The sequence below is a fragment of the Neofelis nebulosa genome, chromosome 18 (assembly GCF_028018385.1).
Source record: "Neofelis nebulosa isolate mNeoNeb1 chromosome 18, mNeoNeb1.pri, whole genome shotgun sequence".
In the NCBI taxonomy this organism is placed as follows: Eukaryota; Metazoa; Chordata; class Mammalia; order Carnivora; family Felidae; genus Neofelis; species Neofelis nebulosa.
In genome coordinates this window covers 702,646-927,500 of record NC_080799.1, presented here as the reverse complement: position 1 = coordinate 927,500, position 224,855 = coordinate 702,646, and the positions used below count along the sequence as shown (strand labels likewise).

Here is a 224,855-nt window from a genome sequence, read left to right as displayed (position 1 = left end):
GCTCCGGCAACAAAGCCCTGAAACGGCACCGGCGCGCGAGCCCCTCCATTGTGCGCCGCTGACCCTGCGGCCGCGGCCCGCTCAGCCCGGCCCGGCGGCCCGACGGCGCGGGGCGGAATCGGCCTTGACGAGAAGCAGAGGAAGTCGTCGTGTCCGAGCCGATTCCGCCCTCAGTAGAGCGGGGACTAGGGCCCACGCTGCCCTTGGCAGGGCCGCAGCGCAGCTGCCGCCGCGGGAACGGCCGCCCACCGGGCGGGGGCGGGAGCTAATCCGCCCTCAGTCTCCCCCCCCCCCCCCCCCCCGCCCCCGTCCCCCGCGTCCCCCGCCTGGACGTGAAACTGGCAAGCAGAGAGAAAACGCGGCTGGGAGGAGAGAGGCAGGCCGTCCCGAGGCCCGATAAACAAAGACCAGTAACCTGTTCCTAGGCCAGGGCCGTCTCTCCTCCTGACTCCATTTTCCTCCCGGAGAGGGAACCCCCGGCCCACCGTCCTGGGAGCGCACCCACTCTTCTGGGGGTGCTGCCTGCAGGGAGCAGACCTCGGAGCCAGGCCTACCGCAAAGGCCTTCTTGCGCACAGTCCCCAGCCCAGGAGGAGGGCCCACCCAGGGACCAGCTCCCCAGGTGGCATCTGAATTTGTCCTGTGCCAGCCAGGGTTCAGGGAGGCCAAGCCACTCCTGTGAGGAGCCAGGCTGCCCTCAGAAGTGCTGCCCATGCTTCTGTGTGCTGCTCCCCACCACTGGGACTTGCTCCCAGCTCTCAGATGGCGGCTGGGACAGGTAGCTGTGGAGGCCAGGCCCCTCCCGTTTGCGTTCTGCATTTATGGTCTGTCCTCACTCTTCTGGGATGGTCCTCTCCCAGGAACATCGTATTCTGACCTGTGTGGCAGGAAGAAGGTGGCCTATTGCTAAAGAGTTGTCCACACAGGCCACCGGAGGGTCACCTCTCTCCAACATGGGAATTGCAGTGACAGCAGGGGGCAGGGGCCCGCCAGTGCTAAGATGCCCACACACGCACACTGATGATCAGTGGCCCTGACGCCAGTCTCCTGAAAAGCTCCCCTCTTTTTAATTTTTTTTTTCTAATTTTTTAATGTTTATTTATTTTTGAGAGGGAGAGAGTGCCAGCTGGGGAGGGGCAGAGAGAGAGGGAGACACAGAATCCGAAGCAGGGTCCAGGCTCTGAGCTGTCAGCGCAGAGACTGATATGGGGCTTGAACCCACAGATGGGAGATCATGACCTGACCGGAAGTCGGACACTTAACCAACTGAGCCACCCAGGCGCCCCTTTTAAAATTTTTTTTAACGTTTATTCATTTTTTGATAGCAAAAGACAGAGTGTGAGTGGGGGCGGGGCAGAGAGAGAGGGAGACACAGAATCCCAAGCAGGCTCCAAGCCCCGAGCTGTCAGCACAGAGCCCAACGCGGGGCTCGAACTCACGAGCTGTGAGATCATGACCTGAGCCGAAGTCGGACGCTTAACCGACTGAACCACCCAGGCGCCCCCGGAAAGCTCCCCTCTTTATTCACCTGGAACCTACTTGCTCTCATTTTCTACCTTACAAATGTTGATCCCGTGGCGAGGCGATGGCCCCTTGCAAGGCCATCCTAGGACACACCAAAAATGTCTTCTGGAGGATGAGACGTCACATGTCCAAGCCAGGTAAAACGGGTCCCAGGTTCCATCTCTGCCTAGTTACCTTCTTGTTAAAATTATCTGAGAGCTTTAAATAAAGAGACTGCATGAAAACAAGAATGGACATATTATAATTGCCCAAGGTCTCCTACAACTCCTCCAGCAGGAACTCCCGCAGCGGGCCTCTCCCTGCCCAGGCCCCATCCCTGCTGTTGAATGAGGAGAGCTCTCTGATTCTGGGGAGGTTTACTACTTTGTACTGCTGATCTGATGCAAGGGGAACTATTATTCCTTTTGGAGATTCTGGTGGTTCCCAAAGTGCAGGGACAACAAGGTCCACCTTGTCTCCCTTCTTTTGCCTAAAGCCAAAGACACATTACAAAGTTGTTCCCATGGAGTCTTTATAGGTCAATTTTACAGTGCACCAAAATTACAAGTCCTTTATCTACTTCTGATAAACTTTAGAATACAAACCCAAGGCCTGACGCATGGAGTCTCCAGCGTTTGGCAACATATGAATCTCTTAAGGCAAAACAAAAACAAAAAACAAACCATACTACAAACCCCAAATGGACCTAAATATCTATCAGACCTACACTTCACCTGCAGGGTCTCAGGGCCACCGCCAATGTAGGGATTTCAGAGCTCCTTCCTCACTACAGGGTCCTCGTGCAGCTGCTGGGCTGTGGGCGCTAGCTCCTACGTATCCTCAGTGTAGCATGGGGACTCAAGGTCTCAGTACCTATAGTGAGGCCAGCGAGAAGAGGGGTGTATATTCTTTTAAGTAACTGCTTTATTGAGTTATCATTGACACATCATTGAATTCACGCTCTGAAGTGGGAAATTCGGTGTTTTTAGTGTATCCACAGAATTTTGTAACCATCCCCATTCTCTAGTTCCAGGACATTGTCATTGCTCCCCAAAGAAGCCCCATGCCCATTAGCAGTCACTCCCCATCCTCGACCCCTCCCCCGCAGCCCCTGGCAACCACTAATCCACTTTCCGTCTCTATGGATTAGACAAGGATAATTTTGCAAAAAGAAATTCTACCAGTCTGGAAAGGCGTGTTTAAATGAGGAATGTGGGAGTAAGGCCTGAAAACACTCTCTCTGTGAATCAACACGTTCCTTGGGAGACACAAGGAGAAAATGTCACCAGGGGGCCAGAAGTAGGGGATGAAAACTCTATGGCTGCTGGTCCTCAGCCCAGAGCGTCTGTTTTAGAAATCAGCACCCTTTTTCTTCTCAGACTTTATAGCTTTGCTTTTAAAATCGCCTCTGACCCCTCTGTGGTCTGTCTGCATCTGTGGGCGCCGGCTTCGTGGCGGAGACCGTGGCTCTCCTTCCACTTCAGCCCCACAGCACTAGATGCTAACATGTGGGCAGCTTGGCACCCGGTGTGGTCAACGGGGAGGCTCCGCGGGGCCAACCCGCTTTCCTTTCTCCCCAGTCATGAACACCCGATCTGAATCTGATGGCCGTCTCTCATCCCTGTACTTTGTCAAGTATGATTTGGATTTTCATGCATTTAAGAGGCTCAGTTCAGAAAATGCCATTTTGTTTTCTCTGAACAAAAAATACTTTGGAATTCAACCTATTTTTAACACCAAATCTTGCCATTATCCCATTCTTTACAAGCCCAAACTCCTAGCAGTCGCCGCTTTGGGTTTCTAATGAGTGTTTTCTTGATTTACAGCAGAAATGAGCAGTTATCTGCTAATAACCCATGAGTCTGAAATTAAAAGGGATACAGAAAATAAACCAAATTGCAAAGATCAGCTCTTGTTAAATAAAGTCTTTGTGAAAAGACATATAACAACATTTTCATGCATCAGATCAACGACACGATGGGCTCATCATTCGAGGGCTGCGATTATTTAGAACCACTTAGCAGCTGCGAGCAGCTACCCTGTGAGTATCTAACGGACGTTTGTTAATTAATTCTCAGCACAGCCCATCCAGCTACTTTATACACAGAGAAACTGAGGCCGGGGGAGCGGCAACTGGCCCTCGGACGCCCATGGCCTCCTCCCTCCTGCTTCTTTTGACCCAGGACCATCCAGTGCCATCAGCTCGTCCCTGCCTGTGATTTACAGCAGCCGGCGCGGCAAGACTGCACTGGAGACATGCGTAAGCAAAGGCATTGTTACAGGACTCCTGCTCCTGCCGCCTTTGGCTTTCCTACAGAGTCAGATGTCAGTTATGTTCCATCTCCCAGGGGAGAAAAAGAAGAATACTCAAGGCGGTCTGAATTACCTCTAAGTTAGTGGGTACAGCAGTCATGAGTTCCAGAGTGGCAGGCGTAGAAATGCATGGAGCAAGGCGGCCGGTTTACAAGGAGAAACTGCACACTGGCTAGAGCCATTAGCACAGGCTGGAGCCTACCAGTGTCACTGTGGATGACGGCTAGGACACAGAGGGGATGTTTCCTCACCTGCTTTCCCATCCCAGCCACCAGGGTGTCCCCAGGCCCCTCTCAGGAGCATAGGAGACTGCTCATTGTGGCTTGCTGTTGTTCTCATTAGAAGAGCGAGCTTTCATTTCCAGAGACACAGACAACAGTGGGCAAGAACAGTGAGCCCGGGAGACCCCAGGGAGAGGACTTCTGTCCCAGGAGCACAACTGTCCCAGCCTGTCGGGCTCACTCACCCTGGTGGGGGCAGACCAGCCCCCGCAGAGCCCTTCCAGCACCAGTGCCTCGCCAGCTCACATTCAGAACTCCTTTGTTACCTGCCCCGGCTCTCCGATGACTGTCCCACACACTGTTTAGAGCGTGCCACAGGCAGAACAGGCCATTCTAGGGGTGGTAGGAGGCAGAGCCTAAGTCCTTCTCTTGACTCGGCTGATTAGAGGCTGCAGGACCTGTCTGATTCCTGGGACCAATAAGAAGTGGGATGGAGGGATGAGGTCTCCACTCCCATTCTGACCAGTCAAACGGGCCAGGGTGAGTTGCCAGAAGAGGCCCACGGAGGCCCAAGTGTCCTCAGGGGACCTCAGGGCCCAGCGCATTCCGGAGCAGAGGCTGGGCCTGCAGAAGTGAAACCAGCCTCCCTTGCGGGCGGCAGTGGCCCCTGTGTCGGGGTAAAAACACAAGCCCTCGCGTCCCTCCCGCTGCTGAGTCATGTTGGAGCAGTCTCTCAACCTCTCTGGCCCGCCCCTTCTCAACCCTGCTGCAGGGTGAGCTGGCAGTGGGGCCAGAGGTGCTCGTGGGGGCAGAGCTGGAAATACCAGTGCTTTTGTTTTAAAGAAAAGTAGAGGCAGTTTCGGCTTGAGATGATCCCCAGCTTCTCTAGGGACCTAAGACTTCTTAGATCTGGAAACAGGGGAGGGCATCACGCTAAGTGAAATCGTACATTCGTGAAATTTGTCACCAAAGGACAGATACCATATGTGTCTGCTCACATGAGGTTCTCCGATGAGCCACATTCACACACGGGAGGACACGTACCGGGACCCACTCACACACGGTCCTGGGGTCGTCAGACTCCCAGACACAGACACGGGCGGAGGTGGGGGGTGGGCTGGGGGAGCAGGTGGAGGTCAGTGTGTAATGGGGACAGAGTCGCAGTGTGGGGATATGGAACATTTTGGAGATGACCGTGATGATGGTTGCATAGCAGTGTGAATGTGCTTAATGCCCCTGAATCGTACACTTAAAAATAGTTAAAATGGTAAATTTTTATGCTATGCGTATCTCTCTACAATGAAGAAAAAAAACAGAGGGGAGGGATAAAAAACTGGTGATGGGTACATGGGGACTCAAAAGCTCTACTTTTGTTCACAGTTGAAATTTACCATAATAATTAAAAACATTTTAATGTTTATTTTTGAGGGATAGAAAGAGAGAGAGAAAGAGAGACGGAGGCAGAGCACTAGTGGGGGAAGGGCAGAGAGGAGACACAGAATCCGAAGCAGGCTCCAGGCTCGGAGCTGTCAGCACAGAGCCCCATGCCGGGTTCCAACACACCAACTGTGAGATCATGACCTGAAGCGAAGTCAGACTCTCAACCGACGGAGCCACCCAGGTGCCCCTACCATAATAATTTTTAAGAGACTTCTCGGGTTTTCCCCAGGAGCGGCTGCTCTCTCTCCCCACAGATGGAGCCCCTGCAGATGCCCAGGCTCAGAGGCCCCCACGCGAGGGCAGGTGTGGGTGACGGGCAGAGTCCAGGCAGCGGGTGGAACAAGGAACAGGCCGAGGGATGCCCCTCGCAGGCACCTGCAGCTCTCCCTCCTGCCCCAAGGCCTTACTTCCAGACTAGCCCTCCTCTCCCCGCTGCCAGCTCTCCCCATCACTCCAGGGAGGCAGTAAGGACAGTGCAGGGAGGGCTCCGGACCGCCCCCGGAAGCTGGTGCCAGTGCCCGGGGAACAATGTCTCCGCCAGTGCTGCTACAGCGACCCTTGCTCTGCAGGGGCCCTGGGGGTGGGGGGGAGGAGGCGCGAGCAGAGTTAGTGATCCCCTGGGGTCCGTCTGCTCGAGCACTTCTCTAGCGTGCAGCCCATTCCCGAACAGGCTGCCTGTCCCGGGACGTCGCTTCTCACCCGACTGTCCACCACGCCTGGGATCTGTCTGCTTACCCTGAGGAACAGGCTGCCGTGAGCCCGGCAACACCAGCCCGAGATGGGGGCCTCATGAACTCAAAGCTCCCGCTTTTCCCTGTGCCTTCAAAGCCAAGTGTGTCTTTGGGTTTTCTTAGAACCCTCTCCCTAGTTATTTTCTCTGTGAATGTATCACTGTATTTTGGTATCAGAGCTGTCGACAAGACCTCTTTATATTGGATAAAAACATCTGAATAATTAAAAAATAGGCCATCACACAAGGAGAATTAGTTAAATGTTGAAGAAAATTTCCAACGCACAGCATCAAGTGGGAACCGCTCATCACGGGCATCTTCTTCCCTCAGCGGCTGGGGAAGTGGGGCAGAGACTGTCCCTTCATCTGAGCTTCCTGGTCCCTAGCCTCAGCTGTTTTATTAATTTTTTTTATCTACGATTCTAAACTACTACTGCATTTATTAGAACAATAGAGAAGCTTATTGAGGTTGTATTTTTATTAAAATTTCTATTAACTTTTGCTATCAGTGCGGTTGTAGATTAATTAATTTTTACTACTTTTCTAAAGCAAAAAATATTAGAGCTGATCCCAAATTACTTCCAATGTGAAAGAGGCCAAATCAGAAAGAGAGCAGTTCCACAGGCGTGATCCGCAGAAGCAGGTTTGGGCTAGGGAATGGCCGTGACTGGGGCGGGTCGCTGGCACGGTAGGATCTCGCCAGAGCAAGAGAAAAGTTTCCTCTTTGTCCAGGAGCGGTTGAGGGGAAGTTCTGCTTGGATTATGTGCTCACTGGTTCTCACACAGAAACACACAGTTTGCTCTTTTCCTGAAGTTTTTTTTGGAAAGGTGTATGGTTCTATGAGACGTTGTGGGAGGGTTTTTTAGGGGAAATTCACCATGTGAGAGTGAACATCATTTGTGCGTCTACCGTATTGTGTAACCACCGCCTCTGACCGGTTCCTGAACACTCCGTCTCTAAGAAGCCCGCCCCCCCCCATTTCCCACCCCCTGGCCCCTGGCACCCACTGATCTGCTTTCTGTCTCTGTGGATGTCACAGAACTGGACCCAGAGAAAACGTGGCCTTTGTGTCTGGCATCTTTCGCTGGGCATCATGTTTTTGAGGCTCGTCCCTGCTATCAAGTGTCAGAACTTCGTGTCTTTCCACGGCTGAGTGATACTCCGTGTGTGTGGACACCACGCTCCTCGTCTCCACTCGTCTGTCGTCCGTCGCAGACACACTCCTTCCCGCCGTGTACTACCATGAACACTGCGCACAGCTGTCTGTCTGGAGCGCTTGTTCTCAGTTCTTCCGGGTGTCTGCCCCGGGGGTGGAGCGGTGGGGTCACGTGGGGCCTTGAGGAACCCCCCCCCCCCCAGACATTCCTCCTCTTTCAGTCTTTGCTGGTCAATCTGCTCCCCTACGGTCCAGTTAGGGGACTGAAGACGGGACGTGCAGAGTCGGTGACCGGTGACGGCAGCTGCCCGCCCGAGCAGGAATGTGGGACGCAGACTGGAGGGTCCTTCGCGGCTCTTCATGTGGCTTGATATTTCCTAAGATGCCAGCACGCGGTTGTCAGAATGGGCTTCAGGTCACCCGAGGATGTCTTCTGGCAGAGGAGGGCTATCACTGTTGGCCACATCTATTTTTTTTCCCCAGACCTGCTTCATTTTGAACCATGTTAAAATCTTCTAACACTCCAGCTGCAAAGACCCAGCAATACACAACCGAAGGTCAGGCGAAGGGGAGGAGGGCAGAGTGCCAGCCTGTCCTGGGCCGGGCCCTTTCACTCCTGTTGATGTCCTGGAAAGATGCATTTTACCACCCCTCAGTTTCACACATTGAGACGCCCGAGCAGAGAGATTAGGTAACGTGCCCGGCGCTAGCAATGGGCAAGGGAGCCAGATCGGAGACAGGCCTGCTTTCGTCCAAACCCCATAACCGGAGAGGGAGAGAGTCAAGCTCAGACTCCCAAGAGGAGGGAGGAGGGGCATGCCCGGCAAGTGCTCGAGCTCGAAGGGAGACAGGAGCTCAATAAATAATAAGCAGACGTGAGGGTGGCCTTCACTTCCTGTGGCATCCCGGCCAGCGGCATGCTGACCCACGGGGCACCACCACGTCGTTCCAGACTTCTCCTGACCATGGCTGTCGGCCGGGGGCAGCGCGGCCAGCCTGCCGCTTCTTGCTTTACCTCCAGCACCTGGCCACGGCACGACAGTCCCAGACGATCACCTGAAGGTACCAACCAGCTGCGTCTCCCTCCGCTGAACTTTAGTAAAGACAGCGAGGCGTGAATGATTGAAATCAGGGCCAAGGTCTGGTGCAGAAGGTGCCAGACTGATGAGTTGGCAGCGAGCCCTCAGGCGGGCAAGGGTGCAGAGGGTCTGGGAGGCAGGTAGAGAAGAAAGCGAGCAGGCGAAGGCAACCCGGGCCACGGGCCGCCCGTCTTCGGCGTGGTCTCGCAATCCTCTCCCGGACGAGCGCGACATCTCCCGCGCGAAGTGCAGCCGCCGGTCCACAGCGGGCCTCGGGCCCGAGGCACATCTGGCACCCAGGTGTTTGGACTTCAATCTGGCAACTGGCCAGCAGGCGAGGGTTCCCTCTCTTCCCTCCCTCTGACCCCCCCACCCTCGGCGTTACCCAAAGAACAACTTGGAGTCGTCGCCGTAGTTAGAAGCAGCCAAATGGCAACGCCACTTCTGCCTGAAAACCGAGGCTCGGGTGGCAGCCCTCTCTCTTCCCTCAGCTTGGCCTCCTTCTGCTCGTGCCGGGGTTTTCAGGGGAAGGGGCTGGGAGGCTCTGAGCTGATGTTTCCAACGCTCCGAAAGCAAGCGAACTGCCTAATGAGAACGTCGGGAATGAGGGGGGTCCGGATTCCACAGAAATCATGGCCCAGTGGAGGTGGATGTTGTCGGCAGTGTTGTAAAGAGACACTTTCTTTCATCGGTTTTCCCGTGCTCCGGGACAGAAACTTCCCTCTTGGAGCCCGTGGGCCAGGATGTGGCAGGGGGGGGGCCGACTGGCTACAAACATGACTGGAAAACAGTGGCGTCGCCGCTGCTTGTGCTTCTCTCCAAACGCTCACAGACAGCGAACGCCACTCCCTGCCGTGCGCACAGGCGCTCAGACTTCAGAAAGGCCGTCGCCCGCCGCATCTGCAGCGGTCTCTCTGAGAGACAGCCATCCCGAGAAGCTCGCTCAATTGCTAGATAACTAATTGCAGAGAACAGACTGGAGCCTGCTGGAGGGTGAGTTACTCCTTCGGGCAGGAGGGAGCTGAAGCTCGGGGCCACGAGGGAGCCCAGGGCAACGATTTGTCTGTCATGGCTTGGAAGCATAAACGCAGTTAGGAAAATAAGCGCCAGCTCACATGCACGGGACCAAAAATAAATTAGGACAGGCCTAAAAGAGATCAGGCTGGCTGCCAACCGAAGATACAGGGGCCTAGAAGAGAACTCTATAGACGTGATCCTGCTTGGTTTCGTGAGGTTCTCCAGGGAAACGTTCTGTAGTGGATTTCTGGGTGTTTGTTCCTGATGTTTTTAAAAATGAAATTCGATCAACACATGTCGGTTGCACCTCCACAGTGAGTAAGGTATTGTTTCGGGTGCAGTAATTGGGAGCAATAAAGGGATAAAGAGAACAAGGAAGGAAAAGAAGATTCCAGTGATCGCTGCGCATGGAAGCAAGGTGGGGACAAGGAGAGGTGACAGAAGGGGGTGTGAACCAAGAGGCTGAGGACAGGGGTATGGAGACACAGGAGGCGTGAGTGGTCCAGCAGGGAGCCCGCAGGCATCCTCCAAGGATAAAGAAATAGAGGCAACACGGCAGAGATAATGCCTGAGAATTTTACAAAACTGATTAAATTATACCTTCCTGGATTCACAAGACTTAAGACCCAAGCAGGATAAAAGAGATCCCTGACTAAATAAGTTACAGTGAAAACCACAGGTTACCAAAGACAGAGAGACGACCTTGCAAGCTGTCAGTGAGGCAGCAACAGTTACCGACAGCCGGGGGCAGGGACAGCAGACTTCTCAGCTGCAAAATAGAATCAAAGACGTGATGGAACGAGATCTTCCAAAGGCTGTGTGAACCTTCTAGTGCACAACCGTCCACACCTCGCTAAACCAGCTCCAGGTAAAATGAAGACACACAGACATGTCCCAACAGGAACCCTTACCACCACCTGACCTTGCTGAAAGAACTAAGGAAATGAGGCAAATCTGGAAGGAAGAAGTGACACACAAGGTGCATTAGTGAAACTGACAAAGCAAACGTGACGACACCTCAAGAAGCACTGACGATCCAACATGCGATAATGCCAAGGGCGTACTGGGTGGTTGGAAACCAGATGGAAACACGACTCTGGGGGGTAGTAATGGTTCTAGACACTACAGAACCAGCGGGCCGTGAGGCAATGCTGCCATAAAAGATACAAAAGACACAAGATCACAAAAGATAAAAGAGGGACATTCGTTAAAGAGGACATAATGGAACACGAAAAATGAATAAAAATTCAAGACTTTATTGCAAAACACAAGATACTTGAACACATTCAAAACGTGTGGTGCAGATTCATGGTCAATACTGACAAATGACTGATTTATTTTCTGGACTTGTCTTCCACGTCTTCCGTTCTTGGTATTGGGCACTGTTTTGCTTGTCAGTCTGTTTCCTCGTCCGGCATCACACTGCCTTTTCCACTAAAATTCCTTCCTTCGTTAAGAGAGGCACCAGTTTCTAGATACGAGGGTGCGTACTGTAACTGGGCTTTTGCTACGCTGTGAAAGCCATCCACGCTGTTGTGTGTTCGTGGCCAACTGTCACATGTCTGCTGATAGATGCTCCAAAGTTCCACGGGAAATGTGGTCTGAACACCCCGTGCGGCCGTGTAGACCATCAGGAGGGCTAAGATCTATATAATATAAAAGTGGGAGTCCTGCACCAACAGAGACCAAACTGTGAACCAGTCTGATGGAACCAAATTGTCAAACTGAACTGTCAACAATTATTTTTTTACCTTCTATGGCAAAATTGCCTTATGGCCAATTAGTTGTGCAGCGAAAAGGTCTATGGAAAAACGTGCTTGAGGCAAAGATGTCTACGGCAAAGATGCTGACACCAGAAGGGCCGGACACAGACGGTGACACGGAGCGAAGGTGACGGCGGTTGCAAATGAGGCAACCCCGGTCCTTGTCTCGGTCGGGAGGAGGGCCAAGATTCTGATTGATTTTAGACCGGTAATTCAAGTAGTATGTTAAAAGTTAAGCGTGCCCCAAAAGCCACAAGGATAATTTTGTAGTGGTGATTCACAGCTTCATTCTGTATTTACGTAAGCTGACAAGTACACTGGTTTAGAGGAGCACAAGTGGGATGTGGTTGACAGCAGTGTGGGTGACCTGGGGATGCCGTGACAGTGGAACATGAATAAGCTTTGGGAACACGGCCGGGGGAACACACAGCAGCTGGATTTCAGTCGGAGAAAGATGTTGAAAATATCCTCCTTCAAGACTTCGGGATTTTTTTCCCCACACCACCCTTGAGCCCTAGATCAACGAATGCTGTGAACACCCATAATTCTCTTTCAAATATTCAAGTGATACCGAAATCTACGGGCAGTATTTAAAATGAAGTCACTGTGTCGTGTCCTAGAGACCGTCTTATTTTCTGAAACTAAAATGCAGCTGACTGTGTCTGCTTCTGTGCTGTTCTCTTATTGATGCTGTAAATCATCTTTTTAAATGAGCACAGGTCACGAAAGCTGGAACCCAGCGGCTCCAGCCCAGCCCAGTTGAGGCAGACGATGCCTGGGAATTCATGAGAACACATACTATTTTTGAACTTGCCAAAATAAATCCTGGGCTCGTCACACAGCCCAGAAAAAAAATCCTGATCCCTGACTACAAGAAGCTTCCCTTTGTCCATAGAATCAGAGTTACTGGGAACTGAATTGTTCTCAGACATGCTCAGCCAGAGTGTGTGTGTGTGTGTGAGGGAGAGAGAGAGAGAGAGACAGAGAGGGAGAGAGAGACAGAGAGGGAGGGAGAGGGAGAGGGAGACACCTCTGGCAAAGCCCAGGGGCTGCCAGGCTGGGATGTGGAAACACATGCGTGCTGTCTCAGGGTCATTTGCCTGGCTGCCCCGGCCCCGGATGTCAGGGGGTCTGAAGCAGAAACGGAGGAGAGGCCCCACCCTGGGTCGGCATGGCACTCTCCCCTGGGCCTCTGGACAGCCTGATGCCATTTACTTCACATTTATATTTATTATTTTGGAGTTCAGAGCAAATTACTTGACTAGTCTGAATATTAAATCCAGTCTGTTCACATTCAGTCAGCCTAAATCGCTATCAAAATTTTATCCCCTGCTCTCTTCTCTCCATTATGTGTCATCAGAAAGGGTTTATGAGCATTGCTAAAATCTGAATGTGGCAGGTCTCTCCATATATCTGCTCTCTGCTACTATAACTTACACACTCACATTGCAAGACCCCCTCCCCCTCCCTTGGGTCTAAATAGGGCTTCAAGCCTTGGAGAGAACGAGCTGCTGCCCCCTTCAGGTTAAATGTAAGGTGGCTTCTTGCTGTTGCGTAACCCTGTCCCGCACAACCCTGCACAACCCTGTCTTGGTTAAATTTTCACATCGTAAGGAATCACATTCAATGGCACGGCAAGTCAACGTCCAGTACATGAAGTCCACTTGACCGTGGTAAGCGCAGAGTGTAGGCGCCTTTTCTACTGCTCCACATTAATGAAGCTCTGCTGGATTGGAGCTTAGTCTTTTCTCCTCAGGGCTGAGCCTAAGACAACCAGGGCGCCTCTGTTCTCGCCACGCTCTGCGCAACGCCCCCGTGGCAGTTCGGGGGGAAGAGAGAGGAAGGACGTGTTGGTTGCTAGTGGCCACGGCACACTCACAAGGCACGTATGCACACGCTACCGAATGTGAAAAGGCCAGCACGGCTCGGTGGGGGCGACGGCGGCAAGTCACGGTCACCGAGAGAGTGCGTGTGGAGTCCCCATGCCGCACTGCGTGGCCACCTCCAGGTGGACCAAACTGCCAGTGACGCACAGGAATGGAGAGAAGCCATCACGGACGATGTCACGACCTTTGCTCCCTGAGGCCTCCCGTCTGTCTCTCTTTTGCACCCATGAAGACACACTCATACCGGACGGTTTATGGCAGTTTCTAGATGAGAGACGGCAAATGTCTGTCACGGCCTGTGTGGCTACCAAGCCACAGTGTGAGTTTCCAGCAGCAGCAGCAGCTACAAATCTGATTCATTTTTGTACGGAAGGGCTTCTGTTTTCTATCAACTGACGTTAAAAACCAATCTTAAAAAGCGACAAAACGGAACTGCTCTGCACAGTGTACTCTCCCCGTGCCTGTTCCGTGTGAGCCTCACGTCACGAGGCTCCTGTCTACGCGGGGCCTCCCTGGAAGCGGGAGATTGGCAGATCGGGAGCCCTGGGGGACAGGCCCGCTTTACGTCTTTACCTTAATTGCTTCCATGTGCCATATGTATCCGGAGCGCTGTATAAACAACAACCCAAAACAACAGGAGGAAGACCACACTTCTTACGGGGAACTCCGCGGCAAGTGGGAAAACTGCCAGCAAAACTCAAGAACCGAGCGCTCAGCCTTCCCGGGGGCTCAAGGCCAAGGAGGCGCCGGGATCCAGCCGGCACGCGCCTCTCCTTGCGCGCCGCACACCTCCCTGGAGCCGTGAGCCAGGGCGTCGCACCAGGACCGGCAAGGGCCAGACATCAGAGTCCCCTCCTGGTGGGAGACAGCGAGGGATCAGAAATCGGTGGGGCGAGGGCGTCTTGTGAGATCTTCGAGGCAGACAGTTTCAGTAGGTGGGGAATTTAGAAGGAGATAAGCCCTCTGACCCCAAACTCACCTTCAAAACACGACCTTTCTTTGTCAAAAATGAGTATGTTCCTCGAGTCTACGGACGGAAATATCCAGTGGGTATTTCAGCCTTGGTGGCAGATGTCCTGTGTATTCTGCCTAAGAAGCTGTGGCTGCCCCATAAATATTTATGGACACCGTAATCTCCCCACGTTACAAGGGTTTCTGTGCACATTTTACTACCCTCCAAGGTACTAGAGTTTGGGTTGGACAGCATTTTACCGAAGGGCGTTTCCAGCACTCAGGAAAACCTGCTCTTGCCTCCTTCCTCTCAACGAAGAGCAGTCTATGCTGGGTTTCAGTGGAAACGTTTCAGCCTCTGAAACTCCGAGCAGTCGGGCCAGATGGCCAACAGTGCGGCTGCCTAACACGGCCGTGTTGGTCCAGTGCCCAATCCAAAGGTATCTGGTAGCCTTTCTTTGTTGGTGAGATTTTTATTAAAAAGCTGAGGATTTCCAGCTCCATTCAAATAGGTTGCCAATCTAAGACTGCAGGAAAAATCAAGCTGTTTATACAGTCTCAGTGAATCTTGAACAGAATTTAACTCTGCACTTAAATTCCAGCCATTTGTTTAAAGTTATCGGCATCCATTCTCTTCTTTGCAGGTTGTGAGGTCTCTCTTGTATTTTGCTTTGTTGACTTAAGAAGTTCATTTAATAGTTCATTGAACAACTTTCTATTGGCTAGCGGACTCGGCAAAGTTTCTGATCATCCATAACTTGCATTTTAGTGGAGAGGAGATGGAAAGTGAAAACAGCCACTCAAACAGAAAGGAAAACATCAAACAGCACAAAGTATGAAGAAAATTACAACAGGGTGTTCGGCCTAGAAAGCGACAGGGTGGCTAGCAAAGCCTCACCAGGAGGTGCGGGGATCTGACCCCTGCAGGAGGCAGGCCACCGAGCTGCACGCCGCTCCCGGCCGAAGAAATAAGCCAGGTGGGTGAGGGGGACGGGCTCAGCGTCCGACCTCAGTGACATGGAAGCAGTCTGCCCGCTGCACCACGCTCTAGGGGCTTTCGGTCCCACCTCGACCGTCCCCCGCCTTCACTTTGCGGCCCCACAGAAAGCGCATCCGGAAGTGGCAACCACTGTCCAAATCCCCTCCACGCGCGTGGAATACACTGACGAGACCCGACGCTGAACCCCAGGTCTGGCCACCAAGCGCGAGGCAGCGGTTTCCTCCCGCTGACGTGACCTTCTTGGGGCAGTCAGTGCACAGGGTCCAACAGCAGACTTTGGGGCCCGACACCTCAGGTGGGATTCGGGCTCAGACTCTTCCTGGACTAGACGCCTTGGCAAGTCACTTGGCCCCTTCCAGGGTGGGCTTCCTTCACTATGCAATCGCGGCAGTCCTTGGCGGGGGGGTGGGGGGGGTGGGGGTGGGGCTGGACACAGTACAGCACTTAGGGAGAGAGTCAAGCAGTTATTGAACATCTGATAAAAGGTAGGAGTCGTCGTTATTAAATGAGCGGGAACATTTATTTTTTATTTATTTTATTTATTGAAAATTTTCAAAGATCTTATTTTTAAGGAATCTCTACACCCAAGCTGGGGCTTGAACTCACAACCCCGAGATCAAGAGCCACACGCTCTATTGCCTGAGCCAGCCAGGCACTTCTCAGTGTGAACATTTAAATGAACAATTTCTCAATCTGAAAAATTCCTTCCGAAAATTTTATTTAATGTCGAGGCCACTTGTCGAGGTTGAACACCTCACTCCATGCACTAGCAAACTCCACAGTGGCTAAGTCCTGGTCCAGATCCACAGGCCGGTGTGGGGCCTTCAGACCTCCAGACAGAGGTGCGATTGGTTTTCCTCAGGAGAGCTGACGCATTTGAGAACACGTTCCAGGAATTCTGTCTGGTTTTACCGCATTCGCTGCATTCCCAAAACACAAACTTTTGGAGCCAGTGAAACTGACTGGCTAGATAGATTGCAGTGATCTGTTCTACATCCAGTCCGGGTCCTGGAAGACATTGCTAAATTATACAGTCAATCCAAAACAGTGTGATTTTTAAATTTAAAAATCTGGGGTGCCCGTGTGGCTCAGTCAGTTAACTGTCAGACTTTTGGTTTTGTCTGACCATGATCTCACGGTTTGTGGGTTCAAGCCCCACATTGGACTTGGTGCTGACAGCGCAGAGCTTGCTTGGGATCCTCTCTCTCCCTCTCTCTCTCTCTGCCCCTTCCCTGCTAGAGCTAGAGCTCTCTCTCTCTCTCTCTCTCTCTCTCTCAGAATAAGTAAGTAAACATTAAAAGAAATCTGGGCTGACCATCACAGGGCCACTTGGGCCCTGTCGGCACAGACTCACTTGGCAGAGGGCCTGCATCCAGGCAGAGCGTGTGGATGCTGAGGCCAATGGCTGGCCGACAGTGCCACCCCATGGTACCCAGCTCTGAAATGCTCAGCCCGCTGGCTCTGCAAAGTCCTGCAAAGAAGACTACGCAGAGAACACCACGGAGCTTCTGTGATGCCCACGGGGTGTTGCCCGGACCACAGCAGCTGCTCCCGAGGCACGAACTGGCTGTTTGTCCAATTTACACTTACCTGTGCCTGCGGCACGGCGCCACGCTGAAGCTGGACACTGGCGCCTGAGGCCGCTCACATCAACCCTGTGAGGCGGCCTTCATTACTATGATCCCTCTTAGACTGACTAGGAAACAGAAGCATCCAAGCTTATACGGCTAGGTGAGGGCACTCAGGATTCAAACTCAAACACGTCTGACACCACAGGCCACATAGTTCCTGGGCAGAGATCCCTGGGGAGGGCCACTGCCTAAGGAAAGCAGGATGCCACCATCAGGCCTTCCAAATATATACATGATATCTGGAAGGGAGATGCCAAGTGGGAAAGCCGACCCGTCCGTCCGTCCGTCTGTCCATCCATCCGTCCGTCTGTCCAACCAAACGTCGGACCAACATTTACTAAGCGCCTATACGCCAGGCACTGCTTTATGTACTGGGCCCGTAGTGGCCACGGGAAGGAAATCTGGATGATCCTCAGTGCCGCCCTAGCTTCCTCCTTTTGTCCCTCCGGACTAGAGGTGGCAACGGATTCCTGCCATGTTATGCGGGCTGTCTCCAGATTGCCTCACCCTCTGTGTGAACAACTCCCTACCTTAAATCCCTTGGTTATACACACTTGAAGTTGGGCCTGTTTTGCTGGCTAGAACTTGACTGATATAAAGCCACTGGGAAGTTTTAAACAGGCCAGTGATGTGATCTTATTTCTAGATTTGGTGGCCGTTGTAATGGCAGATGGACTTTACTAGGTAAAAGCGGAAGCAGGAAGCCCAGCGAGGAGGCCGTGAGTCGGGACGGTGGCCTGGACCGGGGAGTCACAGTGATGGCAGAGACGGAGAGCAGCCAACAAGTTCGGGGTACTGTCAACAGGGCACTGGAGGGCAAGTGAGAAAGAGTGAGGAGTCAGTGCCTCTCAGGGGTTGGCCATGGCAATCAGGCTAACCATTGGCCGAGATGGGTAAGAACGGGAAATGGCAGCTTTCAGGAGGGAGATTAAGAATTCGGGTTTGGACGTGGCGAGTCGGGGCTGTCGAGGAAGCAGCCGCATATTCGGAGCCACTGATGCCCGAAGGGGAGAGAAGGAAGGCCCCCGGAAGCAATCTTCCCAACTCTGTCTGGAACCAACATGGACCCTCACTGAAATATACATCTGAGCTTTATGGGAAGAATCGATCTTTTCAAAGGGCTCATTCCCTGAGTCACTGTGGGAAAGTTACAGAAGAGCATTCACTGTCTTTCACCAAATACCAAGTGCCCTAAGACCGTAGAGACTTTGGAGGGCATGATGATTCTGTTGAACACTTAGGACTATAAATGTATTTTATTCCATTATAGGTACCCAGAACAATTCTACATGCAGAAAAGACTACTATGTGATATGCATATAGTTCTCTTCACTTAAAAATATTTCAAGAAACCACCTTTTAGCTAGACAGAAATAATTTTCTTAAGCTTATTTATTAAATTTAATGTTCAAGCTGAGATGTGGAAGGAAGGCATGATGTGGAACATGGGCAAAGACCGGGGCCCGGGGACTGACATCTGAATGTCTATACCTTTGCCAGCAGCGAAGGTGGAGTAGCAGGCATCCAGGGTCCAAGAAACCGCTATGGGGAAATCCTTAAATTAAATGCATTCATTCATCCGTTAATGCAATTTCCTTCAAACCCAGGACAGCATTCTCTTCCTTTGATGCAGGAGCACTGTGGTTGAGCCCCCTGCACACCAGCACCTCTCCCGGGGCACAAACAACACCCCATCTAATGGGCCCTCCACCGATGGGGGAGGGAGGTCGGTCTGGGATGGCACAGCTCGCTTTCGAATCAAAGGCCAGCCCGAGCTCCTGAGAGTCCCAGGAACATCTTCTTTCCCTGGCCAACACGCTAACCTACATCTTTTACGTGGAAGAGAAAGGAACGGGAGCCTTCCTACATTTCTGTAAAATAAGGAGATTTATCCCTTGTGACTTTCAAGACCGAACCGAAGGCATCTTTCCCCATGGTTTTTATGCAAAGTAACACATTCACGTGGTAAAAATATGAAATGTCACCCAAGAGCTCATAATGAGAAGCAGCAGTCCCCTGCCCCCCGCCAGCCCCCTGAAGTCCCACAATCCCTTACATGCTTCTGTTTACATTTTGGGGGGTTCCTGATCAAAGGGGTCTCACCACTGAACTGGTGTGACCCCACCAAGAGGTCCAATGGCATCTCCTAACAGTTTGAAGAAGCTATAAAAACCTCGGCACGCTCAGACTCAGCAATTAAGACAAATGCGCCAAGAGATCATCAAAAAACAACTTTTTAAAACCAGATAAAATTCACAGACACAAACCATTCCTCTCCCTGCAAAAGGGAAGTTTTGCACAAACACCCCCAATTTCACTACATAAAACTGAGCCGGGCGGGAATATAGTAGTAAAACTGTTACTGCACTGATGAGTCTCACGATGTGGGCAGCGAGCAAATACATTTCTTGACTTTTCTTCATAATGCTGTGCTTACTAGATAGAAAAAGAAATCTCTGAGGAGGATTCACACCTGAGTGGTGTCTCCAGAAGAGCAGGATTCTGAAATAAACAGTCAAAAACTCCACCAAGTGAGCAAGGTGTTGGTTCGAGAGGGTTTGGGACAGCCACAGGCGATCACACCGAGACACTCTAAATCACCCTTAATTTGGTCGCGGAGAACGTTCGTAACGTAATGTTGAGTGAACAACGAGGGGATCAAAACAGAATCTTGCACTCACCCACACACAATGTTTTTAAGGCAAGGAAATGCTCCGACACGTGAACCCTGGGTTTCTCTGGGCAGTGGGACGGTGAGTGCTTTTCAGCTTCATTTTCTTCCTTACGCGTCTCTGCATTTCCAAACTCCCCGCGGCTCCCGTGAGCCGCCCCTGTGTCTCCGGGGAGACACAAGACAAGCCCGTCAGCTCCGAGAGGCACCCTGCCGGCTGCACTGTGACCTGACCGACCCCAGCGCCTCTCCTCTCTGACCTCCTTCCACTGCCACCGCCACCACAAAGCAAGCCAACGAACCTAACGGCAACAGCAAATTAATCGCGACAAAGCTGGAAATGTTGGCAAAAGTGCCACCCTGAGTGGGCCCTAAAGATACCTGAGACGTGAGGGGTGGCAGCCTGGGCCCGCGACGGAGCTGGACTGGCAGCTGGAAGGAGCGTCCTTGGGTCTGCCACCAGCCCGGCCCGGCAGCCGGGCCTCCGTGCGCACGCGGGCAGCACAGCTGGGCCGCAGGCGGTGGATGCCAGGCGCGCGCCAAGGGCCGAGCCTGAAGGACTCGGTCCCGGCCTCCCTTCTCACCTTGCCATCTGCGTGGGTGCCCGCCAGGGCTGCCTCTGAGGAAAGTTTCTTCCCGCTGTTTTTAAATGAACCTGTTCATTGTGAGGCAACTGCAAGAAACACTGCAGAGAGACCCTATACACCAGCTCCTGTCACTTGCAGAGTAACACCTCACAAAACCACAGCGTGGTATCAACCGGGACACTGGCACGTCGACACCGATCCTCCGCCAGTCTGACTCAGCTCTCCCCGATTTTACGTCTGCGCACTTGTGCACGTGCGCGCACCTCGATGCATGGGTTTTGTCCGTGCGCGGGTTCGTGTGTCCGTCACCGTGGTGGAGATACGGAACATCCATCACCACAAGGGTCCCTTCTTTCATAACCACACCCACCACCCTCCAATCCCAACCCCGGCAACCTCTCGTCCGTTCCCATTTCTGTAATTTTCCGTTTCGGGAACGTCCTATAAATGGAATCACGTGGTGTGTAACCTTCCGGGATCAGCCGTTCTCACCCAGCGTCATTCTCTGGAGGTCCGTCCAGGCTGCTGTGCATATCAATAGTTACTTCTATTTTTTTTTTTATCACTCAGTATTTTGCTTAATGAGATTTTAAAAGAAACTTTATTTTTTTTTTTTATGTTTTTGTTTTTGAGAGAGAGCACGAGTGCGGTAGGGGCAAAGAGACAGGGGAACAGAGGATCCGAAGTGGGCTCTGTGCTGACAGCAGTGAGCTGGATTCGGGGCTCAACCTCACAAACCTCGAGATTATGACCTGAGCTGAAGCCGGATGCTCAACCGACTGAGCCACCCAGGCGCCCTTACAAGAAGTTTCAAAGACCACGTGCCACCTTTCAGATGAAGGCAGAGCTGCCCCGCTGGAGCCCGTGGCACCCCGACAGGAGCGAATGTTGCGGATCTCCCAAATCTTAAAAATCCCATAAAATGAGACTCGCCTATTGTGCCTTTCTCGGGAAACTAACTGAATTCTGATGATGCAAAGCTTCAGCTAAACTTATCACCTCTTATTTTACTGCAATTAAATAATCTCTCCCCAAATATACTGAGAGTTACAGACGTCACCTTTATTATTTCTCTTTAAAGTTATTTACACACAGAATATAACTCACATCTCATTTCTGTTTCTCTTTTCCCCTTGGCGAAAATACCATTCATTTGTCTCCTATAGTGGCTTGTTTTTTATTGGGCTACTGCTGTAATATATGATCTTTAGTTTATTAGTTTATGCCTTATATTAAATTATGTCCATATAAGATTTGTAAGAAAAATGGCTTTTCATTTTACTTGGGAACTTGGGTGGACTTAATTTTGGGAAGTTGATCTTCAAAAAGAAAATTAGTCCGAAAGGCAGAGTGTCAGAGGGAAAAATGAAGGATCTTTGAGGCTGCAAACCAGAGGCGCCAGGAACACCTGGCCTCACCCTCCGCAAAGATTTGGGGTGCCCGGGGACACTGTTTCCCTCAAGGTACGAGGGCGTGGTCAGGGCAGCTCCAGAGAAGGGCTGTCAGTCGTAGGGACCCACTGGGGAGGATCGGGCATGGACCCAAGGCCCACGGGGACTCGGGCCCCTGACCCCCTCCCAACTTCTGTTCACGCAGTATCTTCTCCGCAGCTACAGGTGCAGCCAGTCACTGCCCTGCCTCTGGCCGGGAGCCTCTGTTCAGATTCTCACTTGGTCCCACTCTGCACCCCGGGACTTAGAAGCTAACTGCCTCTGCCCCCTGGGGTGGGGTCCCTTGAGGTCCCACCCAGCTTGCAGACTGGCTGTGCGTGACCCAGGTGCACTTCTCAGCCAGCCTGCTCTGCTAGGGGCTGAGGGTTAGATGGGAGGAGTCAAGGCCCCTCCCCACTGACAAGGCTGGGGATAGCCAGGCCGGCAACACTGCCAATACAGTGTCACCTCGGTGAGCGGCCACCGCGACGACAGGTGTTCCCGTCAGTGTTGCGTGGCAAGTAAGTGAACCGTGACGGTCACACGCAGTGGAACACCACACAACGATGCGACAACAAACCGCACTGTATGCGACCACACAGATGAATGTCAGAGGCGTAGCCCCGAGGGAGAGAAGTCAGGCTCCAAGTGCGTGTGCTGACGAGCCCATTCAGTGAAGTCCAGAGCAGACGGCACTGGCTGACGGTGACGGGGGTCAGAACACGGTTGCCTCTGGGGTGGAACCCACTGGTGGAAAACCACCGGAGGAGGCTTTCGGGGCTGCAGACACTCAGTATGCTCGGGGAGGGATTACATGGATGTACACATATGTTAGAATTCAGTAAGCTGTATGTTTAAGAGTTGTGTACTTCACCGCATATAACTTACACACTTAAATTTCAAATAGTTCCAGGGGCCTCACACCTACACGAATCGTAAAGACAAGAGGAAATGAGGACAAACGGTTTCTTTATCCTACAAGAGGGGTCTCGGGGAATCTCGCTCAGGTTTTCCTGGGATGTTCTCATTTAACAGGGTCTTGGGTTTGCGCGCCAAAAGCCTGTAGGCAACTGCTTTGTGGGATCCCCTTCCTCACAGGCTGGGGGGCAGGTGATGAGCGCGACCGGAGAGCCCCGTGAGGCCCCCCGCGGAAGACCTGGGACTCACGCCCCCGCGGCTGCCAGTGTGAGGCAGGCTTGGCCACAGAGAGGCTCCTAGGCACCAAGTGCCAGGACAAATGGGTGCTTATTAGCCTTTTTGAGGAGGGTCCTGGGCTACAGCACGGGGTCTGGAGCTAAAATCAAAGCAACTGGAGAAGCTTCAAACCAATAGAGCTTTCTGGAAAGAGGACGCGGGGCTTCCCTCAGACGCCGCGTACTGAGCTAACTTCTGTGCCTCTGCAAATACCACACGTGGCAGTCACTCCCCTTCATGCCACCAGACAGCCACGTGAAGGCAAGGCCACGGGCCCCAGAGCAAGCAGGATAAGCGTGCGTCAGATTGGAGGGCAGAGCCAGAGAGTGATCTCGTGTGGCGAGTCCCCTCCCAGCTGACTCCGCGTGGAAAGTGTTCCATGTGTCCTCGAACAGCTGAATAACGAACGTGGTCCTTCACCCAAGAGAGTATTACTCAGCCGCAAAAAGGAGCGGCGTGCTGAGCTGTGCTACAGTGCGGATGGGCCTTGACATTATTATGCTCAGTGAGAGAAATCAGATGCAAAAGACACATCTTGTGTGATTCCATGTAGTGAAATGTCCAGAAGAGGCAAACTCGTGGAGGCAACAGGCAGATTAGTGGTAGCCAGGGGTTCCAGGGAGCAGAAGTGAGGGGTAACTGCTTCATGGGTACGGGGCCTTCTCTCGGGGCGATGGAAATATTTTGGAACTTGATAGAGGTCACGGTTGTACAACATTATCATATACGAAATGCCACTGAGTCGCTGACTTTAAAATGGTGTATCTGTGTTATGTGAATTTCACCTCCATGTAAAAAAAAACGCTTTGTAAAAATCTTTGCAGTTTGTAGCCGTTTGTTCTTTCACGGAATCCGCCCATTCTTTGTCCTTCTGATCCACACCCGTGCACTTTGCCTGTGCCAGACCCATGCCAGGAGCAGGCCCTGCAGGGCTGAGCAAGAACTCCAGGCTCCTGCCCTCCAGGAGCCTACAGGCCAGCACGGTGATTCTCAAGCTGTTAAGATTTACAAAATACAGAGACCTGGGTCGTAACCCGGAGATTCTAGTTCATTAGGCTGAGATGGGGCCCTGGCACCGCTACGTTTTAAACACCCACAGGTAATTCTGACAACCAGCCGGATCCGGAAGGGGTTCAAACAACCTTGAACCTGGCCCATAAAAAGCCTGACCTCGGGCTTGGAAACATCCTCAGCAAAAGCAGGCATGCCAAACCCCGAGGAGGAGGTTAAGCGCTGAGCTTCACGCACAGGAAGGGCAGGCGCGGCTGAGCCCCTCAGCCCTCTGGGGTCTGGTCCGTCCAGTCTGGATCGGTGTCATGCTGGCCTCTTACCGCTTGGTGGCAGGAGTAAAATGGGTTTGACTTCCCGGTGTGCTGGCTAGGAGATCCGGATCTACTTCCCCAGTGTCTTCCGGGAGCAGGCACAACGGCAAGTCAACTGTAGTAGAAGGAACCGAGGAATGCGTATCTCGGAGAACAAGTAGTTTAGTCCTTAAGACTTAGCAGGCCTCATGTCTACTTCCGAAGCAGTGATGTGGCCCTGTGTCGGACACTGCACGTGGTGCCCTAAATCTGGGAAGATTCACAAAGCAGGCAACGTCTGAGCTGAGTTGACCAAAAGACGCCTGCAGAACCACACGGCAAGGTGGGAAAAAACAGAGTGAGACAGAAATGAAGGGCTGCTACGTGCTACGTGAACATCACGCCGAGCGAGAGGACTCGGCCACAAAAGCACGCACACCGTATGTGTCCACTCACACGTGTCCACAGGCAGAAAGTGGACCCATGGTTGCCGGGGGCTGGGGGGCCTGGCGGTGACAGGTGGTGACCGCTGGTGGGTAGGGGTTCTCTGTCTGAGATCTTCACAATGTGCTGCAGTTAGATAGCAGTGATGGTGGCACAGCCTCGTGAATATATAGGAAAATCCTTGAATTACACACTCCATGTGAGTGGGATGCATGGCTTGTGACTTACGTCTCAATAAAGCGATTATAACAGAGGGGCGCCTGCGTGGCTCAGTCAGTTAAGCGTCCGACTTCGGCTTAGGTCATGATCTCGCGGTCCATGAGTTCAAGTCCCATGTCAGGCTCTGTGCGGACAGTTCTGAGCCTGGAGCCTGCTTCGGATTCTGTGTGTGTGTCTCTCTCAAAAATAAACATTAAAAAAAGCTATTATAAACAAATACTTATTGAGCATTTCCGCGTGCCAGAGTGTGCCACGACTAAGGCAGAAGCACATCCAGTGCATGAGACGAAGAAGTAAGGAGATTGTATGTTACACCGGAAGAGACACTAGAGGTAACATAAGAGGGCACAGGCAGTACTTGCACCGGCAGGGATCACAGGGAGGTCAAGGAAGGTTGGCCTCGCTGAGAAGACAGCTTTCTATTTTTATTTATTTTTAGTTTTTTAAAGTTTATTTATTTATTTATTTATTTATTTATTTATTTATTTACTTACTTACTTACTTACTTACTTACTGAGAGAGCACTGGCAAGCAGGGGAGGGGCAGAGACAGAGGGAGAGGAAAATCCCAAGCAGGCTTCACACTGTCAGGGCAGAGCCCAATGCTGGGCTCGATCGATCTCACAAACTGCGAGATCATGATCTGAGCTGAGATCAAGAGTTGGACACTTAACCAGCTGAGCCGCCCAGGAGCCCCAGAGAAGACAGCCTTTTTTTAAGAATTGTGGTCAAATACACATTACATAAAATTTACCACCTCAACTATTTTTTGGTGTAAAGCTCAGTAGTATTGTATACATTCCTAATGTTATACAACCGCCACCACCATCCACCTCCAGAACTCTTTCCGGAAGGTGACACTGAAATGACACCCATTAAACCGTACCCTCCTCCCCCTCCCCGGCCTCTGGCAACCATTCTACTCTCTGTCCACGATTCTGACTACTCCGGGTACTTACAGGTACTCATGTAAGTGGAATCCTACAGTGTTTGTCTTTTTATGACCGGCTTATTTCACAGAGCAAAATATCCTCTAGAGTCATCCATGTTGTAGCCGGTGTCAGAACTTCCTTTTTAAGGCTGAAAGATATTCCATTGTATGGCTGTACCACATTTTGTTCATCTATTCATGGGACACTTGGGTAACTTCCACCTTTTGGTTATCGTGAATGACGCTGTAAATAATTTCCTTTGCCCAAATAAATAAATTAAGTTTATGCATTAACGTAATCTCAACACCAAACATGGGGCTCGAACTCACAATCCTGAGATCACGACCTGCATGCCCTAGCGAATGAGTCAGCCAGGGGCCCCTAATTTCTTTTTTAAAAAAATAGTAGTCATCCTGGGGCGCCTGGGTGGCTCAGTGGGTTAAGCGTCCAACTTCGACTCAGGGCATGATCCTGCAGTCCACGAGTTCGAGCCCCGCAATGGGCTCTGTGCTGAGAGCTCAGAGCCTGGAGCCTGCTTCAGATTCTGTGTTGCCCTCTCTCTCTGCCTCTCCCCCACCTCTCAAAAATAAACAACCATTTAAAAAATTAGATTTAAAAAATAGTAGTCATCCTAACAGGTGTGAGGTCGTATCTCCTTGTGGTTTTGATGCACATCTCCCTGATGATGAGTGATGTTGAGCATCTTCTCGTGTGCTTATGGGCCATTTGTGTATCTTCTTTGGAGGAATGTCTATTCAAAGTTCTTTGCCCATTTTTAAATGAGGTTGTTTGTTTTTTTATTGTTGACTTTTAGAAATTCTATCTGTTCTGGATGTTAATCCCTCATCACATATATTTTCTGTGGGTTGCCTTTTTGCTCTGTTAATAGTCTCTTTTGAAGCACAAAAATTTTAATTCCCATGAAGTCTAATTTCTCTATTGTTCTTTTGTTGCCTGTGCTTTTTGGTGTCACATCCAAGAATTCATCACCAAACTCAATGTTGTGAAGTTCTGACCCTAAGTTTTCTTCTAAGAGTTTAAGGGTTTTTAAGAATGTTTATGTCTTGGGGCACCTGGGTGGCGCAGTCGGTTAAGCGTCCGACTTCAGCCAGGTCACGATCTCGCGGTCCGTGAGTTCGAGCCCCGCGTCAGGCTCTGGGCTGATGGCTCGGAGCCTGGAGCCTGTTTCCGATTCTGTGTCTCCCTCTCTCTCTGCCCCTCCCCCGTTCATGCTCTGTCTCTCTCTGTCCCAAAAATAAATAAAAAACATTAAAAAAAAAAAAAAAAAAAAAAAAAAAAAAAAAGAATGTTTATGTCTTTATTTTTGAGAGAGAGTAAACTGGGGAGGAGCAGAGACAGAGGGAGACAGAAATCCCAAGTGGGCTCTGTGGTCTCAGTGCAGAGCCTGATGTGAGGCTCAAACTTACAAACTGTGAGATCATGACCTGAGATGAAACCAAGAGTCGGACGCTTAACTGATTGAGCCCCCCAGGCGGCCTCTTCGAAGAGTTTTATCGTGTTGGGCCTTCCATTCCAATCTCTGATCCACTTTGAGTGACTTTTTGTACATGAGAGTCCAACTTCATTCTTTTGAATATGGACATCCAGTGTCCCCAGCACCATTTCTTGAAAAGACTTTCCTTTCCTCACTGAATGGTCTTGATGACCTCGTCAAACATCATTTGACCATATGTGTGAGACTATTTCTGGGCTATTCTCCATTCTATCCTGTTGCTCTGTGTGACACTTTATGCCACTACACACTATATTGAGGACTGTAGCTTTGTAACGAGTTTTGAAACCAGGAAGTATGAGTTCTCCAGCTTTGTTCTTTTTCAAGATTGCTTTGGCTATTTGGGGTCCCGTGAGATTGCATGTTAACTTTAGAATGTGTTTTTCCATTTTTGCAGAAAATGTCATGGAGATCGTAAAAAGGATTACACTGACTCTTTAGATCACTTTGGATAGTACTGACAGCTTAACAACTTTTAACTCTTCCAACTTATGAACATAGGCTGTACTTCTGTTTGTGTCCTCCTTAATTTCTTTCAGCAATATTTTGTAGTTTCCATTGTATGTCTTTTATCCCTTTGATTAATTTCTAAATATTTTATTATCCTGATGCTATTATAAGTGGAATTGTTTTTGTAATTTCCTTTTCAGATTATTCATGGTTGGTGTATGGAAATGCAACTGATTTTTGTGTGCTGACTCTGCATCCTGCTATTTTGCTGAATTCACTTATTATAACTTTTTTTTTGGTGGAGTCTTTAGGATTTACTACATATAAAATTGCATCATCTGCAAACAGAAGTAATTGTACTTATTTCTTTCCAATTTGGATGCCTGTTTCTTTTTCTTGTCTAATTGCTATGACAAGAACTTCCAGTATATTTTTAACAGAAGCAGCAAAAGTGGACATCCTTGCCTTGTTCCAGATCTTAGAGGAAAAGCTTTCAGTCTTTTAGTGTTGAGTACAATGTTTGCTGTGGGTTTTTCACATATGACTTTTATTATATCGTATCATTAGATAGTTTTCTTCTATTCCTAGTTTGTCGAGTTTTTTATCATGAAAGAGTGTTGAGGTTGTTGTATGTTTTTTTTTTTTTTTTGCCTTTTTGCATCAATTGAGATGATCATGTTTTGTTTTGTTTTTTCTTCGTTCTGTAAATGTGATGACTTACGCTGATTGATTTGTGTATGTTGAATCATCCTTACATTCCAGGAATAAATTCCTCTTGGTCATGGCCTCTAATCCTTATAATGTTTTGCTGAATTTGGTTTGCTAGTATTTTGTTGAGGATTTTTCCATCAGTGGTCATAAGGGATATTAGATGCATCGTTTTCCTTTCTTGCAGTGTCTTTGGCTTTGATATCAGAGCAATGTCGGCCTCATTAGATGAGTTAGGTAGGAAGTGTTCCCTCCTCTTTAAATTTTTGCAAAAGTTTAAGAAGAATTGGTGTTAATTCTTCTTTAATGCTTGGTAGAATTCACCAGTGAAGCCATTTGGTCCTGATTTTTTACTTATTGGAACATTTTTGAATAGTTGATTCACACTCCTTACTAGTTATAGTCCTGTTCAGATTTTCTATTTCTTCATGATTTATTCTTGGTAGATTTTGTGTTTTGAGGAATTTGTCCATTTCATCTAGGTTATTTAATTTGTTGTTAATAAGTTCTTTCTTATAATCCATTTATTTCTGTAGAATTGATAATGTCCCTACTTTCATTTGTGATTTTTCTAACTCGAGTCTTCTCTATTTTTTCCTTAATCCATACAGCTAAAGTTTTGTCAACTTCGTTGATCTTTCTGCATTGATTTGCCTCTATTTTTTAATATTCTTTTATTTATCTCTGCTCTAATTTTTATTATTTCCTTCCTTTTGCTAGCTTTGGGTTTAGTTTGTTTTTCTTTTTCTAATTCCTGAAATTGTAAAGTTAGATCATCAGTTTGAGATCCCTTTTTAAAAAATGTAAGTGTGTATGGCTATACATTTCCCCCTTAACATTGGTTTTACTGCATCCCGCAAGTTTTGGTATGTGTGTTTTCATTTTCATTTGTTTCTAAGTATTTTCTAATTCCCTTTGTGTTTCTTTTTTGATTCACTGGTTCTTTAAGAGTGTGTGTTTAATTTACACAAATCTGTAAATTTTCCAGTTTACTTCTGTTGTTGATTTCTAATCTCATTCTGTTGTGGGTGAAGATTCTTTGTATCTTTTAAAATCTGTTGAGACTTGGAGTGCCTGGGGGGCTCAATTAGGCGTCCAACTTTTGATCCTGGCTCAGGTCACGATCTCATGGTTTGTGGGACCGAGCTCGCATTTGGCTCTGTGCTGACTGTGAGGAGCCTGCTTGGGAATCTCTCCTTCTCTCTCTGCCCCTCCCCCGCTTACCCACATGCATGAGCTCTCTTTCTCTCTCTGTCAAAAGAAATAAAATTTAAAGAAAAAAATAAAATAAAATCTATTGAGACTTAGTTTGTGGTCCAACATATGGTCTATCCTATAAAATGTCCCATATGTGCTTGAAAAGAATGTGTATGCTGTCGATATTAGACCGGCCCATACATGTATGTTAGATGTTGTTGATGTATGGTATTAAGTCTTCTATTTCCTTACATATGATCTGTCTGATTGTTTTATCCGTTATTTAGAATCGGGTGTTGCAGCCTCCAACTTTTAGAACTATTTCTCCCTTCGATTCTGTCAGTATTTGCCTCATACATTTTCAGTCTGTTAGTAGGTGTATAAATGTTTATAACTGTTGTATCTTTTTGTTTGAACCTTTATATATAATGCCCTTATTTGTCCCTCACAACCGTTTTGGATTTAAAGTCCATTCTTGTCTGTATCAGTAGAGTCACCTCTGCTCTCATTTGGTCAGCATTTAAATGGATATCTTTTTCCGTCCTTTCGCTTTCCATCTATTTTTGCCTTTGGATCTAAAGTGAGTCTCTTATAGATAGCATATAGTTGTATCATGTGTTTTTATCCATTCTGCCAACCTCTGCAACCTCTGTCTTGTAATGGGAGTTTAATACATTTACATTAAGTATAATTACCGATGGGGGCAACTTTCTTCTGTCATTTTGCTATTTGTATTCTATATGTCTCCTAGCTTTTCTGTCTCTTGTGACATACATTAGTCTTCTGTGTTTAGTTTTGTTGTTGTTGTTGTTTTGTAGTTAAACCTTTAAATCCTTTCTCATTTTCTTTTGTGTATGTTCTATACCTATTTCCTTTGTGGCTACCAGGAGGATTACATTTAACATCCTGAAATTATAACACTCATTTAAATTTCCACCAGCCAACAAAACCTCTATGTTTTTTAGGGCTCTGTCCCCACCCTTTAGGGTCACTGATATCACAAAATTATATCTTTACACATTATGTGCCCCCATGTGTAAAATTCTTTTACAAACACTAGTCTCTTAAAACATGTAGAAACAAAAAGACTTACAAACTGTTATTATGATAATACTAGCATTTATAATTGCCCACTTACTACCTTTAATGAGATATATTTCTTCACGTGGTTTGGAATTACTTCCTAGTGGTGTCTTTCCTTTCACCTTGCACAATTATGTTGAACATTTCTTGCCATGCAGGTCTAGTGGAAATGCACTCCCTCAGCTTTTGTTTATCTGGAAATGTCTTGATTCCTCCTCTGCTCTGTTTTTTTTCTTAATTTTTATTGATTTATTTTGAGAGAGAGAAAGAGTACAAGCACGAGCAGTGGAGGAGCAGAGAGACAGAGAAAGAGAGGGAGAGAGAGAATCCCAATAAGCTCTGTGCTGTCAGCATGGAGCCCAATGTGGAGCTCAATCTCGTGAACCGTGAGATCGTGACCTGAGCCGAAATCAAGAGTTGGACGCTCAACCAACTGAACCACCCAGGCGCCGCTCTCCCTTGCTCTTTGAAGGACAGTTTTACTGAAAATGAACTTCTTGGCTGACAGTTCTTTCACTTTGGATATCCTAAGATAATAAAACATTAATTGTGGTCAATTCCCCACTGTCTTCTGCCTCCTAAGTTTCTGATGAGAAATATGCTTACTGAGAATCCCTTGTATGTGATGAGTCACTTCTCTCTTGCTGTTTTCAAGATTCTCTGTCTTAGGGCTTTTCAGAATTTGAGTATGTGTCCCAGTGTGGGTCTCCATGAGTTCATCTTACTTGGAACTTATTGACCTTCTTGGATATTTATATTCTTGTCTTTCATCACATTTGGGAAGTTTTTAGCCATTATTTCCTCAAAGATTTTTCCTGATCCTTTCTCTCTCTTTCTTCTAGATCTCCCATAAGGTATATGTCGGTCTTTTGTGTTGTCCAACAGGTTCCTTAGGCTCCATTTGCTTTTCTTTAATCTTTTTATGTTCTGTTCCTTAAACTGAATGCTTCTATTGTTTTATCTTCTAGTTTGCTATTCTTTCTTTTGTCTACTCAAATCTACCTTTGAGTCCCTCTGGTGAATTTTTCATTTCAGTTATTGTGTTTTCAGCTCCAGAATTTCTTTCTATCTCTTTATTGCTATTTCCATTTTGTTCATACATCATTTTCTTGATTTTTCTCAAGGTCTTCCTTTAGTTTTTGAGCATATTGAAGACAGTTGTTTTAAAGTCTTTGTCTAGTATACCTGCCATCAGGGCTTTTTCAGGAATACTTTCTATTGAATTTTCCTTTGAATTGGCCATATTTCCCTGTTTCTATGTATGCTTTGTGATTTTTTTTTTTGTTGAAAACTAGACATTTGAATCTAATAATGTTGTAACTCTGGAAATCAGAATCTTCCCCTTCCCCCAAGGTTTACTGTTTTTAGTTATTTGATGGGTTTTTTCTATTGCAGCCTGTCTCTGCACCAAAGATCATCCTTAAACTCTTCTCAGGTCTTTTCTGAGCCTGGGCCTTTCCCTGGGCATGCACAGTCACTTTCTAACTTTCCCTTGTACATAAAATTGATTTGAAGGTTTTAGTCTCTAATGTCTGGCTTCCTTCCAGAGAAAGAAATGAAGGAGAAGGGGAAGCGCGTCAGCCCTTTAAATCCTGTCGAAGTCACTTCAGGTAGTAGGGGAAGGGCTTGCCACAATGGGGGAAGTGCAACAACAATGGCTGCCCTCATTTTTTGCACCTCTGTGATCTGAAGCAGCACTTAGCAATCAGGGGGAAGACCCTTGATATTTGGTGGATATTCACTCTGGCTCCCACAAGCCGCATGCCAGCTGCTCCAGAAACCCATGCACAGGTGACTGACACTGGTCTTGGGGTAGGGGTGGGTAGCTGCTACTGTGCTAAGAGTTGAAATTGACCAAGATCAAGTGCAATTTCCTTTCTAAGGCTTCCCCTGAAAGTTGGAAGCCTTCAATAGACTCCAGAGTTCCAAAATAGGTACATCAGACAGATTTTGCCAGTGCAACCGTTGCTTAGGAGGGGAAACTGATTCCTGATGGTTTCTGCTTTGCCATCTTCCCAGAATCCTCCAGGATGATAACTTTTTGAACGACTGTTTGAAGGATGTGAAGGAGTTGGCCATGTGGACACCTGAGAGAAAAGCCTTCTAGGTAGAGGGAACAGCAAATGCAAAGGCTCAAGGTGGGGGTTGCAGGTTCAGCTGCATGGTTCACTTTGTAAATGTTATTGAATTTTTCACTTCAAATTCTAATTACTCATGGATGGTATATAGGAAAAACAATTAACTTCTGTATATTCACCTTGCATCCTGTGACTTTGCTATAATTGCTGTTAGTTCCAGGATGTTTGTTTCTTTGTTTATTCCATTGATTCTTTGGGATTTTCTATAATCATGTCATCTGTAAACAAAGACAGTTTTATTTCTTCCTTCTCAAACCGTATACTTTATTTCCTTTTCCTGTCTTATTGCATTAGCTAGGACTTTCAGCATGATGTCAAATGGGACTGATGAGGGGGGACGTTCTCATCTTGCTTCCAATCACGGTTCACTCAGGTGATATTCATTTTTTCTATGACTCTCCACTCCTGGGAGAGCTGGGCCACCTGACCATACTGATTTGGAGATCTGGATCTGTTCCTGGGCCCCCTGTTTCCTAACAGGAGCCACAGAACACTGGATTTGTAGGTCACAGGACCTGTAGGTCACACACCTGTCTTCTTGGCAGCATTGCCCTAATGTCCTCACTTAGGGACTCCCGTCCACCTGCTGAGTATCATATTTCCTGAAAACTCAGATCCCTAGTGGCTGACTCCATTCTCGCAGAGAACCACAGTGCTGCCTCCTTCTACCTCACCCCTGCTTGCTGGGATCTTCGTATGCTCCTGGATGAAGGTTTTCATTGCCCATCAACGGGTTCTGTCTGCTCAGACAGAACCATTGGCCATCAATGGGATCTGTCTGCTCAGGAGACGTTCATCAGTTGTCTCTCCAAAGGACCTCATCCTTGGGCAAGGCTTCAACAAGGACTCTACAAAACTGGTTATCCTTCATGGAAAGAAGTCCTTGCTCTTTCCAGTTTAAAGAAAAGGTAAGGAAAGTCATTTTAACAATATATACGAGTCATTCCTCACTGCTTAGACTTCCTGTTTGAATAGGTACTGGTGAGACAAGATTAATCCATCTGTTCACGCACACAGTAACCAACAGCCAAGCCCTGTCTCTGCGCCCGGCTCCACACACGGCATGGGGGATCATTAACAAACACTCTTCTTCTGCTACCAATGTAGCTGGAATGAGCATGTGCGTGAATATGCAGTGCTTTGGAAATGCAGGGTTTCTTTTCACATCTTCTTCCACGTCTTACCTTCAGAATAAATCTTTAAGTAGAGCATTATCAAATTCTTCACAGATGCAGGCTACACAAAGCATTCTCATTGTCTGTCATAAATATAATATCTTTTAAAATCTCCAACACAACTTCTGGGCATGTTCCCTCTCATAAATCTAGGCTGCCTGTCTCAGATCACATTTTGCTTTTCAAGCAATTTTACAGCTAAATCCTCCCACATAATTTGTAATAGTTTCTTTACAAAGGACATGAAGCTAGCTATGATCCTTTACTGACTTATGTAGCATTTGCCACTTTCCTGTTTTTAGAATCCTTATCCCTTTCAAGTGGAATTCTAAAAATATCAGTTAAGCCGCCAACTAATTTCTAATCCTTACTTCTATTAATATTGGCAGAAGGGCAGTTCATCTCCTAGCCTTTGTCCTTCCTTGATTAAGCCATTCTAATCTTTTCCTGACAATTTGGTGACAATATGACCAAGCCCGACTGGAACACCAGGCAAGCGGGGACTCTTGCCTACAGAGGTCCTGAGACCAGCTAAGCTACAGGAAGCCCTTCAAGTAACTCTTCTCTATTTTTCCCTTCCTACCCATTCTTTCTTTGGGTAAGAAACCACGGCTCCTATCCTAAATGCTGGGCTAATATTTTAAAATTCAGATTAATTTCAAATGTTCGCCATCAGCAACCTTCATGGTGCTGAGGTGGTCCTCCAGATTTTGTTAATAGCTTAAACGGCCTTCTAGCAGTGAGGTCACCTGGGCAGACCATGCAACCTCAAGCTTCCCTTGAGTGGAGAAGTGGAGAAGACTTGTGCGATGAGTGACCCTTCTGCTGAGAATCCAAAGGACGGTGTGGTGGACAGTGGGACGCCCCGTCTGGAGTGCTGCCTGACGGGCACTCATTCCCCCAGCTGTATCTCTCTCCAAGGGAGCTTCCCTGGAATAGGGCAACCTTCTCACCCAAAGTTACACTTCTTGAGGGAGCCTGCGCTAACTATCTAGTTGATGCAGGGCTACTCTGGCCCAGGCCCTTTGCCTCAACTTGGGACTACCACGAAAGGACATGCCAGCTCCAGACTCCTAGCATGCACTCTGCTGCAACTACACTGCACTTCACCTTCACCCTCTGCCCTACCCTACTTCCCTCGTGCCCTTATGGGTGTCGTTCATTAAGCTCCTGCAGCCACTCTCTGCCTCTGAGTCCCTTCCCAGGAAATGACAGTTGGTATCGAGAGTAATCACAGGAATCACTCCAATATGGGGCCTTTAAGCTGGATCACCTGCCAGCTGCCAGTGAGGCTGGTGATGAGGACCCTGCCCTGGAGGTCACAGGTTGAGCTCTGATAGTCCTTGGCACAGGTAGTGAAACCACTGTTAAAGCTGTTAGTGCTATCCGACTGCAAGACTTACTATAAAGCTACAGGAGCCATGGCAGCCTGGTGTCAGCTAAAAAGCTGAAGAAAAGACATACAGATCAATGGTACAGAACAAAGAACCCGGGGATAGACCACACAAATACAGTCAACTTCTCTCTGACAAAGGAGCAAAGGCAATTTAATGGAAGAATAGTTTCCTCAGCATATGGTACAGGAATAATCGGATATCTACGTGCAAAAAAATGAATCTAGACACAGACTTCACACCTTTTACAAGAATTTACACAAACTGGCTCATAACTTAAGGCCACCTGGTTGTAAAACCCAAAAGTATAAAACTTCTAGAAGAAAATATGAGAAAATCTAGGTGACCTCAGGTTGGGCAATAAATTCTTAAATACAACACCAAAACCATAATCAGTGAAGAAAGACATTGAGGAACTGGACTTTATGAAAATTAAAAGCTTCTGCTCTGTGAAAATCATGCTAAGAGAATGAAAAGACAAACAGACTGGGAGAAAATATTCACAATATAAGTGATAAAGGGCTTGCATCCAAAATATACAAAGAAGTCTTGGGGCGCCTGGGTGGCTCAGTCGGTTAAGCGTCCGACTTCGGCTCAGGTCATGATCTCACAGTTCGTGAGTTCGAGCCCCGCGTCGGGCTCTGTGCTGACGGCTCAGAGCCTGGAGCCTGCTTCAGATTCTGTGTCTCCCTCTCTCTCTGCCCCTCCCCTGCTCATGCTCTGTCTCTCTCTGTGTCAAAAATAAATAAACATTAAAAAAAAAAACACAAAATATACAAAGAAGTCTTAAAATGCAACAAGAAAACAACAACCCAACTTAAAAATGGGCAACAATCTGAACAGACACATCACCAGAGAAGGTGATAAGCACAGGAAGATAAGCACAGGAAAAGAGGCTCGACATCATATGTCACTCGGAAACTGCAAACTAAAAACAATATGCCACGACACAATTATCAGAATGACAAAAACCCAGAACACGTACAGCACTAAATGCTGGTGCAGATACAGAGCAACAGGAAGCCCCACCCACTGCTGGTGCCAGATAGCTAGGCAGTTTCTTGTAAAGCTAAACATGCCCTTACCATGTGAGTCAGCCATGACACTCCTGAGTACGTACCCAGCTACATGGTAAATGTATGTCCACACAAAAACCTGCACACAGGTCTACAGGAGCTTTATTCATAATTGCAAAGCTTGGAAGCAACCTGGATGGCCTTCGATAAATGAAGTGATAAACTGTGGTCCATTCAGACAATAGAATATTACTCAGCATTAAAAAGAAATGAGCTATTAGGCCACTAGAAGACATGGAGGCACCTTAAATGCATATTAAAAGTGGGGGGAAAAAGCTGTTTGAAAAGGCTACACCCAGTATGATTCCAACCATACGATGGTCTGGAAAAGGCAAAACTATGGAGATAGTGAAACAAATCAATGATTGCCAGGGTTTTCAGAGAGAAGCAGAAGAGGTGAAGCACTGGGACTTTTAGGGCAGAAGCTATTGTGAATGATAGTAATGGTGGATACATTTAACAAACGAGATATATTTCACAAAACTCCTAGAACCGAACAACATGAAGAGACAACTTTAACTATGGCTTTTAGTTCGTAATAATGTTAGTAACAAATGTATCTCACTAACAGCAGAAGGGAAAATTGTGCAGAAAAGGGAGTATATGTACTGTCTTCCCAAGTTTTCTGTAGACCTGAAACCATCTTATAAGATGAAATCTACTAATTAAAAAAAAATTCTTAACAATGGTAAACTGGTATGGGCTACCAGTGGAAGGCCTGGCATTAGCCGGTGCATTTGGGAATTGTGGGTGAGTTGTAAGGATCAGGACGCCAGGACGGGGTGACTGTTGCTGGATGCTATCCATGCCCTGGAGGAAGATAATGAAAGTCGGTTCATCTCCAACTTAAGGTCAAGTGTGGACATCCCCAGGGCTTTTCTGGTGGCACACAGACAGACCTCACATCTTGCAGGAGGAATTGAGAGTCAGGCCCAAGACTTAATGATATGGAGAGCAGAGCGCTGGAAAAGGCTGAATTCTCGACCCCAGCAAATCTCCTATGCCAAGGTCGGGGCCCGAACTAGAAGGAGGGGGACCCTGAAACAACTAGGACCCTGGGAACAACTAGGTTGATACACTCAAAAATCTTTGAACCCCAGGTCCTTCTGAATGCTCTGGGCTCTCAGCAGTGACCTACTCCACCCTGTCAAAGACTACAGCCCCCACCTTCCCTCCTGGTTGTCAGCTGATATGAAAGTTCAAGTTGCAATATAATCCAGCCAAGGAAGAAAGAGACTGTATCCTGAAGTTGCTGCATGACCTAGCCAAGATGTACCACCAGGATATGCCGAATCAAGGGGCAGAATGTCAGATGGGATAAGGGAGGATTTATCAATGGAGAAACACTTTCCCAGGACACAGGATTTAATGCACTGGGAGGCAGTGCTAATTTGCACCCAAGAAGATCCTTGGAAGTTTGGGAAAAGTGATGACTCACACACTCATTGAAACATAAATGTCACATGTACTGTGGCCAACGGTGGAGGAAGGAGTCAAGTCTCAGAGAAGTGGGCACGCTAATGCGGATATACCTAGTAAGGCTGGAAACAAGACACGAGCCAACCATGTTTCACAGAAGGGCGCGGAGACATTCTGTTTACCAGATCAGTGGGGACTGGGAAGCTGGGGGCACCAGCATCGATGAGGAGCTCAGCAGTGTCTGTGCTCTGTGAGCCAGAGGGGACAACGGCAGATGCTGTCCCAGAGTGGCCTCCCGTACAGCAACAGGGATATCAGGATCCCAGAATGACAGGTGGCTGCGCTTAATCATCAACAGCAAGGGGGCTGCGGTTCTTGCAAGAGCAGCAAAGCTGGAGCACCGAAGAGGGAAGGGGGACCTGCTCATACCATGAAGATGGCTGATAAAACCCGGTATTCCTAAGGGACAAATAGGCAGCCGAGAAGCTATGACCTAATGATACAACCAAGAGAAGCCAACAATGGATGACACGGTCTGAGGGAAGGCATCCCAGCGCGAAGTCACAGTCTTCTGCTTCCTTTCCAGACCTGATCTGGTCTCGGACCCGTGCCCCCCAGACCGAGGGAGAAGCTGGGTCTTTATGAGGACGAACAACACAAACCACAGCAAATGCTGTCGTGATGCTCCTGGGCCTTCTCCAAAGGAGTCTACAGCTAGTGGTCACCCTCCGGCCACCCTGCGCTGAGGAAAGGGGATCACCCAGATATTCCAAGGACTGCGGGAGCCAGGGTCCGGGTTGAACTGAGAGCCGTGTGCTCCATGCCTGTCTCGGCTGAGACCTCTCGCCATCTTCTTAGTCCTTCAGCTTCCCTGGGGACGGTCACCTGGGGGATGTGGAGCAGGGCAACAACAGGCTAGCCCTGGTGCTCATTTCATCAGATCACTTTCCTACAAGACTTGTTTTTCTGTTCTGAGGAGCAAAGCTTGTCTCCATCCTTATGGCCACTGAAAATTTAAAGGGTGGTTTCTTCTACTTGTCCTGAGCCTCACAGAAGAGAGGCTGGAGCAGGGTTGTTGTTTTATCTACAGCCAGGAAAGCACTATCTCCACCAAGATGTTAAATATATTAGTGGTACAAGCGCTGGGCACGCTCCTTTTACATGTTAGTGATAGAATATTAACAGTCAAGAAAGTCCTTATTCAGAAAACTGCGTTTTTCTTTTAAAACCAAGCTACTGTGATTTTCACACCCAAGTTCACAGCGGCATGATTCACAACAGCCAACCCAAGCGTCCATCGGTGAGTGAGCAGATAAACAGAACGTGGTCCCTCCACACAATGGAATATTCTTCAGCCGTAGAAAGGAAGGACCGATACCTGCTAGGTGGTGGATGAACCCTGAGGACGTGACACTCAGTGACATAAGCCAGACACAGAGGGACAAATACTGTGTGATTCCACTCACATGAGGTCCCCGGAGTCAATTCATAGACACAGAGAGTAGAAGGGTGGGGCCAGGGGCTGGGGGTGGGGATGGGGAGTGAGTGTTTGATGGTGACTGAGCTTCAGTTTTGCAAGATGGAAAAGCCCTAGAAATCATTTGCACAACAACGTGCATATAGTTACACTACTGTACTGCACACCTAACAATGGTTAAGACACTAGATTTTATGTCATGTGTCTGCTGCCACAATAGAACAAAACCCACGCAGCAGCATGCTGTTGGCGTAATTTCCATGCCTTAGCCCCCGAACGGCGAGTGGCCTGCTTCCCATATTTACCATGCAGCAAGTGATAACATCACGATCTCTCTTGGCACTACTAAGATGCTCCAGAATTCAGTGTGGCCCCCCCTTCAGGGCGCCCCGACTCAGACAACCTGCCTCTGACCCACTCCCGTGAGTGCACACGTGTCAATACACAAACCCAATTTGCTTAGTTGGGAGAAAACCCAGCCTTTGCAACAAAAGTTAGGGTGCAGGGTGAGGTGATCTTGCCAAGGGCACACCTTTGCATTCTTCACCCCGTCTCCTAGTTGACGCTAGTTCAATTCAGCTAAAGCCAGTGCTTTCTAACGACGGCAACCGAGTCTCTCGGTGTGCTCCTTATTTACGACACCCACGGGAGTCGAGTAACTGTCAATTACTCTTGCAGGGAAGGAGGTAAAGAACCTTAAGTGTGCTTTATACCTTTACCCTGAAGGAGAATATCAGGTAAAATGGAAAGGAATGGGGTCCTGTGAGCACGATGCTCAATTTCAACGCACTTGTACACACAGCACATAAAGGCCTACCTCCCGACTGATTCTTGCGCCTAGATTCACGGGTTTAGGGAGACTACAGCTGCATATCGAATCCATGCCTGCAGCCGACGGCATTCTTACTCATCTCCCCCGTTTCTGCCTGTCTTGCGAAGCCGCCCTCTCTTCTTCCTGGGTCTGCTTACATCTCGTGAAAGCACGGCCGGCTCCAGTCCCCCGTGCGCCCGCTCACCGCCCTGCACCTTCAGACCTCGTCCCTGCTTGGACTTCACGGGAATAGATTTCAATCACAGGAGTTTTTAAGGTGTGCTCCAAGCAAGCCGATGGGAGGCACTCGGACTCGCTGAGTCGACGACAACTGATGTGACACGTCAACGGAAGCACTAAGTGTCAGCACAGGAAAGACAGTTAACTCGACACATGCAAGCTAAGGGGAGGAAAGCGGTCTGGCCTTGCCGCTGACAGAAGAGCCAGCCTGTCGTGGCCATGTGACCTAAGTGGCCCGATCTTCCTCTCCCAGCTCCCTGCACTCACTGCCTGGGCTGCAAACACCATCCTAGGCCAGAAAATAATTCAGTTGCAGGGAGACCCAATGGAGAATCCAACTGTCTGTGGCCGACGGACACAGGGTCATCGAGTGTGTCCAACCACCCCCTGGCGTGGCCATGCTCGGGGCATCAACGGCCTGGTCAGATCTCATATTTATAGCACTGTATCCCTGGAGCTCGCCACAAACTGCTCAAAAGCTGTTGGCAAGTCCTCTTCTGCCCTCTCTGGAGTGGAAAGGGCACCTGGGAAGAAAAGGAAGGCGGCCACACGGTGAGCCCCAGCAGGGCCCGGGTTTGGACCATGTGAGGTGCTCCAGCCCATTGGTACACTTCCCCCTCCAAAAGAAGAGCCACCCTGGGTGCCTGGGAGACTTAGCCGGTTGGGCTCCGACTCCTGGTTTCAGCTCAGGTTGTGATCTCGAAGTTCATAAGGTCTAGCCCCATACTGGGCTCCACACTGACGGTGTGGAGCCTCCTTGGGACCTCTCTCTCTCTCTCTCTCTCTCGATCTCTCTCTCTCGATCTCTCTCTCTCTCTCTCAAAATAAATAAATAAACTTAAAAAAAAAAGAGCAGCCCAAAATGTGAGATTCCCCAACTTCCTCCTCAGCTTAAACTGGAGCCAGTACAGAACTCTAAATTCCTCATTAAATCCATTGGCTTTTGCACGTTGGGGCCGGGGTGGGGGGGAGCTCCTTTCCTGAAACAGCGAACCACTTATTCCCTTCTGAGTCTAACGCAGCAGAGACTGGGGCTGCTCTCAGTGCCTCGTTGACAGGCCCCACTGGCTGCCCAGGAGGGTCCTAACACGGACTCTACCTGCTAACATGGACCCCACCACTAAGCTGCGTTCTGGCCAGGAGCTGCTCACTGAGTGGCCGGAGGTGACCAGCTGAGTGAGGAGACCGCCATGCTGTCTCGCTGGGGAGGTCGGCACCCCTCTGCCTGGGACCCGGAGCTTGTCGGGAAGGGCCTGCTAATTTATCGCTATAATTAGGATCTGTTTTTATAGTTTCAGTTGCTGGCAGAGAAGGACACGGGAGCTCTTTCCAAAGAATACTCCAGGGGGCCGCTGGTGCTGCCTGGGCCTCGGTGGGGCTGGCAGGGGCTGATGCCCAGGGGGTCTGCACCTGCCCCTTTCTGCCCTCCCTCTCCGAGCACACCCCCCCTCCCCCATCTCTTCTTCCCCTCCAGGCACAACTCTCTAGATGCATTCACAGCACTTTTGCAATGGCCACACCAGCCAGGCTCAGCCCGCCGTGCGGCCTGACCAGCAGTAACAAAAACACAGGACGACTCCCGGTCTCAGAAGAACAAAGTCTGTATGAACAACACTGAAAACAGACCCGAGTCCCCCTGGGGAAAGCGTCCAGGGTCGGGCCCTTCATTCGAATCGGACTCATGACGGCTGTTTTCCTCCACACTCGCCGTGGCTGCCGCGCCCTCGTGGTGAGCGCTGCCCACGGCCATCGCTGGGCTCTGCCGGGGAGTCTGCACCCAGCATGCCACGCCCGCACTGCAACCCCCCCTTTCTCTCGCACATTCACCAAGGTGCTACATCCCTCTCGAAGGCCCAGCTCGTCCACAGCACCAGAGGCCTGCTCCCTGTGCTGCGGACGTCTGCGGGGTCAGGTCCGTATCTCTCACCCTCTTTGTACTGGGGACCCACCGCTCTAGGGTTGAACTGTTTTTTGTTGTCGTTGTTTTCAAATACACGTTGTCTTCACTCTCCAAGCAGCTTCCAGTCTCCGGCCTTATGCTTCCCCTGCCCTCCCGACAGTGCCCAGCAAAGTACGTCGTATGAAGCAGGTCTTCAACAGACCGCCGCCTGGGACCGCCTAACGTCCCTGCTGGGGTGAAGGCTGGAGGGCGCGGGTATCCAGAGGCCCCCCGCCGTCAGCGCCCGGCACTAGGCGTGGCACCCCCAGAGACCCAGAGCCCTCCTTTTCCTCAGGATTGGGCCGCGCGGGACACGGATCTCTCCTCCTCCATTTCAAACTAATATTCGCGGAAAAAAGGACAACGTTGCAGTCCTAGCCAATACGCATAGATTAAAATAATGAACAAACCTAGCAGCCAACCGGGAGGAGTCATTTCACAAAAACACTGTCGCCGCCTCCAGGATGGAGCTGCCAGGGCGCAGGCGGCTTTAATATTTAATGCAGCGACTCGAGGGGGTAGCGAAGGGGCCTGGCCAGGAATGGAACATCAAGTCACTGAAATCAGGATGATTATTACTTATTCAGAACCCACTCAGGAACCAACGCAAAGTTGAAAACAAACTGGTGACTTTGCATCGTTACTAATTCATCCCGGACTACCTTCTTTTCCCTGAGTTCTCGTGGTCCCAAGAGTAGGACTCCGAGCAGTGACCAGATCAGAGCAACCTAAAAATAAAGAACAACACTGTTGAAGCAGAACCGCCACCGATGATGGGGAGTGGGGATAATCACTGCTACCTGAAAAGGACAGCTGTCTTTCTGAGCCGCGCGAGGGCGATGGCCCAGCACACGCGAAGGCGCAGACGGCGGACGCGAGCGTGCCACAGCCGGTTCACAACACGTTTCCATAAAGACTTAAATTCGAAACGAAATGCTGTTTCCTACCTGAACTGCCGCGTGCTCCTCTCCATTTCAGACGGCAGCACGACGCGTCGATACAAGTGATCACGTCCCTGCACGGCGGCACGTCTGTGAATCAAGAGATTTTTACCTGTAGTCACAAAAGTAATGTATACAGCTCACAAGGCACTCACGCCTCCCTCGGCGATTTGCGGGAAAGAGGGAAGACGCAAGCTTGCTTCCCAGTAAGTAACGGGCACCCGCCCTTGCTGCTCCGCTCAAAGATACAGCGACAGGCAGGCTTGCGAGAGAAATGAAAATCTTGTTACTGAGCACATGAAGGCAGCTCCGTTTCTAAGCTGTAAATTGACATCACGTAGGCTGACAGAAGAGCTGTAAAGCCGGCTCAGAGGCACCTGCCTCCCTCGGCTGGCTCTCCCGAGCAGAACGTTCCCGAAGACAGAGGAGCAGGCCCTGGGAAGCACTGCTGAGCAGGCCGCGGTGTCGTGCCTGGTCGCCCGAGACTCCCCACGGGCCTTACACCGCCCCCGCCCGTCTGCCCCGTCACCCGCTCAAGGAGACCCACGATCAGCGGTGCCGTCCGCCAGGGATACAGCATCACTTCCAGAGGCTCCCAACTCTGACCACCTACTGGACCCAAAGGTTTCTCGTGGTGGGGAGAGGAGCACGTGGACCCATCTCACGGCCACGGGTGGGTGCCGTGTGCAAATCCCACGTGCCACGTAATACCGGAAGTTAAAGGAAGTCAAGGCATAGCCTTGGATGCGCGGTGGCGCTGGAGACATCATTCTGACAGGACGTTTGAAATGTCCTCACAAGGAGTATTTCTGCCACATTCTCGATGAGGGCTCCCTTTTCTCTTTTTCAATTCTGCATTTGTGTTCCCAGTCACATACAACATTTCACGTGGACAAATTACCAACGAGCGGCACTCGCTCCTCACTGTTGGGCCTCAACTGCACTGAGCAAAGGGTTCTCCAAGGTCATTTCTGACAATATTTAGAAAGATATTGAAACAGAAGCTCTTACACTGATTTGTTATCAAAGGATGGGGGTAAGCAAGAGCCACGTGACCCAGATTCTGTGATCAAAGGGGTTCCCTATGCTAGATAACATCACATCACAAAAATACGAGAGGGAAAAAGAGAACATTAGTTCGTCTCTGCTCCTCTCAGCTGCCTCCCATTCTCTGGGGAACCTGAGCGAGAACCTTTTATGCCACAGGGCTTTTGCTTACATAAAATGTGTCATGAGGCAAATCATAAGCCACGTCTCCTATAGATTGCCTTATGATCACTTTCTGGAATTAAAATCTCTGTCTACCTGACTTTGTGTCTATAAAATATTTATGCTCTGCTCACATGTCTAAGGGAAAACAGTTTGTTTTTTGTTGGCAACTTCGACTCAAAGTATCACACCTCCCTCTGTGAGTCTCGGATTCACGGAGCCAAAGCCTTTGCAGAGACCTAAAGACAATGTCGGTTAGAGGACAGAGCACTCCACCTGGCCGTCATCTGCAGCAGCGACAGCAGGGTTGGCGACCCCACCCGCACAGGTCTTTGCTCCGAGAACTCCTAGGACAGTCTCCAGTAGGAAAATTGGCCTAAGTGGACTTCGCATCACCAGTGTATTCATTATGAGGCCACCATATGCGAACGTGTATGTGGACACTCAGAACTGAAGGAGACACATTTCCTTTGCACAAGGCTGCACTGAGACACTTCCTGTTCCTCCCCGAGAGTCCTCATGCTGAAGCCCTGATGTCATCAGAGCATCCCTCTCTAGTTTCGTCACCTGAAGCCACCCGCCTAACATGATGAGGTGCATAAGCACCATCTACAAAGGGTTAAAGGGCACAGTCCTTGTCATCAGGGAGCTGATGGTCTAACACCATGAATAGCACCCCTACGGGAACAGTCACCACAACTGAGCATTAAACAAGTAAATTGCGATACGTACTCCCTCCTTCAGCCTAACATCTGACCTCTGCCACCACCTGATGCCCAGACCTTGTTCCTCTTCAACAGCTGTTTTGCTTCTCCCCTTCTGGACACCTGCTGGGGCTGTACTTCCCGGCCCCCCTGCTTGGGTGTGGGACCGGCTTAGCCAGTGAGCTCTGAAACTCCCAGGCGAGAGGATCTAAGACCAGCGTGAGGCCCCTGTGGCCACCTTTTTTCTTCCCGCCAAGGCAACGAACGAGACTTCGGATACCGATTGCTCTGTTGCCTCAGGGCTTAGAGGTGAGGACAATGTGGAGCAGAGCCTGTGTACACATCGGGGACAGGACACGTGAGCAGGAAATAAACCTCTGTTGTTTTCAACTGCATTGATTTTGAGATTGTCTATCACACAGCACAGCCCTGAGTATCCTGAATGCTGTACTGTGATAAGGAAGGAACTTTCCCAAAAGTCATAAACATCCACGTAGGTACACTTTATGCAGGCTTCTTGTTCTCCTGTGGAATTCAGCAGAGCACCTGGTGCTGCTTGTCACCTGTGGCCTCTCCTCCATGGTACTTTAGCATTCTTTCCCAGTCCCGCTATCGGCTCTTTTTTGTTTCCTCCTCCTCCTGTGACCTACCTGCAGGCCCTCCTTAGGCCCAATTCCGGCCACTTCTTACTCTCTTTTTGGGAGACTTTATCCATTGTCTTGACTTTGAATAGTATTCCAATTCGAATCCAGTGTTCTCTCCATTCCTACGACTTCTCAAAACTCAACATGACCCAAACAGGTTTGCCTCAACTCCAAATTGCCATCTTGGTAGCCTGCCCATTCTGGCGGCTTCTGCTTTTTCCATGCTTGAACTAGCAGCACGCCTGCTTCTTCTCTGTCCTTCGTGCCCAGTTAGCCAAGAAGTTCTCCTGGGTCTTTTTGGTTTTTAATCTGCTTCCTGAATATATCCCTTTCTTTCCACCTCCGCCATACCAGCACCTTCAAGAGTCAGGACTCCAGTAATCCAACCCTAGCATCCTCTCTGAATCCTTCTCAGTATATCCTGCAACTCCCTCCCAGATTTGTCTCTGCAAACATCCGTCGTATGTACCAACTCGTTGGGCGGCGTTCTGTCTCTCTTACCAGTCAAATGAAGTTCAGGTTTCTCCTCCTCAAATTCTAAGTCTTCTGCCTTTATCTAGTGGGCTTGACTTCAAACTTTGTGCTTTACTCTTTTGGTCTGTTTCTTTCCCTTTCCCTGAATTGCCAACTCATGATGAATGTTGGACACCTGTTGCTTCTAGATTCCAGCATTCGTCTCCCTTCTTCATCTGGTAATGGCACAATGACTTTGGAGTACTGTCTCTCCCCCATTTCATGCGAGTCTGGCAGGGCCATCAGCCAGAGGCCACAGAGTGGACATTTGCTTATGGTGATCTTGTGCCCCAGTTTTCCTATCAGGGTCCTAGGTCATGCCTGTTGTCCCAACAAAACTAATAGCAGCACCCCATGCCTACCTTCAAAAGTGTCTTCAGTTAGGTGCACACGGAGTCACCCTACACATGAACCAAGAAAGCCCATTAGAATCCATCTGTGGGATCATGACATACAGGCTAGGAAAGAGACACTCACTCTGGAGGCCAACCGTAGCCCAGGTTGCTGGCAGCTATGTCTCTGTCACAAGAGGAGGCTGCTCTGTAGCGGAACGGGGAGGCCAGCATTCAGAGGGAAGGATCTTTTCTAAATTCCTGGATCCAGCACATCTCACGTCTAGGAGCCAAGAAATTCCCCTTCTGGGAAAAATCTAGTTTGAGGTGAATTCTTGTCACCTGCAACCAAAAGTCCTGGTGGACATATGGCTTGGCTTCAGCAGTCCCCTCCCCTGTTCACATCCCGCGTCTTTAAGGGCCTACTGGAGTGCCCCCCACGTGAAACTTTCCTAGATACTCCAGCCCAACCTTTTCAGGCAGACGTTGATCTGGGAAGTTTTTCTTCTCTGAATTCTCATCATGATTACAGCCTCTGCCCTGCAGCCTCATAAGTACAGTGTTTACACTTAACATCCAGTTGTTTCGGGATGTGGGGCTCTTTTTCTCCAAGATCAAAACTATAAGCTCCTGGGAGAAGACAGGGACCCCATTTAATCTTTTCTCATATTTTCTTGAGGCCAAACAGGGTGCTGTGTACACAGCAGGCACCCAATAAATATTTGTTGAGGATATGAGTCACAAATGTAAAGGTAATATTGACTGTGTGTCTGGGCAGAAGAGAGTGTGTCCGGCGGGAAGGGGGCAGTGGGATGTCACCTGCTGAACCAGGCTAGGCCAGCACGGTGGACCAGGAGGGTGTACTTCACCGTCTTTCTTTTGGGGGAAGAGCTTCTCTGCTTTTCACCCAGACTCCACGCCTTCACCTTATCCTCTTCAGCCATTTGTCTGACTTCCTCCCCTGCCTCTGGGACCATTCCAGGACAATGGTGACCTCCCCATGACTGTCCCTAACGGACACCCCCAGGTTTTGTCTTGTTGAGAAGCAGGAGCTGGTGAGCCAGTTCTCCCTCTTGAAATATCTGTCTTAGCCTGTCAATGCCTCCCCCTCCTTATTTTCCTCCTGAGTTCTCTGGTTGCTCATTCTCAGTCCGGTTTCCCAGGGCTGGCTTTCCCAAGGCATAGGCCTGCATCCTCTTCTGCACATCTTGTCCCCCCCTAGACAATCTCGTCAACACACCGTATGCTGATGACTTGAAACTTTACTTCCCAGGCCAGACCTCCTCTCCGAGTTCCAGATGCATGTATCCGATCACTTATTCACCCACTTTTCTCTTTTGTCTCATAACTGACATGTCCTGAACTGAAATAATTATTTCCACTTATTGGTAACAATATTTGCGGTTACCAAGAGCAGGAAAACAATGAAAAATTGCCTTGAACAAGAAGGATGTGTTATCTCACATTACAAGAAATCCAGGGGCAAGGAAGCCACCAGCAGTTCAACACCACCATCACAACCCAGCTGCTTCCACTTTCTGCTCAGCCAGCTCAGCAGAAGGACATGGTCCTTAGCCTTGGCCCTTCATGTTAGCCAAAAGGTGACTATCTCCAAGCATCCTCAAAATGCCTTCTGGAAGTGGGCTTTGTCCTAATGCATACCCCTTTTTCATTAGGGAGAAACTCCTTTCCCCAGAAGCCCTCTCCTCCTGGAAGACTGGATCACATGGTCATGCCCTGTGTACAAGGGAAGCTGTGAAGGTAAGGTTTCTGCATTTCCATAGTCACTGTCGTCTCTTATCTAGACTGCAGTCACAGCTCATTTGCTCTCCTACTTCTGTTCCTGCCTCCCCTCAATCTGCCCTGCACGTACTGCAGCTGAACAAAAGTTTTAGAGTACAATGTGTTGTGTGGGTATGATGTCAATGTGTTTTCTCTTCCCTATTATTGAAAAGTTTTCCATCACCAAGACCAGGCCATGAGAGGACACTCGGCTGCAAAGAAGGGTCTGCCTAAAGAAGCTGCTACTCAGTTAGGAGTCTTAAACCTAAACTTTTTAAGAACTCATAGCAAGCCAGTCTTAAAAGCCCAGCTTTCAAGAGAGAAAAAAAGGATGGGGCGCCTGGGTGGCGCGGTCGGTTAAGCGTCCGACTTCAGCCAGGTCACGATCTCGCGGTCTGTGAGTTCGAGCCCCGCGTCGGGCTCTGGGCTGATGGCTCGGAGCCTGGAGCCTGTTTCCGATTCTGTGTCTCCCTCTCTCTCTGCTCCTCCCCCGTTCATGCTCTGTCTCTCTCTGTCCCAAAAATAAATTAAAAAAAAAAAAAAAAAAAAAAGAGAGAGAAAAAAAGGAGCCATGAACCAAAGTTTCAGAGACTTACCCCAGAGCAAGAAGCCCAGAGATAACACGTGAGAGAAACTGCTTCAGGAGAAAATACTTCCAGGGCTGGGGAGAAGTTTGAAGAACTTTGAAAGGGAAGACACCTGCCCAGGTGTCCGAGAATGGCCCCGATGCTCATCCTACAACCCTCTGTTGAGATGGCAAACAATTCAGATGAGTAGAGGGATCCTTTGAAAGAAGAGGGGCCCCTGCCTTGCTTCCTTTCTAGCTCTTCTCTAGAAGAGACACTTCTCCGTGCCAATGTAGGGAGAATGCAGGAGCGGATACCTGGGATGCGGTCAGGCAGGTAGAAGGCCTGAAGTGGTGCCTCTAGAGCTATAAGAGACTCCCAAAGCCCCTTGTGCACTGGCACGGGACACCGGGAGGGTCACTGAAACAGATGTAACCTAGGGTCTGGACAGGCTGGCATTGTATGTAACGAGCTCCCAATCAGAGGCCAGCAGCAGCAAATACTAGCACATGAACAGAGGTGGCGGTCTGCCACAAGCAGGGGCCAGGGAGGACCTGGCTTGCATGTACACCAGAGACTGCTGCCATGAGGTTTTCTATCCAGCTTCCCCAAACCCAGATGCTACTGAAGGAGAAAGGTGGGAGGAGTTGAAGAAAGACGCCTCAGAATGACCAAGATTGGAGCCCAACGGTGAATGAGGTCGAGATAAACTGGACCCAGACAGACGACAAACAAGAACACTGCGGGCCGGGCTATACTAACTAGTGAGAACAGCCGCCTGCACACAGCAGTCCAGGGCTCCAAAGCAGAGTTCCATTTTACAACACAGACAACGTTGGATATTCTTCGTACGGCTGTGTGAAGTACACATAAATCTTGTTCCCTGTCTACTCCTCAAGGCCAATCTTTAAAAGTTTTCTACGATACCTCTTTGAATTCAAGATAAAGTCTGAACGGTCTGGTCCCTGCCTGCCTCTATACCCTCATCTCTGGCTAGCATATATAGGGAGCAGAGGAAGAATTCAATTTCAAACGTGGCCGCAGGAGATCGTGTTTCGAACACTTCTGTGCCTCAGTTTCCCTATATTTAAAGTTGAGATCAGAAGAGTGAGCTGTTGGGCATCTCTTGATAGAGAAACGCGTAGCTGGACGTGCACTGTATGTAGCCTCTTCCTTTGAAGCAGACTTCTTGAGGTTTCCTAACCAAGGCTCCGAGGTCTGCTTCCCCTTCCCTGTGGAGCATCATGAGTATTACAAGGTCATTCTTTTCCTGGTGACCTCAAGGCAGTTCTCAGAGGACATCTTGGGAAGCCCTCAATCTTGATGTGGTAAGAAGCTTAGAGGTAGGAGGTCACTTGACTTCTGCTTGGTGGCAACTCTTTGTATCCATGTGGACGTCAGTCAATGGCAAAGCTGCACGTTAAAAAAACCTGACCCGATAATCTTTTGTTCCCACAGCAATTTGGTGCGGTCTGAGCCAGATCAGGACCAAAAAGAACAGCAGAGGTACATCTAGTGCGCTCCTGGGTTGTCTGCCTTCACATCTTTCCCTGACACTCCCCACGTGCCAGCTCATGCTGTGGGTGAATTCTTTCTGAGAGCACGCAAATGCCCATACGTGTATGTGCACACACGTGTGCTTGTGTGTATCTGTATCTGGGAATGGGAGGCAGTGGTGTCCAACCAATTACATTTCTCTTCTTTGGTAAAAAACTCATTTATGAATCTAGTTGTTTCGAAAACATTTATTCATAATTTTTCAATATTTTTCATTAAATGCTTTTTTACATTTCAAAAAAGGAGATAAAAGTATAACACTGAGAAATTTTAACATCTTACTTTTATTTTGAAGAATCTTGTCTTTCCTTTTCTTTTTTTTAAATATAATTTTTGTCAAGTTAGCTGGCATACAACGTATACAGTGTGCTCTTGGCTTCGGGAGTAGATTCCCATGATTTGTCAAGAATCTTGTTTTTCCTGATGGCAGTGTGGTCACTACCTGTAGTAGCAGAATAATGTTCCTTCCACTCCCATGTCCACGTCCCATTCCCTGGAACCACGAATCTGTTATTTCACATGACAAAAGGGACTTTGTGGATGTGCTCATGCTAAGGATCCTGAATGGCACGGGCAGGCTCAATGCAATCCTTTCACGTGAAAGAGGGAGAATGAGAGTCAGACGAGGAGATGTGGCAATGGAGGTAGAGGCTGAGGTGATGTGATTGGCCAAAGAATGTGTGCAACCTTCAGAAGCTGGAAAAGGCCTGGAAGGTCTGTCTTACAGCCCCCAGGAGGAACAGTGCCCTTCTGACACCTTAATTTTAGGCCTGTGAGACGCATTTTTGACTTCTGACCTCCAGAACCATAAAATTTGTGTTGTTTTAGGCCACTTAACTTGCAGTAATTTGCAAGGGCAGCAGTAAGAAATATCCTACCAAGTGCAAAATTATGAATCTGTAGCATGGCATGTTTGATTCCACGCAAGAATTTGATTTCTGCTCTAAAATTCAGTAGTCAACGTAAATATAACATAAAACTTTATGTTTTAGTGTGTTACAATTGGTTCTAGCAAGACTCAGATAATCTTGGAATACACGGATCTAAAGACATTTTGGGGCACCCGAGTGGCTCAGTCAGTTAAGCATCTGACTCAATTTTGGCTCAGGTCACGATCCTACGGTTTGTGAGTTCGTGCTCCACATTGGGCTCTGCACTCACAGCGCTAGAGTCTGCTTGGGATTCTCTCTCTGCCCCTCCTCCATTCTCGCATGCAATCTCTCTCTCAAAATAAACTTAAAAAAAAAAAAAAGACTTTTCATTTCAACATGTGAGATAAAATTTACGGGAAAGGGCAATATCTAACCCACTTTCCTGATTAATAACGTGTATATGATTTTTGACCCATGAATAACAACAATCTTAAAAGCTTGTACTTGTATTTATGCTTCCTTAATAAATTGTCCTCTCTTATAGAAAACTTGTGGAAGAAAACTGAAGGTTTTGATTGGCACTGGATTTTGACCAACTGGAAGAAGGGAGGAGCAAGAGGAGTTCGTGGAGGACGTGGCAACAATTGCTTAAGGTGCTGAAGGAGTCTGCGCAAAGTAGGTGAGGTGACAGCCAGAGTGGTCTGTTACATCAAGGAAATAAATAGACCAAAAAATAAGAAAACAGAATAATGTGGGGCACCTGGGTGGCTCAGTCAGTTGAGCATCTGGCTTTGGCTCAGGTCATGATCTCACGGTTCTTGAGTTCGAGCCCCGCGTCGGGCTCTGCGTTGACACCTGAGAGCCTGGAGCCTGCTTGGGATTCTGTGTCTCCCTCTCGCTCTGCCCTGCCCCAATCCCACTCTGTCTCTCTCTGAAAAAATAAGCATTGAAAAAAGTAAAAAAAAAAAAAAAAAGAAAATAGAATAACGAAACCCAGGTTTTTTATTGCTGGAGGAGTTATTTACAAACACAAAAAGAGAAAATTCGAAAAATCCTGAGGTGTTGGATTGGAATTGAAGGTAAGAATACGGATGTTTTCCTAAAAAATACACACACGAGTACAGATGGTTGTGACGTGTAGGTATACGTGAGAAAATATACATACGTTTCCTGGCTCATGTCTGCTGAGAAGGCCTAGAAGCAACGACACCCTTGTAGCAATAGGCACACCACACACTCAAATCTTGATTTCTAAATACCATCCTCCGCTAAAAAGGAACAATGCTCCTTGGAGAAATGGTTGATTCCAGCACTGCAGCAGGAAGAGTAAAAAATGAGCCTGGGGCATCTTGTACCAAAAGTCAAGGAAGGGAGCAAGGAAGGGACACATCAAAAGGACTCAAGAGCCAGCTGCACGGGGCTCTCAGGCCATCAAAATAAATAACAGCAACAGGGGCACCTGGGTGGCTCAGTCAGTTAAGTGACTCTTGGTTTGGGCTCAGGTCATCTCACGGTTTGTGAGTTCGGGCCCCAGGTCGGGATCTGTGCTGACATCACGTTGGTATTGTCTCTCTCCCTTTCTCCGCCCCTCTCATGCGCGCTCTCTCCCAAAAATAAGTAAACTTTAAAAAACGACAGCAACAGAACATGACCCACTGAATAAAAGAGAAATCCACAAGTATACACTGATACAAATAAATGGATTAAAAAAACAAACGAAAAGGGAAACATCTCCCTGATAGAATGCCAAATAACAAACGTAAAAGGAACGATGGAAATTTTAAAAAGCACTATCTGGACGGCACCTGGCTGGCTCAGTCGGTAGAGCACGTGACTCCTGATCTCGGGGTCGTGAGTTCAAGGCCCACATAGAGCGCAGAGCTTACTTTAAAAAAAGGAAAAAGCGCTATCTGGCAACGATCATAGTGATCGAGGCAGAAGTCACTGACGCGGCTAAAGGTTGCCGGGCAAAGGCTGATGAAGAATAATGGTGGCATCTCAGAGTAACTCCCTATGAAATACTAACCAATTTACCAGTGACAAAAAGGAGAAACCTAGCAGCCATCCATATGACTAGGTAATCGAGGTGAGTATCACCCACGATAGGGTGGGTCGCAGCACGGCACCATTCCTGCAGCATTGCTACTAAAAAACATGACCTGAGGGGCGCCTGGGTGGCTCAGTCGGTTAAGCGTCCGACTTCGGCTCAGGTCACGATCTCGCGGTCCGTGAGTTCGAGCCCCGCGTCGGGCTCTGGGCTGACGGCTCAGAGCCTGGAGCCTGTTTCAGATTCTGTGTCTCCCCCTCTCTCTGCCCCTCCCCTGTTCACGCTCTGTCTCTCTCTGTCTCAAAAATAAATAAACATTAAAAAAAAAAAATCTAAAAAACGTGACCTGAATCTGGTCCCGAGGAAACATCCGTGGACCCCGAGTCGTCGCAGTCATCTCACGTGTAAGAAAAACCTGTGGCCTTTAATAAAAAGCGTCAGAGACAGAAAGGACGGAGGGCCCGTCCCAGCAGGGAGGAGGCCGCACATGTGATCGTGGACGGGACCCTGGAGCAGGAAAGAAAAAGAGAGGCGGACACAGTTGGCAAAATCCAAATGGAGGCCGTGGATTGGACCTTAATGCTGTCTTGATACTGATCTCCTCATGTGGACGGCTACCGATGGTGATGCAGGAACGTCTGCTTTCGGGCACACGCACACAAATTGCGGGGGGTGACGGGGCACCCCCGGCATACTCGGCATACTCGCAAATGGCTCAGAAAAAGCCTAAAAAAATGGGCATGTGCCCGTACAGATACACCCCCCCCCGACTCTCATTTGTGGATCCCACGCGTGTCACGTTGCCTACGTGGGACGTTTGTTTGCAACTCGAAAAGCAACACTTGCGGGACCAGGGCAGCTACTCGCAAACGTGTGCAGATGGCGAACAACTCGAGCGGCCCGAGGAACGCACTCCCTGCCAAGGTCACACAGGACGACACACGCCTTCTTTCGTGTTTCGCCTCCGATACAGTTAAGTGTCCGTTTCGCAGCCTTTTCAGGGTCACGGTCGTCCCACGTTTGTGCTCTCTGGCGGTAATCTTGCCGTCTAAAGCGGCCCCAGGCGGGAGCCCGCGCGCCGTCCAGTTTCCTAAGCACAGGAGGCCGCGACGCACCGCACGGAGATCAGCGGCGAACGGGCCCGGGTTCGGGCACGAGTCACGGCGCGGCGGGCCGCGACCTCAACGCGAACGAACCAACGACACGTCAACGCAAGTTGTCTTCAAACAGAAACACACGTAAAACAAGGTTAGGGACGGACGGCTGGCTGTGACCACAGGCACCGGGGCGGTGAACCCCGCGGCCCGACAGCACCCGCCGAGCCAGTCTGCTGGGACCCCACAGAGCCACGCGCTCCCAGAGAGAAAACCAACCGCGGCTCGTTTGCGGGGGGCGGGGGGGGGGGGCTGAGCAAGGGAGGCGACGGAGTACGGGGCCATGGCGAGGCGGACAAGTAAGAGCACACGGTGAGAGGCCCAGGGAGGTGACACGGCCGGGGACACGGGGATGCAATAAGGGGAGAGTACCGGGACGTGGAAAGGGGATCCGCTAAGGGGACAAGTCAGGGGATGTGGCGGCGGAACAAAGTGATACAGTGAGAGGAAAGGGGTGAGGAAAAGGCGACACGTTGAGGGGACAAGGAAGGAGACAAGCACGCGGACGCGGTGAGGGAGCAGGACAGGCCACAAGCGCGCGGCCGCGGCGGCACCGGCGGCGCCGCCGAGGCCGCGCCGGGCGTCGTCTCCCCGGGGCCGGGCCCTTCTCTCCCGCTGGGGAAGCCCCCGCCCCGGCTCCGTACCTCGCGGCGGCCCCTCTGCGGCGCGGACTCGGGCCCTCCGTGCGCGGGCCCGCGCGACGCCGGCCTCCACTCAGCCCCGGCGCCGCGGCCTCGGCCGCCCCGACACAGCTTTCCCGCGCCGCGCCGCGCGGCCGGCCCAGTGCGCCTGCGCGCAGCCGGCTCTCGGCGACCGAGCGGGCGGGGGAAGCGGCCGGACTGTTCCAGAACGGGGAGGAGGAGCGAGGAGTGGGCGGGCCGACGGGGCCTGGGCGGCGGGGGCGGGAGGGGCCGGCCGCTGACGTCATCGGGGCGCGCCGGGCGCTCCCCGAAGCCGCGGCGGCGGATGAATGGCGGGGCCGGGGGCGCTGGCGCCGCGAGACGCCTCGCTGTCCCGCGGGCCGGTCGGCTCCCTGCCGCGCCCCGGAGCCCCTTTTCCTCAGCCTCCCCTTTGGTCTCGTCCCCCGCGGTTGACTGTCGGAAGGGGGGAGCCGGCTTCCCGTCTGCGCCGCCTTCCGGTCGCCTCCGCGGCCGCCCGGGTCCCGATCGAGAGCCAGGTGCGGCGCCGGGCCGGGGGCATCCCCCGAGGAAGGGCTTCCCGTGCCGCCGTGCTGCCGGGAGTGGGCCCGCGCCGGGGCAGGGGCTGCAGCGTTCCCGCCCCGGGGGCGTGGGAAAGGAGACGGGCCCGCGCGGGCCAGGCACCGCGCGGCGGCCCCGCCCCGGCAGGGAGGGGGCCGACGGGGAGGTGCGGAAAAGCCCCTGGGGGACCCGGCTTCTGCGGCGGCCGGGCCGTGCAAGGGGCCTCGGGAGGCGCGGTGCGGACCGAAGTTTCCCCTCCGGGGCGGTAGCTTCGCTTGTCGGCCCGTTTTCCACCGGGGGTGAACGGCTTGTCCTCCCTCATCACCCCCGGGTTGCTGTCGTCGGGGAGCCAGTCCTGAGTCAGCTCTCCGCGGGAGGGAGTTGAGGGGCTCAGCAGGGGCAGAGCTGAGTCTCTCCGGGGTAGCGGCGCGAGCTAATGGGACTTAGCGACAAGTATACTCAGCGGGTGAAACTGTGCCCCAAATCGTTGCGGGCAGTTGTGGGAATTGAATATGGGAAACGCCTGTCGCTGCGAGTCCAAGTGGTTTAATGCACACCTGAATTCGGGGGGAGCTTTCTCGAGTAGGGATTTGAAGGACCAAGAAGCCATCGCTCTCACGACAGGGGTGATTCTGAATGAGCCAGTACTTGTACCGAAACGCCTCGTGTCTCCGCAAGAATTTGTGACGCTTTAGTCCCCTGCAGGGGCCGGGGGTCAGTTGCACACCGAAGGCTTCCTACAGAGCAAGTCTGTTCATTTTCATCAGCTGGAAGTTAGGAACGCTGGTGACTGAAAATCTGGCCACACTCAACCGACTGAGCCACCCACGCGCCCCTGGCCGTTTTTCTAATTAGCTCTTCAGTGTTGGGAGGTCGGCCTGAGGTCCAGGTTCTGGTCACCATTGCTACATAGCCTCTTCTGAAGGCCAGGAACCAGGGCCAAGGCCAGGTGGATACAGGTGTGCTGCTTAAATATTTGTGGGACTACATGGGATGGGGTTCTTTTGAAAAGACAGCTTCACAGGTTAGGTTCTTCAGAACCGCTGTCATTGTGAAAGTCATGGTCCCAATTTTTTTCTCACCTGTGGTACTTCAAAGATGTATTCGATAGGCATAAAGAACTGACCGTACGTAGATATCTGTTTAACGTGATCTATAATTTTTTCATCCTAATCTTTAGAACACTTCATTGTTTTTTTGCTTGTTTTTAGATTTTCTTCCGTTACAATGCGATGCGTGTGAACAAGATTTCCATAAAGACCATTTTACTTGTGCTGCACATAAATGTCCATATACGTTCGAGAAGGTAATTGATCGTATTTTATTTCAAAGATTCTAGCTTTTGTTGTCTAAAGCTATGCTGTCTGAATAGTAGACATTTGCCACATAGAACTAATAACCTCATTCGGATGAAGTAAGACTCAAAATCTGGTTTCGCCATCAGACTAGCCATATTCCAGGTGTTCGGCCACCACGTGTGGCCATGGGTGGTGCGGATACGGCATGTTTCCACCATCACAAGAATGTCTGGATGGCACAGCTCTAAAGCAACAGATTTTATTTTCAGGGGCTCTTGAAGTCAAATTGTTGTATCCAAACCTTGAAAGTTTATTTCGCGTGTGAAAATATTCAGTTCCTTTGATTCATCATGCTAACGAAGAACTTAGTGGTGTCTTTGTGAAGTGCCAGAAATGGTTAATATTTGACAAAGAACCTAATCTGGAAGCCATTAAAAACGCTAGTTTATTTGGGTGACTTCACAGCCGCTGTTCAGTGGCAAATAGTACATTGTAGAAACAGGAAGACGGGGACTCCAAGAAGACCCACGTGCATGAGTCCGAAGGAGTGACACCTTGTTATTGGCTTTGCAGGTGGCTCTTGACCTGTATTCGTTTTGTTTCTGGTGGTTCTGAGGTTTTGTGTTTTTTTTTTTTTTAAGTTTATTTATTTTGAGAGAGCATGAGCAGGGGAAGGGCAGAGAGAGAGAGAGAGAGAAAGAGAGAATCCCAAGCATGCTCTACGTTGTTAGTGCAGAGCCCGGTGTGGAGCTCGAACCCATCAGGTGCCCCCGCTTGAGCCGCTCAGGTGCCCGATTCAGAGGTTATTTTAGTGAACTCTATAGCCCGAGTGTTGCTTCCTTGAGGTGGCAGTTAGAAAGGTGAATGACTTATTAGCATTATTACATGCTTTCGTTAGTGTTGGCTGGGGTCTGACCTTCCAGCGTTTTCTAGGTCATTGGGGTGGCGGGGGAGGGTGACTCCTATTTACCAGGCCCCGATGACTAGGCCAAACTATCCAGTTGATTTGTTGGCTTGACCTCCCCACGTCCCTAGATAGGGAGAGTCTGGCTAGACATCAGTAGTAATGCCTTATTTGGCACAGAGTTGTCAACTGAGGGAGTGTTCCTGGCGACCCTGCGGCTTGACCCAGACGGCAGGCCTCCTCCCTCTGTGATGACACGTTTGGATGTCAGTTGTCACGTCCGTCCGTTTTCTTGCTGAGCTTAGTTTCCTTAGCTCCTGCCCTGGCTCTGAGGTTTTTAACTGCTGGGCGCGCATCTGCTGGGCGCTTGGTTCTTCCCTATAGAGCCCCTCCCCCGCCGTCTGCTTGGGTGGCTGTTAATGAACCTGAGAGCTCAGCCTAGCTGTGTGCTCTCCAGTCAGCCGCGTGCGTCTCCCTGCGGGTGAAAGCCACAAAAGGATCAGGCGGGCTGTTGGCAGTTGAAGGGAGCCGGAGGGTGTTCACGGTAGTGTTCTCTTCCGTTCTCTCTGTTCCGGAGGTGTCCGGGCTGGCTCCCCACCTGCCAGGGTGGTGCTGGATGGCCCTGCTGCCCTGAGACCAGATCCGTTTCACCAGCTTTTCTTTGGCTGCCTTTCACCGTCTCAGGGCCGTGTCCGCAGCTGGTTAACAGTCTGTTAGGTTTAAATTCTACTGGATTCCGCTTCCTGTCCTGAATCTGTACGGAAGCCTTACTATTCATCCTCAGGGGTAACAACGCCGTCTTCTAATGAACAGTCGGAACATCCGTGCTTGTCCTCTATTTGATTTTCAATGCACTATACCTTTTCCTTTTGTGAGTTTTGTCTGAATCTGGAATATGATCTTATATCATTATTTTTGGGACGTTCGGGTCCCGGTGTGCCCACTTTGTAACAAACCAGTACCGGTAAAAAAAGGGAGAGATCCCAGATGTGGTGGTTGGTGAGCACATTGATTGAGAGTGTAGCTCCCATCCTCGGAAGAAAGAGAAGGTGAGGACAAATTCTGTCCACTCTGTGAATGGGGATTTTTTTCCGTAGGGGGGAAAGGTCCATTATCTAACTATGATCCGCAGTCCTAATCGTCTGCTTACAGATGAAACCTTAGTGACGTCAGTGCTTCCCTGAGTAGTGGACGGCATGGGCTTTTACAGATACGGGGACGTATTTTCTAAATATGAGAGTCTCTGCTAGGATCTGCTGCTTCTATAGGAATTTCATACTCTTTCTCCCAAAGTGAAGAGCTAATGTGGTTTCTAGAACCGTTTGGTTAAGGTGTGCTTTTATTAGCTGCTCCTAGTGAAACGTAAAAGGATATATACAATTTGACCTTGCAGCGTTCTTCGTGAGAGTTGTACGTTTGTTCACTTGGAGTAAATCATGCCAGCGAAAATAGCAGGCCCCATTCTCCTCACCGGTCTTGGTCGCTTGGGGTCCGTCCTTTCCTCCAGGTGTGTGCGCTGTTGTGTCTTGGGTTTGTCTTATTCCCTCGTAGTCGTGGGTATCGTTAGCTGGTTCGGCACGGTGTAGGCTGAGCATGGGCTACCGGCCCCATTGCTACGCTGCCACCTGTCTGGCTGCCCGCCCCCGCCCCGCCCCGGAGACGAGTGGGGTCCCTGCACAGGCCTTCCGGGGCTCGGCTCTCTGAGGACACAGCTGAGCGATTCCGTCTGTATTTCTCTCAAGGCTAGATCCAAGTTTCCCTACTTTCTGTGTCTCGTGTTTTTTTTCTTAGTTTTTCCCTGATGTGTGGGGAGGCACATGCCCCCGCTGCTCCCCGGGAAGGACTGTGGAAGATAGATAAATGGAGGCCGTGTACCTCGACGGATCTTCATTCTTGGTTTCCTCTGGCTTAGCTGCATGAGGTAGCAGCCAGGCTCCGAATTCTTCATTTGGGTACTTACCCTGTTCATTTCCTCACTTACGCTGTTGCTGTAGACAATTCTGTGTAGTTGTTCTACTGCGGTCCTTTGTGGGGCCAGTTTTGCTTCTGGCAGTTGGAGGATGTCCCCCTCGTCCCAGAGTTTGGAAGCTTCCCATCGAGTGTTCCTGGTGTAGATCCCTCTTCATCTGTCACACTAGGCAGGCAGTGGGCCCTTCCAAACCGGAAATGCCAGCGCTTCCGACTGGAGTTTGGATTCTTTGATATTCTCTAGCCTTCTGTTCCTTAGGTGCTGCACTTTCTGGATCGGTCTCCTTTTTTGCCCCCTGAAGTTTTCTTTCCCTGTGAAATCTGTGTCCGGGGTATTTTCTGTGCGTCACAGTAAATGTCCTCCTCCGTGCCCGATCTGCTGGCTGCTCACTCGCACAGTTGGTGCAGTGTGAACTCTGGCCTTTGCTCTGGGGCATCTGCCCGGCCCACTTTCTCGGGAAACCCTGGAGCCCTAGGACTTCGGGGTCTTTCTCTTAGGCTGATCGGGTTCCCTGGAGAAGGTGGGGTTCTGTTCTGTTCCCTGCCTGGGGAGAGCACACTCTGGCTTCCAGAATCATGGAGCCAGGTGGACAGAGCACTCGCCTCTCCCCTTCGTGGAGCACGAGCTCCTTGCTGCCTTCTGCGTGCCCCTCCCATGTTTGTGGGGGTCTTCCTGCCCATTGCTCCCCAGGCCAGAGCCTCTGTGAGACCCTCTGCGGAGCATCTGTCTTGTGCCAGCGTTGGGTGGAGGTCTGATTCTCGCCTTCTCCCATTGTGGTCCCACGTCACCCTCACCTGCCGGCACTGCTGATGTCTGAGCCTTTGAGGGTTTTGTTTCATGAAGAGGGGTGCTTCTTGACTTTCCCCACCAGCTCACAATTTGGCTTTCTCACTTTGCCAAGTGCATTGTTGTCGGGTGCTTTTTTCTCTAAAACCTCGTAACTCTTTTTTCTCTCAATCTTGTGGATTTATCCCTTTCCAAAAAATCTGTTTCCTGTCGTTTCAAGGAGACTCAAACTGACCTTGCCTTCGGTAGAAGACACGTGTCTACGTGCCCTTTCCTCTCGGACCGCACTTTCTCAGAGCCTCTCGGGCCTTCCGGGGGCTGGTTTGGGCCAGCTCCGCGGCTCGCCCTTCCCGAGGGCCCTCCCAGGTTACTCGGGTTGTATTTCTGAGACGCCCTGCTTATGCTCCATATGCAGTGATTGCAGGAAGTAAGCAGAAAGCCTATTAACCCCTTGCTGCTTTCAGCCTCCAACACGAGAGAGTAGCCCAGCACACAAAACCCTTTCGTGACCAGCCGACCCCAGTCTCCCCACAACCCCGTTTTGTTCACGCTGCTCTGGCCATACAGTGGTGTGCTTTTCCCTTCAGGCCCTCTGGGAGCTCTACTAAAACCTCCCTGCGTCTATACAAGACCACAGCTCCCCTCGCTCTGCTTTCCCCCCGCACTGACAAGGCCCTCCTCTTTCTTGGCTCACCGCAGATTCATGACCCAAGCCCACCCCAGGGCGGGCATGCCCTCCTTTGCTCCCCTGAAGCAGGCCCTCTGCTCCCTGCACTGGCTGCGCATGCTCAGGTAACTTGAGGCAGTCCACAGCTGCCCGTCCTTGCCGGAAGGCTGCCCTTGGGCCACTAAGTGAGCATCTCTTGGCTGCTGTCCTTAGCTCACAGCGTCAGCAGTGCCTGGGAGTTTATACCACTCCCTCCCGTTAAAAGAAAACAAAAAAACCCATCAGTAACTGATGGGAATAGGGGCTATAGATCTTCAGCTCCCTGGAATGTCCCCAGAGCCTCCCGAGTCAGCTCCCCTCGGTGGGACTGTGCGCCACGCCACGGGCTTGGCCTCTTTCCCTCCATCCCCAGTCCCCACTCCGAACTCTCCTAGGTCTGAAGGGTTTTTGCTGAGGACACGTCCAGGTGCCTCATGTGAAGACCAACTTAACGCACTGCTTTCTATTGCTTGCCAAAACCTTTTAGTTAGTATCTGCGTTTGCCCAACAGTAAGATGTTTGTGTAAAGTCTTGGCATTTTTATTTCTTGTAGCTAAGAACTGATTCTAGTTTAAATGCTGGCAGTCTTATTGGGTGTTTGTTAAATAACTGCTTATGGAAGCAATTGAAATGCCCAGTTGGTTCCGTCGGTGGGACATGTGACTCTTGACAGCAGGGTTATGAGTTCAAGCCCATGTTGGGTGGAAAGATTACTTAAAACAATAAAAAAAAGAAACGTTAAAGCAACCCTTGCTTTCTCAGATTTTTATACGCCGGCGCTCAAAAGAGGGGTGCAAGAAGGACATGCTGCAGGTGATTTGTGACCAGTGCCACGGCAGTTTCCGTATTCAGCGTAGACACCCTCTGGATCACGGCTGCCCACGCGGGAACCTTGCCGTCAGTGTAGCCGGGTGAGCAGAGCGGCTGAGCTGGGACGTGCTGGCCCGCGTACACGGACCCGGAACCCTCACGGTGGGGATAGGGTACCTTTGAGCGTTGCACTGAGCTAAGTTGTTGACGTGAAATATTTGTTGTAGAGACTTGGATAAATATAATCTAAATTAAAGTTGGATTCTAGTTGTGTTGTTTTCTTGTGGCCGCCAGAGCAAAGTACCACGGCCTGGGCTGCGTACGCCACAGAAGTTCATCGTCTCCCTGCTCTGGGGGCTGGAGTCCAAGATGGGGGTGTGGCGGGTTCCTCCCCGAGGTTCTGGGGAGATGCCACTCCGGGCCGCTCCCCCCACTGTGGGCGGTTTGCAGGCTGCCTCTCCCCAACCTCTCTGTCTGTCACACAGGTTTTCCTTATGTGTCGCTGTCCAGGCGTCGTCTTTTTTCTTTTTTCTAAAATTTTTTTTTAATATTTGTTTATTTTTGACAGAGAGACAGAGCGTGAGCGGGGGAGGGGCAGAGAGAGAGGGAGACACAGAATCTGAAGCAGGCTCCAGGATCCGAGCTGTCATCACACAGCCCGACACGGGGCTCGAACTCACAGACCGCGAGATCATGACCTGAGCCGAAGTCGGGCGCTCAACCGACTGAGCCACCCAGGCGCCCCGGGGCGTCTTCTTTTGATGAGGACACAGTCATATTGGATTAGGACCCCACCCTTTTCCACTCTGAGCCCATCTCCGCTGATTACATCTCCGATGACCTTACTTCCAAACATCACGTTCTGAGGTCCCGTTTAAGACACGTTGCCTATCTTTCTGTGAGGACACGATTCAACCCACTCGCTGGTAGTGTAACCAAGAGCACCTTCCTCAAGTCAGTAGAAACCTCTGCCTAAACCTGCTGTTGAAGGAAAGCGGAAGGGTAACCGTCTTTTAGTTTCTGCTTATTTCTTGCATTGTCTGTGCCCGAGCCGGGTTGACGGGTGAGTGCCCTGGCTCCCTAACCGAGCACGTGGCTCTCCGGGTAAGCCGACGGAGGGGTCGTGACTGCCGGTCCAACCTTTCTGTGTAGGTGTGCAGCTGCCAGAGCCTCTGATTCCGAGCCAGCCACGCCGTCGGGAGCCCTGAATACGTCGTCTTCCAGTTGGCTAGCTCAGCGACCCAGGTACTGGTCCAAACGGCGTGCACAGATACACTTGCCTTGTCCTGGGTGTGGCGGTTCTTGTCGGGTGAGCACGGAAAAGTCGGTGCAGTACAGGTACTAACTGAGCGGTTCAAATTCTGTCTCCGAGCTATGTACTCCTGGCACACGGCTTAGACTAGGCAGGGTGATCGAGAGTCTGGATTGGAGCTTTCTTGAGCTCCGGATTATCAGTGCAATATATTCCAGCACAGAGCGGATCACACGGTTGGCGTTTTATAGCTGTTTCTGAAATACACATCTTTTATATGATCGACTGCTCCGGGTTAGTCAAGATGGACCTAAAAAAATAAGCTGTTGTTTTGTTCTCTTTCAGATGGAAACTAAAGAGATGATATGACTCCGTCCACATGGAGACATTAGCTTGTGTTGCGTATTTTAACTTCACAGACCGTGTTTGTGCTGTAGTGCCTTTACGCTTCTCATGGCAAACAGTCTGGAATGTCATTAAAACTTTTCCAGTAGAATGTGCAAATTTTGGCAAAACAAACAGAAGGGTATCGATATTCTGAGCTTGGCTAAACTGCGCCAGCCCCTGCTTCCTCCATCCTGCCCCCAAATGAAGTGACGTGGAGAGCAAAGGATCTGAGTATTACCCGGCCTGAGTCCCGCAAGAACCTGGCACTGTGGAGGCCTCTGTCCCTTACATACCCGCACAGCTGATGGCACTCTGTCTTTATCAGTGGCTTCCATGGTGACCGCCCCTGGAGCCCAGAAGAAGGGGGAGGCCTTGGGCCTACTTGGCTAAGGGCCCGTGTTCAAAGGTGGCCCCCACTCTGAGAGAGCAGCCTTGTGGCCATACGGACTATAAATGCTGGGCTCATACTGATGGCCTCATTCCAGGAGAGAGCCCTATGCCCGGTGACCCTGGGCGCTGGGAACCAGTGAAGCAAAATGTCCTTGTAGCCGGGTCCTGATCTTAACCCACTGGTCGTCCACCTGCGCACCCCTTTTTCCTGGATTAACAAAATCCAAGCAATTACTCACAGCTTCAACACACGATGGGGGGAAGGGCTCCTGTTCAGTTTCCATTCCGCAAATAGGTGATCAAAACTTCTTCGAGTTGTCTTGGTGGCATTTGTTCCGGACCAGTGGTTCTCACTTGGGCGTGCTCAGAGTCGCCTAGAGGGTTTGTTGGAACAGTGCCGGGCCCCACCCCTGGAGTTTCTGGTTCTAGGGGTCTGAGTGGGCCTTGGGATTTGCACTTCCAGCAAGTTCCCAGCTGATGGTGATGCTGTGGGTCTGAGGAGCCCACTCGGATCAATCACTTGTCCTGTACCCCTGCCGCCGTCCGATATGCAGTCGCTGGCCACAGATGGCCTGGAGCACGTGACATGCAGCAAGCCCAGCTGGAGGTTGGATTCTTAGTTTTATTTAACTTAAAGGCTGTTAACTTGATTTACTTTTTAGAAAAATCCTTCAGTACGTTAGGAACTTTGGTATGTGAATCTGGTTTTTCAGTTCTGGATTTTATTTATTTTTCATTTATTTATTTTTTTTGGTTCTGGATTTTAAATACAGGTCAGGCCTTTCTCATGAAAACTTAATGTCCAAATTGAGAATCGAAAACACACTTGAGCTTTGAAGACAAACCATAAAATACATCATTGTTGAAAAAATTATTCACGTGTTGAAATATTTTGGATATGATGAATTAGATAAAGCGATAAAGTTAATTTTATCTATTTTTCTTTTAACTGTGGCTACTAGAAACTTTAGAAACAGGTACGTGGCTTGCCTTACGTTTCTGTTAGACGGCGCTGTTCTTATCCGAACTGAAGGATAAACACCCACATTTAAGCCTGAAGGACGGTCAGCCTAGGAGTCCGCTGGTGCCTCCGTCTTTGGGTTTGACTTGGGATGGGACGGTGGCCCCCCTCAACACAGGGTTTGCCCCTGTGGATGCCCGAGACCGCGGTCTGTGCCGGACCGTGTGCGTTGACTGTTCTCTCTTGTACACACGTACCTGCGATAGAGCTTGAGCCATGAGTTAGGCTCAGCGAGAGGCGATCGACAGCAATGAAAGAGCAGTCGCGATTCCACAGGAACGAGACCTCATGGCTGCCGCGCCCGCTTCGTCGTGCAGTGTGTCTGTAACAAAAGTTAGGAGTGTTCTCTCTCTCAAAATTCTTTTTTTTTTTTTTTAAATCATTTTTGAGAAACAGCATGAGCAGGGGAGGGGCAGAGAGAGAGGGAGACACAGAATCCGAAGCAGGCTCCAGGCTCTGGGCTGTCAGCACAGAGCCCGATGTGGGGCTCGAACCCACGAACCGTGAGATCATGACCTGAGCCGAAAGCAGATGCTTAACCGACTGAGCCACCCAGGCACCCCTCTCTCTCAAAATTCTTACTGTCCTGCACTCCCTGTTCTTGTGATTGTGTGAGATGATAAAATGCCTTCCTCATTAGATGGAGGAGGGAATGACCTAGGCCTGTGACGAGCCTAGGTCTATTTTTGGCCTGAGGCTATGTCAGAAGGCCGATCATCAGCTTCTGGACCACTGCTAGGGCGGGAGCTGGAACCAGGGTGGGGGCGGGGTTGGGATGGCTGGGATCTTCCCTCCGGTCCTGTTAGTAGATGTTCAGATAGCTCCAAGGGTGTGAAAGGTTGGGAGGGCAGAGGCGTCCTGGCTCCTTGTCACGCTCCTGGGCGCTGACTCCCTGCTCAATGTCCCTTGCATCAGGCAGCGGTGTTGTCCACAGATACCAAGGTCCCAACCTGCCTCCCGCACCACCTGCCTCCTCCTGGGAGCCCAGCACGCGTTCTCCAGCAGCTGCACAGTCTGGCCGGTACCTGCCAGCTCTGGGCGGCCTGCGAGGGGTTTCCTGGTGTTAGTGTCGCTGCGCCAAAGAGGATGTCCTTTTGGTAGAAGGTGCTAAGTTGTCTAAAATGTCATCCCAGCATCAGGAGTTTTCCATGCCCTCAGTACCTGCCTTTGGTTTAGTTTTTTCCTAACCCGATGAAGACATGGTGTCCCTTTACTCTAAAAGAACGTCTTGAATTAGCAACGTTGCTCATCTTCTGAGAACCGTCCATGTGAAGAATTTAAGCTAAGGGAGTTCATTCGTGCAGGTGCCACTGAGCCTCTCACGACGGGGGAAGAATTCGAATGTGACTGTGTGCCAAGGGTTGGAGAAGCCACAAGTGTACAGGTTTTTGTGGAAAACACTGAGGTTACTATTAGCGTAGTGAATTTTTTTAGCGCTCAAAGTTTGCGTGCAGTTTTGAGAAAAACGTAACACTGAGTTTTGTGCTCTGTGTTCATCTGTCGGGGGTAGGACGGGGCTCACTTTCCTTATCTGGAAATGTTGGAGAGACCCCGGTGGGTGTTGATTTGCTGTGTTTTCCTGAGATGATATAAAGACTCGTGATCACGGTGGATCACGTAGAAGGTGCAGGGAGGAGGAGAGTATCCGGCTGTGCCTTTCACTAAATGTGTGAAGAGGCAGTTTGCAGTTTGCTTTTAATTGCTTTGCCCGAGCGGGTCCTCCTTCCTCCCTCTCATTAGGACGTTAGGGGGAGCTCTACCCACACCCACGTTTGTAGCATTATTACCTCCACCCCTGTTCTCAGAATGCATCCCTAGCTAAGATTTTCTTGCAATAAATGCTACAAAAACAGCCTTTTAAAGTGGTTTGTAAAAAATGAAAACAAAACCCTATGCCGACAGGCAGAGCAGTGGGTTCATTTTACATTCTGGAGATACTCCGAACCAGAGTAAAGTGACGTGTGTGGATGGCTTTGCTTTGCCTCCGTCCTAGTGCGGTGAGAAGTGTCTCCCTTCCTGCTTTCAGGGAACGTTCCCTGGAGAACGAGAGCAGTCAGAAGGGCTGCTGTTTCCGTAGTGCCAGGTAGAAAGCTCCTGGGATGCCAGGGACAAAGTCAGGTTCTCTCTGTTGAGCCCCCAGGTGTTGGCGCAGACATGGTGCTGAGACGTGAAATCGTGGCTGTCCTCTGGCTGGGCGTTCGTGACGTCCCTCTCCCACCGCAGGCTGGTCCCCGCGCTGCCCACCACAGAGCCCTGGCGGCTGGCCGACTCTTGGGTCTGTGGGGCCACGTCCCCTCCCACCCACCCCCCGCCGTCATACACCCCCATCTAACAGAGGGCAGTGAGCCTTGCACGGTTTGGCCAAAGCAGGGGTCCTCAAACTTGTTCCAGAGGCTGGAACCCGCCGTGGTGGTGTGTGTGTGCGGGGAGCCCGCGGTAAGCTTCGTACGTGGACGGGATGAGCTATCCCGTCCTGGAATCCACCTATGCATCCAAGGGTCAAGGTGGAGTTTGTAGGAGGAACAAGTGGAGAAAACGGGATCCCCGTAATTTTTGCTAAATTAGGAAAAATTGTGTCAATTAGGAAAGCAGTTTTATTGCATCTGAGGCCAGAGGCTAGTGTGGGGGGGGGGGGCAGGTGCTCAGGAGTGTTTTGCGGGAGTTGGGCTTGATCCGCGTGGTTCACGTTCCTGCCGAAATGGCTGGTGACGTGGCAGAATCGCCAGGTCTCCTTATGGTTATTTATTTGAACTATAAGCCTGGGGAAGGATCATTTGTGATTTGACTTTTTAAAAAATTTTTTTCTTTAATGTTTATTTATTTTTGAGAGAGAGAGAGTGAGACAGAGCCTGAGCGGGGAGGGCCAGAGAGAGGGAGACACAGAATCAGAAGCAAGCCCCAGGCTCTGAACTGTCAGCATAGAGCCCGACGTGGGGCTCGAACCACGGACCGTGAGAACGTGACCTGAGACGAAGTCGGACGCCCAACCGACTGAGCCACCCAGGCGCCCCTGTGATTTGACTTTTTTTAATTGATGAATTTATTTTTTAGGGCAGATTCAAGTTCACCACCAAATTGAGCAGAAAGCACATGGCATTTCCATGCCATCCCACACGGCCTCCCCCACCATTAACACCCCTCGCCGGTGTGATGTGCTACGGGTGTCCAAAGAGTAGTGAAGCACGTTTAAATACATGTTGGCTTCTAAAAGCATAAACTCCAGGAGCACCTGGGTGGCTCAGTGGGTTGAGTGTCTGACTGTTGATTTTGACTCAGGTCATGATCTCACGGTTTGTAGGATAGAGCCCAGTGTCGGGCTCTGTGCTCACGTGGAACCTGCTTGGGATTCTCGCCTCCCCGCCCCACAAATAAATAAACTTAAAAAAAAAAAAAAGTATAAATTCCATCAGGGTAAAGAATACCAGAGCCGTTATGTAGTAAAACCACCTCTTAGTCAAAGAATGATTTTGCAGTAATAGAAATACAGCACACAGCAAAATTGCTGTGCTCCCTCCCCAGTTTTGAAATTGTTACTTCTATAGCTGCGTTATTACATGGCTTAGTTATGAGACAGGTATCAGGCTCCCGCCTGGCAAATGTAAAAGGAATCTATGAGGCTGTGGGTTGCTGAGGAAACCTTGGGGGAATTTTAAAATTACCAACATCGGGGGCATCTGGCCGGCTCAGTCAGTAGAGTGTGGGACTCTTGATCTTAGAGTGATGAGTTTGAGCCCCAAGTTGGACATAGCGATTACTTTTAAAAATTATGAATATCTTACCCTCAAAATGGAAAATATAATCATTCGATCCACGTTCTAAAGTGATCTTTCTGGAGGTACCTGGGTGGCTCAGCCGGTTAAGCATCTGAGTCCTGATTTTGGTTCAAGTCATGATCTTGCGGTTGGTGGGATTGAGCCCTGCGTTGAGCTCTGTGCTGACAGCATGGAGCCTGCTTGGGATTCTCTCTCTTCCTCTCTTTCTACCCCCTCCTCCCCTCCCCCACTCATGTGCACTTTCTCTGTCTCACAAAATAGTAAATTAAAACATTTTTTTTAACGTTTATTTATTTTTGAGACAGAGAGAGACAGAGCATGAACGGGGGAGGGTCAGAGAGAGAGGGAGACACAGAATCTGAAACAGGCTCCAGGCTCTGAGCTGTCAGCACAGAGCCCGAGGCGGGGCTCGAACTCACGGACCGCGAGATCGTGACCTGAGCCGAAGTCGGCCGCCTAACCGACTGAGCCACCCAGGCGCCCCCAAAATAGTAAATTTTAAATGCCAACTGCTTAATGAGTTTTTTAAAAAATAGTGATCTTTCTGGCCTTTGTGAGGTGGTGAATGCATTAGGAGGGCAGAGTGGGTGCCCAGGTGCCAGGTTGTGGAGCCCTGGGCTAGACAGGGGCGGGGGACGTGGGAAGTGTGTTAACAAGATGTGTAGGTGACGGGCAGAGAGGAGTGGGGACGCTTTTCTCGGTGGCACTTGGGTTGGGGCAGTGGATGCTAAGCACGATGAGGAAGGGAACAGGTTTGGAAGGAAGAATCCCAAGCCTGGCTGTGAGCGTGTTCTGTCGAGATACTTACTGACCTGCTGTGTAGAGAAACCATTTAGGCAGGTGGGTAAGCAAGTCCAGGAGGCGAGGTCGAGACCAGAAACAGGATTTAGACTCACTGGCATATGTTTGATCGGAAAGCCACGCCAGGGTGACACCGCAGAGTGGGAGAGAGGGGGAGGGAAGGAAGACTGAACACTGAACCCAGACTGAGCTCTAAGGGATAGAGATGTCGATGAGAAAGGAACGTGAGGATCTCAGTTCTCCGTGACAGACTGTTCACTAAAGTAGGACATGAGAGACAACTTCCGTAAGATCATAAAATGTACGTAGCTCCTCCGATGAAAGAATTTCAGAAGGTAACAGGATATAAAACTGACAGACAGGAATCAGTAACCTTCATTGCCGTCATGATAATCCAAAGATACAACGGAAGAGACAAATCGCGTTTACAGTGGCAGTAAAGATAAAATACTTAAGAATAAACTTAAGATCTATGCAAGATCCATAGCGGACCAAACTTTAAAACACTCACAAAAGATACAAAAGTGGACACAACCCAGTAAGACAGCTCTTGTTCTTGGAAAGGAAGGCCACATCCGAAAGAGCTCCATTTTTCCTAGATGAATTTTAAATCTAAGAGGATCCCAATATAAATACCAACAAGCCGCTTTTCTGGAGCTAGACGAGCTGACGCTCCGGTTCATGTGGCAAAGTGCACATGAAAGAAGAACAAAGGAGATGGCGAGAGCCCTTCCCCGACCTCCCGGGGCATCGTAAAGCCCCGGTGTGTGGAACAGTGCGTGCAGTAGCGTGCTGCAGGCTCAGCGCCGGATGGATCTGTGCACTGAAGTAGGAAACCGAGTGTGTGTGGAAACGTGCATGTGATGGAAGGGAAGGTGCGTCTCAAGTCACGAGCCAGGATGGGCTTTTTGAACAACAGCGTTGATTTAAGAAGATAGCCGTTTAGAGAAAGGTAGCATCGGGTCTGTCCTTATGTCCCGCGTACGAGGACTCCTGTCAGAAATGTGAGTGGAAGGAATAGGGGCGCCTGGGCGGCTCAGTCGGCCGAGCGTCCGACTTTGGCTCAGGTCATGATCTCGAAGTTCATGGGTTCGAGCCCTACCTCGGGCGCTGGTGCTGATAGCTTGGAGCCTGGAGCCTGCTGTGTCCCTCTTTCTCTGTGCCCCACTCCTGCTTGTGCTCAGTCTCTGTCTTTCAAAAATGGATAAACGTAGGGGCGCCTGGGTGGCGCAGTCGGTTAAGCGTCCGACTTCAGCCAGGTCACGATCTCGCAGTCCGTGAGTTCGAGCCCCGCGTCGGGCTCTGGGCTGATGGCTCGGAGCCTGGAGCCTGTTTCCGATTCTGTGTCTCCCTCTCTCTCTGCCCCTCCCCCGTTCATGCTCTGTCTCTCTCTGTCCCAAAAATAAATAAAAAACGTTGAAAAAAAAATTTAAAAAAAAATGGATAAACGTTAAAAAAAAAAAAAATTAAAGAAATGTGAATGGAAGGAATGAAGCCAAACAGGTCATGGGACGAAACCTTGGCCAGGCTTCTCCAAAACTGGGAATGGGAAAGGCTTTCTTAAGATGATCCAAAAGTAAGATGGGTGAAGCAAAGGGTTCACAGTGGCGAAGCACGGTTGCGTGGCAGAGAACGCCATGCTCAGGACCAAAGCACAGGTGACAAACTAGGACAAAGTATCTGCAACACATGTCCCAGTAAAGGTCGATGTCTCTAGTACACAAAATGTACACATTGAGGGGGAAAAGATCGGAGACCAGGTAGGAAGATGGGTGAAGGATGGAGCGACGCCACAAGAGTGTAGAAGGATGACCCCAGGGTATAGGAAGGGATGTTCCGCCCCGCTTGAGTTAGGAGAGACGCAAATTAAGATCAGATGAGCGGAAATCCAAGCTTGAAAGCCTACTCTGTTGGCAAGGCTGTAGGCGAGAGAGACGTCCACACGTGGCAGGTGGGAATGCCAGACGTCAACCGTTACCGAGGAAAATCTGGCTGTACCCAGCCAACTTCGTCTGTATTTGGCAGTCCCACCCCAGGAGCCTATCCTGAAGGTGTGCCACCCACAATAGTGAAACCAGTGTGCGCGACGGTTGAGCGCAGCTCGGTTTACAGCTGGAGACGGTTCCTGTGGATGGACCGTGAGCCACGTAAGTCCACCCGCAGGGCCCCGAGAAGCTGTAGGAAAGGAGAGGGTGCCTGTAACTGACGGAAAATTTCCAGGGTTCGTTGTCGGCTGGAAGGAGCATCATGCAGGAGAATGTGTGCTCTGCTGCCTTCTGTGTAGGGAACGGGGAGTAAGAGTCATAATATCCACGCATCTGCTTGTTTTTGCTAAAAGAAACACAGAAGGATAAACGAGAAACTGATGAAGCTGGCTACCTGGATGGGGTGGGTGACGATGAGGTAGGAGTGTTGGGAGGGGTCCAGTACTTTCTTGTGCCGTCTTAACTTTTAGACTCCTGTTACTGTTCTACGTATTCCGCAAAGTTCAGCCAAGATGGCTGGGCGGGGGCGGCGGCTGGAAATACACAGATGCGAAGGAACACAGCCATCTTCCACGTGAATAACAGCCACGTTTACGGAGGAACATGATGGTGGTAAGAAACACGAAACTCACCATTTTAAAACCATCTCCAAGTGAATAATTGAGCACCATTTAATACACTCATAGTGTGCAGTCATCACCACCATCTAGTTCCAGAACATTCTCGTCCCCAAAGGAAACCTCGTACCCACGAAGCAGTCCCCATTCTCTCCACACCACCAGCCCCTGGTGACCACTAACCTATGGTCTCTGGACTGGCCTGTTCTGGACATTTCGTATGAATAGAATCATCCAGTGTGTGGTTACAAAGAGCCTGTGCCTCCCCTGCCGTGTGCCCTCTTGCTCACTCGCCCCAGGGAAGCCAGCTGCTTTGTGAGCTGCCCTGTGCAGGAACCCATGTGACAAGGAAGTCAGGGAGGCCTTTTGCCCATGGCCAGCGAGAACCGAGGTCCCTCAGCCCAATCACCTGTGAGGAGTGAGTCCTTCCAGTAGCCACGCGTGGCTTGGAAATGGACTGTCCCCCAGACAAACCTGACAAAACCACAGTGCTGGCGGACGCTTCGTGGCTTTGTGAGGGACCTTCTCTCAGGCAGGGCTCAACCGCTCCGGCATTTCTGACCCCTCAGAGACTGTGAGTGAATCTGCTAAATTTACGGGCTTAAACTAATAAGTTCTGTGTTAATTTGTAATGCAGACGTCGAAAACAAACACAATTTTCTGCCACAGAGAAGCGGAAAGTAGCCTTTTTGGATGTGGGAGGCAGCACGGACCAGAGTTAACGTGAGCACCACTCATTTATTGGGAAACTTGGAATCTGTTGGTTTTGAGCGGGGCGCGGAGCACTGGAAAATTCTGCAGACATCCAGTCCGTAGCCTCCGCTGTCCTGCGCTGAGGCCAAATAACTCGGAAGGTCCGCTGCAGCTGGAGATACGCATACGTGTTTCTGAGGCCGTGTGGTCTCTGGCACCAAGCTGTGCCCTCCGCTGCGGAGAATCACACGGCATGCTGAGAAGCTCCTGATGTGCTCCCCGGCCTTAGACGTCACGTCAGCATGTGACTGGAGCTGTCCATCAGGAACTGGACATTTTCAGACCCGTGAAGTTATAATGCTGGCTGAGAGTGTCAGCGATTCATTGTACAGTGAAAATGGTACCTCCTTTTTCTTGGTTTTCTATCATGTGTTGTCTTCTGTAAACAGCTGTTTTCTTTTTTTTTCTTTTTTTTTTTTTAACATTTTTTATTTATTTTTGGGACAGAGAGAGACAGAGCATGAACGGGGGAGGGGCAGAGAGAGAGGGAGACACAGAATCGGAAACAGGCTCCAGGCTCCGAGCCATCAGCCCAGAGCCCGACGCGGGGCTCGAACTCACGGACCGCGAGATCGTGACCTGGCTGAAGTCGGACGCTTAACCGACTGCGCCACCCAGGCGCCCCTAAACAGCTGTTTTCTACTGAGTGCTGGACATAATATATGGACAATTGTAGTTTGGGGCACAGGATACTAGACTTTTCTCCTAGAACAGTTTTACCCTTTCTTTGAGCAGACTAGCGGCAGCAACGATAAACCCTGGATCACTTGCAGTTTCAGAAACTGAGATAATCTAATATGGATTTTATGAAGTCCCTGCAAGGCTGGTCTATTCTGTTCATATTCACTCCCCTGGTGTAGCCTTTCAGGGTCTCAGCTCAAAGATGGGACATTACAAGAACCCTCTCCCTTAGCGGCCCTAGCCCACCAAGCTATCAAAATCTCTGTTCAGGTTCTCCGCCTCTTCCAGAATGGACTGGGCTCTGAGTGGAAAGTGTTGCTGAACATCAAGTTTAGTGCTCTGGGTTTCCTTTGTATCCCCTGTTAGAATATTTCACTATCCAATTAGCACACTGATGGCATAGAAACCAGCTATTTTTAAATGATTATATTTTGGCCAGCTTTTTATGCTGTTCTCAATGGGAGGCTGATCTGAACGACCTATTCCTACAATATAAGAGCTCTGAAAAAAAGGGCAAAACTAAATATATTACACATTTATTTATATATTTTTACATTACATTATATACTATTTAAGCTTGTACGTGGATAAAAACTTTTCTGTATGTTGTCGGAAGGCCGGTCGGGTCAGTTTGAGAGCAGGACGGTTTCTCCCAAAGTCAGCAAGGCTGGACGTCCCCGCACCTGCGTGCTCAAAGGCGGCGTGTGACCGGAGCAGCACCTGCGCGCGTCCCGAGGTCGGCGAGGCTGCACGTGCCCGCACCTGCGCACGCGGGAGAGCGGCGTGTGACTCGAGCCGCGCTTTCCAGGTGCCAGCAGCAGGGGAGGGGCCGCAGAGCTGCACCTGCTCCCTCTGCGGCCCCGCGCTGCCTGCCCGGCGTGGCGCTCTGGTTCCCGGACCCCCAGATGCTCTGAGGCAGCCACAGTCCCCTCACTCGGGCACCTATCACCCAGGTGGGGTCGTCCGGGCAGGGGGCGCACGCCTTCACCGCGGGCCGGCCGCGAACCCTAGGCCGACGACCACATTGCCGGGGCTCCTCCTGGGCGGCGTCTGAAACCGGTGCACGGTTCTAACGTTACAGTGTCTTAAGTTCATACAAATGTGTATGTTTAATACAACTCCCAAGCGCCCAGACACACAAGTCGGGGTCCCGGCCCGGGGTCGCCTCGCCCCCGCGGCCGGAAACCGGGTGAGGCTCCCCAGTCTTGGCAGCCAGCAAGCGTGGGGGGGGGGGGGGTTGCTAGGCAACCTGCGGCTCCCAGCAAGCGGCGGCGCCTAGAGATGACGATGCCAGTCCGCGCCTGCGCCTGAACCCGCCTACTCGCGGCTCCCGCGTGCGGTTGGCCGGCGGGCAGATGGGGGCGGGCCTCGGCCAATGGGCGACGCCGCTCCGGGAGGCGGGACCGTGTTACCTTGGCGGCGCGCCTGCCGGAAGCCCGCGTCGGCGGCCACGCGCAGGTAGGCGAGGACTGCAGGGTCGGGGGTCGCGGGGCGGCTCCCACGTGGGTGTGCGGGCCCGGATGGCGTCGGAGGGCACCCGCGGAGGCCCGCAGGGTGCGCGCGGGGTCCGAGCCGCCGGCTGCCCCAGGCTGTGCCCCTCGAGCCGGGCATCCCCTTCGCCACAAAGCGCTCGTTGACTGAAGCGTTCGGTGGGCTCCCGCGTGTCCGCACTGTCCCGGACCCCAGGCGGCCGCCCGGCTCAGGGCGGAAACGACGCCGACCCGGGGCGCTTGCGTTCTGAGGACACAGAATTAATAAGGTGTGGGAGCCTGCAGGAAAATAAGGCGGAGCAGGGCACCGCGAGCGAGTCGCGTCGGTGCCGGCAGACGCCCCAGGTCGAGGGATCCCGGGCGCAGCAGCAGCCGCTGCAGCAGGAGTACGAGCCGGAGAGCGGGGAAGGAGGCGCGCGGGGCAGCCACCTGCGCCCGCAAGGCCTGGACGAGGCCGCGGACTCCTCTCCGAGCGAAATGGGAAGGTGTCCCGCAGAGCCTGACCTGGACGTTCTACGAGTCATTGTGCATGCTGTGTTGGAAAGGGGCTGGAGGGGCAAGGGCGGGGACCGTGAGTCATGCAGACGGGAGGGTAGTGACGGCACAGAGAGTGAAAGGTAGTCACTGTCTTCGGGATGTGTTTTGGAGGCAAGGCTGACAGGGTTAATGGCTGTGTCAGATGCAGGAGATGTGGGGCACCACAGTCTTCAGCCTGAGCAGAAGTCAGGATTTCCTGATGGCCGTTCATGGAGAGGGCAGATGCCCCAGGAAGATCAGAAGGGTGGCTTTTGACGCCTTGCTCCTGAGATGATGTGTGTGGGTGTTGGTGATAGCTGAGTTCAATTCAGGGAGAAATTCCAGGTGGCTGGTAGATGGGAGGTGTTTAAAGCCGCGCAACTAGATGAGATCACTGAGGGAATGAGTGCAGGCAGAGAGGAAAGTGGCCAGGAAGCACGGAGCTCTTCAGTGCCCAGGCTCAGGAGGTGAAGAGGGAGGAGGAAAAGCAGGAGGGTGTGGTGTCTTTTTCAGAAGCCGAGAGAAGGAAGCATCACCTGCCAAATGCTGCTGTTGGGTGGAATGAGGAGAGTACTGAGACTCGCCGTGAGATTTCACGTCTGTGGCGAGCAAAGCGGCAAGGGTGGATTTTGATCAGTAGTAACTGTTGCGGTAGGGACAAGACCGCGTGGACCGAGTTCTCCTTATGTCTGTCCAGGGGTGAGTGGGTGTTTTAAAGGGAGATTGAGGGAATGGGGAGGGGAAAGGGGAGGCACTCAGTCGCCTTAGGAAGTGAAACATTACAAAAACCAGGAAGGGGGGGTTGGTCCGTGTGAAACCCACCCGGGGTTGCTGGTTAGCGCTTATCAAAGGTAGGCTGCTACCCTTCCATAGGGCTGTCGGGTGGGGTCTCCCCGTGTTGGCTGCATTCTTTTGGCAGCCTTGAGTTTTCTCAGGCAGGCTCTCTTTAAGGGCGCCAGGGTCATTTCAGGGATAGGGCCTTGAGCTGTTAGACACTGCATTAGTGGGCCAGGTGTGAGGCCCTTTGGGAGAGAGGAGCCTGGGTAGAGTTTGGTCACACAGCGCGTCTTTGTCCATATGGAGTCGTTGTGATCTTGAGAAGAGCAGTTCTGGTGGAGGGGTTGGAGAGAGGATGGGAGGGAAGGAGTTCCAGGCCGTGCAGGTGGCTCTACAGGGTTTTACTGCAGAAGGAGGCAGAAATAGGGAGAAGAGCATGTGGGATCGAGAGAGTTTTTATTATTGCCTTGTGGGAAGTTTTAGTTGAGTGAGTAGATGGGAAGCCGGAACCGAGAAGGAGGGGCGTTGCTCAGAGTGATGTCCCTGCGCAGGTGGGGCTGGAACCCAGCTCACCAGTGGAGGGTTTGGCCTTGGTCAGAACTTGGCCTGTTTCCATCAGAACAGGAGAGGAGGGCAGGTGGGTAGATGTAGGGAGCTTGCAGTTCCCTTCCCCTTGTTTTGTGATCAGGAATTAAGGTTCTCAGCCAGAAGGGAGGAGACAGTGGAGGTTTGAGAGAGGAGAGGGTCGGCCAGGCAGGTGGCAGAGGTGGGGAATGTGGTGGATCCCCTGGTGAGGCTGAAGGGTGATTGGGCCCCGGGGTGCTGAGGGGGTTGAGCTGGAAAGATGGGAGGTGGGCTCGGTGAGTGAGTAGTGACAGGACTTCGAGACTGGCCATTGGAGGGACAGGGAGGGGTGGGTTAGGTGCCAAGAGAGCAGAACGTGGAGGCCGTTCGTCTAAGTGGGCAAGTCACAACTCGGACTAGGCTTGGATCCAAAAGGACAGGAATGAGGTCCCAGGCCGGCTCAGGTGCTAGGATCCCGCTCCTGGACTCCTCGGACTGATTTCCTCGAGGGCTGTGGATTGTGAGGGCACAGACCCTCCTGAGGGGGGCTTGGCCCTGTGAGTTGGAAGGTGTCCTTCCCTGTGGCCCCCAGGACATATCAGAGGTAACACGCGCTGGGTGAGAGGGGCCATTGGCTGCGGGTGGGATTTTCAGATTTTAAAAGAATTTTTTCCTGTAGGGTCAGTTATTTTTTTTAAGATCCTGTGGGGTTTCTTTTCAGCCCTGGGGACCCGGCAGCCTCAGCCGGTTGGCGCTAAAGCGTCCTGACCTGTGAGTGTCACCCCACCCAGACGGTTAGCCGCGGTTAGCCGCCGTGTGTGTGTCTGACCTGGGTCGTCAGCTTTCTGCTGGCGGAAGCATTAGCTCCACTGAACTGGAGCTGGTTATCTTAAAGCTTTTGTAGTAGAAATGACAAGAGTAGAAGGGGGAAAGCCATGCTTGTAATTCTCACTTCCTAAAATGTTAATATACTGATGTGTTTCCTTCTAGTTTTTCTCTTTGTGTGTGTGTGTGTGTGTGTGTATGATTTTCCTCACAAAACGAGGGTCACGGGGTACACACGTAGCTTTGTGCCCCATCTTTGCCCTTGGCGTTGCACCATGAGCTCTTACTCCTGTGGCTGGGTGTTCTGCGCCGTCCTGCATAGGCCTGCCCCTTTGCACACGGGCATCGGTCGCTTTCCCAGTCCGCAGTCTGCTGTTGTGGGACGGTCACGGTGTTTTCTGCTCCTCGATGTCAGAGGCGTTAGCAGGCTTTATACGGTGCCATTGTCCCCCTTGTGTATGAATCTCAGCCCGTGATGATTTTATCAGGAGAGGTTCCTGGAAGTGGAAAGCACTTGATGAATGTTATAAAATTACCTTAAAGAAAGACTGCACCAATTTCTTCTCCTGTCAGCAGACATGATCCCGGATGGCCTTTTCACCGTCTTGTGGCTAACACTGAATAGTAGAATTTTTAAAAATGGCGTTTTTAACCTATCAAATTAGCTGGGTGATGTGTGCGTGCAGCTAAAAACCTCCAGCCGTAGCAGCCGAGGGACAGAAAGGATGCCATCAGCCTTCCCCCCTCCCTCGCCAGGCCCCATCCCTGGAGGCCGGCCGTGTCCTCCCTCAGCTCTTTGTGCCGGGATCGCTTGCACACTTCCCGGTAGCGCGAGCTCAGTGCGTGACTCGGGTGTGCCAACCGTAGGAGCCATCGGTTGGTGTGCGCCTCTGACAGGGATGCCCTGGTTTCCTCACCCGCGTGCTGCCCTCAACGGCCACACGATGGAACCGAGTTCGTGCGTGTCCTGCACTTAGAACATGACCTGGTGCCTGGTCAGCTCTCAGTAAAGGGCAGTTTTTCGAATTGACTTTCCTAACTCCCTCCCCCCCCCCCCCAACACACACACAACGTGGCCTCCCTCTAGCCACCAAGTACAGGACCACCTACCGAAGCTGGCAGAGCCTGGGGAGCCTGCTGTTTTGCAGAAAGGCCTGGGAGGAAAAAGAAACCTAAAGGAGGGATCTTGACCCCCCTGAGGCCCCACCTTCCCCCGGGGCTGCTTTCCTCACCACCGCGCTCTCCCTTTGCTGGCTTGTCCGCTGTTCTGGCTGGACACCAGGAAGCTGATGCACACTTGTGGGCCCTGGGTGTGCCAGAGCAGACACGCGCACGCCGTCCTCACAACCCTGTGAAATAGGGTTACCGCTAAGGGAAAAAAAGGAAGGAAAACCAATACAGGGGCATTGTGTTGTTAAATTTATTACAAATAATTGAGAGAGGTGTGAGGTTTTTTGTTTTTTGTTTTTTGTTTTTTTTAATCTTCCCGTGTTTTAATGAATTCACAGCGTTGTGTGACCATCACCGCAACCTCGTGTCAGAACATTTTCCTTCTCCCAGGAGAGACCCCGGACCTATGAGCCCCTCCTGCCCCTTCCTCCACCAGCCCTGAGCACCCACGGAGCTATGTTCCCGCTCTGTGCGGACTTGTCCTGGACACCGCGTGTAGGCGAGCTTGTACCGTGTGCGGTAACCCGCGCCTGGCCCCTCTCCCGCGGCAGGACGGTGCTGAGTCGCCCGGTCAGTGCCGTCCATCGCGAGGGCGCCCCCACGTCTTGTTCCCTGTTCAGCAGTTGCTGGATGTGTAGGTTTTTTCACCTTTTGGATACTATGACGAATGCTGCTGTGAACGTTAGTGTTGGAATTTTTACGTGGACGTGTTCATTTTCTTTGGTAGGTATCTGCATGTGGAGCTGTTGGGACCCATGGTAACGTGTTGAACTTTTTTTTTTTTAAAGTAATCTCTACACCCAACGTCGGGCTTGAATTTATAACCCTGAGGTCAAGAGTCACATGCTCTACTGACTGCCAGCCAGGTGCCCCGACATATTTAACTTTTTGGGGAACTGCCAGGCTGTTGTACAGAGTGGCTGCACCATTTTATATCCCACCAGCGGTGCATAAGGGTTCCAAGTTTTCAGGCATCACCAGTATTTGTTACCGGAGCCAACCTAGGAATGTGAAGTGGGGTCTTTTGATTTACATTTTCCTAACAATGAATGGTGCTGAGCATCTTTTCCTGTCCTCATTGGCCACTTGCGTGTTGTTTGGGGGGTAACCCGAATTCAAATCCTTTGTCCGTTTTTTCACCGACTTTGTCTTTTTTATTGGGTTGTAAGAATTCTTCACACGTGGTGGATACAAGGCTCTTGTCAGTTACATGACCCGCAAGTATTTTTCCATTTCTTGATGTTGTCTTTGTACTTCTTTGTTGGAATTATTTGCAGTACAAAAATTTTTAATTTTGAGAGGTCCACCATTCAATTTTTTTCTTTCGCTGTGTGGTTTTTTTTTTTTGTTTTTGTTTTTTTTGGTGTCCTGTGTAAGAAACTTGCCTAATCCAGGGTCATAAAGATGTACCCCTGTGTTTTAGCTCTTACACTTAACTTTGTCATCCATTTTGAGCTAATTTTTGTGTTTGGTGTGAGGTAGGGCTCTCAGTTCATTGTTTTGCATGTGGAAGTTCAGGTGTCCCGGCACCTTTTGTTGAAAAGACTGTTCTTTTCCGTTAAATGGTTTAGGCGCCCTTGTTGAAAATCACTGACCGTAAATGTAAGGAAATGTCTTCTATACCAAGCATCCGTTGTCTCAAAGTCATGAGACATACCATCTCTCAGAACTATTAAAAGAAACCTTTTTATAATACAGAAAAGTCTTTCTCCCTTTTTAGCAAATAGACTTAGTGATTACACTTCTTAATGATAACTTACAGAAGGAATAAAGATTTAACTTAACTTTTGTGGTGACTGGTATGTAAATATTTGCTAAACTTTTCTTATTTCCCCAACAAGGTAATTGGCTGATGGAGTCCTTTGTCTTTCCAAAGCCCCTGTGTCAACAGTCTCTTGTTCTTTCACGATTTCTTATTATACTGCTAATTGAAATTTGTAGCCTCTGGCTTTGAATACTTTTTTTTAGATAAGGCTTAATTAAAGACTGTGGAGCTTGGAATTTTTCTGATTCCACAACAGTGATACTCTTTGAATATGCTATAGTTGATCCTAGCGCCAATTGGGGCAGAAGGAGCCCTCCATGCTGGCTCTGTGTCCTCTGGAACGTGGCCCTATGTTCCTTGACTATCTGCTGTGTTTCAGCACAGCTTGATAACCCACGTTCTCCTTGCACTTTCCTTGCTCTGCAAAGGTTCCCAGACCAGGAGTCTAAGGAGCTCCCCTCCCCGCTTCCTTTTTCATAGAGGATGGTGTTGAGAACCCAAATCTGGGCTCTCCACGTACTCTGTTTCTAGACCTTTTCCACTGTGATCACCCTTTATGGTCACCTTTCCCGTAATGCTTTCCCTCTCTTTTGGTTGCAGGTTACAGTTAGTGATGTCTCACGTGTCCTGCGTTTGTGTCCCCCATAAGTGTGTCAGCTGTGTGTGAATAAGTCTCTGGGACTGCGAGGTCTAGCCTGGAGCAGCTCCTAGCACATGGTCGTCACTCTGTAGGTGGTGACAGAGTGACTGGCAAGTGCTGATGTACATGGATGGATTGCTTGGTGGCGGGGTGGGCGTGTTTCATTCCACCAGCTGCCCCCTTGACGGAATTTTCCCCTTTTGTCCCCGTGAGAACGGTTTTGCTTTGGGGGAAATTTACATCTCACTAGCGTGTTCCTGGGAAGCCCACGTTCTCAGAACACATCCAGCCTTTGCTCGCCTTCAGGGGGCCATCGCCCTCCATCTGCCCTCCCTGCCCGCAGGCCCTTTAGGGGGTCCGGAGGCCCGGCCTTTGCACCTTTGCACCTGCCGGACCTTCTTCATCGCACGCACCACTCCCCTCCCCCGCCTCCCCCTCCCCAGCCCTGCCCTTCACCGGCTTTCTCCCAGAGGCCTCCTGCCCGTGCGTCACCTGCGCTTGCTTCCGTTCTGCCTTCTCGGTAGCGTTCATCCCCACGCAAAAGTATTTTCTCACCTGCACGATAGATCTCTCTTGCCCACCACAAGGGAAGCTTCACGAGGTCAAGGCTCTTGCGTGCCATGCGGTTTGCTCTGTGTTTGGCACCCCGCACAGTGGCTGGCACAGAGTTGGCGCTCACAAAGTATGTGTTGAACTTCTGTTGCTAGAGCTGGTGTTCAGAGAACGACATTGGGTTTCTGTCCCTTTTCCCGTATACACAGCCTTGAACCGCAGGTCTGAAGGTAAATTTTTAAAAAGACGGAGACATAAGTATACAATATGTACGTGTATAATTTACATGTGCCTGTAAGATCTGGAACATGGAGAATGTTAACTGGGAGTTAGTTGAGCATGAAAAAACGAAATACATTTTTATAGTTTGTTAGAACGAAAGCTGATATTAGTAGACCTTGTAAATACAGTTTGAAAGAACTGGCGTTAAAAAGCACTCCGAGGGGGCGCCTGGGTGGCGCAGTCGGTTAAGCGTCCGACTTCGGCCAGGTCACGATCTCGCGGTCCGTGAGTTCGAGCCCCGCGTCGGGCTCTGGGCTGATGGCTCGGAGCCTGGAGCCTGTTTCCGATTCTGTGTCTCCCTCTCTCTCTGCCCCTCCCCCGTTCATGCTGTGTCTCTCTCTGTCCCAAAAATAAATAAAAAACGTTGAAAAAAAAATTAAAAAAAAAAAAAAAAAGCACTCCGAGGTCTCCCCTCCCACATACCCCCTCGCAGGAGCCCTCTCGGAGGTCCCAGCAGCCACCGGCAGTGCCCCTCAGGGGAGGGCTCTCCACTGTGACCTGTCGGCCTTCAACCATTTCTGTTCCCTGGGGCACGATCCCAGGGAAGGACGTGGGTTTTAGGGTTCCTGGGCTTTTCCTGGAGCTCTGCACACCACTGTGCTGGAGAAAGCATACCTGTCAGACGCCTCTCACACCGTGTCGTGCCTTATATGCAGCCCAGGTGGTGCTGCTTCCACAAGTCGAGGGGCCCGGCCCGGGCCCATCACCGTGACCGAATGCCCTAGCCACGGCGGCGACGGTCGCCTGCAACATCCCCAGATCACGGGCGGTTTGCCTAGGGGATTTGACCTTTCCCCTAACTCGTGTAGATTTTCCATATTTTCTTTCTTTCTTTTAAATTTTGCTTATTTTGAGAGAGAGCAGAGGAGAGGGGCAGGGTTAGAGGGAGACAGAGAATCCCAAGCAGCCTCCGCACTGTCAGCCCAGAGCCTGAGTGGGGCTTGAACTCCCGAACCGCCAGATCGTGACCTGAGCCAGATGCTCAACCCACTGAGCCCCCCCCCCCCCCCCCCCCGGGCACCCCTGCCTTTGTTTGGACTTTTATAGCGGGAGAGCGCTCTTCCCCTCGGTCACAAATGTGATGTGGCCCAGGACCTCTCGTCACGCACTTAGCAGTTTACCTTCTCTGCTGCAGGATGGCAAAACGGAAGAGAAAAATTACCGAAATGACAGAGAAAAAGAACAAAAAACTGAAGAAGGCGTCAGCGAAGGAGATGCCACCCGCGGCCACACCGGGCACCGGGGAAGCGCACGCCGAGGTGGGCGCACGTGGGGTCCCAGTCCAGAGGGAGGGCGCAGCGAGGGCGGGATGGGTCACAAGCCTTCGCGCTGCGGGGCTTCTGGGAGCGGCTGTAAGACAAGTAAGAGGGTGGGTGAACTTCAGGTTCGAACGGCGCGACCGCCTTTCCTCGGGCACAGCGTCCACCGACTGCCGTTGGGGTGCCGTGCTGTCGGGGGCACTTGTGTCTGAGACGGGAGGTGGCGGGACAGCACGGGCTGCGCTCTCGGGAATGGGTGGCGTGCCGTGCACTCAGTGACGCGTGGAGCGTGGCCGGGAGTCTGTCCTGAGGAATTCAGATCTTGGGGCGTCTGGGGGGCTCAGTCACTTGAGTGTCTGACTTTGGCCCCGGTCACGATCTCACAGTTTGGGAGTTCAAGCTCCACGTCAGGCTCGGCTGACAGTGCAAAGCCTGCTTGGGATTTTCTGTGTCCCTCTGTCTCTGCTCCACCGCGCCTACAGGCCCCCCCCCCCCACCTTGCACACGCATGCTCGCTCACTCTCTCTCTCAAAAATAAGTAAAAATAAACTGTAAAAGAGAGTTCAGATCACAACATACAAATGCTCATATTGAATGGGACAGAAGTCTGTTACAAAAATACATGCACTTAAATTTGGTTCCTGGTCTGAGCGTTAACGTTTTCTCGATTGAGCTGTCTTTACAATTCCTAGGATGCGGTTGATGGAAACAGTGTAGGGTGTCACAAATTCTCCCAGGTTGCACGTGAAGTAGAACGTGATTAGGCGCGTATCCCGTGGTGACACGTGCATCCGTGGGCGGGCGCTGCTGTCTTCGGAGGGGACGGGATTTCCTGCGGGTCCACGCCTGCCTGGAAGCACCGAGAAGCTCGTTCACACCGGTGAACGTGGGTGGAAGCGTCGTCTGGGCAGCGTCGCTTAATTCCTTAGAGTCGGAGACCGTTCCTGTGATTTGGGGGCACGTTTGGTCCCAATCTGTTGTTAGAGATCGGCCATTAGATGACAACTTGACTAGGTCCTTCTTCAGTCCTTGTGGAGGAAGAACTGGAAACCGTCTGCCTCGGTCGGGGATGCGTCTCTGGCCAGTTGCTGCTGTTGTTTGTGGCACCCATGATTCAGACCTGCCTCCACTTACGAGAGCCCTGTGGGCTCTTCTGCCCTCAGAAGCGTCCCCGGCAGGTTTCAGGGTGACAGGTGACTTTTCTCTCATAAGATGGGGAAAGGACTGTGGTGCAGGGGGAGGAAGAGAGGAGGGCCCTCATGGCAACCAGCCAACTCCTGACCGCAGGCCATTCTGGCCTTTTCTCTGAGCAGTTTCGGCGCGAGTACACATGGAGCACACGTGGCGTTAGGGCCCTGGGAGCGCGCTCCTGAGACCACCCATGCTGTAGACGCCTGGGCGAGTCTGTGTCCCTCAGGGGGTGTGCACCCAGTTCGGTGACTCACTGGTCCGGGTCACTTGAGGCCTCCATCCACTGAAGCATCTCTGTGCTTTTGCCAGCTAGCTCCCAGGCCCCCGCCTCGTCCCTGGCGATTTATTTTTGATAGAGATAGAGCACAGGTAGGGGAGGGGCAGAGAGAGAAGGCGGCACAGAATCCGAAGCAGGCTCCAGGCTCCCAGCGGTCAGCACAGAGCCCGACGCGGGGCTCGAACTCACGGACCGCGAGATCGTGACCTGAGCCACCAGGTGCCCCTCCTCCGTTTTTTTTTAAACTCCATCCTATCACCTTGGTGATTTTAAGTTTTGTTTAAAACTTGCAGCTTTCTTTTCGGAGTGGCCTGCTTGCCGGCTGCTAGCCCGGGGCAGGTCCCGCAGAACAGGGCGGGTTGACAGTAGCCGTTTGCACAGGTTGGGACTTCTGCCTCACCTCAGGGGGACCTCCTTTCTGCTGAGTTCAGGTCATTTTTAAAAGTGTGTGATTGTTTTTTGTTATGAAAGCACACGTTGGGTAAAGTAGATTTGGAAGACGGAAGAGAAGCTTCTGGTTTCTCTTTTGAGGCCTGCGGTTTTGTCGGGGTCTGTGGTGTAGTGGACAGAGTTGCTGCTGGAGTCCCGTGCACTTCCGCTTGGTTTTCGGTCCCCTGGGTGTTGACCTGGTGGCAGGCTGGCCCGGCTGAGGAGCAGGAAGCGGTGCGTGGGAACGCGGGCCCGGCCACCAGGGGTCGCCGCCCCTCCGCCTGCAGGCGGCCCGCGGTCCTCTCCCGGGAGGAGCTCCAGCCCAGCGCGGTTCCGGGGCGGGAGCACTCGTAGGGGGAGGTCTCTGAGGTGCGGCGCTTGTGGGCTTGTGTCCCAAAGATGCCTTCGTACATTGCCAGGGCCGGTCTCCCAGGGAGGGGCTCTTCCAGGCGGACACACCTTGGGCTGCGCTAATGAGAGGATTTCTTCACTCTGCTTTTCATGGGAAATTATGGAAAAGCCACGTCAGGCTCGTTTTTAAGGAAAGCACATGGAACACTGCACCTAATTTTGAGGCGGGCGGGTGGACCAGGCCTGGAGAGCACATCCCATTCCCCTGGGAGCTCGTGGAAAAGTACTGTGTTGTCCTCCCCCACCCCCCCCCCTCCCCGCCCTGCCCTGGCTGCAGGATCAAGCCCCAGAATCCATCCGCATGAGGAACAGAGAAGCCTCTGTCCCCACTTGGACCAGTGTGCCGTCCTCCCGGGACCGGCCGTCTGGATAGGCCCGTGGGAGCCCGTGTGGCCACTTCCCACAGCACAAGCGCCCTGAGCCAGTGCCAGGAGGGCCAAAGTTTCCCCAGGGCTGGCCCTCCGTGGCCCCGGGGCAGCTTCCTCAGAGCCGCGCTTCCTGCTGGGAGGGGAGCCTTGGCACACCCAGCGGACTCATCTCTGGCCCTCTTTTGTGCGCTCCGGAACGTAGGAAGCCCTTTGTGCGGCCCCAGGCGCTCAGAACCTCCCTTCTTTGCGCATCTCACCAGCCCGTTAACCTGCCGAGGCCCTCACCGCCCGAGGCCGGGAGAGGGTGTCTGTGACGCCCCCGGCACGGGCCGAGCCCTGCTAGTGCCTCCCTCAGCGCCCTGGATATGGTTCTGGCCGGCCGGCCGCAGGCCTCACTGGAGACCTGGTGCCCACACCACGCCCTCTCCTGCTGTCCTGCTGCGTGAGGGACACGGGAAGTCGGGGTCCATGGGCCCGTCCTCTGCACCAGGGAGTCTCTGCCCGCTTCGGCTTCTTGAAACCCTCCCGCGAGCCTGGGCGTCGGGCTGTACAGGCCCACCTTCAAGCTGCTGGGCCCCTTCCTTTGAGAGGGTGGCGAGGGTTAAATCTTAGACAGGAGGCGTGTCCCGAGAGGTTGCTGGCCCGTCATCAGTCATCAGTTGGGAGTGGAAGGGGCAGAAGCCCAGGGGTTGCTCCCGAGGGTCTCCCCTCCACCGCCGAGGAGATAGTCCACCGTTCGGTTTTGTCCCAGACAGCGAGCCCCACGACAGGGAGACATCACGCGGCTGCCCCGCTCACGGGCCAGTCAGGCCCCTGCACGACTCGGTGGGCACCTGGCAGGGGCACTGCGGTGCCCAGGCCCTTGGTTGCCTGGAGGCGGAGGCGTGGCTGGCAGTGAGCAGGGCCCTCCTCCCTTGTCTCTTGGGTGAGAACCCCTGCGTTTGCACGAGACCGTCCTGATCACAGCGGAGTCCTCAGGCCCAGTGGCCCCGGGTGCCCGGCCCGGGTGTGGCCCGTCCTGGTCTCACACACGAATTGACCGGAGAGGCGGCCGCTTGCCCGGTCGCTTAGCTGGCTGGGACAGAGGAGGGACTCCCACTTGGGCCTCCTGTGTCTGCTTCTCTTTCGGAGCACCCAAGGAAGACAGGGACCCACGGGGTGCCTGGCCTGACTCCTTAGTGTAACTGGGCTGAGGGCTGCCGGCCAGCGGGCGGCTCAGCCGTGTGCGGGGACGGCGAGGCCCAGCACCGTCTAAGGAATAATGCGGCTCCTGTGGGGCACCCATTTCTGCACTGCTGTCAACGCGGGTGTTGTGTCGGGAGAAGGACCCCGGATTTGTCCGGCAGACCACCCCACGCTGGGAGTGAATGCGTTCCTGGAGCCTAGAGGGCACGGTGGCAATAGCAGGCACTTTTCTTCTTGCAGAATGTGACGTGCCGTGCATAAGCTGGGTGGCTCCCCAGTTCCCGGTGCCACCCCGCGTGCTCCGTGTGTTTTCACGGGCCCGACTGGAGCATGGCCGGTGACAGCGGGGCTGAGAGAAGCTGGGCCCCGCACTGCCACACCCTCAGCGGCCGTGGAGTGGAGTGTCGCCTGTCTGGAAGGGAGACACCTGCTCCGTACGGGACCACCCTTGTCTCTTCGTTTGTGATCTCGAAATCGGGATAGGAATTACGTGGGTGTCAAGCCGGCGAACGCTTCCGAAAACCGTCACGCGAGGTGTGAACTTCGCGGCCTTGAGAGTTTGCTCAGAACCAAAGTACTTCTTCCTAATGGTGTTTTGCCTCAAGAAATACACGGGTCTGGCAGTGGAGTTTTGGTTGTGAAAGTAGCAGCTGAGGGGTTGCCAGTCTTTACAGGCAGCTCCCCGGGAGCCTGAATTCCCCTGTTGCGTTGTCTTTGTTTTCTCCTTTGTGACTACTGAATGCTGACTTGTCAGCCAGTTAGTTATAAAGTGATGGCCGCGCAGGGCCGGGGGAGTTGGAGAAAAGGGACCCAGAGAAATTCCCTGATAGCCCCGAGGCTCCCGGTGAGGTGTAGGGGACCGAAGTCCCCCTCGTCCTGTCGCGGTGACCTCTGCTGCCTCCTGAGGGCTTTCCTTTTCGCTGCCCGGTAATGTCCCACCCACCGCACGTCCCACGTGTTTGTTTCTCCGTTCCCTGGTCTTTGGACTTTCTGCTCGTTTCCACTTTGGGGCTATGGGGAGCATGCTGTGACTGTATGCGAGGTTTTCTGTTTTCATTTCTCTTGGGTAAATTCTCAGGACTCCGATGGACCACGGCGTAAGCGTATGTTTACTTTTTTATTTTTTTTTTGACGAGAGCGTGAGTTGGGGGGAGGGGCAGGGAGAACGGGAGAGAGAATCTTAAGCAGGTGCCACGCTCAGCACTGAGCCCCGCACAGGTCTTGATCTCGCCACCCCGATGGCCTGACTGGTGCCAAAATCAAGAGTCGGTCGCTCAGCCACCTGAGCCACCAGGCACCCCGTGTGTTTACGTGTGCGAGGAGCTGCCAGGCCGCCTTCCATGCCGGCACGCGGGGGCGCCGGTGCTCTGTGTGTTTGTCAGCACTTGGTGTTGTCGGTATTTTTCGTCTTGGCCGCTCTCGGGAACGTGGTTGTGCCTTCCTCTGCGTGGTCTTCACAAGCAGCTGCTTGAGGCGTAACTGACGTGGGGGAAACCACCCGCATTGAAAGAATTTCTCGTAGTTTCTGCCCCGGTCGCTGACGGGCGTGAGCATCTAGCAAGCCTTGTTTTTGTGCGTAAGGCCCCGTGGGTGAAGTGCTCGTACAGCTCTCTTCCCGCTCTTAGTGGCGGGTTTTCTTTCGGTGGAGTGTTGAGAGTTTGTTACCTGTTTAGGATGTAGGTGTCTTATCCGATTTCCGTTTGGAAGCGCATTCTCTCCTGATCCGTGGGGCCCCTTCTCGTTTGCCAGCAGTGGCTTTTGAAGAGCAGGAGTTCTGACTTCTGATAAAGTCTAACTTACCTGTTTTTCTTGGACGCTTGTACTTTGGTTGTACTTTCTGTTAACTCGTCAGGGGCGTGTCCGGAGATGCTTCCAAGTCCGCAAGTGTGGATCTCCGTGGATCTCCCGCAGTGTTCGGATTTCCCCGGGTGGGGCGGGGGCATGTCTCACGGCCGCCCTGTTAACGGTCAGTTAACCTCGTTTCCCACGTGGATGCGCCTGCCCGGCACCGGAGTGCCGTTGCGCACGTGTGCGACCTCTTCTCTGGGCTCCCAGGGGCCGGAGCGGCAGCGGGACGGCGTGTGGCCAGTGCCAGGGGAGAGACGTCCGGGCCCGAGGCCGGCGCTGGCGTCTGCCTCCCCTGTGTGCCCTTCTGCAGCCCGTTTTATTGGTGTTGTCCTGGTCAGCAGTGGGACTGAGACGGTTTTCAGTCACCTATGGAGCGTCTTTGTCCTGTGAGTGACCTCACCACATCTTTCCCCTCTTTTCCTGGTGTTTTGGTTGCCTTTTTGTGCACGTTTTACACATGCTTTGTCCCAGTTTGACTTTGATGACGACATTCTCTGTGCGTGCAGGCAGATGTCCGTCCTCATCCCAGAGATAAAGGCCGCCTTCTCCCTCCCACCGTCACTTACGAGCATTTTCTCTTCTGTATTTTCCTCTCAGCTGGGCTGCACAGAAGTCCATAAACGTGTTATATTTAACTTGCTTGTCACTGCGCTGCTCCCTTCTTCAGGTTTAATAGGTGTGTTTTAATATTGAGTAGAATAAGTACCTCCAGTTGTCATGTGGACACTGTTTTTGGATGTTTTCACCTAGTTTCTTATTTGCACGAGGTTTGGAATCAGCTTGCACGTTTCATGAAAAGTCTTTTGGGGCGCCTGGGTGGCTCAGTCGGTTAAGCGTCCGACTTTGGCTCAGGTCACGATCTCACGGTTCGTGAGTTCGAGCCCCGCGTCGGGCTCTGTGCTGACAGCTCGGAGCCTGGAGCCTGCTTCCAATTCTGTGTCTCCCTCTCTCTCTACCCTTCCCCCACTCACGCTCTGTCTCTCTCTATCAAAAAAATGAATAAACATTAAAATATTAAAAAAAAAAAAAAAAAGAAAAGTCTTTTGTGTTTGTGTGTTTTTGAGGTTGTTTTTATGTCATTCAGACGATCATGCTTCTCTCCTAGGAGATTTGTGTGTCTGGCCAGGAGCAAATGACCTGGGCAGGGTCCCTGTGGCAAGCACAGGGCAGATCCCATCGGTCTGTCTTTCCCTGTCACACGATATCAAAATACACAAACTACAACTCAGGAATGGAGTCTGGGCCCCCGCAGCGGACACTCCCCGGGCCTCCTGGGCCCGCTCTGACCGTCTCCGCCCGGCCACGCGGTATGCCCTCTTCTCCGTCCGGGCAGAGGCTGTCTGTCCCACCTTCCTTTCAGAAATTGACCTTTCTGGCCTGGCCAAGCTTTTCGTTTTCTTCTACCCACTATGTCCTCACACTCTGCGTGGTGAGCCTTCACCTAACTGTTCTGTAACCAGTCAAACCCAGCAGCAGCTCATGGGGATCAACTGGGACATGAACTTGTTGAGCAAGTAGGTATTAAAAACTGGTTTTTGTGTTGCTGTGGGAAGAAGTTTTATTTTAACGTTGAATTAACTTAGGTGTTTTCATATATAGTAGGTTATAGGAGCGTTCATGGTTATGTATTTTTTTCAACCAATTCTAATAATTTGCGGCAAGAATTCTTCAGTTTTATAAAGGAAGGTGAATCAGGCAAGGTGATTTTTTCTTTTTTTTTTTATTATCGGGGTTGGGGTAGAGTTTAGACAGGTTTAGGATGATGGCCTCCTCTTTGTAGTTACCTGCACTGGGCTTTTTTCACATATAACTTGTAGTAAAACAACAGCAGGTGTGTCAGATTGTACATGTTTGAGACAGAGCCTTGGTTAAGTCACCGTGTCGCTTAGCGTCTGGGTTTACAGCCAGCAGTAGCTGTTGGGGTGGAAAAATCACACAGAACGTGAGAAAACCCAATGATGGACGAGTTGTGACCTTGGAAGTAGGGAGTGTCTCTCACCGATTTCCTCCCATTTGCATTAAGAGGCGAACGGCGATTGGATTGGCACCAGAGGGCAACCTGGCACAGGCCGGATCTCGGCTTGGGTGTTTCCATAAAAACAGAAAGGACCTGTGTCTGTGGCTGTTTTCATCCCAGTACATGCGTGCGGAGCACTGGGTGAAATTTAACATCTGTACATGATTAAAAACAATCTCTCAGGGGCGCCTGGGTGGCCTAATCGGTTGAGCATCCGACTTTGGCTTAGGTCATGATCTCACGGTTGTCGAGTTTGAGCCCCACGTTGGGCTCGCTGCTGTCGTTCAGAGCCCGCTTCAGATCCTCTCTCTCTCTCTCTCTCTCTCTCTCTCTGCCCCTCCCCCACTTGTGCTGTCTCTCAAAAAAAAACCCAAAAAAACAATCTCATTCCCCCTGCCCCCCCCCCCAGAAGTAGACTCTCCCCCTTAAGAAATCAATAAAGGTCTATTATAAAACCAGACACATCTTTTTTTTTTTTTTTCAACTTTTTTTTTTTTTTTTTTTTTTTTTTTAATTTATTTTTGGACAGAGAGAGACAGAGCATGAACGGGGGAGGGGCAGAGAGAGAGGGAGACACAGAATCGGAAACAGGCTCCAGGCTCGGAGCCATCAGCCCAGAGCCTGACGCGGGGCTCGAACTCACGGACCGCGAGATCGTGACCTGGCTGAAGTCGGACGCTTAACCGACTGCGCCACCCAGGCGCCCCAAGACACATCTTTTTAGCTCTTACTTCTCTCAAAAGTTGAGAATGTCTCAAGAAACCAGAGACTTTAGGAGCACCCGGCTGGCCCAGAGTGTGCGACTCTTGACCTCAGTCAGGGTCCTGAGTTCAGGTGCACGTTGGGCGTGGAACCTGCTTCATTAAAAAAAACAAAACAAAACAAAACAGACTTGGAAGTTCTTCACCGGAATCTTAGCTTTCACACTCCGCGGCTGGTGGAGGACGCCATTTTATACGTTCACACGCACAGAGCACACTCGCGCGTGCAGACCACTTACAGAGCACACTCGCGCATCGCAGACTCACAGCACTCACGCGGAGCGCACTCCCACGCGCCAAGCACACGAGGCCCGCGCGGAGGCCGTGCGGGGCTCTCCGGCAGAAGGGCGCTCCGGAACGGTGGAGAGGCTGAGGATGCCCGGATGGCTCCCTGCCGCTGGGCTCTCCACCTCGCCGGGGGGGGGGGGGGGGCCGGCCCTGGCCTCCGAGCCCGTCCCCTCAGCCCGGGAGGCGGCCAGAGCCGAAGCCCCTGACTTCTGGGCACCGGCGGGTGGCCTCGGGACAGAGCGGCCCCCGTGTCCTGCGATGTCTCTGGGGACTAGCTTCCGGGTACCGCTCGGTTTGGGTCTGCAGATGCCATTTCGTCAGTTCTTTGATGCTTTATGAAAGTGGTCGTTTTTTGGTCTCTCGGTCAGTGTTTTTGGTCGCCATGCTTCCCCCCCCCCCACCCACCCCCCCCCCGGTCAGAGAGTGGGTCTGAGGCAGATCGGGGCTTGGCAGATCTCTCCTTTCGGGCCAGCGCTGTGGGCCGTGTGGTCTCTGTCGCTGCTCAGGCTGCCCGTGTGGGGCAGAAGCACACAGACGGCACGTAAAGAAACGGCCACGTGCAAATGCAGTGTATTTACCCCGATAGGCGGTCACAGGGGACTCGGCCCAGAGCGCGCATCCCCCTGCTGCGAGGCGTCCAGCCCGCCGGCGCTGGCCTCTGGAGCAGTGCTTCCTGACAGGGGTCTTCCTGCCCCAAGTTCCTGGGTCTCCACGGTATGAAAGGAAGCCCGGGGATTGTACTTTGGGTAAAGGATGGCCCGTATGTGGGGCCCTGGGAGGCTTGGCAGGCCTCTGGGTTTGTCCCGGGGACCGATGACGGCCCTGTGTCATTGCTGCGGGGGAAAGGTTGCCGTGGACACCGCCACACGGAGGGCTAATTAGGAAAACAATACGGCATCTGTGACCGGCAGGAGGACGTTCGGTTTGAAATATAAAATTAGTATCTATGTAGACGGGAAGTTGGACCGCCGAGAGAGTGGTCCTAACGTGCCACTTCCTGAGCGCGGGCACTCGTGTTCTCTTCTGGACGCAAGCCCCGACGGTCTAGGGTGCAAGCGTGGGGCCCTTTGGCCACCTGAGTGGCTCCTCTGTCCTGTGCGGATGTGGAGGCCGCTGCCTGAGCTGGCTGCAGCTTGCTGGAGAAGCGGATACACATCCGCGGAGCACGGAAGCCGTGACTGGAAACCGCACGAGGAAGCTCGCCGGAGGGTTCCAGAGGCTGCTGGTGACGCAGAGGACAAAACCTTCTGCGGGTGTGCTAGGGGGCATCTGGGTTCTCCCCTGCTCAACCGCCACGGGACGGTTGGGGGCCCGGGGGCCTGAGGCCCGTTTTAAGGGGCTGACCTCAGGGTGGTGCGGCTCGTTGCGCGACGAGTCCCCGACGCTGCCTGTACCGTGCACGCACGCTCCCTCCTGCTCTCTGTCACACCCGGGGAACAGGGGCCGAAAGCACAGGGAGGTAGATGTTGGCCTCGATGGGGCGGTCCCTGAGAAGGTCAGCCATCTGTCCTTGGGCAAGTCCAGCCGACACAGGGTGGACGTTTAGGGGTCACGCTGGGAGGCTTCCTCCAGGAGAGGGCTGGAAGTGGTGCCCTGTGAGGCCCTTCTAGTGCTCTGGGCCCATTCCACCCGCTCTGTGTCCCCTGGAGGCAGGCGGTCCCTTAGCAACCTCTGATGATACCATGGGACCTTCTCCACGCGACGGGACGGGCCTTCTCCCAGCCACTGCCGAGCGTCCGTGCTCGTGCTTGCGGGTGCGCTCCCGTGTGTGCATTCCTGCGTGTGCTCGACTGCTGGCTTGTGTGTGTGTGTGTGTGCGTGCACCCGTGCGTGTGCCTGCGTCTGAGTGCAGTTCTGTCACAGCTTGGATCGCTGTAGCCGCCAGCGCGGTCAAGGCTTAGAAGTGCTCTGTCGCTGCACGGCTCCCTTGGGCCCTACCGTTCTAACCACTCACCCACTGAGTGAAGGACATTTGGGTCGTTTCCAGATCGTGGCTTTTAGGGGTGAAGCTTCTGTGAACACCCACGAGCAGCAGCGCTCGCTTCTCTGGGGAGACGCCCGGAGCATGGCTGCGGGCCGGGCCGGCTGGTGAGGCACGTTTTTTGAGGCCCCACCAGGCGTCCCGAACGCGCGGCTCTCCTCCCTTCTGCTCCCGCCGTCACCGTGCGCGAGGTGAGCTCCTCAGCACGCTCACCAGCGTTCGGTGTTTCTGTTCGTTATTTCAGTCGTTCTGATGTCCGTGCTCACATTTCAAAGAGGACAGCCGGAAGCTCCCTGGGAATTAACTTGCCGCTCGGGGGGATTGGCGACATGTGCTCCTGGCTTGGAAACCGCCGTGGGCTGGTATTGGCATATTGCCCCGGCCTCGTGGTGGCGCCGCCCTGGCGGGCCCAGCTGTGATGTGCCCTTGTCTGCCCTGCCCGCGTGCGACATCCTTTTTCTCCAGGGGCTTTTCGAGAGGGGTGGTCTTCCTGGGCAGCGCTCAGAGTTGGCTGGCACGGGTCCGCGGTCTGTTAGGCCGGCCTCGGTGTGCCCCACGGTCTCCACGGTGGAGACACGGTTTCTCCAATCACTTGTCGCATCTGGAAAATTGCAGAAAACCTAGAAGCTGATCAGCTTCCCTGTTGCCGTGGAGACCTGGCAATTGTCATTCTGGGCCAGAGAAAACAGGCTCCCCGCCCCACCCCCCCGCCCGCGCCAGCCCCGCCGTCCACCGGCCATAGCTAATGCCCTCACTGCTGCGGCCGTCAGCCCGGGAGATGTTTGTAACTTTGCCTCCTTGTGCTCAGCAGAGAGCAACTCGGCAAAGTGGAATTTTAAAAAAGCAACGTTTGTTGTTTTTCCTGAGTTATACGTGGCCAATGTGAAAAAGAAGGAGAAACTAGACAAAAGCACATGGAAGGAATCAGGCTGATAACCTCGCGGTGAACGTCGTGGACATGTTCTCCATGTTTTCCCGGTGGGTGTACTCTATTTAACATATATGAGAGTACCCACATCGGCTCTGGTACTAGGGTTTCCGTGTTTTCTGGTACGACCAAGAAGAGGGTAGCTCGTGGTTGCTTTCATTTCAGCTTCTTTGATCACGACCGCAAACGGTCATTCTCCACGTACATGTTGGTCATTTGCTTTTGCAGCTTCTAGATTTTTTACCAGGTCTGTTTGCAAAGTTGACCTTCTCTGTATTGATTTGAAAACACTGCTCGTGCTAAGGGTTCTTCATCGTTTTGTTTTTTTTTTTTTTAAGAAAGAGAGCCAGGGAGAGAGGGCGATCGAGAATCCCAAGCAGGCTGCACACTGACAGCACAGAGCCCGACATGGGGCTCATCTCACAAACCATGAGATCATGATCCGAGCCGAAATCGAGTCAGGTGCTTAACCAACTGAGGCACCCAGGATCCCCCTCTCATCTATCTTTTACGTGTCAGATAGTTTTCCAGTCAAGTCACTCTTGTTTATGGCTTTTGCCCTAAGCAGACAACCCCTCCGCCTCTCCCAGCCTGCAGGAGCTTCCTGCCGCCTCGGCCCTGCACCGGCCTCCCCGGAGAAGGCCTCGCTGCCTCCCCACGCCCCATCTTGTCCCGTGCCCCCTCGGGGTTCCGTTTCTCCAGCCGTTAGAGAAAGACGAGGGTCGAGCAGCGAGGCATCGCCGGCTGCCTCAGAAAGCCAGGGGCCTCCCATTCGAGGGCTGGCTTCTCAGCCTCTGCCATACTTGGACCGGCTCTGCCCCCTTGGCTGGGGGAGGCCCTGGGTTTTGACGGCCGGGTTTAGCTTTCACTGGTGACGTGGGTCCTTCTACGTCTAGTGTCTCCAAAGGCAGATCCCGGGGAAGCTGAGAGCGGTTGCCCGGGGGTTATCAGCACGCGCCCCCGTGGGTGAAGTCCCCCCCCAGACCAAGTACTTGGCCCCACTGAGCCTGTCTCCTGTTGTCTAGGAGCGCCTGGCAGCCCTATGGCCCTGGCTGGGCCGCACTGTGTTGTTGCCCGCCTACAGTCCGTCAGCCCCATGGGATGGGCTCGGGTGTGGCTCCCGCACCATGCGGTGCCGGGGCCTGAGTCATTCTCTGTGGGGAGTGGGTGCATGTGGTCGGGTCCCCTCAGACAAAGGTGAGGAGGGAAGAGGTTGCCCGGTGGACAGAAAGGAGTCTTTGCCGGCTGTGCACCCGGTTAAGTGCCGGACCCTGAGACGTCACTGCAGACGGGAGCCCAGAAGCCAGAGCCAAGTTAGGGCCTGGTTGGGGGAAAGGCCGTGGCCCTCAGCCCTGGTCCAGGCTCTGACACCGCCCCCAGAACCACCGTGGCACATTAGTTAACTGCTGCCGGTTGTCATGCCCGAGAGCTCACTGTGCTCAAGGGAGGCCGTCGGCTGCATGGTGACCTGGGGGTCAGGTGGCATGGGGGCCGTGACCCCTAGGAGAGTGAGCTTGGCTCGGTAGCCGTGTGGGAGTCACCAGAAAAGGGCTCTGTGCCATAGGTGACCTGGAGCCCGTCAGGTTGTCAGCCTGTCGTGAAATTTTAGGTAACGCACGTGCGTAGAGCCCTTGCCAGTCTGGTGGACTGGCTGACGTGAGAAACGCCCTGTCCCGCTTCAGACGCGTGAGCGTGTGGAAGAAGCGTGACGGCAGAACCATACGGCGTAGCTGAAAGCGAGCCACGAGTGAGAGATACAGAAGCTCGAGGCCAGACTGGTGAGCGAAACTGGAGCCGGTGGGCCCAGAGCCATCGGAACCGGGCTCGTGTTCTAACAGTGGCACGGCCACGCGAGGTGGCCCGCCCCCTCACGTGCAGTGGGGGAGCCGGACTCCGGCCCCGAAGCCAAGAGCCGTGAATTGGAAAATCCTACCCATTGGGCAGATAGAGCAGGCAGGCAGGGTGGACGAAGAAAGGGCCCGTGATGGAGAATCAGAATCCCAAACCCACGGCGTGCGTGGGGGCCAGACCCAGAATTTCAGTGACCCGCGACCTGGGAGCCCCCAGCCAAGAAGTTCACCGGGAGACTTGTTCGGACCTCCGGCAGAGATCAGTGCAGAACCGACCCCCGGGGCCTCCCACGGAGAACGGCCCTCCTGAAGACTTCCACGGTGGAACAGCCCGGTCCACGGGACCACGGGAGGAGGGAACCGTGGTGACAGTCCGCCGGCAGGACGGGGGACGGAATTCACAAGAAACACGAGGCAGGGCACCTGGGCGAGGCTAAATGGGTTTGCGGTTTTGGGGGGATGAAGGGAGGGAGAGTCAGCATTCTGTCCCGTCTCCCCCAGCCTGGGAACAAACGGGAAGCTGAAGCGGAATCTGACTGAGACAGCAAAGGCAGAGGCGTCGGCGTGGAGCCCAACAGCAGGCTCAGCGGGCCGAGCGGGCCGAGAGAGGCGAGCACCCGACCGGGTGTGCAGAGTGCGGGGCGGCGGGGGCGGGGCCCGGCGGGGTCCCCGTGGCGCTGCTCCTCAGGAGTGCGGAGGGAGGGGAGGGACGGCGGCCAAGGGCAGGGTTTGAAGGTGACCTGGCATGCGTGTTGCAGGGGCACGTCTGGTCCCTAACTCCCGCTGGTGCCCAGCACGGCAGCCCGGGCGGGTGGGGGGGGCGACAGGCAGGGCGGGGCTGGCTGGCGGGAAGGAGCAGGGTCCGGGGCCCAGACGGCCGCTTCCCAGGCCGTCGCCCCAAGTCCTGGCAAATGGGAGGCCTGAGGTCGTGGCCTGAAGCTGACGTGGGAGGTGTGCTTCACCGGGAGCGACGTCGGATGGCAGGAGTGGTTTCTGGGAGTTTTCCGGTGTCTACAGATCGTGAACCAGCAGTGCTCTTTCAGGGGAGAGCTTGGCCGGGGAGAAAGATGAGAAATGAGTCAAATCTTGGTAACTTTTCCCCCACAAGACGCTGCCGCGCAGCCTGGGGTCCCAGCGGGGACACCGTCTAGCGGACTGCCGGGCGCACACGTTTCTTGACCTGGCTCCCTTTCTCGGGCCTTCATCCTGGTCGTGGCCTGGATTGTCCACGGCGCCCAGGCACACCTGGGAGGCGGGGGAGGAACCCGCTCGCCTGTCTTTGCCGAGAGCGATTCGGGGGCGCCCGCATCTGTGTGTGAGCAGCCTGCTGCGTGCGCCGTGTGGCCACGCATCGTGCCGGGGGGCCTGCGGACCTTCGCCGTCCCGGCACAAGGCGGTCGTGCCGACCGGCGTCCAAGAACACCGAGACGAGAAAAGAGCTGCTTTCGGATAAGTCGCGCATGCTGGGTGCCCTGGAAATGCTTCGCCTGTCGACTAAAGTGGCCTGCAAACAATGAAAAAAGAAAGTTAACGGAGGAGGCCCCCTCCGGCTGCTGACGTCAGCGCGTTCCGTTTTGCGTGTCCTTTCGGTTCCTGGGATGCCCGTCTGGGCATGCGTCTCTCGCACGTGAGCTCTTCGTGTGTCGCTCGACTTACGCCTCCAGTAGCGTTCTTCGTGTTTGAAGACAGAGCCCCCACCCCACGCCAGGCGTGTAGAGCACAGCCATGGTGAGAAGTGCAGAAGACGTGGAAAAGCCGAGAGAAATGTCTGGTGCGTGAGCACGTCTGTATTTTTACAGACGTGCTTAGCTTTCAGGCAGGCGGGCACACTTCACTTCATCACGCGGGTCTGTGAACCGAGCCAGGATCCGACCGTCACTGCCATTTTGGAGACTGAACCGCCCTCCACCGGGCCCCCCCGCCCCCCCTCGCCCCGTCCCCCGGTTTGGGTGGCTCCACTCCATCCCCTGCTCTCCTTCATGCCCGGCGTCGTCACCCCCTGTTCCACCGCAGCCCTGGGAGCCCCAGCCCAGACTCTCCCCCCTCCTGCCTCGGAAAGCAGAGCCCGCCCGGAACCTGGCCTCCCGAGTGAGTCTCTGCTTCGGTGGCTTGTTTTTTTGTTTTTCTTCCCTCTTCGCTTTAGAGGGGGTGTCCTGTGGTCTCGAGAGCTCTTGGCCCTGGCGCGCGTGGGTGTTTTAAAGCTACTGGGAAATTCTGCCCCAGAGGTGCCAGGAGCCGACTGGTGACGTATGTGCGCGCCTTCCCAGGTGGTTCTGCCCAGGGCCGCCAGGCCGCTTCCTTCACCAGAGCCACTCTTCTGTAAGGTCACGCATAGTAATAAAACAACATGCTTCCTGCCTTGCCCTCCTCCTGCTGGAATTATCGCCACTTCCTGGCTGTTCAGAGGAAGCCACTAAATTTGTTGTTTTCAGTCGAGTGGACACCACATTTATTTAAGGAAAGCTTATTTCATTATAACATTCGCTAACGTTTATAAGGAATATTAATTGCTGGCTGATCAGACAACGTGCGCGAGAAAGCTCTCCCATTTCGGGTCTGAGATACCAGAATGGGCAGATTAGCCTGAATATTTGTTCAATCTTTTCAAAATTATTTTTGTAATGGTATGAAAAGATTTCCCAGGATGGAGTATTCACAGCTGGGAAAACAGTCGCCGCTTTGAAGATGGTTTTCCCAGGCACAGAGCTCACGTCTCCTGCTGCGAGGAGCGTAAACAGTGTAACAGTGTCTAGTGAAACTTGCCGTTCTCTTGGTGAGTTTTCGTGGCATACGATGGCCTTCTTCCGGCCAGGCTGCACGGTCCCCTGTCGGGAATGTGCGTTTACAAACCTGGAGGAGACCGAACGGCAGTCAGCCCCAACAGGCCAGGGAAGCAGGTGCGGGTGTCGGACTCCCCGGCTGCTGAGTAGCTCACTTTGTGCTCATAGGTCGTATCTTTCAAGGTTGAGAATGAAAGTGGAGGTCGAAGTCTGGGCTCTCACCGACCCATCAGGTTGGTCTGGACGATGCCATCCGTACTTCCCCCAAGCCTCTGTTGGCCCCAGGGCCCCACACGCTCTCTTGGACTCCACACAGCCGCCACCCGAAGCCCCCTGGCCTGGGTACCAGGTCGTGGTTCGGCGGCAGGTCGGAAGCGTGTGGCTGCTGAACATCAGGCTGGGATGACTGTCCAGGGGCCGCCACCGGGAATACCGCAGGCGGGGCACGGGGCTTGGCGTGCAAGATGGGCTTGGCGACTGTGTTGGAAAGGAACCAAAAAGTGGGATCTAAGGAAGTGTGAGGTTTACACACCTGTATCAGGGTATAGGCCAACGCCTGAAGCACAGAGAGCCTGAGATCCGGTACCTTAAGTAGACTAGAAGTTTATTCCACAGGCCAGGGGTGAGTAGCCGGGAACCCGGGCCCCCTTCGCCTTACTGCTCTGCCTCCCCCTGGGGTGCTGTCCCTGCTGTGGGCTCAGCGGTGGCTCACTCTGCACCAGTGTTTTAGTTCCGGGGCAAGGGACGGTCGGAGCGAGGGTCCGTGGCTTCATCTTCACAGAGATGGCTGGGACGCTGCGTGCCTTCCGCTCACGCCCTGCTGGCCCCACCCGGGTCATCGGCCCGTCTGGCTGCACGCGAGGCATTGACCGTCACCCCCGCCTGGGCAGCCGGGAACCCGGTCAAAACCGGGGGCTGTGTTCCCAACGGCAGGAAGGGAAACGTGGGCACTGGGGGAGTCTGTCACGGGCGGGACCGCCTCGTCGTCAAGTTCCGAGGGGAGGCCTGCGGGCAGCACTTAGTGCCGCGGGCTTGTTGGGTGACCTGGGTTTCGGCAGGGCAGCGGCACGCGGCGTGACCTCGGCACCCGGCTTCTCCCTGATGGTACGTCCAATGGGGATCGCACGCGGGTAGCGCACAGGCAGCCACAAGGGTGCGTGAGGTAACAGATCGAATGGCTGACGCGGTTCCTGCCACGGGTAAGTGCTTAAGACGTGGCCGTTGCTCCTGTGCTCGTTGGAACGAGTGACACTGTGGTCACGCGCATCCCTTTGGGATGCGTGGGGTTGATGTTTGCCTAGGTGGCCCAGAAGCGGATTTGCGCAAACCTCTGCATTTGCTGAGGGCAGTTTGGTGACTTAGCGTTCTGTTCACATTATCGCTATAAAACCCGGTAAGTAGAGTCTGGCTGCGGCATCAGAACCCGCAGAAGCCTCCCACTTCCCTTCCCCTTGACCTGACTCCTCTGTGCTCCAGCATCACACCTGAGAAGTCAGGGTGGCCGCAGACCCGGCTCGTGGCAGGCAGGGGACCTGAGACCGCGCACGGGAGACGTGTGGCGCGGCCCTGGGCTGTGGTCAGCACTCAGTACGTGCCGCTGTGACTTGTTCTTTTAATCAAGTAACGTGTGAAAATGGGGTCGGGATCTCTTCCGTCTCGATCTCCTACCAGGAGGTCGGGCCTCTTGAGCTGGCGTCTGACGGTATGGCTGAACTTTGGGAACACAAAGGGCGCCGTGTGCCGTTATGTGACGATGGCCTTCTCAGCCTCAGGCATTCCATGGCGGCCACGTTCGTGTGAGAAAATGTCATCCTAGTGAGTATCAATAGCACCTGGCGGCTGGCCTTCTGTCCTCATGTGTTGGGGTGCAGACGGGGGGTGTCTCCCCGGAGGGTGACGTCTTCCTCCTGGCCCAGTGGGATGTTGTCATTGCCCTGAGTGGCCGACTGGAGGTTGCTTGTGAAGTACAGACTCGGTCGTGTGGCCCCTCTGTGACCGTAAGCCGTTTTGAATGAGGTTAGCAGAGTGCCATTCCTGAGGACCAGAGAGGCCACTTGAGTGCCTCTCCCAGCGGCCTGTGGCCTCTGCTGCCCTTTTCAGGATGGAGGCGTCTCACCGCCTGGTGGATTGGGTGGAGTGCTCCCAGAGGGCAGGCCTGGGGGACCCAGGTCAGCCAAGACGTGGGTGATGCACGGGCAGTGTTTCCGAGCACGAGTGAGTGTGCGCGCAAGTTGTGTGAGGGTGCGTGTGTGTGCGTGAGGCTCTATCGTCCCAGAGCGCCCTGGCACTTTGCGGCCACTCCCAAGCGCGAGTGTGGGTCCCGTGCCACCTCGGCTGAGCGGTGCTCCCGGCCAGAGAGCCTGGGGCTGCGCCTCCTGTGCCCCAGCCTCCAGGGCGGCCCGTGTTCTCCGTTCTCCGAGCTGCAGCCCGTCCCGGCCCCGTGGGGAAAGCAGGTGTCTCGAGGCAGCTCTGCGCCCCCTGGGCGTCAGCTGGGCCCAGACGCCGGCCCTGGACGCACGGTTGCCGCCAGCCCATCTGACACGGGTCATGAATTTGTAACTCGGAGCGCAGGGTGGAGATGTTCCCGAGCACGTAAACCGAGTTTCCCTGTTGTATGTGTTTTGTAAGAAAGGAATTCAAACCTGTGATATTTTCTGTCTTTCCTGTGGCCCCCACATCCTCCTCAAAACAAACACCCTCAACCCCCACGTTGGCAGTTTGTGCAAACAAGCGATCCGAAAATTAGAACTGCCCTGGGTTCACATAACCTCACGGAACTTTGGTTTTAAAAAGAAAACAGAACTTTCTTCAAGAAAAACAAGCAAAGCAAGGGGAATTGTACTCTCAGAATGCAGACCTGGAGTCCCCATGTCCGAGCAGGGCATTCTCTTGACTAGTATGTGGCTTACCTTGACCCAGGAGCCCCGCGGGTGCACGGGGTCTGGGGACAGACGCGCTCAGGGTGCCCGTCCTGGAGCGGGCCCGCTGCCACCCCAGCCTCCGGGCCAGGGAGAAGGGAATGGAGCTCTCTCCGGCAGGCAGGTCCTTTCCTCGGGATAAATTATTTGTGGCAAATACAGTCGTAACTTTTTTCTCAGTGTTTGTGTTCATTACCGGCAGACTCAACTGTACCGAAGAGGTTTCAGGGCGCAGCTGTGCACCTGTGGGGCTGCCCGTGAGCACGAAGCCAGAAACGTCGTAGGCGTCTGTGGGGGGACGAACTGATGTAAGCTTGATGGGGTGGCTGTTGGAGGACAGGCCGGACCCTTGCACGTCCTGGGGATTGTGGGGGCAGCGCCCGGTGACCCCAGCGGGGAGCCAGGAAATACAGGGAAGCGGTAATATCAGGGCGCAGACGGAGGCGGTGTGTTTCTCCCTCTCCTCCCGGCTCCCCCCAGCCCGTTCCGCCCTGTCCACCCCCGCGCACGTATACCTCCTCTCCCTTCTCAGGTCTGCCCTTTAGGGGAGATGTCTTTCCTCCCGACTAAAGTTTCTAGTTCTGTGATTTGTGTTATCCACGTCCGGTGTGAGCTTAGCCTTGACTTTTAAAAACCGGTGCCTGGACCGTGGGGTGGGGTTTGCGAGACTCCTTTGCTTGAAGAAGGAGGACCGTGTTAATCTGGGAAACGGGAGGACCGTTGGTACTAAGTTCTTGCTCGAGCCTCTGGTTTGAAGCGGGGCGGCTGGGCATTTTATTTCCTCCTGCAGACAGCCAGAGCTCTGGTGGGCCTCCTTCCCTCCCGTTCCTCCTCCCCCTTCCCTTCTTGTTGTAAAACCTGCCAGAGAAAAGTGCTACGGCTTAGCGGAAGCCACACCCAGCTCCAGAAATCATCACCTTAGGCCCTTACCGTCATCACCTCCTTGCTTTTCCCCAGAGCTGTGCTTCTCAGGTGTGCAGCCTGTTACACAGTTTGGTTTTGCTCGTATTCGAGCTGTGTGTGGGTGCAGTTGTATGACGCGAGTTTTTGGTATTTTACTTTTTCAGCCAAACTTTATTTGTATGCATTATCTGTACAGCAGCGTATGGCTCTAGACCGTTCATTTTTCTCTGTGTGTGGATATACCACGGTTTGCTCATTATTCCAATTTTGGTTGTTGCAGACAACGCTGTGATGAATTCTTTGACCTGTGTCCCGTCCCGGGCGTGTACACGTTTCTCGGGGGCCGTGGACCTACTCGTGGAGTTGCAGGGTCTCGGGGTCCGTGGCTCTTCATCTCCACTAGATAAACCTCTACGTTATTGTCTGTTACCACGTAATAAATTACGACACTTAGTGGCTTAAAATAACTAGGTGTGTGTGGACGTGGGTCTGGGCGGAGCTCACGTGGGTCTTCAGACTCGACTCTCTCAGGCCGCAGGTGGGGTGTGGTCTCACCCGAAGGCCCAAAGGGAGGCGGGAATCTGCATCCTGCCTCCCTCCGCAGCTGTTGAAGGATTCGTCCTCGCTGGCGGGTGCACTGAGGGCGTCACTTCCTTGCCGGCTGTTGGCCTAGCGCCTTGCCGTGGGGGCCTCTCCGTGGGGAGCTCACAGGATGGCACCTGGCTCTGTCACAGGGAGAGAGAAAGGGAGGGCACGAGAGGGGACGTCATCATCTTTTGCGGCCCGTCTCGGAGGCGGTTTCCCCTCGCTTTTGTTATGTTCTCTTTGTTAGAAGCTTGTCACGAGGTCCGGCCCCCACACGTGGGTGTGGATGTTGGGAGGCGGGGACCGTGGGGACCATTTTAGAAGCAGCCTGCTGCAGCCCCACTGTCTTCTCAAAAGTGCGGCCCGCGGACATTTGCACAGCAGCGGGTGAGAGCTCACGATGAGCCCTTTTTCGGCAGTGCCTAGTCTGTCAGGCTTGTAGTAATATTCTTCGTGTGATGAGCATCTCACTGTGGGCTTTTAATATTTTGATGACTTTGTACTCAGAGGGAAAATAGACTCAGAATAAAAGGCGAAGACCGTAGGGACCCAGATTCGAGGCCTTTCGGTAAGCGCACGCCCCTCTGTGCTGGAAGGCCCGGGGCCTGCCGTTTGGCCGTCCGCCGCCCACACTCTGTCCGCGCTGGCCTCCTGGACGCAGGTGCCACTGCTCTGGAAGGGGCCTCCCACGCAGACCGCGCGGGCCTCAGGTCCCTTCACCCTCCTGTCCCGCTTGAGTTTCGGACTCTCCCAGAGCTGTTCGCTCGGCCTTCTCCCGGTGGGCAGTGGGAACACCGCTGCTCCGCCGCTCAGGCACGATGCTTGTATTTATTCCTTCTTATTGTGGTAAAATACACACAACGTAGAATTGACCGTCTTAGCCACTTTTCAGTGCGCGCCTCGGGGTTACTGAGCACATTCATGCAGCTGTGCAGCCGTCCGCACCGTCCGTCTCCAGAACATTCCATCTCCCCACACTGAGACTCTGTCCCTGTTACACACAGACCCCTCCCCTGGCCCATCGTCTACTCTGTGTCTCTGCGAGTTGGACTCACCAGGGGAACCCACGGCGTGCGTCCCTTCATGCTTGTGCTTGTCTGTTGGTGCTGCTCTGTCTCCCGGCCCATCCGCGAGTCCCAGCGACTTGGGAATGTAGCCTGAGCCTGGCCACGTCCTGGCCCAGGGCCTTCACCCTTCCTGCTCTGCCTCGTGGCCTCCCTTGGGGCTGTTCCGAGTGCCGCTGTTGGTTGGTAATTTCGGACGGAGGCCACACCCAGATCCGGACCTGTGGGCCCAGCTTACCTCTGCCGTCTTCCACACGGAGTAGATGTTCGGTACCAAGTCGAGGAAACTGTCCCCTATTCCTGCTTTTCTCCAGTTTTTATCATGAATGGATGTTGGATTTCGTCAGGTGCTTTTTCTGCACCAGCTGTTACGATCACTTGATTTTTCCTTGTTAGCCTGTTGAGTACAGTATATGATCCTGACTGACACTTGAATGTCGAAGCAGCCTTGCATCCCTGGGACGAGCCCTCCCCCCGCGGTCACGGTAGATAGTCATGTTTACATGCTGCCGAATTCTGTTGCCGATATCTCAAGGACATGTGTATCTAGGTTCACGAGGAACACTGATCTATGGGGTTTTTTGTACAGTCTTTGCCTGGTTTTGAATCGGGGTATTTCGTGTCGGCTCTTCTTTTAACGTTGGTCAAGTTCTGTAGTGGAACCCTCTGGGCCTGGAGAGTTCCGTTTCGGGGGCTTTTAACCTGTGGATTCGCTTTCCTTAATAAGCTGCGGTGCTACTCAGAGTAGCTCTTGCCTGTGACTCGTTGGTGGGGCAGTTTGTGCAGTTGTGGGGCAGGTGTGTCGGGAGCGGCCTTGGGTGTTCCGGTGCGAAGTCCGCGCCGGCTCCTGCGTCTGGCGCGTCTCTCGTTGTTACACTTGCGTCGCTGCTGCTGTCACTGCTGTTGACAAACCCTCAACGGGTGTTTCTGATGCCTGGGAGGGCCGCGTCGTCCCGGAAGCCTCCCTGGCTCCCTGGCTCCCTGGCTCCCGCGGGGTGTCTGGGGTGCCTCTGCCCGAGGCTGGCTCGCCGGGCCCCAGGCTCAGACGGGTCCCTCCGTCCCCCTGTGGCAGGGAGCGTGGCGCTCCTCAGTACCCAGGGCGCCTGTTCACTACCTGCTGTCGGCATAGTGTGCGCTCGCGTGTGTGCGTGTCTGTGCACGCGCATGCATGTGCGTGCACTCGGGGGGGTGGGTGAAGGTGACGCGGGGGCGCAGGGCGCCGGCGTGTCGAGGGGGATTACTAGCGCGGCCCTTTGGGGCCTCGGCTCACTGCAGGACGTGGGGGCGCCCTCAGAGGGCAGGACAGGTGCCCTCAGGACATCGGTGACTTTTGCGTGCCATCGTCCCCCTCGCCTGTTTCCTGCTTTCTTCCGGAAACCGGTCTGGGCGTCCTCCGCACCTTCAGGTTTCCCGTGTTTTCAAGGTACAGGACACTACGTGTGTCGCCAGGTCTAGCCACGTCCACGTTGTCAGGGGCAGGTTGCTGCGGGCGTTGCCCTGGGACCAGGTTCTCGCGCCCCGGGGGGACTTACGGCGGGCACTCTGGGGCAGTTCTGTGCGGTGACCTCGAGGGCAAGAGCCTTCGGCCCTGTCGCTCCTCCTCAGAGGAGCTGGGACTCTGCAGCGGCCTGCTCTGGTTTTCTTCCTTTTGGAGTGATTTACATGTTTTAGTCAACAAAGGAAAAGGCTACTTCGCTTGCTGCAGGCAGGTGTCCTGGACGGGGCTGTGTCTCCCACAAGTGACGTGTACCCCCCTTCCTGTCGGCCGCCAGGGTTCGCTGTGTCTCCTGGGGGGCCGAGGACCCTCCTGTGCCTTGAGAGCCGCCCTCCGTCTTCCCTCCACATAGCAAGTGCTGCCTGCAGAGCCCCGTCGTAGGGGCCGTGGGGTCTCACACGACCCCCTCCTTCTGGGGTGGGGCCAGGGGTAGTAGCCGTCCGGGCAGGGGCAGGAGGAGGGGGAAGTATCCAGGGTGCTGCCCGCCATGGTGCTGTCCTTCAAGGGACCTGCTGTCAGTGGGTGTTCGTGCTGGGCAGGACCAGCCCCCTGGGAGAGACCGGGGGGCGTCGCCTTTTCTGAGAATAACTGGCATCTTTCCAGGACTCCCTACAGCTGATTTCTTGTGATAAGTTTTAGATTGATTCCACCCTGGGAGAAAGGCCTGGAATCACAGATCTGCTGCACTTTTGTTTTGTGTTCCTTTGGCTTTTAAAACCCTTGTTCCCGCATGAGAGCCCCCACCCCCTGGACAATGGCAAGACCCAGATTAAGTCGCCCACAGCCAGCCTGTGTGCCGCCACCGAGGTGGGGGTGGGGGTGGAAAGCCCGTGTTGTGTGTGTCTGTGAGGCCTGGGCGGGTGCCCCCGCCGCTGTCCTGCTGTCCCAGACGGGGCCACCCCCCTCCCCTGGGAGTCAGAGAGCGGCCGGGCCCGTGGCTCCAGAGGGCTTACTGGCAGCGTGGGCCGTGGGTCGTCCGGGAGGGGGTGGAGGGGGGGCGTCGGTCACCGGGAGTCAGGGAGAGGCCGGGACCTGGCGGGCGTCTTACCGATGACACCGCCCGCCCTCCTCCCTGCCTCCCTTCCAGTTCGGGGTGTTCACTGGGCTGACTGACCTCCCCCATCCTCGCCACCACCCCTGCCAGAAGCCGGGAGGCGGAGTGCTCACGGGCTCCGCGGCCGGGCCTCAGTGATGGGCTCTGGAAAGGCGGCCCGCCGATCCTTCGTGTGAGGAAGCACAGCCTCTCTTCCCGGCTCGGGTGACGAGCGGGGTGCGGAGGGGAGCGGGGTCCTGGGCGCTCAGACTCGTCACCCGACTCCGAGCCTCGGTGTCACAAACAGGACGTACGTGTTTCAGACGTGGGTAAGGACAGCCCGTTGGCTAGGGACCAGGGACCCGAGGCCCTCGCCCCGTGAAGGTGCCCCAGCGCGGTACGTGGCGGAAGAGATGGCCGTCGGCCCGAGAGTCCACCCAGGAGACTGACGCCCGGCCTGGGCAGCGTCCCCTGGGGCCTAAATTGGGCTTTACTTGTTACTGCGGTTCCGTTCCTCTCTTTCTAACTTGCCGCGTACCGAGAGGTACGCCAGATAACCCGTTTCCCACCGCGGCGAGGCGGTGTGCAAGGACGGGTCCCGGCAGAAGGCAGCTTCCGGGACCCCGGGCGGCTCCACCGTTCCCATTCGCAGGTGTCCGTGACGCTCGCGAAGGGTGCCCCTCCGTCTCTGGCCTGACATTTGGGATGGATGCCCCGGTCCCGTTTTGGATCTCGTTTGCTCCTGACCGCATCGAGGTCACGGTGCCAGCTGAGGACACGGAGACGTTGTGCCCTATTCAGAGTCCGCATCTGGACTCCCCTGCTCCCGTGGGCTCCTCGTCGACGCTCAGGTGAGGGCCGTCCCGGCTCTGCTGTGTGGTGCCCCTGCCCCCACACGAAAGCGGCCGGACGTCCTGCTCCCGTCGGGTGTCCTGGGTTTGGCCCGCCCTGCGGATTCTCACGAGGCACGGCTTCGCCGGGACGGTCAGCAGCCTGCAGGCGCCCTCCGCTCACTCGCCCGCCCCTGTGTGCGCCCGCGCCAGGTTCATTCCGTGCTCATCTTACGTACAGTGCGTGCACTCGGGCCCGTTGCCGCAGCGGGCGCACGGGTCCTTGTCTTTCGGTAGTTTATAATCGTCTTGGTGCTCACGGTGTGCCGGATCCGGCCAGTGAGAACCGTCCGGGTAGGTCCCCGTGGCCTTTTGCTGTGACTTTGCTGTTTTCTTGAAGCTTTTCTTCCTTCTGGCAGGAAACCACGTGGCAAAGCTTACTCCGTACCTCCCTGTTCTGGCCGGGTCGGCTGTTCACCTGGGGAGCCTGGCTTCTCCTGGGGGGAGGGCTTGGGTGTCGGTGGGCCCCCAGCCGCTCAGGCCCTTTCTGGCCCCTTTGAGCAGGTGGGGCCGGGGTGCGTGTGACATGCCCGCCCACGCGCCCACGCGGTCCCGTGTGCCCTCCTGCACGTGTTCTCAGTTCAGAGATCTCGGGGTTCACTGGCCGCCCGCGGTTCCATCACCCTCAGGCCCTTCTTGCTGCCCCTTCTCCCTTCCGCGTTGCACCTCCCACTGCCCACCCGAGAACCACTCTGGGTTCACTGGCGAACACGCGCGACCCATAACACGTGTGGAAGTTTCAGGATAGCTTCGGCCACGCCGCATCGGAAGACGAGGGGACACACGCCGGTGACGCTGTAATGGTGCCTCCACCCCTCCAAGGGGATGTGGGGTCTGGGAAGCGTCACGGTCATGATCAAGGGTCAGTTATTAAGCACCAAGAGAATTAGGAAATCGCACTCGGTGCCAGCGCGGGCTCCCAGCTCGGCCCTTGCGAGCTCTTGCTGGGGTTGCAGGGCCTGAGTAGCCGGGAGAGCTGGGTTACCAGGAAACAACAAAGCAATCCCACGCCTTGATTTTATCTTGCGGCAGCAGCGTTCCTGACAAAGTAATTAAATCAGCCTCTGCTCCCGGGCAAATGCTTTTCAAAGGGGCTGTGCTCGAAGGGGCCGGGTAGCCTGCGCACAGAGCCTGCCTGGCTTTGCCGTCTCTGCACTGTGTCCCTGGCACCGGCTCAAAAGAGGCTCCGGAGGCCGCCTGCCTGGCCTCCGGCGCAGTAAGCGTTCCTTCTTGTGAAGTCGGGACCTCTACCTTGCAGGCTGCTTCCAGTGACTATCCAGTGGACCCTCAGCTTCCAGAGGTTAGAGGTAGGAGCTGTGCCTGACCCCGTTGGACCTGTGCCTCGGTCACGCGCCAGCGCAAAAGGCCTGTTGAGGGGCCGTTCGGGAGCAAGAGTTGGCTTCCGGGCGCTGGGCCAGCCTCTCCCAGCTTTCACAGGGTGTCTGCCACGAGGACGGAGGCCCTCATGGAGGCCCCTCTGACCGATGCTTTGGGGCTTTGCTCAGACACGGTTCCTGCCCAGAGGTCTTTGGAAGGGATCTCCCTTCTGCTCCTTCCTGCCCAGAACATCCCATCTGGACAGGGTCGAGCCTGTGACTTTGACTGACCTCTTGATCCTCGGGTGCCGTAGAGGAAGGGATGTGGGTTTTGGAGACCGGGGCTGGGCGTCGGTTCCTGGCTACGTCGTTACCCTTGAAGATTTTGAGCGGTTCAGGACTCTGGGTAACGGGGGCAGTGTGTACCTCGTGGGTTTTTGGGCAGGATCGGAGACGAGGCCTGGCCTTATTCCCCAGTGTGTCGTCCGTCTCCCCACCCGTCCTCGAGAACCACGGCCAGACAGCATGGGTCTCCCAGCCCTGCACTCCGTCAAGCACCTGTCCCTCACCGCTCGTCACGCTGGGAACGGGGCACATTTGATGAGCCCCTTGCACGTCTCAGGCGCTCCAGGCTGGGGCACCCGTCTGTGCCTTGGCTCTGCAACTGGGAGTCGTCAGCACTGGGGCCAAAGGGGGGGACTTGGTGACGAGCAGGGAATGAAGGCCAGGGGCTTGCGCAGTGCCTTCTGCCCCAGCTGGGCCCTGGGCGGGGGCAAAGCCCCCCCGAGAAGCTGTTCACAGAGAGCTCTGAGGACGCGGGAGGGAAGGCATCCTAGACCCCCTCCCGGCTCTTAGAGGACGAGGTGTGTCAACGGCATGTCTGTGCCCTTTGCGGACTTGTGGCTTTTGCGGGTTCTGGGGAGGCACAGGGCGGAGGGCGGACTCTTCCCTGGAAGTTACTCCGGCATCTAGATCGCCGGCTCACCCTCACCGTGGCCGTAGGGTGGGTGTCCTGGGACAGCGCCGCGGGCCGGCTCATGCGGCATCCCCACGGTGGTGTTCCACACGCCTGACCTGCTAGTTCGTGGGAACCGTCCCCAGCTGTCGGTCGGTCTTCCTGTCCTGCATTTGGGATGTTTATTTAGAAAGTGAGTCTTAAGTGGGACTTCGGTGCTGGAGACGGCATTTCTGCGAGGTCACAGTTGGTCACTGAAAATATTTACTTGGGACGGATACTCTCTCTCTTGGTGATTTGCACCCATAAAAGCCATTTAAACTACAGATGGCTCATTTTCCTGTTACCTAAACACTGTCTCACCTCTCCTTCGGGAAGCCTTGCCTGTGTGCAGGTCCTTGAGGGCCCCGCTTTTCTGGGGAGGCGGTCCCCTGAGTGGAGTATGTGGGGCGGGAGGAGTAGGGTTCACTTTGATCCTGGCTTAGCCCTCACTGGAGGCCGGGGGTCCCCAGACATAGCCCGCATTGGAGGCCACGGCTCTCCAGGCAGCATGAATGGACGGGGCCCTCTGGCCTCAGCCACGTCGGAAGGCAGGGGCCGTAGCTTGTGCGCATTAGAGGATGGGGTCCCCGGGCTGGCCCGTGTCAGAGGACGGGAAGCCACCCCCACCGAGCCGCCTCAGGAGCACCCTGAGCTACTACAGACTCCACGCCTGATGCGGACAGTACAGAACCTTCTGGAAGAGCCAGGGCATGTGGTCCGTCTGCAGTGAAGCTCACTTTGGCCCCTGGAGGTTGTGCGGCAGCGTCTGACATCTTAGAGACACCGGGTGCGTGCGGGTGACCAGACGTTGATGCCGACCTCGTGAGGGAGGATGGGCGGCGAGCCCCAGGTGTGTGTTTTCCTCGTGGGGAAAGACCGACTGCGCTGCCGGGGCCCCAGCCCACCCCCGCCCCCCGCCCCCCGCCCCCCACCCCCCATCCACGGGGAACAACCCGGAGCCCTGAGAATCGGCATGGGACTGTGTTTTATTGACAAAGCCTCACCGTTCCTGGCGGTCGCGAGGTTTTCTCTGCTACATTTTAGGGCGAACAGTTTACGCTCCCTTCATCTTCGCCCCCGCCATGGTTCCCAGAGGCCAGCTTTGTACCGCGCACGCTGGCTCCACCGCCCCCCCCCACCCCCCCCCCCCGACCTGCCCCTCGCGGTCTCGGTCCATGGTGGCGTGGGTGCAGGTAACACCGTAAACGGGCAGCGGTGGGCCGGCGACCCGGACGGCAGCGGCGGCTCTGGTTGGAGAAGAACCTTCCGGCAGAGGCAGCTCGGGTGCTCAGGGTCACTTAGCCGGCGACGGCGGGCGGCTGTTCTGAGCGGGCTGCCGGGAGAAGGGCTTCTCCGTTCCTGTCTCGCCCGAGCACACTTGTGCGTACCACGAGGAAGCCACGTGCCACAGACGTGGAGAACGGACCACAGCGTCCAAGTCAGATCTGCTCAGTGTGTTCTGTCCGGACTTCATTCTTCCCGAGGATGGCAGAATTATGGCAGACCGACCTCAAAACTGAGGGATTTCCTCCAGGGCGTCCCCTCCTCTCTGCTTCCGTTGGCCGGCGTGAGGAACGTCTTCTGCTACGGGACGCAGCGGGTGCGGAGCGGAGCGTGAGCCCACGCTGGTCCCCGTGCCCGGCCGCCGGCGCCCCGAGCTGCCGCCGTGAGCGGGGGTGGGGAGCCCCGGTGCTGTGCGCACGGCCCAGGGTCAAGGTGGCTGGCGGCGAGGGCTCCTCGGAGCCTAGGTGTGCCCGCAGCTGGGGCGCGGACGGTCCGGCACGTTCCGACCGGGCTCGGGCCGTGGCGTGCGGCCCAGCCCTCCCTCCGCCTTGCCGCGGGGCCGGCCCGGCTCCGCCGGCCCTACACCGCGCTGCTGAACTTCCCGTCCGACTGATCGGCGCTCTCCGGCACGACTGCCTTCAGGGCGGCGTGGCAGAGGCGGTTCAGGGCCGACACGCTGGTTTTCTGCTCGATGTACAGCCTCAGTTTGTCCCTGAAGGTCTCCCCCAGGAGGCCGTAGATGAGGGGGTTCAGGCAGCTGTTGGAGAAAGCCGCGAGGTTGACGATGTGGCCGGCCAGGGGGTAGGCGTGGCGGAGGGACTGCCGGCAGGGAGCGGCTCCGGGCTGCGTGCGCTGCAGCAGGTGAACGCTGATGAACACGTTCTCGGGCAGCCAGCAGATGAAGAAGACGAGGACCACGGCGAAGATCATGCGGAGCGCCTTCTGCCTCCGGGGGCGCAGGCCTCGGTGCCTGTGAGCCTTGACGAGGACCCGGACGATGAGCGAGTAGCACAGGCCGATGATGGCGAAGGGGACGACGAAGCCCAGGGTGACCTCGAGCCACTGGATCTCCTTGACGTCCGCGAAGCAGAAGCAGACCTCGTCCGTGTGCTGCAGGTGCACCGCGCTGAAGGGCACCAGCGTGGCGGAGACGGAGGCCATCCAGATGAGGCCGCAGCTCAGCCGGGCGTGGTGCTTGGTGCGGAACGGGCCGGAGCGCACGGCCTTGGCCAGGGCGAGGTAGCGGTCGAAGCTCATCCACGTGAGGAAGAAGACGCTGCCGTACATGTTGATCTGCAGGAAGAGGGACATGAAGGTGCACAGCGCGGCGATGTCGTAGTACTGCTCGTCCAGGTTGAACACCTCGATCAGGGAGTCGGCCACCAGGATGAGGTCGGCCGCCGCCAGGTTGATGAAGTACAAGTCGGGGATGCTCATCTTCTCCCGGAAGCTGATGTTCACCACCAGTATCAGGATGTTCCCCACGAAGCCGATGGGGAAGAGGAAGATGGTGTACAGGCAGGACAGGAAAAGCCCGATCACGTACTGCTGGTGCTCGGAGAGCTCGCCCGTCCGGTTGGCCAGGACGCTGCCGGGGAGCGGGCGGGACAGGTTGAGCGCCGGGGAGGTGCCGCCGTGAGCGGCCGCGTGCGTCTCCATGCCAGAGACGGGCGCCGGGGGCGTGTCTCGCCCGCGTCCCCGGGGGCACAGCCGTCCAGGTCTGCCGCACGGCTCACAGAGGCCCGACGCGCACAGTCAGTCCGTCTCCGGAAAGACAGGCGATGCTCCGTGAAGGGAGCCGGGCGTTGGCAAACTCCGAACCCCTCCCGGGCAGCGCTGGAGGCGGCGCGGGTCTGTCCCGCGGGCAGCCGGGCAGCCGGAAAAGGCCCTCCATGTCCACGCCACGGGCGGCGCCTCGCCTGGGCCCCTGGGGGGCGGCGGCCGCGGCGGTCAGGCCCGCCGGGTGGCGCTCACCGCCCGCACACCTGAGAGAAAGAGACGGAAGAGCGGTGAGTCTGTGACCCGAGTCTCTCACGGCTCTCCGCCAGGACGGACGCCGTGGCGGCGGGTGGCCCGGGGGGGACGGGTGGGGCGGGACGTCTCGGAGATTTGGTTGTCAGTGAGCCGAGGGAGAGGAGGTCAGTGCAGAAAGTGCCCCATTTTCTGTCCCCAGGGCTCCCGGGCCGCTCAGTCCGAACCGGAGCCCGGGCGGTGAGGCATGCTAATGCGCGGTGGGCGCCTTTCTTAAAAATAGCCGAATAGCAGGCTCATGAAGGAACGCGGCCGTTGGGTCTGGAACTCTCAGGAAAAGTACTGTCTGCCAGCAGCGGAAATCAAATTTATTTCGGCAGCTGTTGGAAAGAGGACCAAGATGGGAAGGGAAAAACCCGGCGTCTGTGAAGACGGCGGGCCCGGGGTGCTTGGCGAAGACTGGAGCAGAGCCTCTCACGATGCGACGGAAAACAGATCTAGGTTTTCCTGCTCCCCACGCTCGGGTGCCCCCACATGGAACTTTCTTCGTGATATGACCTGAAGTACCGAAAACAGTCCTTGGTTTAGGAAATAGTGTTCACTCAGCATTTCGATAAACTATCTGAAACAGCGAGTACGTTTCTGCAGTGATGTCTGTAACCTAGAAACTGCGTTAAAAAAGCCTCAGCCGCCGACAGGTCTCGTGTCCGAGGCCGCCCACCGCGACCCGGCTCGGCCTGAGAGTCGGGGGGAAGGGAGGGGAGTGCTGTCGGCGGCCGTGTCCGGGCCGCCACCGCTGGGGGTGCTCCCGGCCTCCCGGGGCCGGGGGCCCCCACAGAGGCCGAGGAAGCCGGCCCTGGCGCGTTAAAACGGCCTTGCGTTGTCTTTCTTCCGAGGGTTTTTGTTTGACCCTGTGAGACGGTCGGGGATCACTTTTGAAGTGTTGCCCAACCAGACCAGACACTCACTGAACCCCTGCTCAGGAGTCTTGCTCCAAAGGAAACCCCGAAAAGCAGAGCAGAGAAAGACCAGTCTCAGCCTTCAGGTCAGAGTGTGACCGAGAAGCGTTCGGCAAGCTTTGCTCGGCGGGCGTGGAGACGTCTGTGCTCTGTGTTGTGTCGTGTGTAGCAGACAGCGCCAGCGGGGACCTCATGAATGTCTAGCGTTTAAAGCCTCTCTCGTTAACTTGTCTGTTAAGGAGCACGCAGAGCGCTTGTTTGGCTCTCTGAGCTCGGAAACCTGGGCCGCTTCGGGCCGTCTTCAGAGGAAGACACAGTGAGGGGCCCTCGGCGCGCGCTTCCCGCCGTCGCCAGCATAGGCTGCGCGGGCAGTTTTAAAGTGAGTCCTCTGCTCCTTTCCCACGCACGTGAACCCGCTGATCCTGGACAGATACTCTTACTGTCACCGTGCTGTAATGACGGGACGCGGGAACTAGCATGGGCTTGCTACCGACACCGCCCTCGCGAAGGTGGACCGTGGATGTGTAAAGGCGAGTGTCATTGTGGTCTCGTTTCGGTTCGGGTTTCCACTGCCTGTCCAGCTCTAGAAAACCAAAACCAGGGGCTCAGTTGGTTGGGCGTCCGACTTCGGCTCTGGGCACGATGTCACAGTTCGTGGGTTTGAGCCCCGCGTCGGGCTCTGGGCTGACAGCTCGGAGCCTGGAGGCTGCTTGGGATTCTGTGTCTCCCCGCCCCCCCTCCCCCCCCCTCCCCCCCGCCCCTTCTCAGCTCATGCTCCGTCTCAAAAATGAATAAACATTAAAAAAAATTAAAAAAAAAAAAAAAAAGGAAACTAAAACCACATTTTGTCAGGCCAGCTGGGTGTGTATCTTGGTGAAGGAACACCGGTCCACCCGGCCGTGTCGCCGGGCAAGCGTTTTCGTTGACTGGCTAACGTCCTAACCGGAGGCAGGGCCTCGGTTGACCAACCTAACGACAGAGCGCCGGGGAGTCGGGGGACTGCTGCGCTGGGCACGCGTTACAGAAAGGACCTTTGCAAAAGCCTCTGCCCCGCAGCCCCGCTGGGGCTGAGCCAGGTGCGGGTTCGTGTGTGGAGTAGAGGCTTTGTAGCCTCGGTGCCTCTCTCACCGCAGGGTGGCCTGTGTGCCCCCGTCCGCGTCCAGCTGTGACCACAGCGTGCCGCACCTGACGCGGGACCACTGAGCCGGGCCCGCCCGCGGTCTCCCCTCCCGTGACGGAAGAGGCTGCACGGCGGGTCCGCGGACTCCCACCGCGGCACCGACCCGAACGCAGAACCGGGAACCCGGGACCGAGACTCACCTGCGATGCAGCCGGCCACCCCGGCCCAGGCCGGCTCCGCGCAGGCCCTTCTCGTGTCCCTGGGAGGGCTTGTCGGCCGGCCTCGGCGGGGGCACTCCCGGCAGGCTGGAGGTGCGGCCGAGACTCTCCCTCGGGTGGCGGGGATTCTGGCCTCGCTTCCCCCCGTCGAAGAATGCCGGAGCGGTGGTCCTGCAAGGGGACGCCTGCCTGGGGCACGAGGCCGACCGGCCAGAACGCCCGTCATTGCTGCGGACTCTCGGAGGCACCGCTGGCTTTATAGGCTTCCCAGGGCCGCCCATTGTGCTCTGCTGGACGGCCTCCCTCCCGAGGAGGCCGGCGTTAACCATTTTTTTGCCGGCTACTTTTCGCCCACGCCGTGGCGGTGAGCCCAGGCCCACCATGCATTTTTATGGAAGTTTCCAGACTTAACTGCTTTTCCTCACCCGCTGATACGACTTTCTTAAGTTTGAAAGTTTGAAAGCATCGTTAAGTAGGTTTTGTATACCTTTTAGGTGATGACCCATCGTCACCTACTGGAACTTAAGTACTCTTGCTTGTTTTTAAAACTAAACAGTAAATTTCCTGAACCTAGAGAATAGTGTGCAAATTATACAGAGAATTTAACCTAGGAATTTCACAAAGGCATTTGCAGAAAGAAACTTAAACCTAAGAAATAGCAGGTATTTGGGGCAAGCGCGTTAGGGAGCAGAGTGGTTTCTCTGCCGTGGGGATGAATCGTGTCTCCTCTGTCTCCTTCCCTTTACTCTGGAAACCGCCGGAGTGCACCTGCCCTGCAGGCTCTGTGACCAGCCACGGCCACAGCCCTTGTGCAGGGGGGGATGGCCCCGGTCCCCAGTCCCAGGGCCTGACCGCCCCGCGAGTAGCTGCTGTCTCCCGGCACCCCGGCGGCCTGGAGAGAGGCTGGCAGGGCCGCCCCGTCCCCAGGCGCGTTCCCAGGCGCGCGCGTCAGGTCTGGAGGGCCTCTAGGACCTGCGGGCCCTGGCTGTTTGCGCCAGCTAATGCGGTTGTCAGGGACATCACGTTTTCGTTGACCTCGTACCTCCCTCTTGGTGGCTTTTTCTCTTTCTAAGTCCTCTTGAAGTTGTGAGATTGAAAACTGAGGGCCATCTTTCGTATTTCTGAGCGTGAATGAGCCAGATGGCAGCAGCTGGGACCGTGGAGGCTGCCGTGTGCTCCTCCCGGAGGGGAGAGAGGCTGGTTTCAGGCTGGAGACCGAGGCGTCTGGCGGCCCGCGGGTCGTCGGCACTGGGCGCCCCTCCGGTCACCTGCACGGTGGCGGCTAGCGTGGCCCCCCTTCACGGTCTGTTTTCACAGAGCCTGGTTTCAAACGAGCTGGAAGGTGTTTTGAATGATCATAGCTTCACATCTTTCAGATATTTGTTGTGGGAAATATACACGTTTATCAGCAGAGAATGCTGTGTTAAATTTCCTTTGGATGAATCTCTAACACCCGGCGTTCTTTCCGACTTAGGATTGAGCCATGATCCTGATCTGTTAGCTTCTTACAGTGTTGAATGACATCGTGACACCGCGGATGCCGTTGTGAGCCGAGACCTACTTCAGCCGGCCGCTCCCTCGCACGATGGCGACGCCGCAAGTGTCCAAGGACACGATTTTGAAAGAAATGAGTCATGAGAAAGTTAAAACTTCTTCTTGAGTTAAAAGTAAATAAATAAAGTAAAAACCTAAGCCTTGAAATGGCCAAGACACGTCACGTAAAAACAGCCGCGGACTGCTCGCCCCAGCCCGTGGCCTGCTGGCCCGCGGCCCCACTGGGCCCCGGGGCCGGGGAGGACCTCCCGGTAGCTCCGGGGGTCCCCTCTGCGCGCCCTGCTGAGTTCACAGCGAGCTGGAGGGCCCTGAGGCCGGCGCGCTGACGTGGATGAGCCTGGGGCTGCCAGGTCTCAGGGCACCAGAGGTGGCCACCTGTCGGCCCTCGCGACTAGTTAGCATAAGGGACAGAACCCTGCTTTTAGGGTTGCAGTCCGCTGAACCCGAGCTGGCGTTTGCGTGGCCAGGGATGAGAGCATCTCGCGGACGTCTTGTAATGCGTGGAGACTTCCTGTGAATTTAAAAATCTCCCCTTCCAGAGCGTTCACGCGAGGCTTCGTTTGCTAAGCGCTCAGTGTGTTGCATCCACTGGCCCACGTAACCCTCGCCGAGCACCCAGTGCTGCCCGCGTGAGAAGCCTGAGCTCAGGCACGGTGGCCCTAAGCCTCAGTCTGGCCACTCTGAGGCCCAGGGTCCTCACTGGCACACAGCGTGCTTCCCACGTGGCTGGTGCCCTGTAACAGGATTGTCTCAGTGCTGAACTGGACTCGTTTGCAGGTTTTTCTGTCCGTCCCCAGGATGGGATGATAGGGAAACGTCAAAGGAAATCAAGTCTGGTCAGCTTTCATTTAGTTAAATTTGCAGATGCAGCTCGGTGACGGGCGTGGCGCAGAGCACAGACATGTAGTAAAGCCAGGAGGCCTGCCTGGCTGAGGGGACCCCGGGAACCCTCACCCTCATTCCCAGGTGCTCCAGGTCCAGCGCTGTCTGCATGCGGCGGTCGACCTTCCCCACGTCCCCACCCCCGCCAGCCCTGCTCCTCTGTGACAAAGAATTGTGCCCCCACCCGCAGAGGGACCCCTGAGGTGCAACGCAGCGCCCCGGAGGGAGGCCGCCCAGTCTCTGAATTGCCAGGCCCTGCTTTCTCCCTCTGCGGTCAGCCGCCCCATGACCCTGGGTAAAGTGGGGGTGCGTGGGGGCGTGGTTGGAGCTGCGTGATGCTGGACACCCGCCGTCTGTCGTCCTTGTCCTCAGGTGGGGTCCGTCCTTCACCAGGCGGCCTGCCTCACCAGACGCCGGCACGGTCCCGGACGGCTGGGCCCCCATTTCCCGTGGCTGCCACAGGGAGAGCGCGTGTCCATCCAAGGGGTTCACAGGGCAGCCAGCGGGACTCGGCTCACGGTTGGGACCCCGCGCGACGTGGCTGCCAAGCATCAGAGCCCGTCGTTGGCGGGAAGCACAGCCCAGCAGGTGCGCTGCTTGGGGGGGGCGGTTAGCGGGGGGGGGGGGCAGGCGGGCGACACTGCCCACACTGCCTTTCGTGCATTTTCTCTGCTTAGCCGAGCTGGGGGAAGCCGGGAGCCCCTGCCCATGCCTGAGCAGTAGGTTTCTTTGAGACGCTTACGAAGCCCTTCTGGGTCTCGTCCTCACGAGACCTAACCCTAAGCCTGAGCACTCAGGCAAGCACCACCTCTGTGAAGACCGAGGCCGGGCCTAGAGCGGCGGGGGCACGAGCGTGGCCGAGGATCGCTGTGCATGCTCCCCTCAGGGAAGCCGAGGGGCTCAGTCTGCCGCAGGCTGGCCGGGCGAGGAGTGGCCGGTTAGGAAACACTGCAGGCCCGCCTCGAGTCTGCAGACATCGGCCAGGGCCGAGTGTCGCAACCTGACATTCTGGACCGGGCGGGGGGGGGGGGGGGGGTGCCCACCGGGCACCCCCTCCCGTTTGAGCTCCGCGCCCATGCCCGCGGGAGCCTGCACGTCGGCACTGCCATCCGTGCGACCCCGGCGGCAGGCAGTCCTGGGCGTGGGCAAAGGTGTGCGTCCAGACCGGGGCGCGCCAAACGGACGCCGTCTGCGCGGAGGCCGTTCCTTAGAGAAAAATCGACGGGAGTCGGCAGACCCGCCATGCGGCCTCTTCCGTCACGGGAAGGGATCGTAGGTGTCCAGGTGCCGGCTGGGCTCCGCGCAGCCTCGCTCCCCACTCACCCTCGGGCACTTTGTGACACCGAGAAGGCGCGGTCCCCATGGTTTCGCTGCTGTTGACTCTTTGGACAGCTGGGCCCCTCTCGGCCGTTGCCCGGAGCTCTCTGCACATTTCCTCTAGTCCTTTGAGAGCGAGGTGCCAGCGGCAGCCGGAGCGCAGCGCGTGAGGCTCGCACAGGCTAGGGATGGACAACGCACACGCGGTTCCGCCTGGGGCTGTCCGCCAGTGGCACGTCCTAGGAGGTCTTGCTGGAGACCTGGGTCGACCTGGCTCGTCAGGGAGAGGCTCAGAGCCGGAGGAAGTGGTTTCTCCCTCCCCCTCCCCCCACCCCTCAGTTCTGACTCATCCTTGTGAAATCGAGCTCTCCTGTCAGCCTCCTGGGTGCACGTCTCACCCCACTGCTGGAAAGCCACGGTTCTGCACGCTGCCTTGCTTCTCTGTGGCTCCTGACCCTTCTCTTGGCTCTGTCCTTGAAAAGCTCCTGTGGTCAGTGTGTCCCATCTGTCCCCGGATGGGGGGTCAGCGGACAAGACCTGCATGGCACGTGCGACAGCCGCCCGTCCCCACGGGGCCTGCTGTTCCTGGGGCACCTTCATGTTCCAGAGGACCGGCTTCCCCACCTCCTCTCCGGTCAGAGCAGGACCTCCTGGTGTCTCAGACGTTGGGCCTCCTTATACGATTTGTTTAAAGAAACGATCCTGCCGCTCAAAAGAAAACGTTTGAGAACCACCGACTGACATTCCTGTGGCTGGGTTCTAAAACTATCCCTTTAGCCAGAATGCTGAGAAACTCCGTGGGATCAGATTCTCTAGGCCTGGTTTCCGTGTCTGCTGTCCCAGCCCCAGTCAGCTGTTTCTCTGAGGAGCGCTGAACACCCGTGAGCCTCACCCCTCCTTCGGGTTGCAAACTCACAGGCTGTCGGTGTCTGTTGCTGTGTATTTGTACATTAATTTAGGTCCTTCCGCCTCTGGCCGTGAATGAGTAACGTAAGGGGGCTTGCCATAAGCCATCAAAAGCTGGGTAAAATAAAAGAATGAGCTGTTTTGAGACGTTGGGACGGTAGGCAGTGCGGGACCGTGGCCTCTGAGGAGGAAGCGAGTGCAGTGAGCCCCTGTTCTTACCCGGGCACCCGTCCGGAGTCAGGAGGGGTTCCTAGCAGTGCAGGATGACCAGACCACGTTGAGGGGACAGGATTGGATTTCTGGAAGCCTGAGGGAGCTGGAATTGGCAGGAGACCGGGCTGGGGAGTGGGGAGCCACGCTGAGAAAGGGCCCCCGAGGTCTGGAGAGCTGACCAGCTCCCAGAGTGTGCATCACGCTGGTCCGTGTCCCAATTCGCTGGTCAGGATAGAGGTGTTTTTGAGCGTTTACGACAAAGAGGAGAGAAGGGGTGCTGGGGTATTTAGGCCCCCCCAGACCTCACTAACAAAGCTTAAACACAGCTCTCCAGAGAATCCCGCAGATCTACAAGGAACAAAGTGTCCTCCAGAGTGAACTTCAGTCCTTTTTAAAAGGCGAGCCTGAGTGTGAAGTTCAACACTCAACAAGGGACGTTCACAACGTCCGGCATCCAATCCACTAAAAAATTATTATATCGCATGGGAAGGAGCGGCCCTCACAGGTCAGCCGGGATGCCCTTTGTCCTGCTTGAGCCTCCTGGAGGGAGGGAGCGTCTTCCCTTCCAGGGGCTCCCAACTTCCTTGTTCGCCCCCTGCCAGCCTCTCCGGACGTGCAGGCGTGGGACTCACACCTGCCTGCCGTCCCCGGCACAGGCCGCGTGGGTGTGCCAGCGCACCGAGGAGCAGAAACGGAAGGGGAGGGGTTGTTTAAGCATGAAGTGTTTTAATGGCATGTTACAGAAGCTCCTTAACCACAAGACCCAAATCCTGTTTTTGCAAAGAAGTGGCATCAGCATTGAAGACAGGCTTGCAGACGGCATGCACGCCTTGGCCGTTAGCTTGCAGAGGAACGCAAAATATCCCTAAGAGTGGAAGCCATCCAGACAAAGGAGTGTTACTCTGCCCCGGAAAGAAGGGAGCCACGAAGCCAAGAACGACGCGGAGGCACCTTCGATCCAGGTTACTGCGTGAAGGAAGCCAGTCTGGAGAGGCCGCACCCTGGGTGATCCCAGCCGAGTGGCCTTCTGGGAAAGGCAGGGCCAGGGAGCCGGTAGAGGATGGGTGGGTGCCGGGGCCGGGGGGGGGGGGTGGGGGGTGGTAAGGGTGGGGGAGGGCAGGGGTGGATAGGCAGGGCACGGGGCGGGGGGGTCTTAGGGCAGTGGGTACTCTCTGTGATGCCTTAATGAAGGACATGTGTCAGTATAGGTCTGTCTACACCCCAGGAGTGAGCCCACATGGGAACTGGGACTCTGGGTGACGGTGACGTGTCGATGTAGGTCCATCCCATCCATGTTGTGACAAACGCTCCGTCCGGTGGGGGTGTCACTGCGGGGAGGGTGTGTGGGTATTCCCTCCATTCCCTCTCAGTTCAGTTGCAAACCTAGTAAAATTGCCCTAAACAGTAAAGTTTTGATAAAAAATCAAAGCTCTCAAAGGCATGGGTTTCCTACAACCAGAGGAAACACCTTCCCTTTGCCCGTCTCCTTTCTCTGTTCAACCAAGAAAATCTTGGTTTTTGTTTTTTAATCTTTATTTTTGAGACAGAGCGCAAGCAGGGGCAGGGCAGAGAGGGAGACACAGAATCCCAAGCAGGCTCCAGGCTCTGAGCTGTCGGCACAGAGCCCGACACGAGGCTCGAACTCACGGACTGGGAGATCATGACCCTGAACCGAAGTCGGACCTTAACCGATGGAGCCATCCAGGCACCCCAACCAGGAAGATCTTGATATAAATGTAGCAAGAATGGTAAATGTACATTTTGGATTAAGGTTAATCATTGAACCTCGTACTTTATGTTTCATATGTTACCAGCCTTTCCGCAAATAATGTCAAATGGAGCGGCGGAGGCTTTAGGCACAGAGCTTTTCGCGGGCCACCCAGAGCTCCTGGCAGTGGGCACCGGCTGCCTGCCAGGCCACAGCGGGGCAGGAAGCGTCTTGTGATGCTTTATCAGCACGCGGGTGACACTCTCAGACTCCGCCGATGGTGGCAAATTTAGAAAGATCAAGGCAAATTTCTTTGCTCTTGGTGCTACTTGCGAGGGCCAAACTCTCTCAGTGTTAAAGGGTAACCAGGTAAGAGCCCTTCAGGGCCAGATTATAACATGGCCATAAATTCTGTCGTTGTCGTCGTCTGACCGGGGTAGGGGTAGAGACCGGTGCCGGCCAGCGGACACGCTAACCGTGGAATCACCCGTTAGAATTGAGGACCTGTCAGCCCAGTCAGATGTGTTCGGCCGGCTCCTGCCCGGACACTCACTGCACCCTGGATTCGCAGGGTTTCCTGTCACTGCAAAGCCTTGGTTTGAGCCAAGCTCTGGAGCGTGTGCGTAAGTGGAGCCGAATGCCAGGAAGCTCGATCTCCGTACCTTCAGACGATCCTGTTCCCTACCTGCCAGGCACGCCCCCTCATCGCCCGTCTTGCTCGTCTGCTGCATCGCCTCCCCCCCCCCCCCCACTCTCTTCAGGGACAAGCCGTCCCGGGCCTCTCCCTTCCTGCACCGCCGGGCGAGGCCTGGGTGAGGTGCTCCGGGATGCTGAGCGGGGCCTGTGGAGGAGGAGGCCGGCCAGGGAAGCCACACGGCTCTCCCCAAACAGGACCCGCTCCGCAGGGCTCGTGAGGAGCTCGTCCCCGGGCGAGCCCCCGTCCCTCTGCAGCGTTAGCCGGGCCTGCCACAGGAGTGCGGGTGGTAGGCCGGCCGGCGGGCAGACGCACTCGGGGCGGCGGCCGGAACCACGGGGGGCGCAGGGGCCGCGTCCCTCCGGGGAGGGGCTGCCCGCCGGGCCGGCCCGAAGCCCGGGCTGACCTTCACGACTTCATACTCGGGCCGGGCGGTCGGCGGGTCTCCCTGGCACAGAGTGGCTTCGTACGGCACCCCGGACGTGCCCGGCGGGGCCACCGGCCCCGGGGAGCTGCAGGAGGCGCGGCCCGCCACGGCAGCCGGGCTCGCCGCAGGCCCGCGGGCACCCTTGGCAGCCGGGCGCAGGCGGGGCGGAGAACCCCGCGGCGGGAACTTGAAGGGCATCGCCAGCCGCACGTACCGCGCGTCGAAGTAGCGGATGCGGGCGGGAAGGAGAGGACGGCACAGCCCGGGTTGCTGGCGGCGCCGAGCGAGAGCGGCGTCGCCAGCGCCTTGGTGACGGCGGGGTCTGGCCGGAACGCGCGCAGGCCGCCCCGCCGGCCTCGGCCCTTTACGAGGGCGGTCAGGCCGAAGAGCCCGGCCGCCTAGCTCGCCGGGACACACGGGGCCACGTAGACGCGCAGGCGCCTGGAGAGACGCTCTCTATGCGGCGAAGACGTCTTCCACCGCCGTGGAGACGCGGCTCGGGTGCCGGGTGGTTCCCGTGGGGTCACCGTGGGGTCCCGCCAAGGGGTCGGGGGCTGTGTCTGTAGGAGGGGCCCCCACCAAGGTGAGTGGGCACGGGGATTGGTGTGGCAGCCCCCTTCCCTACGCCGGGCGCCCTGGAGCAGGGGCCTGGGTGCCTGTGACACCGGGCAGGGGTGCGAGGACGTGCCCACCCCGCTTTCCAGACGGCCCCTCGGCCCCTCCTCCCCAACGTCAGCAGGACCCTTCTCGGCATGAGAGAAACGCCTTCTCCGAATGAGGTTACGTCCAAGCCCCGCCCCGAAGCGTGTGCACCAGGGGCCTTGATCCCCCACCGCAGCTGGAGGACCCGGTCCGGAGCCCCGCCAGCGAATCGCGCTCACTTCGGCCGGGGCTCTGCCTCGTGGCGGAACGGCCGCAGTCCACACGGTCGTGAACCACGTCGTCCGGCTTCTGGACCCAGAAAAATTCTGACGGACTCTGGCCTGTCTGAGGGGACCGTGCTCGCAGCGCCCCCCGTAGAGACTGAAACGAGGCGCGCCCTGGCCGCTGCCCCCAGGGCCCCGGGGGGGGGGCCCTTGCGCTCGAGGCCGGGAGCTGTCTTACTGCCTCCGGGCTGCGAAGTCCTGAGTCGGGGCTTTAAGTGACAGTGCCGTCAGGCTCGCGGCCTTCCCAGCCGGTCCTTTGTCACAGAAATAATTCCGTTTCTGTGGACGTGTGTCCTCCCCGTTAAACTTTAGCTAAATGAGGCTGCTCGTTCTTTGAAGGAAGGCGAAGGAATAAAACCGGGAAGCTGATGTTAATGGAAGGCTCCCGGGCGGGCCCGGCCCCACCGCCAGCGGTCCTCTTCTCTGCGCGGCGCCCCGAGGGCCCGGCTGGCAGAGCCACGCGGTGTGGCCACCCTCCGCCAGCACGTGATTCAGAAGTAGAGCGCGCAGGTGAACGGCCTTTCTTCCCGCCATCACACGAGGGCGCTCTGAATAGCACCCCGTTTACTAGACTCGCAGGTTGTTTCGCGCGGCGTCTTCGTGCACACGGACTCCTCGCGGGCTCTCCTTCTTGCCCCCTGACGCCCCCCGGCGCCTCGCCTGTGTGACAGCTGTGGGGTGCACCGTCCGGGGACTGGGTGGGGGGAACGCCTCGTGTGCTCGCTTGATCTGGCGCACGGACAGCTCTGCCCGCGGACTGACCCTGCTCTGACCGCTGCTCCGCACCCCACCTCGGCGCCCCTCCTCCACACCCCTGCCCCTCACCCCACCTCTGCACCCCTGCCCCGTGTCCCTGCTCCGCACCCCTCCCCTGCACCCCACCTCCGCACCCCCACCCCCACGCGACGTGAGCGCACATGTTCCCCAGGCGCCCATCTGGCCGGCTTTGTCCGAGAGACACGGTAAATCATGATGTTGTCCGTTGCTGCTGCTTATGGTGATGAGTGATTCCCGGGCCGCTGAGGGACCTCACAATTAAGAATAGTGGCCGGACTGAGAGGAAGTGATTCGGCATGTTAATCTTTAATTAAGGCAAATTGGAAAGAAGATCCTGTGAACATTGACCACAGGTCGGGAAACCGCATTAGGCTGTCCCCGTGTCCGATCCCCGCAGCTGGCCAGTGTTCCGGGCACTTCCTGGGGCGAAGGGTATCGTCTTTGCCGGTGGTTTGGGGAGCATTCGTTGTCAGAGGCCCCCTGGCTTGTGCTAGTGCACTCTGTCATCTGATTTGGTGGCCGGGCTCTGGGTCACCCAGCCAGGAGGACGGAGGCCTTGAGAGCTCGTCCCAGACTCATCAGCCTGTCGACTGCTTCTCGCCTTGCCCTGAGCTTTTCTCCCGAAGCAGGGGGCCTTCCTTGGGGCCGAGGGGGCTCCAGCCTCACCGTGTCGTCCGCGTGGTGGGGCCGTGTGCCGGCCTCCACGCTTGCTCGTGTCTGTAGACCACCCGCCTGCTCGCCAGGCTCCAGGACAGCCCCTTCCCAGGCAGGGGGACACTCAAGGAAAGGAAGGCCCCAGTGTGTCCCAGCAGCACACAAAGCAGGGTGCTGTCCCCCCCCCCCCGCCCCCCCCACCCAAGCTCCGTCTCCTGGGTTTAACTGAGGTTTGCCGGCTCTGGTCCTTGGGCCCCGAGGCTGTGTGGGCAAAGGGTGTGGTTCTGGCACCTCTTTGTGCCTTCGGAATTGGGCCCAGGGGTGAGGCGTCCCTGCAGGCGACAAGGCCGGCTGTTGGTGAGGCCAGCCTGGGCAGGGCTGCCGGGCTGTCTCAGGTTGGCTCCTTCTGGGCCCAGGAGCACGGGGCCCTCTCCGGGCGGTGCACCTGCTGCCCACGGCCCCGCCCGCCTTGTCTCTCCGCTGACAAGAGGCCGAGGGGCCGAGGCTGCCACCAGGGGCCGGGCTGCTTGCCTCCTCTCTCCTCAGGGCCACCTTTGGGTCGTGTCTGGAAAGAGAACACAGAAACGTGGAAGACAGGTTCTCGCGAGATGTCCGTGATTCCTGCTCTCCTGCTGCCCTCGCACTCGCGTCCCTGGCTCTCAGCTCTTCCCTACGGCTTCTCTTGGGCCCGGCAGTCCTCCTCCCGCCCCCTCCCCCCGCTTCCTGTTCACCCCAGAGGAGCGGAGGGCAGTGGGCAGAGAAGACACCGAGGTGGGCTCCCCAGACTCAGGGCCTTCACTGGCGCCGTTGGGACGTCCCGAGTGTTTACCACCCTCCACACGCTGTTGGAAGCACTTACAACGATTTCCTCAAACTCGACAGTTTTCCACAGGAGGTAGGGACGCGCCAAATCCTACTTCACGGCACAGGTGACTAAGCCACAGAGCAACGGAGTCATTTCTTCGGTCACCCAGGAACTTAAAGCATCAAGGCCTGACCCTGGACGTGCGACCCGAGACCCTGTACGTTTTCAAAATTGACGTTCAATAAAAATCACTTCTTGGGCATATACTCCGGACGCGTCTAGTCACACACACGCCACCACACAGGGTCCCAACGGTTCCCTCCCCGCTAAATCCCTCGGGGCCGTTTGGCGGTCAGCCCTCCCCTACACCGAACCCCCGGGCACCATTGCTCTGTGGTCTGCTCCTATCGTGTGGACTTTTCCAGAATCCTCGTGCCTCAGGCACTTTCTCCCTCGGCGTGATGCCGTGGTGCCGTGGTGCCGGGTCAGAGGTCATTGCTGTTTGATGCTGGGCAGTTCCCCCGCTCAGAGAGGGGTGGCTTGTGCGTCCGCCACTCCAGGGACGTTTGGGTTAATTCCAGGATTTGGCTGTCACAGCTCCTTTACGGTTTTTATACACGCACGTACATTTTTACAGGCAAGCATAGTATTTTTTCCCCTTGGGTGGATACTTATAAGCGGGAACGCGAGGTTTTCTGGTTCGTTGTTAAATTTTCCGTTTGATAAATGTGATGTCACGCGTTGTAAAGACGAGGCGTATGGTGTGTTCCTGTGAGGAGAGTCCCGCCGTGGTGGTGTTGGCGAGGCCTCCCGTCATCCTGTCTGCGGTCGTCGGCTGTACGCTGGGTCTCTGTGCCTTTGTCGCCTTTGTCACCTCCCGTTCACGTGTGTGTCCTTACACGTTGTTCGTTTTACCCCCACCCCCCTCCCTCCATAACCACCGTCTCCCTGGTTTTTTTCTTTAAGTTTATTTCAAAAGACGGAGAAGCGTGTGAGCAGGGGAGGGGCAGGAAGAGGGAGAGAGAATCCCGAGCAGGCTCCGCCCAACCCTGGGCTCCAGCACAAGCCCTGAGACCGTGACCTGAGCCCAAACCAACACTCTGAGCCACCCAGGTCCCTGCCAGTTTTTACAGCGGGTTTAACCTCCTTAGCTTCCACGTGTGTGTGAGTCACGCAGGGCTTGTCCTCTGATTTGCCTCGCTGAGCGTGGCGCGTGGCCGGTCCGTGTGCCGGTCCACGTCACGGGTGGATGCTGTCCCACTGTGCGCGTGCCCCGTGTCTTCCTGCGCCGTGCACCTGTCGATGCGCTCGGACTGTTTCTAACCTGACGTGAGGCCGCCCGCATCGGTCCGCGAGGCCGTGCTGTTTTGCTTCCCTGCCAGAACCTGCACTTCCCACCCCTGTGCTAAAGCCCAGATCTTACCTGAGACTCCGAATTCCCTGGAGACGAGCCGACCCTCCAGGACCGCCCGTGCTTTGTTCCAGTGCCAGTTTTGGGCTGAGAGCCAGGGCTTCTGGGGCCCTTTTCTGAGCCACGAGGAAGGGCTGCCAAGGTCCAGCTCCAGGGTCCCCGGGGAGCTGGACAAGGCCAGAGCTTTGAGAATTTTGTGTCCTTTACCGAAGCTCGTGGCTGTAGCTCCTTGGATAGTCTTCCAGGATGGGAGGAGGGTTGGTGCGCGGGGCTCCCTCGTCCTCCCCGAGTGGGGCTCTGGCCGGTGGTGCAGCCTGTGCTCCCCCGGGCCTTCCCCCTGCGGCTGCCTCCGCCCCCCTGGCTGCGTCGTTAGGGACCCGCGTGCCGTGGTTGAGTCTCCCTCCCGTCCCCGGGGGCTGTGCTGGGCGCACTCGGGTCCCCGCTTCTGCGTGGTCCTCGTCATCCCACCGGATGAGCAGTGGCTCCAGGGCTGTGACCCCGCTGCGGACCTCTGCCTGGTCTCTGGGTTTTCGCTCCCGTGTTTGTGTTTTGCTGGGTCCTTTCCAGTCCTGTGCCTGTCTCACAGGTGATCTGGGAAGGTCATAAGCTGCTTCTCTGTGTGGAAAGAGCATAAGCCTTTGAGGTCACATGGGGGTGTGCTGCATCTCCTGGGGGGAAGTGTGTGCACGTGTGTGCGTAAGCGTGTCCCCTGGAGGCAGCGTCCCGGGTGATTCCGCTGTGCTCTCAGCCCGGCTGGCCAGCGGGCATACACCACCCCCTCGATGCCCCGCGTCCCCGTGCCTGCAGCCCCGTGGGTCCCACATGTGAACCTTCGGGCACTTGTCACTCGGGGCGCCACCGTCTCCGGGCGCCATGGCGTCTCCACCAGCTCGTGGCGTGGCAGGTGTGTGAGTGGTGGTGGCCGCGTTACACGCTCTGTGTCGATCTGGTGGCAGGGAGGTGGGCAGACGTTGAGTTACAGGATGGAGCACGTCGACGGCCTCTTGCCCCGCCCGGGCCCTCGGGAGGATTCCTTCCCGTGGTGTCCCGAGGCGCCAAGCCCTTCTCCCTCGTGGCCAGCTCCTCCCTCCCTGGCTCCTGCGCTCCCTCTGGCAGGACTTGGCTTCTTTAGCGCCTTCTGGTCTTGGCTGCATAAATGTTTCCATCCCAGTCTCCTGTGCTCCCTGCAGACTGAGAGCCCTGGGGCCCGATGAGTCACCGTGCAGCCCATCCGTGGCCAGGCCCTGCGCCGTCCAGCCCGGCCCACTTGACAGAGGCGCGGTGTGGAGGGCGTGAGCTTTCGTGGACCCGTGGGCTGGGACGGGAACACGAGGGGCAGTGTGGCTGCTTGCCCACACCCTTCTGTGGGGACCTGCTACTGGGCAGCCCCCTCGTCCCCATCCTGGTTGCCTGAAGACGCGAATTCCTGAACTGTCCGGAATGTCGCCTGTGGCCTGTGGGGAAAATAACCTCCTTAAAAGGGTAAAGAGTGAAGGTTTCTTTCCGTTTTCCTCCATTTGAGTCTCCTGAGACCTTCTTCGTCTCTCCCGGACACACTTGATGTGCACACGTGCGGACACCTGCCCCCCGGGAGACACACGCGGGCACACCCCCCCCCCCCCCCCCCGGGGCACGCAGCTCATGCCCCTCTGACCTGGAGGGAGCACCCGTTCTAACACAGTGGACGGACGCCCCGTCTCACTTCTGTCCCTGCAGCCTTCGTGGGCACCTCTGTGTCCCTGCGTAGCTGGGAGGCCAGACCACACCTGTGGAAGGGCTTGCCCCTCCTGTGAGGGCAGGCCTGGCTCTGGGCGCTCCTGTGATCTCTCTCTGACCCTGGGCGCGCTTCCCCTGGGTTCCCTTGGCTCTGCAGCAGCGGGCTGGGAGAGGCACAGTGAGTGGAGAGGCCCATCCTTTCAGTCCCCTGTGAGAAGCTTCCCCACCCCCACCCCGGTCTGAATGGTGCTCAGGGCAGAGACGACGGGGATCTCCCAGCTTAGGGGCACTCGTTTGTGTCCACCGGAAGCCCCGGGGGCCCTGTGTTTGCCGGCACTTTCCATGTAGCGTGCCGAGGACAGCCTCTCCTTCCCAAAGCTGAGCCTGGGAGAGCTGGTTTTGCAAACCCACCCGTGGTTTGGAGATGCACCCTCCATCCACGTGGCCCTGGTGGCTGGGCCCCGTGGCCCTGCCCTCGTGGGCCATCAGGGTCGTAGCTCGAGAGAACCTGTAGCTGGAGCCTGGTTGGACAGGGCTGGTGGCCCCGTGAATGAGACCGTGAGCCCCACGGAGCATCGCGGCAGAGGGCACTGCGCGGCCTGCTGTGGGGTCTGGGGCTGGGTGGCTGATCTGGAGGAGGGTGGGCGAGGGAGGAGGCGCCCGTTTTGACCAGATGGGAGGGTGTTGGTGTTCCGCGACCTTACGCTGTCTGCTTCCTGCCGGTCCCAGGACCACATCCGATGCTGGCTCTCAGGGTGCGTGTCGCCCTGTTAGGGCCAGACTGGCCATCAGACTCTTATTTCTGTCCTCCCCCACGTGGCCACTGCAGTGTCCTGTGTCCTGGACTGCAGTGTGGGACCCTCGGCACCTCATAGCCAGCCAGCCGCCTGGTGACAGGGTGCTGGGGCCACTGTGCGGCCCTGCACACCTCTCCCCTGCAGTCTCTGCTCTGCCGTCACTACCTTTCACGTCCGGCCTGGCCCTCTGCTGCCCTGACCCTCCTCGGGCTCCCGGCCGAGCCTGACTGGGAGCCGCCTGCCCCCTCAGGGTCCCACGCGGGACCCAGGCCTGTCCCCAGAGGTTGAAGGCTTGGCCCCTGGGCTTCCGTCATTGCCCTGTCCCAGCAGCAGGGGAACACTGGCGCTCTGTGGGCTGGGAGGCCCAGCTTTTCGCACCGTGGGTCTGTGATCTTGGACAAAGTGATCAGCCCGTGCGTATATATCACCACCCAGCATCTTTATGAAGATTTTGTCAGACGGGGTGGTGTGTGTGGGGGCGCCCGGTTCCCTCCCGCTTATGGAGAGGATTCAGCTGGTGGGGGGACCCTTTCCTTCCACACCACACTGAGCGTCACCTGAACACAAAGCCCACCTTGTGCGGAAGCCTGGCCGCCCCTGCTCGCGTTGAAAACTTGAACCTTCCTTCCCAGGCCTCTGGGTAGAAACGCTGCCAGGTCTGGGCTCCCAGCTCCTCCCGACCGCAGTCGCGGAAAGAGCCCCCGCCCCCCGCCCCCGATTCGTGCCCCATGAAACATACACGTCCCAGATGTGGCTGCTGGAAGGCATACACTGTGCTCTGCCAGACCGAACCTTCTCCGTGTTCGTGCCCCCGCGCTAGCCACGCCTCTGGCGGCTTCAGTCTGCATCCAGATGCGTGTGTTGCCCGTGGACAAGCCTTTCCGGTTCTGTCTTCAGGACACAGCGTTGGAGCCACTGATCATCTTTTTTGAACGAGGAAGCCCCGAACGGTCTGTTCAGTCACTTCCAGGCTGAAAGTCTAGGAAAACGAACTCTGTTTTACTTTTTACCGGAGCCAGTCTACAGTATAAAGAAACCTGAGTTTTCAGAGTGAAGCGTCGCTCAGCCGTGAAATCGCCCGTCCCCCGGCTGGCGGCTGAGCGGGTGGTGGGGAAGCAGACGGAGGCAGGGAAAGAAAAGGAAGCCCAGAGGGTCGGCGGCTGACCTGTGCCGGGGCCTGTGAGCTGTGCTGGCGGCTCCTGTCCGTCTCCGGTCCTCCCCTCTCCACGAGCTCCCTTGCTGGCAGCGGCCGGGCAGAGACCTCCAGTTCTGTAAGGAGGACAGGAATTCAGTCTTAGGTCGTTCCAGCCACACAGGCTGCACTGGGAACAGCATATGCTTTGGCCGCGTGACCCAGACAGGTTCAAGTCGGCCTACGTACAGAGCCCCGGAGTGGCGGCCGGAACAAGTAACGCGTGTGCCTCCCAGCGACTGTGGGCACCCAGCGGTTTCCTGTGGATTCCACACGCTAAACAGTCCCTCCCAGAAAGCGGGCAGCGTCTGCAACTTGAAATAGGACCTAAAACCCCACCCGTGATACAGAAGAAGCCCTCACAACCTGTCTTGCTGAGGGAAAGTCCCCCGAAGCCTTCCCTTGAGAGCACTCGGCCCCAGGGCCCGCGTTGGCACCACCCAGGCCAGGATTGGGGCTCTGCCCTCTGCCCCCCCGGACAACGGGGTGTGGGCGTCAGGCAGCCAGAGTCCTGAACACAGAGGCGGACTGATCCCTTATTGCCCTGCGGGCCTGTGCCTAGAGCCTCCCTCGGGGTCAGGCAGAGTCAGGGCGCTGTCGCCTGAAGGGCGCCGGTCACCCGTGGCCTGGCAAGGCTGGGCACGGGGCAGGTGCAAGTTTTGGAGGGAGGATGGGGTCAGCACGGAGAGTCAGGAAGTGGCCTGGGGGTCCCCAAATTCCTGAAGGAGGGGGCCTGCCTCAAGGAAGTAAGAGCTGAGACACGGGTTTGGACGCGTGGCTTCCCTGAGCCTGCACCGGCGGGAGACATGACGTGCAGAGCCCTCTACGTGTCTCCCCCGCCAGGTGTCTGCGTCCCTTATGCAGCTGGGGGACTTTTTCTGCAGCACCCTGCCCGCTGGGGTCACTGATGGCATCCAAGGGCCACGTGAGCTCCGTGCGAAACCCACAGAGGCTCCAGAGAGGCGAAGGACGCCCCCGGGAGCCCCGCACCAGCAAGGCTGGGGCTGGAGAGTGTTTTGTTTGAAGGTCTCTCACAACGTGTGGCCCCCACGGCAGTGTTGTTGCTGGCGAGGAGCTGACAAGGAACCGGCCTGGGGCCTCTGTTCCCAGAGCCTGGGGTCGGAGGAGCTGCTTTGGAGTGGGGGAGCCTCCCAGAGGTTTGAGGACCACTGATAGGGGCTGACCTCCCCTAGCGATGGGAGACCTGGGGCCCGGGAGAGGGGGCTGGGCCACTGCCAGTCTCAGGCCTGCGTTCTCCTCTGGGCTCCCAGGGTGACGAGGTGCCTTGTCACTAGATCCCCGTGGCCACCAGCCCCCTGTCCCTGACGAGCGTGCGTGGCCTCTAGGGAAGAAAGGCCTCCAGCCCCCAGTGCACAGGCGAGCAGAGGAGCCCTGGCCTACGGCAGGGCCGGGTGTGCCTCCCTCGGCCCCCTGTGCGGGCGCTCGGGGGTCCGGAGCCCCTGTGTGCGACCCCAGCAGGGTCTCCAGGTTCCGAGTCCCCATGTGCAGCCCCAGGCCTCCCCCCACCCCCCCACCCCCGCTTCCTGTCACAAGTAGGTTTACAGAGCTTCCCGCAGCTATTGGAAGGATGCCTGGGGATGACGCGGCCGGTGGGTGGGCACTGCCCCCAGAAAGGGCCCCTCCTGTGGACGGTGTCATGGGGCGACGTTCTCGTCAGTGGAATCTGGGCCCCCCCTCCTTAGGCGAGAGTGAGCTCCCAGGGGGCAGTACCCGTTTCTGTCGTACGCTTTGGGGGCATCCTGCCTCCCGCGCCCATGAGCTTGGGCCTTGGCGGTCTCTTCCTCCGAGAGCCCTGAGTTAGCAAGATAGCCTTCCCTGTGAACTCCCCCAGCCTCGCGGGGGAATTTCTGAGCTACTGGACGAGCGACAGGCCTGGCTGGCCACCCGCCCCCTCCCCGCCCCGACCTCCTGTCTTCCTTAAGCTGACAAAACCACGGTCCTCCCCAGCTGCTGCCACTGGGAGGGCCGGTGTGTGGTTTGGCTCCTGCCTGCGGTGCCCTCGGTGCACTCGCTCTGTGCCGTGGCCCCCGCTGGCAGACAGGCAGCGTCCTCCTCCGGCCTGCATGGGCTGCTGCCTCCGCTCTCTGGGGTGCCTTCCCCACTCACCCTGGTCCCCTACCTGCCCAGGCTTCAGCCGAGCCGGCCGTGGGCCGGTGGACGAAACACAGGACAAGCGTGGCTGCTAAAAGAACCACGGAGACTTACGTCCTGAGTCCCTGGTCCCGAGTGGAGGGGAGAGCCTGAAGCCTTGACATTGGGGGTGTCAGGCCGGCTGCTTAGCCCCCAGGACTCCGTCCCCTCCTGCAAATTGGCAGTAATTACAGCATTGCCCCTTGAGGTCTTGGAGGGCTAAATGAGCTAGCACACCTGGACGTGGGGGGCCCAGGACAGTCGGCAAAGCCAGGTTTCTGCCACGAGCCGGGACCCTCACAGAGACGAGGCCCCGTGTGTGTCTGAGGTGGGCCAGCCTCTGCGGCCCAGCCTGGCCTGTCCCCCTGTCCAGCCCGCTGTCCGTCTACCGCTCGGGAGCCCCAGCACCCTCCTCCTGAGGGGTCTTGAGGACTCGGCCTGCCTTCTTGTCACATCCTGGCTCTGCGTGTCTGTGGACCCGCTTGGGATCTCCGCTTGGGATCGTCTGCGCCCCGAGGCCCCGGGCCCTGAATCAGGGTTGAGGTGCAGGAAGACACGGCTCCCGGGACGGGGCGCTGGGCCGCCTCACCCCCGGGCCTGCCGCCGCCTCGTGCGGCCACGTGCCCCCGGTGCCACGTGCGGGGCCAGGCGAAGGCGGTTTCCTGGCAGGCGCTGGCGAGGAGGTAAAAGTGTGTCCGAGCTCTGCATACACGAAGCGCACACGGGCCCTGGAGATGGGCGAGAGCGTGGAGGGGATGCCCTTGGCCCTACGCCCTCCCCTGCCCACGGGGCCGGCCCGTGGGTGGGTTGTCCCCCTGGAGCGGGAACTCACAGTGCAGGCTGCGGCCCAGCGGCCCTGTCCCCGATTCGCGGTGTGCGTCGCCGTCCCCGTGTTGGGAAGGCGGCAGCTCGTTCCCGGACCCGCGACTCTCTGTCACCCACCCCCGTCTCCCAGGGCGCACGGGTGGGTGTTGTCCTTGCGCGTGAGGACACGTTCTCTGCGGGAGGGACGTCTGTCCTCGGCTTTGCCCATGGCGGAGGTTGCGGACGTCACCGCGCCGTCCCGCGCGGCCTCCACAGGTGGCCTTCTCCCGTGCAGAACGGGCACACCCGTGTTCACGGCAGCACCCCCCCCCCGACAGTGGCCACAGGCGGAGGCAGCCCCGTGCGGGTCGATGTGTGTCGCACGAGGGGATGCGGTTACTCGGCCGTGAGGAGTGGTGTTCAGATACCGGCCCGAGGCCGGGGGGGGGGGGGGGGGGGGGTATAGACGTGGCACTCGGTGGGAGGAGCCACGTGCCGCGTGATTCCTCCGCCGTGCGTGTCGGGGGAGGGAAGCAGGTCCCTAGAGACGAAGATGAGTGGCTGCGGGGGAGTCACCTCTTCTGTCGCTTCCCGTAATACCAGCACTAACGACCCCTTGGTCTTGACTCTTGTCACTAAGACACCTTTCCGTGTTTGGGAATGGATTACTTGAGGCAAACGCCGCTGGCCTCCGCTGTTCTTAGGTGCGCGGAGCTTGCAGCCGCCCCCTCAGACGGCTTCCTCCTGCCTGACGGCAGCCGATCCCCGTTCCCCCGGTTCTGTCCCCCTTTGCTCTGTCGTCGTCCTGCTGCTGTCCAGTCAGCAAGCGGAGGAGAGGATGGGCCAACTACGGACTGACGCCTCCGTTCCAGCCCAGGCCGCGGCCCGGGAGCGAGCCCCACAGACGTGTGGGCCGGCGTCTCGGGCTGGCCTGTCGCCAAGGCGGCTGGCCTGCCGGCTACTTCCTGATTTGTCTCCTGGCTCGCGTGGCCTCCGTCACCCGCGGAATCTCACAGCAGACCCATAGCACTAAGTAACGGGGCTTTTTCAGACACTGGGGCATCTGGGCTTTGTGGACACATCTCTCAGAGGAAAACCGTATCTGGGTTATTGTGGCTCCGACCTGACTTCCCGTCGCAGTGCACGGCCCGCTGGCCGTGTTTGCCCGGCTCTCCCCTTGCGGATGGGGCGCTGCGGGTGGGGAGGTGAAAGGCGTCGGCCGAGGCCGGGAGGGGTGCGGGCTCCGTGCTCCTGGGGGGGGGGGGGGGGCAGGCGGGGCGCGACATGCAGGGGGCCTGCGGGAGCAGGCACTTTGCAAGAGCGTTGTTCACACCCTGTGGAACCTTGGGTCGTCACAGAAGCATCTCCTTGACCCCCTCAGCGAGTGGAGGCACTCGAGGGGCAGGCCCTGTCTGTCTGCGCTGCTGTTCGGGCAGGTGTCCGTCCACCGTCCTGACAGCACACCCGGGCAGGGATTCACCGCGACGGGCTTTCCTTCCTGGCCCGCAGGTCCCGCTGCCCGAAAGTCGCCGTGGAGCGTGGGCCACGCTGCGGCAGCTGCTGGCTTCTAGGAGAGGCCGCTGTACGTCCCCCGTGTCTCAGCTCCCGCGAGGCCCGGCCCCTGTCCGGTGCTGCTAGTCACATGACCGCACGACCTGGGAAGTCAGGGGGATATTGAGCCATGGGTGACCCGGCCCGGCAGGAGGGTCATGGGAACTCCCAGGTGGCCCGGGCTCTGCACAGGGAGCAGTGGGGGGCCACGGAGAGGCTGGCAGTGCCCCTGAGGGCTTCCGTCCTCAGTCTGGGGACCGCCTACAGGGCTGCCTGTGGAAATAAGGAGGCCAGGAATTTGGGAGTACCTAGCCTAGAGTCCAGGGACAGTGGCCCAAGGAACAGTGATGGAGTCTGGGAGACAGTTTGGGGATTGGAAGGCCACTGGGATCCAAGCTCAGGACGTCTGGACCCACCAGGAATTTGTGGTCTCCTTCCTTTGTGGGGAGCCGGCCCGTCTCTCCACGCCTCCGCCCAGCCGTCCACCCCTCATCCCTGACTCCCCGCAGGACCGCTCCACCCCGCACTGCCTCCGGCCCATCTTTCGGGTTCTGCCTCTGCTACTCACTTCTCCGTCTTGGGGCTAATGCTCCCTGGTGTGGCGTCCGGCCCCCCCGGGGCGCTGGCCAGCCTGTCCTTTGCCTGCCCGCAGGCCAGGCCTTGCCTTTCGGGCATTAGCCGTGGCCGCACAGCCTGACCCCATGGCCCCTCTCAGGGGCACTGAGGCCCCTCCTGCCCCGGGTACAGGTGGGCATGTGCTTCTGGCGGGGCAATGGGCCTGGGCACCCTGCTCACAGGCCCCCCTCGCTGAGAAGTTGGCCGCAGGTGCTGCTTGGACCACACGGACGCTCCTGGCCGTCTTTGCCCATAACCTCCCTGTGTGGTGCCCATCCTTCCATTCCTGAGGCTGAGACGCACTGGTTTTCTCCTTTGCTTCCTTTTCCCCTCTGCTTCCTGCCTTTTTGAGTGTCTCTGTGGACTTTTTTTCCCTTTTAATTCTTCACTTTTCGTTTGCTCAAGTTGTCCCAAACATGGCCAGGAGGAACCACTTCCAGCCGGGGCCTGGGTCCTGTCGGCACTGGTGGCGTGGCCGTGGTCATCTCCGTTTGTCCTCACTTCCTAGGTCAAGGTGCCCCAGGCCCTGCTCCGTGGAGCCCTGTCCCTTTGTAGTGGCGCTCCACAGGCTTTGAGACTATGCACGGGAGGGGCAGCCCCGCGGAGCAGAGGCCGGCCTTGTGGGGCCTTCCAGCTGGCCGTTCACGGGCAGGCCCGGAGGCTGCGGGCCGGAGCACTTTCCCCTCCAGCCCCCTGCCACTCACCACCGCCTCTTTAGAGAGAGAGCCTTTTCAGCGTTTCTTTTTAAGTTTATTTATTTACTTGGTGCACACGCGTGAGCTGGGGAGGGGCAGAGAGAGGGAGAGAGAGAGTCCCAAGCAGGCTCCGTGGGGGCCGCACAGAGCCCGAGTTGGGGCTTGATCCCACCCGTGAGATTGTGACCTGAGCCGAAGTCTGGAGTTGGAGTCGGATGCTTAACCGACAGAGCCACCCAGGCGCCCCTGCAACGTCTTTTAAAAGCGTTTATAATCTTTGAACTGTCTCTTTCTCACCTATGCTCCCTGACACGGCTTCAGCTGGCGATCGGAAATCTCTGTGTGGGGTTGCCCTCCCTGGAAACATAGTGCGCTGAGCCGTAACCGTGCAGAAGTCTGGCGTCCTAGGCCGGACTTGGCTGCTTTCCCTGTCTGCGCCAGGTTCTGTTGGCTTTAGTGCGTGTGTGCACACGCGTGTGCACACGCGTGTGTGTGCGGAGCAGCGCCTAGGTGGTCCGAGTGCTCCTCTCCACTGCTGCTGACCGCGTGTTTTTGGAAAAGCGCAGTGTGCCCTGAATTCCGAGTCACGTGGCATCCGCAGGGCGGAGTTTCCCTCGTCCGATTGTTGGGGAGCGCGGGGCGGGGTGTCTGCCCTTCCGCGGCTGGTTTGGGGTGAAAGCCCCCAAGGTATAAATCACCGAGCGCGACCCGCCGACCCTGACCACATGGGCTGTAAACCCCGCGAGAAGCACCCTGTGCAGGCGCGGTCAGGGTTCTGTGGCCGGCGCCCAGCTGCCCTGCAGGGCGAAGCTCTGCCGGCGGCCACTAGGTGGCGCCCCGCACACACGCCTGCGCTCCCAGCTGCAGAGCGGGTGGGAGTCCCGTGTTCCCTGCGGGAACGTAGAAACGTACCGCGCTCCGACTTCACAGCATTTCGGACGGTAGCATCGTTTCCTCCGTTCGCGTGATGTTGGTGGCACACGGGCCCGCAAGAGCCTCCCGGGAAGCGGTTTTCAAATACCGGGAGGAGGGGCGATAATGTCATAGCCGCTCAACAAATGCTTTTTCCCCTTTTTGCTTTTTCTGTCTTACACACGTACGGAATGAGGCAAATCGTAAAATTCTTTGCGCCTCGCGTTCTTTATTAACATAAGATGGGTAAATTCGGATTCTTTCATTCCCAGAGACTCACTGTTCATTACTCAGATTTACTCGCCGTGTGCACGGCACGCTCCCCTCTTGCCCGGGGGGACGAGGCCCTCCCACACGGAGCCGCTGGGGCCACTCAGTTCTGTCCTCGGCCCTCGGGACGCGTCAGCAGTTGTCAAGTGTCTGTTCTCGGGAAAGAACGTTTGCCAGACTTGGGGGGCTGTCTTCACGGGGTTCGGGGTGCGCCCCGCCCTGCCCGAGGGAGCGTGCAGGTACACGCTGCTGCTGTGCCACTGCAACAGAGGAGTAACGAAAAGTGGCGGGCCCCGTGTCACCAGGGGAAATAGGCTAAGTCCCGTGCCGGTTTCTGCTACACGTCATACACCCCTGGAAATACACATTTTGAGAATTCCGAAGGTGGGTGATGTGTGTCAAGTGACTTAAGTCTTCAAACGTGTGGGTTTTTCTTCAGCAGGATCTGTGATTTACGTAGAACTCGAGGCAAACGGTACAACCTCTGGAAGAGACGCAACAGATGAGAAATGAAAAATTCCCCCAGTTTTCCAGCTGACTTTAAATCCAAGCACTTCACTTGCAATTTAGCTTCTTAATCATTTTCTCCAGGTCTGTCCTTTATCACGTGCTTTCCATGAAGGCCTGGGGGTCTGTCTTACCGATGCATCTGCCAGTTAGCAGGAGATCTGGTTTCCCGTGATAAATTTTATAACCTTCGTGAAGCAAACCTAAAATTAAATTCACCTTCTGGAATCTTAAATAAGCACGACAAGGTAGATGAGTTGTTGTGATTAGCAAAATTAAGATTAACTTAAAAAGTATAATACGAGGGACTGATAACAAAATTAATGGCCTTGGAACATAGACTTCCACTGGGAGACATCGAGATGGGTGAGTTAAAAAAATACACGTGTAACACGTCGGATCACGTTCACAGTCTACTGGAGCCTTTCCCGACCGACTCCTCATTCTTCTCTCAGCTCAGCATTCTTTCCATGTCTTGGGCCACGTGGCAGGAGCGCTGGAGGCAGCGTCCAGTCGCCCCAGATCCAGCCCAGGTGCCTGTGGATGGACAAAAGCCATGTGGGAAGCACGTGGGGCTGGTGGCGGAGGCGTCCCCAGTGAGGAGAAGAGCAGAGAGGCCAGTCGAGCCGTGAGACCCGGGATGCCGCGAAAGCAGCGGACGGGTCTCCGTGAGACGCCCAGCCTGCCACCCGTCCCCGGGGGCCCTCTGTCACCGGCACGGGTGGGACCCACTCAGGCCTCCGGAGGTCACCAGAAACAAGCCAGGCTGCAACCAAAGCCACTGGGAAAGTGAAAACAAGACCGTGATTTTCGGCCCCTTTTCTGTTCGGGGGAGCCCAGCTGGGGTGAGGGACTCCGGGGCTGTGGGCGGAGACCCACGTGGCTCTCGGCTCTGTGCCCCTGGGATCTCCCTCTTCTCCTAGGAGCTCTTTCTAGAGCAAAGAGCAGAACAGATGAGCGAGGAAAAGGGTCTTTTTATTTGAAATAGCACTGCCACCCCAAACCAGCCCACTCGCCGGGTCCCGTGTCCCCTAAGAACGGTGCTGGCTTCCCGACCCAAGAGCCTGCCCGTGTGTGGTGGACCTGGGACTGCCCCTGGCCCCAGCCCCGCCCACCCGCCGTGAGAGGACGAGGACTGAGACTCCGTGGTAGCAGGTGTGTGTGAGGTCAGAGGCCCCACGGCTGCAATGCCGGGCACTCTGCAACCCGCCGTTCGCTCGGCCAACACGAGAGTTCCCCAGTGGAGCTGGGGCCGCGGGACCCCCCCGCCGTGCAGCCCACAGCTTGAGGAGCGGAGGGGGTCGGGTCTGAGACTTTCAGGACTGGGGGAAACCCTGCAGCAGAGGGGCGCTGCGCCCTTCAGTAGAACTAGCACGTTCACGGACAGAGGCAACCCAGAAACTTCTCTAATTCTGCCCCTGATTTACTGGCCAGGAAGTAGATTAGGCCCCACCTGTCCAGAATTTCACAGCTACCAGGGGCGAGTCAGACCAGGACCCTGGTGTCCAGTGTATTTTCATGCTTCTGCACAGGCAGACTCTGAACTCGGTCATCGCATCATCCCGGAGGGGATATATTCTGCAGACAGAAACATAATGGCAACCAAGTCATGGGCTAAATCTCCCGAGAGACCAGGGCCAAATGGAGCGATTTCCCTGAATGGAATGTGGCAAAACGCAAAGCCACACTTTGCCATCCTCGGCTCAGATGTGTCAGAGTTAAGTTTTCAGGTTCTCAAAAGTTAGTACGTTGATATCTCTGATAAGGGACTAATCTCCAAAATACGTAAAGCACTCCCACAACCCAGTAGCAAAATAAAACGTGATCACAAAGGATGAGAACAGGCATTTCTGCAAAGAACGCAGACGGCCAACGCGTATGTGAGAACGTGCTCAGCGGCACTCGTCAGAGGAGCGCGTCAGAGCCCCAGTGGGTGCTCCTCACGCCTGCTAGGGTGCCGCCACCAAGAGGACACTGAGCGCTGGCGAGGGAGTACGGGAAAGGGGTCCTCGTGCACCGCTGGTGGGGATGCGCACTGCTGCAGCCACTGTGAAAACAGTACAGATGTGCCTCAGAAGTCAAAAGCGGGTCTACTTATCCAGCGATCGCACTTCTGGGTATCTACCCAAAGGAAACAAAAGCACTGAGTCAGAATGGTGTCCGCACCCCCACGTTCACTGCAGCGTTATTCACAACAGACCAGACACAGAAGCAGCTGAGTGTCCCTTGACGGACAAGTGGATGAAGAAGAAGGGGGGGGGGGGGGGGCGGGTACACGCACCGCGGAATATTAGCCATAAATTGGCTGCATTTGCGAAATGAAATCTGGCCGTTTGCGACAACACGGACGGACCTGGAGAGCACTGTGCTAAGTGAGATAAGTCAAAGAGGAGTAGAACATGATCTCAGTGGTCAGGGGATCTGTAAGAAAAACAACCAAGGCCACGGAAACAGCGTGGATTGGTGGTTGCCGGGGCAGGGAGGAGAAACGGGTGAAGGGGGTCAGAAGGGAAAAATAAACAAATAAATAAATAAATACAGTGTATTGCTGAGCAGCGACAGAAAGCAACACATTTTTGGATGCACAAACCTAAACGCGGGTTGGAGTTCCCAAGCTGCCAGCCCCAGCCGCTCCCTGTCACCGTAACCCCGCAGGAAAGCGTAGGGTGACGTACGAATGAGATCTTACGGCGTGTGCATACTTCCGGCTGCTTTTGGCAAACGACCTACGTCCACCTGTTCTCTGCGTTTGCGCGCACACGGTTAACATGCTGTGTGTACTGCGTGTTACGGGGCCCTGTGGGGCCGGGCCAGTGCCCCGCAGTCACATTCACACTCATCTTTGCTCAGAAAAGCGCTCTCCTACCCCTTCAGCTCAACGTTTGCTACCAAGGGAATGTGCCGCAAACTTGACAAACAAATCTTCCTGTTTTTAGAGCTTTGTGGGTTTCAGAGGTGCAGTTAGGGGGCTGCAGGCCTGTGGTGCGTCGTGACGTCGGGGTGCAGGTGAGCGGATGGCGTTGAGGAGAGCAGGGGGCTTCTACTGCCACGGTTTTAGAGCAGGTGTTTACGGGACGCGGCGCGGAAGGATCCAGGCACGCGCCGCGTCTGGCGAAGCAGGCTGTTGTCGGGTGCAAGGTGGCAGTGGTGGCCCCACGCTCTGCCCCGGTGCCAGACCGGGCTCTGCCTTGCAGGCCTGTGTCTCCCAGGCGGTCCCTCCCAGCTTCTGTGTTAGGCTGGAAATCCTCACCGTGCTTTCCTCTCTCCGGTTTACTACTAGCGTGGGGTTTTGTGCACACTTTGGGGAGCTGGCTTCTACTGAAGACGGTTAGCTGAAGCCACCTGGGAGGGCAGCAGGGGTACCAGTTAAGGGCCCTCCGCCTAAGACCAGCCACGCTGCCGGCCCTGTCCTTCTGAAGCATTTGCACGCTGCCCGTGTGCGTGGCACGGCACGCGCCTCTCCCCGCCTCACCCCACCCGGCACGACCCTGCGGTAGCAGGAGCCCGCCCGTCCGTCCGTCCAACGGGAGCGCCCTTCGTGTTGCTTCCTTTGCTTTCAGGCTTTGGTGACTTCTGTCGAATCTCTTTATAAGCGCAAGTAAAGAGACAGAATCGGGTATTTTGCCGGCACAGAATACAAACACTGGATTTGGATTCTCCTGACTTCGTTCAGAGACCCAGGGTGGAGGCGGCCAGGCTGAGGACGCTATTGCGGGTGTGGCCCCGCACCACCGAGCAGCGCGTCCGCCCGAAGCAGGTGGGCAGGCAGCTGTTTTTCACGCCAGGCCCCTCCCGCCTTGGACCTCGCGGCCTTGGCCTAAGAGCGGCCTGTCTGGAAGCAGAAAACTTGGAGAGAACACGCCTCGTGCTGTTCTGGGTCCCGGCCTCAGTGACGTCCCGGGGAAGAGCGTGACAGGGCGGGCAGTGACAAAGTGCTGTGCATCCAGGTCAAGTGTCGGTCGCCTGTCTCCCAGGAGGGGGCCCGGACCGTGCCTCCGGGAAGTACACCGTTGACTGCCCGTCCGATGACCCCACCCGGGGCACTGGTGGCGGCCCCAGGACCCGCGCTCAGCGCGCGACCGCGACCCCAGCCGCCGGCTCTACGCCATCACCTGCTGTACCCCTGCTTGGTCCGGGGAGCAGCTCTGGCGCCCGCAGTGCATTTTCTTTATCAGCCGCCGGAGTTTGCCGGGGAAGTTTCTGTTGATGTAGCGGTAAAGGAGCGGCACCACAGAACTGCTGGAGAAGGCCAGGAATCTCGCCAGGTCCTTAGCGAAGAGCAGGATCCCCAGGTGGTGCCTGTCGACGGGCCTCCCCCGCAAGGCCAGCAGCGTGTGCCCCAGGAGGGTCAGGTAGTGAGGCGTCCAGAGCCCGAACTGCGTGCACACGGTGGCCACCAGGAGCCTGTGCACCGAGGGGTCCAGCCTCCCCGCGTCCTGGTCGAGCGGCGTGTCCTCCTTCCGGATCCTCGAGATGAGCGCGAGCGCGTAGAGCACGGCCAGGGCGGGGACCACGTAGCCGATGAACACCATGATGGCGTCCGCGGCCTGCGCGTCCCGCATCTTGGAACACTCGACGATCCTGGCGGCCACGTGGCTGCAGACGTAGAAGAGCAGGGAGGAGAAGCTGGTGAGCAGGGCCCCGCCCCAGACGAAGCCGCACACGTGTCGCGTGTTGTAGACGCTGGACATGTAGGTGCGAGGCAGCGCCCGCTCGATGTAGCAGTCGAGGCTGAGCAGGGCCGTGGAGTACATGGTCACCAGGGAGGAGACGTTGAACAGCACCAGCAGCGTGACGTGGGCCTCGCTGCCGAAGCCCCACAGGGCCCACCCGGAGGCGGTGGGGCCCAGCAGGTGCACGGGCGCCAGGGCGCTGAGCACCAGGCCCGCCACGGCCATGTTGACGAAGTAGACGTCAGGCATGGTCATGCTGCTCTGGTCGTGCAGGTTGACCAGGACGAGCAGGGCGTTGTAGCCCAGGCCGACGGGGACGCCGGCCACCAGGTAGAGCAGGGAGAAGACGGACAGGACCAGATGCATGTGCTGGCACAGCGGCTGGTCCTCCACGCCGCCCGTGCCGTTGAGCGGGCCGCAGCTCCACATGATGGCGGGCTGCGGGAGAAAGCAGCGGAAGGTTAGCCAGAGCCCCGGGCCCCGCCAGCCCCTCAGAGATGCGGAGGTGGTGCCCGAAGGAAGCCTCGCCCCTTAAGCTAGCAGGGCAAGGGCTAGAGACTGCGGGCCCTTCCGGAAAAACTCTGTCCCGAGCGTGCGTGTTCTGGGAGAGCCAAGTCGCTGTCCGTGGCTGCCCTAGGTCCTGAGCTGGGCCCGCAAGGTCACGATACTGCCGTGACCCTGACGGCCACGACGAGCCTCCCCGAGCCCGTTTCTAGAGAAATCTGAGCACTGGATGATGCGCCCGAGATCCCGCCGGGGAAGCCGCTTCAGGCAGCCTTCACGCTGCCTCCCGTCCTGGCTTCTCTCCACCATGCGGGGACACCCTGCAGGGCTCCCCACCCCCAGTCCTGGGCTCCCGTCCTGCCCCCCACCACCCAGTGGCTTTAAGCGAACCCCGTGACCACCTCCTTTTCAGCCTCTTTACTGAAAGGGGTTTTAGAAGGACAGGTGCCCGTGGCGCGGCACGCAGGGCCGTGATGCGTATGGGCCTTCCCACGAAGGGTGACCCTCCACAGCCTCCTGGGTGGGAACAGGAGGCTGCCACAGCCCTGCCCGGACCTTTCCCGGCGTGTGTGGGAATTGTGCGTCCGTCCGCCCTCCACACCTGTGTCTGAGGTCTGGTGGCCAGAGACCCGCCCCGTCTCTCCTGCCACCTGGGCTGCACCAGCACGCTGCGTCTCTGTCCCCGAGAGCGGGTGTGGGTGCACACGTGGGAGCAGGTCGCGGGCAGCTGCACAGGCTGGCAGGTGACAGGTGCGCCCTGAACGCAGCTGGGAGAGCAGGAGGCGCTAAGCCAGGCGGTGGGAGCCCCACCTGAGGAGGAGTGCGGAAGTGGGGGTGGCCACCGTGGGTGAGAGGCTCACGCCTTGGTGTCCACTGGGCCACCACGGGGCCCCGGTGATGGGGTTCCCTCGGAGGGAACCTTGTGCTGCGCCCCCCCGCCCCCCCTCCCCACTGGAGTGCAAACCAGTGGCCCGTGGTCTAGCACACGGGAGGCGTGGGTGTGCGGCTGGCCGGGAGGACCCACACGTGAGGAAAGAGCACACTCTTCACGCGTCACGGTCCTTTGGAGGAACACCTTCCGTGCAAAATGAATTTCGGCCCATCCTGATCTCCTACTCTCAGAATAAGAAATCCTCTCGGGCGAACACGTGCAGAGTGCACGTTTGTTTCCTGGGCGTAGGGGCTGAGGGTTCTGCCAGCCCTGTTGCTGTTGGTGCCGGACCCCAGCCCCTGCCCACACCTGCCGCTGCACTGCAGGCTGGAGCCTGGCGTGGGGGTCGGGTGGGGATCAGGCGGTGAACACAGACATCTACCTGCTGATTTCCCCCGAGGCAGTGAGCCAGTGGGGCGTCAGGGGGTTAACCAGGAAGTAAAGGGAGGTTGGGGGTCCCCACAACAGGAGTGCGCCTGCATCGGCTGTGATGGGCAGGTGGGCAGTCGGTGCGTGAGCTCCCGTTCAGGGACATCGAGTCGGTGGGAGTGTTTTGTAATTCTCGTGAATGCCGCCCAGCAGCCCGTCAGACCGGAGTGATGCTTGGGGTCGGGCCATTGCCGGGCGCCGGGCGCCGGGCTGGCCAGATTCTGCCCACACGTGCTGATTACATCACTTTTAGAAGTGTTCGCTGTAATCCACAGCATGGGTTGAGTCCCTAAATCTAGACCGCGCTCCTCAGCTTCTAGCCCTGGTGGGCACCCTGCACCCCAGGAACCGGATCCTGGGGTGCAGCGGGAGCACTGGGCTGCTGGCGTGTTCCTGGAACACCTGTGGTTCCTCAGGAAGCTTTGGTCTCCCAAAGCTGGGTGGTGGGGGGTCCTTTTTGTGTCATCTTTTAGCTGATTACACGGCTGGTTTCCACTCTCCTTCCTGAACTCATCCGGAGCTGGCTGTGGATGTTTAAGTGCGGTCTCCTCTCTGTTCTGGGCTCCTGCACGCCGAACCACGGCTCTGACCATAACCGGGGGACAGCGAACGGGGGCCCATGGCTGTGGAGAGCTTCTCCACCAGACTTCACAGGCCTCGAGTCCCCAGGAAACACCGCGCGTTCTTGTGGCCACTAGACGTTTCACATCCCAGTGCATCCGTCTCAGCCGTGGTCGGCCCACAGGCAGACCCCCTCTGGTCTGGCCCTGCCTGGCTCACCTCCTCCCCAAGGGCCCGTGGGGTCTGCCCGAGGTGTCGCACCTACTCTCGTGTACCGGCCTCCCTCCTCGTAAGGAGACCGAGACGTGGAGCCGCAGCCCCACGAAAGGAAGGGCCTTCCGCCATCTTTAAGACCGGCGTTGAACTCACACGGGGTAGTTGCTAGTGAGAAAGGCGGGCTCGCGCTCGGCGCCCAGGCCGGGACCCCAGGATTTGCGCTCGTGGTGTGACGAGCCCGTCCTTCCCTCCCGGTTCAGGTGTGGCGGGAGGGGGGGCGGGGGACACTCGGCACTCACCATTCAGGGCGTCCCCCCCCCCCGGCCCAGCCCCTCCCAGCCGCCTGTCCCCGGTGCAGCCATAGCGTAGCCTTCGGCGCAGGCTGCTTACCTTTATCCCGAGCCCCACGTTTCTGTGCGCCTGGACCGCAGACCCCGTCCGTGAGCAGCCAAGGACGCCGAGAGGATCCTGTTTCTCTGCCCCCCACCCCCACCCCACCCCACCCCACCCCCGGGAGCTTATCAGCCGCAGCCGTGCAGCGCTGGCTTCCTGCGCGGGCGCGTGTGCGCGCTCGGTGCCCAGTGTGGACGCACACTTGTTTTCCTCCAGTAAATCACTCGGTCTCTGCCTCCCTTGGCAGGCACGGCGGCCCCTCCCCAGCTCTGTTTACAGCCGGTTTCACGGAATGAGGGTTGTGCCTGGAAGGGCCGGCACCGTCGGATCAGGCTCCTGCCCTGCCGCTCCGGTTTCGGGAGCGCCCGCTTCCTCCCCACTCTGCGCCCCCGGCCCGCACTGGGTGGCGGGGCCGGTGCGATGAGGCTCGTCTGGAGCCCACGTGGCCGCTCCGGACACTCGGGGTGCTGGGCGTGTGCACGGACGAGTTCCTTTTTTCCCTCTGCGAGGAAGCTGGGTGGCCACTAAGGGCGGAACGCGGGCCTCCCTGAGAGTTACCCAGTCACCATGGAGAGGGGCCGTGGCCGCCTGCCCTGGGGCGTGGCCCCGAGAGCTCTCCGAAGCGGGCAGCGGTGGCTGAGGGCCAGGCTCGGGACCGGCAGGAAGAAGGGCGGGTGTCTTCTCGACGTCGCCGTGGAACACAGCCGGCCTGGAGCCTCCCGGCCGCGGGGTCAGAGCCGCGGCCCTGACTGCCCACGGCTGCCCCGTGGGGCCGCAGGAAGGGCCGCTGGCGGGCCGCCGCGCTGGGCTGAGGCTCCGTTCTTGGGCTCCGTTCTCGGGAAAGCCTCAGCCGGAACGCGGTCTGTTGAGAGCCTCCTTCCTAGTTCACGTGCTCGTGTGGCCCCAGCTCGCTTGTCGGAGGGGGCGCTGCGCGTGCATGGTTCCCACGTGGGTCAAGTACACGGGCGGCCGTGATCTGGATGCAGACGGTTCGCTTTCTCTAGGCCTGACGAGAGGCCTCGTCCTTTCGTTCCGGCAATCCTCCGGGGAGGCCAGCGGTGAGGAGCCGCCTTGTGTCACAAACGGGGCCGTCTGTCTGGCCTTTGCCGAAGCTCATCCCTGTCTTTGGGGGGGGAGTGGGAGAGGCGGAGGGTGCCACCGTCACGGAGGCTCCCGGACGGCCAAGCGCCTGCCTCGAGATGGGCTCGCCCGCGCCCTGTGCAGACAGAACGTGGGTCCCGGGGAGCACGGCTGCCAGCCGAGCCCGGGGTGTGGGCACGTGGCACGGTGGACGTGCTCAGGAGGCCAGAACTGCCGCGTGTCGTGGGCGGTGAGAACGAGCAGGACAGGCCAGTGAGAGAAACATGCTCAGGTCTTGGAGCCGGTGGCGCTCGTCACAGCATAGACGTTGTGGAGACCGTGGGGGTGGGGGGGGTGCCGCCCGGTCGGGGCCCGGCCCCGGTGCTGTTCCTCGGGGCCGCTGCCCGCCGCTCCGCACCTGGGAGCCCGCGGACGCCCCCACGCCCGACCCCTTCCCGGCCCTGCCTTTCTCTGGTCCCCGGTTCCTTGCGGTGACCCCACTTCCCTTTTGTGCACTCTGGTTTTGCAAGTCCAGGAACCCGGGAACAGAGACTTCCCCTCAGGCTGCCCGGGAAGCAGGCCAACCTGGGAACAATGGTTTGGCTCCCGCCCTCCCGCGCAGGCCTCAGACCACCTTTCCAGCTCGCCCGTTCTCGGTTCACTTCCTTCGGCGAAAGAGGAACCTGGGGCACAGCCGGCGGGGAGGCGGCCTCTCCAGGGCCGAGCAGGCCTGCGCTCCACTCTCCACCCGTTTTCATTTGGAAACCTGCCACGTTCTCCCCAAACGGCAGGGTTGACAAACCCAACTTCCAGGCCCTGCCACCTGCCGCAGCCCCTCAGCTGACGGTGTCAGGGTCAGCGGGGACCCCAGTGGGCCTCTCATCCAGGCTGGCTCTCCAAACAGGCCGGTACTGTCACCACACCTCCCCACTAGGACCCCTGGGCCCTTTCTTGCCGGAGCTCCCTGCTGCCTCCCTGGCCTGCTGTGTCCTTCCCGCCCCCACTCCCTCGGTGCCACTCTGCCTCTGCTGGCCCTGCCTCTAGCCTCCCAAAGCCTCTTCCAAGATTCCTTCAGGACCGACACCCCATCATGTCCATCCAGGTGCCCTGTCTGCACCCACAGCGATGGCTGTGCCCACGGACCGGCACCCAGGGCCCCCCGTGAGCCACCGCTCCTGCCAGCCCACCGTTTCACCACAGCTGAGCGCTGGGTCCGTCCCCGAACCTCTCCCCTCCTCCCAGGGTGGGTGTTCCAGGTCGGAGCCCCTTCCCGACCTCACGCCACTGGAGCCGAGAAGCACACGAAAAGCTGCGAACATCTTCCGAGAGCCCCCCCCCCCCCATCCCACCCCAGATCTCCACGCATCCTCAAGACCCCCGCCGAGATGGGTCTGCGCTTCTCTGCGGCGTCGTGAGCCCAGACCGCCAGCCGGCCTGGGTGCACAAAGCCAGGCCGCCCCTGGCACGTTGGCAGGAATGGGCGCAGCAGGACCGCCGGGCCCCCACCCTCTGCTGGTCCAGAAGCGGGCCTCGGTGGTGACAGGCCAGCGCAGGGCGGGGGCCGCAGGAGTGCTGTGCGCCAGTATCTGGGCCAGGCGGCAAAAGGGAGGCGCTCTCCAGGCCAGCGACCTGCTTGCGGCTGTCCAAGACAGACCAGGTTATGAGTTCATTCTGGCTTTTCCTGTAAAGGTGACTCACATACCCTCTCTCTCTCCGAGAGCTTTCTGCGTGTTTCGTTCTCTAATCACACTCAGAAGAAAGCCTCCGCACCATAAGGACTGGGCTGGCCTCTCCAGTGGCCACTCCCCTTCCCAGGCCTCTTCAAACGGCTTCGGGGCAGCACGGATCCAGGCCTGTGGGGCCAGTCGACAGGTGACCGAGGTGGGGGAGGGCAGAGGAAGCTGCCTGGTGGAAGCAGGCGCCGGGACTGGCCTGAGAGATGGCTGTACGAAGCCCCCCCCCCCCGCCCGGGGTGAGCCCTCAGCCGACCTGGACCATTACCGCAAACCCTTCGGCGGCTTGGCTGCGCATCCCAGAGGGGCGAGAGGTCACAAATGGCCTGTTCGTCCAGAAAAACCTGAGAGGACCCGGAGGCTGAGGGGGCACCCCTGCACGAGGCTGGCTGTGCGGCGGGAACCCTTCGGAGGGAACAAGGCTGTGCTCGACGCTCCAGCGTGGAGGGGTCGCCTCTGGGACCCATAGAGGAGAGCGAGGCCGAGGTCCACAAGGGCAGGGTTTCTTGGTCAAAGCTGGCATTCCATTTGTGGACTTGGTGCCACGCTTTGCCATCCGGGCCTCTCTGCGGGCTCACGGGGTGATCTCGGGCCAGCCTCTCAGAGTAATACGGTAGCCACCCCCGGCAGGGCAGGGGAGGCCTGACTAGCGCTTGTGGAGGATGGAGTGAGAGGCCACTGGGCGTGCAGGTGTCTGAGCGTTTCTAGGGACTTAGTTTCCGGAGCCCTCTGTCTCCCTGCATCCCCTGCAGAGGCCTGTGTGTCCTCAGCTGGGTGACAGTCATTTACTACAAATGCTCTCAGGTAGAAAAGAAAAGCCATTTACTTCCAAGACCACCTCTGGGCTTCAATAATTATTTTTCACGAAGGTGCTTTCCTGGACTTGCCATTTCCAGGCCCAGGAGGTGTCCCGGCTGCTCCTGGTCACGTGGGGGGGTCGCCCTCGAGCCGAGGGCCCCCCTGTGCTGGGTCAGGAGGTTCTTTGGCTGGACTGCCAGCTCAGCACATGAGTGTCCAAGGGCTGTCTGTCCCCCGCCTGGGGCACGAGCAGCTGGACAAGGCCAAGCGACTCACAGACCTGGAGGCCCTGACGGGGGGGATGGGGGTCTGGCACTGGCCTGGCGGCCCGTAGGCCCTGAACATGCCGCCTCTGCAGGGGTCACTCTGCAGACAACCGCGAGGCCCTGCTGCGAGAGCAGGTGCAGTCCCTGTGGCAGTGGTGGCCTAGCGTCCAGAGCAGCAGGGGTGGTGGCCGGGCCTGGGTGACGGAGGGGGACAGACGGGGACAGCACGGCGGGGCTGCAGGTAGGGTGCCTGAGGCAGGAGAGCACCGGTCCTCAATGCCTCTGCTTTCGGTCACTGCCCTGGCCAACTCCTGTCCCGCACGGGAGACTTTGCAGCGGGACCTCCACGGTACAGGAGGCCACTTACGCAGAGACTTGCGCCTTGCAGAGGGGGCTCAGTTAGTGCCCGTGACCTGGCTCAGCGAGCTCTCAGGACAGCCCTGTGGAGCCTCCGGGCTGAGGCTCTGCTCACCCGCCGTGTGGTGCCCGTTACACAGGTTCTGTGCTGCCTCAGTTTCCCCAGATTAGGAGCTCAGGTACGTGGAGCGAGACCGGGTGGGCCAGGGTGAGTCCCCAGTGTGGGGACGAGGAGGATCTGAGCCCGCACCCTCCTCCCCAGGCGCACTGGGTGCCCAGAACGCCAGTGCGTGAACCTGTGCTCCGAATCGATCACCTGAGACACGGCGAGAGGAAACCCACCGGGAGGGAGGTGTGAGCACGTGACCACCAGTCGCAGGCCCAGCGGGGCTGTCGGGGGACAGGAGCGAGTTCACAGGCTCTGCGGGCTGGGTTAGGGCTTTGGTGACACACGGCGATTTTCCTGGTGTTGCGCTCACATTCAACTGGGGCATAAGTAAGCGTGTGCTTCCCTCGCGTGCGCTCACGGCGTACAGACAAGCTGGGACGCAGGACGGCTCTGGTCCGTTCTTTTCCAGCCCTCCCTTAGGAGGACGCCGGAGAGGCCTCTCCGCAGCGACTGGCCCTCCTCTTCACTGCTGGCAAGGCCCACCCGCCGGTCAGGCGGCCTGTTAGAAGCATTTTGAGGCAAGACATGGGCGGCTTGCTTTCTGTGCCTTTTCAAAGACCGCATGATGGTATAAACCAGCCCGTCAAAACCGCACGTCTGTAAGCAAAGGGAATGCGCTTGGCTGAGGCGCACAGTGATCTCCGTGCAGACCGGGGCCAGGAGTGGGTCCAGGCAGCATGGGTGGGGGGTGGCTGGGCTGCTGCAGGGATGGGCAGGGGTCACGCCTGCTGGGAACCCTGCCTGCACGCGCACAGACCCGGCAGACGTGAAAAACCAGCAAAGAGGAGTCACGCCGTTGAAAGGTAGCTGAGCCCGTCTCTCTAAAACCTTACCTGGTTTCCTTGCTTTGTTGTCAGGAAATCCTGTCCTCTGGTGTGGGGCCCATCTGGGCCGGGCACCTGCCCCCCCACCCCCTGCCGGGGCCGGGCGGGGGTGAACACAGCTTCCCTCGTCCCTTGTCCACTGCTGTATGCACACACTGGTCCCTTGCCTAGACTGCCTTTCCTCGATTCTCCGTTCCTTTGTGAAGTGCTAACTCACTCCTGAAGTTTTATTTTGGCATCAACGCCCCGGGGAGCCCTCCCTGACTGCTGTCCCCACCCCCCAGCCAGTCCTGCTGAGAGCTCTCTGAGCTCTCTAAGCTCTCTGAACGGCAGGGGGGAGGGTGATTTGTGCCAGAAGTCTGGCTGGCTGGCTGGCTGGCTGGGGAGGAGGACCATTAGGTCACAGGCTCCTCCCCAAGGTGAGCACCAGAACCCCATGTAGGAGAAGGGACAGCAGAGAGTGGGAGAGCTTCTTGAGGGGGGCACAGGGCTGCGAGGCCCGGGCAGTGCACCCTGCTTGGGCGGACAGCCCGGCCGGGCTGATGGTCCTGTGGGTTGTTTCTATTTGACATAGACCCGCTGTGCACCGTGAGACTCAACTTCAGATGAATGTTCTAGAACAATCAGAATGCTTTGAAAATGCCTCCTGAATGTTTATTTCCTTTTGTAATAACGGGCAGAGGCTTCAGCTACAATTAACATCCAGCTGGCAGGAGCCAGACACTCCGGAAAGGCTGATGTTTTCATAGGTTTTCAATGCAGAGGGCTTGTACATACTGATTCCTATCGCAAACGCTGCGCCTTCCTGGGGTGTGATAAGAAGCTGTTCTTATACAGATGGGTTGTTTTGAATTTTATAGCTTTTTGCTTTTTACTGTTCTCAATTGCAGAGCAGTGAGTGGGCCAGGCAACCTGGCTGAGACGCATAAACAAAGAGCCGCCTCCCTCTCCCTGGAAGAGAGCAGGCTTGTCTGCCAGCTCAGGAAGGGCTGTGGGGGGCTGAGACCAGGCCGCCCGGTCCGGGCCAGCAGGGCGCCTGTACAGGCCACAGGCTTCCTTTCCCTGGAAGGAGATGGGACACACACTCTTTTGTCTATGGGAGCACTAGTTACTTGGGCTGTTTTGTTCCCTGACCGACTTGGTTTGTGGCTCATGCTCCTTCCAGGTACCCCAGGCCAGGGGGAAACACAGAGACTCGCTCAGAAATTCAAAGGCCTGAGAACAGACCAAGTCTCCCATTTCAGACTCTGGGCAGGCCTGGCACCCCATCTGGGTTCCCGACCTCCCCTAGCTATTAACTAGGTGTGCTCTTACCTGGGGGGGGGGGGGGGGGGGTTGCTCAGAGCCCCTCATCTGATCACCGCCTGCAGTCATTTCCGAGGGAGCAACCAGCTGGCTGTCTGTACTCAGAGTTGCTTCCTGGTGTGCTGGGTTCTAATTAAAACTGGGAAGCCCTTGGGCACGCCCCCCCCCCCCCCCGGCATGTATGGGAGGAAGGGGACCAGGCCAGGCCTGCTGGGGGACACACAGGACACCTGGCCCATTTCACCCTGTCCTGCTACTCCAGGACGTTCTGCTTGCACATGGGGCCCCCAGGGGACAGGACTCTGCTCCCCAGTGGTGCTTGGCATCTTGCCAAGTGCTTGGTGTCTTGGCATCTCCAGTTAGAGGGAAAACCAGCCTTTTTTCTTATCTAGACTGAGTCCTCTCCGCTCTTTGATGCCCAGGTGGTAATTTGGGTCCTAGGCCTGAGACCCCCGTGGGCACATTTGGCCTGACGCTGCCCAGTTATACAAGTGGCTTTAGGCTTTGAGCCAGCAGCAAGCAAGAGGAAATAACCAGGAAACACTGTTTAAGGAAGAAGGAGCACGGTTTTGTCACGCGCACTAACGTGGAGGAGCTCACCCCCCACCCCCCTGCTAGCAGCCCCCAAGACGTGGCCCTGCTATGTGGTTGGCTCCTTAAAGGCCAGGTGGCAGCTGTTTTCTCAGGATTCCAAATGACATCCCAGGGCCGTGGACGGGTGCGGCAGCCCCAGGACCCCCCCTCCCCCGGCCCCCGGAGGCAGCACGGCCCTCTTCCCACCTGTAAATCAAACAAGCGGATTTCCCAACAGCGATCTCGGCAAGGATGTCACTTTCTCGTTATGTAATAGGTACAGTCAGTCTTCACAGCCCACAGCCCACGTGACGACCCACATCAGGTGGACGTACCTTGGCTTCCATCAACCTACCATGCGCTCTGACTTGCGGGAACGCCAGGTCAACGCTGACAGTTACGTCCTGGCCTCGAGCCGCGTCCCTCTATCCCCTGGGTGTTTCCATCCTGACTGGAGAGGCAGGACACCGCATGGTCAGAGAGCGGCGTGTGGCCGCGGGCCACGGGCTTTCTGCTCTGGCCCAGCTTCCTGTGTCGAGGGGCCTGGTAAGCACTCCCCAAACACGAGCTCCAGGTTTTAGAAGCTAGGTATCGAGAGGCCTGCTTCGTTCGGGGAGATGGCAGAGGTTCTGTTCTGGAGAGCCGGGCCCCACAGCAGTTCCTTTAGGAGCTCTGCCGCGGGCCACGGACGGGGGCTGTACGCTGTGCGCGATTATTAATAGCGCCTCTGTTCGCTCCCAGCCGTGCCCCAGCTAGGCCCGGTGGGGACAGTGGAGGATCTGGTCACCGTGCATGAGCAGCCTGGGAACAGGGTCGGAGCCATTTTAGTCCTACTCTCGTGTTTGCAGAGGTCTGTGAAACCGGCTTCCAGCCTCCCGCTCCGCTGGCTGCTCAGCTTAAAGCTGGGAGATCTCAGAAGGGGGCCCCTCGGGTCAGGGGACATCAAATGCGCAGGCTCCCTCAGGCCCCCCCCAAGAGACGAGGCCCAGCCTCGAGACCAGAGCTGAGGTGTCCGTGGCAGCGCTTGCTGCCCGCAGAGCAGGTGGGTGTTCAAAGCCTGGGGGCCACTGCCTTCCTGGGAAGTTTTGCGGGAGCCTTTCCATACCCAGGGGAGTCACGTTTTCAGCAAGTGTCCGAGACAGTCAGCAACAGACTTGATAACTGCACTCAGACGTAGTTCCAGAACTTACTAAAAATTGTGTAATCACAAAGAGGAGGGAAGCTATAAGCACGGTCAGCCGTCAGCCTCCTTACCCTCTCACCCCCTCCCCCTCCCCGCAGGACACAGGAGGAACCCTCCACAGGTTAATGACCGCAGGGCGGCTGCCCGGTTAGCTCAGCGGGAGGGCTGCCCCAGGCTGGGGACAGCGCCCCCACCCCGCCCGCAAGTGGACCGGTGCCCCCAAACCTCTGGGGAACAACGCCTCCACCCCACAAGGGGACAGTGCCCCCAAACCCCTGGGAGACGGCGCCTCCAGCCCCCCCAGAGGACGGCAACCCCCCCCCCCCCTCCCCGCCCCAAGAGGACAGCGCCAGGGCGGGGCCGAGGCACCCGAAAGTCCCAGCGGAGCACTGGCCGTGCAGGGCCGCCACAGCCCGGGGCTCGCTGTCCGCGCGGGCCGAGCCCCCGAGCGTGCCCGCCGCTCGACCCCGCGTTGGGCGCCCACTCACCGGCTCGCTGGGCCGCGGGGCGGGCAGCTCCGGGCTCCGAGGCGGCGGGGCTCAAGGCGCGCACGCCGCGCGGGCCTGTGTACACACGTGACCGCCGCCCGCCCCGCCCCCGGCCGGCCCCGCCCCGCCCCCCGGGCTCGCGCCGCACTCCCGCCGCGCGGGGCGGGGGCGGGGCGGAGCACGTCCTGTGACCCGAGGTCAGCCGGGTGCGGGACGCGAACCCCGGGCGCTGCGATGGGCTCCCCCAAAGCGCTGGTGCTGGTCGTACCGCCGAGTCAGAACGCGCTCTAATCTGCGGGGGACAGCGCCCCCCCCTCCCTCCGAAGGCTGTAATCTGGTCCTTCCAGGCGCACCTGCACCTCCCCAAAGCGCGCCTGCTGTCTCCAAATTCACCCCTTGCTTCTGGTCGTAGGAATTTGCCAACGGAGCCCGAGCCGGCCACGGGAAGACACGGTGTACCGTCTGCAGCCGCATTAATTTCGTAGCTGTGGTCACGATTAAAAGTCGGGAGAGTTTAAAGAACAAGGAGGTTTACTTTGCTGTAATTAGTACCTTAGCGCCTTCTAATTTAATGAAGATCCGTGGTGTGACCGGGGGTTGAACGGGAGAGCGGTAGAGGCAGCATCCCAGTGCCGCCTGCTTGCTCAGGGCTCCACCCCGGGCCCGCCCGCCCCACAGCTCAGCTTCCTGACCACGGATTGGAGACGGAAGTTGGGGTCAGCTGGGGGACCAGACTCCCTGTGGCAAAAGGGCAGAGCAGAGTCCGGGTCACTTGTGGGCCCCACCGCCCGCTTGGCCCTGTCGTCATTGCCTTACCTCGCTTCTCCGCCCAACGCCAGAAGTGGGTTTATAGCAGAGAGCCGCCTGACAGCGGGCCACGCGTCCCCCAACGCCTAGACCAGCCACGGTCGTCCAGCACTCAGCTCAGACAGCTGGAGAGACCCCTCTTTGCCAGCTCCTGCCCTAGGCCCTCAGAACAGCCTTGGAAGGTTTTTACTTCCACGTTTTATCAGCTCTTAAGACATCATTAGTGCTACCCGTGCCGTTGTCTTATGAACCACTAAAAAGAAAACAACTTGCCACAATTAAGTTCTGACATTGCCGGTTATAAGAAGCATCCTGTTTTTAAAGGTGTTGAAATGAGAGAGAAAATGTGTTTTAGCAGCAGTGAAATGCAGGATTCCCATTTTAAGTTGCACTGAGGCTCAGAAAACTTAAGGAACCTGCCCAAGGTCACACAGCCCCTGGTGGGGTCAGGATGTGAACCCAGATGAGTTCTCTTACCAATGCACCCAAGTAAACGTTATCGCCCTCGTATGAGTGGCCTTGGCAGAATTCCTGGTCACAGTACCCGGGACGCCAGGTATAACGCAGTCTGCCCACAGGACAGGATGTTCTGCAGCCGTTTGCAACTGGGGAGAGCTGACATGTAGTGCCACCTAAGCCACTTAGCGTCAGGTCACCCACACTGCCTTCTCTGCAAAGAAGGCCTCTGCCAGGCATGCCAGCGGGGCCAGGAAGGACAGCACAGTGTCCGTGCATGTGTCAGGGCCATGCACCTGCAGCTGAGCCAAGGTCTGCACCTTCTAGCACTCTCTAGCTGGCTCACGTAAATCTCCCTCCGAGGGCGATAGCTTTGTGCCTTGTTGGCAGCTGCTCCCTGACTGTTCTGGCCGATTCCTGTGCCAGAGCCGGATGTCTGTGGGGACAGCACCACCGTCCTGGGCGGACGGAGTTGGTGTGCGAGCGTGACCTGATTCCTCCTGGGTTTCTGACCGTCTCACGCTCGGGCGTCCGTTTTCGAAAACCACACGGAGTTAGCCGCCCCCCGACTGCTGGTGTGGGTTCCTGAGGAGCAGGGGCTGTGTGCCCCTGGGGCCCCAGGGCTGTGCTTCTGCAGCCGCTCTCCCTGTGGTCACAAGGCCGGTGCCCTAATTGTGCACCGCGCTCTGCAGAGAAGAGGGAGGCCGCAGCCCAGTGTTTTGCTGAGGTCACGGGGCCGCCTCTCCACGGATTATAGAAACATCACAATGGCCCTTTGCTCACCACATTCTGGAGACTTGGCGAGTATTCCTGGTGACTGGAGTGGCAGCAGACAAGATGGGCTGGGCTGCATTCCACACTGAGGGGACTCTGCTACCCAGAGTTTGTTTGCATGTGGTCATTCTCGGGGGGGGGGGCAGGGGGGGGGCTGGAGACGATGATGTGGAGGGTTACAGCTGCCTTGGCTGAAAAGGCAGGGCCAGCTTCCTTTTGGAGATGCCCCTTCTCTCATAATTATGTGCTTACACTGGATATTTGGTCCTAGGTGATGTGTCGGTCAGGGACAAGGAATGTTTGGAGTTAACTTGTTAGTTCTTGTGAGTCTAGTTTAGAGAAAGGTTCTATATCTGGACTTCTTCGTGGCTCTGTTGACAGAGTTAATGTTCTTCAGGGCTCCCTCGAACTGTGGATTCTGATAAGGAGCGTGGAGGGCGTGGTGAGAGAGACCCAGCCTGGAAAGGCCAGTGGTGTAGGCGGGAGGCGTGCGGCCGGCGGCCGGCGCAGAGCCCGGGACGGCGGTTTGTGTGTCCTCCCCACAGGCTCACGTGCCCCCAGAGTCAGAGCCCAACTTGGCATTTCATCTGATCAAACTTTCCTGCCACAATTTTAGCAGAAGAGCTCACGATTCAGCTTCCACATAATGGGGTTAGTAAAGACACTCTGTTTTCTCAGAAGCTGTTCTGTGTCGTTCTGCATGTGTTCTTTCTATGATTTTTTGCGTATCTTACACTGAACACACACACATGTGACATTAACCCTAAAAACAGAACCGCCCGTTATCTTACCAGAATAGTAGTTCGTTCTGTATTCCAGAGTGGCAAAGGAATCGCACTTACCACGGGCAAACTGTGGTGACCCCCAAGTGCGTCTGAGAATAGGAGGAAGGGGGGGCGCTGCTCAGGACGAGAGCCCCTCGGAGGAGGCCAGAGGGCGGCTTCTCACTGGCTGGGCTGCTGCCGAGAGAAACCTCCTTCCTCCTGCCTCCAGGCAGGTGCCCAGCCTGGGGCTCCTCTCCTCATTGGCCTGGGGCACGATGGAGCTCTGTGCTTAGGGGTCAGAAGTACACGCCGAGGCTGGATGGGACGCCCGGGCTTTGCTTGGGGCGAGGCAGGGGCCCAAGGCGAGGGCAGGAGGGGGAGGCGCGAGGATTCAGTGTACGGTCTTCTGTGTGTGTTCGAATCTCCTGTAAAATTTCCGAAAGAGGGGGCCAAACAAAGAATGTGCCGCTGCCCGTGGGCCGGGCCTGGGCGCAGCTCCGCGGGCTCGCAGGTCCCCGCAGGGCTCCCCGGGACCCCGGGACGGCCCCCCACCCCCCACGTCCCAGCCTCGGCCCGGGAAGGGGCCTGGTGGGTGTGCAGACTGTGGGCGCTGAGCCCCTGCGGGGGTCGGTGGGTGCACGGAGGAATCTTGATGCTGTTTGCCTTTTCTCCTCCCAAGCCTTTCACCAGTGTTAAAAATAGTGCGTATGGAAGCGCTTCCTGCACAGAACAGGAGTGGGCGCACTTTGAACAGCACCCCTGGGTGTCAGCTCCACCCCCCACCCCCGCCCCCGGCTGCGCCCACCTGCCCCTTAGGCCCCGCCTGCTGTCTGCTGAAGCCAGAGGGCTGCTGTTTGCACAACAGCAAAGGACCCCAGCCCCCGGATCCAGCCAGCAACTTGCCAGTGTCCTGCCAGCCCTGGGGCTTCCGAAAAGACCCGGTGACTGTCCTGCTTGCTTCCCCCGGCGCGGCCTGTCCAAGCCTGTCCGTTCCCCCTCGTGACAGAGGGGCCGGGGGCTTGGCCGCGGGGCATCTGTCCAGGCCTGGAGCTGGGCGAGCACTGAGCCAGGCAGGGTCCCCTCACTCCTGGCTTGGGCTGTACGAGCTCCTGTGGGGCCGCCTGGTCCAAGCCACACCCAGTCCCTCCAGACTAGAGGCACAGACGTTGCTGTTTTAGGTTCGGTTTCTGTTCTGGAGTGCACGCTCTCCCTCTTGGCTTTTTATTTTTAAATAATTCTAGATTCCCAGGAAGTTGCAAAAATAGCAGGGAGCGGTCGCTTGCACCTTTCACCCACTTCGCCCTGACGGCTATGTTTTACACGACTCCACACAAAACATCGTGTGTCCCACCTACACCGCCTAATCCAGACACCGAGCGCCCCCCCCCCCCACCCCTGCTGCCCCGTCACACCACCCCTCCCTCTTCCTGGCAGCCGCGGATCTGCCCTGTAATCATGTCCTTTTGAGGATGTTATATACACAGAGCCACTCAGTGTGTGTCTTTTGGGGACTGGCTCTTTTCCTGATCCTAACGTCCTGAGATTCAAGCTGGTGTTGTCCATCAACGGACGTCCCTTTTACTTCCACGCGGCAGTCCGCGGTCCAGAGTTTGTGCCCCGTCGTTCGTTCAGAGGCCAGTTTGGCACTATTCCAGGTAAAGCTGCTGAGCGGTTGTGACAGGATTTTGTGTGGAAGTAAGTTTTCAGGTCCCAGTTGCTGGGTCACGTGCTATGTGCATGTGCGGTTTAAGAACCAGCCAAGGGGCGCCTGGGCGGCTTCGTGGGTTAACCGTCTGACTTTGGCTCAGGTCATGATCTCACGGTCCTTGGGTTCGAGCCCCACATCGGGCTTTATGCTGACAGCTTGGAGCTGGAGCCTCCTTGGGATTCTGTGTCTCCCTCTCTCTGTCCCTCCCCTGCTCGTGCTCTGTGTCAAAAATAAATACACATGAAAAAAAAAGAACCAACCAAACTGTTTTCCAGGGCGGCTGTAGCAGTTGTGCGTTCCTCCCAGCCGTGTGTGAGGTCCACGCGGGGCGCTGTCGCTGCTGGTCTGAGCTGCCCTCCTCGCCGGTGGGAGTGGAGCGGCCTCCTCCTGCTCTGATGCCTTGTCTGCCCTGATGCCTGGTGACGGCACGCACCGCGTCCCGTGCTTTGCCACCCATAGCCCTCTGGTGGCACGTCCCCGAGTTCTTCCCCATTTTCTAACTGGGCTGTTTGTCTGCTTACGTCGAGGATGGGTGTCCACCGTTCCAGCGTCCTACAGAGTAGTCTCCCTGCTGGAAAATTCCTCCGTGGCCTGCCCGTTCATCCCTGTCCTCCGCCCACATAACCCCCAGCGCCCACCGGTCTGTTACCGTCTCCACAGTTTTGCCTTTTCCAGAACATCCTAGAGTTGGAGTCATCAGCACGAAACCTTTTCAGACTAGCTTCCTTCACTCAGTAACACGCACTGAAGGCTACTCCCTGCCTCTTCATGGCTCGACGGCTCGGTTTTCAGTGCCGAACGACACTCCTTTGCCTGGACGGTCCACGGTCTGTTTACGCACTCGCCTGAAGAACATGGTTGTTTCCAAACGTGGGCAGTTGTGAACAAAGCTGCCGTAAACGTCTGGGTGCAGGTTTTGGTGTGCACGTAACTTCTCAGTTCCTTTCGGTAAGTAGCAAGGAGCAGGATGACTGGATGGCAGGGTGAGAGTAGGCACATTTTGTCAGAAACGGCCAAACCGGCTTGCAAAGTGGCTGTACCGGGTCGCGTTGCCACGGGCGGGGCAGGAGATTCCCGCTGCTCCGTGTCCATGCCGGCGGCCACGGCGTCGTGGACCCTTCTGACAGGCGCGTGTGAGATAGGACGCCGAGTGCCTGCCACCTGTTCATCCTCTGTGGTTCGAGGTTTGTTTTTTGCCTATGACCGTCCAGGACCGTTCGTTGAAGAGACTCTTTCCTCCAATGAAGTACCTGTACACCTTTGCCAAAACTCAAAGTGCTAATGAGGTGGTTTGGGGTTCTCTGTTCTCTTCCGTTCACTCGTGCGCCTGTCCCTCCGTCGGCGCCAACGGTCTTAATGGTGGCAGCTCTGTGATAATTGTGGAAATCGGATAGAGGGACTCTTCTACTGTATTTCCCTTTTCCAAAATTGCTCTAAATATTCTTTTTCTAAATATCCCTTTTCTTTTCCGTGGAAATTTTAGGGTCATCTCGTATACCTGCACGGAAAGTCTTGCTGGGGTTTTTGCATTGAACCAGCGTCTCGTCTCGTGGAGAACAGACCTCCTCACTGTGCTGTGTTCGGTCCATGAACACAGTAGGTCTCCATTTATTTAGACGTTCTCTGATTTCTTTCCGTCTGATTTCCTTTCCCGTGTTCCGCGCACAGATCCTGTACGCGTGTCATTGGGTTTACAACCCCGTGGGTTTTTTGGAAGCGGTTGGAGGGGGTACTGGATTTTAAGTTTGAGTTTCCGTGTGTTGACTGCCAAGTCACGGAAACACAGAGGACACACGCACATTGCTCTCGTCCTGCAATCTTGCCGAATTCACGAGTTCTTGGAGTTGTCTTGTAGGCTCCTTGGGCTTTGTGTGTTGGTCACTGTGCCGTCTACAAATACAGACCGTTGTATTTCTTCTTTTGCAACCTGCATGCCTTTGATTCCCTTTTCCTGCTTCATCGTGCGGGCTAGAACTCACTAGCAGCGGCCAGAGGATCTCTGTGCCCTTTCCCTGGTCTTGGGAAGGGAGGGACACGGACGTTATTTATCAAGCGGACAAGACTTCCCGCCACAGGTAGTTTCTTGAGGATTTAGATCACTACTGCCATTTGAATTTTGTCAGATGCTTTTTCTGTGTCGGTTGATATGCTTGTGTGATACTTTGTCTTTTGCCTGTCGATAGGGTGGCTTCTACGGATTGGGTCTTGAATGTTGAATCGGCCTCACATCCCTCATTGAACAAGCCCCACTCGGTTGTGAGGTACGATTCTTCTTATATGTTGCTGATTAGGGTCTTTGCACATATATTTGTGAGGGATCTGGGTCTGTAGTTTGCTGGTCCTGTACTGTTTTTGCCTGGTTTTGGTGTCAGGGCAGGGCTGGCTTTGTGGTCGCGCTGGGAAGTGATCCCTCCTCTCCCGTGTCGTGGGAGGGACCGACTGCCTGGAGTTGGGTGACTCAGCGGTTAACAGAATTCCAGTGAAGCCCCACTCCCCTGGGCAGGAGACCCGGGGCTCCGCTTCGCAAGGCACTGCCGTGCCGGGGCGGGGGGGGAGGGGCGGGGGGGGGCGGCCAGGCCGCCCCGAAGGCCCTGGGCTGTACTTGGCTCAGCTGCCGCCCGATCGATCGCAGGCGACAGCAGACCCTCTTTACCTGGGGCTTTACCCCCCCCCACCCCTCCGCCACACACAGTTTCCGTCCACGCCGGGCCTGTCCCTGGAGGCTAAGTGGGACGGAGCTGCCGGCACGGGAGCTCTGTGGGCCGTGCCTGCCGGTGTCCGGGTTCCGGGAGGGCCATGTCCGGGCCATGTCCTCCCGCGATGAAAGGGGCAAGGGAGCTCTCTGGGTCTCTCTTGTGAAGGCACCGTTCCCATTCCCGAGGCTCTGCCCTCATGACCCGTGCACCTCCCCAGGGTCCCACCCCCAACTACCATCACGCCAGGGATTAGGTTTGAACATACGAATTTTGGGGAAACGCCAACACTTGGTCCGTGGCTGCAGGCATTTTCGTCTGTTTTGTGCCCACAGCATAGCCCGCGATCAGAGTCAGAGGAGCCTTCGGTGTGAAGACGTTGCCCGACGACCCCTCCTCCTAACCAGGAGCCAAGTTTCGGGGGTGGGGGGTGGGGGTGGAGTTCTGGGGTCTCTTGGGACGGGAGAGCTGGTGCCAGGCTCGCACGGCAGGCAGGGCCGCCGCTCCTTCCACCAGCTGGGCCGTCCGCAAGGGTTCTCTGGCTGCACCAGGTCCCGCGCGGAACCAGGCGCGAGGACAGCGGCCCCGTGCCTGCTGCTGCTGACGAGGCCCGGGACCAGACAGCCGCCGGGAGGCTTGGCCTGGCAGCACCTGCTTGGGGTAGAGCTTCCACGGGCCCAGCGTCCAGGCCCAGCGTGAGGCCCCCGCACGTGCCCCCGGGGGGCCAGAGCGCCTCACACGGGGCCTGGAAGGGACACTGTCGCGGGTAGGCAGCCCCCCCCCCACCGAGCCCCAGGTTCCTCGCCTGTGAAGTGTGGGGACAGGGTGGCCGGGAGGGAGAGACGAGTGGAGGGCACGAAGGCACCCTCTCAGCCACGCGGCCCTGCGTGTGGTGCACCCAGCGGCACCGCCCTCCCTGCTGCCAGGCCGGCTCCTGCCCCTTCCCACTCAGGTCTCCCAGGGCTGCAGACTGGTGTCAAGAAAGCCATCAACCAGAGGGCCTGAAGGCTGAGTAGCGACGCCGGAATGCACTAGCAAATCAGCACGTGGGTCCTCTGGGACCCAGAAGTCCCACAACGGCAGTCTTGGAAACTTTTTAAAAACCATTTCCGGGTTTCCTTACCTGTGAAGTGGGGGTGCTGATGCCTGCATCCCAGGGATGAAGCAAGACAGCACAGGTGGAAGACATCTGGCACAGTGGCTGAGGTCTCCGGTGGGCGGGGCTCCTCCCTGCCCTCCCCTCCCCTGCATCCGTCCAGCTGTGGCCCAGGCTCCTGCCATGCCCGTGTGCCTGCCCCCGCCGCCCCTGTGGAGCAGCCCGCGGCCGCGGTGACAGACAGGGAAAGCACAGAAAGATTCCAGCTTGGCTCCCGAGCCCTGGGGGTCCCTATCGGGCTGGGAAGCTGGCACGGCGACACCCGCCAGCCAGCACGCAGCGGGCCAGTGAAGGGTCCGCAGCCAGAGTAGAGTGTCCTGGGACGCCTGGCCCCCGACCTTTGCCAGACAGGTGGGCCAGAAGCCCTCCCCTCCCCCAGCAGCCCTGCCGCAGAGCCTCCTCCAGGCCCTGGGGTAGACTGGGCTCTCAGCCGCGCGCGGTTTCCTCTTGTGCCCGAAGGTTCACCTGCAGTCTCACTGGAGGGAGTGCAAGCTGGAGAAGAGACGTAGGGTGTTCACGTGGTGAAGGAAAGACTTTGTGACTCATTCATTCAGCAGGCCTCGGCCGAACACTGGTGTGTTGCTGGGCAGTGTCCGTGGGGTGTGAGCAGACACAGCCCGACCCTCTTGGAGCTCACGGTGCCGGGGGGGGGGTCCGTGCCGTTGGGAGGGTGCTCAGTAGGTGAAGCAGAGGTTTCCCTGACTCTGAGGATGATGGGGGAGCTAGCTGAGAAGCTCCAGGCTGAGAGAAGAGCGTGTGCAAAGGCCCTGGGGAGGAGACAGCAGCCTCGGTACACAGAGCCCAAGGGTGGGAATGAGGCCAGCCCCGGGGGGTGGGGGGTGGGGTGGTAACCAGAGTCTGCCAGGGGGGCGTGGGTCCATGTGATGGGCAGAGAAACGGGGAGCACTTGGGGGCGCTGCAGCTGTGGTTTTCCTCCTCCCCTGTCCGGGCCCGGGTAGGGCCTGTTAACAGGCAGGCCTCCGGGCGAGGGCCCTGTGGCTGCCACCTGGTGGTGCGGCGGCCACCGACAAGTCGTCCCGAGTCTCCATTCCCGCTCGCGGCAACCTCCTTCCACCGGGAGCGTGCGTGGGCCTCGCCTCGCGTCTCCCGCCTGCTTCGCAGACCCGGCTGGGGCTGGGGTCCGCGCCCACGTGCAGGCCCCGGGGCCCCGCCCACACCCCCGAGCGCCCCCGCGCCTGCGTCACCGCCCGGCCGGCTGGATCCGGTTCCAGCCGAGCCGGGCCGGCGTGACATGCGCAGTGCGCGGGCGCTGCGGCCGGGCTGCCCGGGGCGCGCTGGCGGCCCGAGACGCGGAGGTCAGTGTGCCGAACCCGGAATCGGGGCCCGGGGAGGGGGTGGGGGGACCCGCCCTGCACGAGCGCGCCCGCGCGGAGGGCCGGGCGTGTCCCGGTGGGGGTGCTGCGGGGGCCCGGGGCCGGGAAGATCCCGGCCCGGTGAGACGGCTCACCCTGCGGGTGGGGCGCCCTTCCCCCTTGGGGTCGGGCGCGGGTGGGCCCACGCCGCCGCAGAGGTTACCTCGTCGGGGGGGGGGGGGGCCGGAGCGCCCTGCTTCCCAGCCTCGGCGAGGCACGGTGAGGATGGGGCCCGAGTTGGGTCCTGCACGGGGGGGGGGGGGGGGGGGGGGGGTAGGGTCGTTGGGGTTGGGCTCGAGCTATGTGCTGCACCAGGGGGAGGTCGTGGAGACTCTGAGCTGTGTCCTGCACCGGGAGGGGAGGTTATGGGGGCTTCCGAGCTCTGTCCCGCACCATGGGGAGGTGGGGGGGGGGGCTCCGAATTGTGCCCTGTGCTAGAGGGGAGGGGCCCCGAGCTGTGTCCTGAACTAGGGAGGAGGGCTTGAGGGGGTCTCCAGCTGTGCGCCCTTAACAGCTCTTCCTTGCGGAAGGTCTCTGGGGCTCGCAGCCCCTCCGATTGCTGGTTCAGAACCCGGGATTCTAGTCTCATCCCCGGGCCATGTGACCACACGCGAGTTCCCTGCCTCTCCAGCCTGTTTCTCTGCAAAACCGGGGAGTGGACTAAACCTTGTCCCTGTTGTGCACCTGGGGACTGGTCTGTCCTTGCTCTCTCCACTTCCTGGGATGGGTGTTGTCCTTTGCTTGGGACAGATAGCCCAAGGCGACATTATCTAAACAAGTCCCACCCACACGTGGCACATCATCATTGTTGGGGGAGTGGGGAGGGCCTGCAGGGGTATCACCATTTTGCCTGTGACGGTCTCTGGCTTTGACACATTATTTGGCAATGTGAATTTTCACGGTGCACGCTCGGGAATTCTGGCAAGGCGAGAAGAAGCTAACCCACGGTTTCTGTATGCTAGCTGTGGGATTATCTGGGAAATTATATTTGACAATGGATGGAGTTGATTCAATGATATGCTGTATTCATCCCGTGCAGCGTTTGTTTTGATTTTGCTGGTTCATTTTGGAGCCAATAGGGTGATGGTGTCAGTTTCTCCCCATAGCTCAGACCGTTTGCAGATCTTGCACAGTCTACAGGGCCCGGAAGGCAAGGGATCCCCGAGCTGAGGCTATTCTCTACCCAAAGGCAAGGGCGTTTCCGCTTCCTCGCTTCCTCGGCACAAAAGCCCCTGAGGAAGAATGCAGCCCAGACCGCGGCTGAAAAGGCAGGAAAACCTTCTGGAAAATCTTGTGCGGAACCAGCGGCCTCTCTGCGGGCTTCGCACAGGAGAGCCTGTGTTCTGGGCCTGCTCCCAGCGCCCTGGCCCGTGAACTCGGGTGGCACGGAGCTGTCTCTACAGTTTTCTCCTGGGCTTTCGTTGTTAGGAATCTGATTTCTGTTAATGTGGCGAGTTCAGCACTGCCGGGTCAGGAACGAGCGTCTGCTGACTTCTTGGAAGTTGTCCAGAAGCATGTTTTTTGTGCGTTAAACGTTATTTTTAGACCCATTTACGATTCCTGTACTTCGTTTTCTTCCTGGCTCTGCCCGTTCTGGCCATCAACCTGCCGGGATGGCATTTCCAGATTAGATTGAAAATGCACCCTTCAATTTCGGGCCAGTCACACGTTTCCGGAAACGAGAGGAAGGCAGATTCAGAGTTTACTAGGAAGGGGGTGGGCGTGGCTGGGGGGGGGGCGGGCTCAGCGGCCTGCCGTGAACACAGGCGTGACTGTGCACGTGACCTTTGCCGTCAGATCTGGCATCCGTGCCTGGAAGCCATAACTGTGACATTCCACGGTTGGGCTGTTGACCGCACGATGCAGCTGGATTCCACGCCTTGCTGGCCTGCTGGTAATGGAGGAAAAGTTTACTGAGTCTAGGTCGTTAGACCCCGCCGGTGGGCAGTCCTTCTCGGAAGTGACAGAGCTCGCACAGGGGGAGCCTGCCAGGGCCTGTGCCTTCCCCCCACCCCCGATGTAGGCAAAGTCACCCCAAGGCAGTGAGGGCTGCAGCAGGGACGTGGTGCCCTTGGGGTCTGCAGTCCAGGAAGACCCACCTTGGAGTTAGGAGACCCCGTAGGTCCCTACCTCTGGTGAGCAGGTAACCGTTTCCTTTTCTAGCGGCGGAGGCTACGCCTTGGTGTGTGGCTGTGAGGTGCTGGGGGTGTGCCCCGCCCAGTAGCGCGTCCTGGGTCTGGCTGACGGAGGCCTCCAAAGGAGGGGCCCTCACAGCCTCTCTGGGGACCCCGCCTGCCCTCAAAGGCCTTCAGAGCTTGTGTGCCAGACCAGGTGAACCCCCTGGGCTCAGCAGGGCGTCTCCAGAAATGGAAACTAGAGCGCGGGGCTGCTTCCTAGCTCTGTTCTCGGTGGACTCAACGGTCTTCCTGTCCCCATGCGTCCTCTTGCATGTGCCCTGTCATCTCAGATCTAAGACCTCAGGGCCCTGGACACTGTCTGTCCCCAAGCCTCTCCCGGCCTGTGCGGACACCCACGTTTGACGTCTGAGCGCGTGTCCTGTGAATTGTGCCAAAACCAAGTCCGCTCCTCCCCTGGCCTCCCCCGTCTGCCCCTGGAGCTGGCGTCCTCCTAGTCCCCGTCCCCTTCTCCCACAGCCCTTGTCAGCTCAGCCTCCTCGCACCTCTCCTGTCTTCTGCCAGTGTCCACGGGCTCGGGGCAGGGCCGCGGCCACAGCTCATCCTGTTCACACCTTGTTCCGTGTGCCCCTGGAGCTCCTTGAGAGCAGGGCTGCTCTTCACCTGTGTCCCCTGAGGCGCCTGCGCTCTGCCCTGGATGATGGTCCCAGGTGGTGCCCATAGAGCCGGCGCTGAGCCTGACCGAGTTGTACCCCGAACCTCCCCGCACACCTACCAGGGGGAAGGGGTCACCGATGTCTGCCAGGTAGCTGTCCCCATCAGTCACTCAGCCCCACGGGCACCACCTGCACACGTCCCTCCGGGAAAGGACCCTGGGAGATTTCTCCACCCGCATCCCTCCCCCAAAAGTTTAGCCTGTATGCTCTTTCTGTCTGTCCCCGTGTCTGCCTCCACTCAAGAGCGGGCCCTCCCAGGACACGGCTGGACGTGCTGATTTTGGGTGAACGGACAGGCCAGCCGTGAAAGGGTAAATGTGCCCTAAAAAAAAGTCCTCACAGGGTCAGGGGACTTTGTCTCCAGAAAAATCTGGTCCTCGTCTCGGGGCTGGAGGTTCCCTGTGTCCCCAGGCAAAGGCACCAGCTGAACCCACAGAGCCCCGTGGGACACCCACAGCGTCACACTGCAGGCAGGAGGCTGGGCCGTGTGACTCACCCTGGCTTTGCCAGCGTGGCGGGGGGGTGCAAGGGGGGCTCCTCGCTGGCTCGAGACCACCCTGTCCCCAAAGGAGGTTGGTCCCCGCACAGCCCTGCGAGAGATGTGGCATCCTGACTCTGTCCCGGGCTGAAGCTGTGAGGGACCAATGAGAGGTTTTGTGGGGCTGGTCCTCTCCAGCCTTCCTGCAGCCCCCTGATGCCGCACCTGTATCGGCCTCTCACAGACTTCACATTCTGCCCACACTGCAAACTCCTGTTTGTGTCCTGGGGTTCGAAGAAGCAAGTGGGGGCGCCCAGGTGGCTCAGTCGGTTGGGCGTCCGACTTCGGCCCAGGTCATGATCTCACGGTTCGTGGGTTTGAGCCCCGCATCGGGGGGGGGGGGGGGGGGGTCTGTGTCTCCCTCTCTCTCTGCCCCTCCCCCGCTCGGGCTGCGCCCGTGTCTCTCTCTGTCTCTTCTTCTTTTTCTCTCTCTCTCTCTCTCTTCTCTTTCTCTCAGAAGTAAATATTAAAAAGAAAGCAGCAGCAAGAGTAAAAACCGAGTCTCCTAGTGCTGAAACACAGGCTGGCCGCCCAGTGCTGTCCACCTCTACCGGCGTCCTGGCTCTGGGGAGTCTGGTGCGTGGGGCCTGTGCTGGCAAGGGGGTTGGCGCCGCGGCCCTGGAAGCCGGGACTGGGCGGCAGGTCCCACTGACAGCCCAGGCCATGGCTCTGAAGAACACCCGTATGGGAGAGCCTCTGCGGAGCACTGGCCTGTCCTCCGAGGGCCACTGTCCCTGCCCACCTCCCACCTGTGACCGTCTGTGGACAAGACTTCACCCCTCCAGTTCCTCATTTCTGGCAACCAAGGAGGCCACCTCCACTGGGATCCTGGAGTCTGTTCCTTAACGTGTGTCCCTGGGTGTGTGTTTCTGGGAAGAGGGTCTGGCGGTTTTCATCACGTCCGTCCTCCAAGGCCAGGTGGGTTTAGGTGGCAAGAGCCGGGTGGGGAAGGAGCCTGGCTGTCCCCACGGTCGTGGGGACCTGCAGGCCTGGGCAGGTGGGCTCAGGTTGCAGTTGTGTTTTTCACCCCGACTTACAGACCCAGAGAGTTTGAACCTGGATTAAGGAAACACTATTTGCATGGTCTCTCCTGACTTTCGGCATCCGCTGTGAATGTTGGCAGGCCACGGTGGCATTGGCAGGATGTGTGGAGGGCACGGGCACTTTCCTGGCACGTGACGGGTGGAGACCGCTCCCGGCGTCACCTGTACTCGGCTCCCCTGCCCGGTTGCACGACAGACCCGCACGGATGGGTTCGTGTGGTGTCGACGGTCTTTTGACGAAGGGTTCCGTTCGTGCCCCGCATGTCCTGTGTGTTCCGTTTCCCGCATTTAAAAGCCTTCTGAGAGGGGTGTCCAGGCCCCGCTACGTTGTGCAGGACCCTGCACCCAGGAGCTGTGCCCCGCCAGGAGCCCTGCCGCCCCGAACAGCCGCTCTGACAGCCGCTCTCCCTGTCCTCCAGGAGCTCACTTACATCCGGCCGTGAGCTCCTCGAGGCCAGAGCCCGCGTCTGCCTCCACTCAGCGCCAGCCCGAGACTCCCGGAGGGCGTCGTGCCCACCACCACACGCACCTGGAGACTCGGCTGTGTTCCAGGAGCAGCTTCCAGAATTGTCCGCACACGCCTTTTCTGAAATCGTTCTCGCTTTAATCAGGACGCTGCGAGCAAGACGAAAGGGGAAATTGTTTCATTCTCGCGGGCGCGAGGGGGTGGCTGTCGCTCACGTGTTACTTTAGCCGGGGTTTTTGGGGTGGTGAGAGGGATTGGGGAGATTAGGCTTTGAAGGATCTAACAGTTCGTACCTGCACGTTCCGTATCCTTCACGGTCACTTGAATCTGCTGCTGTCGCTGTGGGTTTCCGACCAGTGAAAGGGTTCCAGGTCTGTCTGCAGACGGTGCCACAGAACGTGGACAGAGGCCATGTGGGGGTCGGCGATGCCTCTGATGACTGTACCCGCGTCTTGTTTCAGAATAAAACATTTCTTTAAAACGTTGTAGGAAACGCTCTTTTTTGTTCTTCGTGGTTAGATAAGCAAAATTGTGCTACCGTGTGATACCTGGTAGTAAGTCTGATTAAGGTGTCCTTTTGAACTAGAGCGAAATTTCTGAAGGTGCCACAGACAGAGGCATGGGCTTCCTGCCCACCTGTTTCCTGGGTTCAGAACCAGAAGGAAGTGGGGGCTTCCTGGTGGGGAGGCCTGTGAGCCTGCTGCTGTTTTCTGGACGCGACTCTGGAGTCCCTTCTGTCCCCCAAGCTCCGGGCCACGAAGCAGTTGACGTCAGGGGGCCCGGACTCCAGGGGGGCGGATCCCACCGTGACCCTGGGGAGCACCCAGCTGCGGGGAGCACTGGTTAGACTGTTGTGGACAGTTTACGGAGAGACTACTGTGGCTAAAGATCCTCGGCCCCGGGGGCCACGCAGATGTGGCTCGGGCAGGGCTCTGTCCACATCCGTAAACCGAGGACCGAGCAGAGACTGTCCCTCCCCTGCCGGCCAGCCCTTCAGGGGCAGCGCCGTGTGGGTGCTTAGGGTGCGTCCGTAGACGCCACGCACAAACTCCATTGGGGGTTTTGTCGTCTGAGGTGCCCTGACCTCACGGCCCTGGGCCCTTTGCCACAGCGGCACCCTGCCGCCACCCGATAGCACTTTCTACGTGAACGGATAACCGGACCGCAGACTGTCGCCTGACGCTTCTCTCGATGCTTCTTAAAACCGTTTGCCGTAGAACCGCTGCCACGATGAGCAGCCTTCTGGGGGGCATAAAGGTCTGGTTCTGTGGGGGGAGGGGCCTGCCCTCTCCCCGCCCCCAGCCCCTGTTCACGTGCTGCGACTCCCGGCTCTGGTCCCAGCTCTGCCTCCTTTGCCTTCGGGACGAGCGTCCAGACCCTGCAAGCGGCTTGGCTTTCCCTGAGCGCTCCTGGGGTGTCCTGACCTCTGCCCCCACCCGCTGCAAGAGCAGGGCCCAGGTGGGCCGGTCTGTACCCCGCTTCTCTTCAGAGGCCACCAGCAGGCCCCCTGGGACCCGGGATGAAACGGGCAGGAAGGGCGTCTTGCTCCCGCCCATCCTGCTTGGAGCACAGACCGCACAGAAGTGGTCTCGAGAAACACTGGGTTTATTGCAGTTTTGGCCTCTTTCCTAGGCCGGCCCCGAGGCCACGTCTTCAGCCAAGGTGGAGACCCCAGGAGGGCACCGGGCCTGCCCTCCTGCCTCCCATCATGGTGTCACCACTGCTCCCCTGGATCTCAGGAAACCCTCAGAAATCCCGATGGCCTCAGGCAACTAGGCTTGCAGGCAGGGGGCATGTGCCGCCCCAGGGCTGTGTCTGTCCAGAGACACCCCCCCCCCCCCCGTAGCACCCCTGTGCTGGCGGCCTGTGAACCCCGTGTGAGAGGAGCCGTGCATGTGTGTGCACATGCGTGTACATGGTGTCAGGGCTGCTGGAGCCTCCCTGGGGCAGCCTGGAGGCCCCACTGCTGGTTTTAAAGGAGGCAGAGGGGGGAGCTGGAGAGAGAGCGTCTCTTTTGTTTTAGAAGATTCCGGAAAGATCTGGCGTTGAGTGGGAACACAAAGGTTGTCAAGGCACTGGCACTTTGTAAGCTGGCCTCTGGGGAGGCGAGAGGGGAGGGGAGGGGAGGGGAGGGGGAGGTCTGCAAACGCTGGATGTGCCTGGGGTAGCCTTTGCCCTTCCGGAGGCCTTGGGGCAGTGGCCTGGTCCCAGGCCAGAGGCGGGGCAGTGGCCTGGTCCCAGGCCAGAGGCGGAGTGACCAGTGCTCGTGTGCCAGGTTTTCCAGGAAAGGGGACGTGTGTGCAGGTCCTGGGGTCATGATCCCCCACCCCGTTGAAAGCCTGGTTTGGTTTGATATGGGGAGCGGGTTGGGGCTGTACTGCTGGGTGCAAGGTATCTGGGGAAATAGGGGTGTCAGGAGGCCACGGCCCTATCAGGGGAGAGCGAGAGGCCAGCAGCCTGCGTCCACCAACTGCTTAGCTGCCGGGGGAGGCACCCAGGCCTTCCTTGGGAGGGGTTCCTAAGTGGAAAGGCCTCTGTGGGTACCCCACCCCCCAACCTTGAGCAGTATGCTCTCAGCCCTGCCTCAGTGCACCTGGTCTGCGGGCAGCCTGAGGGCAGCAGACAGTGGGACAGCAGCAGGGCTGGGGGGGCTGGGGAGGGGGAAAGGAGGAGGGGCAGGTCTCCTGCAAGGCTGTAGGGGGATGGGGCTCTCCTCTCCGCCCAGAAATCCTTGTCCCCAGTGCGTGAGCGCAGGTGCAGGGTCAGGAGAGAGGTCCGAGGTCAGTGAGCTTTGACACGTGCTGGGGTGAGATAGTCACACCCGGCCCTTCCCCGCAGGACTTGTCACCAGGCGCTGGGTCTCCGGGGTCCCTGGGAGGGCAAGACTTTGAGCAGCCCCTTCCCCAGGTACTGGGGGTGAGGGAGGGGGTCCAGGGAGCTGAGGGGCACCCTTCCAGGCTGGTTTTCCCTTGCCTTTCAGGGAGGAGCCGCCTGGGGCGCCGGACAGGACACGGCCCTCGAGCTGCCCGAGCTGACCCCAGAGGAGAAGAGGGTCCTGGAGAGGAAGCTGAAAAAGGAGCGGAGGAAAGAGGAGAGGAAGCAGCTTCGGAAGGCTGCAGTCCCGAGCGTGCCGGCCAAGCCCTCCGGGGCCCAGCTGGCCCTGGACTACCTCCGTGGGTAAGGCGACCCTCTCACGCGGGGCCTGGCCGGGTCCGGAGGGTCTCTGGTGTACCAGGAGGGACGGGGGCTCGGGTGAGCTTCTCCAAATCTGGCTCCTGGGGCCAGTGGTGTCCCCGCAGCCTGGGACCTGCCCTGGTGGGTGTCACCACAGAACCACCACCCCCAGTGCCCACTCGAGCCCTCGGGGTGCCTGGCAGACCCTGGTTTACCCTGTTCCCACGGCAGGCAGAGCCTGGCATTTGCCAGCAGCTCCGTGCAAGCCTCTCTAGGAGCTCCTGGAAAAGCCAGGCCCCAGTGAAATCGCTGGCTTCTGTTGGCAGAGGAACCTGCGGGGAAGTAAAGTCACGGGTTCCAGCAGCCTCCCCCCGCCCCCGCCGCCCACAATGATTTTCCTCCTCCGGAAGTGGGGTCCGTCCAGCGGCATCAGCGGCCAGCACCAAGGCGGTCTTCCCTGGGGAGACCCAGTTCGGACACACTCACCTGTGCGTTGATCGTGGGGAGCGGTGTATGCGCAACCGCCCCGGCCGCCGCCGAACTCCTTTGACTCCAGCAGCAGCCCCTGCCCCCGGCACTCACTCCCCATTCCCCTCAGACCGCCCCGCCCGGCTCCACCCCAGCCCTCGTCCACCCCGTGTCTCTGTGGGCGCGTCGATTCCGGACGATTGTGCACGTGGGAGTCACGCACAGCGTGGCCTTTTGCGAAGCGCTTCCTTCGCTCGGCGAAACGTTTGAGGCCCACCCACGTTGCAGCACGTGTCAGGCGTCCCTTTCTCCTTGCGGCCAGATATCACGCGCTGCACGCATACGCCACGTTTCGTTCATCCGCTCACCCGCTCGTGGGCATTCGGGTTGTTTCGGGCACGGGGCCGTTGTGGCTGATGCTGTGGTGCGTGTCCGCGTACGGGATCTTGTGGGGACGTGTCTTCCTCGGTCTCGGGCACAGCCTCGGAGCGGGATTGCCAGGGACCCCGTTTTTGCAGGAGCTGCAGACCTGCCCACGGCGGCTGCGCCACGTTAACAGCCCCACCGGCAAGGGCCCCGACTTGCGCCCGTCCGCGCCCGCCCTCGCTGATGACAGCCACGCGGCTGGGTGTGGGGCGGTGTCTCGCTGTGTTCCTCGTTTGCATCCTGTACGTGTTAAACCAGAGATGCCGATAACCCAGGGGGCTGCCGAGCGGCGCCCTCTCGGCTCCTCCCCGGAGGGGTCCCTGGAAGGGCTCAGCCAGGAAGGCGAGTGCCCCCGGTCCCAGCTCTGTGACTCCAGCTGCTGGCCCTGGGCGTGGCTGCGTTGGGGGCAGGAATCCAGCACACCAGCTGGCTGGCCGCCTCAGGGCAGAGAACTGAGGGTCCCGTAGCCTGGCCCGGGTGAGGAGGACCCTGTCCGCTGGTCCCCGTCCCCAGCCTCAGGGATGTGTAATTCTGAGCAACGTGGGACCTTGGGGCTTCTGCACTCTTGGCTGCTGGGCATAGTGGACGGGGCTGGAACTAGCACCCCTTAAGGAGTCCAGCCCCCAGTGTTGGTGTCACCTGGGCACACGCTCCCACACGTCCCAGTGAAGAGAGAGCTGGGTCTGGGGTGCGGCTGGGGAATCTGCATGTGCTGGGACCAGATCTCTGGCTCAGCCCTCCCGGCCTCCCTCCCTAAACTCAGCAGGGGTGCAGGGGCATCGCCAGCCCCCGTAGCCCTGGCAGAGGCTGGATTGGCCCTGCTGCATGTCATGGGTCTAGAGGGGTGAGCCCTGCAGGGACCACACACAGCAGCAGCTCGAGAATGCTGAGGGCTGCCTGGTGCAGGGGCTCAGCACCGTCCGTGCAGCCCTGTTCTCTGAGGTCAGAGCTGAAGGCCGTCCCCGGTTGGTGGCCAGAGAGGGCAGGAGCGAGCGCGTGGGTGGGGGCCCGCTGGGACTTGAGGACAGATGCCTGCTGCTCCCTCCGCTGGCGTGTGGGTGTGGGGTCCCCGGCTCAGTTGGGCTGTCAGCATGGTGTGGGGCACCAGCCTTGGGGATGGCAGGGCCTGGGCTGGAGCCAGCCTGCTGCTTGTCAGTGTGGGTCCTTGAGCGAGAGAGTCGTCCTCTGTGGTCTCGGCTGTCAGCCTGGGAGCCCACGCGTGTTTCTGTGAGCGCGCACGGGTCACGGCTGGACACAGGAGGCCTCGGGGCCGGGGCTGGACAGAGGAGCAGGGGGACAGGCCAGCCACAGAGTGGACCTCCACGGGTGCAGAGCCCGCCTGGGGTGGGCGGGGGTGAGGACAGGCTAGAGGCCTGCGGGCGCTCTTCGCCTGCGTAGACCCCGTGTGGACGGCAAGAGGCCGGGCTGCGGACCCGGTTTTCACTCCCGAGGCCACGCCTCCCACCGCGGCGTGGACTGCCCAGCTCCCTGGCGTTCACCCACCGGGGGCCTGTCCTGTCCAGACTGCCCCATTACCTAGAGGCCGTCCCGGGGACGCCATCCATGTTGTGGTAGGCCGCCTGCCCTCTGCCGTCTGGGCCTCGCTTGCGGCCTCGCCTCCAGCCCGCGCGGGCTCCTGTGGCCGCCCGGCGTCCCCGTGCCTGACAGCTGTAGGTCTTGTGTGGCGGGAGCTGCACCCCATGCGTGTCCTTGGAATGTAGCGCTGGTCTCTGGGCCCGCGGGAGCCCCGAGGGAGCCCCGAGGGCAACCTGGCCCCTGTGGGATGTCAGACCCAGGGCTGAGGCAGCCAGCATGCTCTCCCCGGAGACCCCACACCAACCCCTCGCCGGGCTGGGGGCAGGGAGACGGACTCCGGCTGTTTCTTCCCTCTTCCGCCGGGGCCCCTCCTGCCGACTGAGCCAGACACGGCAGCTCCTCCCTCACGGGGTGTCCTGTCCCGCTGGGCGCCCAGCCCCCAGCCCCATCCCCAGCGCAGGCCGGGACTCGATCAGGTGCTGCGTAAGCGGGGGGTTAGCAGGGCGCGCGGCCTCAGCGACTCAGGGCCTGCCTTCCGGGGACGAGAGGCTGCCCGGCCCCATCACCGCGGGAGGACCCTCGTCTACCCCCGGGGCCTGGGCCGGCCAGCCGATTCCAGCTTCCCCTGATCTGAGAGATTTCTGCCGTGCGGACCGGGCCGTACGAAATCCGCCAGTCGTCTGATTGCCGCGAGAGCACGGGCTGCTCTGGGCCACGATGGCACTGCCGGCTGGAACGTGGGGGTTGGCACGTGTGAGGCCTGGGGCCGGGTTCTTAGGGTTTCCCTGAAGACCGCGGCCTTGGGGACAGGTTGGTGGAGACAGAGACACACTCACCGGCTCAGGGGCTCCAGAACCTGGCTGCTGTTGGGGCTCGGGCGGGGCCCGCGGACACACGTGTCTCTGGGTGGCCGCGGGCCGGGGGCCTGGACAGCAGCTGCACGTGCTCCTGCCCGTCTGGCTGTTGAAGCACCCTTCACCCATGACCTCACGGAGCCACGTTCTCTGGGAGCCACTGACGAGTCCCTACCCCCTCGAGAGGGTGGGGCTCAGCCCTTAGCACCAGGGAGCCCACCCGGTGCGGGGTCCCCGCTCCCGCCCTGTGGACCCTGGTCTCTCATTCTCTATCCCCACGGGTCCTGCCTCTCAGGGAGGCGTCTCTGAGACGGAGCAGGAGCCTGGAGAGGCGGGCTGGCTTGTCCATGTCCGTCGTCCCCAACTTCACTCCTGTGTCCTCGTCGTCCTGGTCTGGGGGCCTCCTCTCTGCCTGTCGTGGCCTAGGGGCTTGGGGCTCCCAGCCAGCGCCCCTTGCTTCCTTTGGGCCCACACGGCACATCTGAAGCCACCGTAACACTGTCTGGGGGTTCAGGTGACCACAAGGGGGGTTGAGCCTGAGCTAGACCAGAGCCCTGGCTCGGGTCAGGCACACAGCCCGTCCGTGTTGTCGACGCCGTGGCCATGGCAGCCAGGTCCGTGGAGCCCCAGGTCCCAGGCAGTGCAGTTCGGCACCACCACACCCTCCGTCAGCCCAGGATGGACCCCACAGACCCTGGGGGAGGTCGTGTGCCATCTTCCAGGGCAGGGGAATTGGCCAGCGTGCAGGTGGTCAGTGGAACCAAATGGTAATTTGAACAGAGCGAGTTTATTGTAAAGAATGAGTAAGCACAGCAAAGGGCTTGCTAGTAAGTCGAAACCCAAGACCCGGGAGGAGCAGACCCCAAGACAGCCACTCCTCAGGGCCGGACGAGCCCAGGGACTACACCTTTGGGGGAGGAGTCACAGGAGCTGTGGCCACGGGACTTGCTGTGAAGGCTGCTCACGGGAGGCCTGGCCAGGGCTTCGTGGACCATCGTCTCCAGGGGGTTGCTTGCTGGAACCAGAGTGCATCAGCCTCCGTGTCCTGTTTTTATGGCTCTGCAGCTCCTTCTACTTAACGTCATGCCATCTGGCAAACCCATTTTTTGAAGACCCCCCCCCCCTCCCCCCAGCAGAGTGGGCGATGGACGGCGTGAGCCAGCGCAGTCACTTGATAACCAGCACGGGGCAGGGGCCCCTCGGGTTAACCCGCAGGGATCAGCCAGGCCTGGCGGCTCTTGGGCTCTTCCTCCGGGCCTCCTCTAATGACCACGGCCCGATTTCTGCCGCACACTCGTTCCGGGCACAGGCCGAGTGCCACATCTGCGGGTGCGGGAGTCCGGGTCGTGGTGCCCTGAAGGCACACCGCTTTGTAGGGGCGCCGGTCAGTCTCCAGGGCCAGATCCAAGATGTGAATCCACGGGTCCCCAGCGGGATGGGAGCAGGGACCCGGTCTGGCTCAGGTCCTGCTCTGTGGCTGCCACACAAAGTGCCCGTGGTCCCCGGCAGACGTGAGGCGGGGCTCAGGCGGCTCTGCTGTCACGTGACCGTGTGTGTGAAGTCGAGTAAGAGTGACTCCACCTCGGCCCCCGCGAGCTACTGTCCCTCCAGTCGAGGCTGCAGCTGGGGCACATGACACACCCTGGGGGCTCACCCCCCGCCCTCCTGCCCACACCCCTCGGTGCCCCCGAGTCCCAGACACGCCGCCCTTCTCTCCCTCCTGCTTGTCAGCAGGCTGGCCCCGTGGCCGCGGGTTGGGTGGGGGCGTCACATGGCCTCAGGTGGCCCACACCAGCACGACCCTCGGGGTCAGGGTTCCTGGCTCCCCCCGGGCTGCTCTCCCTCACCCTCCACACACAGCTCTCAGTTGGAAGGCCGTCCCCGCTCTGGCGGGCACACGGTGACGGCTGACGCGGGAGCGGCTGGTTTCAGGAGCCTCCTGGTGCCCGTGCCGCCTGGCGCGGGTGTGGAGGCAGGCACTCGGGGGTGAGGCGTCCTCTCAGCGCCAGGCCCCTGAGCCCCCTCCGCGGCTCCTCGTCTGCCGCCCTCCAGCTGGGGAGGGGCCTCCACCCACCTGGTGCACAGACCCGTCTGTCAGCTCCCGCCGGCGCCTGACGTGTCCTGTCCTTGCTTCCCAGCTGGGCCAGAAGCACGAGAACTGGAAGTTCCAGAAGACGAGGCAGACCTGGCTGCTACTGCACATGTATGACAACGACCAGGTACGTGCACCGGTGGGGCGGGGGGTGGGGAAACAGGGTGTACACGCTGCGGGTGGTTTGGACAGGGGTATGCACACGGGGCGGGGATGGTTAGGGCAGGGGTGTGCACGCTGGGAGGGCTTTAGGGCAGGGGCGTGCATGCTGGGGGGAGGTGAGGGCAGGGGTGTGCATCAAGGGGCAGGGGTGCACATGAGGCAGGGAGCAGAGGGGTGTGCACACCCGGTGGGGGTGGTTAGAGCAGGTGTGTACATGCTGGGAGGGCGTTAGGGCAGAGGTGTGCACCAGGGAGCAGGGGTGAGTGTTGGGGGGGCAGGTGTGTGCATGGGGGGGTGTAGGGCAGGGGTGTGCATAGGGCGGGGAGCAGGAGTGTGCACACTGGGAGGGCGTTTAGGGCAGGGGTGTGCACCGGGGAGCAGGGGTGTGCATGGGGCGGGGAGCAGGAGTGTGCACACTGGGGGGGGCCTGTAGGGCAGGTGTGTGCACCCTGGGAGGGCGTTAGGCCAGGGGTGTGTACCAGGGAGCAGGGGTGTGCATTGGGGGGTGTCGGGCAGGGTGTGCACGCTGGGAGGGCGTTAGGGCAGGGCAGAGGTGTGCGTGGGCGGGGAGCAGGAGTGTGCACCCTGGGAGGGCGTTGGGGGGGGGCAGGTGTGTGCACGGGAGGGTGTCGGGCAGGGGTGTGCATGCCGGGAGGGCGTTAGTGCAGGGCAGGGGTGTGCACGCTGGGGGGGGTGTGTAGGGCGGGTGTGTGCGTGCTGGGAGGGTGTTAGGACCGGGGTGTGCACACTGGGGGGGGTGTAGGGCAGGGGAGGGCAGGTGTGCGCACATGTCCGACAGCAGTCGTGTGTGCCTGCTGGGGGAGGGGAAGCAGGCGCGGAGGTAGGACGGCGACTGCCGTGTGCGTGGTGAGTGAGCGGAGGGAGGTGGAGCGTGCGTTCCCCCCGGTGGGGAGGAGGAGAGCTGTGTGCACCTGGCGGGGTGGGGCGTGCGTCTGGGAGAAGCCGGTTATCAGACACAGGTGGGGCACGGGGGTGCCCTCCCAACGCACCTGGTGCAGGATGGTCCATGCCGACCTCCCTCGGTCACGTGATTCAGGGGGCACCTGGGTTAGAGCGTGCGGTAATCGGCCACGTCCGGACCTGCTTCGGGATTCTAGAAACGCCCCGATGGTCACCACACCGTTGGCAGCTCTCGTCCTGGCCAGTGGTCGCCCTGGTGCTTGCCACGTGGTGCTCCTTGGTCACCCTCGTCTGCCTTGGTCGGCTGGCTTTCCGCCCTTGGGCCGAGCCTGGCCTCCTGCCCCCTGCCCCGCCCCACCAGAGCCACATCCACGTCTGCGAGGGTCTCCTCCCAGGCTGCGTAACCCCCTGCTACCGCCATTTGTTGTGACAAGTATAGCTTTCGTCACAAGCGTGACGGCCCTGCTGCAGGGAGGTCTAGGGTGCCTGTGTGCCCGTGGCCGGGGCGGGACACGCCTGAGAGCCAGACTCTGAAATCAGGGTCAGGGGACAGCTTTCCGAACAGGCGCCAGGGCTGGGCCAGCCTGTACTGCGGCAGGAGTCACGGGCCGGCCTTGTGACCCACCGCAGAGCCCGCACTGGGGCGTGACACCCCACCCTTCCTTCCCCGTGACCCCCCCCGTCCCACGCCGATCCGTGGCCGCTCCCCCACTCGCCATCGCTCAGGGCACACACCCCCTCCCCATCACCAGACTCACCCCCTCCCCATCACCCAGGGCACACACCCCCCAGCACATCACCAGACTTCTGTGCCCAGGAGCCCGGGCCCCACGGACACACCGTCCCTGGAACTCTCTGAAGCAGGTGTCACACACACAGAGCCAGCGGGCAGCTGGCGGACAGAGACCTGTGTCCTGACCACCCTGCCCGCCCCCTTCCCCCCCCGGGGCCTCAAGGGTGCTGGCAGGTGATGGTGGCCTGACAGCCACTCGCAGCCTGTGTGGACTCGCCGTGCCCTGAGGAGGGGCCTAGGCGCCTCAGGAACCGAGGCCTTGCTTCCTGAGGCCCCTGGAGACCACCTGGTCGCTGCCCGCCGGGAGGTGGGCTGGGGACGTGTCATAATTTTGACGAAGCCTGATTTTTGTCTTTTTTCTTCTGTCACTTGTGCGTCTGGCGTCATAACTAAGAAATCACGGTCTCACCCAAGGTCAGCAGAATTACCCCAGTGTTTCCTTGTGAGGGTTTTGTAGTTTCTGTTCTCACCTTTAGGCCTTTGATCTCTTTGGGGTTAACTCTGTGTGTGTGTCAATTAGGTTTCTGTGAGTAGACTGTCCCCCAGCGGATGGACTTGGCACCTTCCCGGTGTGCTGTCATTCACTTAGCCGTCTGCCCCGCTGGGACGTGAACTGGAAGGACAATTAGCCGTCTGCCCCGTCTGCCCCACTGGGACGTGAACCCGGAAGGACAAGGCTCGTCGGCTTTCACGGACCCCCACATCTCTGAGCCTAACGCCCCGGAGCTGCCTGGGCTCCCCGGGAAACCGGGGCACGTGTACCTGAACCCAGCTGGGGGGAGGGGTGGTGTCCAGGGCCTTTCTGGAGGGGCGCAGTAACGGGTGGGCGGATGGACCGATGGATTCATTGGTCCCTGGTGAGCCCCCTGAGGTCAGGGTCAGGGTTCACTTGGGGTCCAGCACAGGCAGTGGGATAGAAGAAAGCCCTGGACCGCAGCGGATGACTGTGGCCGAGGCGCCTGGGGGTGGGGGGGGTAGGAGGGGAGTCGCGGAGGCCGGGAAGGGGGAAGGGCCCCTGGGAACGGTGTGCCCGGCCCTTGGTTCCGCAGATGCTCCCGGGCCTGCGTGACTCAGCAGGCTGGTGACAGGAACAGGAGGGGACCCCGGGGCCAAAGCTGGGGATCCTAGTTGCTCTGGCCCCCAGACGCTAGACGGTGCTGCCTCCTGGCCCCACACCGAGCCCCGCTTCCCTTTGTGGGCGTCCTGCCGTCCCGCCCACGTGCCCCGCCGGCTGTGTGTGGCCCCGGAGCAGAGTGCCGGACCCTCCTTGGCTGGACCGCGGCAGCAATGGCGCCCCGGTGCTGCCCGCGGGAACAGCAGAGGCCGTGACGTGAGACGAAACTGTTCTGTGGTCCCACGCGTGCCCTGTCTTCCTGGTGCGCCTACTTGAAGAACCCCCGCCCCCACCCCAGCCTCACTTCGAGCCCCTGAGGCGAACGGGCCTGACCTCATGGCCGCCACGTGTCTGCGTGTGGGTGTGTGCACACGTGGGTGCGTGTGTGCGTGGGTGTGCATGAGCACTTCCTGTCGGGAGCAGGATATGAGATTCAGTTTCACGGATGAGACAGAAGCCACATCCGACCCCCCGTGGGGGTGGACTGGCAAGGGAGGGGAATAGAAAGCCCGGAAGGGAACGAGTACGCTCAGGGTCCACAGAGGCAGAGGGAGCCACCACCATTCGATGGGGAAAGAATGGTCTCCTCCGCAAGCGGAGTTTTGCCAGCTGGATTTGCACGTGTCAAGGAAGGAAGGTGACCCCACCTGACCTCTGTCAGCAGCCCTCAAAGTGGATCGAGGCCCCGGATGTCGGGGATGAAACTAAAGCTCCCAGAAGCGAATGTGGGGCACCTGTTGTGGCCTCAGGTCGGGCACAGGCGCCGACTGCCCCAGCACAGTGACCACAGACTCAGACTGGCGGGCGGGGAGATGGCCACCCACCCACCCACAGGAGGGAGGAGGTGGGCGCAGACCCCGATCTCATGGACTGTGGGAGCTTTTCTCAGTCGATAGAAGGGCAGCCCAACTCTAAAACGGACAAAGGGTGTGCGTCGACCTTTGTCCAGAGCAGACGATGCAGGTGGCCTTTGAGCGAGTGCCGAGGAGCTCAGTGTCCTCGCTCAGGCGTTGGGGAGGGGCCGGTCAGAGCAGGATGGCCCCGTGACCAAAGACAGACTGACCCGTGTCGCTGAAGACGCAGCCGTTCTCGGCGGTGTTCTTCTCTCGTGTTCTCAGTGGATCGTGTTTCCTTACTTCTCGAGGATGTCAGTAACACCACTTTGAAGTCCCCTTCTCTCCGCACGACGTTTATCTTGTTCAGGTCGCTTTTGGTTTGTTTGCTTGGCCTCTGACTTTGAGATCAGACACTTTGCTCTGACGTGATGCCCTGTGGGGTCAGGAGGGGCCTGGAAACCTGGCCAGGGCTGCGTGCACCCCAGGGGCCCGTGTCCTGAGCTGAGACCCAGATCCTGAGCTGATGAGCTGGGCTCAGGATCTGGGTTTTCTCTCCTGTGTCTTCAATTTCACGGTAGAATCTTCTAGTCTTGCTGCAGGACACAGGTTTGGCCACCAACACCGGGAAGCCTGTGCAGGGAGGTGGGGGGGAGGGGGGGGACAACAAGGGGTGGGATAGGGTCCGCATGCGGGGGGAGTGATGTGGGGGCCCCCTTCCCCATCGAATGGTCTGGGCGCCCTTGTCGAGAGCCGGGTGACCGTGGGTGGAGGGGGTCCTGCCTGGGCCCGGCTCTGTCCCCTTGCCCCGCGTGCCTGTCTCTGCCTCCGCCTCCACTGCTGAAGCTTTGGAGTTGAGGCCTGTAAGTCACTACCTGCTTTCTGAGCGGACCCCGCTGCCCCTTCACTCTCCCCTCGGGACGGGACCTGCCAGGCCTGGGGTCGGGGAGCCAGAACTCGGTTTTATGGGCGGGGGCTCCACCCTCAGACCCCCGGGGTGTGTGTGTGTGTGTGTGTGTGTGTGTGTCTCAGAAGATTTCTCTCCTCACAAACACGCCTGTTAACTGTCGACTGGGTGGCCTTTCGGGAGGGGGCGACATCCGATGGCTGCAGGGCCCCGAGCCCTCGAAAAAGACCAGGAGACTGGCCTGCCCTCCCCGCCTCCCCCAGCCCCGTGGTCCCACAGCAGCGGCACGGGGTGGGAACAGGGGTGCGGCACACGGGGCCCCGCACCGTCGGCATGCCCGGGGCTGAGATGACGCCGAGCTCTGCTGCCTGGAGGAGGAGGCGGTGAGCCGCCTGACGCCCGGGCCCGCTCAGTGTCCACACTCGCCACGTCACCCCGCCCGGCCCCTGACGCTCTGGTCCTCTTCCCCCACCAGGTTCCCGACGAGCTCTTCTCCACCCTGCTGGCCTACCTGGAGGGGCTGAGGGGCCGGGCCCGAGAGCTGACGGTGCAGAAGGCCGAGGCCCTGATGCAGAAGTCAGACGAGGCCACGGGCGCGGACACCCTCCCGCTGGGGACGATCCAGCGCGTCCGGCAGGTGCTACAGCTGCTGTCCTAGGGCTGCCGGCAGGCCGGGTCACTGCCACAGCCCCAGGCGGTCCCGGGCCTCTCGGTGAGGGTGACCGCGTCCTCCCGGCAGTGGGGCCCCAGCGAGGGGCAAGCGGGGTCAGCAGCAGGGCAGCGGCCAGTGGGCCCGGGGACTTCCGGGGGCCGGGCCCCTGGCCCTCGGGAGGACTAACTCCACGATGACAGGTTTTCATGCCTTCACAACCGAACGGGAGCACTTGGGGTGTAACCTAGAGACACTGGCCTGGTCTCTCCATGGCCTCAGAGCCCACAAGGAAGCCGAGGGAAAGGCCTGTTTTCTACTGGAATGACTCAGAAATCCACCAGAGCCAGCCCTTCCCTCCAGCAGTGGTCCGTCCCTGTTGGGGGCTGAGGGCGGTCCCTCCGGTGGCGCCCAGGGCTGCCTGGTCACCTGCCTGCGTTCACCGACCTTTTCCACTCCTGTTTGCAGTAAAACCATCCTGTGTCGGCCGTGGCTCTCGTTCTGTGTGGTTCGTTCTCATTTGTGCGGGGACGCGGGTCAGCCTCCAGCATGGGGTGAGGCACGGGTGGAGCCGTGCGGCTCTGAGGCCAGGACAGGAGGCGGAGGCAGCCGGCGCCCTCTGGACGTGTGCCCTTGGGACTTGGTAGCCTTCACGTGGGAAGCCCCTGCCGAATGGGGAGGCTGCGTGGGGATCCACCTGGGTGATGGCAGGCCCTCCGGCGGCTTCCACCCCAGGTGACACCGTGCGAAGCACAGGTGAGCTGTCACCACCGAGTCCTCACCTTGCAGGTTTGTAAACCCTGTTGCTGGGGCGCGTGCAGTAGACAACCAGGACAGCACGAAGGTGTGTAAGGTGAACTGGTTGTGTCCTGTCACGGTGCCGACAGTGAGTCACAGGCTCCTGGCCTGTGCGTAGACTCCTTATTCCAGAAGAAGGCCTAGGGCCTCGCTGTGGTCACACCTGGCCAGGCCTTTCCAGCCACGTTCCCCCGAGGCGTCCCCTCCCAGCAGTGTCCCCAGCCTTGGTTTCTGCTTTCACTTGAGCTTTGGGTACCGTGAACCACCCATGCCGAGGGACGCTTCTCCTTGATGGGGTCAGGCCTCAAGGTGAGGGTTCCCCAGGCCAGGAGGGGCCCAGGCGTCCAGGGGGCCCTGGGCTGGTCCTTGGGACCTCCCCTCTCTCACCTGCAACCCACACCCCTGGGTTCTGAGGGTCACGCGGCCCCACCTCCCACCCAACACCCATGCCTCCCCCGCGCCCCCCCCAGGGGCAGGGGTGATACTCCGCCACTCCTCGGGGGCATCTGGCTCCACCCCTCCCACTGGTGCAGCTGAAACCCCGCCACTTGTGCACACACACCCACTTCCGGGCCAGAGCACCTGGCCGCCCCCTCTTTGGCTTTTAGAGACAGAGGGGAGGTCCCGACCCTCCAGGCATCAGTGAGATCCCGAACAGGAGGCACTTTGGAACCCCGAGTTGGCGCAGGCCTGTGAGTGCATCACCAATCCGATGTGTTGGCATCACGGCTCCACAGATAATCTGGGGGCGTCAGGCAATCGGGGTGCCAGCCTCACAGTGCCTAAGCTTTGAGGAGGCACCCAAAAAACACATTAAGGGGCGCCTGGGGGGCTCAGTCCGTTGAGCATCCGACTTCGGCTCAGGTCATGAGCTTGCAGTTTGTGGGTTCGAGCCCCACATCAGGCTCTGTGCTGACAGCTCGGAGCCTGGAGCCTGCTTGGGATTCTGTCTCTCCCCCTCCCCTGCTTGTGCTCTGTCTCTGTCTCTCAAAAGTAAACATTAAAAAATACATTGAAAAGTAGACACGCAAAGGAAGATCCATAAGATAGAAAAGGCATTTTTTTTTTTTTTTTTTAAGGAATCAGGGTTGATTGATCAAGAACCATAGCTCTTGGTTTCCTGGCAGCCAAGTTGAAAAGGGGAATGTGATGGGTCCCAAGTCCTCATCATCTGTTAATGGAAACAGTCGGGAGACCAGGGCACTCCCTTCACTTGAGCACAAACGCTCCCCGATACCAGATGGGAGAGGGCTCTTTCCTCCCTAAGGGCTCCTTCCAGGGCATAAAGTGCTGTCTACTGCAAGGTTCCCCCTGGCAGAGTGAGGTGACAGACATGTCACCTGGGCGCACCGGGACCAACGTCACTTGCCGGGGGTGTCTGTCAGAGACGGCATGGATGAGGCCCCCGGGGCAGTGACGTGGGAGAGTCTGAGCCCCGGGGCCAGGCCATGGCGTGGGGTGGGGGCCGTGCGTGCTGAAGGACGGTCTGTGAGTCCCTGACTCACCAAGGTCTGTGTGGGGCCACTGGGCCAAGAAGCTTGACCGTGGCCGCTGTTTGCCCGTCGGCACCCCCAAGCCGGAAACAACCCAGACGTCCAGCAGCAGGTGACCGGGACACCAAGGCAAACAGCACTCAGCAGTACAAGGACAGAAACGCTGACACAGGCCACAGCGTTGCACTGGGCAGGGGACCTCGGACCACAAGGGGGACCTCAGACCACTGTTCCACTGACACGAGATTCTGGGAACGGTGAGCTTGCTCACCTGCGGTGACGGAGCGCCCAGGGGCAGGGACGCCTTCGGGGACTGCGACCACACAGCGTGTGCAGGTGTCAGACCCGTTCCGGGGAGCAGAGACAGAGCCTCGCGGGGCAGAGCTCACTCCAAAGAGCAAAGCACTTTGGAAGGAAAATGGTAAAGAAGTTCGTTGTCACCTTAATGTCTGTTCTCACCAAAGTTCCCCACATCCCTCCTGGAGACCGTCTCAAGCGCTCCATTGAGAATAGGTGAGGGAGCGACCAGACGTCCTGGCCGTCAGTGCCGAAGCCATCACCCTGCCCCACCCTCCAAGGAAGCGCCCTTCCTGGGACTCGTGTGCGAGAAAACGTTCAGGCAGGTGTTTCTGTTGACCTCCTGCAGTGACCAATGGCCCCCCGCCAAGCTTCCCCTTCCGGTGCCCCCCTGGAGAGCTGTCCTTGTTTAGTGAAATCAGTGCTTATCCAGCAGGAATGTCCCTGACAGGTGCTTCAGGACATTAGGTGGCCATGAGCCAGGACCCCTGCCCTGGGAACGGACCTTCAGCCTCTCGTGTGTCTGCCCTGAGGGTGGGTGTCCCAGCGGCCCTGGGAGCTTGCTTCTGGTTTGGGGGCCAGTGGTATGACGGGACCAAGAGCCACCCGCCGGCCCCCAGGGGCTCCTTCCCTCACAACCAAGAGGAGGGGCGCTGTGGCCATGGGAACCCACGTTCAGGGGCCCAGCTGCCCCCTCCTCACCCACAACGTCTGGGGACCCTTGATGGACGTCTGCAGAGGCTCCTCCCGAAAGCCGTGTAGGCTGGAGGCTGAGCTCATTGGACATGCAGCCGGCAAGAAACGGGGCCCCAAACTTGGAAGTGTCCACCATGGATGAATGGACAACACAACACGCGCCATCCACCCACGAAATACTATTCGGCCTTAATAGGGAAGTTCTGGCACCTGCTCCACCATGGGCGGACCCTGCAGACACTGCGGTGAGTGACACAAGCCAGATATAGGAGGACACGCACTGGGACCCACTCCCACGAGGTCCCGGGTCATCAGACTCACGGACACGGGAGGACACGCACTGGGACGCACTCCCACGAGGCCCCGGGGTCGTCTGGCTCACGGACACGGGAGGACACACACTGGGACCCACTCCCACGAGGCCCCGGGGTCGTCTGACTCACGGACACAGGAGGACACGCACATGGGGACAGATGTTCCCCAGATGGCCCCGGCTCTCCTGGGCCCCAGCTAGTCCTCCGCAGGGGTGAGGGGAGCCTGAGAATAGGGGGCCCAGAGGTCCCCTGCAGGGGTGACGGGGGTGCCAGAGCCTTCCACGCCCTGGACCGGGGTGGCTGAGGATCCTCTCACACCAGCCCTCCGCCTGGCCCACCTCAGATCTGCACCAGCCCACAGGCCTGAGGAGCCGAGCCACGGGCGCCTGGGGTCGCCGCGGGGATCTCCTGCCTAATGTCCCTCCAGAGCTCCCGGGGTCCCCCACAGGGACCCGTTCCCACCAGAACCGCCAGCCCTGATGTAGCCACGGGGCGAGCATCGTGTTTGTAAAGCGTTTTCCTCCGGGATCTACACCTTCCAAGCCCAGCACAAAGGCTTCTCAAATTTATTCTTGGCAAATCAAAGCAATTACCCCAAAGCAGCAACGACCCTATCGGATTCTGAGGAGAAAAGTTAAGTCGCCTTGGAAAGTGGTTCGTTTTGACTCCTGTTCCTGTGAGTTAGGAAATAGCGGTTCGGTGTGTGCGTCCCGCCTCCCGGCTGACGCGGGACCGTCCCGGACGGGGGGTGTGGCTCCTGGAAACGGGGTCCAGGCAGCCCTGCGTTCACCACAAAGAAAGGAGACCCCCGGAACCGCTGCCTTCGCTTCTAATGCTCACCTTTTCCCTTTTGGGGCTGCCCAACCCCTCCCACCACGCCCGCCCCGAGCAGCACAGTCTCTTCGGCCAAGAGCTGCTTGAAAGGGGTTCCACAGCCGTTGCGGAATGTTCTGCCTCGCTCTGAAGGATGCGGTCAGTTGATTGGCTGAACTCGGGTGAGATCCACGCTCCTTGTAGTGACCCCGCTAGACTAAAGCGGCCCCGACCCCTCCACCCAGGTGTCAGACGTTTGAGACAGAAGCAGTCCGGCGACAGAGAAAATCCTCGCCGCCCCCCAGCACCCAGCTCTCTCCAGAAATAAAAGATACCCGGTCCATACCCCTTCCCCCGCAGGGGCCCACCATGTGAACAGCACATCCAGAAGCACGCGTGGCCACGGCCCTGCCCCCGATTATGAAAGACTCCCCCCCCCCCCCACCGCCCACCCCGGTGTCTGAGATTTGCGCGCTGATCCGTGGTCCTGGGCCGCTTCGTTAACCTCGGACACCGCTGCACGGTAGGGACCCTTGTCCTCCTCTTTCTTCCGTGGGGAGCACACTGCCTGCACGGGGCGCCGGGCACCCCCTTCTGCGGCTGTGCCCGGTCTTGTCCCGTTGGCCGGCCCACGCTCCGTGCCTCCCTCCAGTCCAGAGGGGAGCTCCACGGGGGCGGGAGCCACGCTCGTGTGCTGCCACGCCCGGCGCCCGCCACGGAGAAGGCAGCGGTGTCACGCTCCGTACTCCTGCACCGCTGGCTTCTGCCGCGTCCTCGGCCCAGCCCTCCGCCCGCCAGACCGCCGTGGGCTCCGCCTCGGGATTCCTCCACACCGACACACGAGCTTCTGAACTTCAAAAGGCTTCAGTCTTGGGAGGGTCGAGGGGCAGACGAGGGATGCGGAAGCAGAGTGGGGACCAGCAGGGACCGGAGAGAGGGCCCCGGGGGGCGCGGCCCCTGAGGGAGAGGCTGCCTGACCTCTGCCAGCCCTCTGCACCCCCCACCCAGGGCTTGGGACGGGGGAGGGCGGCCAGGGTGGCTGGAGTCCAAACCCCATCCCGCCAGGCTCCCGGGCCGCCGGTGGGTTGCCAGATACGTACGTGACTGCAGATCACTGAATTTCGGGTGTGTGGGAAGTGTGTCCCATGGACGCAGGCTGGAGAGCCCCCCACTCGGCCCCCCTGACCTGGTGTCCCCGGTCAGCAACAGATCCCTGCCCTAGGAGCTACCATACATCTTGGGCAGGGAGCTGGGCTTCGGGTATGAGGCTGACTGGCTCGGGGGGGCCCCCGTGTCCTCCCTGCTCCCCTTCCCACCCAAGCCTCTGGTAGCAGCTGACCCTCGATTGGCCCATGTCCCAGGGCTCAGGGTCCTGGCCCCAAGGGCAGAGCGCCTCCTGGATACGGCCCCCCAGGAGCCCCAAGAACAGGGTGGGGGTCTGCAGGAGACCCAGTGGGGCCCCGCACAGCACAGAGCAAGCTGGGAACACGGGTCTGAGGCCGGTCTCTAGGTGGGTGTCACCCTGCCACCTGCCGCCTCCCCGCACCCCAAGAGCAAGTGGCCCCGAGGGGAACCTGATGGGGGCAGCATGGAGGGTAGGTGGGTGGGGAGAGGAGGCATCGGGAGCCCGGGAGACGTGGGGTGCAGGAAGGGGGCACTTCTCCACTGGGGAACGGGAGGCACCCTGAGGTTTGGGGGGGACCTGAGCGCAGACCGAGGCAGCGCTGCCGCCCAAGGGGTCTGGGGGCGGAGGGTGGGGAGGGGGTCCGGCTGCCCCGGGGAGACGGGAGGAGGAGGGGTAGAGATGCCCCGGGGCAAGGGAGCTTGGCAGGGGGCTGGGCCCCCGAAAGAGCATGATCGGGCCCAGGTGGGGTTCCGGGGGCCACGGCAAAGAGCCCGGCAAGGGGCACAGTGAGGGCTGTCCACCCGTTTGTCCGGCCTCCATCATCCACAACGCACCCCAAGCTGGGACCTGGGAGAGTGACTCAGACCCTCCCCGGGTCTGCTTGGGCAGAGCCCCCGTGTCTGGGCACCGCGCAGAGGGCCTGTGCTGGCGGCCGCATGGTGAAGGCCGGGGCGGGCGTGGTGTCCAGGGCGCCAGGGCTGAGGCCCGGTGGGGGCAGCAGGCGGTACCTGTGGAGGAGGCCGGCGAACAGCAGAAACAGCTCCGACCTGGCCAGGCTCTCCCCTACGCAGACGCGGCGGCCTGCGAGGGAAACCGAGGCACAGGGCTACCAGCCTGCCCTTTGCAGGGCTGTGCCAGGGGGGCTGGCCGGTCCCCTGGAGAGGTGGGGACCCGAGAGCAAGGTGCAGGCCAGCTCCAAGGGGAAGGGATGGGGTGCTGGAGGCTGTGGGCAGTGGGAGGCCTGGGGGCCTGAGCTTCCGAGGTCCCTGGTGAGCAGGCTCCTTGGGGGTGAGGGACCCCGTGCCGCCCCTGCCCGCGAGCTGGGGGTACCTGCAGAGAAGGGCAGGAAGGCTGCCCGCTTCACAAAGCGCCCGTCGGCGTCCAGGAAGTGACCCGGGTTGAACTGGCGAGGGGTCTCCCACTGCGTCTTGTCCAGGAGCACCGAGCTCAGCAGAGGGATCACGGGTGTGCCCTGTGGGTGGGGCGGCAGGTGGGCTGGGCCCGGCGCCCCCTCCCCCCGGGGGCGTGCCCCGCGAGACCCAGCTGGGCCCAGCCTGACCCAGAGCAGAAAGGGGGAGGGGAGCCCTGCCCATCCGGTCGGGGGCCAGGAGGGGGGCCCACCTTGGGGAGCAGGTAGCCGCCCAGCTGGGTGTCAGCCGCCATGCACCGCGGCACGTGGGGCAGGAGAGTAATGGAGCGCTGGACCTCGTGCAGCACGGCGCTGGTGTAGGGCAGTGACCGCTGGTCCTCCAGCCGGGGGGGGCGCCCGGGCCCCAGCACCCGGTCCAACTCCTCCTGCACCCGGCCTGCGGGCGAGACGGTGGGTGCCCGCGTCCCCTGCGAGCCCCGGCCCCCCCGGGCCCTGGGGGACCCCGCCCACCGACGCGTGCTGGAAAGGGAGGCTGGGGGCTCACCTTGCACACTCGGGTGCCTGCTCATCAGGAGGGCGGCCCACTGCAGCGTGGCGGAGGTGGTCTCTGTGCCGGCCATGACCATGTCGAGAACACAGGCCACCATGTCGGCCTCGGCAAACAGGCCGTGGGGGTCTTTCCCCTGCAGGGTGGGTTGGAGAGGACTCGGCCGGAGGCTGGGCGCCACGGACCCACCCCCCCCTCCCGCCGCCCCTCCAGCTCCGGGCTCAAGAAAGGGATGGAAGGAAGGAGCCAGGTTAGCAGGGCACCTGCTACGTTCTGGGCTCGCCACATGTTTGCTGCCACCCCCGAGGCAGGCACTGCAAATGCCCCGTTTCGCGGATGGGGAGACCGAGGCTGAGAGCGGCCCCCAGCTAGGAGAGGAGGGAGGTGGCGCAGGGCCAGCCCCGCTCCTCCTGGGGTGGGGCCCCCAAATGCCCGCAGGCCTCTGAGGCGGGAGGGTGCCTCCCGCCCACACCTGGCCCTGCCGGATCAGGGCGTCCATGTAGCTCTGCACGGGGCCTGCCCCGGGGGCGGGGGGCCGCCTTGTCTCCAGGAGGGTCCTCAGGATGGCTCGCACCTCCTCTATCTTCCGAAGGACAGGCCGGTGCAGCTGGAGGAGAGCCCCGAGCCGGGGGTACATGTTGAACAGCTGAAGGCAGAGAGCGAGACAGCCGGGTGGGGGGGGGGGTCAGGGTGCGGTCCCCACCGCGGGCCCCGCGCCCCCCAGCAGGTGTGTGCACCTGTGCAGGTTCCCAGGTGCTGCCCCGGGACTCCAGGCGGACCTGCGGGGTGGGGGACTGCCCGTGGCCACAAGAGGGCGCCGGCTCGCACTGCTGCTGGGACCGCAGCCTGGGCTCCCACAAAACCCTCTGTCCCGGGACCGGATGGCAGGTGACGCGCCTTGCCGGGTGGCTTCCCCGACGCGGGGCGGCTGTAATCACGCCCCGCCCTCTGGCCACCAAAGCCGTAGGACAGAGAAGGGGGAGAGGGTCGCCTGTGCTGCCAGTCATCGGGACAGAGAATTTGCAAACTTCAGAGCTCCAGCCGAGCCGCTGTGGGAGGGAGGCCACGGAGTGTCTGACCAGCCAGCGCGTGTCCCGCACCAGGTGGGGCCTCGGCAGCTGTCCACGGCTCTCCTGGCTGCGCCCGCATCGCTGTGCACCCCCAGGACGTGAGCGATCCCTGGATCGAATTGCCCAGTGAGGAGCCGGCACACGGGGTGGGGAGGCCCGGAACATTCCACTCCCGCCCCCCTGGCCTCCGTCCTCCTGGGGCTTCCGCGAGGAGGCCAGATCCTCCTGCCCAGCGGACGGCAGGGGCTCCTAGGAAGGAAGCAGGAGGACGGGAGACTGTGCTCAGCCCCTGCCTCGCGCCCGTGGCCGCGGGTCCATGAGAGATTGGGAGGAAGAGACCCGGCACTGTGGCATCCCTCTAAATCTGTGCCCCACACCTAGATGCGTGCGCTTAGCGCCTAGCGCTGAAATTGCCGCGACGGTGAACGTTTCACGTTTTGGAAAAGCGTCCAATGCCTACGCCCCTGGGAGTCGGGGAAACCAGAGGGCCAGTTCGCGTGATTTCTGTGGCGCTGTGGGGGACCGGTATTGGGTGGATCGTCCCTGGCCGGAAGGGCTGGGGGACAGGCAGACAGGAGGACATCGAGCCTCACGTCCAGGGAAGAAATGCTCAGCTCCCTGACCCCCAGCCGAGGCCGGGAGCAGCCGCCTCTCACCTGCAGGCTGGGGGTCCCCAAGAGGACCATGACGTCATCGATAAGCCTCAGCAGGGACACGAACACGGGATCCTGGTAGTCGAAGCGCCGGCCGAAGAGGAGTGTGAAGGTGATGTTGGAGGGGGCCCAGCCGAGCAGGGCCAGGGGGAAGGGCCGGCCTGGAGTGGGAGGGACACGGGCCTCAGGGGGTGAGGGACCCCCACCAGGGGGTGCCCGGCCCCCACTCACCTCCGTAGCTGTCCAGCTGCCCCATGAGGCACCTCAGCTCCTGCAGGATCTTGTCGACCATGGGCTCCCTCCCCACGCCCAGGTCATGGAGGGTGCGCACAGTGAACTGGCGGGCGGCCCTCCAGCGTGCCCCCGATGAGAAGAAGATTCCTGCGGGCCGGGCGAGTCGCCGCTGAGTGACGCAGGCAGGGAGCAGATGGGGCAGACCCGACGTCGGGGGCCTCACCCCCATGCCTGAGCCCCTTCTGCCAAGAGCCGGCCTTGGCGAGCCTCGTCCCCTCTCGGTGTATGCTGGTCTCCTGCCCCGTGGACACCGTGTCCCTCCCCGGGAGCCACGCAGGGCACACTGTCTCCCGCGGCTCAGAGACGCAGACCCCCGCCCCGGGGTCCGGGGACTCCCGTGCCCCGCCGGCCTCCGCCCCCTCCGCACCCCACACGGCACACCTACCCCCACCGCCCTGGATAAGCTGGAAGATGGCGACGGGGGGTCGGTCGGCCAGCTTTGACCCGGTGCCCACCAGGGCCTCCCTCACAGCCTCGTAGCCGGCCAGCACCACTGTCTTCTGGCGCCCCAAGTGCACAGTGAACACCGGCCCGTACCGTTCCGAAAGCTGGTGGGGACGGGCAGGAATCAGCCAGCGCCCCCCCCCCACCAAGGCTGCACCTGTGCGGGGCGGGTTCAGGGGGACTCAGAGCCGGGGGTGGCCTAGGCGGGGTCTGTGGGAACTGGGCCGGTGGAGAGCAGGCGGAATAAAGGCCCAGGAGCCAAAAAGTAGGAGGTGTGCTGGCCCGTGCCCCCTCCCCATCCGTTCTGGGAAGGCAGGGGAGGGGGCTGCCATTGGTAGGAGGGGCTGTCTGCAGGGCGGCCTCCCGAGCTTGACCCCCCAGAGGCCCCGCCCCTGCTCAGGCACCCCTAGCACTGAAACCCAGATGGATGGGAGCGGTGCCCGGGTGGCCTCGTCCACTCAGTTTCCCCCACGCTGACCCCCGGGGCACAGAACGACAATACGTGGCTGAGGCTGGCCTCCGAGGCCGCCGCCTGGGGCCATTGCCCTTCTGTGCCTTTACAGATGGGGAAACTGAGGCCCAGAGGCAACAAGTGAGTTGCGGCCAGTCACACACACTGAGGGACAGAGAGGCCCGCCCTTCCTGTCCACACCCGCTCTGCTCCCCGCACGCCGGAGTGTGGCCTACGGGCCCAGCGCTGGGCACGGCCTGAGACTCAGGGGCCCGGGGTGCTTCCTGGAGAGGTGCCCCCGAGGGGCCAGGCCCGCAGCCCCCTCTTCTCCTCCCACATCCAGGACCTGGGGGGCCGCCAGGCAGCCACTAGGAGGTTTCTGGAAGTAGCTGCATTTCTGGGGAAGCAGGGAGGGTGGTCGTGGGAGCCGGAAGTGGCCCAGGAGTGGCTGGATAGCCCTGGTCGGGCAGGCGCCGGGCCATCCGTCTCCTGGCTGCAGGGCAGGGCGGCCGGCCGGCGACCTGGGGCCAGGACTGTCCAGCCTCCAGCCCGGGGCGGGAACAGCCACACCCGCGGGCGCCCCACCTGAGGGCACACTCGTGCGCTAGTCCAGGTCCCTCTGTCACCAGACCTCTGCTTCCTGGTGCTGCTCCCAGGGGCACCTGCCTCCTCCCCACCCCCCCACCCCCCAGCTGCCCCCTGGCTCTCCTGTAGGCACTCATCAAATGCTGCCTCCTCCAAGGAGCCCTCCTGGCCTGACACTCCTGGCCCCCTGCTCCTTGCATGGCCCATCTGCTTCCCCGCGGGGGGTGGGGGGGGGGTGTCCTTCTCTCTTCCCCAAGGCGGGGTGGGCACTTGGGCCTACCCAGGCTGGGACACGGACCTCCTACCCCACCGGGGGCCTGGAAGACGGGCTCAGCTTCCCCTGAGGTGGGGCTGGGCTGCCCAGGCGGCCGGAGCCCTGCCCTACCTCCATCAGTGACCGGTCCTGCTGTGACACGCCCAGCAAGTGCGGGTTTCCGATGAGCGGCAGTGGGCGTGGCCCAGGGGGCCAGCGAGGGGCTGGGGAGGGGGTGCGGGTGTGGGCTCGGAGCAGCCCCCAGAGCCCCAGGAGCAGCAGGAGCCCCACGAGCAGCAGGGCCATGAGGACGGCGGGCAGCGAGGCCCCAGCTCCCCACCTTGTGCCTTATAGGCTGTCGGGCAGGGGGAGGGCGTGCCAGGACCTCGCCCCTCCACCCAGAGAATGTGGACCGAGCGGTTCACAGGGGACAGCCAGGCAGCTTAAAGTGACAGGCGTGCGTGGAATGTGGGGTCGCGTCTGTGGCAGGGAGCCAGGACGCCAGGGGCCGTCTGGGGGGCCGCCGTCTAGACCTTGTGCTTAAGGCGTCTCCGTCCCTTGCCTGCTGGAGAGAACACGCCGTGGTGGCCACTGTGCCCCTCCCACCGGCCTCTGCTTCCTGCCTCAGTCTCCCCATCAGAACTGGGGCTTGTGGGGCTTTGGGAGCTGGGCCCGAGCTCTGAGGAGAGCTCTGAGCCTCCCTCGACAGGACCCATGGGGTAGGAGGTCTGTGGAGACCCCGCGGATGGCTCTCAAAGGTCTGCACAGCAAACGCCTCAAACCCCAGGGCCTTCAGAGGCTGCCAGAGGGTCCCCTGCCATGTCTCAGATGGCAAGCTTTCCCTGGGTGACAACCTGCTCCTGTCACCTGGGGCAGGAGGCACTGGTCTATGCAGGACGGGGCAGGGGCAGAGTGGGTGACGGCCGGCCAGGCTTATGAGCCCCCATGTGTCTGTGCTGCATGAACTCTGGGCTCCCTAACCCTGGTGCCTCTGCTGGGAGGGAAGGAGGCCCCGCCGTGGAACGAGCCGTGAGGGGTGGGAGGGCCGTTGGCATCAGAAGTGGCTGGGCCTGCTCCACACCTCCTGCCCCAACATGAGGAGTTGGAACCCCAGCCCCACGCCGGGCCCCTCGCTGCGGGGCCTGTCTCCCGGGGTACCGGCCACGCCCCTCCACACACCCGGAGCCGAAGCAGCCCGTAGGCCCGTACCTGCTTCCAGCCTCAATTTGCACACGTCCCGTGACGGGGTGCTCGCTGGCTTTCGGGCGGGCTGCCCTGTCGCACAGCCGTGGGGCTTCTGTGAGGGAGGATGGTTCTCCAACGGCTGCGTCTCTGGGTCATCTGGGCTGAGTGCCCGGCACCAAGGCCGCTGCTAGGTGCTTCGGCTGGGGCTCCTCTCTGCCCGGGACAGTCCACTGAATTAATTCCACGAGCGTTTCCGGAGTATGTGTGTGTGCTATAGGCTCAGCCAGCAGCTGGGGCCGCAGAAATCGGTGGTCAGGGATCCAAACAGGGCCCCCAAGTCCAGTGGAAGAGACCCACGTGGCAGTGGCCGTGCCACTGCAAACTTCTGGGGTATTGGGTCCAGAGTCGAGTCGCCAAGCGGCAGGGCACTCCAGCAGAGGGAACAGCGTGTGCAAAGCCCAGAGGCCCCGTGCCAGCAAGGAGCTGGGTGGGGGCGTGAGGCTGGAGATCCGTGGCTGGAAGCGCAGGAGGCGGGAACTCGGGGTCCCTGGGGTGGGGGCTCCATCCTCCGTGGCCTCCTCTTTCAGGTTGCTGAGGCCTGGGCTCCTGTGAGCCACCTGGGTGCCACCACCCGGGTCCCTGCAGGGGAGGCTGGGTGCACTGTCTACAGGGGGTCTATACTCGGCCGTTTCTGGCGGGGTTTTTTTTTTTGTTTTAATGTTTATTTTTGAGACAAAGAGAGACACAAAGCGTGAGCAGGGGAGGGGCAGAGAGAGAGGGAAACACAGAATCCGAAGCAGGCTCCAGGCTCCGAGCTGTCAGCACAGAGCCCGACACGGGGCTCGAACTGATCAGCCGGGAGATCATGACCTGAGCCGAAGTCTGTCGCCCAACTGACTGAGCCACCCACGCACCTCCGGTTTTTGGTGTTTTACCTGCAAGACCTCTGAGCTCCTCCCGACCGCCGAGGAAGTCACCCCCGCTTCTCAGAAGAGGAAGAGGGGCTGGAGCTCTGGGTGCACTGGCAGTGGCGGTCTTGGGGGGCCCCACAGCACCCACCCACCACAGAGCTGGGAATCCACCACTCTGATTGGCCGGCTGCTGGGGGGGGGCGGTGGGGTGTGGTGGTGAGGGGCTCAGACTTGGGAATGAGACCCTGCCCTGTGGGCATCCTGACCGCGTGGTGTTTCCTGGGGTTTAGCGTGGACCGAACCAGGGGCATGTGACCACGGGATGTGGCAGGCAGGCCCCTGTGCGTGGGGTGAGCCCAGGGGAGGCCAGTTGGGCACCCGGAACTTCTTAGAGCCCGGCCTGCGGGGCTGGAGCTCCCGGTCGACAGAGTCAAATCCGGTTCACGAGGGTGGAACTGGGTGCTTGGCCTTGAATTTTTCCAGGCAACGTGAGTGTCGAGGGCTCCCCTACATCCAGGCCCCGGAAAGAGGAAGCTGGGGGTGCCTGGTGGAATGTCCCAGCATATCTGCATCTCTGCTCGCCACCCCCCCCCCCCGCCACTTCCTCTGCAACTTCTAGACGGCGGCTGCCCCCCCCCACCCCATGGCTGCTCCCCCGCCCACTCCCTACCCCCCACCACTGGAAGGGTCCTGCTCAGGTCCCCAGGGGCCCCACGCTCGAACCAATGTGAGTCCTGGGGCTGCGCAAAGCCACCCACAAACTGGGTGTTGAAAACACCAGAAACACGCTGTGGCGGGCGGGCCCAGAAGTCCCACGGTGGTGTGGGTGGCCGTCCCTCGTCGCCAGCCCCCACCCAGGGTGGTCTCACCTGGAGACCCGCCCCTGCAGAGACTGGAGGTCGCACTTCCGTGGGCCCTTCCCTCCCCCATCAAGGCACCCCAGCTCCAGAAGGCTTTCTGCTAAGGTGTTTCTTTGGATACTTTTCCATTGAAACAGACAATGCACGTGCCCCAGCCGGGGAGTCGGACCCGCCCGGGGCGCCCACAGAGCCCCTCTCTCATGCATCCTTCCGGAAACACTCCGGCACGCACCGTCATCGTGTGCCCTTTTCGGTTGTGTTGACGCTTTCATTTATTAACGTAGCAAACGGCTCCTGTGCCGAGCTGAGACCCATAGACAGCCAGGAAGCCCTGGCCTTGGCCAACTTCCAGAAGGCGGACGTCCTGTCTCCTGCTGCCCTGTCTCCCTCCCTCTGTTCAGTTGCTCTTTCTTTGTAAGGTGACAGCGTGGCGGGATCAGACAGCAGCCTCCTCCTCTGGGACCGCTGCCTCGTCTCCTCTCTGTTGCTCTGTCTCTGGGTCAAAAACATCCTGGGTGCACGTTTCTTTGTGCTGTAAAATCAGTTCCTAGAACCAGAATCCCCTCTGGCAGATGCTCCCACTGTCCCTCCCGCTGACCCACACCCGTGTGGGTGGCGTCGGGAGGGACCCTCGCCTCCCGGCCTGCGTTCCCATCTCCTCTGCCTCCTCCGCGGCTGCTCCTTGTACTGCCCCCACTCGATGCCCAGGCTGGGTGGGGGCTTCTGGGTTCCCCGCGGCCCCCTCCCGTCCCCGCCCACGCCTCCTGTCAAGGGGAGCTGGGGCCTCGCCGCCCGCCGTCCTCATGGCCCTGCTGCTCCTGGGGCTCTGGGGGCTGCTCCGAGCCCACACCCGCACCCCCTCCCCAGCCCCTCGCTGGCCCCCTGGGCCACGCCCACTGCCGCTCATCGGAAACCCGCACTTGCTGGGCGTGTCACAGCAGGACCGGTCACTGATGGAGGTAGGGCAGGGCTCCGGCCGCCTGGGCAGCCCAGCCCACCTCAGGGGAAGCTGAGCCCGTCTTCCAGGCCCCCGGTGGGGTAGGAGGTCCGTGTCCCAGCCTGGGTAGGCCCAAGTGCCCACCCCGCCTTGGGGAAGAGAGAAGGACACCCCCCCCCCCCCACCCCCCGCGGGGAAGCAGATGGGCCATGCAAGGAGCAGGGGGCCAGGAGTGTCAGGCCAGGAGGGCTCCTTGGAGGAGGCAGCATTTGATGAGTGCCTACAGGAGAGCCAGGGGGCAGCGGGGGGGGTGGGGGGGGGGGGGGGGGGAGGAGGCAGGTGCCCCTGGGAGCAGCACCAGGAAGCAGAGGTCTGGTGACAGAGGGACCTGGACTAGTGCACGAGTGTGCCCTCAGGTGGGGCGCCCGCGGGTGTGGCTGTTCCTACCTTGGGAACACTGATTTTCTCTGCACAAAGAACAACTTTCAAGCTCGAGATTCCTGAGCTTCAGGGCCCTGCCCACACCTCCTGGGCTCCAGAAAGGACCCTCCAACCACCTACGGGGACCTTCCTCCATGTCTCATGGCATCTGGACCTCACTACTCTGTGCCAGTTGGGAAAACCACCGCAAACTATCTGGAGCAGTGTCCTGGGCAGAATGGCCCCCCCGGAATTCATGTCTCCCTCGAATGTCAGAATGGGACCTTATCTATAAATAGGGTCTTTGCAGATCAAGTTTAGAGGAGGTCATCCTGGATTAGGGTGGGGGTGTCCTCATAACAGACAGAAAAGTAGAAGACAGACACAGAGGGAAGAAGGCCAGGTGACCCTGGGGACACCATGGAGCGTGTGGCCACAGGCCGGGAACCAGGGCCACCGGGAGCTGGAAGAGGCGGGAGGACCACCCCCACCCCCGCCGGCCCTCACAGGGAACCCCCATCTCAAGTTCAGCCTCTAGAAGTGGGAGAGAACCATTTTCTGGTGGTTAAGCCCCCAGTTTTTGGTGCTTTGTTACAGTGGCCCTGAGACTCCTATAAGGAATGTTCAGAACAATTCCCAATAGGCAGGAGTCAGGCAAGTGGGTGACACTGGGTCCTTTCACTGTGTTCTCGCAGTCGCCGTCTAGCCAGTCTGCCCGAGCATCATTCAACTACATGCGACTCACCATTTAGTACTGACTCAGCCCAGGTGCCCTCAAGCTAGACGCTCACATGGAGCAAACAGAAAATGCAAATCGTTCCTGTCTGGCAGAAAAGATCATCCCGAAGGTTAGGGTTTATTGCCCTGTGAGATATTAACCTGTCCTAGGTCCAGCTTAGCAATCTGACTCTGGCGTCTTTTTTCTTTCTCTGACCACACGCGGCTATATCGGGGCTGGGGCGCCCTTCTTGGAAGCAGCTTTGCCATCCGGCCACACTCCTGCACCCAGGCATTAAATGAGACTCCGACACATGGGCAGTTTAGGTTTCTACTGGAACTACGGTCTCAGCCTTTAGAAAAGAATACTTTGGCAGCAGAATTTATTAAAGTGGAAAGATCAGAGAAAGTTTCAGGCAAGGATCCATCCAGGGGCTGTTCGTACAATGTGACTCTGCCCTACTCCCCATCGGGAGCAGGCTCCCGGCCCTGGCATCTGGCTGGGGGCTTTTGGCCCTGATAGAGGCAGTGCTCCCAGCCCCAGGAGTGCACCGTCTTGAAGTGGGTCCCAGCCTGAGGTTGAGCAACCCCAGCCAATGCCATGTGGGCCTTCTCCACCAAGGCCAGCCCACACTCCAAGTTCTTGCGCAAAGCAGATTGCTGTTTTACACCTCTGAGTTCGGGCCGTTCGTAACACGGAGCTCGAATAGCTCGTGTGCAGGCTGCGTGACCTTGGACGAGGAATGTAACGTCTCTGGGAGTCTCTATGTGTGAGATGAGGGTAAGAATACTGCCTAGCTGGGTTCGTCCTTTAAAGACTAGTAATGGGGGGGGCGCCTGGGTGGCTCAGTCGGTTAAGCGGCCGACTTCGGCTCGGGTCATGATCTCACGGTCCGTGAGTTCAAGCCCCGCGTCGGGCTCTGTGCTGACAGCTCGGAGCCCTGGAGCCTGTTTTCAGATTCTGTGTCTCCCTCTCTCTGACCCTCCCCCGTTCATGCTCTGTCTCTCTCTGTCTCAAAAATAAAATAAACGTTAAAAAAAAATTTTTTTTTAAATAAATAAAGACTAGTAATGGGACGTCCCCTGCGCACCAGACGCTGTTGTGACAATCCCATGTGAAGCAGCCTGGCACAGAAGGCCCTCCCCCACTTTTTGTATCTGTGCACCAGAGATGAAAATCCCTTCGTTCTCTCCCAGCCAAACGTGTCATATAGAGCAATAATCATTTGCCAGGTACGGACATGTCAATTAAAAGCTGGCTGTCACCTCTAGGTCACGGGGCCTGCAATGCTTCATTGGTCCCTCAGGGCCGTCGGACAGAGAGGCTGCAAGGAAAACATTGGGGGGCTGGGCTGTCCTTTTTCCTGCTAAGTAGTGTGATCTAGTCAAGTGGAAAAGTGCTATTTGCTGGGTAATAAAAGCGTCTTTTGTTCACAGCCCTGGAAACATATTAATGAATAACCCAGTGCGTGGCCCCTGGTGCTAGCCACGTAAAACAGTCTTTTATGTGACAAGATCAAGGTGCAATTTTCCTTTTGTAGTTTTTAGTGGGTACAGAACACCAGGCTGATCAAGGGCCCCAGCAACCGGAATGAGCTTTCCCTGCGGCCCCACCGGACCCTACAAACACTAGGGCCCAGCTCCACGCGCCGCACGACACACAGCCCAATGTCACGTGAGGCACGGAGATCCACTGCTGTGCCCTGCAGAGAGGCAGGAGCGAGTGGGGAGCTGGATGCCTCAGGGCAGGACTCGAGGAGGGGGCAGGCCCTGAGGTGGGGGCTGTGAGGGCTTGTTGGCCGGGCACTTCTCGGCAAGGCCCCTCAGTTGCTGGAACCGGCTCCTTCTCCTGGCATTAGAAGCAGGCGTGGTGCAGGATCGTGTCAGGAACCGGTGAGGGAGGGGGGCGTGGGGGGGGGGGGGGGCTGCAGCTGGTGAGCTGTGTGACTGAGGACCCAATTTGCTTATCTCCAAGGCCTGGTATGTGGTTGGCACTCGGGGGGCATGGATGAAGTTTGGAGCTCGTGACCGAGTCATAGAGCACAGGGGCGCTGGTTGGGGGTGGTTCAGTGACCCACTTCCTCCGTTCAGATGAAATCGGGATGCCCAGTTGGGGAAGAGGGGTGACTGTGCAGGGTACAGCGCTGGGAGGAGGCTCAGCCTGGGAGAGCTGGGGTCTCCACTGAGCCCTTTCACCGTTGTTATTGTTGCCATAACGACAATAATGAGCGGTTGCCAGAGCTGACTTTTATTCTGTTACAGGTTGCACTGCACCACCCCCTCCCCCACCACTTCATATGTTGGAGTCCTAGCCCCCAGTACCTTAGGAGGTGACCTCTTTGGTAAACAGTGTCATCGCAGATGTAATTAGTTATGATGAAGTCATTAGGGTGGGCCCTAGCCTAGTCTGACCGGCGTCCTCACAGGAGGACCTCTGGACACAGACACACAGGGGGATGCCATGGGAGGGTGAAGGCAGAAACAAGGCCCAGCGGCCCAGCAGCCCCCAAGACTGCCTGCCAGCCACCTGCAGCTGGGGGGCGGGGGAGGGCAGCCTGGAGCCGGCTCTCCCAGAACCTCCAGGAGGAGCCAGCCCCGCCGCACCTCCTCCGTGTGGGACATCCGGCCTCCAGAACCGGGAGCGACCACCTTTCTGTAGCTGAAGCGGCCCAGGGTGTGGGGACTTTGTTGTGGTGGCCCTCACTCCTTCCTTGTCACCAGCTGAGCCCCCCCCCCCACCCCCCCCCCCCCCCCCCCCCCCGACACAGTCCCAGCCTCTCTGGACTTCCGTTTCCTCATAAGGACATGACGCCGGCCTCTGCCCCTCGGTCCCCTGTGAGGGTCAGCCTGGCAAGGACCGGGCAGAGCAGCCTGGATCAGGGCCCTTTCGGAGCCCCCTGAGGGCGGGGGCGGGGGCCTGTGGTGCGGGGCGGGGCCTGATGGGGGGAGGGCATGCCCGGGGCGGGGCCTGTGTGGCGAGAGGGACCGGTCCCGCCGGTGGAGGAGGAGCCCGGTCCATAACGGGCGTGGCACCTTCGAGGCGAAGACCGGGCCCTGCAGCGCGGGGGGGCGGGGGGGGCCTGGGCGGCGGGGGTGGTGGGGCTTGCCGCCCGTGGCCGTTCGCCGCTCGACGTGCTCGGCCGCTCTCGCGGGGCGCGCTCGGCGCTCGACCGCCGCCCTGCGTACGGCGCGCGTCCTCCTCCGGGGCTCCGGCGCCGCCATCATGTCGACGGCCATGAATTTTGGGTCCAAGAGCTTCCAGCCGCGGCCCCCCGGACAAGGGCAGCTTCCGTTGGATCACTTCGGGTGAGCGGCGGGCGGCCGCCGGGCTCCTGCGCCGAGTCTCGGGTCGTGGGTCTCCTCCGGTGGCGGCCGTGCGGCCCCGTGGGCGCTGGCGTCCCGCGCGCGGTTGCAGGTGGGGAAACTGACGCCCGCCGCGGGCCCACCCCCGCCACCCCGGAGGCGGGACGAGGGGCGACAGGGTTGCGGAGAGGACGTCCGAGGGAGAGCGTTGCCGGCGTCCGGGGGACCGCGCCCAGCCTCGCACAAAGCCCGCAGGCTGTTAACCTGGGCCTCGCCGCGGACCTGGAAAGTCCGCTGGTCGCCGCACGTGTGCGGCCGGAAGTCCGCGTTTGGGGTGAGCCTCTGTGCGAGCCAAGGCTCGGAAGTGGGGTCCGCAGATTTTTCTCGTAACCGACGCCTTCCCCTGCAGTGTCCCAAACACGCAGCGGAGGGCGGCGGTCGCCGCACCATGGGGCACGCGGTAGGCTCGTCCTTTCCAGCGTGAGTGTGAAGGAGACTCGTTCTGGAAGGACGGCTGCGGGTGCGCGTGCCGTCCCACCGCGTCGTGTTTTCACTTGAGAACTGGGTGCTCTTTTCCTTTTTCGTTCTAGGCGAATGCAAAAGCTTTAAGGAGAAGTTCATGAAGTGTCTCCGCCGACAATAGATTCGAAAATGCTTTGTGCAGAAGTGAGTCGCAAGACTACTTAGAATGCAGAATGGAGAGGCAAGTACCTGCTGGCACATGAACGACTTCTGGAACCTCCCCGCACTCCCATGGAAACATTTTTTTTTTCCCCGAGAGGTCATTGCAGCGGGCCTCATTCATCCCCAGGTTCCAAGCCTTTGTCTTTGAGAACGTAGAGTGGCTCGCCCCTGGAACGGAGGCCTGCCAGATTCAGTGGCACTGAAGGTTTCACAGTCTTGGGGACCCTGCGGAGAGAGGGAGCGCGTCTTACGGGGGTTGCATTCCTGAGGTGTTTTCTCTTTGCACATTTGGGAGCTGCTGACCTGTCATTAAGGTTTCAGAATCGTACATCATAAAAATGCTGACGGAGTCAGGAGGTCGTGGGCACAGGGTTTCTTTCTCTCACGTTCTCAGACCGTAAGAAATACCGTTTGGTTCCCCGTAGCTCAGCAGTGCTTGAAATGTGACAGGGGAGACAATGGGCCATTCAGAAACGGTAGAAACATGGAGGTCTGTTCTGTCCTGACCAGAACTTACCAGCGCTCGCTTTTAAGCGAAACAAGTGTTTCTGACTGTGATCCGTTGAGATTTTACTGGAAGAGCTATTCTTACTCCTAACGGGGAAAAGCATAGAGCGTATAATTGTGAGGGTGGGAACTTTTATTCCTGCCCTTCGAGCCCTTCGTCAGCTCGGTGAGGAGTCCGGTCTTCACACGGCCTTATCTGAAGATGGGAGTGGCATAAACCATCCAGTCAGAGCCCCCTTGTCGTTTCTCCGTAACAAAGTCCGACATTTCCCTCGGCACAATCGCTTGTGTCCTTCAGGCCCACAGGTGCGTTCAGGGCTGTCAGTGGACATGTGGGACGTTGGCCCTTTGGGAGTGTGGCCCTCATGTGAGGCGCCTCGTTCTGTCTCCTCTGAGTCGTTCAGGGCCACCGAGTCCAGCTCTCGCCATCTTTAAATAGCCCATTGCTGGAATCCACGTGTTTAAATTACTGTCTTTTATTTATATATATATATATATATATATATATAAATATAAATTTTTTTTTGAACAATTCAGTTTTGAAAGAGTGCGAGCAGGGGAGCGGGCAGAGAGGGAGACAGAATCTGAAGCAGCTCCAGGCTCCAAGCTGTCAGCACAGAGCTCGACGCGGGCTCGTCGAGCTCGCTAATGGCGAAAGTTGTGACCTGAGGCCCAAGTCAGATGCTTAACTGGAGGGGCACCCCTAAATTACTGTGTTTTAAGTCGATACACCTTTCAGAAGTGAACTGAGTTTCTTTTTGGTGCTGCCACTCCCTGGAGACAGTTCGAAGTTGGTTTCTGACCGCGTTGTGAGGGTTGTGAGCAGGTCACCTGCTCCCGTGAAGCTCAGGTGAGCCATCCCCGTGCCGGCCAGCACAGTGGCCAGCACACGCAGGCAGCCGCTCCTGCTGGGAGCTGCTCCAGAGAGTTGGCCCGTCTGGGTCCCCAGAGAGGCTCCTGGTTCGTCTGGCAAAGGGCAGCAGAAGGGTTCTGACTTTTCTCCCCATGTGACCCTGGAAGTGCGGCTGTCTGCTGTCCACGTGGCCACGCCTCGCTCAGCACGGCCTCTCGAGACCAGCCTGCCCTGAGGCCTGCTGAGGGTCAGTGGGGACGGGGGCGCGGCGGCAGGGGGGTGCAGCTCGCCTCTCCGTGAGTTCCGTTATTTCCGGTGGCTTCTCTGGTTGGTCCGGTGACGTTAAGGCCAATGTAGGGGTACATGTGTGTTCAGACTCGGTCGGTGATTTTGGCTGCAGGCTTTGGGATGGTTTTCAGTTCCAAGTCCATGACCATCCAGGTTCAGTATCGAGACTGCACATTTATTTCCCTTCCCACTTTTTGTAAACCTTTTTATTCCTTTCATGCTGAAAATCCCAGACGTTACTTACCCCTACGAACGTCCACAGGCATCTTTCTTTCTAATGTTTGTTTAGTTTTAAGTGGGAGGAGGAGGCAGGGATGCGGAGGGGACAGAGGACCCGAAGTGGGCGGCTGTGCTCAGAGCGCAGTGCGGACCTCGACACTCCTGAACCGTGAGATCGTGACCTGAGCCACAGTCGGGCCGCTCAACCAACTGAGCCTCCAGGCCCCCCGCACCATAAGCATCTGTAGACAACTGGACCACAGTGAGATTTTAGAGTTGCCTCTTGAGGACTTGGGCCGTCTTAGCTCGACGTGGAAGTGTCTGTGCGGCGTGGATGTGGATCACACTCTTGCGGGAAGAGCTGTTAAGTCAGGGATGACTTTGTGGGCCAAGAAAACAGCAAGTACACTGTGATGTGCGATCTCAAGCCTCTGTGATCTTTTGACTTTGAGCTCCTGCCCCGTGTGGTGGGCATCCGGGGGCTGTGCCACTCATCCTGTGGCGTGCGATCCGGGCCTCCTGGCCGGGCTGGAGGAGGCCCGGCGCACGCTCCTTGGAAGCCCCGGGTCCTAAACACCTGCACTGTCCCCTTATGCTGAAGGGGAGGCGTTCCACCTCATCCTTTTGGCTTTAGAACTCGGTAATCGTTGGACTTGCTGTTGTTGTGTCCTGGCCACAGAGCTGGATTTTGTGAAGACTCGCACGTCTGTAGAAAGGGCCTCTTGAACTGCGTCTCATTTAGCTTGTAGTGTTTTCCCCCTTGCTCCCTGTTTGCTGCTGAACACACGGGGTCCTTCCTGTCGTGTCTCGAGGAGCACTGCTGCTCCCCGTGCTCCTGGTGCCCCCAGCACACTCACGTTCTGCAGCGAGATGTCTGACGCAGGTCCCGCGGGCCGCGCTCCTCGTGGATGCTCCGGATGCAGTAACTGCTTCGGCCTTTCCAGCTTCTAGAGGCGCCCCACGCCCCTCGGCTCGTGGCCCTGCTCCCTCTGGAAGCCGGCGATGCCGTGTCTCTGGCCCGTCCTCCTCCTCCGTCCTTCTGACCAAAGCCAGCGCAGGCTCTCTGATTTAAGGGTTCCCGCGTTGCCGCTGAGTCCGCCTGAGGAGTCCGAGGCGGTCTCCCCTCAGCAGCACCTGGTCGGCTCCTGTGTTCCGCCTCAGCTCATCCCCCTTTGCCGCGTAAGGACACAGATAACACAGTCAGTCTGGTCGCACAAGTGGACTGTTGTACCTTTCAGCGGATTCCAGCTTTTTGTAACGGAAATTGCCGTGCGCGCACCGGTGGAGGGAACGCAGCGCCGCGGCACCTGCCCACTCCCCCGTCCCTGCGGCTGGAGCCCTCGAGGGCACGTACCCTAAACACTTAGTTTCGTTCTCAGTGGGGACGGCCTGGACAGCCCTTGTGAAGCTTGGGTGGAGGGTCATCTGCCAGGTTTTGTATTTCTGCAGGAGGGTAGCCGGGCTCCACCTGGAGCCCCACAGAACCCACACAAAGTGGGGTCGTCTGACCGGTGACCAGGTGGCTCACAGTGTCCCTCAGTTCCCAGCGTGCTGGCTGAACCCTGGCTGCCTGTGCTGGCCTGCCGGGCTTGCGGGGGGTGCGTGAGCTCAGCGGTGGGGGGGGGGGGGGGGGGTCACAGCGCCAAGTGATGGTGAGCTTGGCGCGGCGGGCGTCCCCTTTGCCGGCCGGGCCTGTTGGTTTCTGCAGGGACACTGAGCTCCCACCAGCAAGCAGGATGGACAGGTGGCCTCCAAGAGTTGGACCTGTCCCTGCTCCCTGCCCCCCCCCCCCCCAAAAAAAAAAAATGAAGCAGAATGAAAGCCAGGCCCTCCGCCCTGGAGTGTGGGCAGTGAGAGGCTGGACGGGGGCGGCTCCAGCCCAGCAGGTGCTTCGGGACATCTCGGTCTTCGAGGTCCTGACTTACACGGACACGGTGAGGGGCTGGCACACGGCTGGGCACAGAGGGAGCGGGAGCACAGAGGACACGGCCACCGGCCAGCTGTGGGGCCACGGCTCGGGCCGTGTGGGGCACGGGGCCTGGGGCAAGCAGTGAGAGGAGACAGAGCTGGTGGGCCACGTGTCCAGTGTTTCTGAGTCACAGGTGAAGCTCACAAGTGCAGTGACCCTTCGACGACACGGTGTGAACGGGGCAGGCCCACTTACCACCCAGATCTCCTGATACGTGTAGGACAGGTGTTGTAAACGTATTGCTTCCTGGACCATTGTCTTAACGAGCTTTTTTTGTCCGGCTGACCTGTTGGTAAGAGTACGGCCGGAAGACACACGACACGCAAAATGCACGTTGTCGCTGAGGCTTCTGGTCAGGTGGGGGCTGTGGTCCTTAAGTTCCAGGAGTTAGGAACAAGTTCCAGGAGTTAGGAACAGATTTTCGACTGTGCAGGTGAATGGTGCCCCTAACCTGTGGCTTGTTCAGGGGTCACTTTACCAAGTAAAGTCTGTCCTGTCCCCCCCCCCCCCCCCCCCCCCGCCCTGTCCGGTGCATCTTCCCAGCGACCTGGAGGCCGGGTTGAGGTTGGAGGCCTCGAACGGGACACGCATCTGCCCCAGACTGGCACCCGGCGGGGGGCTCGCGGCGGTCTGCCCGCTTCCTTCGGGGTCCCGGCTCCACCCGGCACCGCAGGGGCTTCGCACACTGTCCGCCAGCGGCCGTCCGTCCGGAGTCCAGAGGCGCGGGTGTCAGCTGGGAGAAGGAGGGCGCAGAGAGGCCCTCGGGGGCCCGGGGCCTGGGTCCAGCGGTGCCACCGGCCGCAGGCAGTTGGGATGGGAGCGAATGCGCAGGCCTCGCACGGACATTGCTGTTCGTTTTTGTTGCAGGCAGCTGATGGCACAGGAGCCCCTGGAAAAACTGGGATTTGGAGATTTGATGGATGGAAAACCAGGGGCAGAAACTAACTCCTGATGGGAAGAAGTCCATCCACCGGCTGCTGGCTTGTCCAGGGTGGAGCGTGTTGGGTGACCTTGTCAACTGACGGTTTATGGTTAGGCGCTGTGACTTCAGAAGAAGTTTCTGGAACGCCCTCCTTGGCGGAAACCTCTCCTCTTGATGTCTCCCAGGTTCTTTTGAGAAGCGATTGTCCCCTTTAGGTCTCATTTTCCCCAGGAGACTTAGATTTTATCTTTACATCGGGAGAGTTCCTAGGGAGGCCTGTGGTGGGTGGGAGGAAGGAGAGCAGAGTCATGCCTGCTGCGCGAGGGGACACGCGGGCATCCGTGACGCGGTGACTCCCTCTGTGATACTGTCCGTAGCTTCTCAGTACTGACATGCTGAATGCTAGCGGTTTCAGCCCATCACGTAGACGCTGTCCGAAAACCATTTCCTGGCAAAATGGTTTCCTTCTGTGCCCATTTATTTCCCGTGGTTTTTTTTTTTTAAGCAAAATATACAGTATAAACTTGGAAATGAGATTGTTAACTTTTGACATATTTGACTTACTCGTTTTTTATCTGGTAGTGCCTGAAACACCAATATCTTTTTTTTTTTTTAATTTTTTTAACGTTTTATTTATTATTGAGAGACAGAGCATGAGCATGGGAGGGGCAGAGGGAGGAGCAGACACGGAATCGGAAGCAGGCCCCAGGCTCTGAGCTGTCAGCACAGACTCCGACGCGGGGCTCGAACCCACAACCCATGAGATCGTGACCTGAGCCGAAGTCGGACGCCCCACCGACTGAGCCCCCCAGGCGCCTCGAATCACCAGTACCTTTGAACCAGAGGCTCGTTTTCTGACCTGTGTGCGTGTACATAAAGCCAGTTTAATTTCAGTAACTCATGTATTGTAACTCTGGAAGTCCGGACTCTTGTAGTTTGACTTGCACACGTGGTCTTCCGGTGTGTCCTCTGAGAGCACCCACGTGCACGCGCCGTCGGCAGTGGCTTCCAGGGCCTCTGAGCACACGTCAGGGCAGGGTCTTGTGGCGTCCTCTGTCACCGACCAGGCCCACAGCGGCAACGTCCAGGAAGGTACCGGTTTGCCCGCGGTCCGACCCCACGCGTACCCAGATGCCGAGCCGGGACCCTGGGCCGGTTCTGATGTGGCCGGGGTTCAGATCCACGATCCGGGTGCTGAGTGTGTGGGGTCTGGGCCCAGCACTGCCTTCCCTGGCTCCCGGCCAGCCAGCTGGCTTTTGTCCTCACGTGGCTAACGGAAGACGGCAGTCGGAGGATCCCGGGCACGTCCCCACGTGGACAGCGACCCCGGTGGGGACAGCCAGCTGTGACCCGGGTCTGGGCTCCCAGAAGTCACCTCCACCCCCGCCTTGGCCGTGGCTGGTAAGAGGCGTCTTCGTGTCCAGTCCTCTGCCTCGAGGCCCCTGTTTTCCGTCCTTCGGTGGCCTGGTGCTCTTGCTCAGACCCTGAAGCAGGTCCCTCCCGTGTGAGTCCTCGTCCTCGGGGCTCACTCTGGACCTCCTCCTGCGTCACTGGTTGGGCACCACCGGCTCCCTTCTGCAGTTTCCACGGAATGCTGGGTCTGCCCTCCGCTGGAGTCGTACAGGTCTTTTGTGTCCATGTCTAGTTTACGAGGTGTCTTGGCTTTTACCGCCAAGCCGAAAACCGAGTCACGAGAGTCCACTTCTACAGATCCCTGAAGCCATGCAAATGCCCACACTTGCGAGCCTTCAGTGACCTGAGGCCGGTCCGCACGGCTCACCGGTGCAGCCGCGGGCGGGTGCAGGCGGGGCGGGGGTTGGGGAGGTCTGTGCTGACGCGGAGTGACTCCATGAGAAAGGCAGCCTCCAGAAGCACCTGTGGTACCGTTAACAAGAAAGACGCAGGAAGCTGGAAGCATCTGTGGGTTTGTGCAAACACGAAATCGAGGAAGGAGAAACCGGACGCTGAGAACGGTCAGCAGCGTGTAGTGTGGCTCAGAGTCCCAGCCGTCTGCCTGTCTCACGTGCGCAGAAATGAAGCCGCGGTGGTGGCCCAGCCAGGTGGCGGGGGGAGGGGGTTCCAAGCGGCGCACGGCCGGGGCACAGCGTGGCTGCAGTGGACAGCAGAGGTCAGCCCGGCGCTGGGGACGAGGAGACGGGCTGTGTCCTCTGGGCAGTGGTTCACCCTCCCCAGCTCTGAAAGGGAGCTCACGCCGGGGGGCGGGAGAGCACGGACTGGGTCCTGCTTGTGTCACGGGTGTAGGTGGCCGCACAGAGAGAGACTCGGCTGCGTGCGTGCGTCCACACACGTGTGCCGGCCGGCTCTGAGCACCCGGGTCCTGGAGCCGCGACACCGGCAGCAGGAACCAGGCTCCTGGGGGGACGGCTGACGCTGTGGCCAGTGCCCGAAAGTCCACGCCCAGCCTGGACCGTTTTGTGTCCGAAAGTAAGGGATTCCTGGAAGAATGAGGGGGCACAGCCACGCCACGGAGCCACACATGGGCCATTTGGAACAACACAATATTGTAGTGGGTTGTGGTCCTCAGAACAAATGACTGCCCAGGAGTCCACACTCATAAATAATTAACGGAGGGCGCCTGGGTGGCTCAGTCGCGCAAACCGACTCTTGGTTTCGGTCCAGGTCATGACCTCTCGGTCGTGGGATTGAGCCCCACGTCGGGCTCTGTGCTGACGGCCTGGATCCTGTTGGGATTCTCTCCCTCTCGTTCTCTGCCCCTCCCTGGCTCGCTCACTCCCTGTCAAAAAAAAACATTAAAACAATTTTCATAATTAATGGAATAAATGTGTCAGGGAGGGAGGGACAGCGCCCGTAGTGGCAGTGGGGACAGCAGTCCCTCCACAGCGGCAAGGGGTGCAGATGGGCCGCTCGGGGGCCTCCCCTCAGGGCGCCCAGCACTTACAAAGGGAGCCATAGGGCCAGTGTGGTCACTTTAGGTGCGTGGTCACCACTCGGTGACCTGCCCACGGCTGCTGCCCCCATCTGATGCCCCGAGAAGACCACATCCTTCTGGGGTTTTCTTACCAGAAACGGTAACCTCTGTCCATTGAGCCAACGCCAAATTGAACACATTCTGCAAAGTGAGGACCAGGTGCTTTGGGAGCACCAGGGTCCTGAAAGATAAAAACCGAGGAGGGGTCCAAGGAGGCTGACTGCCACGCGGGCCCTGGGTCAGGGCGGATGGTGGCAGGCAGCCCGGGAGGCCTGGCGACCCACAGGACGCTTGGATTCTTGTTCTATGATTACATAAGATGTTTGGGGAAGCTGGACATATGAACTCTTGTCCTGTTTTTGCAAATTTTTGAAAGTTCTAGGGGCGCCCTCGTGGCTCAGTCGGTTAAGTGTCCGACTTCAGCTCAGGTCACGATCTCACGGTTTGTGAGTTCGGGCCCTGTGTCCGGCTCTTCTGACAGCTCAGAGCCTGGAACCTGCTTCAGATTAAATTATTTCAAAATGAAGAAAGTATGTTGCATCAGGTTCTGTGTAGTCTAACTGTACGTGATTGAGAAAATTCTCGCTCTGAAACGCATTCAGTGGATTTCGCAGCAGGTGACGTGACTCAGTGGTGTCGGCCCCGGGGAGAGGACGTGTGGGGAGAGACAGCCCAGCTCTCTTCGAAGGAGCAGCAGTCCGGCATCGCCTTTGACTTCCCAGATCAGAGTCGCTAGCCACGTGGCACATGTCCGTGCCGGACATGTGTCTGCTTGAGCAAAGCCACCTAGGCACTTGTCACAAAAAGCCACCAGCCATATTCAAAGGTGCCCACAGGTGACCTCCAGGATGTTTTCCAAGTGTCCTCATGCAGGAGACGGCTTTCCCCGACCACCGTGGTGAGGCCTAGGCCCACAGCCGCCTTCCCCGAAGATGAGCCCTTCCCCGGTCTGCCTCCCTCCGGCCCCTTGGGTGGGCGCGCTGGATGTGCCCGTGGTCTCAGCCACACGATCGTGTCCAGAAGCGCTCGGGACGCAGCCCTGGGGTTCCCTCCGCCCCGCTGGCCCTGTCCCTCTCACCGTCACGAGCAGGACAGACTCCCCTCCACGAAGCGTCCTGTGCTCACGTAAGTCACTGCAGACCCAGTGGCTTAAACAATACAGGTTTATGTTTATGCTCTGACCGTCCGCAGGTCAGAAGTGTAGATGGGCCCATAGGGCCGCGTTTCTTCCGGGGCTCTGGCAAGAGTCCGTCTCCTTGTCTTTCCAGCTTCTAGAGGCACTGGCGTTCTTGGCTGGGGCCCGTCCTCAAGGGCGGCGCCTTCTCTCTGCCCTGAACTTCCCCCCCCACTCCCGTCTTCTCCCTGACTCTGACCCTCCTGCCTCCTTACGGGAACCCTCCTGATGACAATGCTGACCCAAATAATCCAGGGTCGCCTGCCTGCTCAACCTCCTTACCCTAATCACACCCAGAAAATCGGATTCACAGGGTCGAGCCAGGGATGGGACATCGGACCGCATGGGCCTCGCGGCCAAGCAGCTGGCTGGTGGGCAGCTCGCGCAGGCCCGTGCCCAGAGGACGTGCTTTTGGGCAGCTGTGGGGTCTTTCTCCCCTGCAGTGACCCCATCATGGGTGGAACTTGCCCAGGGCTGCTGGAATCCCGTATTTTTCTGAGATCTTTGTTACTGGTTGTTAGTGGATTTACAGCCACACTCGCTGGTGACGACAGAGAATGAGTATGGCTTAATAAACAGGATCAGAAGGTCAGAACCGGCCTTTGCACGTATGACATGACCCCTGTTCCTGTAAAGCGTCTCTCTAGACGTTTGCGGATTCGATGTAGACGCGAGAGAGGTCTGGGATCCCATACGGTGAGTGTTCACAGTACACGTCCATGTGGCGGGCACATCTGGACGGACCTATGTGGCTTTCCTCCAAGTATTTTTCTTTATGGCTGTATTTTATAACAAGCGTGTATCATTTTTATAGAAACAATCGTTAGTTTAAAACTGCTTGTGTTTGGCCGTAATTTTATATAACCTATAAATTACGTGCTTGTGGTTGTAATTTTATATCGTGCATGAATACTGCCCAGTTTATTTTTCCTGGTAAAACTGTGCTGGTTTTGGGTTGAGATGCAGTTCCGCGAAGCACACAGGGCTGGCCTGATGTCCCCAGTGGTCACTTGATGGAGTCTTGGAGGGGAGGTGTGGCAGTCTGCTCCGGTCCCCGCCCCCCCCCCCCCCCCCCCCCCGTAGGAAGGCGGGAACACCGTCACAGAGCCAGCCCTCCGGGGCCTCCCCAAACGAGAGCCCCTTCCTGTCTGTGCTGCCTGCCTCCTGCTGGTCTCTACCGGGAACCAGAGTTCAGTGCCCGTCATCCCACCCACCTGGCATTTGGATTCAGTCTTTGAGTGAGATTATTTACGGCGAAAAGGCAGATATTTTATGACTGCAAGAGGCAGTGAAGAACTTTCTATTAATCCACAGAAGTGACTGTCAACAGTTCTATGAGGAAAATTGTGAATCTCTAGTCTTTTGGAAGAATGGAACCAAATTCACACCTGCCGCACACAGAGCTTTGTGGCGGAAGGGACACCTCCTGGGAAGAAGGGTCCAGGCCTGGCGTCAGGCATCAGTCATCAGCTTGGGCTGTCACGGCCCTCCTGCTGGTGGCCCGGTGGCCTGGAAGGACGTCATCCACCAGCTTTCATTAGGGTACACACCATGTGGCTGCACCTGCCACGCTCTCCGGGGCGTCCCAAGGCGTTAGGGAGCCCGGAACCACTGTCGTGTGGGGTTTGTCCGGCGCTCGGGAAGGCGGAAGCCTGGGAGCTTCTGCGCGGGTGTGGTGGCACTGCCTTTTTTTTTTTTTTTTTTTAATGTTTATTTGTTTTGAGAGAGAGAAAGAGACAGCAAGCGGGGGTGGGGGGCAGAGACAGAAGGAGACAGAGAATCCCAAGCAGTCCCCTCGCTGTCAGTGCAGAGCCCGATGTGGGGCTTGAACTTACAAACCATGAGATCACGACCGGAGCTGGAATCAGGAGTCGGACGCCCAACCGACCGAGCCCCCCACGCGCCCCTGTGGTTCTGCTTTAAAACACCCCTCTGCTGGCCCGTGTGGAAGGCAGGTCCGGGGGTGTTCAAGGTCAGGGCGGACAGGTCCTTCCTGCTGCTGGACCAATGGGACCCAGAGCCGTGAAGGCAGGCAGGGTGGGTCCGGCCTGCGTGCGCGCCGCCTGCCACCTGAAAGCCATGCCGACTTCTTAACCAGGGCAGCAGGCCTCAGGACTCTCATCCCCTCCCCAGTGAGCACCCTCCTGCCTCTCGTCCAGTTGGCTCTTTCTTCTTGCTGGAACAGGCCTGTCTCCCTGGGCTGCCTGACCACCTTGTCCGGCGTCCTGCAGTCAGGACTGGCCCGTCTCCCTGTGCGCTGTGCCCACAGCCTCTTCCGGGCCTGCAGAGGACGGGGCATTTCTGGTTCCGTGCAGGCTCCCGGGCAGCTCCTGTGACCGCAGAGTCAGCTCCCGGAGCCGCCCCATCGGGTGGGGGCCGTAGGCCAGAGGGAGCCCTCCAGTCCCCACTGGGCAGGCACAGAGCTGAGAGGTCAGGTGAGATGCTTGGTGTCCAGCCGGCCGGCAGGCCCTGCACAGGACCCAGCGGCAGCTCCAGCAGGAGAGCGGCCGCCCTGAGACGACACGGGCCCAGCCAGAGTGGCTTCTGCGCTCCGAGAGGAGGGACTGACGTCCGGTCTGCAGCCTCTCGGCTCTGATCTCTGATCGATCGTCACCGGGGCGGGCTGTGGCCGAGGGAGCCGTCCCCTGGAGGAGGGAGGGTGCCCAGCCACTTCTCGGGAGCCCCTCTGTCATGGCTCAGGCACTTACACTCTCGTGTCACGTGGACCATTTCCTGGGCCCGAGGGCGCCCTGTCCCCCGCCCCCGGCCTGGGCCCCTTCCCTCCTCTGGGTGGACGTCCCTGATTCTTCCAGGCCAGGCCTGCGTCCCCGCTGCAGTCTCAGGGAGGCCTGCGTCACCTCGGCAGACGGCGGGCGGGCGGCGCCCGGTGACGACGCCGGAGCAGGTGACTTTGTGGGTGCTGCCCGAGGACGCTCCAGCAGCGCTGAGGTTGGCTGCCAATGCCCAGGAAAACAGAATGTCACTGTAAAGCAAGTCCTCTTGCCCATTTGGTTCCTTTTTTAAAAATTTTTATTGGGATAGAATCGGCATCCCACAAATTCACTTTTGGAAGAGTACAGTTCACAAAGTTGTGCGAACATCTCCCACTGGAGTGCTTTCTTTGGGTAAGTTCCATGCCCAGCATGGGGCTTGAGCTCACGACCCTGAGACTGAGAGGCACACAGTCTCCTGCCTGAGCCAGCCGGGCGCCCCAGTGCCTGCTTGGTTTCCTGTCATCACCCTTCTTCTCCCTGAAGTCGGAAGGCAGCCACAAGTCTCTGGGAAGCTATGGATTTACTGCTGAGCCCTGTGGGGAGGGCTGCAGGGGGCGAGGGCGGGAGAGCGCCTCGTTCCCAAGCCTGCCCCGGTTCCAGGCTGTCTCAGGGCTCGGACCAGCCTGTCTTGCCCTCAGTCCAGTGGAACCCCAGAGTCACGTGGCCACTTCAGATCCTAGGACACTCTCTGCACCCTCTCTGCCTTGGGAGTGGGGTGCGTCTCTGTCCCCGCCCCTCCATCTGGGACCTTTAGAGGCAGCTGAGCTCTGAGGTAGCCCAGGTGCATCGCCGGGGGGAGCCCACGCGGAGCGGTCAGGGGACAGGAGGAGGGGCGCGTGCCCATGGCCCCCGGGGCCGGCACTGCACCTGAATTCCCCGGGACCCCGGAGCCTGGTCGTGCTGTCTCGGCCACGGCATGTCCCGGACGGGTCACCGGAGGAGGGGAAGGAGGTGGGACAGGAAGTTACTTAGAAGGGGCACAGGGATCGTGAGGTGGGAGATGTATCAGCAGAGATGATCCCACCACCCCGACCGCTGTGCTCCGCCGTGACACGGGCGGGGGGAGTTCTGGGGAAAGAGCTCCCGGGCCAGCGTTCTGCTTGCCACCTTCCAGTTTGGGATTTCATCGACTACCACCCTGCCCAGCAGAGGACAGCCCTGTGCTTCCTGGGGGACAGCCGGCTTGTGGGTCCTGGGAGGGGTGGGCAAAGTCAAGGCTGGAAGCTTGGGGCTGCAGGTGCGGGGCCCAGGAGGCTCGGGCGGGCGGGCAGGCGGTGTTGGGAGGACAGCGGGTCCAGGACGGGTGTGGGGGCTGGGCCGGCTGCCACTTGGGGCTTTCAGGGTCGGTCCGTGGGGCTGGGCGACTGTGCCCCCGAATTACAAAAGCCCAGTAATGGGGCAGGGGTGGGGGCCGACCACTCGGGGGAAACCAGCTGTCCCTTCCTCCCGTTGGCCTGCGGGGCCAGCGGCACCACGGGACAGAATATGGTGGCGTGGCGGCCCCTGCCGGACAGAGGCGACACCGCAGCGCCTGAAGAGGGCCACCTAGGGGGGACCGCGTGCACAGTTTTCCCCACGCTCCAGGAACTGCAGATAGGACCAGGGCTGTGCATGCCTGAGGCCCCAGGTCTTCCTGACCTGACGGCCAGGCCGGGGGCTCAGGGGCTCAGAGAAGGGGAGCCTCAGCTGCCCGCCACCGCCCCCGTGCCAGCTCCCCCGTACACATCAGGGCAGCACAGAGCAGGTGCACGCCCAGTGTCTGGCACCACAGGGGAGTCCGTGACGGGTAGCAAGGGGCTCGCCGCACCCACAAACTGTGATCTGGGGGTAGTAGGAGCCCCCCTCAGAGGACACCCCCCTGGGGACAAGAGGGTCCCCGTGAATGAGGGGGTTTGGGAGGAGGGCTCAGGCCAGGCCTAGGGGCCTTCCAGCCCCTGGGACCCAGCGCTAGGCTGCAGGTGTCTGCCCGGGGCCGTGGTCTCCTGAGGCACACAGCCCTGTGGCCCCTGCTCCTCCAGGCCTCTATTCTCCTCTCCCCTCCTCCCTCCTCCCTCTCCCCTCCTTCCTCCTCTCCCCCTCCCCCTTCCCTCCTCCTCCCTCCACCCTCCTCTCCCCCTCCTCCTCCTCCCTCCACCTTCCTCCTCTCCCCCTCCCCCTCCCCCTCCCTCCCCTTCCTCCCCCTCCCCTCCCCTTTCCCCTCCCCTTTCCCCTCCCCCCCTCCTTTTCTCTCTCTCCTTCTCTTTCTCCCACAGCTATGCCAGTTAGCTCTTGCCAGACTGCAGGCCATCCCAAATTTACCTTCAAGCAACAGCATTTTATGGTTCCGATTTTTGTGTCTCTAGGGTCGGCCGCCGCACCTGAGGCTCCTCACTTGCACGGACACGGCCGGCACCTGAGCCGGGAGGCCTCTGGCAGCTGGGGCGTCACTGTCTCCGGGCCCTCTCCATGTGGTCTCTGCAGTGCGGTGTCTGGGGGCCAGGCTTGGTACCTGGAAGCTCAGGTTCCCAAGGAGAGACAGAGAGACGGAGGCAGAGACAGAGAGGGCACCAGGTGGAAGCTACATCCTTTTCGGACTCAGCCGGAGAAGTCTATCCGGTGTCTCGCAACGATCCTGCACTGGATGGAGCAATCACAGCCCCCCACTGAGAGTCGAGGTGGGGACATGGATCCCACATCTCAGTGGGAGGTAGGAGGGATGTCAGTCATGTTCTAGAAGATCCCATAGGAGGGAAGACAGAGATGGATGATGGATGGATAGGCGGATGGATGGATGGGTGGATGGATGGATGGAGGGATATATAGATGATGGATAGATGATGGATGGATAGGTGGATGGATGGATAGGTGGGTGGATAGGTGGATGGATGGATGGATGGATGGAGAGATGATGATGGATGAATGGATAATAGATGGGTGAATAGATGGGTGGATGGATGGAGGGGTATATAGATGATGGATAGATGATGGATGGATAGGCGGATGGATGGATAGGTGGGTGGATGGATGGAGGGGTATATAGATGATGGATAGATGATGGATGGATAGGTGGATGGATGGATAGGTGGGTGGATAGGTGGATGGATGGATGGAGAGATGATGATGGATGAATGGATAATAGATGGGTGAATAGGTGGGTGGATGGATGGAGGGGTATATAGATGATGGATAGATGATGGATGGATAGGCGGATGGATGGATAGGTGGGTGGATAGGTGGATGGATGGATGGAGAGATGATGATGGATGAATGGATAATAGATGGGTGAATAGGTGGGTGGATGGATGGAGGGGTATATAGATGATGGATAGATGATGGATGGATAGGCGGATGGATGGATAGGTGGGTGGATAGGTGGATGGATGGATGGAGAGATGATGATGGATGAATGGATAATAGATGGGTGAATAGGTGGGTGGATGGATGGAGGGGTATATAGATGATGGATAGATGATGGATGGATAGGCGGATGGATGGATAGGTGGGTGGATGGATGGAGGGGTATATAGATGATGGATAGATGATGGATGGATAGGTGGATGGATGGATAGGTGGGTGGATAGGTGGATGGATGGATGGAGAGATGATGGATGAATGGATAATAGATGGGTGAATAGGTGGGTGGATGGATGGAGGGGTATATAGATGATGGATAGATGATGGATGGATAGGCGGATGGATGGATAGGTGGGTGGATAGGTGGATGGATGGATGGAGAGATGATGATGGATGAATGGATAATAGATGGGTGAATAGGTGGGTGGATGGATGGAGGGGTATATAGATGATGGATAGATGATGGATGGATAGGCGGATGGATGGATAGGTGGGTGGATAGGTGGATGGATGGATGGAGAGATGATGATGGATGAATGGATAATAGATGGGTGAATAGGTGGGTGGATGGATGGAGGGGTATATAGATGATGGATAGATGATGGATGGATAGGCGGATGGATGGATAGGTGGGTGGATAGGTGGATGGATGGATGGGTGGATGGATGGGTGGATGGATGGATGGATGGATGGATGGAGAGATGATAGATGATGGATGAATGAATAGATGGGTGGGTGGATGGATGGATGGGAGGGTGGGCAGAGGGATCTTCTCTGGGAAATACAAGACCTATCTCAAACGCCCTGTCCCATTGCACCTGTCTGAGACCTGTCCTGATGTACTCGTTCGTAGACTCAGTTCACGGCAGATGGGCTCAGAGGCAGGCAGCTCTGTTCGCAGTGTGCAGGGCCTGACAGACTGTGAAGTGCTTCCACACCTTCCTCCTCGTGCTTTGTGAGGCTGAGAGGCTTCTTGGCCACGGTGCTCTGCGGTGTGTGGGGGTCCCTTTACCCTAGTCTGTCCTCAGGCCTGTGGTCTGATCTCGGAGGGAAGCCTTGTGAGCTGTGTGACCCAACGCCTCCCGCCTCAGTCTCCCCGTCCTCTAAGGGATGTGATGTCGGCCTTGTGTGGGGCCGCTGAGCAGTGGAAAGCGGGACCCCTTCGTTCAGGAGGCTCAGCACAGGGGCCACGACGTCAGACGCGAGAAGCACAGAGCCTCTGAGTTCTTACTGCAACACAGGGAGACCGGCGTGAGTACTCCCGTGAAGGGGACTCACAGGAGTAGAATGCAGCGCGTGTCCTTTTGTGGCTGGTGGATTTCACCAAGCGTCGTGTTTTCCGGGTTCATCCAGGTGGTGCGCGGGTCACTACTCCGCAGAGTAATATTCCATGGTGCGGCAGGCCACGTGGTGTTTACTCATTCCTCGTCTGATGGACACTGGGTTGCTTCCGCCTTCGGCTGTTGTGAATAATATTGAATTTCTACGTGCATAATGCGGACATGCATGTACAAGCTTTTATGTGAATGTGGTTTCGTTTCTCTGGGATCTGTACTTGGACTTGCTGGGCACCTGGGAATTCACTGACCGTCGGAGGACCTCCCAGACTGTTCACACAGTGGCTGCGAATTCTACGTGCCCAGCAGCCATGGACGAGGGTTTGGGTCCCACACCGTCGCCACACTTGTCACTTTCTGTTTCTGAGTTGCAGCCATCGTTGTGCATGTGCACCTGTGTGTACGTGTGCCTCTCTGTGTGCGTGTGTGCGTGCGTTCCTGTGTGTGCATTCCTGTGCATGTGTGTACATGTGCACACGCGTGCATCTGTGCCTGTGTATTCCTGTGTGTACATGCGCGCATCTCTGTGTGTGCATGTGCACGTGCATGCGTGTCTGTGTGTGCGTGTGAGGGGGGGAGAAGTGGGATCTCCTAGTGTCTTGACCTGCATTTCCCTGGCGGCTGAGGGTGTCAAACATCTTTTCGTGTGCGTCCTGGCCAGCTGTAGGTCTTAGAGGAGCGTCTATTCCGATCGTCTTCTTGTTGCTAAACTGGGTCACTTGCCTTTTTTATTGTTGACTTGCAGAGGTTCCTTATAAGTGATTTTTTGGAATTTTTTTCCCACTGATTTGCAGGTGAACTTAAGATCCACTGCTCAACGTCCTTGCCGGAAGGGGACAGGGTCAGGGGAAGAGAGCAAGCCCCAGTGTCCTATTTCGGACCTCACCCTTCTCCCCAAACCACGGGAACGGCTGACAGTGGCAGACAGCCCCAGAGGACCTGACCCTTGCGGCCCGCCCGGCCCCGGGGACGCCTCACACGCAGGGGGGGACCATGCCTTTGCCGGCCCTCGGGACGGGTGGGAGCGCCTCCCACACCCACCCTCCTCCCACTGCCAGATGCTGTCGTGTTCTTGCTCTTTGGGAAACCAAGCAAAACTGTCTTTCAATGTCCCCAAGCCCACTCGGCAACCCTCAGCACCCCACCCCCACATCATCTTTGGGGACACCCCCGGAGACCCGCACCTTCCGAGGCAGTTTCTGGGCTAGCGCCACTCCCAGACGGCGATGTGGAAAGCATCCGGTGGCTGGGGCCGGCTCCCCCAGCCTGTGGGGCTGTGACTTCTGGGCTAGGGCAGGACGGCGCCCTCTTTGCACATCTGTCGGCCCCTCGTTTCATCCTCTCTCCCGTGAGGCCCTGGGTGACTCGGATCCTCTTTCCTTTTGCTTTGTCTGTGTTTCTCTTGGTGAGCAAACAAATGACCATGTCTACGGGGGCGGGGCCGTGGGCTGATGGCCTACCCGAGGGCTGGCTGGAAAACGGGAACTCTGTGGGGACAGGGCTGTGTCCCCAGCCACACCAGGAGGCTGTTTCTCGTGGCCAGGCGCGTGGCCTCCCTGGACCTCGTGCCAACCCTCCTCGGCTTCTGCATCCCATGTCCTCCTGGGGGCTTTGCCCACAGCTGACACTCCGGCTCACAGTGGAGGCCAGGGGCCCCCTGGGGACTGGCAGACCCAGGGAGGAAGGAGGGCCAAGGCACCCGGATGCGGCCACCCTGCCCAGAGAGGGCCGGAGGAGGGCGCGAGGCCCCGGGGGAGGGTTCCGGGACCCATCCTGGTTCCCGCTCTGCTCACAGCTTGCCCGAGGCCGCCCTGGGATCTGCTGCTTGCTCGGTGTCTGCGGGGAGGGCTCCAGGCTGGGGTCTGGGTCTGGGAGGCAGTGTCTGCCCCGTCAGGCCTGATGCAGTGTAGGCCTCGTGCTCGGTGTTGGGGGGGCTGCTCTGGCAGGGGCTGGACCCCCTCTGCTGGGTGCCTTGGGGTCCCTGTCTCCTCCCCGATTAGGTGGCCGGCTCCTCCAACCTGCTAAGGGTTCTGCACGGAGCAGGAGCGCAGTGAACACTGTCGAGGCGCGTGGCCACCGCCCGGTCCCAGGGGAGGAGGGGCCCGGCTCCCGGGAAAGACAGGGCCGTGTAGACCAAAGAACTCTGAGCGTTCGCCCGGCTCCTCCTGTGTGCTGGGCCAGGGGTGGAGGGGATCGGCCTCCATGCTGCCCACCTCCTTTGGGCTGGGTGTGCCCCCTCCTCTGTCCCAGGCGGGACTGCCAACCCCACCTGCTTTACAGAATTTCCTCAAGAATCTGGAGACGGCTGGTGTCCGGGCAGAAAAAGAGGGAGCCAAGGCAGGCGGTTGGTGGTCAGCTCCCCTCGGGGCTCCTGGCATCCAGGGAAAAGGGGACACCTCTGTGGGGACACCTGGGGGGACACCTCTGTGGAGACACCTCTGTGGGGACGGGGACACCTGAGGCACCCAGGCCCTCATGCTGCCTCCTTGTCTCTGAACTTGTCCTCTCCACCTACCATCTATCCTGCGGCCCCCCCACCCCACCCCGCTGTCCCGCCTCACTCACCCCTTCCCTGAGAGCTCCCTCCAGCCCCGCATAGCCCTCCCGGGCACCCTGCTCACTGTAGCCTTCCCCTGTCCCCGTCTCCGGCCCTCTGCCTCTGTGCCCACGGACCCCGGGGGGACCCCTCCCTGTCCTCCCTGACACTTGGTGGCCTCTCCTCCCCCCTCCATCCAACACGGATGACGGCCAGTCTCTTGGCCTCCCTGGAGGCAGGGACTGGCCTACAGGGGCTCCCACCCCAGACAGGGCACACAGTAGGTGCTCAGTAAGTGTGTGGAATGGGTCCACCAGGATGGAGCAGGGAGGGCGTTCTCCACATCAGCCTCTGGAGGGCAGGACAAAGAGGGGACACCAGGTGGGGGTCCCACAGGAAGGTATGGCCCCGGGCAGGGCTGCAGGCCAGGGGTGTAGGCAGGAACCTGGAGACGTGAGAACGGGCAGCTGGGGCAGGCAGCTGGGGCCCCGAGGGCTTCCTCTGGCTTCAGGGGGAGGAAAATGCACCCCCAGACTTGGGCCCGGGGCTCTAAGGCGGTCAGACCCCCACCCCGTTTGCTTTTTGTCTCCCCAAGTTAGAT

The 224,855-nt window shown here is 57.7% G+C and overlaps 5 protein-coding genes and 1 long non-coding RNA gene across 12 annotated transcripts; 3 read left to right on the top strand and 3 right to left on the bottom strand.

The window, feature by feature from the left end:
• The first annotated feature begins 75,080 nt into the window (after positions 1-75,080).
• C18H7orf50 (chromosome 18 C7orf50 homolog) lies at positions 75,081-185,660 on the top strand. The gene is made up of 7 exons (XM_058711884.1): positions 75,081-75,198; positions 83,457-83,580; positions 174,224-174,420; positions 175,367-175,513; positions 178,917-179,085; positions 179,606-179,920; positions 184,999-185,660. Exons 1-7 carry the CDS (start codon positions 75,116-75,118, stop codon positions 185,179-185,181), a joined length of 1,218 nt encoding a protein of 405 aa, XP_058567867.1. The 5' UTR covers positions 75,081-75,115; the 3' UTR covers positions 185,182-185,660.
• Positions 112,944-117,073, bottom strand: GPER1 (G protein-coupled estrogen receptor 1). Its single transcript, XM_058711018.1, has 2 exons — positions 116,630-117,073; positions 112,944-114,364 (listed from the first exon to the last, which is right to left on the bottom strand). Exon 2 carries the CDS (start codon positions 114,036-114,038, stop codon positions 112,959-112,961), a length of 1,080 nt encoding a protein of 359 aa, XP_058567001.1. The 5' UTR covers positions 114,039-114,364; positions 116,630-117,073; the 3' UTR covers positions 112,944-112,958.
• On the bottom strand, positions 139,564-156,706 carry GPR146 (G protein-coupled receptor 146). Of its 6 annotated transcripts, none has more exons than XM_058711023.1 (4): positions 156,615-156,706; positions 155,299-155,394; positions 142,722-145,242; positions 141,086-142,252 (listed from the first exon to the last, which is right to left on the bottom strand). In XM_058711023.1, exons 2-3 carry the CDS (start codon positions 155,299-155,301, stop codon positions 144,232-144,234), a joined length of 1,014 nt encoding a protein of 337 aa, XP_058567006.1. In that variant the 5' UTR covers positions 155,302-155,394; positions 156,615-156,706; the 3' UTR covers positions 141,086-142,252; positions 142,722-144,231. The 6 variants fall into 6 exon arrangements, with proteins under 6 accessions (XP_058567004.1, XP_058567006.1, XP_058567005.1 ...); XM_058711022.1 differs by having other exon boundaries at positions 155,279-155,394; positions 156,615-156,705; XM_058711021.1 differs by lacking the exons at positions 141,086-142,252; positions 155,299-155,394; positions 156,615-156,706 and adding exons at positions 139,564-140,108; positions 152,552-152,581.
• LOC131501220 (uncharacterized) lies at positions 158,589-159,332 on the top strand. The gene is made up of 2 exons (XR_009256691.1): positions 158,589-158,759; positions 159,049-159,332. It is a non-coding gene; the product is annotated as an uncharacterized LOC131501220 (long non-coding RNA).
• Positions 185,661-191,054: 5,394 nt separating the features above from the next.
• LOC131501211 (cytochrome P450 2W1) lies at positions 191,055-196,705 on the bottom strand. Of its 2 annotated transcripts, XM_058711015.1 has the most exons (9): positions 196,508-196,705; positions 195,028-195,190; positions 194,580-194,729; positions 194,352-194,509; positions 193,098-193,271; positions 192,623-192,761; positions 192,330-192,514; positions 192,039-192,180; positions 191,055-191,789 (listed from the first exon to the last, which is right to left on the bottom strand). In XM_058711015.1, the coding sequence occupies exons 1-9, from the start codon at positions 196,679-196,681 to the stop codon at positions 191,569-191,571; spliced, it is 1,506 nt and encodes a 501-aa protein (XP_058566998.1). In that variant the 5' UTR covers positions 196,682-196,705; the 3' UTR covers positions 191,055-191,568. The 2 variants fall into 2 exon arrangements, with proteins under 2 accessions (XP_058566998.1, XP_058566997.1); XM_058711014.1 differs by having other exon boundaries at positions 192,330-192,761.
• Positions 196,706-204,541: 7,836 nt separating this feature from the next.
• Positions 204,542-210,700, top strand: LOC131501218 (cytochrome c oxidase assembly protein COX19). The gene is given in 4 exon segments (XM_058711026.1): positions 204,542-204,722; positions 205,299-205,342; positions 205,344-205,415; positions 210,100-210,700. Coding segments are annotated over 4 exon segments (291 nt in total). The 5' UTR covers positions 204,542-204,628; the 3' UTR covers positions 210,181-210,700.
• Positions 210,701-224,855: the final 14,155 nt, after the last annotated feature.

Bases quoted from the DNA above. Each gene is read 5' to 3' on its own strand.
- C18H7orf50 (XM_058711884.1), top strand. From the start codon at position 75,116: ATGGGCGACGCCGCTCCGGGAGGCGGGACCGTGTTACCTTGGCGGCGC. The intron at 179,086-179,605 runs GTCAGTCTCCAG...GGCACACGGTGA, and splicing joins ACCGCTTTGTAGGGGCGCCG to CGGCTGACGCGGGAGCGGCT. The intron at 179,921-184,998 runs GTACGTGCACCG...TTCCCCCACCAG, and splicing joins ACATGTATGACAACGACCAG to GTTCCCGACGAGCTCTTCTC.
- LOC131501211 (XM_058711014.1), bottom strand. From the start codon at position 196,681: ATGGCCCTGCTGCTCGTGGGGCTCCTGCTGCTCCTGGGGCTCTGGGGG. The intron at 194,510-194,579 runs GTGAGTGGGGGC...CTCCCACTCCAG, and splicing joins GCAGCTGGACAGCTACGGAG to GCCGGCCCTTCCCCCTGGCC. The intron at 192,181-192,329 runs GTGGGCCCCCCT...CCCCACCCACAG, and splicing joins GCGGCTACCTGCTCCCCAAG to GGCACACCCGTGATCCCTCT.
- GPER1 (XM_058711018.1), bottom strand. From the start codon at position 114,038: ATGGAGACGCACGCGGCCGCTCACGGCGGCACCTCCCCGGCGCTCAAC.